Consider the following 288,358-nt stretch of genomic DNA (forward strand, 5'->3'; position numbering starts at 1 on the left):
GTTAATCAAGCAAATAGCTTGTATATCATGAATAACGCAATTATTTGCCTATGTTACGTAATAGACATAACATATATGTTAAAAATTCGGCGTAACATACATATGTACACTAGAATATATTAACATATAACATATATGTACACTAGAATATATTAACATATAACATATATGTACACTAGAATATATTAACATATAACATATATGTACACTAGAATATTTCGAATTTCCAATTCGAATATTGGAATATTCGATATTCGAATATATTCGGCCTATTTTGAACTATTCTTTATTCGAATATTTGAGCAATTATTCGAATAATATTCGTGAATTTTTTTAATGTAATTTTAATAAAATATTTTACAAATTTAGAATTTTTTTTTAACATAATACAATTTTATTTTTAACTCAAAATGTGTAACGCAGCAGTGTATTGTGTGAAAGACGTATTAGTCGTCGACTCGGAGTCATTTTATCGCCTCAGTGCAATGGATTCTTAGAACTTGACATTGGAATTCCTCGCTTTACAAATTGAACTTGTGTATTTTACGAAAAAAACTTATTGCAGTTTATTTGAAACGAAAACGAAAATACAGTCCGAAGCGGGAACGCAATTTTAATGGATAAGCAGAATTATTTCTTTTCATTTATGTTGTTTTGAACTTCAGTTGTGTTTCGGAGTTTTTTTTCTCAAATTTGAACTTCAGAATCGATCCGGGTATTTTTTCTCAAATTAAATAAATTGATTGAAAGCGCGTGCACGTTATAAAAGACGTTTTTCAAATTCCAAGATAATTCCAAAAGGTTAAAGAAAGATTTCAAGTAATTGGATAACTTTAAAAAACGAACCGAAGCTTTAGATATCCTTTAAAAACTTTATTAACAATTAAGCCAGCGTCAACTGTTACTGAAAGAATATTCTCCACAGCAGGAATAATAAAAACAAAAGTAACGGCGAGATTAAATTTTGAAACATTTAACGCATTATTATTTTAAAAATATGTATTTATAAAATTAAAATAAAGTTTATGTATGACGATAAATTTACTTTTTCTTTTTAATTTATGAGAACCCGACTCATTTTAATTATTTTGAATTAATATTTCTCTCTGTTTTCTATTGTTTAAAACTATTCGAATATATTCGAATATTTTGAATTTTAGTATTCGATATTTGAATAGTTGATGAAGTCGAATAATTGGAAACTCTAATATACACAGATAAAAAGAAATCACTCACATGAAATATTAAACATAATTCAAGGGTATTAACAATGTGCAACGGTCGTTTAAGGTCCGACAACTGACTCAAAGAGGAAAACAGAATCCATCCCTGGGGCGGACCCAACGCCCTGAAGAGACATAAACGCGAAAATAAAATTAAATATTAAAGGTATCGTAGTAGCCAGGTGTCCCCTTCGACGAGAGACCTCTACAACCGAATTTTCGTTTCGCACACGCACTATCACGCTATTCCCTACCTCTGTCTAACCAACACCGTCTACCCGTGGGAACATAGCCGCATCCCTCTCCTGCATGGGGGGTGAAATGGAGTGGTATGGGCGGGGGTGAGATATCCAGTTATTACGAGTATTATTCGGTCTGTACGCTATACATTATTGTATTACTGTGTGTATAAATTTCGCCATCCTGTGATATGATGCCGCCCGTTTAGCTCACATATGATACAGTGCGACCCAAAAGCCCACCGTCGTTTGTATCATCACGCTAGATTCGACGTGTCAAAGAAATTAACCATCGAATTTCTCGTAGCATTGAAATATGAATAAACTTTAAAGTTTTTTTTTATAAGTAAGCAGTATAGCTCAGCAGTTAGCGTATGAAAGGTCCTGGGTTCGAGCCCTGGTTAGACCTCAATTAAAAACAATCATACTTTTTAATATTTCTGAGTAAGCTGCTCGTCAGATTTGGATACAAGTCAATCGTTTTCTATATGAGTTTACTAATTTATCTGATTTTATTGTTGAAAAGGTTCCTCACAAAGTGGGTGCCCACTCTCTATTTGTCACCACTGTCTGATTAAATATAATTTCAAATTTGCAAATTTAAGTCTAGCCATAAGTGTCGATTTCGAGCCACCTGATATGGCAGTGAGGTAAAAATAGAATTAAAAATAAGTGGAAGTAAGTAAATAGCAAATATCCAAGACCATAGCTCGGTGGTTGGGTCAATGATAACCAACGAGAGGTTGCCGGGTTCGATCCCGTGGATTTAAAAGAATTTATTCCGATTATACATGTAGTGCTGCTGGTTAGACTTGGATATGTGACTCCAAGACTCCATCAGAATTTGTCAATTTATCTGATTTTATTGTTGAAACAGTTCCTCCATCAAATTGGCAAAAAATATCCTACCCACTATGTCGCCACTATTTGAATATGATATCAAAATTAATAATCTATAAATTTATACACGTACAAGTTTAATACCATATATGTCGCCCAGGGACAACCCGTAATGACATCGTGGGGAAATATAAATTATTAAAAAAAAAGTGTGTATTATTAAAAAAAACCATATTCTTATATTTTCTATAGAAATTGGTATCATACATTTTTTTTTTTTTTAATATCTTGATTTATAATAATAATTACAGATTGAGTGCCTATGCATAAACTCAGATGACAGTCATATAGCGTATAAAACAATAACGTCATACATATGTATGTACATATTCAGCGCGATAACTTTTTTTTTAACTGTCGATACAAAGAGTGTTATCATTAGAGGTAGAATAGTCACAGTGCTATCCATTGTTCGGCAAACCTTTAACAATGCATTTACAACCTTTGAACACTACACGGCCCCGTCATGGCTCTGGTGACTAGTTATCATTTATTCAACCGTAATAATTTTTAAATTATGCAGTTTGAATTTACTTTTGATTATTTAAGTCTTATACGGTAATGTGATTAATGTAAATAAAACAAGAACAAATTTCAAAATTCCTTTTGATAACTTTATATGAATCTATTTATTATTTATGATAAAAAGTGGTTAAAAACTAATGAAAACCTTGTAAAAACACCTCTGTGCGTATATATAACTTCTGTATTATTTAAATATATAGCATTTTTTCGAAAAGTTTTTGTTTAATTTAAAAGTTTCATTTTATGGTCATTGAAATGAGTTTTCACGTCTTGAAATATTTTTTGAATGTGGTTTGTAGCTACATCTACGTATGACACTATTATATACTAGCGTTGGCTGATATTCAAGAAAAGTGTTTTTAAAAGTTTTCAATAGATGTCACTTTTCATATAATGTTTATTTTAAAAGCTCAACAAAATATTTATTCTCAGTGAATTATTGCATTATTAACGTTTAAAATTAATAGTAAATAGCAACCACGTTGTAAATAAAAAAAAACAATTAAAAGACATGAAAATATGGTTAATAAGAAAAAACAAAAAGGATTTGTGTTTGTCAGAAGTGGGATTCGAACCCACGCCCACAGAAGTGGACTGCGACCTGAACGCAGCGCCTTAGACCGCTCGGCCATCCTGACAGTGACGGTGCCAGTGCAAACTTTCGCATATAAGTTGTAAGCGTTTCTAAAATGGTATTTGAAATTAGAAATTTATTTATATAACATTTCATAACAATTAGAAACGAAAAAAAATACAATTCGGACTTTAGTTCCTACTCTAGTATGACTAGAAACAACTCAAAATACAATCATTTCACAACTCTAACATGCTTAAAAAAAGCCGAAATCGTGGACTCCACAGCCCTATTTTCAAAAAAAACGTATATTTTAGGGTTGCCAACTGGGAAGTAAAAAAAGACAAAAATTCCCAAAAATATTTAATTTTATTAAAAAATTACAGTTAAGCCTCGACCTTAAGAATTTGTTCAAAATTTAGCATAAGACCGTTTAGAACAGCGGTCGCCAACCTTTCAAACCTCATGGACCATTAATTTCATAATATATATTTTAATTTTTAATAAGGTATAATACATTTGTAAAATAATTATCAGAAAACTTCCATTTTATTTATTTCAAGTTTGGACATTTATAGTATTACAGGAATTCCTAATGCGCCAAAATGGTCAAAAATATAACAGAAAAGAAAAGAAACAAAATAATAACTAAAGAAACGACTTTTAAGAAATAATAACAAGATTATTTTTCGCTCGTAAGCAGAGAAATCATAATATTTCTCTGGTTGTAAATGCGTATCGTCGTAATTCAAAACATTGTTGTAATTCAAAACATCAACGGTGATCTAAATTTAACTCAATCTCGCTCTTTAGCTTAATTTTGATATTTTAATTTCAATTTTTAAATTTAATTTTTATTTCGATATTTTGTACGCTACTGGTTTAAAAATATGACCTGGGGACCGTTCGTTGGTTAGGTGCGTACGCAGCATTAGGTGATCAGATTTTTACAAGGTTTTACTACGTTTCACTTCGTTATAATATCAAAAGAGTCCTCTAATCAAAATGGACATATAACAATCGCTTAACATTCTTTATAATCATATAATCGATTTATGATCATTTATATATATCATTTAAAGTTGAAAAACCTTTTAAAAATACTTTGATGGTGATACATGGGGAAGTGTATAAATACGAATTAATAAAACTAGATACTGCTTTTATACGATTCTAGGACAACTTGCTGAAAGATTTCATGCTTTAATTATATTACACGGCAATAAAAACTTTTGACCTAAATATAATGTATTGTTTTGTTGATAAAATAAAACTAGAAAGTTTTCAATTAACTTTATTAAAAAAGAGCAACTACATATGAACGTCCAACGATTCAAAAGTCGTTTCTCCAAATATTTAAATAACGGTTACAATATACTTATAATTCAAAAAGTCAACATAAAAACTAATATCAATATTGTGAATAAAAAATACTTGTATGAAATGTGTCAGTGAGTTGTCCCCGCGATAAAAAGCCACCGCGAGGAAATGTCCAAATGAAATTTACAAATTTCATTATAAATAATCTGTGTGATTGTAATTTTTACATACCTCCTTTACGTTTCACTTACGATTACAATTTAGGATAAAGTTTACCTCTTATCCGATCGTTTTCATACTTTGCCATATTGCTCATTTTGGTCATCAATATAAGTAAATGGATCCTCCGCCATTACGATGATGCAAAAATATCGTGTAAGACGCGTTTGATCTGCCCGGCGAGATGGTCGTTGACATTTATCCATGGTTTGTTTATAAGTTTTAAACATAGATGGCGGTAGTAAAATAAAATTATTGTTTTTATTCAAAATAATAATTTTATATACAAATTATAAAAGAGGTATTTTTTTAAAAAACTTTTTTTTATGTATAATTGTGTGACTACAATAAATAATATCAGTGGTCACCAAGCTATAAATAATCTAAAAGTGGGTAGAATCTAATTTAATCTATCTTGTTTTATTTATTATCAGTTTATCTACATATATATGCGCGTATACGTCAAATTTAGATTGTACTTATTAGAAAATAAAGTTTTTAAAAAATACTAATCTTTTTATGTTTTATCCTTTATTTTTAATTGTAAAAATATCAAAATATACACATTTTTTTCGTTGAAGCTGCATATCAGGTACATTAAAAAGACACTTGGATTTTTTTTTCAAGTAACACATTACAGTTTATTCTATTTCATTTTAAGACCTTCTCTTATAGCTGCGTGTAATGAATATTTTACATCACACAATGGGAAGAAGTCGTCGGTATCAATTGACCACAACATCATACCAGCTAATCCTTCTTTGAATGCATATTCAGCCTAATTATAAATAATGCAAAACATTTTTTTCAGTAAGAGATACGTAATAATATTTAAAACATTTTGTTGAATATAATATGAACTTGAATACCTTTTGTTTAACTGTACTTGGATCTTCAAAAGTGATCCACTGATTTCCATTGTAAGCATATTTGTTGGCGTAAGTAGCATTTGCAACTTGAGTCCATTTATTACTCTCCAATAGCATATCACAAATCTCATAGTACGCAAGGAAACCTAAATTAAATCGTATTTTACAAATTTTCAAAATATTTATGTTTTTTGGATACCCAATGATGTTCAAAATACATACCTGGAATCAAGGTGAAACGTCCTGCTTTTCCAACTCCTACAACGCTTGCTCCTAATTCATTTGAGGTCAATGACGATAGTTCATAAGATCTACCCGATGAGAGAACGCCAAGGACCAACTTGTTCGCAGGACAGCCTTTGCTCAACCACATTTTAACACTGTCGTCCTAAAAAAAATGAATTAACCCCATAAAAAAGGAAACATATTTTCTTGAGATTCATACATAGATACATATACTAACGACTGAACCAGCATTTGAGTCGCCTTGTAATTTATACAGAGGTGCTACATGAGAAGTCACATCTGGGCGATGATAGTCATACGCCATTAACAACACATAGTCGACAGAATCGGCAATTTCTTTCACGTCATATCCAGATTCGATAACCTGAGCTCCTGCTCCTACTGCTGTTGCAATCTGTTTTCCTCTGGGAAGAAACCTGGCTTTCATTTCTTTTAAAAGTTGTGGGAAATTTTGCTTATCACTCGGGATGCCACCTCTCTGTATTAAAAATGTATGTATATATTTTTCACTATCTTATTCATTTATAATATATATATGTATATGTATAGTAGTTGTAAATGCATAATATTTATTATATTACCTCTGCTGGATATTCCCAATCGATATCAACGCCATCGAATCCGTAATATACCAAATATCTCAGCAAATGTTCGATGAATCTTGATCTAGATTCAACTGTTTCAGCCATCTATAATACATTTAAAAATTAAATCAAAATTTTATATTTACGATGCGTAAATTGAATATTGGTTGTTTTTAGATAACATTTATGTCACAGACCAGATATTACTGTCACCGAGAGGGTAGCATTTTCATATACAGGAAACTATACACATTTGTTACTTAAAATGGTGAGCTATGATTTTCAGTTGTCCAATTATGTACATATATATTATTTGATGAAAATACTAGTTGTTTGAGATAAACACTGTGTTTATTTTTTTTAAATTGAGTTGAGTACAGTAATTTTGCTAAATTGAAAAATAAACTAACGAGACAACTGCGTCACCTTCGCAAAATTTCAACTGAAATAATTCAAACATTAATCTTACAACTGAGAATTTTTCGGATCCTTCGGTCCAACCTCCAATAGACAGCATAATTTTCAGACATGGATTTTCTTCTCGCAACTGTCTGAATAAATAGTACTGTCCAGCTCCACCTGCTTCAGGCAAATCGTTAAATGCATCCAAGGAAAAGGTGTAGCCTTCCAAATTCAGCCCAGCAAATGCATACACCATGTGAGTACAGAGAGAGGAATTTATCATACCAATGTCATATTTTCCTAATTCGGGTCGATATATAGCCCAACTCGAATAATAACAAAATAAAACATGATCTAAAAATCAGAAAAAAATATACATATAATGCAAATCAACTACATATGTAAATTTGAAGCAAAACGTACATACGTTAATTAGTTCGATTGATTTATTTTTGTTTTGAACAACAATATAAATAAAAAGTTACCTTTTTTACACTCATCAGCACTACTGGGACATATCAACGATAACAAAACTATCGACGCACATATTCCGAAGGAAAAACGAGCAATCCCCGACATGATTGCGAATTTGATTGCTCAAAAATAATATACGATTATATCGTCATTCAAACTATGCGCAATGATAAAAAATTCAAAACATCTCTTATAAATACCCATTTTGATATCTAATCTGATCAATAAAATCAATTGTTGAATACCGGGAAATAATCGTCTGCTTTTTTATGTCCGTCATTAGCAAAGATATCAATAACAGGATGCAATATACTCATAAATAAATAAGCCTGGCCAATTATGTATTTGAATGATTTTAATCTACCATATAACATACATATAACGTTACATTATTTTGAGCTTAAAAATTAATACTCTAAGTCATCTCATATTCAGGGGAACATATTAGACACATGTACATTTGCATAGCATTGTTTATTTATAATCGTAAAGAAGACTGTCAAGTTAAACAATCAGTGGAAAATAGTATACGTGCATATACATATACATGAGAGTAAAACGTGATTTTCTTCATTAAGCGTAGTATGGCTTTTGAATATCTATTTTTCAATTTAAACACATTTACGTGCTCGATGCACAAATGCACACATTTGCACTAATGTGCACGTTGTTTCGTATATGTATTTATTTGAAACGTTTCGCCCAACGCACATGCAAAAATTCTTCATTTGAGATTTTTTTTTAGTTTGAAATTTATGTAACATTCCATTCTGCGATTAAATATTTGTAACGGCTAATTCGTCAAATGTGTATGAAAAACTTAGTGGAGATTTGATACGAGAATTTTTCTTTTATAGTGAACATTTATAAATATATGTATGTATGTATGTACATACATACATGCATACGTAAATAAACCAAAACACTTTTCTCTATATATGTATGTATGTACATTATTCTACATAAATGTACTACGTAATTTTCTTGCGAAACGCTGTTATGAATTAACTGAAAAATTTAGTAACAAGTTTTTGCATGAGTACAAAGGTAGCCACTTTGATATTTTGGCGACATTTATTGAACTAAGCATTCATTCAGTTGAGGTCACAAACTCTCATCATATGCACGAAGATACCTGTGCAGTTTTCATTTTATAATACCTACATACATATATGTAATTTTGTTTTAAGGTGAGTCATTTATGAACATATTCTAAATGGGTCACTTAAAGCCTTTCCCAACTTTTTCAGTGTATTTCGTCGCCGAGTTTGTACGATACACAAATACGAAAATCTTTTTTTCGGAGTGAAATACTTATTTTACGAGGTAACCATTAACCATTAAAAATATAGTAAAAAACGATTTTTAATCTATTTTTTTTAAAGGTGTGTTTGTAGCTTAAAAATGTATGAATTATCACAATATATTTCGTATATTAAATATATTTCATCTGTGTACTTATAATATAAAGGTATGTTTATACTATCCAGCACTGCACGAAAAAACTACTTCTATTCATACTACATATACAGCACAGCTCGTTTTTGTCACGTCTATCCATGTTTTGGAAATATGCATGACAGAGCTTTCGTTAGTGCGGGTGCACCCGTTCCCGTTCTATATATATGTATATATATATATATATATATATATATATATATATATATATATATATATATATATATATATATATACATATATATAGAACGGGAACGGGAATTGCATGCGTTAATATGGCATTGCAACTTATAAAATTTTAAACAAATTTTATATACATACATATGTATATATATACATATATGTATATATATATATATATATATATATATATATATATATATATATATATATATATATATATATATATATATATATATATATATATATATATATATATATATATATATATATATATATATATATATATATATATATATATATATATATATATATATATATATATATATATATATATATATATGTATATATATATATATATATATACAGACTCCGAAGAGCGTGTCACACCGGGTGATTTCTTAGTCGCTCACATTTTCATACATTTGGTCTGGTCGGTGTGGCCTGGAGCTATTTCCTGGGACATGCGTTAAATATTTATAATATGATACTGATTCTTCACAAGGTATAAAATTCAGACTGTTAAAATATTGAACAAAATGTTTAAAAATGACATTAATTTATATATGAGATGATCGAAACATATGTACGTATTGCGGGGTTTGCGGGCGCGGTAGCTACGCCACTGGCTATGACATATTTTAAAATGAAGTACTCTTGTTTTCCAGATGATTTTGAACAAGTTTTGTCGGAGACTTATCAAATTTATATCTCTTATAATACGGATTATTCTATACCCGATAGTTTGCATCATGAATCAAGAGGAACGTAAATATTTACCAGCGATCAAAGAACCTCTTTTGTTATACAGTGCTACTAAATTGGCTGACAAAATAAGAAGAGGGGAGGTTTGAATTGACTTGAGAACATTTTTTTAATGAAAACAAATATATTATAAACGCAAATCCATTTCAGATAAGATCAGAAGATGTTGTACGCGCTTATATACTGAGATGCCAACAGATAAACCCAATAATCAATGCAATCGTAGACACAAGATACGATATAGCATTGGCAGATGCTAAAAATGTCGACTGATATCAAACAAGTTATATACTCTAGATGAATTCGAAAAGCTTCATCCTTTGCTGGGAGTTCCAATTACCATCAAAGAAAGTCTTGCACTCAAAGGTAGTTTTTTGTATAATTAATATCTACATTCTGTGTACTTATAATATAAAGGTATGTTTATATTATCCAGCACTGCACGAAAAAACTACTTCTATTCATACTACATATACAGCACAGCTCGTTTTTGTCACGTCTATCCATGTTTTGGAAATATGCATGACAGAGCTTTCGTTAGTGCGGGTGCACTCGCCACTATGACATCAGGTCATGTTTGAACATTTTCACAGTGGTCAAAGAAAACCGTATCTGCTTGATACGTTTCAGTGGCATGTACATATACATATGTACATACATATAATATGAATAGATCGTGTTGGCTACTGCTGTTACGGATACGCCAAGTACTAAAGTGCAGTGCTAGTATAAATGAACCTTAATATCATCATCATCATCATTTACAGCCATTCGCCATCCACTGCTGGATGAAGGCCTCTCCAACACGCTTCCACTCGTCTCTGTTTTGCGCAACACTCATCCATCTCATTCCGCACATTTTCCTAATTTCGTTCACCCATCTTCCTTGCGGTCTTCCTTTTACTCTTTTGCCTTCTCTCGGGTACCATTCAAGCACTTCTTTTGTCCACCTTTCGTCCATCCTCCTAGCTACGTGACCCGCCCATTGCCATTTCAATCTCTTCACTCTATCCACTATGTCCACTACCCTTGTCATATTTCTCACCCACGTGTTCCGCTTTCTGTCTTTCCTCGTTATGCCAAGCATACAGCGTTCCATACTTCTTTGAGTGCATTGGATTTTATTTAGCATCTTGGCGTTCAGTGTCCAAGTTTCACATCCATACGTCATCACTGGCAAAACGCATTGATCAAAGATCCTTTTCTTCAGGCAGAGTGGCATTTTTGATTTAAAAACAGCATTCCTCCGTCCAAATGCACTCCATCCTAATTTCATACGTCTCTTTATCTCTTCAGTTTTACTACCAGACATGTCAATTATTTGACCTAAATATAAATAATTATTTACTACTTCTACTGGTTTATCATCTAAGGGGATGCTATCAGGCATGCAATAACTATTGAACATTAGTTTAGTCTTATCTACGTTAATTTTTAATCCTACTTTTCTACTTTCCCTGTCCAGCTGTGTTAGTCTGATAAGTAGGTCAGCTGAATCACGAGCTACTAAAACTATATCGTCTGCGAATCGAAGGTGACTCAAAAAGCGACCATTGATGCTTACTCCGGCTGTATCCCAATCCAAGTTCCTGAAAACTCCCTCAAGCACCGCATTGAATAACTTGGGCGAGATTGTATCTCCTTGTCTTACTCCTTTTCCTATGCTAAATCTATCTGTACCTGAAAAAATTTTAACCGAAGCTGTGGCATTCTTATATATTGCAGCTAACAGTCCCACATAGGGTTCCGGCACTCCCTGTGTTTGTAGAGCGTTAAGTACTGCATTATGACTAACTGTATCGAAGGCTTTCTCATAATCGACGAAACCTAGGCACAATGGCCGTTGATATTCGTTGGCGCGCTCGATTAGTTCGCCAACTACTTGGAGGTGGTCCATTGTGCTGAAATTTGCCCTAAACCCTGCCTGCTCTATAGGTTGGTTCTCGTCGAGGATATTCTTCAGCCTTTCTGTAATAACCTTCGTGAAGAGCTTGTAGACCGCTGAAAGTAAACTAATGGGTCGGTAGTTCTTGATATCGCTTTTGTCGCCTTTTTTGTGTATTAAAATGATAGTTGCGTTATTCCATCCTTCTGGTATAGCTTGGTTCTGGATGCATTTGCTGAAAAGCCTAGCTAAGATATTAATTAGGGGGGGGCCGCCACATTTTAGTAAGTCAATGGGAATATTATCTTCCCCTGGGGTTTTACCGTTTTTTGCAGTTTTTAGCGCGGCCTCTACTTCGCTAGGCAATACTGCAGGAACCCTTTGGCCGTGTGTCGATTCCGGAGCGGGAAATTGACCGTTGTTGTTCTCGTAAAGTTTTGCATAGAACGTATAAACTCTGTCTATGATCTATTCTCTATTCCTAATTATTACTCCGCTCTCTGATCTGATTGCGATCATTTGGTTTTTGCCTAAGAAAAGATCTTGTTTGCACTGAACCTTAATATATAAATATATAAATTCTGACTACTAACTGCATGTTATAAATATGCTAGGAATGAGTCACAATTCCGGTGTATATAAAGTAAGCAAGGATATTGCGTCTTTCGATGCTAAAGTTGTGATGCAAATCAAGTCAGCTGGAGCCATACCCATACTCGTCAGCAATACTCCAGAAATGTGTCTTTGTTGGGAAACCTTCAACTATGTAACTGGGACAACGAAGAATCCTTACGATACAACAAAGACTTCTGGCGGCTCATCGGGTGGAGAGGTGAGACATTAGAAAAATATTCAAAATCATATTTTCGCATTTTTAAAACTAATATCTCGATTCCTTTTAGGCTGCATTATTATCTTCGGCTGCTTCCGTGATAGGCATTGGATCTGACACCTGTGGGTCTTTAAGACTGCCCGCAATGTACAATAGCATATTTGCTCACAAGCCGACATCAAATTACGTGTCAATGGAAGGACATAAACCGAATTTGAGGACGAAAATTTTGAACAATCTCAGCTGTGTTGGACCTATGACTAGATACGCAGAAGATTTGCCTTTGTTGCTGAGAATTATGAAGGATCCACTAGCTGACAATTTAAATCTTGAAGCAAAGGTATACATTTTTTTTTAAGATTAAGATTGTTTGATATTTGTCCAACCGTCATATTTCCAAAAAGATTTCAATTAACTAGAATTAAACTTTTATTGTGATGGTGATATTAAACTTCAAAATTATACATACATATGTATGTATGTATGTATGTACATATATATGATTGTTTGATAAACGTTATCTCAATTGTAATCAGTTTAATTGGCAACAATAAATTAGATTTTTTTTTGTTATATACATAGGTGTCTATAGATATGATAAAATTATACTACATGGAGGGAGACGGTTCAGGTATGGTTAGTGAAATTAATTCTGATGTCAAAACTGCTATTGAAAAAGTGATAAGATATTTTGAAGACGTACGTGGTATTAAAGTTAAAAAGGTACTTATTCTATTAATAACGGTCTATTCGTACTAGCACAGCACATACAGGCAACTGCACGTAACCAGCAGTACAAAAAGTATTCTTTGGTACATTTTATATGGATACATTCATGTCTAACGTGGTGTAGACGAAACAGCAAGTAACAGCAGCAAACTATACAGCAGTACATGACACCATAACGTATCAACCAAAACCGGTTTTCTTTGGCCACTGTGGAAATATTCACGCACGACGTGACATCATAGTAGAGAGTGCACGCGTATATATAAAGTGCGCATGCGCATATGAATGTTTTCTGAAACGTCATATTGTGACAATATTGACGAGAGCAGGATACAATGGGCCTCGGTATAATGTATCCAAGTCCTCTTGTATCCTGCTCGCGCACACATAAGTAAAGCTGTGTGACAAGATTAAGTGGATTTCCACGCCTCGACACCGGTTACATATGTACACTATATTATTTGTATAATTTGTACGTTTATACGTTACTTTCATTTAAGGTCAGTTTGAAGCATATGAAGCATGCATGCGATATGTCAATGGTCCATGCAATGGAAGTCAGAGATGCGGAATCTGTTTTTGAACAACCTTTTAAATTGTCATCACTGACGCTAGAACTGGCGAAGAATTTATTGGGATGTTCAAAATCAATATTTACTTCTATTGCTTTCGCATATATGAGAAAAGCAAGGGATTGTGTAAATGACAACACGTTTAAAGAATACGCAGAAGTTATTGCTGAGCTTAAACAAGAGTTCTTGGTAATTATTACCTAAAATGTTCATACAAATACATATATAATATATTACTAGTGGTTTTACCCGGCTTCGCTTAGTATTTTTAATATAAACAGCGTAAACACGGTGAATATAATAGTAAATATTCATTTGTTTTTTTATTAAATTTATTTGAATCGTAAAAAAATCGAATTGTCGTTATAGAAATTTTGACGGGTTTACGAAGTTCTCAACCAAAGATACTTACATACAGTGGCGGACTGGCCATACAAGCAAACATGCCCGATGGCATGTGGGCCCCCCTATCTGTTAGAAAATATGGGCCCTAAGTAAAATTAAATAACGTTTTTTTAACTATTTCACGTGTGTAAAAATTTATAGGATATTGCACTTTGGGACCTAAAGTTTGGGTATTTCAACAAAACAAATTTCTTACGATATACACAAACAACTACTACCTGCTTTAACAGCCCAAGGATCGGTTAACTTTTTTTATTAGGCTCGAAATATAAGTTTCAACATTTGCGTGGGCCATTTTGCCGGGCCCATTTCCATCCTCAAGATTATGTATATACCAATACCTATGTAACAACTACCTACTGAAATAAAAATGGGAATAAACAAATTTCCGTGAATAATATAAACTGAATTGCTTAAAACAATTTTGATAGGACGATTCATCAACTAGCGATTTAAATTTACTTCATACTTTCAAAATAACATTTCATTATACTTCGACGATATAGTAAGATTTAAATACACAATTTTAAACAGTTTCCGAATATAAAATCTATTCCTAATCTAGACACATCCATGTATATAGGATATATGATAGAAATATATAATATATACAATTTTTTTAACCCTTTGACTCCTGGCATCCACTGATTTCAGTCCCAGTCCGCCACTGCTTTCATATGTATATACATATCTCTTTCGAAATTACATATTAGATTACGAGTGGTTTTACCCCGTTTCGCTCGGTATTTTTAATATAAACAGCTTAAACATGGCTAATCTAATCATTTGTTTTTTTATTTAATTTTTTGAATCGAAAAAAAATTATATTCAACAATATCGATATCATCGTCATAGAAACTTTAATTTTTTGTCGATGCTCCCACCCAAACCTTACATACAAAGTCTCTTTCGAAATTATATATTAGATGTATAATGGACGTACATACATATGTACATGTATGTATATGAATGTACTATGTACATATGTATAATGTAAGTGAATTCGGATTGACAGTACAAAGTACATACATTTGATTACTTGTATGATTGTGCAATCTTTATCATTCAACTTAAACATGCAGATTGTTTTAAAAATTATATAAATTGACGGTTTTTTTGGTATACATATATCACTTATGATCAGGGTTGTGTATTGTTTAAAATAGCGTCACTAGGCCTCTTCTAGACGCTTCGAGTTCTTCCTATGCGCAACTTTCGAGCGTCACCAGCTATTATACATATGTACATATATGTATAGTCTTAAGCTTAACTTCCGCCTTTAGCAAAACATATTTGTTTTTGTTTCGAATATATGTACCTCCGATTCCATTAAAAACACAGCCCTGCGTATGGCGGTAATTATTTTATAACATTAATTTGTTCTACTATCTTGTTTTATATATGTACATATAAACCGGTCTCCGTGACGAGACAGAATGTTAAATGACAGAAAACGCAAATATCGGAAGGCAAAGATCGAAAATCGAAAGATCTTAAGTCGAAAGATCAAAAAAAAAATAGAGCATGGTAAACGGTACATACTATTGTACATACTCACTTAATTTGCGCGAGCAGGATACAACAGGAACAAGAAGAACAGGATTTTCCTCCCGTATTAATGTGCTCGCGCAGAATACGGGAGGAAAAGCATGTTCCTCTTGTTCCTGTTGTATCCTGCTCGCGCAAATTAAGTGAGTATGTACGTGATTTGTACCGTTTACCATGCACCATTTTTTTTATCTTTCGACTTAAGATCTTTCGATTTCGAAAGGTCCCGGGTTGGAACCCTAGTTTGACCTCGATCGAAAAGAATTGATTTAGAGTATTTCTGCAGTCCTGCTGAAATACTCCAATACTTCTTATCATACTTTGCCAATTTATCTTATTTCACTGTTGAAATAGTTCCCCACCAAATTAGCAACCAACCCACCTACTATTTTTCACCAATATTTGAATATAATTTCAAATTTACAATTTATATGTACATATACAAGTTAAAAACCATATTTATATGAGTACAAGTTGCCCCAGCTGCCGTTTTAGGTCAATATATAATGGAACTATGGTAAAAATATACATAAATTCAAAATATAATAAATATATATGTACATAACTACATAGTTTGATATTTGTTGGTTTGGAGTATAATCCGCGGCTTTTCATGCCATTATGTGCGTATACAAAAAAAAACCTAGCATGTATCACAAAGTTGTCTATCAAAATACAGAATATGTGTATTTCAAATTATACGAATGCAGAATATTCGAATTTATTGAGGGACCAAAAACAATTACTCCCCACTGAATGATCTATTTCTTACTACATTTTTATTCTACATTTTGATATTCTTCATTTTGACCACCTACCATCTTAAAAAATTAGGTTTCCATAATAAGTGCAAAAACATAAATATCAAAAAAAAGCATGTTGTATGCATGTAAATTCGGTAAAAACATCTATGAGGACACTTTACTGCGAACGGAACAATTATTGAATACATATGAATACCGGAAATAAAAAAGGATCTTAGTGTAATTATTAAGATTTTGAGATACATCGGTTTTTGTTAAAAAAGCTATTTTGGGTTTTTTGGCACTTAGACCCTTTTTTTATTTCCGGTATTCATATGTAAATGTCACTTTGACTGGAGAAAAAGATCTTCGATCAATGTTTTTGGCTAGTGATGACGTATGGATGTGACACTGGACACTGAGCGCCAAAATGTTTCACAGATTCCAATGCACTCAAAGGAGTATGGAATGCAGTATGCTCGGCATAACGAGGAGAAATAGAGAACGGAATACGTGGGTAAGAAATATGACAAGGATAGTGGTAATAAGGGAGATAGTGAAGATATTTAAATTGCAATGGGCAGGTCACGTAGCTAGAAGAGTAGACAAAAGGTGAACAAAATAATGGTTAAAGGTGCTGGAATGGGTGAAAGGAAGGCTGCAAGGAAGATTGGTGTACGAAATTCTAAAAATGTATGGAGTGAGATGAATGAGAGTTGATGAATTGATGGATGATGCAACACTGGAAGTGTGCGAAAGTGATTTTTAAATAAATAAACATATGATAGAAAAATAAATAAAAGTATTTGTACTATATAACAAAAAAAAAACATTATAATTACAGGATTTGCTTCAAGACAATGGAGTGTGTTTCTATCCTACATTTCCAAGAACTGCATCAATGCACTACGACTATATGCGACAAATACTCGATTTTTCGTATGTGATGATATTCAACAGTTTAAGTTTACCGGTAACCAACTGTCCAGTTGGTTTAGCAAGTAATGGTATGCCAGTTGGAGTTCAAGTGATATCGAGTCCAGGCTGTGATCACCTGTCTCTGTTTATAGCACAAGAAATGGAAATGGCATTTGGGGGATGGACACCTCCCCCATCATTTTAAATAAATAAAACATTGTTTGTATATTTACGTGAATAAACTGAAAACCTCATTCTGTAAAAATCTCATATTAGCTGAAAATATAAATTACACTAAATTTATAATAAAATAATTTAATATTTAAATTTGCGATTATCATTTAACATAATGCATTTAGATATTACCATACACTTTATGCTGCTGTAGGGAAGATTATTTTTTCCGTCCAAGGGATAAAACTTTTAACATAAAGCAGTGCTTTTAAAATTTGATTTTCTTAAGCTATTTTCGCTGTATTGTTTCTATATGGAATTGTTTTTATTAACTTATATAATTTAATAATTCACTAAACTTTTGAAGCTTAATTTACTGAATTTTTAAAAGCTTGAATTTTTACAAGATTTAGCTTGACTCTGTTAAAGAAAAGTGCCGCAGTCGAAAAATTTTCGAGAATACAATTTTTTTTAATTTCATTCTGTATAAAATAATAAAAAAATACTTCTGGTTCAGGAAAAAATATTAAAAAAATATTAGGTTATAAAATTTATAATTTATATAACATGTAAAAAAAAAATCAGTCTGATTCAGTTAGCGGTTTGGGAGATAATTGAGTTCAAAAACTTAAAAAGAGGACACCTATAAGGGGAGGTCCCATTTCCGGTCAACTTAAAAATTTGAAAAAAAATTTCGTCGTATCGATAAGAATTTCAGTAACCGATACGAAGTTTCAGTTCGATAGGACTAACGGTGTTCAAAAAATCCCCAAAATACACAGCCACACACATTTTATCTAGATCACGAAAACGTGATCAGTGATCAATTCTTAGTTCGAATCAGTCAGAATCGATCACTGATCAAAAATTTGGTTCTTCGGCAATATTGTTTTGGAACATTAATATGATGATAAATATATTGGTTAACGTTGAAAATCTCGAAAGTTCAAAAAAAGTATACAATTTTGATTGAACATTCTATTCATACGAATTATTTTTGTATGAAAAATTTCAATTTTTTTTTCTTTTATTTTTTTATTTTTATTCAATCACATAATCTATCATCAGTGAGTTCAATCCGCTATACTGCTGATTATATTTCAAAAATAATTCCTGTATTGAAATTGTCGGTCATATCTACATGATAATTTCATAAAATTTGAATAAATTTATTTAATAGTCTTTGTACCTTTGTGCCGGTTTAGAAACCCTGCTTAAAACTAAATTTGGAGATTGAGTTGAGAAACCCTGCTTGCGTAATATTTCAAGGCACAATGAGTATCAAATAAATTTATTCGCATTTATGAAATTATCATGTAGATATGACCGAAAATTTCAATACAGTAATTATTTTTGAAAACGCATTTGAAACTTATTGAAAAAATTGATTTTGCGCTGAATAGTCCATGCACTGAATTGTCATCCGCTGAGTTGTCGTTCCGCTGAGTCGTCTGCGCCGAAAAGTCGGCGCTAAGTTGGTTTGCGCTGATTTGTCGTGCCACCGCAGGTATTGTATTATATTTTGAGATATGTAGTCCAAAATATTCGACCCAAAAATACTTACCTCTAATTTACGAATATCAAAATTGTATATTTAAAATCAAGCCAATTAATTACATTTATTTTTTAAATGCAATATTTAAAATCGGTCTGTTCTGCCTGTTCCTCTTGTTCCTGTTGTATCCTGCTCGCGCAAATTAAGTGAGTATGTACGTGAGTATGTACCGTTCACCATGCACCATTCTTTTTTGATCTTTCGACTTAAGATCTTTCGATTTTCGATCTTTGCCTTCCGATATTTGCGTTTTCTGCCATTTAACATTCTGTCAAGTCACGTAGACCCATTTAAAATATATCTTTTTATAATTTTAAAACTAAATTTTGTCATAAACACAAAAAAAATACATTTATAAATACTTCTTAATAAAAATGAGAAATATGTAAGTATACATACTAACATATGTATGTATGTATGTATGTACATAATATTCACAGATTAATAGTTTTTTTAATACATTACATAATTAGTTGATACATTGATTTTTTATTAATAAATTTTTTTCTGAACCTGCCATTATAATTTGTAATAAATTTTGTTCTGGATAGAATAAAAGAGGGTTCATTTTAAGAGATACTTTAGTTTAGAGCTAGTGGTTTGACAGAAACCTGGTGAATTTTCGATGTGGCAGAAAAAATTAGATTGTCTGCGGACCACTATTTGGTATTCCCATTAACCAAATAAAGTGATGAAACCAGTGTATATGTACTTCCCATTCACACAACCAGTTCGCTCGTCCACGGATCGATTATCCGTGACTTGATTCCACCTCCATGATGCCAAGTTCGAGGTAAACCTATTAACCCAGAGACGAAGACGATTACACCTCACAACTCCAGTGTAGGACGCATCACGTCGTTGTGAGGTTTGCATTTTTGATGCACGACTCAAAACATGAGGTTTTCGACGTTTCTGTGTTAAAATCGTAGATACAAATATTTTAACGTGGAAGTGTATTGATCGGTTGTCGAAAAAGTCACGTTGCACTGTGGAATGTCAAATTGTAAACGTTTTCACTGGATACATATTCATTGACAGGTGACTAACTGTGCTTAAATCCCGCTACGCGGTCTGTTTTTTTTATTATTAAGTTTTGAATATGTGTTTGTTATTTATCAGTAAGATGAATTTGTATTGTTGTAAGTGTAATTTTATTAATTTTTTAAAACTATTTTTACAATGGAGTTTTATCTCGAAAATTACAGGAAACATATCATTGAGATAAATAAAATTTCACATTAAAATGTATATTATTAATAATATATAAATATATATATATATATATATATATATATATATATATATATATATATTTTTTTTTATTTTTTATTCATATACATATATTTACAGGATATAATGTTTATTTCAAAGTTGGACATGTATTCCTTATCAGATAAGAGTAGCTCTTGTGCCTGATAAGGGAGCTGCGATTCTATTATAAATTCTTAAAATCTATTATAATATTTTTTATATAAAAATTACATTAAAATTTTTCAGTGCAAGTTTTTTTTGAAGAAGTGTTTAATTTTTTTACTTGTTCTGTTTGATTAACAATACAGCGCAATTCAGAAGGGAGATTATTATAGTTATTTATGGCTTGGAAAATATAATGGTTTTGCATTTGTGTTGTTTTAAAATTTGGTGTGATAAATTGGTTTCCATTTCTCATTACTTTATAAAATTCTTGATATTCTTTGTTATTTTTTTCTTTACACATTTTTATAATGGAAGCTTGCTTAAATATGTCATCGATATTTGGTACTGGAAATAGTTTAAAAAGCGATTTTGTCGAGAAAGTAGAGTTTTTTTTAAGTATTACTTTTATAATAATTTTTTGCGAAACTTTTACTGAATTTAGATTTGGGAACCTTCTCTGATCGATTTTAAAATAGCTGCGATTCTTTATTTTTCATTTCATTTGAATATTTTTGAGATAATATTATTATATTAGAATAATATATATACATACATACATAATTTTCTTCAAAATATAAATCGTAAATTTTTGGGCGATCGATTATTTGTGATAAAAAGTAGAAAGTCTATAAGCATATAAATCGTTAATTGTATATGTAATTACATAGAGAAAATTTCAAAAAAGAAATACGTACGTACATGAAAGTGAATCACATTTTCATTATTCCAATTTCATGAGGTGAAAGTTTGTTTTCGTGATATGATGATCGCATTGTCGACATGTAATAAAAAAATGAACCATCAAAAATTATTTATACTGATTTATAATGTACAAATGATAACAATTTTTTTCATTCTTGAGTGCAAAATTTGTTTGAATGACAATGCAATTTAGTCCATCTGTGGTAAAATAATCTTTGTACATTTACCTCACATAAAACAAGCAAGAGTATAAATGTCTTCGAACCATATGCAGTACATATCTTAATATTTTGGTGTGACATGTTAATAACATTGTACATATATGTATATATATGATAAACCAATGACCTTGTTTCAATATTTTGGAAAACAATCCATGTACATATACCCGATTTTACTTAGTAAACAATTTTTTTCATTGAGAGAACTTTTTATCAGAAATGGATTTAAAATATAAATAAAACAATAAATTTGTGTTTAAAATATGTCATTGTGTCAATTAAAATATTAGAAATGTCGTTATAGCTCATTGAAGTGCAGAGGTCATTACTATATAATTAATACTGTTAGATATTTAAATGACTGTGTTGTTCTTCGACATTAATCAGTTATTGTTTGTTCGCAGTTGCGATAGCATTGCAATTACAATTGAATAGACTTTAATCATTACCAAAGTTGAATAAATTTTTTATTGCTATCAATACCAGTTCAATTGTTAAAATTAAAACATTAGATGGTACATATTTATGTATGTATTATAAAAAAATCATTACATCAAAATGTTGGTATGTTTAAATTTTTATTTTACTGTAAATATAATATGAGATTCATACCTATTTTTATACAGTTTTTGCAAGCCTATTTCACCCTTTTGCAAATGAAATTCATCCTTTACAAAAATTGTATTAAAAAATAAAGAAACCGAATTAAACAATATGTGCTTTTTATGTATTTTAATTTAAACTTATATTTATATTTGTACATACATACATACATATTTATTTAGAAGGTGCAAATATTATTTTTATTTTTTTATTTTCAATTTTTATTCAGTTAATCAAGCTAATACATACATATGTACATAATTCAGGAAATATGGTTATTAAAAGTATGTTGGACGTTCCAAGCTCGATGGCTTTATATTATAATTATAATTTTAACTTTTAATAACCATATTTCCTGAATTATGTACATATGTATTAACTTGATTAGCTGAATAAAAATTGAAAAATTGAAAATAAAAAAATAAAAAAAATATTTGCACCTTCTAAATAAATATGTATGTATATACAAATATGAATATAAGTTTAAACTAAAATACATAAAAAGCACAAATTGTTTAATTCGGTTTCTTTATTTTTTAAAACGATTTTTGAAAAGGATGAATTTCATTTGCAAAAGGGTTAATTTCATTTGCAAAAGAATTAATTTCATTTGCAAAAGGAAGAATTTCATTTGCAAAAGGGTGAATTTCATTTGCAAAAGGGTGAAATAGGCTTGCAAAAACTGTAAGAAAATTTAATATAAAATATGTATAATACATTCTTAATAGGATAACTCTTTGTGGCAGAAAAGTTTTTGTAACAAAAATATAAAGTAAAAATTTATAGTTAAGAATCATAAGCTAGATTTATTTAAATAAACATTATTTCACGTTTTCCAATACAGGTGCTGATAATGCATATAATTGGTAGAAAATTTCTACGATCTTTATTATGGATCCTAGGTTTATTTGTAAATCCAATTATATATTTATTAAATTGTAGAGGAAAAAAAACAGTTCCTCCAATAACAAATCCCCTACTTACAATAAGCGCTGCAGAATTAGCAAAAAGAATTAGAGAACGAAAGGTTGTGTTTTTTATTTATTTATCAAGTATATAAATATTTACTTTAAAATAATTAACTGATAATTCAATTTCAGTTAAAAAGTGAAGATGTTATTAAAGCATACATTGAACGTTGTAAAGAGGTCAATCCAATCATTAATGCTGTGGTTGAACCAAGATATGACATAGCACTAACAGAAGCTAAAAACATTGATCAGATGATAGCTTCCGGAACGCATTCAATAGAACAGTTAGAGAAAATCTATCCACTTTTAGGAATTCCCATAACAGTGAAAGAAAGCATAGCAGTTGCTGGTAATTATAATTGAAAGTTTTATGTATTTGCTTATTTTTATATTAAATATTTATAAATCATGATAATTTTTCATTTCAGGGATGAGTAATGAAGCCGGCAGATTTAGATCTAAACGAATACCAGCCGTAAAGGATGCTGATTGCATAGCACAAGTACGTGCAGCTGGAGCAATACCGTTGTTGGTCAGCAATACTCCTGAACTGTGTATGTGTTGGGAAACTTTCAACTATGTGACAGGAACAACAAAGAACCCTTATGATACTAGAAAAACTGTTGGTGGTTCTTCAGGCGGTGAGGTATTGATATAGAAAAATAACTTTTGAAATTGTTTTTCATTGAAATTAGCACAAAATATTCATAAAATTTTAGGCAGCTTTGATATCTTCGGGAGCTTCTTTAATAGGCATTGGTTCCGATATAGCTGGTTCTTTGAGGCTTCCAGCCATGTATACTGGTATTTTTGGACATAAACCAACACCATATGCTGTATCAACTGATGGACATAAGCCTTATTGTACATACGAAGAGTGGAACGAAGTTTTTATCCTGGGACCTATGACCAGATATGCCGAAGATTTACCACTGATTTTGAATGTTTTAAAAAATCCTAAAGGTCCTAATTTACAACTTGAAAAAAAGGTATTTAAAAATATGAAAATTTGAACGTTTGAAGTAAAATTGTTTCTTTTAGTTAGTATAAAATAAATAAACTATAAATTTTATGTAAGTAAAATTCATAACTTTAATAAGATACATAAATTAATTTCTTATAGAGTAATTGTTTTTAAGGTGCCAATCGAAGAAATAAAATTCTTTTTTATGGAAGGTGATGGCTCAGGTGCTACAAATGAAATAAATTCAGATATGTATGATGCTATTCATCGGGTCATAAGGTATCTCGAAAATAAGCAGATTAAAGTGCAAAAGGTAATAAAATTACTTCATATGTAATAAAAGGTTCGGTGATTATTGGTCACGAAGTGCTCGCCCAAAAGTCACTAAAATCTCTAACAGAACATCTGGCAGCCGAAAAGTCCTTCATACTAACGAGAACTTGAGTGCCAAATATTCCGTATTCGCGATTTTCATGGCAAAAATTTCCTTTTGGCGATTGTGAAGTGACTAATAATCCAATTACCGTAATAAAAATACTGACTTCAAAAAACTTAAATGGCTCAATTGCAATTTACATAAGTACAAAGGTTTATTATTAATCACATATTGGTCAATGAACATTATTTCTCATTAAAAATATTCATTCAGTAATTTATAAACAAATAGTTTAATTAAATGTCATAAACAGCAAATTATAAATTTTACACTATTTCTAAATAATCGCACAATTTTTATATTTATTTTAGGCCAATTTGAAAAAGTTGAAATATTGTTTTGAAGTGTCTGTTTTAAATCTTTTGCGTTTGGAAGGAGTTGAAACAATATTTTCAAAACCTGGAAATCCATCAGAATGGAGATCAGTATCGAAAGAATTTTTTAAAAAAATATTTGGACTTTCAAAATCAACATTTACCTGTATAGCCTATGGATTTCTCAAAAAGCTGTCAAGGCTTATTCCTAAAAGTGATTATGAAAAAGCTATAAAAATAAACCAAGAATTGAAAACAGAATTTATGGTAAAAATTCATAAAATAATTAAAAAGCCTTTGAATGAATTTATTTTCGTTTTGATTTTACATTTTATACTATAAATTTTTTTCAGGATCTTCTTCAAGATAATGGAGTCTGTCTTTATCCCACATTTATTAAAAATGCTCCATTCCATTATGATTATATTTCACATTTAATGGACTTTACATATTTATTCATGTTCAATAGTTTAGGTTTACCAGCAACGAATTGTCCTGTTGGTATAGCTATGAATGGCTTACCAATTGGGATTCAAGTAGTCGCAAGTCCAGGATGTGATCATTTGCTATTTTCTGTTGCAAAAGAGTTAGAGAACGCATTCGGTGGATGGATACCACCATCTTAAAGCGTAGTTAGATGATGATCGATAAATATTTTGTCAATTATTACATTTTATTTTTAAATTTATACTGCATTTAAAAATACATACTGGTTTACTGATTTACGCCACATGGCGTATTTTAAAAATTCTATTGAACAGGTTGTATATGTATCTATAGGAAATAAACTCGTGCACATTGAAACCATATTAATGATCAAAAATTTTATATATTCACATTTATGGAAACCTTATCAAAGGTGAGAAAAAACTCTTTTTTCTGGGGGCATACAGTGATATAAAATACTTTTATAGACCCAAAATGACTGAAATGTAGTATTTTAGACTGATTCAGGAAAGATTTTCTGTTGTATAATTTTTTAACTAATAAAATTCTTAATCATTCAATTAATAAAAGTTTTCTTTATTGAAATATCTATTAATTATTTTTAATACCGAATATCTAGGCATGTATGTAATTAATCGTCATCATCATTTACAGGCATTAATCATCAATTGCTGGATGAAGCCCTTCCAACTCGCATGTATTCGTATCTGTTTTACGCAACTTTCATTAACCTCACCCCACACATTTTCACTTTATCTATGTACGTAGTAACAATAGATGAAGTTTTGTGATCATGCGAAAATTCAGAAATCGATTACTGATCACGTTTTCATGATCTAGAAAAAATGTGTGTGTGTCTGTGTATTTTGGGGATTTTTTGAACACTGTTAGTCCTATCGAACTGAAACTTAGTATTGATTACTGAAATTATTATCGACATGACGTAATTTTTTTTCAAATTAAGTTGACCGGAAATGGTACCTCCCCTTATAGGTGTCCTCTTTTTTTAAATGTTTGAATTCAAGCGTGTGACCAGTTTTAGTGTGACGGGTGATCACATGTGACCGATCTAGAGCGACCGGTTGTCCTGTGATCGGTTCACATTTGACTAGTAATCATCGAACCGGGCTGCGGGACTGCAGCTTCCCAGTATAGTAAATATCGGTCTCCGTGACGGGCTGGAAAACGCAAATATCGGAAGGCAAAGATCGAAAATCGAAAGATCTTAAGTCGAAAGATCAAAAAATAGGGTGGATGGTAAACGGTACATACTCACTTAATTTGCGCGAGCAGGATACAACATGAACAAGAGGAACAGGCTTTTCCTCCCGTATTCTGCGCGAGCACATTAATACGGGAGGAAAAGCCTATTCCTCTTGTTCCTGTTGTATCCTGCTCGCGCAAATTAAGTGAGTATGTACCGTTTACCATGCACCCTTTTTTTTGATCTTTCGATTTTCGATCTTTGCCTTCCGATATTTGCGTTTTCCGGAATTTCACATTCCGGCCCGTGAGGTAGACCCAGTAAATATGCATGCTGTTTTTGTTTGCATTTAGTCACCGGTATGGTCAACGAGAGCTACTATAGGCTGATTCATCTCTGCAGCCCCCCTACTTTAAATTCTCACGAGCCGCCACTGGTACATAAAACTTGGAAATTAACATAAGAAAAAACAGTGAAATTAAATAATTAAATGTGAGTATTAAATTTCAGAGTTAGTAAGATTATTCAAAAAATGACTATATAAAAATAAAATTAAAAAACTATATAAAATATAAAAAATAAGAAAACAAATAAACAAACTATATAAAATAAATTAACTATATCAAATATAAAAAATAAAATATAAAACGTTCATTGAAGTTAGAATTATAGCTAAAACAATAAGTTGTGAAAAAAAAATTGATATTAAGGTCGGTTTATACTTTAACAGCACTGCACGACTCCGTTTCAAATATGTCATTTTATTACATTTCTATTCATATCTACCTACACGTCGCGGTCACGTCACGTTTACAGCAATTTGGCCGAGTGCAAGGCAAAATTGGCTTACTTATACATTACAGGCCATGACGATACGGCGCAATATTGCTTACGTCGTATTGTCGAGTACTTACAATACGAATGCACGTGCATTCGTCGCTACGCGTCAGAATACAAGTCAGCAAAAATTTTTCGGCGTTTATCGAACGAAAAATTATGTATAATCGCGTTGTTGTTGGAAGAAGAATCTCAAGAAGGCAATAAAAAAGCACGGAGGCGTTTTGATGTGCATCCCATGTTAAAAAATAGAAAAACCGAAGGAGAGTTTTGGACACTATAAAGAGCTTGTGGATGATGGACTAAATTTTTTTAAATATTTCCGTAAAAAAATTTAAATTTTTTTTAAATATTTGCGCCAAAATCATGTCGAAAGATTGAACAGCTGTCAACTGTTACTATCGATAATTGGTCCAAAACAGCAAAGCGGCAGACTCATGGCACGTAATTCGCGTGTATATTTCCACGATGGCCAAAAAACGGATACGGTACGTTGACGGATGTTGCTGTAAGGTATGAACAGAAAATGTCGGGTACTGCTGTAAGCCTGCCGTGGCGTAAACGTGACGGTTGGTATGAATATACCCATACAAAATGTACCAAAGAATACTTTTCGTACGGCCGGATACCTGCTGAAGTCGGTGCGTGCTGACTAGGTATGAACAGACCTTTAATTGCATAAGAGATAAATTATATAATCTTGTTTAAATCACCGCTATTTCATCAAGGCTCTGTAAATCCCATTATCTAAAAACCAATATCAAATTTTATCAACACAGATATGAGGTTTTTAGTTGAATCAATCTAAAAATAAGGGTTCTTTAGATTTATGATATTACCAAAGTTGATTGCACTGTTTGATGAGCACCGTTTAATTAAGTTGGCACTCATGCTAAATCTGACAGTTGGTGGTCGATGGCTGTTGGTGTTGTCGTATTTCGTGGTGTTCGTGCATTTCGTTAATATAATTGTATATTATTAAATTAAATAAACATGTAAATAAAAACAACTTCATTTTGTTTTTCAACATATTTTTTTAGATGATGGAAATACACCTATCTACAGTTATACGAGTGCAAATGCACAAATCTATAGTGTATTGTTCTTCAATAATTTGAACATCTAATCTTATTAAGGTAACTAATCGAAAATAAATGTAATGATAGATATACTTTTTTTTGTTTGGTATATCTGCAAGTTTGTATTCAATGAATAAAATGAAATGTTAAGTTTTGAATTAGAAAATATGACTTGCAAGTAGTAGCCCATTCTACTTTTCAATGAACTTGAATATTGAAATGTTTTTCAAGCAATATATTATATATTTCAACTAAATATATTTTTGAAATTAAATCGAAATATGTAGTTACATTCAATTTCAAAAATATATTCTTATATTTAATGTAAAATTAATTCTTGTTCTTTCTGAAATTATATACATATATATAGTTTTGCCTAATGGAATAAATTCATATGACATCATATACTTTATTACCTTTTTAAACAATTTTGAAGCAATCATGTTAAAGTACATTATATCGTATATTTGTATATGCAGACCTGTGGCCTGGGTCTCCCAAAAATATTCTTAATTGACCAGCACTGCTGTTTTGAATCTTAAATATGCATACATTTCAGATTATACCAATCACTCGCGGCAATTTTAAAAACAATTATCAAATAGGTTGAACTCCTGACAAAAAACCGTGGCCCTGCATAGATATACATATGTATACAAAACCTTGTCTAGCATGGAATACATTAATGTTCATTGTTTCTAAATCAAGTTTTCAAATGACAATTTTACGGTGTGTAACTCGGCATTGGTTTATTATTCACATTCATAAAAGCAATTTAGTGTGTGGGTATGGCAACGGACGTCAGTGTATTTTATTTGAATGGTTGTGTTCTATTCTGTAATCAAAATGATTTCATCCTATTGTGATGTACTTGTTGAGATCATTTCTTTTATTGTTATCCACTTGCTCAATGCTTGCGACTATTTTGTATGGTTGTTATATTTATGGCAATATTTGCTCGAGTATCATTACTGCGAATTTTCATAGTGATGTACAAATAATGGTATACTTTTGATTCAATTTAATAGTGTTGGGATATTTGATCGATTTGTGTCACTTATCAAGTTTCGAAAATTTCTGTTTGTGCAATACCATTTTTGCAATGTGTGAAAAGTGTTAACAATTTCAGCTCTTGTCATATATTTTACTGACAACTTTCCGTTCGTTTCTAATTTTAGTCTTTAGAAACTGCTTAAAATATTTATTTTGATTTTGGTGAACACTAAGATGTTTATAATTCTTTTATTAAAGGTTCTGATTTTTTTATTGTTAGATACTTTTTATTGTTCATAATACATCTTAGGTCCATATGTAAAAATGTGTGTAACGCACACAGGCGGTAGAAATATCTAGGCGGCCGAAATAAATGAGACATTCCCTTATTTGTATTTTTTCTTATTTTAAATTTTTTTATGATTGTGTTAAATGCTGTATTATTTTTTTAATTTTTTGTATATTAATTTTTTGCTTTTGCTTTTTGTTGTATCTATTCATTTTTTATTTTATTTTTTGTTTTATACCTCTCTTCTCTTATTTTATTATTTTATTGTATAGGCCATTGTGGCGCATTAGGTTCTTCCTGTAATGCCATAATGGTCAAAAACGTTAAATAAATAAAAATGAGAGGGATATAACGGGATAGCAGGTATAGCTTTGGTATGCATAGAGCTAGATGCATACCAAATTTCTTTATAAAAATCATGAGTTTAATAAAATTATAAATAAAATTGTTGAATTGCACTTATGTATTTTGATGTTTTGTGGCTAAAACCGATTGTTCCTCCGTCTCATACTAGTAGAGCTAGGTGGTTTATGTTATATTATTTTTGCGACTGCCTTTATATTGATTGTTATATTGATGTTGTTTATTCTTGTTCGTATTTATAGTATTATATCGTCTTAAATCTTCATGTTATTTATTGTATACGACATAATAGGAATAAATGCTTAAAAACCTACAAAGCTGCTGATTGATTAAAAACATCTTTACAGCGATGCAAACATTCTAAAAATGCCGACACTCTTTAATATAATACGAAGAAGTCAAAAAAGTCAACTCTACTTAAAACAAATATACTTATATACATATCTACATACATATTACTAACATTTTAGGAAATTCAAAATTATCGACAGTATTTCTAATTGAATTTCAAACCATTTAACAAACACGATTGTGGTGGAAACTAATTAAGTATGGCGATAACCATACCGTAATCTTACAACACTATGACCCCTAAGGCCGCCTCCGACTCTGATATTACCTTATGCTTCGACTTTGAATCTTACTTGAACGATTTTATTAAGATTGACTCTTCTTGCCAACGTATAAAATTGTTAGTAATAAAAATAATGGCGATTTTCCAAATTTAAAAAAAAATTAAAGGAACTTAAAAAAATTACTAAAAATTTAAATTTAACCTAATTAATTGAATTATTTGTAATTAAATAGGTATAAATAAATGGTAAGTACATTCATAGTGTATGTGTATGAATTTCATACACAAAAAAAATCTATTTAATTAAAAAATGAGATTAAAATTGAAAATAAAATAAAAAAAAGTATGAGACGGAGGAACAATCGGTTTTAGCCACAAAACATCAAAATACTTAAGTGCAATTCAACAATTTTATTTATAATTTTATTAAACTCATGATTTTTGATAAAGAAATTCAGAAATTTTAAATAGTATTGGATATACATACATACATATGTATTTTCTTTAGTTGTCACATTTATTAATACTATTAATTAAATTAAATAATAAAAAGGAGTCGGCTATTTTTTTTACGACTTGAAATACTACGACTCCGACCCTGACTCCACAGCCCTGGTTATTATACAGGGTGTCTCAAAAGAAAGTTTATAATTGAATTCAGAGCGTTATGTGGAGATGTTAGACGACTTCTTGGTGCCTGAACTGCAAAACTTTCCTGCCTATAACCAAAGAACATGGTTCCAGCAGGACGGAGCAACGTCACACACGTCCAATACGTCTCTGCTACGAGTTCGTGAAATTTTCTCAGGCAAATTGATCTCCAGGAGAGGTGACATAAATTGGCCTCCACGCAGTCCTGATTTAACCCCTATGGACTTTTTCCTATGGGGTTATCTTAAATCTAAAGTTTACGTCAATAAACCGACTTCCCTGGCGCATTTGAAAGAAAATATCCGTCATGAAATGGCAGCCATCACTGAGTCCACCTGCCGAGCCGTCATAAGTAATTTTACTGTTCGATTAAATGAGTGCCGCGAACGCGAGGTCTACATTTGGACGGTATTATTTTTAAGAAATAAATTCCCAAATTGTGTACTTTAATAATTAATAAACATTTTTTCGATACACGGCTTACTTTTTTTTTAATCGATCCACTAAATATAAACTTTCTTTTGAGACACCTTGTATATAGGGTGGATCTTCATTAGGGCAATGAAAAATTGCAATACACGCTCCAATCGTGCCGAATGCAAGAGAGCCAAAAAAAGCTTTTTTACGAAGTTAACAGCGATAATCCTTCAAAGCGTATTGCCCTTATAATATTTTGCTGTCTTTTTATTACAAACTTTAAATGCCAAATAAATTTCAGCCGAATAATATTCATGCTTAGCAGCCAAAAATATATGTGTAGATATGTATGTATATTTAAAAAGTTATATTTCAGTAAAGATTTGCGAGTTTAATCTGTTCAGAGGACTTCAGACTGTGAGCGCCATATGCTTGATCAATTTGGCGTGCAAAATTCTCTCACTGCGACACTGCGTACACATATCAATGATGTCAGTTAAACGTCAGCTTAAGCACTAAGTGCTACAGCTACTTTTCGAGTCGAGCACTCACTTGTATTTGCTTTGTTATTAGGCTCGCCGAGAGGTCTTGAATGCAGTATTGCTTATTTTCCTGATTATGGCATTTTTGTATTAACGTCTCGTACGACCGAGCGTGTAATAAATATACGTAAGAAAGTATTTCGCTTTCGACTGGGACTCGCCTATTGCGAAATTAAACCTTAGCAAATCTGTCGCAAATGGCTTTTCCCAGAGCAAATAAAAATGTGTTAATCGTTTCATACGAAATACGCCAGGCGATCTGGTAAGCAGGCGTTTAGAGCGAGTCGCATATCGCACGACCAGACCGACTTGAGTTTTGTTGACGTTGAGTTTGATCGACAATTTTTTTCTTCACTTATTTTCGGTTTTCGGATTATCCGTGCTTAAAAAGCTTAAATCTTGGTGAAGTAACAAAAAAATCTGACTCAATTGATAAATTGCCTGTCCAAATTGATAAATTAACTGACCGAATTGATAAATTAGCTAGAAAAATTCGAATATACATATTTATTGACCATTTAATTTCAAAGTTACTGCTCCACTGTGATTAACTCGTCTTCTAAAAACTTTTGCTGATGACTTGGTGTTAAGGTGATGACTTGATGTTTTTAAATCTTGATACATGCATGAGATATTTTTGAGGAAAGTCACATATGGCTGGTGTGTTTTCGCCGAAAGAAGATGAATTCATACTATTTGGTACAAAAGTAAACTTACATTTCCGGTCCAAACATTTCTATCGAAATCTAGAACTTAATTATGAATTTACAGTTCCTCCTTCCTTTTTCCCATCTGGCCTTTCTTTCTATTCCCACGATATGTCGTAACCAGCTTGGTTGCTTTTACCCAAAAAAATTGGTTCACTATTGTCAACCTTTTTTTTTGCTCTCGCTTTGAAGACAATACCAATTGACAATAGTAAACCATTTTTTGTGGGTAAAAGCATCCTGGCTGCCAAAGTCTGTTCATAAAAAACTGAAGATATGCATTTTGAGCTTTAGTGAACTTTCATAAAAATAATTAATAATTAAATAAGAATTATTAGTAAGAATTTCTATTTCCACTTTTTCCGCCTAGCGGAAAATATTTCCTCGTTTTCTGTATACATATTTATATTTTGATTTTTAAATGCTTTTGATTATTACTAAATTATGTTCACAATACATCTTTATCTATTTTAATAGCTATCATAATCGACTCAATTAAACTGGAATACGCATCTATTAATTCGGTTATTTTTTTAATAATAAACGATTCAGAGACGAGACATGACTTTTCTTATAGATGTATGCCCAGTGAACACGAATCTGGTAATAAAAAATGTTGATTGGCTCGAGATTCGGAGATACGTGTTTTTTAAATCGCGCGATTTTTCTATATCTTGGTGTTGTTCGGTCGATGTCTCAAAATCTGTCAATTTCCTGTTCAAAATGAATATTGAAATCTACAGTCGGGTATTTTATCTTTCATTTGTAGTACTTTTCAGCATTCAAATCTCTCTAAATAGTCGTCCAGTTCAAATCAAAAGTCAAAAGTACGTATTTTCACTTGGAATTTTTTTCCACTGTTAATACTATTTTATATCGAGTATTTTCTATTGAAACATGTTTTTTGGGATAGTGTTCTAACCAAACTATTTTTTTCCGTTTGTAAGGGTTATATGAAAAAAAAAACTTTTTCAAATTTTTTTCGAAAACTTTCGACGGGACCTCGCTTAAAATTTATGAATATTTTTATTTAACGTTCCCTTAACACAATGCAAGCTTTCTACTAGGTCCATCGTTGGAAATCCAATCTTTGCATTTTTGCTTTCTGTCACAAATCTTCTGTATTCATTGTATGTACAATTTGTAAAAATTATGTACAAATCTAAAATCCATAGATGTCTCATTGGATTCATTCTATAATTAATTGTTATTTCGTGTTCTTTAGCTTTTGGGAATACAGTGATTTATGTAATAATTGAATGCTGCATTGTTTGTAATTAATTTTCCAGGATGGCGCATTGGGGTCTTCCTGTCAAGCCTTCCTGGTATACATATATATATATATATATATATATATATATATATATATATATATATATATATATATATATATATATATATATATATATATATATATATATTAGTAATTTTTGTCCAGACAAATCGATTGATTAGAGACTCGGGACATTGTTTACAACCGATGAAGTTTCCCATTGGTTCCATCGATGGAAATCCAAAGTTAGCGTTTTTCGCTCCGGCCTAATGTATTATACATACATGCATATGTATGTACATACATATGTACATCGACACGTTCTTCAATGGGGTCGGAATTTGAACCGCAAACCTTCGCTGAGGACTTCTTTGCTTTGAGCAAGCTCAACAGTATATATGTATGTAGATCATTAATTTGACTCTATTGTCAGAATTTGTACGAGTAGACGGACACTTAAACCATTAGAGACGAGTCAGTACACAGGTTACCATTAGTTCGGGCACGTGGAGGGGACGTCCGCGTTTCGGAAACGTTCATACAGCATCAGTTCGCGTCAAGGCAAGGTCCGGTCGGGTCGTCTTTGAATTCATTATTATATTTCTGATTAATTACGACGGTACATTTATACTCGTATTGTGGCACGTTCGTCGAAAAATGCACGTAGCCTGATGCGCCGGTTTTCGATTGACCCGCGTACGTGATAGAATCGAGGAAAAGCGTAACCCGCTTTTCACACGGACTTTTCAGTTTTCTTTTTTTTTTTAAACAGTACTCTCTGGTACTGTTTGGACGTCGGTGTACATACGGAGTGATTGACGCGATTTATCAAGAGGGTCAAATTAATTTAACGATAATCAGGTAGGTTTAGCTGTTATCGTGTAAAAGTTTCATTAAATTTATTGTTCGACATACTTTATGGTATTATTCGAAGTTTTCCTAATATAATTTTTAAAATAATATGTATGTCTTAAAAATTGCAATTTTCTTGTACCTACATACGTCATCATTCAATGTATTTAAATAGAAAATAATTCGAGTTTTCCACTAAATTGAAATCAGTTGAAATGTTATTTGAAAAGTGATGAAATTATGAAGAAGTTCTATTGAATTATACTGAATATCTTATATTTCACAACTCATTATCGATGATAATTAGTTGTTTATAGTGTTGAAATACATATGCATCTACATATAATATTTGCTAAAGCTAGTTTTTTTTTGCGAAATTACAATTTCAACTCCTATACAATTCAATACAGGCCAATATTTATTTAAAATAAAGTTGAACTATGTAATTACTTCATCACACAGTGGATTCGATAATCCTGAATAATTTTCATAACATCCTGAATATTTTTCAGCAAAGATTTATTCATCAGATTATCTTCTGTTTCGTTAATAATCACATGTATGTATGTATGTACGTATGTATTAGTTAAGTAGCTAGTAATTAAAAACTATATTTTTGGTATGAATAACTGACCATTTCATTTAAATTATGAATATTATTACATATTGCTTAACTGTAATTAATATAATTACAGTAACTTTTAAATTAAATGTTCAGTGACTATATTCGAATTTTTCATGTTAATTTACCAATTTGTTCAGTTAATTATCAATTTGGTCAGTTAATTCATCAATTTATCAATTGAGTCAGAATTTTTTTACTTTTAAGCTTTATGCTTTTTCATTGGAAAAAATTTTCAATATAATTTTCTAAATGCAAATTAGATGCAGAATTTATCAGCGGCTTCAACACAACCACTGAGACATTCTCATTTTATTGTAAGTTCCCGAATACCATATCATTGCTTAAATCTGGTCAACCACGTAATCGTAAATAAAAAATTCCTATTCTATAAAATTTAAAAAAACGACATCGCCTGCGTACAGATTCAAAAATGGACTTCGTATGTCAAATAACGAACTTAATATACATATGTATATTTATATATTTTTTTTAATTTATTTTTACCGTGGTGTCATTACGGAATTGCCCCAAAGTGATACCTATGGCCAACTTATATATACTATTTATAAATTTATACTATTATCAATGATAATAGTTAAATTTATATATTTTTTATACAAAGATACATATGCACGGTAATTTTTCATACTTATGTATATTTGAAATTAAATTCTAATAATGGTGACAAATGAGGGTAGGTGGCCAATTTAGTAGAAACCGTTTCTACGATGAAATCAGATAAATTGGCAAACTCTGATAGGAAACGATTGACCTGGAGTCACATTGCGTGTACATACATACATACATTTATTTATTTTTATACAATTTCGCCATAGTGACTTTGCAGTTTAGCTCCAAGTCGTCACTATGGCTATACATACATATGTATGTATATTCAAGGTCTGGCCAAGAACGCTGGAACCGTCACTTTTCAGTTGTTAGCATTATACCATAACCACTGAGCTATGTTATTGTTAATGTTAATTTCAAAATAAATTGAGCATTTAATTAAAATACTGATCAATCGATATACATACATACATATGTATGAAACTCACAATTTCTGACCGTGTAAATGACCATTTATTAAAGTTACTGACCATTTACTATAATTACTGATAATTTATTAAGATGACCAAAAGCATTTAACCCTTTGAATGCTGACAAACGCCGATCGGCGTTTTGCCAACAAGTCCATGGGTATGAAAAACGCTGATAGGCGTTGTATTTTGAGCATTTACAAAGTAAACAAGAATACTACCCGCTAAGTCTTTCCAGGTAGCATAAAAAAAACGCATTGAACATGGGTCGTGTAATCCATGTCATCCATTTGTCAACATTTATAAAGACTGGCTTAGACCGGAATTTTTGAATTTCCCGATGGAAATCCCTAACTGCTTAGTAGTTTAGATTGTGGCTTGGCATTTAGATTGTGAGCATTACATTTTAATAACAATGAAGAAGATGGAACTAGTTTTGGAAAAATACATTCACTAACTTCTTTTGTTTATTTTGTCTAAACACACCTTTACAAAACTCGAAATTTTCTGCGGTAGTGATCTAGGGTTTGTTTGGATTAGCTACAATTTTTACAACTGCTTTCTATTGGATTTCTAAATAATTCTAGTTGGAAATGGAAAATTTTCAGCGTGGCGGGCTTTCAACAAAAAAGACGTCAGCACTTAAAGGGTTAAGTTACCGAATAATCAAGTCATGTTTTATACGAAGGAAAAACATTCGAACAGAATTTATATACGTATTTTGTTTTTATTATAATTATTATTGTCTTAACATTTTAATAATCACTCCTACTTACATATGCATGTATGTATGTACATATGTATATCCTTAGTAATATTTAATTTAACATTAGCAAACTGTTTTTCAATTCAGTTAAGTGCTTTATTATTCACAAAAAGAAATGGGTCAAACTTGATGTTTTATTTCTGACATAAATACATACATACATATGTTATTATGTAGTGTCTAACATGAAATGGAATTATTACGTGCGCCATATAAATATTATATTGAGACTACGAAGAGGCTTACCGAAAAGTCTCAAAATGAAAAACGAGAACCCAATAACTGGTTAACGTGTACCCAGAGGAGAACGTTGAAAATCCTAGGTATATACATACATAGATACATACGTATGTACATACATACATACGTATGTACATACATACGTGCATATGCATACATATATGCCATAAATGTACGTTTGGGCATGTACTGAAATTTGAATTAGGATTGCGTTTCGACAAATTCGTAATACAGCAATCAATATTCAATATTTGTAATGTACGTACTCTCTTTTTTATCCAGATAGTTATACATTTATCTGTGGATTTATGTAGCGAGATATTTTTTGAGTGATTGCTCGTCGAATCGAATCAGTCAATACATAGACTTGGCTGAGAGAAAATTACAACAAAATAAAAATTCACACTAATCGACTTTTCTATTTGTGTTAGTAGCCTTTGTCTTTCAATGTAATGAATAAATTGAAAATGTTTTGCATACAACAATTTTTATAAAGTCCTGAATACATTTCTGTCAATAGCGACGTGCTTTTATCTATATTTATCTAAATTAAAATGGTCTTAAATTTTTATTTAACAAAAAAAACGGCACCTTTTTGCCTTTGATTTATTTTTATCGAAAAGTTTTGTACTCAATCTTCAGTATTAAGAACAGGGCCGTAGCGTGGGGGGTGGGGGGCAGATAAATCCAGGTCCGAGATTGAGGAAGGCGCCAAAACGCGGTTGGTAATATTCCATACTATCATATCGTATATATCGCTATTCCGTCTGTCTATGTGTCTGAGGTAACGCTTGCCGTACTATAATAGTCGTTTCGATGTCATATACACATGTACGTCACAGCTAAACCACTGCCAAAACGTATATACGAATACAATTACAAAAAAAAAAACTTCTATATATACTGATCGCTATTAATGTTTCCGCTTGGCAAAGAATTTATTGCCATCTATTGAAAATTTATTTAATTAATTAATTTTTCTATTGGTGTTTTATACTGTTTATATCTAGGTAGGTAGGTAGTTTTAACCACTTTTTTAATATTAAATAATTAAATATAAATATATTTAAAAGGTATTCGAAAAAATACGACAGCGTGCGGATCGAACACAGGACCGACACATTTATTTTTTAAAATTAATAGCGGAATATTTCATAAATAAATACTAGTCTAAAATAATTAGATTATTTTTTTTAATTTCAAATTTTCATTTAAAATGCAGACGAGCGCTACAAGTATTATACATATACATACATATATGTATGCATATTGCAACATATGTACATTTCGCTCTCCCTATCTATGAAAATGACAATATACTCTCTTTATAATTGATTTTATTATTTTGAATTTGGATTTATTTGTTGTTCGTATTAAATGAGAAAACGGTTAAACTTAAAAAATTAAAATTTATAAAAGTATACATCGTGACTTATTCTGTTTAAAATTTTCGCGGATGATTTGTCTGTTGTGTGATGGATCTTTCTAAAAATGTTATATAAATTTATTGTAATCTTTCTTCAGTTTTTTTTTTAATACTGTATTCCAATTGCAAGACCGTTCTAGCTTTTTTTATTTAGTCTTAAGAGTACATTTTTTATATTATATTTCATACGTTACTCTTTCTTAATATAAGTAATGCGTATTTCTCAACGTAAAAGCAGATTGAGAATATTTGTATACAAAAAAAATGATGTAACATTCTCTAACGCGTCATGATTTATTACGTTATTCGATGTAATGTCCGACAATGAAAGTTCACTTTGAATACCTGTTTATTTCGATCATTTTGTAGATACATACTTTCTAGTCTGATATCTGGGTAGACAACTGTTGCTCAATATTTCATTCTTTATATGGGGCAATTTTTACATGCAAAAACAATTTTTATTTATGCTTTTCGTCCATAGTTTTACTTAAAAAGTATACTGGTCACGAGGAAAACAGCCTCGAAATTTTGACTGAATGTTATCAATCCCTGATCATGTTTTATTTAGATCTAAAAAATATATGTGTATCTTTGTATTTTGGGAATAATTCCTATATCAATTTCAATATCTTAAAATTTAATTTTTTGCTCTCTTGCTTTGACCACTAATAAAGCGGTCTTTTTTGCTCTCTTACTTTGGGCACTGATGAAACGATCCAATTTTATTTACAATTACCTTGTCGAGTATTCAAAATCTAGTTACAACTATAGGGCAGAATGTTTCAACTGTGCAGAGCGCAGGAGAGCAAATAAAAGGTCACCTACGAAGTTAACAACAGCCGCAACGCTTCAAAAGGATAGTTTCTTAACCAGAGGTCGGCGGACAAGTCTCTTTTGCCCACAAAAAATGATCACCATAGTCCTACAAAGCAAGAGAGCAAACAAAATGTTGACCATTTATTGAACCTTTGAACCAAGTGAACCATTTTTTGTGGGAAAAAGAAACTTTTCCGTCGATTTCTGGTCTTAACACCATCGGCCCTACAGTTATCACTTATCACTAAAGAACGGTGCGACGGTGCTATTTTCCAGAAAAGAGGGCAAAATTCAAAGTTAGAGAGCAAAAAAAAAGGTTGACCATAGAAATTCACAATGGTGAGCCTATTTTTGCACTCTGGCGCCGATCTGTAGTTATCACCAGTGATCGGCGGACAAGTTGCTTATACATACTATTGTCCTAAAAAGCAAGAGAGCAAAAAAAATATTACGTTAGTAATTGACAATATAAACCATTTTTTGTGGGCCACCTAAGTCTGGTTATCACTAAAGCCCGGACCCAGAGCGCGCCATTTATTATTCAAATGTAAATGCATTGTTAAAAGTTTGCCGAACCTTTTTTACAAAACATTTACAACAATTGATCAATGAGCGGCGCTCCTTTGGGTCCGTACTCTAGTTATTACTTATCATCTTATAGGTTTTCTCTTCTTAATTTTTATTTTGAATTTTTCTTTCCTGAGGTATCGAATAGAAACATTTAATAAAGAGTTTTACAATTTTTTAATGTAGTTTTTTAATTAATTTAATTTAATCGGAAGTAAAAAGTATTTTTTCTTTACATTCAATTAATTTGTATTCGTAATTAATTTAACTTAATTATTATAAAAAAATTCTTATCGACGACCGAGCGCGCAACGATCGGGTGCGATTTAAATCAAACGCGCAATAACCATGGAACCAAATTATACATACATACACACACATCTTTTGTATACATACATATGTATTTCACATATAATTTGTTTTCATATTATATTTCAATTATTATGGAAAATGATTTTGTTTAGTATAAATATTTCGCTCGTTTTATTTAATTTGGAACTATTATATGTACATATATTGTGTAAAGAGTATTCTATGCCCTTAAGAGAACGCAGAGTGTACTCATGAAAATATCTCAAGATTTCTCTTATTTGTTTGGCCATTTAAATAATATATGAAAAAGGTGAACACCCAAGAGCCAAATACGTGTTTTTGGGATACGTGTTTTGCAATTGAAGTGTATACATACGGTGCAAGCAGGTGTTTTGAACTTCAAACTGATTGTATATACATATGTACAATATAACTTTAGATAAATTTCCACATTTTTGTTAATCACCATACTTTGACATTGAGCATTGTCTATTATTCAAAGGAATTGAACATTGTGAGCAAAGCCTGTGAAGTACGAACAAGTTAGCGTTCAGTGTTTGCATGACGAAGGTGAAGGTCGATCTTGGATTTTTTCTGTGTCGTGTGACAACACGTTTTCCATTGAAAGATTGACATTCATATGTCATCTTACTATTTATTATATAAAAGAAGTAGGAAAAATCCGCTTGCACACAAAAATAAAGTTTTCCGCTTGACGGTATTGTTTGTCACTTTATATTCGTATTGAATGTTTGTCCACAGATGTATAAGTAGATATGTACATACATACATATATATTTTATGTTCACACGTTTGTGAAAATATATATACATATGTATGTACATAAATACGCAAGTATACGAACTACATATACATATTGCAAACGTATTAATTATTCAACTTGTATAAATGTGTGTATTATCAATATGAACCATTCTATAAAACAGATTTTGGGGTATTTACATATATTCTTAACTAATATAATATTTTCTTCATTTTTAAATTAATAATATTAGAGTATCCGTTTTATGTAAAAGTAAAATAAATTAGTTTTACAAACTGTGTATGCTAAAGAATTGAAATTTTCGAGTTATTGTTCATTTAAAATGTTGTCAAAAGTTTCTAACGTAATTTTATTCTAATTATCATAGCTACATAATGTAGAATTGCGTGTTCATAATAGTTTTTCTGATTTCCCGGGCTTTTTCAATGCCCAGGACACTGGGCGGAGCTCGAGATCGTTCCCGGGAATCCCAGAATTCCTAGATGGATGATGTAAAAATATATATTTTTTTTAATTTAATTATTTTTTTATTAATAAGAAATTTATTTATTAAATAAAAAATTAAACAATATATTTTTTAACTGGAATACATGTAATTATACAAATAAATTTATTTTAAATAGCTTCTTAAGGATACTAAAATATTTTAATGAGAATCTTTAATTCTTTTTGTCTTTGATAAATGTTTTTTCATTCATCTTCAAACACACAATTGTTCCAACTTTATCAGAATCCAAAAAAATTCTTCAATTGTGGAATCGCCTATACAAAAAGGATACTCGCTTCATAATAGTTTCATCGTAGAATATTCATACATTCGTCTTTATTAAACCATTAAAAAATCGTTTCGATTGAAATATATTAGATGTATTTTTTACGGGATTCCAGATAAGAATTCCCGGGACACGGGATATTAAAAAAATTCCGTGAGTTCCCGGAAATTTCCCAGAAATATATTTTTCCCGGGATATTATGAATTCCGTGAGTTCCTGGGTCGACCCCAGCAGAATCCCTAGTTCATACTCAATTTTACAAATAAAGTACATATATGTATGTACATAAAATGTACATACATCAGAATAAATACATAAACTCAGAAACCGGAATAACTATTCCACTTTTACATAAGTGTTCATTTAAACTTAAATATTAAAATTGTTCTATTCAACTATTATATTTTTTACCGAATATATGTATGTAGGTATATGTATATACATAAGTTTATTTTATTTTATACAGTAATGTTTTCAAGATCCGTAATAGTAATATTTTCAAGGTGTTTTATTTTTTTTTTAAATGTATTTTTAAATTTGAAAAATCTATTTTTTTACTTTTTTTCACATTAAAGAGTCAACATATAGGTATGTATGTACATATGTATTTACATAGTAATATAATAATTATTTGCTTGTAAAAGTCAATGTTTACATAATAGCATACGTCAGTACCATATTACATATACATACATATATTATACTGGAAAAATAACACAATTATTTTATAACTCAAAAATGATTTTTCACACATTTTTTTTTTACTTTGCGTCAATAGATTTTTTTATTTTCATCATATTGATTCAAGAATTATACAGGAATAGTCGAAATATGATATTTCTAAGTGGAATTTTATTTAATTCTCATATAAAGACAATTTAATATAGTATCCCTATTAATTCAATTCAGATTCGTGTAAATACGAGTAAATAAAGTACAAGCTTTTAGCTCGGAATTTTACCGATTTAAAATTCAGAACACTTCCAATCAACCCTTTTAAACGAAAACAAAAAATAGTGTGGCCAGAATACTATTTTAGAACACTTTTGAAGATTTGTTATAACGAATAATTTTTAACGATGTACTTGCCCAGAGAAGTTTTTATTGGATATACGTCGACCACCAAGCATCAAATATGACTGATGCTAAAATTATTTAGGATTGTCTGTGGACAATCATTACTTGACAACAATATAACGCCTGAAGCCACTTCTATTATTATAGCATTTCTCTGTATGTATGTATGCTTCGTTCGTTGGTTCGTAGACGGGGACGCAGGCGTCGAATTCTGATAAACATACATTTTATTTCGAAAGAGAATAAACATAAATTGACAAACTATAGTAATATAAATATAATAAATTATAGTAAGCTCATGTACATATGTACATACATCATTAAACTTTTTTTCTCATTTAATATTTAATATTTTTTATTTATGAATACATACAAACATGAATCTAATAAAATTGACGCATTTGCCACATAACAGATTTATCAAATTTCAATTTAATTAAACATGAGAAAAAAGGCAAAGATAGAAACTCTGTCTCTCAGATACGCATATGTACATTGAGTATTGGTGAGTCAATCCTAATCATTTATTTATTTTGACATACATATGAATGAAAAAAATTACTTTCATTTTCACAATTGATGAATTCTTCCCATATAATTTAAAATTGATAAAACTTGTTGTTTTGTTTTTCAAATAAATTGCAAGCAAAATTCCAAACTGACCTCTACCAATATAGAAACAAAAAAATCACACCTTTTTTAAGATTCATTGTATTATATTTATTGTATTTAAAAAAAAAATACTTTAATGGCAATTAATCTATTATCATTAAAGAGGTCATGAACAACATTAATCTTTATTGACTTTGAATAATTTAATGTCATTTTATCGTTTTTATGTAAAATTATTTTATTAATGCTTAGACATACATATATTATTAAGTTTTTAACTTTTCTTCTCGGATAAATCTATACATACCTCCTGTTGCATTATACATACATAGTACTATGTTAAATTTAAATTCTTTGAGTTTGATTATGTTTTTTAATGCTTATTATTACTAAATTATGTTCACAATGCATCTTCTATCTATTTTAATAGCTACTGATCTACTGATCATTTTCTATTTTACAATTTTATTTTATTTTTTTAACAATTATACTATTATATAATTATAATTTTAATGTTCAGCATATTATGAAAAAGAGCTCAAAAACCTATTTACAATTCATTCTTTGAGTTTGGTTTTTGCACATTGTGCTAAATTTAAATCAGAGGTATGGCCATTTAACACAATTTGCACATAGAATCTACTAACTCTGAACACTTTTGTTGCGAAGAAGATTGGTTAATGTAGTCGTAGAGTTGCATTGTAACGTGCACAAATCGTCTATTGCATTAGCTATCACAGCTTAACCTTAAATGCCTTACATTTACATATCTATTGCATACATGCATACAATATGTACATCGAAACAATGGTAATTTTATTCCAAGCACTCACTGACCTTGTTTGTTTGGTGACAAACAATTTTATTTTATTTGAAAAAAGTGTTGTCTAATGTAGCTCAAATGTTTAATTATATCGATCTACATATATGTGTACGTATCTATATATATAAAAATCAATGTTTGTTTGTCACGTATGCGTTCCTATACCATTCAATCGATTGCGATGAAACTTACAGGAGTTATTGTGTGTATGTCCAGGATGGTTTCTGTAAAAAAAAATCGCCTAAAAACGGGAATGAGTGACATTGCAACGCGATAATTTTAAATGTTTTCGCGTCTCCACCTGCGTTGGTAAAATAAACAAATAATTTATTATTTGGTAAAATAAACAAATAATTTAATAATTTCAAATGTGTCCGCCTGCGTTTTTCCGACAAATTACACTGTTCGGCAAATGACGACTTTTTTTGGTTCAGAGACGAGATATTACTTTTCTTATAGATCTATGCCCAGTGAACACGAATCTGGTAAAAAAAAATCCGTGCTCTACTAATACGAATTTTTTGCTCGTAAATTTATAGATTTAAAATTCAGCACACATCCAATTAACTCTTTTAAACGAAAACAAAAAATAATGTGGCCAGAACACTATCCTAATAAACACGTTTCAATAGAAAATACTCAATATAATATAGTATTAACAGTGGGAAAAAATCCCAAGTGAAAATACGTACTTTTGATTTGAACTGGACGACTACTTAGAGAGATTTGAAAGCTGAAAAGTACTACAAATGAAAGATAAAATACCCGACTATAGATTCCAATATTCATTTTGAACAGGAAATTAACGGATTTTGAGAAATTGACCGAACAACACCAAGATATAGAAAAATCGCGCGATTTAAAAAACACATATATCTCCGAATCTCGAGCCAATCAACACTTTTTATTACCAGATTCGTGTTCACTGGGCATAGATCTATAAGAAAAGTTATATCTCGTCTCTGAACCATTTTTCGTGTCGAACAGTGTTATCATTACTGTAATTTAATTTGATTAAAAAGTATTTATTTGAAATTGAAACATTCACTTATCGAAACACATCGAGAAACGGGAACGGGAACGAGAATTGCATGAGTTATGGTGGCATTGCAACGCATGCCGCGTTCAGATAGTTATATATAAAATGTTTACATGTTTGTAATATATATGTATGTACATGTGCATATATATGAATATTATATACATTCCTATAAATATATGTACGTACAAGCCTATTTTTTCCGATTCCAGCTATTTTTTTTTAATATAAAAATAATATTTTTTTAACAAACAACTATTTCAATATACAAAATGATGTTTCATATTTAATATGTACTACATATTTATTTTGATAAAATTTTGAATGCAAAATTTAAATATATTTTTATATAAAATTAAGTTCGTAAAAATCATCACTTCGAAATTTTTATTAAGTTTAGTACCTTTTAATTTTTTTAAGAAATGGAAATCGGCGTAAGAATCGTGGGATTCCTTTTGTTAATAATAGATTTTATAACGACTCCATTTTATTGGATCGCATCAAGAAGGCATAGTAAAAAAAAACTACCACCGATACGGGATCCTCTTCTATTGCTCAGTGGAACAAAATTGGCTGATCTTATTAGAAGAAAGCAGGTATGTGAGTAAAACTTCTGAAAAATTTATGATTGAAATACCAAAGACACTAAATAAAACCAATTTCAGGTTTCAAGCCAACACATCATTGAGATATTTATCAAACGTGTGAAAGAAGTTAATCCTTTTTTGAACGCTGTAGTTGAAGACAGGTTTAGGGAAGCCATTGAAGAATCTAAAAATGTAGACAGATATTTAGATGGAATATCTAATGATGATGACTTGAAGAAGTTGGAGGTCGAAAAACCATTCTTCGGTGTTCCTATATCTGTTAAAGAAAGTTGCTCAGTTTCCGGTTAGTATATTATTCGTTTTATTAAATAATGTGTAGATTTATATCCTTTCCTATCTTCTGGAATAAAACATTTTATTTTTATATTAATTAAACCAATTAAATATTTTATTTTCGTTTCAGGAATGTCACAGAGCGTTGGATCACTTCCTCGCGCTGGTACCAAAGCAATCAATGATTGTCAAGCTGTAGCTAATATGAAAGCTTTGGGAGCTATTCCATTGTTGATCAGTAACACTCCAGAATTATGTCTTTCCTGGGAATCGACAAATCTTATTACGGGAAGAACCAATAATCCATACTCGATGAACCGCACTTGTGGTGGATCATCTGGAGGCGAAGTTATTACAATTCTTGGTTACAATTTAATACAACTTAAATCATAGGTGATCAGGAGTGAATTAAGCTTTTTCATGAATTTTAAGGCAGCATTGATAGCAAGCGGTGCTTCAGTCTGTGGTGTTGCATCTGATATTGCTGGCTCAATTAGAATACCAGCTATGTTCAATGGAATATTTGGCCATAAGCCGTCATCTGGTTAGTAAAATAAAAATGACAAAAATTTGAACATTCGAACGTTTATTGCTAATACTCAAAATTCTTACAATAATTTGTATTGCTGTCTGACTACACCATTTCTTTGACGATTCAAAATATAAATTACGTTAATGTAAATATTTACAAACATATGAGTGCTCTAGCTAGTTATGGGATTACACATAGTAAAGGAAATGTATTATATAATTACAGTAATAGTAATACCTTTTTTGTCATTATATCGACTATGGATTTTCGTTATTTTATTAAAATTACCGATAATTTGATTGTTTTCAAGGCATATCTCCCATTGATGGGCACTATCCAACATCAACCGATGAAAATTTTTCCAAATTCTTGACTATTGGACCATTAACAAGATATTCAGAAGATCTCAAACCAATGCTAAAGGCTTTAGCAGGAAATAATGCTGAAATTTTAAAACTTGATGAACCCGTTGACTTGAAAGATTTGAAGGTTTTTATTTTTTTATATGTATATATATATATACATACATATTATATGATAATTATTTAGAAATAAATTCATCACAGCATCTTTTATTTAGGTTTTGTATATGATGGAAGCTGGAAAATCTTTTGTTATGATACCAGTGAATAGAGATATTCAAGGAGTCATGCTAAAAGCCTTGAATTATCTTGAAAATCAACACAATGTTAAAGTTGAAAAAGTAAGCAATTTAAAAAAAAATATCTATTTATATTGAATAAAACAATTCCTATTAATTTGTATATTTTTTTAGGCAAAGTTTAAAGAAATGGAAGATTCTGTTGAAATATCAGTATCAGTATTTTTTGGCATGCAAGATATACCTAATATGTTAAGAGATGAAAATAACCCAAAGGTTTTATTATATATAAATATAAATTGAGTTAAAATCTGTTGCTTTTAATTTATTCAATCCATGATTTTTTTAGCATCAAAAAAATGTTTACATCGAATTTATAAAGAGTATTTTGGGATTAGGTTCATTTTCACCACACAGCTTAGGTTTTTATTTACTTCATGCAACTAATCTTTTTATTCCAAAAACTTCGTATAAGAGTTATTGTAATCAAGCCAAACAACTAGAAGAAAAAATTCAGGTCAGAAATTTTAGATTTTGAAGATAGTTGGAATTATCAAAAGAAAAGACAAAAAATTATTATTTTTATTATTTTTAGCGTGCACTCGGTACTAATGGAGTATTTTTATATCCAACATTTCCAATACCAGCGTTTTATCACAATCAAGTTTTCACTAAACCAGCTGGTGTATTATACACAATGATTTTCAATATATTGGGGCTACCTTCCACACATGTACCTCTAGGACTAGATTCAAATGGACTTCCTATAGGAATTCAAGTATGTGCAAAACGATATTTATCCAAATATACATATGTATGTATGTAGATTTATTAGTCAATATTTTATTTATTTACTCTTTTTCAACAGGTGGTTGCTGCGAGAAATCAAGATAGGCTATGTTTGGCAGTAGCAAAAGAACTCGAAAAAGGCTTTGGTGGCTGGGTAAAACCACCCATGTCAGCATAAATATACCAAGTTGTGAAAATTGGGTAAAATAACCAGTATCAACGTTAACATCATAAAAATAAATTGTGGACATTATATTTTGTTATATGTGCCCATAATTATGAAAGTGGTCCAAGTCAAGAAAAAAAACATTTTTTTTAATCAATTATATATTACAATACAACCGATATTAAACGATAAAATCGACTTTAAAAGAAATAAAATTTTTCTTGACTTAGACCACTTTCATAATTATGGGCACATATATGTATAACACGCACATTTGTTATATTTTTACTTTGAAATAAATTTCTTTTTAGTATAATTTACAATAGTTGAGTGTTTTTTTTTATTTGAATAAGTATCATCCACTTTTCATACTACGAAAACCTCGGTAAATGATTATGGAGTAAAGAAAATTTACGTTGTTGGTTTAGTTCCTGGTCATATTTCCAAGTATTCGAATGGTACGCTAGAGCAGTGCTTCCCAATTACTTTCATGTCACGACCCCCTAAATCTGAAAGAATTAATTCCCGGCCCATAAAACAATTTTTTTCTAGTTAAAAGGTTTATATGGCAGTAATTATTACAATTATAATACATATTTATATTCAGCACAAAATTATAGGAACTTGCTTAAAAACATTTTTTTTAAATAAAAACTATACACACATGAAACAATTTAATGCGATAGATGAGGTCGCATGTTTTTACATAACAAATCGATATCGGGTTCAATGTCAGAATCTTCCAAAGTCTCCGTGGAAAGGCATGACCTTTGCTTTTTTTTAATATAAGTAATGACGAAAATGCTGTTTCGCATAGGTACGTAGTCGCAAAAGGAATAAAAGTTACCAGGGCTTCTTTTCCAATAGCAGGATATTCTTGCTGTCGCCTTAAACAGAATTTTGAAATACTTTTTTTATTTAAATCCACTTCAAGCAAATTATTTGATCTGATATCGATCAACTCTTCTTGGGCTGTCTACGCAATATGATCATATTTTAAGGACTTGGCAAATGATGTCATTATCCAATTTTTCCTTTCATCCTCATTCAAGTTTGGGAAATATTGCCTTAAATATATACATTCCCTAAATATGTAATGTGGAAAAATATTCATAAATGAATATTTGTACTTTCTATTGAATATTTTCGCGGCCCCCGCGAGGAATCCTACGGCCCCCTAGGGGGTCGCGACTCCCAATTTGGGAAGCACTGCGCTAGAGAATGTAAAATGCAAGAAATGAAGATGGGTGAATGAAGTTAGAAAAATGTATGGGATGAGATGGTTGGATTAATAAAACAGGACATACGTACATACATATATCGAGAGTTTCGAAATATTTTCATAAATTAATTTCTTGGCACGGACTTCATTTCAAATTTTTCCTGGGAAAGGGAGGGGGGAGGCAAAAGTTGCAAATTATGTGGTTGTTTTTTATAAAACCATTTTTTAGAAGCTTCTGAACGACATGTGTGACGACCACCTTTTCGCCCTTAAAACGGCTCCACGTTGAGAGCGCGGAGGGCGAAACAGGTGTACTTCCAGGGAACGCGTTGTTAGGTAAACCGTGGATTGATGTGACTGGGATGTGTCGTGGGATCGTAGAGTTCTCCTGGTCGTATGCTCATCGTCTAAATGCAGCGCAGCTGTAATAGCCGGTGATTAGGTCACCAGGTCCTTCTTATAGCGTAGATGCTTCTACATAGCTTTTAGGAGCTGTGGCTGAAGGGTGCGTAGAAGATACGGGGGCAGGATATGTGATCTCCACTGCCTCATGTGACGATCTCGATGGAACCTCGTGAAAGCTTGAAAGCTCGACAAAGAAGCCCGCGTCTGGGGTGGGTTAGCGCACAGGAAGTTTTGGGATTGCCATGCTAAACATTGGCATTGCTGCCAACTGTCAAGACGATTAAGAGAACGTAGTGTTACACAAGTTTAAATTTAATATAGTTTCTGCTGGTCTGCAATAAGTTTAAATTTGTTGGCTCAACTTTTAACAGCGAATAATCGATTTGATTAAGATTCATACTCCATAATATTGTTACGTACACCGCGTAAGTGCAATCGGATTAAGCCGAATAGAATCCCAGAGACTGTGTGACCGTTCGAGGATTATCTCCCCCGCATGCACTTAGCGGCGATAGCATTCCCGTACAGTTCTCAGAAGTGACCCATACCGTGGGACCGAGTGTCGTGGGAATACATATCCGAATACGTGACTATACAATAGGTTGGATTGTATAGTCACGTACTATACAACAGTGGACTATACAACAGATTGGACGTTGAAGATGTCCTGGGAGATCTATCTCCTATAAAGCGATATCAGGTCATTCTGGACTGAGCACTGCCAGTGCGTGTACCTCCTTAATCATAAATAAATGATGTGAAACGACTATGGCCTTTTACTTGGATCCTCCACCCATCCTTACGCAACAATATCTTAAATTATGTCATTTTTCCAAAGGAAATATTATTACTTTGTACGTAGTAACAATAGATGAAGTTTTGTTATCATGAGAAAATTCGAACTCTAGATTTTGACTTATTCGAACTCATAATCGATTTAGAAAAATTTTGTGGTGTGTCTGTGTATTTTGGGAATTTTTAGAACACAGTCCTATCAAACTGAAACTTAGTATCGGTTACTGAAATTTTTATCGACATGACGTAAATTTTTTTACGTTGTCCAAATACTTTTTTTTTTACGAGATATTTATTATAATCGACTGGACATATAAACTTCGCACGTTGATACAGACATATGAGTTCTTTCCGTCATTGTAGAATCGAAAATTATAAGTCTAGTGGATAATAATAAAAATCTCGTAAAAAATATATATATTTGCGACCAATTTTCGTGCGACGGGAGATCCGCGCGAGCAATTTTCATGCGAGCGGTTATCCTGTTAGCGATTCACATTTGACACTTTACCCGTAACAAAAACTTTTACCAGTAACAACAGGCCAACATGGCCGAGTTGGTCCCAACTCGCAGGATGGTGACCGAAACTGGACTAATTGGATTATTAATCACATATATTAGTCACATACGATCGCCCAAAAGACAATTTTTGCCATGAAAATCACGAATATGGAATATTTAGCACTCGAGTTCTCGTTAGTATGATGGACTTTTCGGCTGCCAGATTTTCCGTTATAGAGATTTTAGTGACTTTTATGCGAGCGCTTTGTGACCAATAATCACCGAACTGTCGTAGAGCCGCCACAAACTACGAATATTAAGATCTTCAATCAGCGATAGAAATTAATTTGTAATACTTTTGTGGCGGCTCGCTATACGACATGGTCGAGTTTGGTCACCTTCCTGTGAGTGGGGACCAACTCGATTGTATTCGGAGTTAGCTACCTCACTCTGCCTTCAGCTGTCATAAATAAAACACGTGCATTAACATGCCAGTCGTCTCATTCGTTCATCCCCCATATTTTATTTAACTTTTTGGTGCGTGAAATTGACAACCAACAGGTAGCGGACCTTACAGTCTTGAACAAATCAGTCGAGTTAAATAAATGGAATTGAAGTGGCTCGTTAAGAGGGCTGGACACCAGCGCCTTGTCTATACAAACGTATTACACTTTTCCCTGCCTCAATTATTTTTTAATATGCTATGGATATCCACCATAGGCATGTTTATATCTTTTTACTTTTTTGATTAGTTAATTTTTATAGGAGCTAGGAGCCACCAAACATACAAGAGGCCAGCGTGCTATTTAACGGTTGATTTTTAAAAAAATATGAGGACGCAAACATAGAAAATATCTTTGTCATACCGATGATGAATTTTTTTTTTAAATTGGCCCAGTTTCGGAGGAGAAAACTGGAGAATACGAAACCTCGATTTTGTCGATTTAAAATAGTGTTGCGTGGACGCGAAGAGGGGGCTTCCAGAATCGGAGAGAAAGACGCAGGAGGATTGTAGAAGGTGTTTATTCGTATGCTCTCGTCGGCGCTCCAGGTCGGAATGGAATCCAGGCTGAGAGCGCCCCATATTTATACCCGTTGGGCACAACACACATACATACATACACATGTAAACTATTGGTCGATGAGTGGGGAGATCCCATTGGCCGTTACATACGGCTTATTAATTCGGCGAGGACATTTTGGCGTGAACGAGAGATCAGGTGATTAGCAGTCGTAAACCATCGGTCCACGAGCGCCACCCACCTACTTTCTACGTTACAATGGTTCGGTGAATACGAGTCAAATGTGAACCAGTCACAGGGGTTCGGTGATTACTAGTCAAATGTGAACCTGTCACAGGACAACTGGTCGCTCTAGATCGGTCACTCGTGATCATCCGTCACGCTAAAACTGGTCACGAGAAAACTAGTCACACGCTAAAACTGGTCACGAGAAAATTGGTCACACGCTAAAACTGGTCACGAGAAAACTGGTCACACGAGAAAACTGGTGACACGCTAAAACTGGTCACGAGAAAACTGGTCACACGCAAAAACTGGTCACGAGAAAATTGGTCACACGCTAAAACTGGTCACGAGAAAATTGGTCACACGCTAAAACTGGTCACACGCTGAAACTGGTCACGAGAAAACTGGTCACACCCAAAAATTTAAAATTGGTCACACAAACAAAAATATTCTCAAATACTTTTTATTTACGAAATTTTTATTATTATCGACTAGACATATGTTCGAGCCAAAGGCCCTCGTGGCCGTGGCCGTGGCCGTTGTTTGTGGTCTTCGCGAAGAGTTCGCGGGCATCCCATCAGAGTCAGCTCATCTGACGCTCTCTAGCCTCTAGCCTCTAGCCACGCTGACAAGGTTGGCAATCGCTTTTGCGTTCATTTCACTTTGACAGTTCGTATGTCAAATCACAAATCTTAATTCACCGCGTTAAATGTACCGCAGGGAGGTCTATGAAAACACTGATTGTGTACTAACACTAAGAGGATCCTTTATTTATGTTCACTTGTTACAATAGTAATTATATGTAAAAAAGAAGATCGTTTTCGTTTCTCAGCTTCGGAGCCAATGGGACGTTGCCATCGTCTTCATCTTTAATATGGACGGTATCTAAAAGTGAATTCGTCATTTTATAATGAACTTGTTACATCTCATCTACATAAATAAATCGTCGGTAACATTATTTGTTTATCTTTGTTACATTGTATAACATTTTCTATATGTCATCTATATATTATAATATATATTCAATTGTAAACAGGTTTTTGAGCTCTATTTTCTATTATGCTGTGCATTAACATTAGAATAATATAATACAAATGATTACTAACCAAATAAAATAAAATTGTAAAATAGAAAATGATCATTAGATCAGTAGCTATTAAAATAGATATAATATGTATTGTGAACATAATTTCGTAATAATAAAAAGCATTTAAAAATCAAACCAAATAATATATATTCAAGAATATGTTTATGTATATATATATATATATATATATATATATATATATATATATATATATATATATATATATATATATATATATATATATATATATATTTATATATATATATATATATATATATATATATATATATATATATATATATAAAATATAAAAATATATATATATATATATATATATATATATATATATATATATATATATATTTTATATATATATATATATATATATATATATATATATATATATATATATATATATATATATATATATATATATATAAAATATAAAAATATAAATGTAGGTCAGCTGAATCACGAGCTACTAAAACTATATCGTCTGCGAACCGAAGGTGACTCAAAAAGCGACCATTGATGCTTACTCCGGCTGTATCCCAATCCAATTTCCTGAAAACTCCCTCAAGCACCGCATTGAATAGCTTGGGCGAGATTGTATCTCCTTGTCTTACTCCTTTTCCTATGCTAAATCTATCTGTACCTGAAAAAATTTTAACCGAAGCTGTGGCATTCTTATATATTGCAGCTAACAGTCCCACATAGGGTTCCGGCACTCCCTGTGTTTGTAGAGCGTTAAGTACTGCATTATGACTAACTGTATCGAAGGCTTTCTCATAATCGACGAAACCTAGGCACAATGGCCGTTGATAGTCGTTGGCGCGCTCGATTAGTTCGCCAACTACTTGGAGGTGGTCCATTGTGCTGAAATTTGCCCTAAACCCTGCCTGCTCTATAGGTTGGTTCTCGTCGAGGATATTCTTCAGCCTTTCTGTAATAACCTTACAGAAAACTTTAATTTCCCATATCGATTTCCAAGTTCGAGTTCGAATTCCTTTTTCCTAGACCTTAGTTGAGCGAAATCTGGAGAGTTACTGCATCCTTTTATTAATTTCCTACGTTCGCAATTTATATTAATGGCCATCTTGGCACGGACTAATCTGTGATCGCTAGCTATATCTACTTTACTTAAAACACTAACGTCTTTAACGGAGTGCAGGGCATTTGTTAGGATGAAATCGATCTCGTTTCTGTCTCCTTTAGGACTCTCCCAAGTCCACTTATTGTTGGTGTTTTTCCTGAAAAATGAATTAGTGATAAAGAGCCTGTTGTGTTCTGCGAATTCTATGAGGCGATCGCCTCTGTCGTTTCTTTGGCCGGTACCAAAATTGCCTACTGCTCTTTCTGTATTTGCCTTTTGTCCTATTTTTGCGTTAAAGTCGCCCATGATTATTTTAAAGTGGTGACGGCTATTATCGTATGCGCCCTGTATTTTTTCGTAGAAGTCTTCTATTTCCTCGTCTGGGTGGCTAGATGTGGGGGCGTACACTTGGAAGATTTGACAAGTGTACCTGCTCGATATTCTTAATACTACATAGCATATACGTTCCGATATGTCGCTTATTTCTATAATATTTCTTTCTATTCTCTTATTGATAAGAAACCCTACTCCTCCTATTGTACCATTTGGTAGCCCTCTCCAGTAGAGACAGTTACCACTTTTTAGGATTATTTGGTTTTGCTGTTTTCGTCTTACTTCACTAAGTCCTACTATATCCCATTTGATATTTTCTAATTCATTCTCTAATGTAATAAGTAGTTAGTTATGCTAATAATAGATTAGCAATTGTTATACTACTTTTACAAATCTTTATCGTGAGACGCCTCTTTGGAGACAACGGATTTATATATGTGAGTGCGGTTTGCAATTTAATATTTTAATAATAACTTTAGTAAAGAATATAAAATTACACGAATTACTTTAATATAATTTAATTATGAAAAAGAACTGATAGACAGTTGGGAAACACCGTTTCTGTTTGCTATTATTCTATTAAGTAAAGTTCGTTAATTATGTGGAAGATTTATTGCTTCTGTGGGTTTGAACATTGACTGACGAAGGACCCTTTTTTTTTGTATTCAGGTAAGGAGATGTATCTCGTTCGTATATGCTTTTGCTCAGATTCGACACAAAAATTAACACAAAATTTTTCGAAATAACTGATATAAAACCGCTTTTTACGACCGATTTGCTGTTTATTTTTACACTTAAATTATACTAGGATGCAATTAGTAAAATAAATGAGTAGATGGTTAAGTTTTTAGATTAAATTTCGTGCAATAGCCGGGTTTAAGCGAGTAATAGCGGGGAGAACGCAGAAGCACGTCTTCCCCGCATGACACGAAAGACCGAACTCCATATATATATATATATATATATATATATATATATATATATATATATATATATATTTATATATATCGAAGAAAAGAACAGCAACAAAATTAAGGTTTCGGATATCCAACCTTCTTAAAACGATTAATTTCGAATTAACGGGGTAGAATATGTTTGCGAGTCGTTTATGAGATGTTTATGCTAAGGTTGTAATCGTGGCGATCGGGCGCGCGTCAGCTCGCACCGTTGAGGTTGGGTCGCGTCGTCTCGCCGGCGTTCGGTGATCGCCGATCGCTGTCTGCCGCCCGCCGTTTGCCGGTCTGCCGGTTTGCCGCCTGTCGTCTGCGGTTTGTGGTTGTTCGAGCGGGACCTCGTTGTTCGACCGGGAAGCGCCGGTGACTTCACCACATGGCTGACATGGAGGCCGTGGACGCCATGACGGCCGCCGAGCTGCGGACCAAGCTGGCTGAGTTCGGGCTGCCGCTCATGCCCATCACCGCCAGCACCAGAGCCACCATGGCCAAGAAGCTGAAGATGCTCATGGCCGCCGGCCAGCCCCACTCTCACTCCCACTCCCACTCCCACTCCAACTCCAACTCGCGCCGCTCCCTCGCCAAGTACTCGAGCGGCGAGGAGTCGGACCTGGAGCCGGCCAACCCCGCCAACCCCGCCAACCCCGCCAACCCCGCCAACCTCGCCAACCTCGGCAAGCGCAACCGCAAGTCCATGCCGCCCCCCGCCTCCGCCCCCGCTTCCGCCCCGCCGTCCACCCGCTCCCGCCGCACCCCCGTCAAAGACGCGCTCCCCGACGAAGACGAGGACGAGGAGCCGAGGAGAACTGTCACCACCCGACGAGTGGTCCATTCGTACGTTTCGACCCAAGACGATCTCCGCGACCGCGACGGATACGAGACGGGCTCCGACAGCGACGTGGACGCTCCGGCTACGACTCCGGCCCCGGCCCCTGCCCCTCCCCCTCCCCCTCGCAACTACAGCCCACTGCCCCCGCCCCGTCCGATTTCCTCCACATACTCCTCGGCGATTTCTCCCACAAACCCATACACCGCGTCGGATCTCAATTCGATTCGAACCCGTCTCGGTCTTTCCCAAACGTTCACGGATAAACCGACACCATCGTACAAATACCTATCGACGTACTCAACGAATCATACATCGCCTGCCGAACGGGATGAAGTCGAATCTCCGTACTTGAGCAACTTCACGCGCAAACTGTCTGCCCTCAAAGCGGAAAATCAAGAACGACTCAGAAGCCCCGATGCAAATAATGGCGGCAGTTCCTCGTACGCTTCCCGGCCGTTGGACTACCACCGAAGGGGCGATGTCAGTCCGGATTTCAAAACGGCCGGCGAAAAGAACATATTGAAAAATAACATCGTCTCTTTGGGCATCGTCGGTGCCGTCATTGTATTCTTCCTCGGCGTTTCGTTCATGTATATGGGAATGAAGAGCGACGTGACGTTCATCATCGAAGATAAAAACAACGTCATTCCCATTTGTTCTTCAAACGTCCCAGAACACAGAGAGACCATAAATTGCATACTGAAAGAGAAACTATCCAATTCTCTAGATCTGTTGAGAATATTGTATCCAGAGCTGACTTCTCGCGCAATTGGCTCAAAGTGTGACGGAGGAGACTCAATGTCACACATGACCGAAAACGACATAGTCAATTTTGTCAAGAAAAACTTTGGAAATAAAGAAACCAAGGACATTTTATACGACATGTATAATTTGCACGTGCTCGTATTGAACAATCCCAAGTGGGGTGTGTCCATTATAAAGGCTCCGAAGAATCTTAAGAATGATATCAATGCGGCACTTACGAGCATGGAATACGTCAGAACGATTCGGAACGTCGGACAGACGGCTCTAGCGATATTGAATCCGTCGATTCCACTCCGATGCTACTTGTTTCAAAAGCTGCATTCGATTTTTCTGCTTGCATTGATTATTGGAATCCTTCTCGCATCGCTGTTCGGAATCCAAAAGTCCATAAAGATGTATTTGGATCATAAGAAGAAGACTAACGACGACGTATATTCAATGGTCACTCAGATCATAGACGTCGTTTCGCAGGATATGGTCGAAGATAATGCAGAATCGAACGGACAACTAACGATGCCTATAAGTCACGTCCGCGATATGTTGATTCCGCCCAAAAACCGAGATAAGATGTCTGCTATTTGGAACGCTGCCATAAAGTTCATCGAGAAGAATGAGAGTCGCGTGAGATTCGAAGTGGAGGTGGTAGAAGGAGAGGAGTATCGGTCGATGCGTTGGGTCTCGGCCCAAGGTAGTCCTCGTGTGACTCGGGGCAGCGCTCGAGCATGGCAAGGGCAAGCTTTTGAGACCCAACAAGGATCTGTCAACAATTTGACGTTTTCGCCGACTTCGTGTTTGAAGATTCGACACATGGTCGATAAGAACGATAAGAATCCCAATCAAAAAACCGTCATCCAAGACGCCATTCTGGAGAAGTGCGGGCTACAATGCAAGATATTGCATATTGAGATCGACAAAGTCTCGTGCTGCGTCTTCGTCAAGTGTGCCACGCCCGCTGATGCCGGCATAATCTATCAGAACTTGCATGGCTGGTGGTACGAAGGCAACCTGATCACCGTTAAATACCTGCGCTTGGAGCGATACATGGACCACTTTCCGAATTCTCCATCCAGTGGACCATTCTTGAAACCATCTAATCAGTAAAACGTTTATATTCAGCCACTGTTTTTAAGAAACAATTATTATGTATTTTATATAGTATGTACTTTGTTTTTCATTGAGGTTTCAGTACCGAGGATATTCACTGATACAATATATTCGCACAACAAAATAACAATATTTAATGTTTTATATGATGACTACCGAAATATAATTAATATAAATAATATATATATATATATATAGAACTAATGACTATCTTCAAGATAATGTTGGTCATATATAGTTAACTAATACCTTCGATTTAAATTATAAACACATACCGAATGCCAATAAAGGGTACTTTTTTAAAGATGTATTGCAATTGGTCGTTGTTTTGTCTGATAGAATTACCCATGTGAAAGACTTATAACTTTTTTGTCTTATAAAATCAATATTATATCCCATCGTGGTTCTCGTGTGCACTCTTGACACCCTGCAACTTGCAGTGACTAGACTAAAGTTTTCTCAGTGGCTGCCCTGCCCTGACCTGGTTGCTCCATCTTATTTTGGATCTTCCCCTGCTTCACTCAATGCTTCCCAGAACGACTAATTTTTCCAAGCTGTCCGAGCTCGCCTAGCGATGTGCTCAAAACACTGGAGGGTGTGCCTAAGACAGATGGATGATAACCTCATCTTCTATAGATCGGTTCTTCTCACTGTCCAAGGGATTCCAAGCATCCGTCTCCAGCACCACATCTCAAAAGCGTCTATTCTCTACCTTTCTGAAGCCTGCACCGTCCGAGCCCCCACTCGGTATAGTACCAAAGCTCGCACAGATTTTGGTAGAATCGGTGGTGCCCCAAGTTTTGACATTGAGCTTTTGACCATGCCTTTTTTTCAGTTTCACACTTTCCATTGTGCGTTAGTGCTGATCCGAGGTAAATAAACTTGTATACAACTTCAAGATCAGATAGAGCATCCGTCCTCGTAAATTGTCCACCGAGTCTTAGTATTATGCTTCCACGTTGCAGACCTTATTATACAGGTTGTTTGAGGTGGAGATATAGTCGGGTTGACGTACGAAAAGAGGACGTTACACGATCAATCATTCTGTCAGTACTGCACGCAATCAGTATTAATGATCTTCACTTACCAATACTCCGATATCATAAATACCCAGATATTTAAATCAATATCGAAGGTTTATACGATTACTAATACTGTAAATTAACAGAGATAGAAGTAAGTGCAATAAATATTGATCATGTAAAGTGCTTACATCTGGCTTGCTGCTTCGGTAAGTTTTCACATAAAGTCATATATTCAAATTACGAAAAGTAGAATTACATGGGATTATATACCGGAGTGATTCGTAACTACATTTAGATTTATACATGAAATAATTACTCATACTTGGTTCTGTAAGACAAAACTTCGTTCAATTAAAATTCGTTGGTATGCTTTATATATGTTTATTCAAATGCTAAACAGTATGGCTATTTGTTCATATTCGTATATATTATATTTTTGAATCTTAGGTTGATCTCGTAAAAATTGTTGTACGTACATATGTGCATATATTCAATTTATAATGGTTTGCAGTCTGTGTCATGACTTATTTTGAAATTTTGTCTCTAGAATAGTCAATTATATTTGGATGTTACTTAACAGGAGCTGAGCTTCTATTTGATAAAATTTTTGTATTGATGAAATGTTTCAGGTCTTCACATAATTGGTATATAGTTGAAATTTGGCTGACAAAAAACTTGTTGAATATGTGTATTCTAGAAGGGGTGTTTTAAATCTGATGAAATAATCGAGAGTTTTTACTGTTGAAATTTTGGAATATCTATGCTATTGAACAAAAGCACCAATTAATAATTGTTAATACACAATACTCCTAAATATTTATACATACGAAAACGGAAAATCTACGTTTGCGTTTGCAAATGTTTCAATATCGGTTTTCAATGCCGGCTCGTCTGATCCATATCACGCTGACCCAGAGTGCAAAGTGCTCTGAAGTCCTATGTACCTTATCTACTTAAACTTTGTCATTGTGTTTAATCTTGGTATGTGACAGTTTTGTGCATCGCACGCACGTTTAATATATTTTTTATACGTAATGATTGTTTACTGTTTGCATAATTTAATGTTTTGCTTATTTGTATGTATATCTCCAGTCAATATCTGATTAGATTGTATGTTTATTTTTTATTTAGTTTAAATATAAATAAATATATATATATATATATATATATATATATATATATATATATATATATATATATTTTGTTAGCGTATGATTAAAAATTATGTTAATTTTATTTAATGCGTGTATTGTGTATGCTCATTTTAAAATTTGACTTTCGTATTACATGTGTCGATGAATTTTATAATTTTGTAAGTATTCCCGTCGTGGAATTTTAGCATATTATGTCTATGCATAAGTTTTTATATGTTAAAATGTCATTCTAAATCTTTTTTTTTTGTTTATGTGTACGTGGATACATTGAAATATTTTCAGCTATATACTTTTTATTGAATGAGGAAGATTTTTTTAAGATGTATCAAATTTTATGAATAGTATATACGTATGTTACAGTCCAAGTATTCACTCCGATTCGTTCCTGAACGTGCTTGTTAGTTTTATCATACACTCAATAGGTTTCGGTATAAGTGCAAGCAGTCAAAAGCCTCACCAGGTGTCGCATGAAACTTTCAGCTATCAAAACGCCATGTATTTAAAAGGGAAATCCCATGGAAACCGCGTTATGACGTTACTTTAATTTCTCGCTTCCGCTTAGGGAAAGTATGTACATATATAGAGGATGGGACAACCGATTGAGGATACTTATAATTGGTGCATGAACAAACTAGTTCTTATGTATACACTACATATAACTGGACGGATTGGTTTGGGTATGAACGAACTAGTATGTTTGTGAACTAACAAAATGTACACTTGGACTGTAACATTTGTATATGTGGTGAAAACTCCTTGTTCCGTATTGGACAAATGTGTTGTAAAAAAATATTTCTGACGAGTTTGTCATGGTGCTATCACAGTGACTTTGTCTATATTGAAAGGCGACTGGCGTGGATACGGGATTTTGAATATTGCTCTTTTTGTGAGAGCTGTTAATGTGCCTATTGATTGTCATTGTTTAAGTGTGCATATTTTTGTTACATTACATTACTAATGGCAGACACGGTAGAAACACCATATTATTTTTGGTATGTGATGGACGAGAATTTGTATGTTGTGAATATATTTTGAATGAGAATGCATATCATTTTATTGTTAATTGTAAGTGTTAGGTATGCCTTGAAATCCCGTTGTAACGTTTTTTTTTATTATGTATGGACGGTATAATGGGGTTTCTCTATGCTAAGTATATTTTTTGCATTTTATTTTGGAACACTTCGTTATGCGATATGTATTTGATCTTTGTAAAAACTCATCATTCGACGGATGTGTTGGCGCCTTATTTTCTTCAAGGTGCTGGACCATGTTGAAGAAAATTAATGTTGTTTCTAATTGAAAAGTGGTCTTTACAAATTCTTAAATTAAAATTAGATTGAACAATTTCGACCACGTTGTATTGTACAGATTGTAATATTTGAATTATTTATTGACAATATTTAGTGTTCTTAGTCTATTTTTTTATGCTAATAGGTAGTTTTTCAACTAACGCGTTAATTTGGATTGATATCAATTTAACCTTTACGAAATTGCTTTTTGATTCGTGGATTTTTTTTTTAAATGACATGAATGTCTCGGATGAGTGTTAAATTAAAAAAAAAGTAAAGTGCGACTCATTAGTTTTTAAGAATTTAAAAAATAAAATGTTTAGAAAATTAAGTAAAAATAACGTTTATAAACTTCAGATGTCACCATTGTATGATTTTGCTTTTTACAAGGTTTTTTTTTTTTAATTAAAATTTCGTCTTGGAGATTTGATAGACTTTTCAAATCGACAACTGTTTTGAAGTTTAAAAATGTTCGTATTTTATTTATTTATAATGAAACATTTGATTACTAAAAATAGTGTTGTAATTTGGTTTGGTTAATATGTTTTATATAACAATAGTTCTGTTTTTAATAAAAATTACTGCTCTTTATATTATTTTTATTTTATACGTATCAGTTTCAGGATTGACACAAAAGAAGATGTAAAAATATTATATATATAGTACATCGAAAATGAACATAAAATTTCAAACTCAATAATTATATTTGAACTATTGTACGAACACTCAAAAGTACGGAACGGCACGCCTGGGTAGGCTCCAGCTGAGATAGGTGTGTCTTCATATCTTTGTTAATTCATACGATCTTATTATTTCGGCAAGTTTCTCCTACATTCCTTCAAATATAGCAATCACCGGTATCGATTACTGTCAATACAAGGATAAGATATCGCCAAAAATACTCCAGGAGTGGGTTTGGGAAGGATTGCGACGGTATATACTAAGCACGATTTTTTTTGACTACCTATTATCGATATTTTAGGAAAATTTGATTCCATTGTGTAATAGTTTAAACGTATTCAAATGTATTTACATACATACATAGGTCACCACACAAGTGAGTTGATGCATACATTTTAATAATTTTCATCTATTTTAATTTTCTAGTACTCCATATTTTCCACGAGCTGTGGAATTATTTTGTAATAAAATGGATAAAGACTTAAATTTCAATTAAAAAGCAATATGCGGCTATCATCACTGGTCATTAATCTTTTCGTTATGATCAAAGCTAAATATGTAAATGAAAATTTTCAGATGAAAACACGACAGTAAATTCAATCCCTTTCCAAATATAATATTAGGATTGTTTTTTTTTTAATATTATTATAAAATTTTAAATGAAAAACTTTTTTTAAAATAACAAGAGCGTTATGATACCCATTATTCATTGTCAACATTATGTGGCTACTGTCGGCTGGCGTATTGCGTTGATAACAGTAATATCAGTTGGTTTTGCGATTCGCTGGCGTGCGTAGTGTGATCGACTGATTCCAGGCCAATGTCGATGTATTTGTGTAAAACCATTAAAATCTTAGGGAGACAATCTCTGAAAAATGCGGTCAGAAGTTCGTCACATTTCACGTACGCGCCGGAAAAGAACGATCCCAGTCTAGGTGAGAAAATACAAACTGGTGAAAATTGTGTCGCATTAAATTACGATTAAAATACGACGAACACTGTTCGATTACAAAATGCGAAACTGTCGTAGCTAAACGTGGAACTGGTTTTATAATGATTATTTTTTTTTAAATACTGTGCGACATGCTTACAATCCACATGCTGTACAAACAATTACGATAAGAATAACCGTACATGTGTTTGCGAAACTTATCATCTAAAAACGATTACAAATTTAGTTAAAGAAATGGAATAATTAAGATTTTTAGTATTTCTATTTAGACTATAAAAATATTGATGCTTAAAACGATTCTTAATAAAAGAGGCGTATTTTCTTTACTAAAAAGTCTTCATGAATGTACCCAATACATCACAAAATAAATGCTGTTTCAATATACACGTATTTGTTTTTATACGTTCCCGTTCCCATTTGTAGGAAAAACGCAGGCAGCGAACAATTTTTAAATTATAGCGTTGCAATGACACTCATTCCCATTTATCCCGTTTCCGTTCTCGTTTTTGGACTTTTTTTTTCACATTAATCTTCCCGGACATGCATACAACAGATCCTGAAAGTTCCATCGTAATTGGTTCAGTGGTTTAGTAGCCTATTCGAGATAGACAGACAGACAGACATTCATTTTTATATATATATAGAAAATTAGCCTTATATAATTTGTATAACACACCTTCGTGAAATAAAAAAATAGATTTTTTTTATATTAAAAGTAAGTTTTAAACCTTATTTATGTACTTAAAGTTTTACAAATTAACGAATCGATTTAAAATATCCTCAAATATACATACATATGCGTTAATACTTAATATTATGTAACCAACGAGAGGTTTTGGGCTAGAGCCCTGTTTTGACCTCGATTGAAAATAATTTATTCGGAGTATTTCTTCATTGCTGCTTGTTAGACTTGTATATCCTTGAGTCCTAAATTTGCATATTCCGATAGGTTCCTATCGGAATATGCCAATTTATCTGATTTCATTGTTGAAACGATTCCTCACCAAATTAGCAAGCAATATAACTACTGTCTCCATTATTAAATAGTGGCAGAAGTGGCACAAAGCCCGTGCCGGGGTGTGGTCCGCACCGGGTGACACCATTTGTGGGGGTGACACCAAATTGTTCAAATTGAAAAACGCTAATTCGACATTCGGTCCTCGAGCGGCTACACGCCTCATTGCAATTTCTGTTTATATACAGCTTTCTGTATATATACAGCTTTCTGTATACATACAGCTTTCTGTATTTATACAGCTACCGCGAAATCCGTCTGATGCAGCTATGTATAGCATCAAATATGAGCCATAATTGGAATTTGTTCGAATTTCTGAGAAATCAGTGTATGTATCTAAAGGTAAGAAGGTTAACTGATTCAGTCAGATGGAGACGCAATCCAGAAGTAACGTGTGAACTTCTTTTTTGGCGCTTCTCTCTCGTAAGTCATAACAATTAACAAATATTAATAATTAATATATATTTATTTTAATATTAAGTATCGTTACTTTTCATTATATATATGTACATACATATGTAGGTATATCAATACTTTTTAGCTCATTTACGTGTTACTTTTTTTTAAACTATTTTACTTAAAGTACGTTTTAAAGATTTCCGTGGGTGTTTTATAAAGTTTATATTGCCAGTGGTTCTCAACATATAAATTTTTGAAGAGAATATTAAAATTTTTGATGTTTTCAAATATTTGCTTTTTTTCAAATTTTGTTTTACCGCACCGGGTGAAACCACCCCTAGCGACGTCACTGCTATTTGAATTTAATTTCAAATAGCAGTACGGTACAAGCTTAAAACCATAGGTGTCGCTTCGGGACAACCTGTAATGGCACGCACCATGGTAAAAATGGGTCTACCTCACAGGACAGAAAGTGAAAAGGTCGAAAAATATATGTAAAAGTTCATGTTACATAATTTTCATTATATGTATGTTTCAAAGTGTTAAACGAAAAATTTACTGTATATGTGTTTCAATTACACTTTAGGTTAATTGAAACACATATAATGAGCAATTTTAATGAACATTTTTGCATATGATGCACAATTTCATACTCTCACATTATACATAGTTATGTAGAATACGTATTAAGTTGTTCTCAGGCGGGCTATGTTCCTGAGTAAATAATATGTATGTATGTATAAATTTAGTTGATGTATGTAAATTAATTTTGATAGGTGATGCTACTAAAATGAATATGATGCAATCAATCAACAATGCTCTGGATATTGCACTGTCTTCAGATAAAACAGCGGTAGTCTTCGGCGAAGACGTAGCGTTTGGAGGAGTGTTCAGATGCACCTTAGGACTGCAGGTAAACGATTCGATGCTAATGTTTCACATCCTTATACTTCGAGACATAACTTTAAACAGTGAATTTTCAGGAGAAATTCGGTAAAGGTAGAGTTTTCAATACACCACTTTGCGAACAAGGAATTGCTGGATTTGGTATTGGACTTGCTGCCGTAGGTGCTACGGCCGTTGCTGAAATTCAATTCGCTGACTATATATTTCCAGCTTTTGATCAGGTGATTTTTTTAAATATATTTTAATTTAAGACCTAAAATAAACGATATTTTTACTAACTATTATATGTACATACAACTATTCCAGTTGGTAAATGAAGCGGCAAAATACAGATATAGAAGTGGAGGAAGCTGGGACTGTGGAGGTTTGACGGTGAGAGCTCCATGTGGTGCTGTTGGTCATGGAGCTGTATATCATTCTCAAAGTCCCGAAGCTTATTTTTCACACACTCCAGGACTTAAAGTATGATAAATGTATCATTTGGAGGAGCCAAAACTTAAAATCTTCACTAAATTTATTATTTTATTAAATCCAACTATGTATTTTGTATTTGCTAATGGATATATAAGATTTGATACTTTCATTTAATATGTACATATTATATATGCATGTATAATTTGGTTGTTTTATTTTTTATACAGGTAGTCGTACCGAGGGGTCCTATCAAAGCAAAAGGACTTTTGTTGTCCTGCATTAGAGAGAGCGATCCATGTATTTTCCTTGAACCCAAAACGCTTTATAGAGGAGCGGCTGAAGACGTTCCAACAAAAGATTATACCCTTCCATTAGGGAAAGCAGATATTCTAAGACAAGGTAGAAGTCTTAAAGTATGTAGAAATATTGCTTGTTTGGTGATATATGTATTATACTTATATTTCAATCATAATTATTTGCTGTTTCATATAACTTTTAATTTTAGTATTAATTGTGACTGTCTTATGGATCCATAACATTTGTGTTTTAGGTGATGCTATAACGTTGATTGGATGGGGCACTCAAGTTCACGTTTTGACAGAGGTAGCCAATATTGCTAAAGATCAGTTGGATGTCAATTGCGAAGTGATCGATCTGGTCACAATTTTACCTTGGGACATAGAGGCAGTTTGCAACGTAAGAAAACATAAACATTGGGTATTCTGATTGCAAAAATGTACATGCACACTCGTACAGGGCTAAGATATCCGTCACAGGTTACACCAGTTGGTGTAATGGTTATCAGAACCAGTGGCGGACTGGCCATACAAGCGAACATGCCCGATGGCATGTGGGCCCCACTATCTGTTGGAAAATATGGGCCCTCAGTAAAATTAAATAACTTTTTATATTTCACGTATGTAATAATTTATAGGACTTTGGGACCTAAAGTTTGGGTATTTCAACAAAATAAATTTCTTACGATATACACAAACAACTAATACCTGCTTTAACAGCCCAAGGATCGGTTAACTTTTTTTATTAGGCTAGAAATGTAAATTGCGAGGGCCCTTTTGTCGGTCCCATTTCCAACCTCAATATTATGTATGTATATACCAATACCTATGTAACAACTACCTACTGAAATAAAAATGGGAATAAACGAATTTCCGTGAATAATATAAACTGAATTGCTTAAAACAATTTCGATAGGAAGATTCATCATCAACCAGCGATTTAAATTTATTTCATACTTTCAAAATAACATTTGATTATGCTTCGACGATATAGTATGATTTAAATACACAATTTTAAACAGTTTCCGAATATAAAATCTATTCCTAATCTAGATACATCCATGTATATAGAAATATATGTAGGATAGGGAGCCCCTCCCCAAAATCCCGATTTTCGATTAACATTAATTGAAAATATTATGCATTGTTTTCAGGGACGTAATTTGGGGGTGGGGGCATAGGGGGGCACTCGCCCCCCTAAATTAAGGAATAGTGTGAATTTAGAAAATATTATGAATTTAATGATTAATAAGATACTATGGATCTATGAATGCTACGTTTATTTCTTATGTATGTTACTTTTGGGTAACTAATAAAATAATCGCTGCTATGTGCTTTGAAAAAAAAAATTATTATTTCGAAGCAAGTATATTTTGGTTTTTCAGTGGTATGCCTTGGGTAAAATTCTTAGAAATTGTTCATCCTATGGAGCGAATCGTTAGAAAAGTCCCCTTTACTTTATTTTGTCTCAAAAACAGATGTGTAACGTTTATTTTTCCGAAAGTTCGTATATTTTTTGTTTTCAAGAAAGGTTTTAAATTAATATTTTACTTAATTGGTTCAATCACAAATGATTTTATTTCTCGAATTTTTATTTTATTTGCAGACGTCCATTCTCTCACAAAACAACGAATGAGATGAATTTAAACTTCATGTGTAACGAATTCGGTCCAAAAAAAGTTTTAGTTATTTAATAAAATTGCTTTCTGACCAAAACTTTATCAAATTTAGTACATAAAGAATACAAATAACATACAAATACAAGAATACAAGAATACAAATACAGTAGACGTGATCAGTGATCGATTCTGAGTTCAAATTTTCGCATGATCACAAAATTTTATCTATTGTTATTACGTACATATGTACATAGATAAAGTGAAAAGACAGTCGGTAGAAATTAAGTTAATTGATAGTTTTTTGGTGACTCAGTTAGATGGTCAATTTTTGTTGACCATGTGAAGACTTTTGGAAAAAAATTTTCGCCTGCGGCGCTTTTTTCTCTTTTTATATATATTATTTTTTCAGAAATAAGCTGATTTTTTTCATATTTTATAACTCAATAAGGTGTATGTAAAGAAAAAAGTATATCCATTTTTATTCTGATATAAGCAAGATTTTTTTAAAATTTTTCAATTTGACCAATATTTGCCTGCCCCCCCCCCCAAGAAAAAGCTGAAATGACGTCCTCAATTGTTTTCTACCGAAAGTAAAAGCCGCTTTTATGCCGCATTCTATAATATTTACCTAGGACAAGGGTTAAAACGAAATATACAATGTAATTTATGGATCTATTTTCCTTTTGCCATTTTTCTTGTAACTAAATTTGTTTATGCCCATTTTTGAAAATTCTATTTATTTTTTACCCTTGATTTTTAGCATGATGGATAGAAGAAAATTTTCTTATATGGGGGGGGGGGGGACAAATTTTTTTAACCCTCTGTGGGCCCCCTTTGACTCCTGGCATGCACTAATTTCAGTCCCAGTCCGCCACTGATCAGAACTCTTATGGAATCTGTTTAGAAAGGAATTATGAATATTGCGGAAGATGTTTTATGTGAAAGCAAACTTGTTATGGTATTCAGTGACCTGAGGTTACAGTCATGATGGCAAACATTGAATTTAAATATTTGACATTTGTTGCTGCTAACCAAAGATATGTATGTTAATTAGGAAATTTATTGAATACCAATTTTGCATGTAAATAGTGTATTTATTTTAGAAAAAAATGGAATAAACGGATTTTGGATTATAAATAGTCTCACCAATTCATAGCAAATCTTGTATTGAATATGTATTCATTAAAAAAATATTAAACTTGTATGAGCTAGGCAGACTTTACAATGTCAAACATTTGTACTACATATTTGCCATGCAGTGAAGTTGTTCCGAAAAAGAGACAACTCCTTATCTCCAATGGATTTCTGTTGCTTTCTGGAGCAGAGAGAATGTAAAGTGGGAATGAATTATGATTTTGGTGGATAGGTAGTGCTAATTTTGCATGGAACCGCCTTGACAATTCTAGTTATGTAGATATCCAGTTCTCACCAGCAATGAAAAATATACTCGTAATCATTTGTCGATTTCGTATTTGAACCCACAATCTCTCAAGTGGTAAACAATCGTTTAACTAGTGAGCTTATGAATTGGATTATTGACAAGTCTTAAAAAAAATTAATAACGAGTGCATAGAATAAGTTCATACAAACTCATTGGGGCTTTGATATTGCCTTCCTCGAAAATTTCTGATTATATTAAATTTTCAGTCTGTAAAGAAGACTGGTCGCGTTATGATTGCTCATGAAGCTCCTCTCACCAGTGGTTTTGGATCTGAAATTGCAGCTACTATTCAGGTTTCCACTCAATCAAATATACTAAACATATTTTCTAAGCAATTTACCAATACAAATTAACATTTGCAGAAGGAGTGCTTTTTACATTTGGAAGCACCAGTGAGTAGAGTTGCAGGTTGGGACACTCCATTCCCTCATGTTTTTGAACCATTCTATCTGCCAGACAAGTGGAGATGCTTGGAGGCCATCAAGAATCTGATTAATTATTAATAAACCTATAAGTGGAGGCAGAAAACATAGAGGCAGTACAAAAATTTATTTACTTATTTATCCAATGTAATTTCATATGTTGAACATATTGTACATTAAATACATATATGTAAATATTATAAATGAAATTTAAGTGTGCAATAAAATTAGTTATAATAAAACATACCTTAGTAAAAGTTGTTTTCTTGGATTTTGTTTATTTTAGCACTGTACCTCTCACATGTATGTAGACAAGTTTATATGTCATAACTGTGTTAATATGTACGTAGACAAGTTTATATATTTTAAATATAATATAAACGTTTCAGACGATTACAAGCTTGTTACATCTGAATAATTTAATATGTATATTAGTATTAATAAATAATAAAAAAATGTTCATTGCATAACGTATACATATACATATATTGTTTGTGTCACACAATTTGTGTGTAAAAAACATAACATTGTTTTAATTTAATTAATTTTTTTTTCATATTTTGTTTTATTTTATTTTACTTTTTCTTTCTCCTTTGTACATTTTTATGTATTGGCCATATAATGGCCATTGGCTATTATAAATTTTTTTTCTGATGTATTATTTTCCTTTTTATTTTACTATGTTTTCTGCTTTTTACTAATTTTACTTGTTCTTTATCAAATGTAGGCCATTGTGGCGCATTAGGTTCTTCCTGTAATGCCACAATGGTCCAAAACTATTAATAAATAAATAAATAATAAATAACATAACATAACAAAGACTTGACACGGGAAGTTCAAATTTATGATAAACAAAAAGTAATTCATAATAAACGAGTTAGGACAGATTACTTTTACATCCTTTTTAACTTTAGCGGATGACAGCAATTAATTTCGACAACATGTAAATTGTAGTTTGATTAGCAGGAAGTCTATGAAATAAAATCGATATATACGCTTTTTTGAATTTTGAATTTTGGCGATTCCTGCGCACTCTTGATAGCTTAATGAAATCTCGTATGGACTGTTATTGTTTAAGTTGGTTTATTTTTATAAATGGCATATATTCGGCATTACCACGACAGCGCTATTGCCAACCGAAAAGAAAATTCTGACCATGTGTCAACAACATTTTGACTATTTAATATAAATTCTGACCGTTTAGCAAAAATTCTGACCTGTGTAATTCTGACCAAAATCTTGTTAAAATTCTGACCTGAAAAATACAAGCTTATACTAAAAAAGCTTAATCTTTGGGCCTCAAAATCCAGGGGCCTCCGAACGACATGTATCATCGTTTTTATATTATAAAGTGGGTCTACCTCACGGGCCCGAATGTGAAACGCCCGAAAACGCAAATATCAGAAGGCAAAGATCGGAAATCGAAAGATCTTAAGTCGAAAGATAAAAAAGAGGGGCATGGTAAACGATACATACTCACTTAATTTGCGCGAGCAGGATACAACAGGAACAAGAGGAACAGGCTTTTCCTCCCGTATTCCGCGCGCGCACATTAATACGGGAGGAAAAGCCTGTTCCTCTTGTTCCTGTTGTATCCTGCTCGCGCAAATTAAGTGAGTATGTACCGTTTACCATGCACCATTTTTTGTGATCTTTCGACTTAAGACCTTTCGATGTTCGATCTTTGCCTTCCGATACTTGCGTTTTCGGACGTTTCACATTCGGGCCCATGACGGAGACCGAATTGCGATTTACGTGGGAATTGTTTAAAAATATATGTTCATTAAAAATAATAATTTTGGGCAATAATTATTGTACCTTCATACATATGTATAATATTAAAACATTTGAAATTTAAAATCAACATTTAAATGTATGTTTTACGTTGCTTTGTAGACCGTTCGAAAAAACCGATAAATTTTTTCGTTCGGTTCCAGTTTAAATGGTGTTTTCGGTTTAACGGTTCGAAAAAACCGGCAAAAAATAACGGTTTTTCTGGTTTTTAGTTCAGTTCCAGTTCGAAGCTCTGATATTAATTACATTCAAAATATTAAAATATTTTACAAGCTTCTTACAATGTTATTAAATTATAATAAATTAACGAAAATCTTAGTAATTGAGTTCAAACGTATTGTGCAACAATCAAAAATGATTTCTTATTTTAAGACATATTTTGAGAGCATGATTATATAATGGACGTGTACTTAGAATAAAGCAATTACACACTTGGTTATCGAAATGATCCTATCCTATCCTTTCTTATCAAAACAGTTCATTCAATTTAATGTGATCGCTGACCATCTGAGAACTCCACTACAATAATACCCCAGTAATTGGAGTTTGATTTTACTAGCATATAATCATAGCTTTAATTTATTTAGCTATAACATTTAATTCACTTAAATAATGAAAGATGACTGATTATTCTGCTTTTTCATTCGTACTTTCCAGTCAAAAGATTCATGCATATGACTAGATATTTGTCTTAGCCTACATATGTTTCTATATTACAATTAAATCAATCACCTCTTATTAATATATCGTATAATTAACTTAAATTGAAATGTGCTGATGAATAAGTCAAGACAAACAGCTGTTTAGATATCCTCACTTAAGATAGTGCTGAGTGTTCCACTACGATGAGGTCACAGACAAGGCTGTTGAAGCACGTCTGCAATAGTGATTGTTGGGGACAGAGAACTTTCATTGAAAATGTCCATTGTTCTTGTTCATCGGTGACATATTAGTTGTGTGCTGGCACTAACGTACACAACAAAGTTGTTGTAAATCAACTCGAAGACAATGGCAGGATTATCGATTACTGTTTATAATGGATGTGTGTACATATGTATCTAAATGTCAACGATAAGATGATACCAATTAGAGTTTATATTCGTATTATTGAAAACAAACTTCTACAGCTCTTATTAGATAAGTCATAGAAGCATTTGTTTCATTTTTGACCTCTGTTTTAGTCATGGCATATGTATGTATCTATATTATTTTAATTGTATTACATTGATGTAGCTATAGTGATTATTGTAGATTGCTTCAACTTACAAACATACATATTATATATGTACATTTAGTCACAGTGGTGTCCCCCCCCAATTTTAGAACCACGGGCTTACAATTTTTTTCAATTTATATACATTTTTTTTCGTGCAAGATAGAACTATTATGTAAAAATTTAAATAAATATAAATTTCAATTTTTATGTAATAATGACTTGGATAAAGTTTTTTCTTATATCTTACTTATAACATTTCAAATGATTATTTGTATAAATCCACTAGCTGTTAAATTTGAATTCAATGGTGTACACAATTTGATTTTTTTACGTTGATGATTTTAAATTTTGACACTCTCCAAGTAAGTCAAAGAGTCTTCCAAAGAGCTTGAAATTATGAATTTTAAAAACATAAAATTATACCATGTATAAAAGAACTTTTAGAAGTATAAAAACATGCAAATATACATATGTACTTCTATAAAATCCTCGAAAATATTAATATTTTTAATTAATTATTTAATTAATAAATTTCAAATATTTAGATAATATATAATTTATGAATTATATTATTTACAATTTGGTGTAAATCTGCATCTATTTTTTATCAAGCTTCTCTTTGAGTTTTACTAGAGAGAATGATTCGAAGTGCAGACAGCAGAGACATTGAACGGCGAACAGTTAATTTTGCTTGTGCATAACGGAAAAATGTATTTTCTCTTTACCTGCTATGTAATCGACTACGATATTTTCGAAGTTGTAACTGTCGAAAACAATTTTCAAGATTTGCATAATTTTTGACAAAAATTGAATTGAGAAATGAATATTTGATTTTTTACAACGGGTCTCCGGAAACCCGTTGAAACCATATGGGTAGCACCACTACATTTGCATATGTCAGTATGAAGTATCACTAATTGATTCTTCTGTTCTTCTAGGCTGCTTCATTGGCCTGTTCCCTTGTGTTTTTGTAATAAGAACATGCCACAGCCAACATAGATGAAACCTCTCAGATTTTATGACAGAATCACTAATAACCATATTATCTACTTGTGAAGAGTCTTGGTGATTACAAAAAGATGTCTATAGTCTATACCAGTGGTTCTCAGGCGAAATTTTACCGTGGCCGCACAGGTGATAATAATGGTCCCATGGAAATGTCTGGTGGCCGCACCAAATTTAATCAAATAAATTAAAGTTACAAAAAAAGTGGATCAATTAATTCATAAAATAAAAGAAATTAATGCAAGTAGAATTGCTGCTTCCAATGCAAGCCGCATTGCTGCTTCTAAGTTTGCGTCTGTCAGCTGGTTTCTAAATTTGTTTTTAATAAAGTGCATTACACTGAATGATCTTTCGCAATATACGGTAGTGGGAAAAATAGACAATATAATTAAAGCAATTCTTGCCAAATCTGTATATTGGTTTCTTTCATTGTCAACGTATATTTCCGACCAAAATTTTTGAACCGAAATATTATTAAAATGGTTATTAAGTACTTGATCATGACTAATTTCTAATAATGCATATTTTACGTTAGCCCAGTTAATTAATCTCAATACTGAAAATGATTTTAATCTATTTTGTAGTACTATGAAATTTTCATTTGTCATCATAATATAAGGGGAAGATACAAAAGAAACAGTTTTAAAAATATTCAATTCTTCGAACCTTTTATCAAGTTCCAGATTCAGAGATTTAAGACACTCTATTATTTTAAGTTTTAATTTTAATTTTGAAGTTATTTCTGTCATCTTATCTATGAAATCACTAACAGAAGATAAAATTGAAAAATTGTCATTTTCAACTTCTGTCACAAGGCCTTTCGCTATAATTTTAGTTTGTCAATGATGAGCATGGTTTCTATAATATTATTGTTAAGTTATTTTTTTTGTAGTTTTTAAAATATATTTATTTTCTTCTAGATATTATTATTATTAATATTAAGTTGCTGGTGGCCGCAGTAAAATCCACTAGTGGCCGCATGCGGCCACCGTGGCTGCACTTGAGAACCACTGGTCTATACCCTTTAAGTATAAACACAGATTACCTTAGCACAATCTGCTTTAAATCGCCGTCTTTTGTTTAAATATTATGTACTTATAAAATTTATTATGAACATTAATATGAATTTTAATATAACATACCTAAGATGTATTATGAATATAATTTATAAACACAAAATCTAAATTAAGCCTCTCAACAAAGAAACCTAACTATTATACTAAGAGGTTAGGATCTTTTCACATTTTTAGCTCATGTTGTTATACTTTTTGAATTGATAAATATTTATATCTACATATCTCCAGTATCAAATTAATATTTAATGTTCATCTGTAAATTAATATCAGTCTGTAAACTGTCAGGTGGTTAGCCAAGTGCCTTAACTAAGGTCAGTTTTTTTTCCTTGCAAATATAGGAATAAAGTCAATTCATTAAAAATAAACTATTTGCCCAAAAAACTTGCAATGAAAATTGAGGCATATTTAAATTTTTTCGTTGAAAAAGGCATTACGATTAATCTATTCTATTTAATAATCGTTTGAGAACTTTCGAGCGTGGTAACCGTGTGACACGTTGCACATACGATCGGATAAATTAGCTTTCACCAGCGATTAACGACCGGTTTAGGTCTTCACCTAGTCTTCCAAATAGCTCGAAGTGCCAAAGGAAGACCGAAAAGTTACGTTGACCCAGTGGCAAAAGAAGCAGAGGCATCTGAGCTGGTGGACGCTGTGTTAGACTCCGGCGAATTAATTGTTATTTAGCAATGAGATTGTGTCCACGCACACTCACTACACCTTTCACTCGATTGACTTTATAACCTATGAAATTTTCCTTGTTAAAATGAACTATATAAGTCTATATCTAAGTCTAATCGTTTATACTAACTAGTAATTGAAATTAACAAAACATATAAGAAAGATGATTCAAAAGATTTGTGATTATAGTTTCCCGATTACCCCAGGAATCAAAAACACGACGAGTTGTCATAAACATGTCGTGATCCTTCTCCGTGTTCTCCACGAATAAGTTCACCACTAGCCACAACAATTACCGTGTTGTCTTTGCTACGGGAAGATGCATCATCATGATCATCATTTACAACCATTCACCATCCAACGCTAGGTGAAGGCCTCTCCAACCACTTCCATTATTACATACGCCCTTTTTTTATCACATACCTCCTTTTAGCTTCACTTACGATTACAATTCAGGAAAAAAATTGCCTCTTATCCGATCGTTTTCATACTTTGCCATATTGATCATTTTGGTCATCAATATAAGTAAATTGTGTCCAGTTTTTAGTTTTAAACATAGATGGCGGTAGTAAAATAAAATTATTGGTATTTTTATTGAAAATAATTACGCAACTCTCATGCATCTCGCCCCACACATTTCTTTAATATTGTCCACCGATCTGCCTTACTGCCTTTCTTTCACCCTTTTATGTACATTCTTTCGTGTACCATTCAAGCACTTCTTTTGTCCACTTTTCGTCCATTCTTCTAGCTACGTGACCCGCCCATTGCTATTTCAATCACTAGTGTATTACAAAAATGTAAATTTTATAATACACTAGTGTTTTTACCCGGCTTCGCTCAGTATTTGTAATATAAACCGCTTAAACATGGCCAATCTAATAGTAAAAATTTTATTAAATTTATTTGAATTTATATGAATATTCATTTGTTATTTTTTATTAAATTGAACGTCACGGATTTTACGAACGAAACAAACAAATAAACATACTTACATACAAAGTCTCTTTCGAAATTATATATTAGATATTATGGGGGAGAAGCGAATGAAACGACGGTGTGGTTTATATAAGCTGTTTATTGTGTCGGGTGGGTAGGAAGTAAAGTGGGATGCACCAACATGGTCAAATTGGTCCCAACTCACAGAATGGCAGCCTAGACTCGACCATGTCATAGGGCCCACACAATATATTAAAATCCATCAGCAATGTTTTTTTTTATCTGTATCATCATATGAATTAACGGAGAGCGTAACTTATAACAATATTCCAAGTTTAAACTGTAGATTTTAAAGAGGTACATAATAAAACTAGAAACTCAGTCATTAAAGGTCAACCACTGAACTTCTTTTCTGTAAATTTGCTATATCTTAAAGTAAAATGTTTTTTTTACAATCCATTCATCTCGACAAAATTTTCGAAAGATCTATTTTTCGAGAAGAGTTTCGATATTTTTTACTATTAAAAAAATAAACATCTAATATTCACATATTGAAGTTTATTTATAAGTTGTAAAATCGTAATTACGAATATTATTATTAAGAGGTTTTTTCACAGTAAACTTCCCGGACATGCATATAACAAATCCTGAAAGTTCCATCGTAATCGTGTACTAAAAACAATAGCTCAAAATTACGTCTATGCAATGTTTAAATTACCTACGTAAATATAAACATAATATTATGGGGATTTTATATGAGTACACCTTTCTTGAAATTAAGGGGATGTTACAAACAATATACTACATGTGTAAATAAACAATATTATTATTATGTATAGTTTTATTATATTATATGATACTCATAAAAAACAAATTTATATTATTATTACAATCAAACTACAATCCAATCACCGGTTACGTCACAGACTTTTTGTATTGAATTTCAAAACGACGAAACACTGAACTGCATCACCTGCAAAAACTGCAATTTGTTCGGAGACTTTTCCAAGTGAAATAGTCAATCGCGTAATACAAAAGTCAAAATTTTTACTAAAATTAATTAAAAGAATAATATACCATAGTCATTAAAGTAGTCTTTCATGTAAATCCATAGTAATAATTACATACATATTGTTCGTAAGTATGTATATATTTCAAAATAAGAGACAAAGATACCACCTGCTGTCCTTATGCCAATATGCTTAAGCCAAAACAGTTTTTCACATAAAAACTAATGAAATTTTGGGAATGATCCTTATTATTATTATTTTTTAATAAAGCTCTAAGATGAATCTGCTCGGGCTACTTTCATGTCGTAATACAGAGCCGTAACGGGGCCGCAACTCTGAACAGAAAGCGGATTAATCAATCAGCAAATTATTCCGACGCGTTTTGGCAACTGGTCGTTAAGTAATACTCACTTTTTTGTTCCTTCCTCTATAGGAGACATATGGAAAGCTAAAATAAAGCTACATACATGTTATAAAAATTTCAAGTCTTATTTTCTTCATACAGCTATGTATGTATAATGGTAGTAATTGATACACGGGTTTCTGCTACATATTATTATTATTTTATCTATATTTTCAATGTATTCGTGACGATATATTCTATAAAAGTATTTAGAAATATAGCATTGAATGTAATAAGGTAGAAATCATATTCAGGTAATGAAGTTTGCAATATATTGTAGCATATATGTAAGTTAACTATTTCAAATCCGAGTAGGTATATCAATGAACCTTTGTAATATTTGGTCCCCATTCGTCAAACGGATGTTGAAAATGAAACTAAAAAGAGGTTTGTAAAAATGTAGTTTTTGTCCTCGAACTTATTGACACCTCTGGACTAAAAGCATTTCGATCTATACACACTTTGTTTCGCCATAGCAACAATAGTTAATTTTTAGGATACCCTATTCTATGGTATAAATGATACATGATTTTCCTCTTAGCTTATAAGTATCACGTGTAATACGTTTGATTTTTTTCTGGCTATTTTCTGAATATTGAAATAATGCCTTGCTATAACAGTAAGATTTTAAAAAAGTAACACGATTCTTATTTACAATTCGAAAATTAGCTATATTCAATTTATTTTTCATATTACAAAAAAAAAAAAACATACAAAGGTATATTAAATTTCAATTGTTTTCATTATTACGAGAGTTTGAAATAATAAAAAAATGCATCTTCGTTTGTTTGCAATTTATAACAGGCAATTGTTATAAATATACCGAGTAGTCAACATTTAATTGTACGGATACAGTATGCTTATTGAATCCTCAAAGATCTCTGCAACATCTTACATCAGAGGAATATGTATGTATGTATTAAATATACACATGTACATACATATGATCGCAAAACGGCCTCGGAAAAGATGTAATATACATTGTGGACGCGATGAAGGTTTAATTTATATATTCTAATATATAATTTCGAAAGAGACTTTGTATGTACGTATGTAAGTATCTTTGGTTTTGAACTTCGTAAACAAAACAAAGTTTCTATGACGACAATTCAATTGATTGAATATTATATTTTTTTCGATTCAAATAAATTCAATAAAAAAACAAATGAATACTTACTATTAGATTCGCCATGTTTACGCTGTTTATATTACAAATACTGAGCGAAGCCGGGTAAAACAATTAGTATATATATATATATATATATATATATATATATATATATATATACAAATTTAATATTACGTATGTACCTATATATGTTAGTAATATGTATGTTTACGAGCGAGAGTGCAGCTCTAGCTCTTCGTGCAATAAATCCGAGCTATTTGGGTTATTGTGGAAATTGCAAATCGGCAATTGTCGGCGTGCACTGTTTGCGCAATATCGGCTTTCTTGTAATATGCATAAAATACTGTACACGACTAATTCGTAATATTTTTACTTATTTGCATCCGGAAAAATGTCATCCAATTTAAAAGAATAAGGTGATTTTTTTTATTCGCAGATTCGTTGAAGAATTCTGTCACTATATATGTAAATTTGTACGTATGTAGAATATATGTATGTATGTACGTACGAAGTGGATCTGAATGTTACAAGATAAGATCGCGAGAACGGAGCAGTGAGCATACACAACAACGAACCGTGACAAGTCTTGTGTCAGAAGCCTTTTTCACGAATAAAAGGAGGGAAAAAGAATGTTTTGGACCTACTGGTTGTTTTGTACGGCGAGAACAGGTTGGCATTGAGTGTTTATAAAATGTTTCCAAACAAATTCGTGTCAAAATTAGCATTGCATAATGTCTCAGCATGTGTATTCCGAGGCAAGTCTCGGTGCTCTGATAGAAATTTCTCTATAAATATTTATAACAATATAATCAACTAACTTTGCGATAATGTATGGCGAGATGCGATCCGACAGCCGGTAGTTTAAAATTTGAAATTACGCAATCTATATGCAAATTGATGCAAAGCTCAAATTTGCATCGATTATAACCAAAAGTGATGTACTGACATTGCCTACGTCAAATTTGAGATTCTCTTGCTAAAATTTTCTGTTTTTTCAAAAAGTCTTTTTCAATGTATCATTTTAATGGTGACTGGTAAAAACAACAAAACATTTTATTTCATTTTGATTTTACTTAAAAATATATCAATTTACTATCTTCAATTTTACAGTCATCCATATTTGTACGGCAATGGAAAGTATAATAATTATAAAACGAACAAGGAATTACATGATAAAAGTGAATGTCAATTTGTAATAAATCGTCTTAAGCTTTACGCAATCGTTTCCTATAAAAATAATGCTGAAAGAACAGGGAAACAAGACGAAAGATGATATTATGACTTTGTTTTTTAATATATAATTAGATTTACAAATCGTATAATATATTATAATACATGCGGTATAGCAATAGTGTTGTGTTTTTAAAGGCTCGTTTAAACCAGTACAGCTCAAGAGAGCAATACGAAAAATACTCTTTAATACATTATTTATGGACACATTCATATGCTCCGTAATGTGTACGTGACGTATCCGAAACAGTAGTAACCGACCGATCTATTAATTTTATACAGCAGTACATATCACCGAAACATATCAAGCAGAACCGGTTTTATTTGGCCACTGTAGAAGTATTCACGAATGAAGTGACGTCATAGTGGCGAGTGCACCTGTACTAAAAAAAGTGCTACCATGCGCATATGAATATCGGAAATATCATATTGTTACAATATTGACTCGACGATACGACGCAAGCAATATTGCGCCGTATCGTCGCGTTCTGTCATCTATAAGTAGCAGATTCTGTCAGTAGCAGTTCTGTCATCTATAAGGTAAAAATTTCAATATGTTAAAATAGAAGACAACTAGTGCAAATGACTTTTATCCATCTTTTCTTCCACGTTATTATGAAATTCCTTTGAATATCCTTACGGTTTGAAAGTAAAATTGGTTAAAAACCGACCTCGACGTTAAGAATACGTCTATAGGGAAACCTCAATATAACTGGTTTCGCATTTTGATTTAACGTGAAAATTGTAAGCCCCCATAATCGATTTTTAGACTTCGTTTTTTAATATTCAGATGTATGATTAGTAGACCGAGTCTAACTCTAAATTTACTTTTACATATTATACAACGTTTGTGTGTGTAATCAAAATGGAACTATATAAAATAAAAAGTTTATAGTAGCGACGGGATTTACAGTACATGAAGAGTGAATGGAAGATTGAAAGTGTACAAATGATAGAGGAAGGCAAGACAGACCGAATCATTGTTTCCCTACCTTTTTTGTGCCACGCCTGACTTCAATGGGTCAAAAATCTCCATGCCCCCCCCCTATCATATTTATATATACCTTACCAAATTCTAAAAATAAATGAAGACCATAAATTATTAATACAGTCATCATAAGTAAAGGGCGGATAGGGAGTGCTTTTTCCAGGGATCAGGGTAGTTTGGGTCTATTTACAAAGCTAAAGTGCAAAAAAAAGGTTCGGCGAACCTTTAAAAAAGCACCACTTACAATTAACAATGAACAGCACGCTTCCAATCCGCTCACTAATCATAAGCCATTGATACAGCCATCATAAGATATCAATACAGCCTCACTGTCTCTTATTGAAGATTCATCCATCTGTATTGAGAATTTTCTTGTTCTCAACTTTTCAATAAGTGGTGATTTTACATCTTTAGTCATTCTATCACTAAAAATATTATTGCTCAGTGGCATTTATTTGACATATTTGCTATCTATTTCCAGAACAGAGAAAACTGATATAACTGGTATTAGTAAATCCTCCTCTAGAATATGTTTTCCCAGATTTAGCTATGGGAAGAGAAATATCATAGCTTTTAGCTTCAAAATGACGACTTTTTTAGCATTTCCTGCAGAAAACAATAAATTTACTATTGATCTTCTTTCAAATTTCTCAATTTAAGTCACAAAAATGAATTAAGGCAAATTTTAACTTATTAATATGTAACAAATATTAATAGTTTGGTCATTGCCCCCCCTCCCCCAAAACATTCAAATGTAGATTAAAAAACACTGGACTAAATGAACAAACTTTAGAAAACGCTCTTTAAAAATATTAATATACTACATGTAAATTAATATAATTAAAATAATACAAATTCGTGCTCTCATTATCCGCCCTAGGCTTGGTTTTTCGTAATGTGTCTACATATAAAATATGTATACTAGTATTTAATTACTTAACCCTTTGGGGCACGAGATTTGAAAGAAAAAAAAGCACGTGTTGCACAGAAAAAAAAATTTTTAGTTACATATGTAGTTATTGGGAAATAATATAAACCTTTGTGCTTCAAATAGTTCTAATTTTTCGAAGTGGTATAAATTACACCCCACCATGCAGCAGAATATAAAAAAAAAGTAAAAAGATTCAAAGGGTTAAAATACTTTTATTTACACAATGTATGTAATCAAAATTTATATTTTGGAAAATCATAATTGGGTTTTATGTATAATGAAGTATTTCCATGAAAATATACTCAAATATTATTTGTACATATTTACATATTACATATTTACTTAGATATGTATATATTTACATACGTGTATAGAATATATTAATTCGTTATTCTCGAGTTAATAAACTCACAGTTAATATGAATCCTCTCAATGAATATTTATTATTTCAAAGTTATACTGGTAAAAAAAAATAGAAAACAATAAAATTTGCAAACACCTTTTTAGATGTAAAGATATTTATTAAAATTAGTATAATAGATGTGTAGGTATTCATTGAAATCGATAAAACGTTCGTAAGTGCGATGAACGTTTAAATGCAAATTGACGTACATTATATGTATGCATATGTATGTAGCAGTCCAAGTGTATGTACATTTGGTTCGCTCATGAACATACTAGTTTGTTCTGGAATGATCACTTGGACTGGATGTTTGCATAAGTTCATGCCCGATTTTCATATACGGAATGAACAATTTTTATATTTTTTTAGCAATTTATGCAATCATACAAATTCATATTATACATACCTATATGTACATCAAATTGCATCACGTTTGTTTAAAACGATCGATTTTTTTAACGGAATAATTTTACGATTGCGCAACTTTCGGCGATTGGCAACTTTCTAGCGATTGTTATCCTTTTACTTTCTTGTATACAATATAATATACAGCCTTGATTAGAAGTATTGTGTTTTTTCAAATTCAAGGGAGAGGCGAGACCGATTCTATGATCTATTTGGTGAATTGCCAGAGAGAAAAGTGAATGTGAATGAATTGGTCGCGCTAAATATGCTAAATATCATATGTACTGTATATACATACATATATCATCATCATCACCATCAACAGCCATTCACCATCAACTGCTGGATGAAGGCCTCTCTAACACGCTTCCACTCGACTCTGTTTTGCGCAAATCTCATTCATCTCACCCCACACATTTTCCTAATTTCGTCTACCCATCTTCCGTGCGGTCTTCCTTTTACCTTCTTTTATCCAACTTTTGTCCATTCTTCTAGCTACGTGGCCCACCCATTGCCATTTCAATCTCTTCACTACTCTTGTCAATCTCTTCACTACTCTTGTCAATCTCTCCACTACTCTTGTCATACTTCTCACCCACGTATTCCGTTTCATGTCTTTCCTCATCATGCCAAGCATACAGCGTTTCATACTTCTTTGAGTGCATTGGACTTTGTGTAGCATTTTGGCATTCAATGTTCAAGTTTCACATTCATACGTCATCACTAGCAAAACGCATTGATCAAAGATCTTTTTCTTCAGGCAGAGTGACATTTTTGATTTAAAATAACTTATATTGATGACCAAAATGAGCAATATGGCAAAATATGAAAACGATCGGATAAGAGATAAGAGATATAAAGAAATGACGTCTTAAACGAAGACCGTGTGAAACGTAAAGGAGGTTAGTAATTAGTAAAAAACAACATTCATTCGTCCAAATGCACTCCATCCTAATTTAATACGTCTTTTTCTTCTTCTTAACTACCGAACATGTCAATTATTTGACCTAAATATAAATAATTATTTATTACATATGTACTTCTACTATGAATACATGTGTATATAGTGTGGATAATATAATAAGTGTCTGGAAATTGTCTGAAAAATCCAATTATTACTTGGTTAAATTGATAAGATAAAGCTGTTGAAGAAATATAAAGAGCTTGAATCAACATTTTTCTTTGATTAAGCGACTGTCTTTGCGCTTAATATTATTACATAAAAGAAGATAATTTTCTTCGAGTCTCAAGGGACATTGCAGATCAAACTTTAAGTATTGCGCGACGCCAAAAATGAGAATATTTAATTAATATAATTCAAGTATGTATATTTTTAAACAATAACAATTTGAAATGAGTCTTATGTAAATGTGTTACAATGGTTTTTTTTTAAATTTAATTACGTAAATAAAATAATTAACTAACTTTGAGATCGATTTCATTCGCTTCCTAGTGGGCACAATTTGATCAGCATTGTGCAGTAACAACCGTCAGTTTCGGTGGTTTGGAAATTAGAGCGAAATATTTATCGGCGATCGTGTTTTAATTGGATCGTGATGTATGTTCATATGTACATACCAATATGATTGCGTCTTTTGGTACAAAGTGTAGCTCAAAAATTATCGGCTCACGTACTCATAAAGCGTGGGCGTCGGCGTGCAACAGTTTGCATTCGCCCACATGCGATCGTGTGCAGGGTGTATTTGGATTGAAATATTTTACAAATAGACCTGTATAATCATCAATAATTTTATTGGAATGTGTCATACATAGGTGAGAGTGCGTGAGCTACCACCAATCGTGGTGTATTTTTCCATCTAACCCAGAAGTCTCTTAACCTTTCAGGACGAGGGCCAAATCCCTACTGATTTCACATTTTTTTTGTACGCCATAGACAAGCATTTCATTAGATGATAAAATAGTAGAAGTAGTAAATAATTATTTATATTTAGGTCAAATAATAGACATAAGACACAATATAGTAAAGAAGAAGATATAAAGAGACGTATGAAATTAGAATGGAGTGCATTTGGACGAATGAATGTTGTTTTTAAATCAAAAATGCCACTCTGCCTGAAGAAAAAGATCTTAGATAAATGCGTTTTGCCAGTGATGAAGTAAGGATATAAAACTTGGACATTGAACCCCAAGATGTTACTCAAAGTCTAATGCACTCAAAGAAGTATGGAACGCGGTATGCTCGGCATAACTGTTATATTTATTATTTTTATTAACGATCTCATTTCTCTTTTACAGTGGCAGTGTTTACTTTATGCTGATGATCTTAAGTTTTTCAATCCTATCAATAGTGTATCGGATTGCTTAAAATTACAATACAATATCCGAATGGTGTAGTGTAAACCTTATGCATCTCAATATTTCAAAATGTTTCTCATTGACACTTTCCAGAAATCAAAATCTAATTAACTTCATTTACAATATTAATAACGAACACCTTATAACGAAAAACTGTGCCAGAGACTTGGGTATTCTAATGGATTGCAAACTGTCATTTATAGTGGATAGAGTAAAGATATTAAAATGTCAATGGGCGGGCTACGTGGCTAAAATAATGGCTGAAAGGTGGGCAAAATAAGTGCTAGAATGATACCAGAGAGAATGCAAAATGGCAAAAGGAAGATCGCATGGAAGACGTGTACACGAAATTAGGAAAATGTGTGGGGTGAAGACGGATGAGAGTTGCGCAAAACAGAGTCGAGTGGAAGCGTGTTGGAGAGGCCTTCATCCAGCAGAGGATGGTGAGCGGCTGTAGATACTTACCATTATGCAGTTTTTGTAGAGATTCTTAAGACTCGAGTTTCTTTCGCCAACAAGGAAGAAATCGTCTTGTCCCATCTATGTAAGTTTCTTGTACAAATTTATTCATTCTCTTTCTGGAATTGCAGACTATGAAATATTTTGATGCGTCTCTTTTAGTTTCCCCAAGATTGTATGAAATTAGCTAAATAGCTAAAATTATATAAATAAATAAATAAATAAATGAAAAAATAAAAATAAATAAAGATCGTGGGGATGAGTTTTTCTCCAATCACTCATACGTCAAACATATGTATGTACATATGTATTCGGAACAGTTAAATTGGCACCTCGGTAGAATTGGGATTGTTAGACGAAATATATTCCAACTATTCACAATATATTACAACTGAAAATACAGTATAACTATAACGGTATTTGGTATCAGGTTAGATGGAATATATTCTAACTAGTCAAATTATATTACAACTAGAAGATATACTTTAACTGTAACATATACATACATATATTACAAAAATAAAATGCGTGACGTGAAAATTTCTGTTTTTATCAAAATGTATAATGTAAGTTTTATATATCTAGTTTTTTGTACATTCTCAACTATTCTATTTGTTTTCTTCGATTACAATGAGGCATGTATGTACATACATTCGTAGCGAATCCAGGTCTTCCCTAGAGTTTTCCGCGTCAATACGATACGGAATCAACTGTGTACTCAGCTTTACTCACAGAATCATATAATTTTACGGACAAAATCTTTTTTTTGACAAAGTCTTATAATATCTGTAATTTTTTCGATAAGCATATATATATGTATGTATGTACATATATATACTTATACATATAATCGGACTGCATTTGCAACAATTGTTTGATATAATGCAAAATCAATTATCGTGTGCCGTTATGCGAAGTATCTTCGATTATGGCAATCCGAGATTATGGCTGTTCATTGTGCGTGGTCCAATTGAAATTCTTATGTGAAAATTTTGTGCAATAAAGACACTCCAGTGTATGCTAAATTTTAAAATTCGTATTAATAAAATATACAGTTTGTGTCCGACTGACGAATACTTATTGGCGTGGTATCAGGATGTTGAAAAAGTAGGCAATGCTAATTAAATATAATAAATGAATAGTGAGCCGATGATTTACCCTGAATTTTTTTCGAAAGGAGAAAGTGGCTTGTATGTGAATAATTTTTATTGTAAAAAATATACTTTTATTGTTTTGACAGGATATTTTACATGATTCAGGCTGAAACTGGAAGCAACAATCGGGTTGTGATTTAACTTGTGTGAATTTGATTAGTTTCGCAACGAGTACCATAATGAGAAGCAATTCTTGCGATTCAACTTAAATACCAATTTTAGGATTGAAACTCCTTATAATACTTTTTTTGCTGTTTAAAACAGGTCATTTCGGTTCGGTGATTATTCCGCAAAAAGCGATCTCGCGTACGTCACTAAAATCACGATCACGGAACATATGCAACCTAAAAACTCCATCAATCGAAAGTCAAGCACGCGAAATATTGTACTAACGAAAACTCGAGTGCCAGATATTCCGTATTCGCGATTTTTGTGGCAACGATTGTCGTGCGCGTGATCACAATTTGCGCAATAGTCCGTTTACCGTTATTTCATATGAAAGTATAATACCATAGCATATACATTTGTAAATGTAAAGTGATTTGTCGCCAGAAGTTGCAAGATACTAAATGTATATATAATATATTTTAATAAATCAGTCTTAGTCTAAGGGTTGTGTGTAAAATTGTAAAGTAAAATAATCTGATTTTTTTTCAAACTTAAGCCTTTGACTACGAAAATGGTGTGAAATTGAATTTGAAATTTATAGCCAGTTTTATTATATTGTAATTTAATTTATATAGATTATATATATTGTAATTTAATTTGTAATTTATTTGCCCTAAATATAATTAACTACTGACTACTTCTATTGTTTAATATTTTTTATAGCCTTATCCATATTACTTAATTTATTGTTATACCACAATAATAAATAATCACCCAAAGAAATATGTATAATTATACATACATATTTACCTTACGGGGATTTAGATTACGATTGAAATTTGTACCTTACGCATATTGTTATCTTTCATAAATATTTATTCTTGAATTATTTATTACCACGTCGGTTTGAATCAAAGTAAATTGTTGTGTTATGGTCATATTTATCACCGGTGTGCGAAACTCATTGTGTGTAATGACACAATGGCATCATCTACGGTTGACATTGACATTGACCGCGATGGTAAATATCTAGTGTTAACCGAGCGTCAGCAATCCCAACGTATGGGATATTTGCTACAAAAGGATAATATAATACATATTACAGTTTTTGACTTTATGTACATATGTATATTAAATATGATGTGTTCTATAATAATATATTCGATATTAAAATGACAGCAAGGATATTTTGATAATGATAACATTTAAAAGACTTGCATAATTTGTATTGAAGTTATAATTTTTTAAACGCTAATTATGATATTATATGTACATATGTATGTATACATTTGTACCTATTGTATGCCAGCAAATTTCTTCCCACTTTTTAAAATTCGCATGTTTTTATTTTATTTAATAAACTGCAATCGCTTGAATGATACACTAGTTATTTATGCGTTGGGTACATATGATATGGTCAACACTTAAATCTGACTGGGTACACGTTATGTGTATAATTACATCCGTCATTTTGACGGGTTATTCCATTATAATCATATTTATATTGCATTATAGGAGTCATTCAAAATTAGTTCAGGAATTTCAATATATTCTAAATAGGACTTTAAAAGGACGATTCTTTATATTAATTAGCCCTGTCAAAATCATTTTCAATTTATTTTTTTTAATTCTATCCCATAGAGAGAGGGAGATACGCTCGAATAGATTTTTTTTATTGTTTGACGCATCTGCTCTTGAAGTCGAATATGCAATTATTAGTATTATAAATTTGAACTTTTTTTCCAATTTTAAAATTGGATTTAATTATTTTTTTCTACTTAGTTATAAATACCGACTATTTATGATCGACTCTAGGAGGCAGCACAAAGACCCAGGTTTAAGGGCGCCATGGCCAAGGAGTGCTGGGAGGCGTCCTCATTTTTTTTCATTATAAAATTTTAAAAAAAGCTTATAAATATAAAAAATTATGTTCATTTTAAATTTTCTACTTGAAGTAACAATATTGACTGTAAAATATCATAATTTACTAGGATCGCAGGAAGTTGACTGTCAAATATCAACAATTACAAAAAACATGACAACCAATAAAATGTCGTCTGCATAAATGGGTACTTGGGATTGTATTTTAATTAGATATTACTGAAACTTGACTAAGTCGAATTATTTAGTATGAATTCATTGAAGTTATTATAAGGATCAACCCAGACTTTGATACATGTACAGACATGTTCGTGTTATTCTTCCTCATACGAGTTAATTTAAATTAAGGATTGGTGACATTTACAGTCTTAGCTTGTCATTTAACTTCAGAAGAAGTAGTTCTCATTTCCTCTTGACTCCTGCTATATACATATGTACATATGTATGTACATATATATTAGGATACATCAAAAACAGCGAATTTGATTTTTTTCGTGAATTAGCAATTTATTTATTTCTTTTATTTTATTTTATTTTAAACAGACCATTGTGGCATAACAGGAATTCCTAATGCGCCACAATGGTCAAAAAATATAACACAAAGAAAAACAAAATAACAATTAAACATAAATTAATACATAAACATAAATACATCCATACATAAACATAAAAAATAGCATTTAATAATAACAGATGAAGTAAAAATATCAAATAAAAAATATAGCATAAGGAATGCCTTGCACCTACAGCCAGTTCCAATAAATATGTAAGAAACAACTACAAATACAAAACATGCCTGTAAGGCCCAAATGGAAGAGAGTTAATCAAAATTTCACTCATAAATCACAATCAATCATGAAAACAATGATGAGCGCAGACTACCAGATAAATGGGTTAGAGTAATTTCCGACAATTTACGCTCACTAAGGTGGAAAATATCACATTCAGTCTCGACAGCAACGATTTCATTAAGAAGTCGAATAGCTCTTGGAATAAGAGCCATTCGAAAAAGAACTGTGCGGGCAGGAGGTACAGCCAGCAAATGTGAAGACACATCCCATATGAAGTTATTTTAATGTAAAATTATCTCATTTATATGATGAGGTGAATTGAAAAAATTTAACGACTAAAACTAAGCTGAAATAAAAAAAAAACCTTTAAAAATCGTAATTTAATTTCACGAAACCGTAAAAATATTTTCCGCGAATTTTTTTTTTCAATTTGGAGATGAATGAACAGAATACTATCTAGTTAACATGGATTTCAGTGGACGTGAAATATATCAGTGATTCTAAAAAATCACAACCGTTCAATTTATATGCGTTTTTTCCCTAATTATCTATTTAGACGGGGTTCTTTTTACAAACATATCAACCGGTTTACATATATATGAGAAGGTCATATGTATGTGTAAGTAAGTCGATTAAAATCGAGTGCGAAACGTTCAATTAAACTCAAATCGAACATGTGTAAACGAATGTTATTGAGAGGCATCTCCAAAGCCAATGAAAAGCCACAGCTTAGAGGAAAAACTGAGAAGTACATACTTGCGGTTTGCGTGGAGCGCTGCGTGGGCGGTTCACCAGGTTTTCCGCAGTTTCCACAAAAGAGGCGGGAGGGAGGGGAAGGGGGGCCGAAAAGGAACAGGAGGGGAGGGGAAAGCACCCGTCGGGAGGGGGTGGGGGTCCGTAGAAAAGAGGGGGCTCTCTTAGGTCCGTTGCGATCGGATACTGGCAGTGGCGGGGCCGCACCGCCGAAGACGGACGTGTTTTATGCGAACTTTCGATCCGATCTCGTACCGCGATCATCTCCAAAAAAGCCTACAAATAAACATCATCCGATTCCGGGGATCATCACGATCCTGAAACGTCCAAAAAGCGCTTAAAGAACGAAGCAGTCGACCTTCCACGCGAACTAGGAGGAAAGCCGCTCCCCCTCCCCCCTGCATATCGGTAATTTCAAAACAATCCAATTTTCAAACTTCAAAAGCGGCGTGGCCTCAGGGCGGATGTTCCGTAGATTGTGGACCAATTGAGTGTGTTTTGGCGTTTCGTCCTTGTCGGGACGCGCGCGCCATATGTTTCATCCATATGGCGAATGAAAATTCGGCGAATTTTCCACGCTTAGGCGCGTGAGTTTTTCACAAGCTGGTTATCGTAAGTGCGCCGATCAAGGTGCACTCACTCGCTTGTTGCACACTTGAGTCAGGAAAAAGTGCATATAAGGAAGACATATGGTGACGTCACCAGTTTGTTAGGGTAATCCAGCATTAGAGTTTTTTCGCTGTATGTTTATACAGCGGAAAAAAGACGTAGATTTGTTTTTTTTTTTAATTATATTGAACGCTAGATGTGCGTGTAAAATGTTGCACAATGAATGAAATGTTAAAAAAAAAAAATGCGTGTCCAAGTGTATCGGGGAATATTATTATCACAATTAAAGCAAATATTGCTCATTGTGATAAGATAAATATGTATGCATGTTGGTGTTTCTTTTATATTACAGTGTATTATTATGCAAATACATAGTTGTGAATCGTTCGTTTATAAAATAATTAAAGCTTTACTTTACTGTTGAGTAATATGTATAGTATATCGATTTAAATCGTAAGTACTTGTGTATTAGTATTGTATATTGTGTAAGTATTGATCAATATGTGTCAATTGAAAGTTTAAACCTAAGTTGATTTTGTTGTTCGGTTAAAATCATTAATGCTAACGTTTTCGGTTTGGTTTCGTTTGCATGTAATTTTATTACAATATTGTTTGTTTGTCGGGATTCGTTCGTATAAAAGCAGTGTATGGTATAATTTTGTGATTGTGATTATTAACCAATTTTTATGTTAATAATAATCAAATTTCGATTGAAGTTTTGCAACGTTTGATTTGTTAGTGGGTCGAGAACCGTTTGTGTGCGTATTTTTTTGTCCGCGAAATTTTTCAACGTATAAAAAGCGTTCCAAAAAGATTTCTCATTAAGAAAAACGTTTTCTATTCAAAGTCGGCAATTACGCCTCGAGTGAAAACCTATATAAATTTGACCACGGTGCAAAAACTTTTTGAATAAGAAAAATTAAGCACACAACGAACGAGATGTGTGAAAAAATCAACAATGTTACGGAATCGAACGAAAGCGAATATTTTTTTTTGATTTTCATTTTTTAAATATACATAATTACCATCGGTGTTTCTTTCGGCGACCGACGATGACGTTGTGAAAGTATGACGCTCGAAATTATTCGAGTGCATATTGAAAGAGTTTGCACTAGAAATTTGCATACAATAGACGAAATGAAATCGTTAAAATAGTATTTCTTTATAAAATCGCATTCGTCCACTTTATTATGACTCGCGTTTTTTTTTTCAATTCAACTCTTGATCAGTCTTTTTTTATAAAACAGTCATTGTACACCGATCGGCATCAAATCTGTCAGCACATAAATAATGAACGGTCAATATTTTTATTGAGTGATAAGTTTGATTTCCTGCATAAATTAAACGGCCATTATTATTTATGATATAGAGCCAATTTCATTCGCTGGCATAATTTTCAAATGTCAACAAGATGATATTTTCGCTTCGTCAATATGTATGTATTTCAATATATGTCGATAATGCTGACCATTTATTTCATATTCATACTTGAAATGCAAATAAATCAATTATGTCGACCTTATGCTTGATTATTGTTCTTTAAAACAGGCAAATTTAATATATAATTTGAGAGGAACCGTTTCAAGCTATTAAATCAGATAAATTGGCAAACTCTGATTGACCTAGAGGTGAAATAGGCCAAACAATTTTTGCAATATTCTAATACAAAAGTGAGCAGAAGTGGCATTCCGCGCCGTTTTGTTTATCTTATCAATAGCAATATTGGCTCATAGCGACCTTGTGCAATCGTTGAGATGGAGTTGCCAGAAGTTTTTGTGCAGCGCATGTGCACTTTCACTGTCGTGTGGTGCGTTGCAAAAACTCTAAAATGCTAACTGGGCGTACTTACTTATGTACATACTTTTATGTACTTGTCTACCACTTGATACAGTTTGTGCAATAGTAGAAGGTAGGCGGACAACACCTGCCACTTGTCAAGGGACCAAATTCGCCTTTCATTTCGAAGGCTTTTCATTATGTGCATTTTATGCAGGCAACGATTGTGACACGATTGCATGTCGACCACACTCGAATGCAGCCCATAATACATACCGCAACGACGAATGGGAAAAAATATTAAATCTGTTAAGTGTAATTGCGAAAGTGTTTTTATCACAATGCAGTATGATGGCTTATTATTTCATATCAATCAATCTGGATGATGCAAAAATGTACTTTTTGTGAAGAATGTTGTAAGTAAATCAAATTTTTGAATGATCCCGTTATTAGTTCAATGTTTTTTCCATACCTCAAATTCGTAGAATAAACCACAAGTAATATGTAGAATAAACCACGTCTAATCTATTATATTATAATTCACTTGAAATGACTGCAGTTTTAATTTATATCTGGAGTTTGATAATGTTTCAGTAATTATATACATATACAAATATGTATATGTATATATATATATATATATATATATATATATATATATATATATATACATATATATATATATATATATATATATATATATATATTTTTTTTTTTTTTTTTTTTTTTTTGACATTCCTAACTTTATATATTTTTTGTATAGGTATGTATATTGTCCTTCTCTCAGTAGACAGAATTTCGTTTATATCATTACCCTGCACTGTCAACATAGCCAACAACAACCGCTAGGAATACACGAGGGCCGAGACAAATTGTCCCTCGTGTGTTAACAGGCGAATAATCTACGCACACTTGTCGCGTCATGGGCCATGTTTCTATGCCATTGGGTGAAGATCGATTTCATTTTTATTACATTGCGAGTTTAAACAAAACTTAAGAGTAAAAAAAACTATAGACTACTAACAGTAGAATGTTCGGCCCAAAGATGAGGCAATTTATCACGCGAATTCATTCATCAGCAGGTTGCGCGATTGCTGAGTAATCGTCGTTTTTTTATGACTGATATGGCTTTTATTTACAATACAACACAATTGGTCAGACGATCCGAGCGAAAACTAGTACGTGGTTCGACACTTTAGTGGCAATTTTGAGTACAATCATTTTACAGATTTGACCGTATGTTGCCGTATTTATCTCCACCACCCTCGCGCTTTGTCAGATTTTAATTGTTATGGGCATTTAGCCCATAACTTTTACATTTTCGCACTATATCTTACAAAATTTGCATTACAGGCTCTCATTATTTGTCATATATATTTTTTTACTTCACTCGTACGTTATATAATGTACGTTAATATTGAGTGTTATATTCGATATAGTCGATATATTCGCGGGTTTCGACCAAAAGTTAACGGTTATATCTGACGATTGTTTAACATTTATTTGTTTGCCGATATTGTTAGATTGAAAATATGTACTCTGAAACGAAGTCGGGCAATCATTAGCTCAGTAGGGTCGTTCGTAAGCGAGCGACTGATCGCTCGATAAATTGCCTCGTTTGTATGTATTCTCCTTTAGTTTGCACTCTTAATCCGCCTTTGCGTTTGTCGTAAGAGTGTAACATTGCGTCATGGGAAAGTTCACACAAATAAGTGCAACGTTCGACCGACTTACAAATTGCTTTTCATGTTTACAGGTGGTGAACAAAAGTTGGACGAGGAGTCGAAAAGTGGATCGGCGCGCTGTCGTCCTGCGCTCCAAATATGTAGCCGACAACGACTTAACGGCTTCCGTTAACGAAACAAAATAAGATTACTAACGAGGCAGAAGAAGTAGACCGTCGAAAGTAACGTGTGAAACAAAAGTAAGAGTGCACGTTGTAGGCCAGCGCGGCTAACGACCGCGTCCAAACCGAGATCAACACACGACACCTTCAGGTGCTCATCGACCGATCCACAGCCGAAAACCGGGTCAAGAAGATGGACGAGTTCACATACGAGTTCACCATCACCGACGTGGCGGATACGTGCTGCTACGACCAGGACAGCGGGATCGACGAGGCTCCCCCTTCGATAATGGGAGACGTCGTCAGCTCGGCCGACGAGGATTCCGTCGACGACGATCTGACCATGGTCAGTCTGGACGACGATCTGACCGTGGTCAGTGTCGAAAATGACTCCGACGACACCGTTTCCGGTCCCGTCCAGCCGGAAGCTGCCACCGTAGACGCGAAGAAGCCATCGTATCCGGACGATTGTCCGGTCGTGTCTGCCAACAATGCTGTGGCGTATTACGACGTGTTGACTGTCGCGCAGAGGGGACGCTCGCCCCGCAAGCCGCGCAATCTCATCGCTCACAATGCCGACACCAAGGTGGTGATTGCACCTCACGATGAAACTGAACAGGTAAATATATATATATATATATATGTATGCATCTTCATTTTCGTCAGGCTTCATTCGAAAAGTGTGCCAAATTCACCCGCGTCGCGACGCGTCAGCTGTCGCTTCTACACGTCTAGTTTGGCGTGGTCGGATCGGAAATCGAATGTTAACTATCGCTTTTTAGTGTCGGCTAGCGATTACCAACCGTTTGTATATGGAAAATTAGTTAATCGATTTTTTTTTCATTTTCATGAGTCTGAAAAACGCCGATAGGCGTTGTATTTTGAACATGTACAAAGTTAACAAGAATACTACCCGCTAAGTTTTTCCAGGTAGCATTGAAAAAAATGCATTGAACATGGGTCGTGTAATCCGTGTCATTCATTCGTCAACATTTATAAAGACTGGTTTACACTGGAATTTCTGAATTTATAACCATATTATATAAACAGAATTTCCCGATGGAAATCCCTAACTGCTGAGTATTTTAAATTGTGGCTTAACATTTAGATTGTAAGCATTATGCATTTTAACAACAATGAAGAAGATGGAACTAGTTTTGGAAAAATACATTCATTAATAGACTTCTTTTGTTTATTTTATTCTAGTGGTTTATTTTATTCTAGTGCTCGGTATTTGTAATATAAACCGCTTAAACATGACTAATCTTATAGTAAACATTTTATTAAATTTATTTGAATAGCTTTATTTTATATAAATTTATTTGAATATTCATTTATTTTTTTTATTAAATTGACTGTCACGAACGAATTAACATATATACCGAGTCTCTTTCGAAATTATATGTACACCAGAATCTGACGCCTGCGCTCCCCGTGCCCCCCGGGGCTGGAGGTGAATTTATTTGTTGTCATGGAAACTTTGACTTGTTTTCGTTTCCCACCTGATTATAGTTACAAAGTCTCTTTCGAAAATATATATTAGATTGTTGCAAGATATAATGGAAAAATACACAAAATAGACTTCTTTTGTTGATTTTATATTATTGCAAGAGTCTAAACACACATTTACAAAACTCGAAATCCTCGGCGGTAGTTATCTAGAGTAGTGATCTAGGGTTTGTTTGGATTAGCTACCATTTTCATACCTGTTTTCTATTGGATTATTAAATAATTCTAGTTTGAAATGTTGGCGAAATTTTCAGCTTGGCGGGCTTTCAATAGAAAGGACGTCAGCACTCAAAGGGCTAATCTGTACATACATCAGTGGTTGCCATGCGGGCTATTTTCGAGCGTAGTTTATATTTTGGGCGTGAACTTTTTTTTTTAACGAATAAAGGACAAATTCCAATCAAGGAACTGATGCCGTTCTCTCATCTTTTGAAAAGAAATAACTGTAATAAATACTTATGGTATACAAGTACTTGCTATGTCTACAAATACAAATACACTCTAACTTCACACGTCTCTTTATTACCGACAGGTCTACTATTTAGTACTTCTACTATTTCATAATTTAATGAAATTTTATCAAGTATGCAATAACTATTGAATTTGTTTATAAATTATTTGCGAAGAAATGTTATAGAAGCTAAATCAGATTAATTTGCAAACTTTGATAGGGAAATGTGTGGGGTAAGATTGATCAGAGTAGAGACCGCGATAAACAACTTACAGCAACAATTTATTAGTAAAAAATTAAACTAAGAATAACCTTGTAAAAAATAAAGTTATTATAATTCGGAAATCAAGGGCACAAACAGGCTGTTTTAAAAATTTAGTGAAGTATGCTTACCATTTATAGCACAGAGATTTTACGATTTAAAACTCTAGATTTCCAATTTGTCACTGTAGTTCGGGCTTCCCTGTGCTAAAGCCTCAAAACATTAATTAATGTTATGTAAAATGTAGTCGAAAACGCCTGGCTTTGCGAGGCATTAAAAGATTATACATATAATATATCATCAAACAAATCTGAATACAAATTTAATGAATTGTATGTAAAGTCATTAAATTTATTTCAATTAGTAAAACAGTTATCGACTTTTGATATCCTACTCCGACATTTGGCTCACCTATACTTTGATTTTAATTAATTATGTACGTGAAGCTTAAGCAATGACGTCAATATTCAAATGGTGTGATGTAAAATTTACCAACGCAATAATATTATATGTATGTATATTTACAGTGATTTTCCAACATTGCCTATTATTAAGTTGAAACTGTACATAACACGTAAAATACATGATTACATTTTTCGAACTATTTCCGGCCCATTTACTGTTAACCGTTAGATGGCTTTAAAAGGATCATACATATATATGTACATACACATGTACTGAGATTCTAGGTATACCATATGCAGGTATAATTTTTGTAAGTTTATATAGTCTTTTGAAAATTGCTGTGGGAAAGCGCATAGACGGACAAGTGTCGACATCGGATGCCGGTGGAAATAATAAACCTTTATTTAAAAAACAATACTGAACACTAAAATAGACAGAATAATAAAAAGGTTTTGCTGTAACATAAATTTATACAAACACGTATATTTATTTTTATATTAAATTACTAATTAAACTACATCTAACACATCAAAATTTAATGCCTAGGATGTTGTTGTTTATTGGCACAAAGTTTATCAAATCTTGGGGGCAATATGGAGAGTGCCACTCGTAACTCATTTTCGACTAGCTATTAACCTGGCTCGATATTTGGTTTTCATTGCAGCTAGTGCCGAAAAGCCCGTTTCAATAAAACAATAAAATTATCGTTCTTCCACAAATGTGCCTCTTCATGTTGGTTTTCTTCGAGAAAGGTTGCTAATTAAATCTAATATATAATTTGGAAAGAGACTTTGTATATATGTATGTATGTATTCTTGGTTCGTCGTCCGTAGATTGGTGACGTCATCGAACACGTGATCGAACACGTGATTCGATTTTTTTTTTTCGATTCATAGGCGTCGATTTGATTTTTTTCGATTCAATGGATTCACCCCCGCGGGGGCGCAAGGGGTGTAGTCCCATGGGGCCCCGAAGGAGGGCGCAGCCTTATGGGGCCCCGAAGGGGGCCCAGGGGGGCCCAGGGGGGCGCAGCCATCATCGAACAAATGATTCGATTTATTTTTTTTCAATTCATAGGCGCCGATTTGATTTTTTTCGATTCAATGGATTCACCCCCGCGGGGGCGCAGTCTTAATGGGCTCAGCCGCATGGGGCCCCGAAGGGGGCGCAGCCTTATGGGGCGCAGCCTTATGGAGCTCAGCCGCATGGTTTATGCCTTCTAGCGTTTTCACCAAATCATGAATCAAATCAAATTCTTTCTCTTCAAATGAAACGAGTGAATCCACATCAATCAATGACTTTAAAATACAGTTTTTAGCTTCAAAAAATCGCTGCAACATGAAAAACATACTGTTTCATCGAGTTTTGACGTCAAATTTTAATTGAATTTCTTTTCCGTATTGTTAAATACATACATATATTCTATTATATTATATATACATATATTAAATACATACATATATTCTATTATATTATACATACATATATTAAATACATACATATATTCTATTGTACATATATTCTGCAATATGCACAAAATTATTCATAATATTTTTAAAAACATTTTTTATGAAAATGAAAAATGAAAAAAATATTTTCAATAGGAAAAAAATGTTGAAGTTGTCGACAAAGAGTACATGCCTCCAGAACACATGTTGAGACCGATGGTTGAAACACAACTGATTCTCAAAAATCCGTACAAAAAACAACATTTTCGAACGGATGACCTAATATAACGTTGTTTTATGTTGTATAAATATTATTTTTAAATAAATTTATGCCAGCATCGTAATCCCGGTATCGAGACTAGTTTCCACACCGGGATTCACGGTACCAGAAAACGTCGGGATCCCGGGATTGGATGCCCTACTGTGATTATATTCGGCTTCGACACGTTGTAAACTCTGTATGGTAGTGAGTGTGTATTTCGAATTTACATCTTTGAAAAATTATTGCTATGAGGGATTTTCACGTTATTTACGTCACGTAGTACATTTTTAATGGAACGAGAGTTGCATATCCAACATGGTATACATTTTCGCGGAATTATTGTTCACGATAGAAGCTTTTGATACATTGTTTGGATACTCTAATCATGAGGAAATTTAAATGAATCAGATTTTAATATGCAAAATCTGTTCGTATGTTTAATGTTTGTAGATTTATTTAGAGTTTTTTTTTCTTATACATATTTGACGAATAAGTTCTTCGTCTTTTGGAAAATCTTAGTACATATGTTCATATGTATATGAATAATTTCTTTGTATTGTTTAAATCATAATATATGTACATAAATGTATCTTTATTCTAAATAAAACGTTTTTGGAGAAATCCAATTGAAATATTTTGTTTGGCGATGAGAGGTTGGACTAAATAAATTTCTATACTTAATGCTTTGTTGACGTATAATATACATGTATGTAGGTATGTATGTGTGTATGTATATAGGCAATGTAATATATTTTCGAGTATTGAAGTATTGAATGACGTAAGGGATTTTATTCCTAGGGTTCTGGAATCCATTGTGGAAGTGGTCTCACCAAATCTGCCCAAAAGGAATTCAATCGCCGACAAAATTACATTTTTTTTTCCACTTTCCTACTTACACTTTTCTTACAAGTTTACAATGAGATAAACCTATTCATATATATGTACATACATACAAACACGATTATGTATACAATAAAATGAAATAATATTTATTTTAACGTTGAGTCTCTAATTTTAACATTTACGTCGTTTCTGAATATTTTTTAAAGATAAGTAATATGTTCGTCTATTTATTTTTAATATGAGTCGTATTTTATATTACAATTAGTGTTTTTAGCCGGTTTCGCTCGGCATATTTAATATAAACCGCTTAAACATGGCCAATCTATGTAATAGTAAACATTTTATTAAATTTATTTGATTAAACTAAACGTCACGGATTTTACGAACCAAACAAATAAACAAACATACATACAAAATGTGTTATACATATATTAGATTCATACTACATAGTAAAAGAAGTGTATTTTCTACCTTTAAAATACGTCACTATCAATGTGCCTAATATATCATTATCATCATAATCATCTACAGCCATCTACTGCTGGATGAAGGCCTCTCCAACACGCTTCCACTCGTCTCTGTTTTGCCGAACTCTCATCCATCTCACTCCACATATTTTCCTAATTTCGCCCACCCATCTTCCCTGCGCTCTTCCTTTTACCCTTATGCATTATCTTGGGTAACATTCTAGCACTTCTTAAGTTCACCTTTGGCTACGTGGCTCGCCCATTGCCATTTCAATCTCTTTACTCTATCCACTGTATCCACAACCCTTGTCATACTTCTCAGGTACATACATATATGTATATAAGATTAATTTTCTCGGGTACAATTCGAGCACTTATTTTGTTCATCTATTGTCCTGCGTCCTAACCGTAGCTAGAAGAACGGACGATAGATGAACGGAATAAGTGCTCGAATGGTACTTGAGAAAACGTAAACGGGTGCAAGAAAGGCCACATGAAATATGGGTAGATGAAATTAGAAAAAAATGTTGGGTGAAATGGGTGAGAGTGGTCCAAAATAGAGACGAATGCTAGCGTTTTTGAGTGGCCTTCATCCAGCAATGGATGGCGAATAGTTATAAATGATGATTTTTACAATGGTTAATACGGTTTCAATATACAAGGACATGCATATACATATGTGCATGCATACATATATGTATTATGTGAATTTATTAGTTTATCTAACGGTCGACCTGTGTGTTTGTTTTCAATTTGTTCACACGTACAGTAGTTTTCGCACAATCGAACTATGTGTGTGTGTATGTATACACATGTATACATACATATGTAACACTAACTATGCGTGTCAATGAACCATACGGTACATACGAGTCTTTTTAAATCGTTTATAATTTAACCTGCATTGTATGTCGGTGTTTTATACGTATGTATGTACATATGTATACTCGGTTGCATACATATTATGTGGATCAGATCGAAAAATCAAAATTTTGACCTTTCCACGGTGGACCCAGTGGAAATGCCCACATTTTCATTTTACGCTCCGGTCTTACATATATATGTACATATGTATATATTTGAATTTGTACGCAGTTTTCACTGGTCTCGATTTTTTTCCTTTTTTTTTAATGAGTATCGATCGTGTGTAACGGCGAGTCAGTATAGTGAAATCGGCAACATAGCTCCTCAAATGTTGTCGAGCAACCGGCTGTCTGCCCTAGAGACCTACATATCCGCGACTGAAATATTTCTAGAGGTAGGTAATGATTATGATAATTTGATGCGAGCCGGATTGATCGCGCCTGAGTGCATATGCGAGTGAAGTCGTGATTTTCCGCGAAAATTACAGCGAAAGTTTCGCAGATTAATTAACATATCCTATCTATCTCCCACCAGGTATCACATGATACTTTTAGCTGTTAAAATCTTTGAGATGTGAAAACGCCAAGTATTTAAGTGGGAAAGCCTATGGAAACCACATCACAACGTTGCTATAATTACCGTTTCCGCTAGTATTAAAAATTGGTGTTGTGCCTATTGATTCCAATGGATGGCTGTGGAAAGGAATTGATACACGAATTAAAATAAAGTTGTATGCTATGTATAGATAAATATACGGTCTCCGTGACGAGACAGAATGTTAAACTACAGAAAACGCAAATATCGGAAGGCAAAGATCGAAAATTGAAAGATCTTAAGTCGAAAGATCAAAAAAAAAAAAAATAGTGCATGGTAAACGGTACATACTACATAAGCGGGTGTATTAATAGTAAAAAGATGAGTGCATGCATTACACGCTCGCCAATCCAACCCGTTCACCCGTTCGAAACGATGAATGAATATGTGTGTGTGTGCGTGTGTCTGCGTAGATGTAAATACATATGTGTGTTCCCTCGCAGTGCATCTAACGCCAATGTCACCCGTCGCTCGGCGCATTGAAAATTAACGTCGATATCGATAACGTCCCAGATTTTATGACCCAAAACTTACAATGTCTCTTTCAAAATTATATATTAGATTAGAATCGAGGCTCAAAGGTTTACCATAATTTATTATTCAAGTGGTTCTAAAAGATGAAAGAACAATATTTAGTCGCTTTATAAGCCAGGATATGTAGATTTTAAATAAATTTCTTAAAAGGATTTCCGATTCCAAGAAATTATTTTGAGAATACATTTATGGAATTTTATGCTATTTTAATATTTTATTTATACAAACTGTAAAGCTTATTTTGAAATGAAAATATTGCGTATTTAAAGCGCAAATACATATGTATATTCCTTTAAAATCAATTCAATTACTTTTTTGGAAATAATTTTTGGATAGAAGGTAGAATATGTACATGCATATATCATATATACATACATATGTATATGTATGAACATATGTATATGTATGAACATATGTACATATGTAGATAAGACACGTTTGAATATGTTCGTATGTACATATAGTAAATACATACATATGTATGTACGTACACTAGCATTAACTAAGCAAAAATTTTAGTTTTGTAATAATGCGTTATTCATTTAATACGTCATTTTTTTCGAAAATCGCTGCAGTGACGGAAAAAGATTGTTACAAACATATATACATTTCGATTATATTAATATAAAATTACGTATTATACTCAACATGAGTGTTTGCTCTACATATGATTAAAATATTCATTTAAATAAAGTCGATATTGTAAAATCTGTCTAATGACAAGATAGATTAATTTATCACAGTTGCTCAATTGTACAGCGGATTTCATTACTATGTTACTTTATTAATGTTAATTGTTCATTCGCACGCGATTAGTCCACGATTTATCGAACAGCAGCGACTTTTAGATAATCTATTAAAAATACACGATTGTTCTCGGGAAAATGTCATATGTGTAATAAAATGACGCAAACACTGACCTACCGTATTGAAAATCCCAACATGTGTAATGTTTTATTGAATTTATATGCAAGCGCTATGCAATGCAATATTTTATATGTATGTACATATGTAGTGCAATAACATCTATTGTCACTTGCATAGAAATAATAGTGACAATGTAGTGATGGTCTTATTTGTTTGACGGTAATAATGCACATGTATGATATCGACATTTGTTTCCGACGTTGATCGGGTGATTTAGTAATAAATTAATTTGAAATCAATAGAGAGCACGTGAAGTGCAATTATACACGGGTACAAGTGCATTCTCTATCCACTGATGTCAAATGTTGCATACGGAGCAATTTCAATGCTCCATGAGCTCCTTTTCACCCCAGAAACATATGTATACGTATGTTTGTTCAAACTCTATGTTTGTTACTTTATCTATGCATGTATGTACTCGTACGTAGTAACAATAGATAAAGATTTATGATCATCCGAAAATTCGAACTCGAGATTTTGACTGATTCGAACTCGAGAATCGATCACTGATCACGTTTTCTTGATCTAGAAAAAATGTGTGTGTATCTGTGTGTTTTGGGGATTTTTTGAATACTGTTAGTCCTATCGAATTGAAACTTAGTATCGGTTTCTGAAGTTCTTATCGACACGACGTAAATTAATTTGACCGGAAATGGCACCTCCCCTTATAAAGGGAGGTGCCATTTAAAGATAAAGGACACCTATAGGTGTCCTTTTTTTTAAAAGTTTTTGAATACAATTATCTGAATCTGACTGAATTTTTTTTATATGTAATAGAAATTATAAATTTTATAACCAAATGTTTTATAAATATTTTTACCTGAACCGGAAGTAGTACTTTTACTCTAGAGAATTATGGTTTTTTATGTTTTCCTCAGAAACCTTTTGGTTTATTGAACTGAAATTTCATATCTATAAGTTTAAGCTTAATACCAAGTTATTTATAAAATTTACTAATTGTTGATTGATTTATCTATAACATACTCGGAAATATTCGCTAGTAAAATTCTCAATTTGATCAATTAAGAAGTTTTAAGTTAAAAAAGTTCGAATATTTGATGAGAATTTGCTAACTACATAGCATGTTAAAAATGAATCGCCGGGTGAATTTTGTACATTTCACTTCGTTATCGGAATAAATCAATATAATTCATAAAGGGTGACATTTATTATGTGATTATTATTTCAGTGATATTAATTTTACCGCTAATTGTTGTTTAAAATACAAAATTAAAAAGCAACTAGAATTTAAAATCGAATAACAAATATAAAAAAAGTATAAAGTATGTTAATATTATAGTATCCTACCATAAAAATACTCGGCTAACTATAAACCACACAAACTAGTGACGAGAAAACAAACAAAAATTCACGTGTTCATACATATGTACATATGTATATGCCTTAGGGAAAAGGTTCGGCGAGTGCTATTTATTGTATTTAAGTTGAGCTTTCTACCTGTGCATACGGCCATTGGTGGGGATGGTCGATTGGGACGATTTCTAAGGGTGCTATTGTATTTAAGTCGAACTTGCTACCTGTGCATACGGCCGTTGGTGGGGATGGGCGATTGGTAAAAGTTCGAAGAGTGCAGCTGTCCACGAGTGCAACCCCGTTTCAGAGTTTTCCGTAGTGCGTTGACAACAGGCCAATTATCGAGAGTGGATACCTCGCTCAGGCAACCTTCATAATGTTATATAAATCGAGAAATGACTTTCATTTAATTTAAATATATTTTAAGACTGTATTCGTAATAGTATAACGATCTAATTAAATACATTTACTTACTTGCACGACTGTATTTATTTGAAAACGATATTATTATTTGAATACGTTTATAAATATTATTTTAGTTTCAAATCGAATCTTAAATACAAATGCTTCGCACTTATCGCAGAAGGTTATCGAATTGCATGTATTGAATAATAAATTCGACGGATTTTCTTTTAACGTAAATATATATGTATGTATATGACTGTTTTCTTCTCCTGAACACGGCCTTTAACCTTTGGCACACGCATGCGTCCCTTATATTTTACGCTCGATTGGAATAATATTTTTCGTTAAAAAATCGACAAAAGAATGCGAAAAAGTAACGTTCGTTTATATTACAAACGAGGAGCGGTGATAAAAAATGACGCTTCGTAAATCACACGAAAATTTTGATAACCCGTAAATTCACATTTGATTCAATGAATTTTAGTCGGTCGATGTTTTGTTTTTGCGCTGCCCTGGCGAAAGTTGAACTGTTGAAGGATTTTTGCCGATGAAATGATTTTCACGTTATAACGGCGCGCTAATGTTACGTAACGCCGAGACCGCAACGCTTCGAGTTCAAGTTCAACGGCGATATATGCCAAAAGCGAAAATAACGCCAACGGTAATTAACGTTACGTGTCGATGGAAGTGAGCGCGTGTCGCATGCTACAGACATCATCATCACCATCGTATATTTGTACTTATGTACATATAATTATGCGTGTGCACCTGCTATATTTTTTAATCACAAAGTGTTTATTTTATATCGATTTTATACTCGTTCATTCATATATTTTACAAATGTAGAAGGTACGGTTAGATTCGATGGCTTTTTGTTGGAGTTAGTGGGCCTCATTGTTGGGAAAACTCATTTAGTGGCTAAGATTACTAGATTACAATATAAACGAAGGCTTTTTATAATATGTTTTCGTATTGGTAATAAATAATTAACACAACTCTATCAAAAAAGTGATTTATAAAGATATAATACATACATGTATAAAAGCGCCCCGGCATTACCGCGCGGCGACAAAGCCGCGAGAGACATAACCGCGCATCGACAAAACCGCACAGCAAAAAGCGCGCTCGATGACAAAACCGCGACAGAATATATGAAAAAAAATTGAAATATATCAATTTCGATTTGTATATATTTTTTGTTTGTGACTTAACAAATAAGCTGCAAGTCGTCACTATGCTTAAAGAAAATTATAAAACATAAAACGAATATAAAATATAAAACAAATATAAAACTATAAAATATAAAAATATAAAAAATATAAAATATAAAATGCTACGATCCCAAACTAAGCAATCCCTCAACCAGATCAGTATATTTTAGATTGAACAAATCCAACCCAATAGGAATCCGGTTGAGGAGACAGAGGACGGAACCATTAAATTGATACTGCCTCGGGTGAGGAGAATAAATCACGGTATCTAGAGTTTCTGAGTTCGTTGGTAACATCGAATTGCAATTCAGTAAGAATTTGAGGATTGTACACCAATGTAAAAAAAAATGCTTCCCCAGATATACTGTACTCAAGGGAATTAAGGGAATTATAGCCCAGTGCTCCGTGTAGATAGGCATTTGGATAGATAGAGCCAGGGATAGCGACCATAAAGAACCAAGTAAGCATATCTGAGACACCTTTTCTGCACTCTCTCAATTCTCAAACAATGGACCCTATCACTAGGGCTCCATATAATAGATTAGAACTCGAGAATGCTTCGTACAAGCGAAGTGTAAAGTATACGGAGTACCCCTAAGGCACTCTGGAAAGTTATATGTATCTTGGACATATAAAGAAATATTAAATTTCTAGAAATATTTTAATGCCCGGATAAAATTTTCTAGGGATGTATTTTTTTTTCCATTTTAGTACATTATTTTCCCCGTTTTGTTGCATTAGTATTTTAAATCGTTTTTCCCACTTAAGTGCATTAATTTTTCAATTGTTTTTTTTTAATAATTTTATATAGCTTTTAATTTAGGTTTTTTTGTAAATGAACAGATTGGTTTGTTTCGATAAACTAGTGTGTTCATGATGAGTGAAATGTGCACTTAGATTGATGCATACATTTAACACTTATCTGATCAGATAAATGTACATATGTACATACTATGTATGTAGTAGACAGAATGTAAAGTTTGAAAAAAAATGAAATTATTATAAAATTTTGTATGCTCCCGGCTTCTTTATAGAGCGTTTCTTTCAGATATCAAATAAAATAAAACTTATTGAATTTTCTTTAAAGGAAAATATTTTCACTTTCGCACCTGTAACGAATGTAATTTTTCAGTTCACGCTTGTGTTTGATTTAATTCATAAAATGCAGTTATAGTCATCGTCATTTGACTCATTATGAATGTTTAAAATTCGATTTCAAATTAAATTCGAGGAGAACGTGATTTTTTATTTTATCATTTAAACCTGTTAATTTATTATAATGTTATATGGGTTGTCGAAGCCAGAGCCGTCTAACCTTTGATCGCATTAAAAATTGTTTTATCCACGGGCCCCATCTAAAATAATAAAAATAGTGCATATGTTAAATTAAAAAAGTTTAGTCGTAGTTGGGTGTCCTCGGCACTTTAGAAAGAATGAAAAGTCATTACAAAGTTAAATTAAAGCTACAGACGAGATTTTATTTTAATTTTTAAAATGCGCAGTTGAAAATTTACACTTTTTTACATTTTTCGTTGAAATCATTTAAACTCAATCGTTTCCAAATACTTTCATAGATTTATTTTGTAGAAAATATTTATTTTAAATTTTGTATTTTTTTAGAATGCACCGCAGGGGGAATTCGATTAATAATAGAATAAAAATTCACGCAAAAGAAATTTTTTCGAGTGCTTTGTGAGCTATTCTTGACTTCAACATAAAATTAAGAGTGATTTTGTCAATTAGCGACATAATTAAAAATTTAAATACACGTTTGATTTAAATAACCGTTGTATTATTTCACAACTGATATCACAAAAGTGAGCCCTTATGTAAGCCATGAAATATTTATGTGACAAATAAACGAATACAATACGTGTAACACGCGGTATACGCCAAGTCGCGTCGCGTGGTGTTGCATATTGTATTATACATATCTACATGTATATACATACATTAAAATTCAATATCGGTAATATTCTCGTCTGTATCTTGATTTAAGACAAGATTTAAGTGGAAAATACAACCCAGCGATTGTGTAAAATTGTGGATTTTATTTTGTGATATTAGTATGATACAAACATATTTCGAATAAATCGTATGTATGTACATACATACAAACTATCTATAGACAAAATCTCAATACAATGGTATAAATGTTATACTCAATGAAAATCAAGCTGTTGTTTTTTTCATGAAATGAGCAAATTAAAGAGTGGCTCGTCCTTTAATTTTTTAATGCATGAATACATGAATATATAATCGTTCTCAATCTGAGAATTTTCCAGTAAACCTGTCAGAGACATTTATGTCAGGTTTGTCGATATTACAATATAATACAACTTTCAGTAAATATTTGCCAGTACTTCAATCACTGAGTCGAGAGTATTCCATTAGATAGACGTCTCTCTCGTTCTTATTGGTCGATTGAATACTCACAATTACATATACATAAATATATGTATTTGTGGACGCTGTGGCTTACTAACTGTCTGTTTGTTTTGAAATTAGTACGCGTTAACGTTGAGAAAGAATCGGAAATAAAACATAATGACGAGGGAATACCAAAAGTAACCGGAATTTTGATTTTAAAAATATGTATGCTAAAATTTACATACTCAAAACTTTCATAATTTAATAATCGTCAAAATATTATCTTTATTAGGCGAAAAGCTCCCGTCCCAACATTATTTACAGTTCCAAGGAGCTATCAGTATGCTTGAAATTACATTCCTTATCGGTGATAACTGTTTGTAACGCTGCGAGCTGCTTATAGGAAAGAACCACAATCAACCAGGTTGAACTATCTCAGTTTTCTAATTATCTAAAAAAGCACGAACAGCTAAGATCCCTCTGGTTTGTTTTATTGAATTTTAAACGAGCTGTATCTAAATGTTAAGAGGAGCTGTATCTTAATATTTATCTTAGGAACTTAATCTTAATGTTTTTAAGTGATTGCATAACTGGATGGCGAAAAATAGTATTGAATTAAGCAAACAGGTACAAATACACCCGCATAGAACATGTAACATGCTACGTTGTTTGACAAAAAACCGGCATGAATATTGTTTTTCATCTTATCTAGGTACTACCGGTAGTACCGAAATTTGATATTATACTGAATTATAAGGTGAGTTGAATCGTTTTGAATTTAGAGAGATTTGAAAGCTGAAAAGTACTACAAATGAAAGATAAAATACCCGACTGTAGATTGCAATATTCATTTTGAACAGAAAATTGACCGACTTTGAGACATCGACCGAACAACACCAAGATATAGAAAAATTTCACGATTTAAAAAACACATATCTCCGAATTTCGAGCCAATCAATATTTTTTATTACCAGATTCGTGTTCACTGGGCATATATCTATAAGAAAAGTCATATCTCGTCTCTGAACCATTTTTCGTGTCGAACAGTGTAATCAGTATTCCTAGCGGTGTAGAAAGGTACAACACATAATTAATAAAATAATTGATGATTAGCCGACAATTAATATTTAATTGCGTAAATATGTAAATAAATACCAGTAGATACCGGTAATACCGACATTGGGGTTCTTCGTTAGTAGCGGTAATGAAAAATTTCGATATTTTTGTAATCCCTGTGTAGGGCAAGGTTATATTTTTATAATCCCTGTGTACATCTAATTGAAAGTACTTCTAAGGTAAATAAACAATGAAAATGTTTTAAAAACCCATGATTCTTTAATTCGTTCAGCCAAACTTCCGATTATTTTTATACTTATATGTACGCTTTTTTTAAAAACCTTTCTACTTATTGTGCATGTAATGAAAAAAAAAGACCTTTGTGAAAGTCAATTGGTGAATTGTCTCGAAATATAGTTGAAGTAATATTGTATATATGTTACACCGAATCCGTGAAATTGTCTATTACACGCATTAGGCAAGAGAATTGCCAAATGCGTGAAAAATGCAAGCATGTTGCCCAGTTCACAGATTTGGCAAATTTTTTGGCGAATGCGTGTATTCGGCAAGAATTTGTCTGCTCAAAGCATGGAGTCGGCAAATAGACAGCAGCGCCCCGGTGTTGTTTTTTAGAACTGGACAGCGTGGACAAGTGTCAAAGTGACAGCTGAATGAGGATGTTTAATTTATATATTATTATGTATAATATGACTACATACATATGTATGTTTCGATCACCTCATATGACTTATACATAAATTAATGCCATTTTTATACATTTTGATCAATATTTTAACAGTGAAACGTATGTATGTAGTCATATTATACATAATAATATGTAAATTAAACTAAATTAAACATCTTTATTCAGCTGTCACTTTGACACTTGGTTATAATATAACACGCTGTCCAGTTCACGCATTCGGCAAAGAATTTACGGAATCCGTGAACTGGGCAACGTGCTTGCATTTTTCACGCATTCGGCAATTCTCTTGCCGAATGCTTGTAATAGACAATTTCATGGATTCGGTGTAACATATACATACATATGTATGTATGTGTGTACATATTCTTTTGTATTAACATTTTCTTTAAATTCAGTGATCATAAAATATTTACAATATATGTAATACGCTTAATGAAGATATTCTTTGTATCTGTGTATCATGTACACAGGCTGTTGGAAGGGAAACAAGTAAAATTGTTGACAATTTTTCTTGTTTTAATGAAAAACATTTTTTTTTGAGTACACGGTAGCGGTTTTTGACGTTGGACGCATTTAAAAACAACGATGATTGAAAGACAACAAAAAAAAATCAGCGAGAACAAAATGAACGAAGAAGTCTGTCTGTCTACTCATTTGAAAGTAAAAGTGACTTCTTTGGAGCCGGTTTTGAAGTCCTCGTGAGCCTCTTTTAGTCAGAACAACCTCGAGCCGTTATTTCGATACTCTACTTAATTTTTTTTAATGTATACATACATATGTATGTACGTATCTATATTTACAGTAAAAGCGTCAAGTCTCGCAGATGTACACATACATTGTCTAGTAAGTGTATACTCCAGCTTTGATTTATAAATAAAGCTTACAACGCTAGATTTCACAAATACTCTTACTAGCCAAGGTATACACTGGCTAGCAAATTCATGCACTTGCCGCTGTGCACCAGTAAGTTTGATAAGCTGATTTCAACGTTACTCTTTCAATGCATTTTATGCTCAAGAATGAAATTGATTGTATTCAAATAAACGATTTATTTTCGATTGATGTGAAATAGACAATAATTAACAGGATTTAATAGACTGTACAAGTTTTACAACTACATGTGTATTACCAACCTTTTTTGTTAAAATTTAATTTGTACGGATAGCAAGGGTATGAATTTACTAGTAAACGTGATCATTCATTCTCCCGTGTACACTGTTACTAGATGATTTTGACGATGCATACACATACTAGACAATGATCAGCAATATGTGTGTGTGTGTGTTGCCCATTACTACATCATATATATAATATTGCTATTATGTGTGTATGTATGTGTGTCTCTCTGGGATAACGCTCGCTGTACTATAATAGTCGTTTCGATTCGACATACATATGTACGTCACAGCTAAAACACATCCAACAAAACGTATAAACGAATACAATAACAAAATAAAAACTTCTATATATACTGATCGCAACTAATGTTTCCGCTTGGCAGAGAATTTACTTTCATCTAATGAAAATTTATTTAATTAGTTGATTTTTCTATCGTTGTTTTATATTGTTTATATGTAGGTAGGTAGGTAGTTTTTTACTTTTTTTTCATATTAAATATTAAATTAAATATATTCAAAAGGTATTTGAAAAAAATTCGACTGCGTGGGGATCGAACACATGACCAACGGCACATTTTTTAAATTTTTTTATTTATTTAATAACTTAGTATGTCAACACCCATGCGGTGATATGTCAACAGGTACAACACTAGTACATATAGCTATGTAGAAATGACGACAATACAAGTTGTTTTGAGGACAATAAATAAACAAGTGAATTTTCAGTTTTATTTTCTTGAATTTATTTTAACATTGCTAGCAAGCAAAAGTTTCTTCATGAAAGCGTTTAACATCAGGTATATGAAAATGTTAAATTTTGAACAAAGGGTTCCCGGAAAACCTTTGAGAGACCACTGGATGACAGCACTGTGATTTGAATGTCGGGTTCAAACAATATTGTTTTGTAAAAATCAGATTGAGGATATTTCCTAATATTTCTTCTCGTGTCGAATTTGTATTAGGATATAACGACTATCATAGGCAGACATTATTTATGGCCCGTGCGAATTCTGCCCTACCATGGGCAATAATATAACAAAATTGATATAATATGTGGTATATAAATCTTTTTTTACTGACGTAAAATCAAATTTGCTGACGTACAAATGTGTAGGTCCTACACATGAACTCTTATCAATCTTAGAAATTTCGCAATAACATATACATACGTATTTTATGTATGCATAAAAAGCTTCGCAGATTTAATTAGTGAGAGTGGTTGATTGAATAAAATAAAAATAAGTACGGCATCGTCAAAATCGTATAAAAAGACAGCGACGAGATGGATCCCTCTTTGCAATGTTATTATACTCATTTAAATGGAATCGTTTACTCTCAATGGTAAGTCGACGACGAAGGTCGAATTAATTTCCGTTTACCCTTTAATCGCGAACACCGAAATCGTAGCCGGTTTTCCGGAAAATGTTAGGACTATCCGAAATTTCAAAGTAAACCGAGCCGCGTCGGCTCATACATATTCAGACGTTGCTTAATTAACTTTCCCTTCCGTACGATTCGCGGATTAAATTCGCAAGATATATTTTTAAATGTTTTATTACCATCTTAATATTCTGCCTCAGATCGATCGTTTGCATTTGAAATAACTGATTATGTACCTATATATCCTTTCCAGCCGACAATATCCTTTCCAGCTGATAGCAATCTGCATGAATTGCGGTGCAACAGTTTAAGCAACAGGACCTTAGAGGCGAGCTTTTGCGCTGCAAATTCTATTTTCTAGGAAATTCATAGCCAAACATCGTTTTGTGTTTCATTTCCGCTCATAAATATTCCAGTACAGCTGTTTTCGAATTCGGATTGATATGCATTTTCTCACTAACGACTACAAAAGTGAATACATGAATATAAAATAGTGCATTGTAGGTGTTATTGTTTTTTCTGTTTGTCCAAGCACGTGTAGCATTCGTATTTGTCTTTTTAAATTATAATAGTAGCAAGTTGTAAATATCTTTTGAGAGAAGTTTTGTACCATCTACATATGTACATATGTACATATGTATACATATGTCAGTGGCGTGCTGTCATTGGACTATAGGTAGTAGGCTAGTTCCCTTAAATCTTTTACCTTATATTTAATAACAAAACCGAGCAAAATGGCAAAGTTTCAAAATTATCGGAAGAATCTAGGATATAAAATCCAAATGTTGTCAGACGACCGAACGAAGGCAAACTGAGAAGAGGCTTGCAAAAATATCAACGATTCAATTACAATAAATTTAAATCGTTGGCCATATTGATATTGTTCACTCGGATTAGCAAAGTTAAGAAATAGACCCCCCTTAGGTAGTGGTAGTTGCAGTTTATTATTATTAAAGAGCGGACCAAGTTTGCGCCGTTCATTGTTCATTGTTCGCCGTGCATTGTTAATTTTTATGATGAACCTTTTTTTTGCACTCTAGCTTTGTAGTTTGCCCTGTTTCCTGGAATTTTTTTATTTGTACAAAATCATTAAATTCAATAAACCGGAAGTGGGACTTAAAAAAGTCAAAAATGTGAGAAACGATGTTTTCCACACCCCTAAACGTATGAAGCTGATAATTTATATTTATATTCTTTATGTACTAAATTCGAGTTCATTAGGTTTTGGTCAGAGTTCGTAATCTACCTATATTTACGAATATATTTCATTATTTTATTTTGACCTTTTAAATTATCTTCTTGATATTGTATTTTTATAATATTTATAGTTATGTTGAGAAACAAAAAAATTAATCAAAATCCGACAACCGGAAGTGGAACTTTTGTCTTGTGTAAGCTTCCCTATATTTTTTCGCTCAATTTGTTTCGAAAATGGTCTCCTGGCCGGTATGTTTGAACGTGTTCATATGTTCGTATGTTTCATTATCAAATTTAGTTTTTTATACTACTTATATTCCTCAAATACATAGATTAAGTCGTGGGTTGGTCACATCCGAATTTTTTAAATTAATATATGCAAGTAATGTACAAAGATGTTTTAAAAAGTACAGAGTTCATTGTATGTATGAAAGATGTTAAATTTATATTAAAACGATAATAGTTTTGATTGTATTAGGTATGTCTAAGCAACGATCGTCATCTGAGCAACGGTGTGCTTATTAAATTAGATAATTTCACCCACTTAATGTACATATATATGTATGTATGTATATATATAAATACAATTATATAATATAAGCTCATTCAATAGTATGGGATGTGGGTATTTTCACTGTACCTATATAACAACGAATCTGAAGTATTTATTAATATACATATATGTTGAAAATAATGTAATCGATTCGTGCGAATGTTTTTGCGTCACATCCGCATATTCAAGTTCCACTCTAGTGAGTACCTGGATGAGTAATTATACGATAGTGTGTAGGCGAAAACTTATATTTGGGCATAATATACTAAATGGAACGTTATCATATTTATCAAAATATCGCAAGCCTTTGTTATCAGCTGTATCACACGGAGTGTGGGTGTTGTCTGCTGAAATTTGAGCTGAAAACAACAAGGATAATTTTATGTGACGTGCTTGTTATTTTGATGTCAAGTCACCTTTGTCTTGAATGTATGATTTTGGTTAATGTGTTTTTTTTTTTAGATTCATATCGGATAATTAACTGAGATCTTGGGTGTTGGTATCAAATTACGATGTATCATATTATGTTGAGTGGTAAGTGTTTTGTCTTTGCGCGCTCCTCACATGTATTGTGAATTACGACCGTTATGTCAACTTGACATTGCGTGCCTAACTGTCGACAGTTGACATCAAACATAATCGTGTCATTGTCAAGCAACACTGAAAAACGTCATAATAACGAAAATTTAGTTTATAGCTTACGACAAACCGAGCGAGAAAATGTTATCGGAAAACTTAAGCGATTTTTTTGATTTGTACTGTATTTCCTCGGCATTTGTGACACTGACTGAGCACGCGTGTCACAAAGAAACACCCACGCCAGAGTTTCTACAATTGTGCAGAATTGTTTGGAGGATGCTTGAACGAATAACTTTTTGAATAATATACCAATTTTTGAACTAAATCAATATTTTACGTATAGAGATTTGTTTATTTATGTAGGTATGAATGTTGACATCTTATCAATTTGCTCCATACACCGCTTCGTAAAGTCTGACTTTTTCGATTCCATTTTTCATTTGAACTGCTCAATGAAAGCATTCATTGCGCATTCAGATAACCTTACGAGAACATATCGCAAGTTGAAAGGTTGAGCAAATGTACCTGCCGAATCAATTTGGAACAATTGTCACAGAAGGTTCATTGGGACATTGGTTGCATGGGCTGTAGTTTTATCAAACACATTTGGAAACACACAATTGGAAATGATTTTCCATGATAGCATGTAAATTTTCCAAATTATTTCCATATTTCACACTAGTAACTGTAACTGTTAAAATAATTAAAAATCTGCGAGGTTAACTATTGAATTAGCTATAAAATCTATCTATCATGTATCAAAACGTGATTAATATAAAAAAGTGTAAAAAATGAAAGAAATAATGGCTGAAGCAGAGCCGTCATTCCAAGGCGGATATCATTCTCGTACTGACCGTTAAGCGTGGTGCGAACTGAATTTCCTCTCTCTCGCATCTGAGAGGCACGTGTACAAGTGGCTCCTCGCGAAAATAATTATTTTTGTTGATCAATGTTTTTATACCGTAATGCATTAATTCGAATCATAGAGGTCTTGACGAGGAATACATAAAATATGAAGACCCTGCATTTAGTAAATTTGGAGAAATAAAATTAAATGAAATAGAAAGTCCTGGTCACTCGCTATCCATCACAGTGTGGCAAATGTTAATCAAAACAATGGACATGCCACTTAAATATAAATAATATAAAAGACTATCAAGGGTAGTCTTTTATATTATTCTTTTATATATTTAAGTGGTGGCCCGTAATAGCATGATGAGAAAATATAAATTTTAAAACAAAATCGGAAAACAGATATGGCATTGATAACTGAATTAGCCTGTAGATTTACATCTTTTTCTAAAGAAAGCTAATTCATTTTTGTTTAAAAGTAATCAAACACCTTTAATTATATACATACATACATACATACTATTATATTTTGAGATACATATATACATATGTACATATAGGAATATCTCATATTATCTACGTCTTATTGTATTATTATAGCAGTATGTCAATATAAAGCTTCAATTATGCACATTTTGAACTAAATTATATTTAAAATATTCGAAGGGAATATGTATATATTATATTATAATGTAATATATGTACGTATATAATATTAAGAATGGCTAAACCTTAAGTATTTAAGCGATTAAACCGTTATTCTGTTAGGAAACGAGTTCTACTCTTTTATATTCTTGAAGAATATAATAAGCTAAATTTGATTATTTTGTACCCTTTATGTAAAAATTTATCTTATTTCAATATTAAATATTCTATTAAATTTTTTTGTTGCAGGTACTTAATACTATCCAATACTCGAGTTACTGCTTGACGCGTGAGTTTTTAACTAACAATATTTCACGATTTAAGGATTGGAACATTCCTATTTAGTTTTGTTACAATTTTTTTATTTTTTATTTGAACATGTTTGTGGAATGGGAATATGAATTTTCATCTTGTTTTGATTGTTTATAAAACGATTGCCTTGATGGAAATGCATTATTTATACGATTGAATTACAAAATCACGAGTCATTAGGACCGGGTCATATTTTATTCAAACTAACTTCATAACTAACATAGTATGCGATAGAAACATCGGTGACATTTAAGATCGATTAAATTGTGTTAAATTAATAGTTCAGGGCTAGAATTGCATAAATATAGACCAGGAAATCACGGGATCGAATTCATGTATTTTTTTGAGTTTTTGCATTCATGTAATTTAGATTGTGTGTTATTAATTGTTATTCTTTATTTTTGCTTATTCTGGCCGAAAATTTTGGTTAGATTTTAAAAGTATTGAATCATTGTTTTCGCGTTTTATATCAATTTGATATAACTATACGAAGTTATAAAATCGCACGTTAAACATTGTACGTATAAACTTTTATATGTTTTAACAAAAGTGAATGGTTGGAATGTTAGTCTATTTTTTATAATCTGACCAAAAGCCTTGAACAAAATATTACGTACGCGTATAAATACCAAATGTAGGATTATTAAATATATGTCAATATGTTTTTTTACATACCTCTTCGTACTTCACCTTATTTCATTTAGTTTTTGTTGATTTATTTATGTTTTGTGATATAAAATAAATTTTTGATGCACATAAAAATTGAATTGAATATGCGCTAATACTGAGATGCGCACTTCATTTTTAAAATACAGAGTTTTAATTATTTTTTTAAACGTAAAGTCAATATTTCAATAATAATGTTAATATATTAATACACAATAGAGTAATATTATGCCATAAGTACGATGAGAGCCATTAAAAAAATTCAACTACCAAAGTGAAGCTTAAACTAACAAACTAAAAAAAAAAAACCAACGATAATTGATAAGCTTGAGGATTTTCGCAAATTTTGTTAAGCAAATGTTAAGAATTAAAAATTATTTTTATGAGTTCTTAATGATATTGAACGTCTTTTCCATTACAGTTGTTTTCATTAAGCTAAATATGCTGTTTTCTATGTACCTGATTTGTACAGTGAACTTTCATATACATACATATTTTTTTATTTTATTTTATTTTATTTTTTTATTTTATTTTATTTTATTTTTTTATTTTATTTCATACCAGGAAGGCATTACAGGTAAACCCCAATGCGCCTTCCTGGCCAAATTACAAACAATACAGCATTTTTTATTATATAAGTCGCTAAATTACGAGACACTGACTTAAACTCGACAATTAACGAGACATCTATGAATTGTACATACATTTTTATTGTAATATTTACATTAATCATACTCAAATAGTGGTGACATAGTGGGTAGGAAGGATTTTTAGCCAATTTTTAATCGGGAATCGTTTCAACAATGAAATCAGAGAAAATTGGCAAACTCTGATAGGAAACGATCAACCAGGAGTCACAAATCCTGGTCTGACCAGCAGCATTACAGATATACTCAGAAAAATTCTTTTCAATCGAGGTCAGCTCAAGGGATCGAACTCGGCGCCTCTCAGTGTTAAGCAGAAGCTTAACGACCGAGCCACGCTGCTGGCTATTTTTATGTATGTATGTGTGTATTTGTTCGAAATAATGAAAAATGAAATTGAAAAATTTTAACCAACTCTTTGACAGCCACCTTAAACATTAAGGTTCGTTTATACCATTACAGCTCAATCCAGTGACTGCACGTAAACAGCAGCACCAAAAATATTATTTAGTACATTTTATGTACATATTTTGAAAACACATTCATATCGCGTGTACATGGCCTATTCGACACAGCAGTACCTTAAATGATCTATTAATATTATACAGCAGTACAAGTCACCGAAACGTACTATACGCACGACATGACGTCATAGTGGCGAGTGCACCCGTAGCAATGAAATAGTTGCCACATACATATAAATATTGTCGCAAACGTCACATTGTGACAATATATACGACACAAGCAATATTGCGCCATTTCGTCACGCTCTGTAATGTATGAGTAGCAAATTTTGCCAAAAAAAAAAATGTATGAATGTGCCGATAGCTGACGGTGCTGCTTAGTCTTTTCCGTGAAGTGTTGTGCCGAACTGTTAACGAGCAGTGCTGGATAATATAAAGTTAGCTTAGTAATTTTTAAATAACGCGCGTTTGATGTTACATATACATAATATTACAGTACCGTTCGACGAATTGTAAGCCTTTAAAGCGAGATTTTCCGCAACGCAACATCAATTTTCTGCACGGTTCGAGTGCCCGATAACGCTACAAGACCTCTCATATGCGATTTTCCCCTCTGATGAAAATTTGCGATAGCGTTAATCACAATTATTATTATCGAGAACGACGTCACATGACGTTCCGTTAACGTCATGTGAATGAAACTATGTCAGTCGCAGTCCTGATAAATTTTCACTGATTCCGAAGCTAAGCCGCGTCACTAATTAGATTACAATTCATAAATAACTCCACGCTAACACAAGAAACTAGGAAATACGCGATTATTCATAATTCTAAATATTCGATGACGTATAATGACCATCAAGCGCCAAGGGTACTAGCAAGTGTGTATGTACCTAGCGACAGTGGCGGACTGGGACTGAAATCAGTGCATGCCAGGAGTCAAAGGGGGCCCCACCCAGGGTTAAAAAAATTTGTCCCCCCCCCCCATATAGCAAAATTTTCTTCTTTCCATCACGCTAAAAATCAAGGGCAAAAAATAAATAAAATTTTCAAAAATGGGAATAAACAAATTTAGGTACAAGAAAAATGGCAAAAGCAAAATAGATCCATAAATTACATTGTATATTTCGTTTTAATCCTTGTCCTAGGTAAATAGAATGCATCATAAAAGAATGCGGCATAAAAGCGGCTTTTACTTTCGGTAGAAAACAATCAGGGACGTCATTTCAGCTTTTTCTTGGGGGGGGGGGGGGGGGCAGGCAAAGATTGGTCAAATTGAATTTTTTTTCAAAAAATCTTTTTTATATCGGAATAAAAATGGAAAATATACAATATAAAAAAAATAAGCTTATTTTTGAAAAAATATATATAAAAATATCTTATGTAAAAAGCCAAAAAAGCGCCGCAGACGAAAATTTTTTTCCAAAAATCTTCACATGGTCGCAAAATGGTTAACAAAAGTCGACCATCAAAATGTATCACTATATCAAAAAATATACAAACTTTCGGAAAAATAAACGATACACATCTGTTTTTGAGACAAAATAAAGTAAAGGCGACCTTTCTAACGATTCGCTCAATGGGACGAACAATTTCTAAGAATGTTACCCAAGGCATACCACTTAAAAACCAAAATATATTTGCTTCAAAATAATAAAATCTTTTTTTTTCAAAGCACATAGCAGCGATTATTTTATTAGTTACACAAAAGTAACATAATATAAGAAATAAACGCAGCATTCATAGATCCATAGTATCTCATTAATCATTAAATTCATAATATTTTCTAAATTCACCTATTCCTTAATTTAGGGGGGCGAGTGCCCCCCCCAAATTACGTCCCTGAAAACAAAAAATGCATAATATTTTCAATTAATGTTAATCGAAAATCGAGATTTTGGGGAGGGGCCCCTATCCTATGTTTCTATATACATGGGTGTGTCTAGATTAGGAATAGATTTTATATTCGGAAACTGTTTAAAATTGTGTATTTAAATCTTACTATATCGTCGAAGTATAATCAAATATTATTTTGAAAGTATGTATGAAGTAAATTTAAATCGCTGGTTGATGATGAATCGTCCTATCAAAATTGTTTTAAGCAATTCAGTTTATATTATTCACGGAAATTTGTTTATTCCCATTTTTATTTCATTAGGTAGTTGTAACATAGGTTGGAAATATAACATATCCTTGAGGTTGGAAATGGGCCCAGTAAAAGGGCCCACGCAAATGTTGAAACTTACATTTCCAGCCTAATAAAAAAAGTTAACCGATCCTTGGGCTGTTAAAGCAGGTATTAGTTGTTTGTGTATATCGTCAGAAATTTGTTTTGTTGAAATACCCAAACTCTAGGTCCCAAAGTGCAATATCCTATAAATTTTTACACACGTGAAATAGTTAAAAAGTTATTTAATTTTACTGAGGGCCCATATTTTCTAACGGATAGTGGGGCCCACATGCCATCGGGCATGTACGCTTGTATGGCCAGTCCGCCACTGCCTAGCGATGCAACCATAGAAAAAGTCTTGTTGAAATCGAAAGTCAACTTTATTAAAAATAGCCAAATTGACCAGCGTTACTCGGTAAACGTAGATGTTTTTTTAAATAATAAGTTTTTCAGATGATCTAAGTCAGGTGAGCCAATTTGGTAGCTTTACGCTTATTGAAAATAAAGTGATAAATTCAAAAGTTTTTAATTTTTCAATGAAAGTAAATAAATCTACATCAAATACAACTAGAAATATTATAAAAGTATATTGTGTCGTGAAACTTTCATTTTTTTTTCGACAGCAATATATTATAACAGTTGCTAATAAAAGCGTGAAAAGTGGAACTCTCTGGCCAAGTGCAGTAATTTTAATTAAATTAAAAAAAATATCTAAAACAACTATTAACAACCTTTTATATTCGGAGCTATGTACATACATATGTGTGTATGAGTGAGGCGTGAACTACAGATGTATGTATAATAGGTGACATTTTTGAATAAATAAAATATTTATGTCCCTTGTAATTATTGGGGTCGAAGTTTATATATGTACATACATATATATTTATGTACATATTCGGGCTTCCGATTTACAACTTTTGAAAATCCCGGGACACGGAACGCAGCTCGGGTCATTCTCGGGATCGGTACATATTATGTAAAAAATATATATGTTTTGCAATTTAATTAATTTTTAATTATTATAAAATTTATTCACAAATTATAAAAATAAAAACAACAAAATATCTTCTAAATGGAAAAATTTAATTATAAAATTTAATTTATTTGAAATGGCTTCTTAAGAATACTAAAATATTTAAACGAGAATCCGAGAGTTTTTTCTGGAGTTGGTACAAATATTTTCAGCAATGGAAAATACTTTTTAAATTATCTCCTATTTTTTATTTCATCTTTCAGCGAGTATAAATATTAAGTCGAGGCTATTTTTGAAAGATTTGTCTTCAATAATTCCTCATTTAATTCTTCATTCATTGTCAAACACACAATTGTCTGATTTTCACCAGAATCTAAAAGAGTTTATTCCATTGTGGAATCGTCAATACAAGAAGAATATACTCGCATCATAAAAGTTGCATCGTAAGAAATTGTACATTTGTACAATTGCACATACATACTTTTTTTATAACATTTAAAGAAATATTTTTTCCGGATATCAAAACTGCTATGTAAATTACGCATGAAACTTTATTGATAGTATTGTATTTAATTTTTTTTCGTTATTTATTACGCTCTTACCAAGTAATACTTTAATCAACATAATATGCATACTTTAAATATTATATTTTTTGAATGAGACCCAACCTACATACTTTTGTTTATAAACTTGTACGTATGTACGTATTTATAAATTTAATCATCAATCTACATATTTGTTTTTAGGATTTAGCACGGAAGATGAACTTAAATAAATTAATTTTAAAATAGCATATGTACATACATATGTACATATATATGCAGTGGTATTATCCCAATTTCGAAACAACGGGTTTCCGATATTTATAAACATTTAAATTTTATAAAAAAATAATAAATAAGTCTAAATCTATAATTTTTAATATATTTAAGTGAAAATAAAGTCTAACAATTCAATCAGGTAAAATTGAAATGAAAATACGTCCGTTTTGAATAAAAAAATATGCCAAACTGAGAGATGCAGGAAGATTGAAAATTTACAAGATTGAAAAAAATATTGAATTTTCGGCTTCCTTTGGGTGTTTCCAGTTCTAGGCAATAAAGTTTATGACTTTTTACTCAGAAGGATATCGAATGCAGCTTTACAGTTCACATCGAATAGCTAACAGTTAATTTTATAACGGAAAAGAAGGTCCTTCCTTATACCTGCTATGTATTCGACTACAAAAATAACAATCTTTTCGAAGTTGTTTGAACATTTGTATAATTTTGAACAAAAATGACATAAATTTTTGATTTCAAAAAATGGGTTTAGATAGTTTAATATAATGACACCACTGATATATGTACATACATACATACATAAGTATGTACATAGATAGAATGTTCTTGCCGTGCATTTCGCACTGAACAAATTTCGGCGAGTCATGCACGCATTGAGTAATCTATAATATAATCTAATATATAATTTCGAAAGAGACTTTGTATGTAAGTATTTTTGGTTGGGAACATCGAAAAAAAGTCAAGGTTTCTATGACGATGATTCGATTGGTTGAATATATATTTTTTTCGATTCAAATAAATTTAATAAAAAAACAAATAAATATTTACTATTAGATTCGCCATGTTTACACTGTTTATATTAAAAATACTGAGCGAAGCCGGGTAAAACAACAAGTGCATAATAAACGTGCTTTATTTTGTTTCCACCTTTCGTACGGACAAAAATGTAGTTTTTTTCATAAATTCATTCACTTTATCCTAAAGATGAAGCCCTAATTTTCTACTGCTAAAACTCGCATGCCGCTTGATGTATTTGTATTCGCGACGCGTCTTCCTTTCACCTTTGAACACTTAGAACACTACCGGTACTAAATTATTGATTAACTGATTAAATACGTACGTATACATAGCTGACCAGTCTCGTAATACGGCTACAGACACACTGACATACAGGTGCTTTCCCCGTCAGCAAACTGTGATTAGAAATTAATTTAAAATAGCTAACGTGCATGGGAGACTTGAGTGCGACTAGTTTGTTAAGTACACCCAGAAACCGCAAAAGTTTGTCTGGTTTCCATCCCCTATTCATCAATGGGTAATAATTTTACATAAATAAGTGTCTTACATTGCGTTGCCTCATTTTTTTATTTGGGACGTTAAATGTAAATAAATAAAGATTCGTTAATACCAGTACAACTCAATCACTGTATGTGTGCCTATTTAAATAAAATAATAAAAAAAAATAATCAGCAAAAATATTTTTTAGTACATTTCATATGGACACATACATATCATCCGTAATTTATCCGAAACAGCAGAAACCGACACGATCTATTAATATTATACAGCAGCACATGTCACCGAAACGTATCAAGCAGAACCGGTAATATACGCATGGCGTGACGTCACAGTGGCGAGTGCACCCGTACTAACGAAAGAGTTACCACATGCATATAAATATTTTCGGAAACGTCATATTGTGGCAATATTGACTCGACAATACGACACGAGCAAAATTGTTTCGCTTTTCGTTTCGCTCTATTATGTATGAGTAAAAGATTTTGCCTTTCACTCGCCTAAAACAAGTATGTATGAACGTGCTGAAAACGAGTGGTGCTGTATAGTATGAATATAAATAGTCTTTTTCATGGAGTGTTGTGCCGAGCTGTTGAAGAGCAGTGCTGGATAATATAAATGGACCTTTAAGTGTTAAGTTTTAGAATTTGTTCTCAAATGGTTTGTATTGCTTGTTGTGACTATTGTATTAAAAAGTCTAAGGTATGAAAAGTTTACTGAATAACATTATGTATGTACATATGTATGTAGAATCATCTAACTTCAGCTGTTGTAGAATCATCTAAACTTCAATGTAAGAGTCTATAGAAAAGCATTAATATGTCGCATACAATAAGTTAAACTATAAAATTTCAGTAGTTCGTAAGTAGCTAAAATGTTGATAAACTATGTACCGTAGTTTCATCCAAAATTACATAATTCGTTTGTTGATTGCTTCAGATATGTATGTACATATGTAGTACATATGTACATATGTATGAATGAGTATGTTAAACATATTCATATGCATAGAAAAATAAAAAATAAAAAAAAAATAACTGTATTTCGGAAATGTAAATACTATTTATTTAATTCTCAAGGATATCTATATATGCACGGTTTTTGCATTTAAAATAATTATAGTTAGACAAATGTAATTGACGGTATTTGTAAATGCTTACCTTATCAGTATAACCAATTAAATAAATACATCGCGTAATTTTTATGCTACTATTTATGTACCGTTTTTTTTTGTTTATTTATTAACGAATTTAAAAAATTAATATATTACAATATTTTAGGTTCGTTTATACCAGTACAGCTCAGGTCGGTTACTGCATGTAAACAGCAGTACAAAAAATATTCTTTAGTACATTCTATATGATTACATTAGTATTTTTTTGCTATAAGAGGATATTCGTGTTCGAGGGTTCACCGGTTCGACACCGCGGGCAAGTCTTGATGAAATGAATTTATACAATGTTTAGGCTTTTTATCCATTCATTATGTTCAGCTAGCGTTAGGAAACACACACATACACACACAGATTAGCGTTTTTATATATATATATATATATATATATATATATATATATATATATATATACATATATATATATATATATATATATATATATATATATATATATATATATAAATATATATATATATATATATATATATATATATATATATATATATATATATATATATATATATATATATATATATAATAATAATAGGTAGATATTAATATTGTATTTAAGCGCCATGGAACAGTTACTATGTGTAATGGTATTAATGGCTACCATATTGAATGTTTGCCGCCCGGGGCAAGGTTGTCCGCTGGTCTCGGTTGTGAAACGCCACTTAAAATATTGAAGGGAAGTAGATCGATCAAGATTGATTATGGTTAGACATCTGTTGTCCGTCTATATATTTGTGCCCAACGTTAAAGTTTTGAAAATACCTTAATGTACATACGTATATATTGATGTACATATGTATAATGTATGTATGTATTTAGGAACTTGGATTTTCCGCTAGTCACTCACTAGATTACAATAAAAATAAAAATTGTTTTAACAATCGCTTCTGGTCTGATCTCTTTAAAAAAAATCATATTTTTAATTGTTTTAATTGCATAAGAAGGTGATATAGGATAAATACTAGAAACACATCGATTAAAATCCCAAGGTCGAAATTTCTCACGATCACTTAATTTAATTCATAGCATCAAACATATGTATGTACATCTGTTTTCATTTCAAATACCTAAATACATACATATGTATGTACATATATGCAACTCGCCGCATAAAAATGAATACACTGTACATGTATATATATTGTTTGTTTGAGATGTCTTTATTATTTTTATTTTAGAATATAAAAAGAAAAGTGTGGATGCTGAAGTGCCCAAAGCTGACGAGTAATTAATTATATTGAAATCTGTGCTTTTCATCAACTGTCTCAAATGTGAGCAAGGAAATGGGTGTTGTAAAAACAAAGTACAAATTTCTTTTGTGTGAAACGTAATTTTTGAGGGAAGGTTTTTTTTTTTTTATTTACAGGAAAATATGTAAACCAGACATAATTTCTTTTATATAAACTTACTAGCTGTATTACCTGGCTTCGCTCGGTATTTGTAATATAAACCGCTTAAACATGGCCAATCTAATAGTAAACATTTTATTAAATTTATTTGATTAAATTGAACGTCACGGATTTTACGAACCAAACAAATAAACAAACATACATACCAAGTCTCTTATATATTAGACTAGCTGAACCCGGCATGCGTTGCAATGCCACAATAACGCATGCAATTCCAGTTCCCGTTCCCGTTGCGTTCCCGTTCCCGTTCGCGTTCCCGTTCCCATTTGTCGGGAAAACGCAGGCAGCGAACACATTTAAAATTATTCGATAATTTGTTTATTTTACCCTAATAACGAATGTCGCGACGCGATGCAATGGCACTCATTCCCGTTTTCCCGTTTCCGTTCCTGTTTTTGGCCGATTTTTTTTCACAGTAGGCTTCCCGGACATGTATACAATAAATCCTGAAAGTTCCATCGTTCCATCGTACAATAACGCATGCAATTCCCGTTCCCGTTCCCGTTTCTCGATGCGTTTCGATAAGTGAATGTTTCAGTTTCAAATTAATCCTTAATAATCAAATTAAATTATAGGATCGCATACGTGACAGACAGACAAACATTGATTTATATAGAAATGTAGGATTGTTATGAGTGATACGTAATGTCAGGTTGGTATGAGTGGTACGTAATGTATATGTACGTTGGCATGCGTGCGCGCAAGTCGGTTACCAACGTAAGCATTTCCTTAACTACACACTGGCGCCTCATACTTTCACGTTGATAAAATCGTAATTACAAATATTATTATTAAGAGGTTTTACCGCGTTTTTTTTCACAATAATCTTTCCAGACATGCATACAACAAATCCTGAAAGTTCCATCGTAATCGGTTCAGTAGTTTAGGAGCCTATTCGAGACAGACAGATAGACAGACAGACAGACATACAGACAGAAAGACAGACAGACAGATAGACAGTCAGACAGGGATCGGGATTAATTATTACTATACGTATTGTAACTTTATTTTATATCATGTATCAATTTGTTTCCGAAATCACCCGTTGAAATTACAACGGGCACAACACTAGTTCGATGTAATTATAGTGTACTAAACTATTTATACCTACGTATGTAGCAACGTTAAAATTTATATTATTCAATGACATGAACCAGGATGCAATAGAAATTTTAGCAAAGTTTTATCTTCCGAAAATATATTTATGTTTCAAAGTATGTATTAAAATTTCCATTACGATTTTTTTCAACATGAATGCATCTCTTAAATGTCAAATAATGTCAATAAGTGATTGGTATTGACATTTATGTAGATAAAATTCTCATTTTCAATGTCACAATTTTCAAACGATGACTCTTTTTACGATACGCAGGTTTTCCGCATATCTTCAAGGATATTTCCTGGTCATCGCAAGAGGAGCAAATCTATTGTAATTTTTTTTATTAAGAGTCGGACTAACTTTGAAACGTCGACTTTGTCATTGTCGCAACTTTTGTCCGAATTTAAATTTAAATTAGCATGTAAAGGCAATCACCTGGCTCATTAACTCACAAATTGTTTATAAAATACTAGTTGTTTTACCCGGCTTCGCTCAGTATTTGTAATATAAACAGCTTAAACATGGCGAATCTTATATTTTTTCGACGATATCTACAGGTTTGTTTTGACCGATATGCATTGGATAAATTTGCAAGATTAGCAATAACTAACCCAAACTTGAGGGTAGACTGGAAATGGCCTTAAGTCAAATTAAAACACCAAATCAACATGACTTTTTATAAATACTTCAGTACATTTCGTATGATTTAAGTTTTATTTCAAAATTCATCGATACAATCTAAATTAAAATATGTAACTATAAAAAAATGCAGGCTTAATTTAAATACTACTTTGATATATAATGTAATCATCATAATTCACAGCCGCTCAGCATCCACTGCTGGATAAGAGCATCTTCAACACGCTTCCATTAATCTCTGTTTTGAGGAACTCTCATTCATCAGATCCCACACATTTTTCTGATTTCATCCACTCATCTCTCCTGTGGCCTTCCTTGCAACCTTATATGTACATTCTCTCGGGTACCATTCCAGCACTTATTTTGTCCATTTTTCTGACCCACTTCGTGACCCACCATTGCCTTTTTCTATATCTTCACTATCTCTACTATATCTACTACCCTTATCATACATCTCACCCACGTATTCCGTTTCCTATCACTCCTCGTTACGCCTAGATATCAGATTTCCATACTTTTTGAGTTTATTGGACTTTATTTATAATAAAGTATCAACCTACAATATTCAACTGGATAAATTTCGAAATTTATCGATATATAATTATTTTATGTATTTTCTGTTATAAACATAACTATTGTGTTTTTAAACCATTGCAATATAAATATTTTTATCAAATGACATATTGCCTATTGTATTGACCGTTTTATATGTAAACATAATTAAACTTGAGTCTATTGAATCTAGGAATCTTGATTCTATTTGACTGTCTGAATTATTTTTTAATTGAAAATGTGCACTTTTATAAACAAGATAAGGAACTCCAATATAAATGATTTCATTTTTTAGTCTCGCAATAAATTTGGAACGTCTAGTCTTCCAGATGAAATTTACACCAGTTAGTAATAATTATAAAACTTTATATGCATCCATTGGTTATTAAAACTCTCCCTATATAATATACTATTGTTGTGCCCGTTGATTTAATCGTTTAGTTTCGGAAATGAATAGATACACGAATTAAAGCAAAGTTATATATTATATATAAATATAATGTTAGGTAATTTATAGGCGCGCACGCACACGTGCTAATAAAAAAAGTTGAGTGCGTGCATTACACCCTCGTCGATCAGACCCATTCACCCGTTCGAAATAATAAATGAACGTGTGTGTGTGTGTGTGTGTGTGTGTGTGTGTACGCTCCCGCGAAGCGCAACTTATGCTGACGTCACCCGTCGCTCGGCACTCAATATCAGAAGCACATGTCAGATGCTTCCCCACGTCTCCTCGTCACGCCACGTTCCTATAGCAGATGCTTAAAATGCACCCATTGGTCAGAAAGTATCGTAGTTGCTCTAATTGGTCAAAGGTTTTAGTCCACGTGGACCACTTAATTCTGATTGGCTGTGCGCATTGTTCGCGTGTATTAATTTTACTAAATATCTCTAGGCACAACATATACTCCTGGTATTCAAATTTTTTTTTAAATCCCTATATTTGTCCACGCGTCCGCCACAAACATACGCATATATATCGTGTCCGTTTTTATATATATTATAGGTCAACGACCACGCATCGTTTGTAGTGATCTTTAGTATTCACATATATAGAATATGTAATCGTCTACAGATCGTTTATTCAATTTTGTTGTTTAGCCGTCACACCATTTCCCATCATTATTTAATTTACATCCTATAATTTATTTTATGACTATTCCCGAAAAGTTGAAACGATGAAAACGTGCAAATTTAAAATATGCAGTGCATTCTATTTAAATGGGTTTAGTAGTGGCTGGGTTTGAACGTTCTCTACAGCGAATTTCCATACAAAGTAATCAACGATGGAAAACCTCCAACTCCAGTGAAAACAAACATACGTTTCAGTTTGCGCGAGTTTTCCACGCTCGTACATCGATCTGTTTTCCTTATTTTATATTATTTTCTAAAATCTTTACTTTCGCAGTTCCGTCATATCATTTAAAAAATCAAATTCTTACATAAAAAATAAATATTCAGTATTAAATCGAAATAATTCAATGTGATTTAAATAACATTTTCACGATTTAGTTAACAAACGTGAGGATATTTTTCGATTTGTAATTGACGTAATACTTGTGATTGACGTAAGTCCACTTTTCATTTCATTTCGAGAAATGTCTCGCAAAACATTAAATATATAGGTAATGTTTTACCTTATAAAATATTTAAAAAGGAGGTTTGTAAAAATACTAGTGGCCTGTAATACGTTTATTTTGCTTTTCTGATATTCTGGAAATATCTTATTAAAATAAGTGATACATATTTCAAAACATTTGAAATATTTATTTTTCATTTTTTTGTATTATATTAATGCACGCGTTGTTGTATTTGATGGAAGAAAGTGTAATTAACCGGATGCGAGAGACACGGCCTTGCTATTTCAATTCCATTCGTTCAATTCCATTCGACCTTGTTCAATAACTGCGCATTTACAACTTGGTAAGTCCAATTATTTTTTTTATTTACAAATATATATATATATATATATATATATATATATATATATATATATATATATATATATATATATATATATATATATATATATATATATATATATATATATATATATATATATATATATATATATATATATATATATATATATATATATATATATATATATATGTATATATATATATATATCCTCTACTTATAGCGTTTTATACGTACCTATATATAATATATATGTACATACATATATGCAAATTGTTCAATTTGATTGCGGTTAGTGTGATTTTGTAATCAGCCATTTGATTAGACGGTGGCGTATGATACGACACAATTATGTAGGGCGTTACGGTTAAGCAAACGCTGTTCGTGATCACGAAAGTGAACATTATCTCTATTATGCAGATGAGGCGCTATTAAAAGTATTACAATTTAATAATCGCTAGAAGTAGTACGTTACAAATAAAACAACTTCATATTTTCAAAACAACAAAAAAAAACCAAAGAAATGAATCGGAGGAGTTAAGCCAGTTAATTTTCCAACTGACATCGTTTGCACGGCACGTTATTTTATTATGTAATAAACAATTTCCCAACGAGTTGATTTACTCGTTTCGTGGATTTTAATTGAATTATTTTTAATTTCCTGTGATATATCATATATGTACGTAAAGGCTTTTACCGACGGCATCAATTAAGATAAAACATGGAGCAGGAAAGTTTTTTTAAACTTTTACTATACATACATAGAATGGGTTTTGGATAAAATATTTGTATGTACATATATTGCATGCACATACACATGTGTACTAAAACATTTACATACTTTATCTTAAAGTTATTGCCTAAAGCTCTTTAAAGTTTCTAGTTGTTCATATTGTTCATGCATACATACATACATAAAATGATAATATAAAAGTTGAAATAAAAAACCACTTCAAAGGGCTTCGACCCCTTCCAATACCCGTATACAGTCTAATTTATCTTTGGTCGCTGTTTTTAGGTTTTGCGACATTAAAAGCACTTGATTTTAATAATACATATGTAGTTTTTTTGTTTGATCTAAGGTGCTAATAAATGAAGACAAGTTAAATTTATTTATCGCATGATTTACTTTTTGTATTTTAAATTTTGTGGCATACGTACATATTTCTTTTGATGACATTTGTAGCTCGCGTCATACATATGTATGTTGCACCCACGATCCACAAATTACGTAAGTAAAGTATACCTACACCCGAAAATACTTTGCCATTTGCCAGACAAGCAAATTTTAACGATTCTAAATCGTTTTGCCATCTCCTTAGACCGATGCCGCTTCGCAAGGTCGTTAATAAAACCATATATACACTTTAAATGCCCCAATTGATGAGTTCCGTATCGTTTCATGATTATGGTAATTGCACTTGACAATTTCTCATCGACAATTAGTTCAGATAGCTTGCGTATCCGCGTCTAAGTCGCCACGAATACGAATAATGCAGAATGGAAATTTGTAATAAAGCAGCACTCTCTGTTTGAATGATCTTTTCAATTATCACACACGAGGGAATGATAGTTGTAAGCGAAGAGAGGGAAGAGACAAATGCATAGATATGTATGTAGAAGCCTAATATTTTAATGATTATTTTTGCGTTGTCCGTTTTACTCTAAGCATCAAATTAATTATATCACATTAGACTGTTACGATTATTGTAACTAGCGACAGTCCCTTCATTCCTTTCGTTTTTTTTAAACACCTTTCATTGTTTATAAATTAAGTTCATAATACATCTTAGCTCTACTGTAATAGTTTATGATCTAGTGATCATTTCTTATTTTAATTTATTTTTGTTAGTATTTATAGTATTATCTTTTTATAGCGAGAAAAGATAGACAATGGAATACTTGGGTTAGAAGAATGACAAAGGTGGTTGACGTAATGGTAAGGGTAAAGAAATTGAACTAGTAATAGTAATGGAAGATAAATAGACGAAATAAGTGATCCAATGTTACCCGAGATAATGTAAAAGGTTGCAAGGATGGCCGCAAGGGAGATGGGTGGATGAAATCAGAAAATATGTGTAGGATTAAATGGATATGAGTTGCCCAAAACAGAGACGAATGGAAGCATGTTGGAGAAGCCTTCAACCAGCAGTGGATGTCGAATGACTGTGAATGATGATGATGATTTAATCTCAATACTAAAGTCGACTATCTAAAGCAGATTTAAAGTAACCTATGTTTATACCTAAAGGGTATAGGTAGAAATTTTGTTATAATCATCGAGACTCGACTAATTGGTTCATATAATAATATGTATATATATATATATATATATATATATATATATATATATATATATATATATATATTTATAAATTTGAAATTTGAAATTTGAAATAAAACAAGCAGAATACACCCGAGGCATTAATTAAAGTAAATTTTAGATAGGTGATTGGGTCGTGTTTCTGAAACAAAGACTTGATTTGATTGATAATGAATCGTATCTTTCATCAGAGAGAAAGTAAACAGAGGAGTAGATGAGCGTAAACGGTTTTTGCTTTCTGCGGTAGTTGCCTAACGTGAAATAACACCTAGATCGTAAACCGAGGCAATCGATACTTTCAAAATTTCAAAAGATCATACCGTCCGAGTTGCGTAATATTATAAACGCCAAAAGCGACAAAATCGCACTCTCACAATAAAACGCCACATTAAGCTCTCTGCGTGCATAATTAAAGGTGGCTGGACGGCAGACAATGGGTTACTTTCACTATGTCGCACTATTAAAAATTATGTATGTATATGTTTTTGTCGCTGTTTTGTTTTGTAAAAACAGGCGCCGTATCTCCTGACTTTTGATCTGGCAGACGATTTTGCTGAAAGCAAACCAGTATGACTCGTTATATTAGTCTTGGGTAATCCGACACCGTTGTTCATTGAGAGTCACCATAGTAATCCCCTGAGATATATGTAGTATACTAGTTGTTTTACCCGGCATCGTTCAGTATTGGTAACATAAACAGCTTAAACATGGCGAATCTAATAGTAAATATTCATTTGTTTCTTTATTAAATTTATTTGAATCGAAAAAAAAATATCGAATCGTCATCATATCAACTTTGTTTTGTTTTCAAAGTTCCCAACCAAAAATACTTACATACAAACATACAAAGTCTCTTTCGAAATTATATATTAGATGTAAACCAGACTGTTTCAATCTAACGCCTCCTTTTATTCTATGTATTTATGTTTTTATACAATTGAAGTGGCCGATACGGTGTTCGTTCTTTGGCCAAAGCGTTCTCGCTACTTGTTTGATGTCTCTGTATTCGATCTCATCTATGTATAGGTACATATCTTTGTTTTCAAATCTCTGATTTTGAATTTTTGATCTCTTCCGAACTGCGGTATTTTACGAACCTTTTATCATACTAGATTTTATAAGCCATTTTAAGGTCGTCCCACTTCGTTTTTGTCATCCCACGTGTCGAAGATTAGAACTGTCAAAACTTCGTTGTTAAAATAGTGGAATAGAAAATAGAAAATGCATCCACACATTTTGTAATAAAACTTTCGAAGTACATATGTACAAAAAAAATATTATCCAAACCAGGTGATTTCGATAACCTCTAATTTGGAAATCGATATATTTCTACAGTTTCGATTGCTTTGAGCAGTTTCAATTTTCTCCAGTATACTGCGTTGACCCAGAAATTAGTTTAATTATTATTTTATACTGATGAGACATTTTAGTTATCATCATCCAATTAATGGATTTTCAATCTATCCACTGAGGCTTTTTTTTATAGTTTCCAAAATGCATTTGACAATGAAAATAGCACCTACGAGAACAGTAGAAAATACATAATGACTTAAGGCTTTAAAAGCATTTTTCGGAATAATATTGCAAGTCGTTGACGACTGAATACTTGATTCTGCCAACCAGAGAATCTGTTTTTGTCAATAACTTCTAATGTCACAATTTACATACATAAATATTTACTTCATAAATCGTGCTTTTGTATGAATAAATTTTGCAATTATTGAAATGAATTTCTTGTTAACTAACGTCGGAAGTCTTTGAATGTTGCGTCTTGCCAGTAACCATGTATGGATATGAAATGTGATTTTTTTTATATCAAAATACTACATAATACTACGCGGCATAAAGTTGCAATGATGAGATTAAAAAAATAAACATATTTGATCGAGTTCAAAATAAATTAAATAGATTAAATATACATATACTAGCTGAACCCGGCATGCGTTGCAATGCCACAATAATTCCCGTTTACATTCCCGTTCCCGTTATCGTTCCCGTTCCCATTTGTCGGGAAAACGCAAGCAGCGAACACATTTGAAATTATTCAATTATTTGTTTATTTTACCCTAACAACGAATGTCGCGACGCGATTATTGCGTTGCGTTGAAATTATTGCGTTGCAATGCCACTCATTTCCGTTTTCCCGTTTCCGTTCCTGTTTTTGGTCGATTTTTTTCACAGTAAGCTTCCCGGACATGCATGCAATAAATCCTGAAAGTTCCATCGTTCCATCGTACATAACGCATTCTCGTTCCCATTTCCGTTTCTCGATGTGTTTCGATAAGTGAATGTTTCAGTTTCAAATTAATACTTATTAATCAAATTAAATTATAGTAAAGTATATGAACGCATACGTGACAGACAGACAAACATTGATTTATATACACACATATGTAAGATTTTTATGAGTGGTACGTAATGTAAGGGTTGGCATGCGTGCGCGCAAATTAGTTACCAACGTACACATTTCCTTAACTACACACTGGCGCTTCATACTTTCGCGTCGATGAAATCCTAATTACGAATATTATTATTCAGTCCGATTTAGTTAGCGCTTTGGGAGATAATTGAATTCAAAAACTTAAAAAAGAGGAAAACGATAAGGGAAGGTACCATTTCCAGTAAACTTAAAAATTTGAAAAAAATTACGTCGTGTCGATAAGAATTTCAGTAACCGATACTAAGTTTCAGTTCGATAAGACTAACGGTATTCAAAAAATCCCTAAAATACTCAGACATGCGATGACGTAATAAAATACCAAAATACAAGACAGCGATGACGGAAATAGGAGAAGCGACACGGTAATTACATTTGAACTTTGCCAACTACATAGTTCATCGACGAAATGTGATTTACTACCAGTAATCGACTGAAATGTACCGGGTAACCGTAGTCAAAGGGTTAGTCAATCTAACAGCAATAGTCAATCTAACAGCGTTAGCATCTTCTGCTGCATAGTCACACACGTGCATTATACAATATATACATACATATGTACACAGATGCATATGTACATATGAGCCGTTATAATTGAAAATGGCAAAAATCCATTTTTCTTCATTTTGAGAAATATCTCGCAAAACATTAAATATAGTGTTTTGCGTTTAACAATATTTAAAAAAAAATACTGGTGGCCTGTAATAAGTTTATTCTGCTTTTCCGACATTCCGGACATATCGAATTAAAAGAAGTAATAAGAATTTGTGAATTACGTCAAACAGAAATAGTGTTTTTGGAACTGAAAATTGGATTTCCACGGGTCATATGTATGTATGTAGATACATATTACGGTGATAGTGTGTATGAGACAGTAACTCCCTCGGTGATTGTAAACCGTTGGCGCATGCCGCTTGTTACAGCAACTTTACCCTTTCGCTGCCGCCTCGTATCTGGCTAATAACATAGTATGGTTCGGTCTATCATTAGTCGCCATTAAATTAGTCACGACACAGTCGATCTGACTGACCGACGAGACGATTAGCTTATCTGTCCGTCCGTCTACACCACGCCACTCAATCCCAATGCTTCATACGCTTAGGTGTATGATTTCTGTCGTTTTAAATCACATGCTACTTAGTCATTGCACAAATCATTCTTTGACATTTTCATACATTCGGAATTTATCCAACGTCATTGTTTGGAAATATTTATATATACGTATTGGGATTCCAGCAACACTTTTCTTCAGAAAATCGTATTGTGATCTATGAGTAGTGTAGTCGAGTATCATCGGCAAATTTGATAATAAAATACCGCATGGAAAGATGTACATACTTTGATTCATGATGTTTAATCAAATATCCATACACATACTTATGTACATATGTATATATGTATGTATGTATATTGTCATGAGTAGAGCGATCAATTATTGGGTTAAACGACCGTAAAGTCAACTAATACTATCTTTAAAATATTTATTACTATGTGTATTACCCGACTTCGCTCGGTACTTGTAATATAAACCACTTAAACATGACTAATCTAATAGTAAACATTTTATTAAATTTATTTGAATAGTTTCATTCTATATACTATGTAAATTTAATTAAATACTCATTTGTTTTTTTTTATTAAATTGACTGTCACGAACAAACAAACAAACATATATGGTAAGTCTCTTATAAAAAATTATTTGTATATGAATTTTTGTTATAAAAGTCTCTTTTAAAAAATTATATGTATACGAATTTTTGTTATTAATCTACAAGAATAGTCGAAATATGATTTTTTTTAAGTGAAATTTTATTTAATTCTCATATTAAGACAATTTAATAAATTATCCCTCTTCATTCAATTCAGATTCGTGTAAATACGAGTAAATAATAGTAGGAGTTTTTGGTTCGCAATTTTACCGATTTAAAATTCAGCACACCTCCAATTAACCATTTTAAACGAAAACAAAAAATAGTGTCGCCAGAACACTATCCTAATAAACATGTGTCATTAGAAAGTTCTTAATATACAATAGTATTAACAGTGGGAAAAAATCCCAAGTGAAAATACGTACTTTTGATTTGACCTGGACGACTACTTAGAGAGATTTGAAAGCTGAAAAGTACTACAAATGAAAGATAAAATACCCGACTATAGATTTCAATATTCATTTTGAGCAGGAAATTGACAGATATTGAGACATCGACCGAAGAACACCAAGATATAGAAAAATCGCGCAATTTAAAAAACACATATGTACATACATATATGTATCTCCGAATCTCGAGCCAATTAACATGTTTTATTACCAGATTCGTGTTCACTAGGCATAGATCTATGAGAAAAGTCATATCTCGTCTCTGAACCGAAAAAAGTCGTCATTGTCGAACAGTATAATTTATCCATTTGATGGATAGGTATATGTATAATGGAATCGTCCGTTTGAATAATACTCATTTTGATGAACGGTCCTTGATGTACAGTCCGCGTATGAATCGTCATTAGATGAAAAGTCCGCATACAACGTTTGGATATTTTTGATGATAGGGCTTTTTAATAATTTTAGATATTATAACTGAACTTTTTGCAGGGAAAGCTCATAATGATATTTAATACCATGCAAGTGCATATTGAATAATATGTATAACAGATGTACTTTTATGTATTATCAACATGCGTACATTGACAAGTTAAGTCGCAAGGTCGCAACGTCGCAACGAGGTCGATCTGTGTAATAAATACTATTAAGTGAATCGCTACAACTTCTACAGTTATTCGAGACTACGATTAATGATGTTCTATGTACATAGCTGCCAACGGCCCGATACCCGTTTAATATACGAGAGTGCGTACACGTAATACGCTATCAAATTATGTATGTACGTTACGACTCACGTAGAGGACTCGTCCATACACCTTGCGTAAGGCTGTGAACGATCTTGACCCGAAACTAACATCCCCAACCACCTGTATAATAAATGAAGACCTCTCTAATTCGTCCTAGGTGCGCACGTACACATTCGGTTTTCAATGTTACCGTGTCGAAATACGGCCACTCAATTGAATATATTCTCTCAATCGAATCACGTTCACTTCAGGGTCGAGCATTTCGCTCTTCGGTGGCTCATCGCGGGTACGTTTGTTGCGAAAAGAGAAGAGTTTCAAGCGTGGAAAAAAATGCAATGTGATTTTGCGTTAAACTTTCGCATGTAACAATGACCCATTTTTGGAATTCTCTAATGACTCGGCGATGGCGTGCAGAAATTATCGCGCGCACGAACGAAATCGAATTCTTCGACGCAATCGAAAGCGGCTCGTTACTGTGTGATTGAAATGATTGGAAAACTCGGCGCATCTTTCAGAGCATTTTTTGAATTTTAACATGATATTCCGAATGTTATTCTCAATATTTGCACCGTTTTCTAATTCAAAATTTTCAAAAATAAATACATTTTTAAAATGTACATAAGATGAGCTTTTGGTGATTTTCAACTTTTTTTTTAAATATTTTGTAAAATCTCTCAATAATCCTTATTTTATTCAAATCGATTCATCAATAAGTCAATACCTACATATGATATAGTCAAAGTGTATTACCAGTTTTAATATATTTTGACTGGTTAGAAATATGTTTCGTCTATCCCACGTAGCTATTACATACAGAACAATGGATTTATGTACAATCTGACTGGTCAGAATCAGGTATTCCGTTTCTTTTTGATTCACATTTTGAAGATGATTCACAGAACCTAGGCTTTCAATGCGGCCTGATTTTGATGTATTTTATTCACAGTACTGCTTTTCGTGAAAACGTCGCTTGACTAGCAATTTGAGTCAGAATGTCACATTTTATTTTGTTTGGAACACATTCTTAGGGCTATCGTAATGTGAAACTCTTTCCATGATTCGTAATAGTAAGTAATATGGACGAATTGTTGAATCGTATAAAACTAAAAACTCAATTGTCAATATTGTCTAATATAATATATACATCATTACTGGTGAACACCGGCTAAACTTTATTTTTGCCTGCAAAAACATACATTCATACATAAATATATGAATGATCTAAAACGCCAGATCTTTATATATTACAACTGTTAATACACTTTGATGATAATATATATATATATATATATATAATAATATAAGAGATATGTGATGTTTTAAATGAATAATTCAGCAGTATCAATAATGTGTAAATAAATTAAAAATTAATATTAGTAAAACGAAAATGATATGGATAAACAATAAAAGAGGTGTGGGTGAAGTGAGGATGGATGAAATAGTGGTGGAAATTGTCGATAACATTAAATACATTCGGGTATTATATTAGATGTAATAATAATTATAAATTTTATTATACCCATCTAATATAATAGATGGGTATAATAAAAAGTAGCTAAGAAGGTAGGAGTATTATGTAGATTAAGAAAAATGCTATCAAGTAATACAAAATTTTTAATACATAATGTAATTGTCAGAACTCATTTTATATATTGCGGAGCAATATTAAATAAATATAGTAAATTTATCATTTAAGATAAAATTCAATAATTGCAGAATAGATCTATGAGATGTGACATAAAAATACATATGTATATTTCCTTAATGCTAAATATTTATTATTTATCGGTCCACGCATTTTTTGTGTCCATGTGTTATATCATATTTTATTATTCTATTATTTCAAAAAATACCATTCCACATAAAAGTAATACAAAGTTTTTAATACAACATAATGTAATTGTCAGAACTCATTTTATGTATTGCGGAGCAATATTAAATAAATATAGTAAATTTATCATTTAAAGATAAATTTCAAAAGTTGCAGAATAGAGCTATGAGATGTGTTTAAGATGTACATATGTACATAAGTAAATATACTAAATAGTATAGGTTATTTGTTGAAATAATTGAAATGAAGAAAAAATAAATTAAAAATTTGATAAGAAAATTTGATAAGAGGAATAGATACACATACTTCAAGTGTTATAACAATACTATGTAGAAGAAATAATAAATTATTAGCACAAAATATTGAAATTGCATAATAATAGAATATATTGCTAATTATAATACGCTACCAGATTAAATAAGAAATTTAAATAATATCGATAGATTCATAGTAGCCTTAAAACAAAACCTCTATATAATTTAATTAAAAAACTTAATATTTAAGTTATGTGTATGTAAATCTTATTGTTGAAAGCTACATACATATCTTAATGAAATAAAAAAACAAAAAATGTGTAATTCTCAAAACTTCCTTTGGTATATTAATTTTTACATTTAATGCATATACCAATTATTCACGACATGTAAATATTTCAGAAATATGTTATTTTATTGTTCCCTTTGTGGTGACCTTACAGGCTTACATTACAGCCTTGTCGTTTCACCGGAATTACAAACATATTTGAAGTGAAAATGCAGTGTGGAATTTTCCATAACGATACATTTATACGACAGGATGGTAATTCAGGGTTTTCTACATACATATGTGTGTAATATTGGCGTACGAGATTTTGCATAACGCCAGCAGTGCAGTTTTAGAATGCAGTTGTGGTTCGCTTCAAGGAAAATGGAAACCAGTACACCACTCGCCAACTATTGGATAGTTAGCTATTGAACTACATATGTACATAGTATCACTTGAACTGCTCTCTAACTGCAACCAGAAGTGTACTATTGCCATTATAGTCACATGTTTAGTAGGCTAACAGGTGAACGAACTTTTCTATATAATATTGTATGTATGTACAATACATACATATATTTGCAATGAAACAAGTAATAAAGTACATATGCATTATACGAATTATACGAATAGTTTGATTGGAAAGTAGTACCGATGGTTTTGTCGTTTCAAGCTAATATAAGGTTTACGTTGCTAAATCACTTAAAACATTGAGCTTAAATGGTAGCATGACAAAGACAATGACGATGTTTAAAAATACATATACAATGTACATGAAAGTTCGAAGAAAATAATGCCGATTTTCTGAAAAGATCACTTCCATTTTACATGTGATTTTTTGGTAAAACAGCTCTAATTAGTTAATCAAAACTAGGGATTCCAAAAATACTGACATTTTTCACTACCGGTACTACCCAAAAAGTACCGGTGCCGGTGTTAATTTATTTAAACAATTTTTTACAGTGAAATTTAATTAATAACCAATAATACATAAATTAATAAATTATTGGCCAATCATTTTAATTATTATTATTTTAATCAATTACTTCAAGTAAATTTTGGCGAATTACTTTCTTGATTACAATATAATGCGGTGTTGAAAGACCTTCAACACCGCGAAAATCAAAGTGTCAAAAAAAGTAAATGAACTTTTGCGTGCCCCCCCCCCCTGCTTTGAAGAATCTGTGTGTAAAAGTGGTGGTTTTATCTTTTAAATATTATATACATATGTATTCAAATAACTGTCAAGTGAAAAAAAAGACGACGAGGCTTCCCATTGTTGACAGTGATTTATAACCATATCTATTGGTTATAAATCAATATATACATACATACATATTTATTTACATAACAGCTCCTTTGAACAGCAGGTCAAAAAAGATTTTGCGTGTTGACACATTCTTTGACTAATCTAGACAACTAGTTAAACAACGTTTTCTTCTAAATTCAAAACAATTCAACTAACATAAAATTGAAATTATATTTATATTTCGATACTACCGGTACTATATTTTGTACTACCGGCAATACCGAAAAACGAATTATGAGCTAAACCAATAAAACCGGTTTCGGTAGATGCGGTTATGGAATTCTTAGTCAAAACAAATTGTAATTGACTCAATGAAATTGCAATAGATTATTATTATAGATTACTATTTAGCACTTATTTTTCACATAATAAATCTTACCGTATTGAATAGTCGAGACTATTCTAAAAATAGAGATATTGGAAAAAAGACACCTTTTAGTGATATTTGTCGAGGAAAGTTGATAGATATGTAGATAGGCATAGGAAATTGTTTGAAATGGATAATTTTTTTTATTTAACGTTCCCTTGATACGATAAAGATTTTCACTAGGTCCATCATGGGAAATCTAAAATTTGCATTTTTTGCTCCGGCTTAATGTACAGCGCAAACTTTGGTGAAAACTATGTTAGTGGAATATGAAGAAGAACGTGTTAGAACAGATAGAATTCAGTACAGTTTTTAAAAGTGCGGACGATTCCAGAAAAATCTCTCGTTTGACCGTCAAATATGGACGTTTATGACCGCTGACTCTGATGTAATAAAATAAGAAAAGTTTTACGAGCTAAAATTTCGCATCTTCAGTATTGTCTCTTTTAGCATTTAAACTCGAAACGATCGGTTATTTGATTGGTTTCATAGTCGAATGTTTATATCGAATATCGACTTACCGACTGGCAGGTATCCGACTCGTATGCAAATGGTATTGTTATCTCTGTAATGAGTGCATATTTTATCAGCGGGCACTTGAATGTTACACACGTTCGATGCGTTAGTAAACAACAGATAAATTAGTGCATTTTAATATAAATTCAACGCTAGGTTGCTAGGTGAAGTTTTTAATGAATTCTCTAAGTATTTTTCAAACTCGAGCGAAAGGATGCATTTACTTTAATTTTAGACTTTTTTCTGGAGCAATCTCACTGGCGTTTTCAATTGGCACAGTTGCTATAAGACGACGCGAGGGGTCAATATCGAGTGTACTTATTGATTTTCATCTATTGTATTATCCCCCTGTGGTTTTTCCTATTAACCGCACTAATCCGTAGTGAAGAGTTTTGGCCTAGTTGCTACCGAACAATATGCTTTTTCTTTTAGCAAAGCACTCTTGAACTCAATTGAACTCGCTATAGCTGTTTTTTTACTTTCAATAATATGTACATATCTGCGAGACGTGGTTATTTTAATACAGAACTTTTCATCAAATAATTTCTGGCTTGAATAACGTACTGAGAAATATAAAAAGAATATATGCATGTATTGTATGTACATACATAGTATGCACGTTTACTTCTGTAGTATCGAATACGTGTTTTTAATTTATGTATGTTTTTAAATAGTGTTGATATGTTTCGAAAGATTGTTCTTTCTATTCAAAATGAAAGGTTGAGGATTCAAACCCCGATCATTATCAGATATTACCATCAACTAATGAGTGGAGATATTTTTAACATGTTATCGGATTTCTTTAGGTACCCTGGGTCCAGGGACGCCGAAAAGGAGGGGGGGGGGGAAACTGGGGTTAAAGTTCCAGGGCCCGGACTACTTGAGGGGCCTTGTGTTGGGACGTTCGACTGATATTTTATATCATTCTACATATAAATACATATATTTATTGCTTATTTATCGATCCGCGCATCTTTCCTGTCCATGTGAAATCGTACCTTATTCCATTATTTCAAAATATACCATTCCACATATAAGTATTTTTCTAATAGTTCTGATGGATATTTCGCATATGAAAAATATACCTTTTAAAAATTGTTTTTTTTTGGTTTGTCATAGGGTATGGAATTAATTTTATTATTTTATTTTATTATTTCAAAGGGCCCGGGATTCCTTCCCACGACCCTGCTTAGGTTACAAATATCCATCTAACTAAATTTTTCTTCGTATTGTGGCCTTTTTCTACATTTATTTTATTTGTTCATTTTAAGAAATAAATACAACATAAAGAAAACGGTGTACAAAAACAATTTTTGGTTTATCCATACACCGTCGGGTTATCAACATCGATGTTATATCACACACAAATGGACCTTGTTGTACAAATACATATCTATATAATACATTGTATATGTACAACAAGGTAAACGTGTACATTTTACATTTTTAGTACAAAATTCATATACAATAATTGGATCAAGTTAAATACATTATTTACACTTGCCGCACATAATATGATGGATAGAATATTTCTCCAAATATAATAGGACCTTCATATTTATGTATTCTTCATCAAAACCTCTACTATTCGAATTATGTAATTAAAAAATAATAAAAAATAGTATTGATCAGCAGAAATAATTTTTTTCACGAGAAGCCCCTTGTACATGTGCCTCACAGATGCGATATATTAATATAAAAATTCATTGTCAATTCATAAAAATCCTTTATAAAAACTTAATTTGGTTAGTGATAAAGCAGCTGATATCGTTGTGAATGTTCGATTTTCTCATAGAGTCAAGGGCCCAACCTTGATCAAAACCTTTAACATTGCGGTGGCTGTTTATACGAAAATGTATAGTATCTATTACACACCTTATAAAAGTGGTGTCATTATTTAAATTATTAACGCTCTGTGAAATATTGTGCCCGGAAAATTGGCTTATGACAGTAATAACAAAACCCTTTTGACCTTTTGTCGGCGCTTAATTTCGGGATCTGAACTACCTGTCTTAAAATCTGCCTGAAATAAATTCGAGTCTCATGTTTTCACAGTAACGCAGTACCTGAAATTTCGCCAACATTCAAAATAAATAATGACGTCTGCGATGTGTACCAAAATCATTTAACACTGGATGCTTTTTTTAAATTCCTACAAACATATATACATACATATGTATGTAGGAAAAAATTGCACTTTTGATAAAATCACATATTGAGAGACATAAAATTTTCAAAAATTGTAATTGATTTATATGGCACGCGCCATTTTACATAGAATAGAACGAAGACTAATGGTTTTTTTACAAACGGATTTGAAACTCGATCCTTGTGTCCGCATGACTGTTCATAAATCAATTCATTGATGATGACACCATCATGTCACAACAGTGAAGCGTGTAGTAGTTGCTGCTTTTTCCGACTGGTCCCGCAAATGAATAAAAATTTGTGGTCCCCGCAATTGAACCGGCTACTGTGATTTGTAACATTTGCCTCACGCCCACTAATTTATACTCTTGTCTAAATATCGACTGTAATTTATGCAATTTAAGACTATGTACATTTACAGTATGTGATGAATCCTAATGAACAGTTTGTCATAAACTGTACATACATATGTACATACATTTATGGAACTGTATTCGATAACGCTTTGGTGATTTTTGATATACAAATTATATACATACATATATGTACATATATAATATATAAATTATATACACATATACATTATATACAAATATATAAATTATATACACATGTACATATATAGTATATGAATTATATACACATATACATATATACATATGCACTATTGAGAAGACCAAGCTTTGCTCGGTAAAGATGCGATTAGGTAGAGAATAAGTCTTGAACGTATTACATACATATGTATGTACATAGAATACAAACGTATGTATGTATATTCTATATATATTTTATTCAAGGAGGTAAAAAAGGGCACTTTGAACTACGACCTCTACATAAAGAAAATTTATCAGGCTAATGATCTAACGGTGCATATTTCATAAGAGGTCAATCGATATGACTTAATATTAATATAACACGTATTTGCATACATAAATACCCAATTAATGCAATTTTGTTAACTTAGCAACCACCGATAACCATCAATTATGTGTATGAAATTTGAAATACCATTTTATACATATATGTACATTTTATTTGGATCTTCCACCCACCCCTACGCCACAATATAAGTATATAAAGATTCACGAACTTCTTGAATTTGAACTGTTTATCGATATAAATTCATTTTTTTATGAAAAGATTTTTGACTTTTTTTATCATGACGTTCCATAAATGTATGTACATATAACAATTTCAAATAGCAACCGTAAATGCATGTACATACATACATGATATACATACATATACATATGTATGCAAATACCAAATTTCGATTCGGATGCAGTGCATGTTTGTTTTTTAGCTCAAAGATTATTTAAAAAAAGTACAAACGAGGTCACGATAAAGCACTATCTCTACAACTATTTGGTTTTTATTTGTATACCGTATTTAATTTGAGCATAACCGGCCAAATGAGACGATTTGAAAGTACGTTTGTATACTTTAATCACTGACCCAAAACGATTGCATGTCATCAGAAACGAACTTATACATTATCCATGTTGTTCCACTAGAATGACTTGATATACATATTATATGTACATACATATGCAGATGCATACTTCTTGTCCTATTTACTAACTTTGCAATCTCTTCAGGTAAGTGTGAACTTTAGTAGCCTTGCATGTGCTAAAATTGTATTAAATAAATTAGTATTAGCAACTTTGTGTATTTCTGTCTGTTAATCATTGGATCAATTTTAATTATTACTTTATCTAAAGATCATCAATCAAGTTGTCGTCGACGTTCCAAGCATAGCATTTTCCGCACTGATAACTCATAATTATCTTCAATCAATTATTGGGTCACAGTTATTAATGATCAAAGTTCAAAAATATCGTATGATATTATAAGTGTGTTTAATTATTCACATAAATTATTATTTATTATTTGTTTCAGGTGAGCTTGGACATGTTTTTAATGTGTACACCGATTGAAATGTGACAATTTACGTAAGTACAATTTATGTGCATATTAAGTTGTGGATATGCTTAATCTAAGATGTAATATATATTTTCAAAATAAAGTTTGTATGTGCTTTATATAAACGAATACATAAAATGTGTCAGTATTTAGTATGTAATATTCAACATACATATTCCATTTACATAAGTCGATATTATCTTATTTGGAAATCTTTCCCAAGTAGAATGAGAGCAATGCTTTAAAAACATCTTAGCATTGCTGCATTTTTCTATTGTGAAAAATGCATTTATTTATTTATAGAAAATTTATTTTTTCGGTTTAAAAATACACAAAAAAGATATTTTTACTTCTTTGGTCAAATTGAGTATAATTGTAACAATGGTAGATAAAGTTAAAAAAAAATATTGCAGTAGTGAAATATAAACTATAGTACGATTTTATTTTATTATATTTCTGTGAATAGCTTTGCAATGAAAACATTTAGCAAGAGAATCAGAACTTCTTACCGATTCTAAAAAGGATCTATGATTTAAAAACTACTAAAATTGAAGGATGAATTATAAACATTGCTATTCTTAAAAAAAGTATACATATAATATAATTTAACATATAATGCAATGTTTCCTTATCTTTCTTTGTTGAATTTCACTGAGCAACAAAAAAAAAACATGAGCGGAGACTTATCAATCCTTGAATTCAAATATACTATTATATGATAATGATCTTTGTCGGTTTTGCAAGATTTTTACCAATATTTGGCATTTACGGTCTCTTCCTAAAGCGTAGTATTGATTTGCTTAATTTTTTTTCAGATTTGTTTTCATTTACTAGCGTTTAGATAAAAAAAAAATAAGATAGAAAACTAATCTTTTATTTTATTTTTTATTTTATTTTATTAATTGAAAAATCAACAGACAGGATGTACAGAGATAGGTATAAAAAACACAAAAAGTAAATAAATAATATATGTAACACCCGAGTCCAATAATAGATTTTTACAAAAATGAAAAAGATAAATATAAGGAAAACAAATTAAAAAGTAAAGAATAAAGGCATGACAAAATATGTAGTACATTGCATAATTAAACTATAGTATTAAAATAATTGGAAAAGGTTATAAGATAGAATATAAGAAGAAATTGAAATTTACAAATATAAAAAACAAATGAAAAAGGTAAATACAAAATAAACAAATGAAATGGAAAGGAATGAAAGCTATAATATGATTAAATAGCACATTACATAACTAAACTAAAGTATAAAAATAATGGAAATATTGGAAAAATAGAATAGAAGAAAAAATGAATCAATCGGTCAAGATTCTCTTGATGTTAGACCTGAATTGATGTAGGGAAATACCAAACAGATCAACCTCATTCAGCTCTCCGTTAAACATACGATAAACGCGCTGCAGATAAAAATATTTTTGGGAATTAGTATTGAAAGGATCAAGTGAAAAGAGTGCAACGCGTCTAGGGTATCGAACTGGGATTCTGAAATTAACCTTATTCAGTAAATCAGAACAATCAAGGAAACCATTTATGAGCTTAAAGAAGAATATAGCATCAGAATGTCGTCGCCTGACAGAAAGATTGTTAAAAGAAAGGATTTTTAAAATGTCGGAAACAGTAGAATGGGTATAGGTAGGAAAAAGGTAGCGTAAGGATTTAATAAATTTAAGTTGAACTTTCTCAATACAATTAATATGGGATAAATAAAAAGGTGACCAGATAATTGAGGCAAATTCAAGGTGAGACCTTACAAAGGAAAAATAAAGTAATTTTAGTACGTAAGGATCATTAAAGGGTTTTGTTGAGCGGAGTAGGAATCCAAGAGATTTAAATGCTTTGTTGGTAATAAAAGAAATATGTTCAGAGAAATCTAGTTTATCATTGAGTATTACACCAAGATCCTTAATAGAAGATGACGTGTTAAGGATTGAATGATTTAATTGATATTGATTAGTAATAATTGACTTATTTCTAGTGAAATTTAAAATAGAGCATTTTTCTAGATTAATAAAAAGATCATTATTTAAACAATATATAGAGAATCTATCTAGATCTTCTTGTATCTTATGACAATCGTCTATGGTGTATATAGGTTTGTAAATTTTTAAATCATCAGCGTAAAGAAGTATAAAGGAATGTTTGAAGATGTATGAGATATCATTAATATAGAGTAAAAAGAATAAGGGACCTAAATGCGACCCTTGTGGGACACCGGAAGGAATATGTCTAAGTGATGATCTAAAACCATTGAGAATTATGATTTGGTGACGATTTAGTATATACGAAGAGATCCAACGAAATAAATTTCCTCGGATTCCGAGGGACCAAAGTTTATTGAGTAAAAGGTTGTGATTGATTTTATCAAAAGCTTTAGAGAAATCCGTATAAACGACGTCTATTTGGATTCGTTTGTCCATATAAGATGTGAGAGTACTAGTGAAATTAAGCAGGTTAGTCTCTACCGATCTCCCCTTAAAAAAACCATGTTGTTCAGGTATAATGTAGTTTTTGAAATTGGAGAAAAGGAAATTATAGATAATTTTTTCAAAGATTTTACTAATGACAGATAGTTTAGATATAGGACGGTAATTCTCAATAAGATTCTTATCACCTTTTTTAAAAATAGGGGTGATGTAAGATAATTTCCAATAGTCAGGAAATTTACCGTTCGACATAGAAAGATTGAAAAGGATTGTTATGGGAAGAGATAATGGGACAGCACATTTAACAAGGAAAAAAGAAGGCAAACCATCACAACCCGCACCAAGATTAACATTGAGAGAGTTGATGTGACTGAGTACAGTAGATAAGTCAAAATGAAAAGTAGATAAGTTACAAGAAGAAGTATCTGTATTAGAGATAGAAAGGTTAATGGTAGAATCACTATTGAAAGTGGAGTCAAAATAGTCAGCAAAAATGGTACAGATTTCAGAACCATGTGAAGCCGACTTATTTCCATAATACATTACGGAAGGATATGAAGAGGAGGTATTTTTTTTTGAATTTATATATGACCAAAATGATTTGGGATTAGTTTTAATATTATTTTGAATAAGAGAAATATAATTTCTAAAGCAGATTAAAGAATATTTTTTAATTCGAGCTCTTAATAGTGAAAAACTTTGATAATCTAAGGGATTTGAATAAATTTTAAATTTTTTATGGAATTTGTTTTTTTCTTTTATTATTTTAATAAGAGACGATGTAAACCAAGGGGGATATTTGGTACGTTTAGATTTAAGAGTAAAAGGGACGTGGCATTCAATAATATTTTGTAAGGTATCGTAAAATTTTTTACAAGCTAAATCAATATTTAAATTGGACAAAAGTGAATTCCAATTGATATCGCTTAAAATTGGAATAATTGTAGCATAGTCAGCTTTTCTAAAGAGGAAAGTTTTATTATAATTATAATTCAAGGGTGAAGATTTGTTGTAAATAAATAAATGTAATGAAATTTGGCGAAATTAATTTGCTTGAAATCATGGAAAATATATTTCTGACTTTGAAAATTCGCTAGATAATTATTTTAAAGCAATGAAAAATCACAATAAATATAAAAAAAAAAAACAAGTATATAACTATTAATTCTAATAATAGTTTGACCATAGATTATGTGTTAAAGCCTGAATAAAATACCCTAATAATAAAAATCACATTAATTATAAACTACGAAGTTCCGTTTAACGGATTTGAAATGATAAGATTATTCATTCATATAGAAAATTCAATAAGAATTGACCGTTTCAGTAACTTTAGATTGCTTTTGTATAATATGGCTTAATTCAAACAGTTTTTGATGATTAAATATACAGCACGGCAAAATTTACCCTCGTCATAGCTTCCATATTGGTTTAATAACTTAATCTTCTGACGTTTCGACGAGCAATTATAATCCTAGTTTCCTCCTCTCCAAATTTGTTGTACATACAACGTCCTCGATTCTCTGCGGTAGTGTACATACAAATCTTTGTACTACATACATATGTACATAACGATAAAATGTTTTCTGTGAAATATTCCCAGTATTTTTATCATTCAATTGACACGCGTGAAAATGCATTAAAGAAAATTACTTTCCCTTCGCGACTCCCTCTTCAGTAAAACGGTTTTTCATTTTCACTTAGAAAATTCGTTTCGCTCATCGGTTCGAAACAAACTTCTAACACGAAATCAACACGTTATTAATTATACGCGAAAGTGGTTCAAATTAAGCGATTTTTAATTTCATTACTATTTTTGTATGATACGTTTTACACTTTTTAAGTGAAATATATCTAAAATAAAAAATTGTCTTTCAGACGCCTGCCATTTAATAACATCCATTGGAAACGTATCCATTGGAAAATTATCATTGTAAAGCTGTCGGTCTACACGTCACACTTTTAAACCGTTTTTTGTGATAGATATATAATTTCAAGTTTCATTTAAATTTCAACTTTATATTATTTTTAGTAGTAGATTAAGTTATTATTAAGGTTGACTGACTATTGGCTGATGTATACTACGCCAACGGGTGATTGACCGAACGGATATTTGACCGAACGAACATTTAGCCGAACGGATATTAAGCCGACGGACATTTGTTCGAAAGAAATTTTTAATTGTGTAAATTTATTGAAAATATGAAATTTTTAAAATGTTGAGGTGATTTCTGAATAATGAATATTTTTTAAGTGAGTTTTGCGTAATTTCGATACATAATCGGCCAAAAGTCCGTCGGACAAGTGTGCATTCGGCCAAAAGTCCGCATAAGATTTGACGAGGAGCTGTTTTAACAATTAAATCAGAAGTATAACCAGCGGCACTACAAAAATACTTCTGAATAAATTATTTTTAATCGAATTCAACCCAGGACTCTCTCAGTGATTGGCATCAGCGCAACCACTGAGCTATAATGCAGGGTTAATTGTATATTATATACATACAACGATGTAATATAAATTTTCTAGCAGTATAATTCCATTATATCCCAACAAAGTATGTCTACGAAAGCTGAAAATCAGTTATAGCACGTAATTTGGTTTCGTTATACCTTTGGGAATTTACAGATTTATTTCCACAAAAGCTTTTATTTTCAAATGGAGATTTTATCGCTTACAAATAAGAATAAAACTGTTTACAAGCATGTTTACATCCCGATCAATATCTCGAAAAGTAAAACAATTTTTCATTGGAATCAAATGCTCTCTCCACAAACAGGGATTTTGTACATACATACATAGGTATAATACATTGTACATACGTATATCTAGTTTATTTCGACTTTTAAACGAATTTTCTCAACGATTTATCTCTATTAAAACAATAAACTGCGAGGCTTGGTACATAAATGATTTGATTAATTCTTTATCGATGCAATGGTCAGGTCACACGCACACACATACATACATACGTATATGTATATATAAAAGTGCATATTGTTATGCAACACTAGTAATAGAGCAACGTCTTTATGTATCTACATATATGTATAAACATATGTACATACACGGTTATCAAGATAGTAGATAAGCTTATTCACAATATTTGGATATGGTGTAAGTCCGTTTTTCTTCTTTTCAAGAAATATCTTGCATTAAATATAATATGATGTTTTGCGTTTTACAATACTTAAAAGTACTGGTCGCCTGTAATACGTTTATTCTGCCTTTCCGAAATTTTGGACATATCGAATTAAAAAAAGTGATATAAATTTGTGAATAAGGTCAAACAGAAATAATGTTTTTGGAACTGAAAATTGGACTTCCGCCACTTCAAATATAACTGCTAATACATTGATATCTAAAATATGTATAATATTATAATATATAATGTGCGTGTGATAAGTATATATTTTCGTTAATAAATAATATCCAAAAGAAAAACAAGATACTAAAATTCCCCTGCTACTCTCAAAAATATTCAGGTTTCATTTTTAAGGATTATCGAGATAAAAGAAAAAAATATGTCAAAAAGTGATTATACATGTATTTTCAATTCGGTCTTCATTGTAAATATTTGATCTTACCCACGAAAATGTTTCATATATATTAACTTCGTGTTTAATAAAATAAATATTATGATTTTGATAGAACCTGTTTGCGTACAATTTTTTTATTCATAATACAAAGTTTACATTACACATAATGTAAAAAATGTAAAGATATATGTAAATTTAATGTTACCAAATGAATACATTTCATAACTGATTTAAAATTTGGCATGTCTTATTCAGATAATAATTTTAAATAGATTTATTAGTTTTAAGGTAGATTTATGTAGCCAACAGTAAATATGAGAATGAATGTGTACATAAAAGAAAACTTTGAAATATTAAAAAAATTAATAATATTAAACGAAATAAATATCATTGAAAATTATTCGTGTGGGTTAGTTCCATTCGAAAAAACTTCTATATAATATTAATTATCGTAATTCAACTTTTATACTCGGTCGGTCTTCACAGAGCTCGTATGAAAATAATGAACACGGTGATAATTGAAACGTACGTATAGATAATAAATTGTTACTTAAGCGCCAATCTGCTTTACATACATATTGTAATTATTTAAATTACAACACAACTGAGCTATCGTTCGAACGGAAATTATATATAAAAAAACTAGTTTTTACGAAATAATTCCACCGATTGATAAGCTGAAAACTATTATTCAAGACTTATCGGGTGAAATTGTACGTTAAACGTAAAACAATTATTTTTTATTTTACATAGTACTTGTTTTTTTTCCAACAATTAAAATCACTTTATCAATTTTATTGACGTTGATATTTAATTTTTTATTTATAGCTTCATTGCGGACCGATGAATGACAAATCGATTTATATTCAATGTCACTCTCACGTTCAAAAACAAAGATTACTTTCAAAGGCAGACACACGTCGTAAATAATGGATTTTTATATGAAAACAAAATAATATAAAAGTATATACATCTCGTTCATTATATTACGTCTATTTAGAAGATTTATATATACATCAATTAAAAATTATGTATTTTAAATCTGGCTGAAAAATGATTAAATTTTAGAATAAACAATACATATGTTGTTATAGATCTGCATTTAATTTAATATATGTATATTTGAATTACCAAAAACAAGGTTATAAATAGTAATAAACGGTCAGTTTTGTGTATGTAAAAGTGAACCTATATATTGATTGGTCAGTATTTTAATTAAATGGTCAGTTTATTTTTATAAGTACATATTTGCCTCAAGAAAAAGATCTTCGATCAATGTGTTTTGCCAGTAATGATATGTAGATGTGAAACTTGGATACTGAACTCCAAGATACTGCACAAGTCTAATGTTTTCAAACAAGTATGGAATGCTGTATGCTCGGCATAAGGAGGAGGGATAGGAAACAGAATACGTTGGTGAGAAGTGTGTCCAGGGTAGTGGATATAGCGGAGACAGTAAAGAGATTGAAATAGTAATGGGCGGGTCACGTAACTAGAAGAATGGATGAAAATTGGACAAAAGAAATGCTGGAACGGTACCTGAGAGAATGCAAAAGGGTGTAAAGAAGACTACAAGAAAGATGGGTATTCGAAATTAGCAAAATGTGTAGGATGAGATATGTAGATGAAAGTTGCGCAAAACAAAGTGCGAATTGTAGCATGTTGGAGAAATCTTCATCCAGCAGTGGATGGTGAGAAAATGTAGATGGTGATGATGATAATGAAGCACATATTTACTGACAAATCAAATATACTTAGTAATTGATTAATTAGGATTTAATCCAATAACTTTCAATAATTAAATTTAACTTCCCCTTATAAAATATACACGATTAATTTTACTACGTTTCGCTTATGTATGCAAACAAATGACCATATAAAGAAAGATGTATGTAGTTTAATTGCGTCATAAATATGGAAGTAGACCAGATTAAATTTTTTATCGTGGCCTCAAATCTGACATGCCTATAGCACAGTGCTACTCAAACTATGGTCCGCGGCCCATTACTGGTCCGTGCACCGGCGGTAATGGGCCGCCAATTATAAACGACTATTATCCAGAATATGGTCAAGGAGGGGGCCATTTTGAAATTGAACATAAAAAAATTTAAAATTATGTAATTTTAGATTTGTTTAGATAACATTACAATATATGTTACAATGTAAGTATCATATTACAATAGTAGATATGATACTTACATTGTAGTTTTTTTTTTAAAGTAAACTGCTATGATGTAAAACCCCATTCAGGAAAAATGTGTTAATAAATTAAAAGAATGTGAAAGATGTGTTTTTCAATTAATTTTTATAAAAATATAAATCCGTTATAAAAAATATAATATATATTTAAATATGAAAATTTTACAGTATATATGAAATTAAATTCGTCCAAAGGGGGGGGGGGGGGGCATGGCACCCATGGCATTTTACTACTTATATTAATACTATTTTTATTTGTTATATGAACAAATTTTCACTCATATACATACATAAGCTTTTTATTTAAAAATATGATGCTGGTCCGTGAGAATTAATGAAATATATATACTGGTCCACCAGCTGAAAAAGTTTGAGTAGCACCGCTATAGCAGCGGCTCTCAACGCTTTTTGTTGTTTTTTGACTCGCGTACCTCTTGGCAGCCTGTTTCCATAAATTGTATCACTTAATTAAAAATAGGTATATTATACACAAAATAAAATAAAATCCATCGTATTTACATAGACCTGTGGAATATCATATGGTGGTATTAGGAGTAACGTTCGATAAAAGAATGAGATGGGCACCTCACATTGAGGCAGCGAAATGCAAGGCGATGCGGGGTATATCCTCAATATATCCAATATTTAATCGCCATAGCTCTTTATCAACGCTAAATAAAATAAAATTATATCGCGCGCTCATATTACCATTATTAACCTATGCTTCACCTGTATGGAATGACGCCTCGAATACTAACCTTTCCAAGCTCCAAGTAATACAAAATAAATCCCTAAAAATAATTTATAATACACCCATATATACTAACCTGAAAAAACTGCATGCCATATATAATATTCCGTTTGTTACAGACATTACTAACAAACTAACCAGTAGATTCTATGACAGAATCACCAATAACCATACTAACACACTTGTGAAGAGTCTCGGTGATTACAACAAAATGTCTAAACACAATCTGCTTTAGATCATCGACTTTAGAGAGTCTTTAATTTTATTATGTATTAGATGTATTATGAACATTTATAAGGATTGTAAATAGGTTTTTGAGCTCTTTTTCCTATTATGCTTTAGATTAACATTAGAATAATATAATACTGTGATTACTAACCAAATTAAATTAAATTGTAAAATAGAAAATGATCAGTAGATCAGTAGCTATTAAAATAGATATAAGATGTATTGTGAACATAATTTCGTAATAATAAAAAGCATTTAAAAATCAAAAAAAATATGGTGGTATATGTGTATTAAAAATAAATAGATAAATAAAATATCTAGCTGCAGCACCTATTCAGCTATTGTTTTTATTACATAAATTAATATTCTACACATATAAGTAAATGGGTCGTATTCCGAAAATACTTTATTTTCACAATTGTAAGAAAGCTAAAAATACAATAGTTGTTTTGTGCACTCACGTTGATTAATTTTAGCTCTAGATTGAATCGATTCTGAAAGCATTTTACACCGAGAAGTACATATAAGTGAGTGTGTATGTAAGTTGATGGCGGAAACCGTGTTGAAAATTGTTGCTTCAATACACCTGGTCTAGTGCATGCACACCAGACACCGGTGCATGCTATGTACATTTATACATATGTATGTATGTATATTGTGGTCTTTTGCCTGTCTGGCGTCCGTCTGTGGGCGAACGAACGGACCAGATGCTGATCTAGTATACATATGTATGTATCTATGAATATTGCACAATAATCGGCAACTGGATTGTTAGACCAACGTCCTTTGAAGGCCGTGCAATTGCTTTCCGACATCGAGAAAACAGTTTTCGAATAACGTAATAAACTTTCAATATTTCGTGTAACATAGAGTAATTTTAATATATGTATTTTTTGAAATTATACTGTCTCTATTTTTAATGTATTGTATGTATATTTTATTTTTATCTCAGTGTCTTGACAGTAGCTCCAAATCGACACTATGGCCAAATATGTACTAAATTAGGCCGGGGCGAAAAACGTGAATTTTAGATTTCCATCAACGAACCTAGTGGAAAACTTGCGCTGTATCATAAAAATTTTAAACAATGTCTTGTGCCTTGAACCAATCGATTTATCTCGACGAAAATTTCTATAAAGTTATAAGGTTTATTTTCTAGAAAAGCTCAGATTTTTTAATTAATTTTTCTAAAAAATAAACGCTCAATATTCACCTAATTCAGTTTAATTCTATCTATAATGATAGGTTTTGACTGATTAATAAGTATTCAAAGTGGTCATTTTACCAAAAATTCTCATATACATTTACATATACAGATTGCTTAACGTCCACAACGCCTATTTTTGTGGCGGATGCGTTCTTTTCAGAAAATCGTCTTTTTTACTAACCTCTTATTTTCATGTTCCCGTCTATATTTTGAAAACAGAGAGCTTCATATTTGAGAGCTTCCTTGGGAAAAACTTTAATTGGAATTTACGAATTTTTAGAAATATAAGCAGGCAATAATGTTATATCTTGTAAAATGTCATGTTTTACTGGCAATTAAAAATATTATATTGACTATAATCAAATCGTGATAAACTTAAAAATTTATATGGTCACAGTTAAATGTTTTTTTAAACCGAAACCGAAATGAAAAATTTCTATATAACGAGTAAATACATATGTATGTATGTATGTTTCCGTCTCATGAAACATTTATACGAAAATAAATAATGGTCAATTAGCGGAATGATTCAAATGTAGTTAGGTTCTAAATGTTTTTTTTTAGACTTTTTGAATTTCAGGTTCCCCTAAACCACCAGTTGGGAGCTGTTGGCATATGATTATCGATAATTTCGAATATCGAAAAAACGATCTGCCAAGATTAAAAATTGAGCGCTGGTACACATTGGCTTACATTTAGACCGTGTAAAAATCAAATTATGCTCCATCGATCAAAATTCGTGTAAAAAATTGAAAATAAATGTCGAGTTTCTCGCTGCAAATGCGATAGTTGCATGAGCATTTATTTCTATGTGGCGATTTCCGCATAGCGTGCATTGGCCACCTGTTGCAATCCCTCTTTGTCTCGGTCGGTTCTTCTCCACTGCTCGATGGGTTTTTTCCCCTCAGGTCTAAAATCTCTATAATAAATCTCGTGGAGAGTGTAGGTAAAAAGTCAGCAATATCTAGTACGAAATAGTCGGAATTTGTATCGTTTGTAGAGTTGGCCTTTTTCCGCAATTTGCAACTACCATAACGCTAACACTGGAGAATGCATTTCGTTAGAACGGCTTGCACAACCAATTTTGCATCTGAAAGTGAACGCAACACTAACATAAAACAACTTGTGATAAATATATGTGTGCATATTGTAAGAAACTAACATAAGCGAGTGCCGAAAATTCCTGCTATCGTTTATTTGTTTGATTCGCTATAATTTTCGTCTATTATATGTAAAATTTTGAATTCTTCTTTGCCTCTTTTCAACACTTTCACTTTCTCCTCTTAATGTTTTAAATCGTACACACTTTATTTTATTTTACATACATAAAATATACCAGGAAGGCCTAACAGGCAAACCCCATGCGCCTTCCTTGTCAATTACAAACATTTCAGCATTTTTTAATGACATAAATCGCTGAATTTCAAGATGCTGAAAAACTTAAAATTAACGAGACATCTATGGATTTTAATTTGTACATAAATCATATTCAAATGCCAAAGTGGGCAGGATGGTTTTTGCAAATTTGATGGAGGAACAATGAAATGAGATAAATTGGCAAACTCTGATAGAAACGATCGATTTGGAGTCACAAATATCCAAGTCTGACCAGCAGAATTATTTTTTGGATAGTTTAGATAGTCGTGCCGTACGATTCAGTGTGCCAGCGCCTTTATTCATCTCACCACACACATTTTTATAATTTCAACTAGCCATCTTCTTTGACGCCTTTCTTTCACCCTTTTACATTCTCTCGGGTATAATTTTAGCACTTCTTTTGCCCACCTTTCATCTATTCTTCTAGTCACGTGACCCCCTAATTGCCATTTAAATCTCTTCACTCTATATCTCACGTATTCCGTTTCCTATCTTTCCTCGTTTTCCTCGTTCCATAATTTGAGTGTATTGGATTTTGTGTAACACTTTGTCACTCAATGTCCAAGTTTCAAACATCATCCGTCACCACTGACAAGCCAAGTTGATCCAAGATTTTTCTTGAGATACTCATATGTAAATTTAGTAGATATAAAGCGAATAGAAATCTTTACAGCGTATAAAAGCTTATTCGCCCATTATTCTATTTTAAATTTGAATTGACTTTCCTCTAAAAATTTATTCACATTGAATTGTTATCGAAATATACTAATAGAAATCACATTTGTATGTATGTATGTATGTTGGAAAATGGTCTGCTTACTTGGTTACCATATCAATTAATCAACATCCAGTATTTGAATAGCAAGTGAAAATGACGCGTTTTTCAACTGTCGAATAAAAAAAACTAAATTATTTAAAAGTAAGTTATTTTGATTTTTGAAAGAGTTCATAGAAAAATGCAGACATCATATGCAATCAAAGCAACTACTCTTCCACCTTTTTAAACACGGAAAAATGTATGACTTTGGAATAATATCCAACCGTCTTTCGTATTGTGTGTCGTAACTGAGAAATTTTCAGTAGCCGGGAATACGTTTTGACCTTTTCAAGATCCAGATTATCCTGTCGTATCCACGTCTTGAACTTGAATCGTTCCGTAATTTACGATAGACTATGCATGGGTGGTTCGGTGGGTGGTGTGAAAGGGGGCGGTTGTATGCAACAGATCGCAGGTGGGATATAGAGTAGGTGAGTGGGTGTATAATTTGGGGATGGGGGGGGGGGGGTTGGGGATTGTGTGGGTGTTTTTCATTGAGTGAGCCGCAACAGGCGTGGGTCGATACGATGCTCTGACGTCACAGACTCACCCACTGAGCGACGCCACCTCTTTGCCCACCAAACCACCCCCAGGCGCCACAGGCGTCTTTCGACGTCTCAGCCTCTGTGCCACCGAATACATACATACACCCCTTATGAGAGTACTTTGTCTCCAACAATAGAGTCTATAAAAAGACGAAAAGCCTCGTCGTGGGCGTAAAATAAGACGCGACGACAGCCGTTGATCTTTAATGTCAATCCGTCTTATTATTGTTGAATTAACACAAAGAAGACAGACGTCTATAGCGGGTGTGAACTAATGGGATAGTGTAGTTATAAATAAGCTGCCGTGTAATTTTAGTACTTCGTCTTAGTACGAAAAAATCAAAAGCTATGTAAAAAATAGTCAAAACATAATTCAACGGCAACGTTTTAGAAAACCTAAATTGTTTACAAAAGTGCATACATATTTATTATTCATTAGCGGCATTTCATCAAAGATTATATCTTAAAAATCGTTGCATATATTTGCACTGCATATATTTTGTTAAAATCATTTTATTGCGCATTGTATAAACCTCGCTTCAATCATGTACCTTCTTTTGATGAGACTTTAAAATATTTCATAATATCAACTTACATTTAAAATGAGAAAATATTTATGGGTTGAAATATTTATATTTGTTGAAATTCATATTTAATATGTATATTATATTACATATTGCTTCAATAATAACGCTTTATGGTTTCCCTATATACTTCACAATTGGGAAAATTGATCTATAAATGGTTCAAATAATAAATATTACATTTACGACTTAATATCGTAGACGGGAAGCAATATACATTCGCTCAATTCTATCTTACGTTGTACATAAGTAAATTTAGGCTTGAAAACTATTCAAACCTACCTATACAATACATGGATGTTCTTTTTTTATTTATTTTAAGGCGTTGCGGAAAATACGACGCTTTTCCACCTATGAATTTTCATTGTTCGCATACGTTTTACATAAAATGTCTCGTATTTTTCAATATTCTCTAGTATATTCTTTTAATGACAGAAAACCGCATACGTTGCACTTTTTGAATAGTTGAAAAGATTTACATTTATATAAATAACGTAACATAATTCATCGCTAATTGCACAAACTGAAACATTTATAAACATTTATAATAAAATGAAACCAGTATCGTAAGAAATCATTCGTATTTATTAAAATTTAAATGAATTGCTATTATTAAAAAATTACAAAATCAAAATATCAGACCATTAAAACATGTTTTTATGGATCACCATCGTCATTATACTTTTTTTGTCAACGTTGATTTTTTTTGCACATATGTCACAGTGTAGGGTAAAATCTGTAGGGATATCTTCTGAACTACTCGTAGATTTTCCATTGTCATCAGACCGCGGTCCATGGCAGCATCTCATCTGAGCAGTGAGCCTTTCCAAGCGACAAATTAAGCAGCCGTTATGGGTAGATAGACTTTCACACAAATTATAATGTTCCGAGACGTTCTCACGGGCCGGTGATTTTTTGAGCGTAGATGAAGAGCAGGTTTTCAATGTTGATGTATTAGAAGAGTCACTGGATGCTGAAACTTGTCTAGAGTGATGTCTTTTGGACGCCTTGGATTTCAGTTTTTCAATGTCTCGATTCGAGATCGAACAGGTGTCGCTGTGACAATCGCTGGATGTTTTGGAGGAGAGGGTTTCTAAACGATCTTTGCTTGGTTTTTTGGAAGATGAAGACTTTCGGGAGCTGCAGTGACTAACATCCGTCGATTTGGATGGAGATGCCATTTGTAATCAATTAAAATTTTGAATATGCTCACAGTACAATACAAATCGAAAAATATAATGGCAAACACAGAAAAAATAACAATTGAATGTCGTTATTTATCTTTTATTTTTATTTAATTTAAAAAATATATATAATTTCAAATTTCCCTTCACTGAAATGTTTTTTTCATTTTTATACACTGGCGGAAATCTTCAGCGATAAAATCAACTTGATAATTTCCGCGTTCGCTTGCGAATCGGAAATATAAAATCTCCCTCTATTGAATTTTATAAATCGTTTATACCTACATACATATATATATATATATATATATACATTTGTATGTGCGTTCTTAGATAAACGTTGTTGATGTATTCGGACGTTGGTCACATTAGATCTCAATCGTTTGTCGAAAACATCGATTCAATTGAATGATTGGCGTTTATTGTTTCGGATGTCATATGAAAGAAGGGTAAACGATAAGAGATCTGACCTCTGAGAGAGACATTCGTGACCTCTTGCTTATCGAAGGATGCCGTTCGAATCCTGGTGCAGACAATGACAACGCATTTTAAGGTCAATCGGTTGTATCTGATCGTAAATTTCAACGATTGGAATTCAGAGCGCGCATGGTAATTAAATTGTTGTATTCAAGGATACGCAATAAACGTTTCCAATATATGTACATGCATGTGGTTTCACAGATTTATTTCAACACAGAGGCTTATAATCTTTTTGAATTCTCAGATCAACAAAATATACCCAGCATCGCTCAGACGGGTAAAAACTTAAAAGAAATATATCGTATTGGGATTCATTCATTTGGACCTATTCCAAAAACCGTCCAAGGTCTATGTTAGAGTACCGTTAAAACTATACACCAAATTAGATGGTTCAAAATTAAATGCAAAGCGGAAAAACAAACATTCTATTTTTACATATGTAGTAGTTTCATAGTCTATTACGTATTCAGATTCAAATCTTCTTCGTTGACAGATTCGAGTTTCTAATGAAGTCCAGTGCTTTAAAAGACACATGAAGAAGTCGGCGAGTTTTATTAACCTACATTATGTAGGTGCTTTGATCTCAAGAGAAGGAGAATGCCAATCAGAAATCCGCAGAAGAATAAGAATGGCGAAAACGGCGATCATTTGTCTGACAAAGATATGGAAAAACGGTTCTTTAATAAGAAGAACGATCCGTCTAGTAGGATCTCTGGTGATTAGTGATCCCCATTGCATTGTATGGAGTCGAGATATATGTACATATATATTGTAAAGGTACATAGACTTTTAAAAAGAGAGAAAAGGACATGTTAGATGCCTTCGAAATGTGGTGCTGAAAGTGTGACCATGAACCGTAAGACGCACGAACATCTTCATCCTCAAAGAGGTGGCAGTTTCAAAGAAACTCCACAGCATGTAGAAAAAGTAAGAAGAGGTTAGTAAAAAAAGGATTCTTTCCTACTTTGGACATATTGTCAAGAAGATTGTGGAGCTAAGAGAAGCTGGTAGTCTCCGATAAGGTGGTCAGATTGAATTAAATAACTAACGGGATCGTCCGTAAACGTTTCTTCGAACTGTCACAGAATCGTTCACCGCATTCCAGATGACACATATGACCACGAAGTAAAAGAAAAAAAACGTATTCAGATGGTGAATAAATTATATTGATGGTCTTGATTTTGGGATCAACATATTTTTGTAATACTAATTAATTTAATAATTTAAAAATATAAACATTCATATAATTAAAGCTGAACTTCCTTGAATCGAAATCACTTGCATGAATTTATATTTATTTTTATTTTACCTGAATATGTTAAGTTAACTCATCTGCTGTTTGAAAGAAAATTACAAGAAGTTAAGTTTGATAACTATGGTACGAGTAGATTATGCAATCCTACTATAATTTTCACAATTAAGGAATGAATTATGTTTAAAAATGCAATCGTTAGTTTTTATTTCAAATTCATACAAAATTAAAAATGTATTAAAGTCAAACAGTAAATGTAATTGATTTTGAAATGTAATGCGATCTTAGAAGCGTATGTACCTACATACATATGTAAATATATAGATAGCTATGTATGTAACTTAGAGTCTCAATAGTACTGTAACTTTGTGTTACAGCAGATGGAAAGGATGAAAAGCACTTACAAACTATCTCACATCTCAAAATCCGAAAAGACAAATTGTGAAATGTGTGAAAATGATATGAATTGAAGCATTTCATAAATTTCTCGGAATACACCGGCTGTGCATTGTGTGTAAATGTGATTCGCACGAACCCATCGACCGCAAGAGTCTCTCATTACCGATTCAAAACCGACGACTGCATTTTCGCAACGCGTTCTCTTATATTTATAGAAGTGCACTTCTTTTTTTAAACACGCCGTTCGGACGTGTCGCAAAAAACATTTGATCCGACCGCGGAATGAATCAGCCGAGTCTTTCAATTGCGGATTTGCCAACGGTTAACGAATCGTTATGTAAAACGGTTAAGCAAACCGCGACCCGACAATTCTGAATTCTTATAACTTATTTGATTGCTTGTTATTTTATATAGTACTAGTTGTTTTACTCGGCTTCGCTCAGTATTTGTAACACGGCGAATCTAATAGTAAATATTCATTTGTTTTTTTATTAAATTTATTTGAATCGAAAAAAAAAATGACTCGTCATAGAAATTTTTACTTGTTTATATTTACCAATCAAAGTTACTTATAAACATATATATATATATATATATATATATATATATATATATATATATATATATATATATATATATATATATATATATATGTATATATATATATATATATATATATATATATATATATATATATATATATAAATATATATATATATATATATATATATATATATATATATATATATATATATCATCATTTACAGCCATTCGCCATCCACTGCTGGATGAAGGCCTCTCCAACACGCTTCCACTCGTCTCTGTTTTGCGCAACACTCATCCATCTCATTCCGCACATTTTCCTAATTTCGTTCACCCATCTTCCTTGCGGTCTTCCTTTTACTCTTTTGCCTTCTCTCGGGTACCATTCAAGCACTTCTTTTGTCCACCTTTCGTCCATCCTCCTAGCTACGTGACCCGCCCATTGCCATTTCAATCTCTTCACTCTATCTACTATGTCCACTACCCTTGTCATATTTCTCACCCACGTGTTCCGCTTCCTGTCTTTCCTCGTTATGCCAAGCATACAGCGTTCCATACTTCTTTGAGTGCATTGGATTTTATTTTGCATCTTGGCGTTCAGTGTCCAAGTTTCACATCCATACGTCATCACTGGCAAAACGCATTGATCAAAGATCCTTTTCTTCAGGCAGAGTGGCATTTTTGATTTAAAAACAGCATTCATCCGTCCAAATGCACTCCACCCTAATTTCATACGTCTCTTTATCTCTTCATTTTTACTACCAGACATGTCAATTATTTGACCTAAATATAAATAATTATTTACTACTTCTACTGGTTTATCATCTAAGGGGATGCTATCAGGCATGCAATAACTATTGAACATTAGTTTAGTCTTATCTACGTTAATTTTTAATCCTACTTTTCTACTTTCCCTGTCCAGCTGTGTTAGTCTGATAAGTAGGTCAGCTGAATCACGAGCAACTAGAACTATATCGTCTGCGAACCGAAGGTGACTCAAAAAGCGACCATTGATGCTTACTCCGGCTGTATCCCAATCCAATTTCCTGAAAACTCCCTCAAGCACCGCATTGAATAACTTGGGCGAGATTGTATCTCCTTGTCTTACTCCTTTTCCTATGCTAAATCTATCTGTACCTGAAAAAATTTTAACCGAAGCTGTGGCATTCTTATATATTGCAGCTAACAGTCCCACATAGGGTTCCGGCACTCCCTGTGTTTTTAGAGCGTTAAGTACTGCATTATGACTAACTGTATCGAAGGCTTTCTCATAATCGACGAAACCTAGGCACAATGGCCGTTGATATTCGTTGGCGCGCTCGATTAGTTCGCCAACTACTTGGAGGTGGTCCATTGTGCTGAAATTTGCCCTAAACCCTGCCTGCTCTATAGGTTGGTTCTCGTCGAGGATATTCTTCAGCCTTTCTGTAATAATCTTCGTGAAGAGCTTGTAGACCGCTGAAAGTAGACTAATGGGTCGGTAGTTCTTGATATCGCTTTTGTCGCCTTTTTTGTGTATTAAAATGATAGTTGCGTTATTCCATCCTTCTGGTATAGCTTGGTTCTGGATGCATTTGCTGAAAAGCCTAGCTAAGATATTAATTAGGGGGGGGCCGCCACATTTTAGTAAGTCAATGGGAATATTATCTTCCCCTGGGGTTTTACCGTTCTTTGCAGTTTTTAGCGCGGCCTCTACTTCGCTAGGCAATACTGCAGGAACCCTTTGGCCGTGTGTCGATTCCAGAGCGGGGAATTGGCCGTTGTCGTTCTCGTATAGTTTTGCATAGAACGTGTAAACTCTGTCTATGATTTCTTCTCTATTCCTAATTATTACTCCGCTCTCTGGTCTGATTGCGATCATTTGGTTTTTGCCTAAGAAAAGATCCTGTTTGCACTTTTTCAGGCTACGGTTATTCTTAATGGTATTTTCTATTAGCTTGCTGTTAAAATCCCTGACATCCCTGACTATTCTCTTTTTAATTTCCTTATTTACTAGATTGTATTCTTGCTTATTATTATCCCTATCTAAATTCCTTTTATGCTTAATTAGGTTTTTTGTTTCCGCTGAAATTTTGCTTAATTTAATCTGTTTCCTGAATCCACCTAATTTCTTACCTGTTGAGGTTAGAACCGAACTAATTACAGTGTTCAATTCCTCGATGTCTGCTTCTGGGTTTAATTTCCCGTATCGATTTCTAAGTTCGAGTTCGAATTCCTTTTTCCTAGACCTTAGTTGAGCAAAATCTGGAGAGTTACTGCATCCTTTTATTAATTTCCTACGTTCGCAAGTTATATTAATGGCCATCTTGGCACGGACTAATCTGTGATCGCTACCTATATCTACTTTACTTAAAACACTAACGTCTTTAACGGAGTGCAGGGCATTTGTTAGGATGAAATCGATCTCGTTTCTGTCTCCTTTAGGACTCTCCCAAGTCCACTTATTGTTGGTGTTTTTCCTGAAAAATGAATTAGTGATAAAGAGCCTGTTGTGTTCTGCGAATTCTATGAGGCGATCGCCTCTGTCGTTTCTTTGGCCGGTACCAAAATTGCCTACTGCTCTTTCAGTATTTGCCTTTTGTCCTATTTTTGCGTTAAAGTCGCCCATGATTATTTTAAAGTGGTGACGGCTATTATCGTATGCGCCCTGTATTTTTTCGTAGAAGTCTTCTATTTCCTCGTCTGGGTGGCTAGATGTGGGGGCGTACACTTGGAAGATTTGACAAGTGTACCTGCTCGAGATTCTTAATACTAAATAGCATATACGTTCCGATATGTCGCTTATTTCTATAATATTTCTTTCTATTCTCTTATTGATAAGAAACCCTACTCCTCCTATTCTACCATTTGGTAGCCCTCTCCAGTAGAGACAGTTACCACTTTTTAGGATTATTTGGTTTTCCTGTTTTCGTCTTACTTCGCTAAGTCCTACTAAATCCCATTTGATACTTTCTAATTCATTCTCTAATGCAAGCACACTTCCTTCACTCGATAACGTTCTTACATTGTACGTGGCTAAATACAGGTTTCTATTAGCTAAGCTATCATCCATCGTCACTCTTACCTGGTAATAATAGATTAGCAATTGTTATACTACTTTTTTATAGATCTTTATCGTGAGACGCCTCTTTGGAGACAACGGATTTATATATGTGAGTGCGGTTTGCAATTTAATATTTTAATAATAACTTTAGTAAAGAATATAAAATTACACGAATTACTTTAATATAATTTAAATATGAAAAGAACTGATAGACAGTTGGGAAACACCGTTTCTGTTTGCTATTATTCTATTAAGTAAAGTTCGTTAAAGATTTTTTGGCTGGAAGCAATTATGTGGAAGATTTATTGCTTCTGTGGGACCGAACCTTGGCTGACGAAGGACCCTTTTTTTTGTATTCAGGTAAGGAGATGTATCTCGTTCGTATATGCTTTTGTTCAGATTCGACACAAAAATTAGCACAAAATTTTTCGAAATAACTGATATAAAACCGCTTTTTACGACCGATTTGCTGTTTATTTTTACACTTAAATTATACTAGGATGCAATTAGTAAAATAAGTGAGTAGATGGTTAAGTTTTTAGATTAAATTTCGTGCAATAGCCGGGTTTAAGCGAGTAATAGCGGGGAGAACGCGGAAGCACGTCTTATATATATATATATATATATATATATATATATATATATATATATATATATATATATATATATATATATATATATATATATATATATATATATATATATATATATATATATATATATATATATATATAGCAGCATAGCTCGGACGTTAAGCTTCTGCTTACCGTCAAGAAGGTGCCGGGTTCTATCCCTGAATGAAAATGAATTTTTCAGAGTATGCTGTTGGTCAGACCTGGATTTGTGACTCCAGGTTGATCGTTTCCTATCAGAGTTTGCCAATTTTCTCTGATTTCATTGTTGAAACGGTTCCCGGAAAAAAAAAATCTTTCCTACCTACTATGTCACCATTATTTGAAATTTGATGGATGTACAATAAAAATTTATGTACAATTCATAGATGTCTCGTTAATTTGCGAGTTTTTTCAGTGTCTCGCAATTCAACGACTTATAATAAAAAAATGCTGCATTTGTATTTGTAATTGGCCAGGAAGGCGCATTGGGATTTACCTGTAAGGCCTTCCTGGTATATATGTAAAAAAAAAATAAAAAATAATATATATATATATATATATATATATATATATATATATATATATATATATATATATATATATATATATGTATATATATATACATATATGTCTCTTTCGAAATTATATATTAGATATGCATACTTGTGTAGTCACAAACCGAACGATCTGTGATGTTTTCGGAATTGGGTGTCTCATTATGAACATCTCAATCTTGTTCCTCTTAATTTTCCTCAGTGTCATTAACATTTTTCTTTGTGAAACTTGACCTTTCAAAGCAATTTTTCTGGGAATTCACTCAACTGTCGTTCAAGTGCTTTAAGCGTTAACATAAAATGATTAAAAGACAACATTTCTTAAGGCAAAATCATTTTCAAAAATTTTCATTTTGCCGTTATAACTGTTTAGATATACATATATAATACATATATACAAATGTATGTATTTACAACTGAAGATTGAAGTCTCAAGTATTTTCAATTTTTTTGAATTCGATTGGTTTTCTATATTTTAATACATTTAAATCTTAATTAAGTGGTTCCAGGAAGATTTTAAAATTTCCAAGCGCTCAAAAATAAAGAAATACAACAAAAAAATAGTTCGATTACTTAAATTTAACTTCGATATTAAAATATTATTAAATTACGAACAAAATTTACTAGAAACATCTAATTAGTTTTAATTGCTAAAATAAAAAGTCCGAAATATTATACAACTTTTGTCCATTGCATTTTATGTACATATGTATTTATATACATAGCTATGTAATTCCATCTTTTCATTTTAAAATTACATTATAAATCAATCGGCTTGAAAACTATCGAGCACTTTTTTAGTATACTTCAGTCTTTTCTCTCATTCCGTTATCTTATATTTGTCATCAAAATTAAATTTTTCATATTTTACGTAAAAATTGGCCATTTTAGCCCGATTATATTTCTAAAAATTCGTAATTTTTTTGTATCCCGATTAAGCTTTTTTTATTTTTTATATTTCTCGAGGAAGCTTTCAGCGATTTTTTTTTAAATAATGACGAGAACAAGAAAAAATGATGGTTTTCTGAAAAGAACGCTTCCGCCATACACATACATATGTATATATGTACATGAACATACATAATAGGTATCGTGAGAGTGTCGCGCTTTGTAGTTTCTGGTAAAACCCGCGACTTTGAATTGTTGAGAATCAGCCTAAACATTATAAATGACTCATTTAATCTGAAATAGACCACGGTTCATTGTTTATTTTTATTAAAAAATTCTTTAAAAATCTAAACTGTTCTCAAAAAGAAGTAATATATTGAAAAACCACCTTTTTTGAAATTCTCGTCGATTTGAATCGATTGGTTGGAGGCACAGGACATTTTCTAAAGTCGATGAAATTTTTTCTGTAACGTTTCATTAATAAAACGCAAGCTTTCCATTAGGTCCATCGATGAAATGCAAAATTCGAGTTTTTTGCTCCGGCCTAATGACTTATCACAAATATACTCTCAGGACACATTTGTTCATTGAATTTATGTATGTATTATATATGTACCTACCTCCTGTGATATGTATTAAATAAAACATAAAATGTGAAAATTTACATATAATACGCAGTCATTAAATAGTCAGTTTAAACAAGGTAACCGTAATTGTGCAGCGTCGAATAGTGTGCGGCACCAACACCAATTTGAATTCTTCGAAGCCGGTTAAATACTGATCTTATCTCATTATTTAATTGCAGCACCGATCGTTCAACACATCATGCATTATTCACACGTTAAACAAACAGTGACAATCGCATTGTAAACATGTGATCTCGTCGCGGCTACTCACATGGAGGACTTACCCTTGTCTTGAGGGCATTCTACGTACATAGTTTGCTCTGCGGTCATACTCGGGGGTACGTTAGCGGGTTTCGAACACTTAATTTGATTTTCATGGTACTAGCATACAGACGCCGATTTAACGACGTGATTGTATAGTGGCCATCAACGGCAATAGATCTCCGCGAACGAGAAGTTATGCCTTTGAGCCCTCAATTTATCGCGGTCGGTTTCGCAGTAGTGTAACTGGTTGTTACGTGAATCCGTGTGATATAAACGAAAGTCATGTGCATATATGTATAATGCGCCTTTATGTATGCACTATTGCATATAAATGCAATGGGCGATGTAATTATTCACATTCCGCATCGCAAGGACGAGTGCTTCACGGTAGGTGTTACTGCCAATGATGATGGATGATTTTTTGGTAACGTTGTTATTTAAAATGTTCCACTATTGTTGTGACAGTTTTGATCGGTTAGCGATTATCGTTGAATCGAATGATACATCTGGTGATTATAACATCCAGACCGGTCAGAATTTGGTGACTTAAGTGACCTATGAAGAAGACCGAAAGTGCTACCTCCCCTTATAGGTCACATTTATATATGTCCATACTAGCTGAACCTGGCATGCGTTGCAATGTCACAGTAACGCATGCAATTCCCGTTCCCATTTGTCGGAAAAACGCCGGCAGCGAACACATTTGAAATGATTAAATTATTTGTTTATTTTACCCTAACAATCCATGTCGCGACGCGAAAACATTTGAAATTATTGTGTTGCAATGCCACTCATTCCCCAAACATGCATACGATAAATCCTGAAAGTTCCATCGTTCCATCGTATGTACAATAACACATGCAATTCCCGTTTCTCAATGCGTTTCGATAAGTGAATGTTTCAATTTCAAATTAACACTTAATAATCAAATTAAATTATACTAAAGTATAGGAACGCATACGTGATAGACAGACAAACATTGATTTTTAAATATGCATATATGTAGGAATGTTATGAGTGGTACGTAGTGTGAGGTTGGTAAGAGTGGTACGTAATGTAAGGGTCGGCATGCGTGCGCGCAAGTTAGTTACCAACGTATACATTTCCTTAACTACACACTGGCGCTTCATACTGTCGCGTCGATAAAATCGTAATTACGAATATTATTATTAAGAGGTTTTTTCGCGGTTTTTTTCACAATAATCTTCCCGGACATACAACAAATCCTGAAAGTTCCATCGTAATCGGTTCAGTGGTTTAGGAGCCTATTCGAGACAGACAGACAGACAAACATTGATTTATATATATATATATATATATATATATATATATATATATATATATATATATATATATATATATATATATATACATATATATATATATATATATATATATATATGTATATATATATATATATATATATATATATATATATATATATATATATATATATATATACATATATGTAGGATATTAATATAAATGATTATAATTATGTATAATAATGTGGCTCATGCCGAACAGTTGATACACATATGTGTTAGTGTTAAGAGTTGGTACCCCAGAGTCCGATCGTTTGCCGGCGACAGTGAGTAGCGATGTATCGCTGACCGGATGCGATTACATCGAAAAGTGTTGAATAAGACGCGCTCGTGCTTTCCAGCTGTGATGGGCGTATCTTTATGCTATTGTCAATTCGTACTATATTATTATTTCAACAAATTTTTCCTATATTTCTTCAAATTTGGAAATCACCCTTATCGATCACTATCAAACATATGTAAATAAATACAAGAATAAAATATCAATATCTACCATATCTCGATACCTAATATGTTAATATATGGATGATTCACATTTGCGGGTGTTAATACACAATGTTAATTACATACATACGTAAATAAACAATTGACTATTATTGTCACTAATTTTGTTAAAATATTGTACGTAAATCATACTGACCGTAGTGAATTGGTGTTAATGTCACCTAGCTGTCAATCGGCATCGGCCTGTCCTTTCCGTTCCCTTCCGGCACAGTGATGTGCCGTCTTTTGGCATATTTATTTGATTTTCACCACTGACCACTAGCAATACACGTGTTTGCGAGATTTCAAAGACCTGTCACACGTGATCGATCAGCCTGCTTAAAGGCACGTATATCACTTTGATCATATCGAATTATATACATATGTACATACATACTTGTTGAATGCAAATTGAAACATTTTGAAGCTGCGTGTGACAGCGACTTACATAATTAAAGCTACGGTAAGTTGTACATATGCGTACATAACTATACAGGCAGGGAAGAAGATGAGTATTTTTTTGCATTTTATAGGGATTCGCTTTGTAAGCCTGTTCTTATGTAAGCGATACAAACGAGAATCTATTCTGAGAGTGCAATCAGTGCTTTCTTTCGATAATGATCGGGAATAACCGTAATTGCTCGTTATGGATATCATCATTGCAAATCTAAACGTATATTGAAACTTGTATAATGCTCTCGACTGGTAATGGCTGAAGGTATTGTGCAAACTATGTCTGGTTTGTTGTGCAACAATCACACATAACAATTTACGTACGTTTAAATTTTACGCCACGTACGCGGATGTAGTCAAATTAAATTTTTACTGTTTCCGAATAAGTTTTTACTTTCTGATATTAAAATATATAATATTGAAAATGAAATATAAAAATATTGAATATATGTAGAGCTGACACATACATATTTTATATATATAGGTATATACATATTTATATGTACATATGTACATTAGGCCCACAGTCGGGCTTTTCCCTTTGGAGCTAATCTTATTTGAGGTAATGTTACTATAATATTTTTATTTTATTTATTTAAGAATACTTAAAGGCAGCAAAACCGATGGACCCAAGGGTTTTCATAATAATACAGTAATACAGAAATACAAATATTAAATAAGAATGAATGATTGACAAATGAAAATAAAAATCAACAAAAAAAAACGAAAATGAAATATCAAGTACTAAAAATAGACTAAAATAAAAAACAAGAGAAAATACAAAAGATAAACTTAACTTTAAAAAATGTTACGTTGTATCGGTAAGCATTTCAGTAACCGATACCAAGTTTCAGTTCGATAGGACTAACGATGTTCAAATATCCCCAAAATACAAATGCACACATACTGTAGTCAGTCCGCTGTAGGAAGAAACTTAGGAAAAACATAAATGCTGCCTCTTACACCGGCTCTCAACCAATAGCATTTCGCACAGATAGTTTAAAATCGTATATGCCAAATGCAGTGCGTTTAACAGATGTTGAAGTTCTTTACAAATCTTTTGCGCAGGCGCAAAAGTGAGCTGTCACTCTTGCGTATGCGCATGGGTGAGACGACTCTACAATCGTCTCGCTCGCACGACACTTGCTCTGGAAGCAACATCTCCTTTTGCATATGTATGGACTTGATTCGATTTTTTTTATGTATGGACTAGAATTGCTTTTTATGTATGGACTTTCGCTTGATTCGTTGATTGATAATTCGTAGGTTACGTCCTAAGTTATTTACTTTTATTATTTTATTGTAATTGATTACGTCCTAAATTATTATTTATTATGGCCCTAAATATAGATAGCCAAAGTAATGCAAGTGGATTTATCGCCATTGCTAATAATAATTGCAATTGTTTAATTAAAAATGTACTAAAAGGACATTTGCTTCTCTACCATATAATGAAAAAGAGATTATTGTTAAGAGCCCAAAACCCGCACCAATATTTAATATTTATTTAAAAACGAAAACATCAGAGACATTTTAATAAATATAAATATGAAAATGTTTGGAAGAATAAAATAAAATTTAAAAAAATAAACTGATCGTGTTTTGGACAAGATCCTCTGGTTGAAAAGTCACCGCACGCCACTGGTACTTGTACTTGGGTACTTGTGACAGAAACTAAAAAAAAAAATTCGGGTGTGACCAACCCATGACTATGATAGCGATACAAATTGAGCGCAAATATATGCAAATACTTGCACAAGACAAAATTTCTACTTCCAGTTGTCGGATTTTTTTTATTATTTAAAATCAGTATAATTATTATACACATTTAATATCAAGAGGATAAAAATAATTTAAAAGGTCAAAATAAAATAATGAAATATTGTTTTAAAAAAATACTACTTCCGGTTTACGAATTCTGACCAAAATGTTACCAAATCTAAGTTAGTACATAAAGAATATAAAAATAAATTTTCAGCTTAATACGTTCAGGGGTGAGGACAGGATCCAGGTGACAACATTTTTGACCTTCCTTCCGGAAGCTTCCGGAAGGGAAAAAATCCCACTTCCGGTTTATTAAATTTAGTGATTTTTATTTTATTTTACTCACATTGATACAAGAATTATACTTGCATTTTTTCTTGAAGACCACACATGTTTAAGGGGTCGAAAAAAATAGTGGAAGAAAAATCGAACAGGAGTAAACTGCCGCTTTCGGTCACCGGACGCTTACCAAATTATATACATAACTTGGTATTGAGCTTAAACTGATCGATATGAAATTTCAGTTCGATAAATCAAAAGGCTTTTGAGAAAAACAAAAAACCTCGATTCTCTAGAGTAAAAGTACTACTTCCGGTTCAGATAAAAATATTTAAAAATATAAAATTATAAAAATTATTGTTTCTAGTACATGTAAAAAAAATTCAGTCCGATTCAGTTAGTAGTTTGGGAGAAAAACGAATTCAAAAACTTAAAAAAAGAGGACACCTATAAGCGGAGGTACCATTTCCGGTCAACTTAAAAATTTACGTAGTGTCGATAAGAATTTCACTAACCGATACTAAGTTTCGGTTTGATAGGACTAACGGTGTTGAAAAAATCCCCAAAAAACACAGACACACATACAGACACACACACACACACACATTTTTTCTAGATCATGAAAACGTGATCAGTAATCGATTCTGAGTTCGAATCAGTCAAAATCTCGAGTTCGAATTTTCGCATGATCACAAAACTTCATCTATTGTTACTACGTACATAGATAAAGTAAAAAAACCTCCTTGATCATTAAAAACTTGGTGAATGAGATATTTTTTGATTCGTTAGTAGTAGCCAATCTAATATTATAAAACTCAATCTTAGTACTCCACTTTTTATTTGTTTTACATTGTTTACCTACATATTAATAAAGTAAAAAAAAAACACGCCCCCAGTTCTCATTGTGTAAACTTACCTCTATGCTAGGTAGTTAATCTCCGTATTAATCATTTTGATTTGATTTATTCTGTGTTAGTGATGTGCAGAAAAACATGTAGACAAGCAATCTGTCGATCTCATTGCCCATTCAAATGTGCGCCATCTCACAATTTAGCGTTATCTGTACATGGTCGAGGCGATAATTCACCATTGACATTCAAATCAAGTTAGCACGGTTTTTTTTCCTTTCTGTTTTCGAAACTCGCCGAATGGAAAATGAAGAGCATTGACGTGTACAATCAGTTAAATATTAAAGTCGTTAGCGGCGACGTAGATTTGTGTCAAATAGTAATCAACCAGAGCCGCATTCGCGAAAAGACACGTGATCGAATCATGCCGTGCTGAGCTTCAATATGAACGTGGACAACTTTAGTAAAAATTGATCTGTTTTCCTATTATAAGTATTTCCTTATTTGAATTTGATAGTACTAATGCAGTTGCGGTAGTTAACTAACCATTATTTGATCGGTCACCGGAGTGACCGGTTGTTTTTGGAGAGGAAAATCTCACCGGGGGCATTTTCACACTAACTATTGTGATCAATAGACAGACCACTAGCAGCGCTTGAAAATTCTCAAGCTATTATTTATCAATTTAGAAAATGTGTCTATGGGCTATTATGCAACTTGTTTTCTTTTCGCATTCCATAGTGTTAATAAGGTTATATTCTATTACAAATATTAATCTAACATCATCAGTTTTTTTGATCATACTTACTTTGAATATAAATTATTATGTGCCCATATAAAAAATACATATGTTTTTCAAAACATGCTTCTTCGCATGTTTGCGTTCTATCGTTCAACATACATATGTGCAAATCATCATCATTTACAGCCATTCACTATCCACTGCTAGAGATGGCCTCTTCAACACGCTTCCATTGGTCTCTGTTTTGTGCAAATCTCAACCAACTCACCAAGCACATTATTCTACATAATTTCGTCCACCCATCTTCCTCGCGGCTTTCTTTTCACCCTTTTATATTCTCTCAGGTACCATTCCATCACTTTTTTTGTTCATTCTTCTAGTACGTGACCCACCCATTACCATTTCAATCTCTTCACTCTCTCCACTATTATCACATCTTAGTGATAAAGAAGTATTCCACGAAGACGGTTAATACATCCCAAATAAACATATTCACGATGAAATACAAATTTCTTGCAAAATAAAAGAAAAAATGATTATCCCATTAGGCTTAAGGCAATATATAGGTACCACTGTTTATTTTATAAAATACGCTATTGGGTAAATATACTATTCATCAATTTTTGTCCTTTATGTATATTCATTGAAATATCTCAATTATAGAATTATATTGCCGTATACGTAATTTAATCATATTTTTCTGTTACAATTAAAAAGTGCTAATTATTTTAATTTCAATTAAAAACCACGGAAATCCAAGCTGACACTTTGCAATTGAAAATTTCTCCATTTTAAATTCATCAGATCTAAGCTATTATTTCGTTTTCGAATCACAATAATTTCATATACTTACATACATACATAGCTCACTAAATAAACAAATTCGTTTATAGATAAAGTTGGGTGTATTTATTTTATGAATCCTTAAATATGTTGTATAAAATCAAATACCTCATATTTGAGATAGTGAGTCAATATCTTCACTCTCTCCACGATATCAACTACCCTTGTCATATTTCTCACCCGCATATTTCGTTTCCCATCTCTCCTCAGTATGCCGAGCATACAGCATTCCATACTTGTTTGAGTGCATTGGAACTTCATATTCTATTAACTTGGCGTTAAGTCAATGTATGTCATCACTGGTAAAATACATTGATTTAAGATATTTTTCTTTAGGCAAAGTGAATTTTTTGATTTAAAAACGACGTTCATTCGCCTAAATGCACTCTTTATATGTTTTATGTTAATGTATCGCCAATTTCGTAATATTATTTTCATAACCATTTATCACTCACTCGCCGCTTACGAAGTTAACACTTCGAAAATCTATCAAATAATGTATTAAAGTATTGAATGTATCCGTTAAATCCGTGCATTGATGTGCAGTCCGTTGAATTACTTTGATACGTACATACATATGTATGTATGCATGTATGTATGTACTAACATATGTATGTATGCTCATACATTCACCGTATTTTGTGATCACACTTCGTATGCGTATTAATAATTTCCGTAATATGGAAAAACGCTAAAAGGGTACGTGCCACAAATGTCGACCGGCTTTTTATTTTAGTACGAAAACATATAAAACCCATTACATGCCGCCTTCGGGTCACGCCGATCTGAAAGCTTTCAGCCCTTGTTTATTTTATTTTTCGATGCGCTTTGCACTTCACCTGACAGCCACCCTCGAAGCACGCTAAGGGTTGTTAGCTTTGACGACCTCCAATAAAACTTTATGGAATACTTTCTCTTTTTGACACACTGACCGAAATACTTCTTCTCTTCCTTTTTCACATACCAAAGTGAATACATATTAAACTATTACCGAGCCGATCGTGTGTTTAATCAGGTATATTGGAAAATATGGTCATTTATAGTCAGGCGCTAACAGCTCGAGTGTATACCGGTTAATTGCATTGATCCAGCATTTCAATTAAGTGACTTCGTAACTGTAATCTCTGTTAATTCAGTTGCACGGTTATCTAAAGCCTCTCACTTTTTGTTAAGAATCTGCGGTATGCAGATTACGTAAAATACGCACTCTCTTCTTAAGACGTTCTCCGCATTAATATTCCGATGGTATTCACTTCGAGATGATTATTTACGACGGCGAAGTTTTTCTCTTACACCCAACCCGAGTCATTGACGGTCAGTAATTAACCATTGAATAGCGGTATTTAAAAGGTTAAAGTTTAATCCATGCGTATTGTTCAGCGCACTGTTTAAATTTCCGTTATGCTTATGTATGTATGTACATATACATACATATGTATGTGCATATTTAAATTCATATACATATGTATATATGTCGTTTTATTAAAATTGTCTTTTAATTCAAACCTTTATGAATGTTTAATTTGCAAATATTATACAAACACATAATTTATTTAATAAAAAATGTATGTATATATGTATGTATGTAAATACATAAGTATTCTGGTTTTTCTTGATGATAAATTTTGCAATACATTGAACGATTTCAGTTATTATTCATTTTTACGTGTAAACAACGAAAATACTCTTTATTCTATCTGTGTATTTTATGACAGTTTTGTCGCTAAAAATAGCTTAGATAGACTATAAATGTTCACTGTTCCGTATTTTACGTTTATTGTCATATCTTTTAATAGAAATCTTAAGGTGGATATAACCACAAGTTCTCATGGAGGCTGTATTATAGGTCAAAATGGATTTGAAGCATATATGTATTATGACTAACAGATTGTTAGAGAGTACATTTTTATAAGGATTAAAAATTGATAGTTATTAGCATATACATACATACATACATACATATGTAGGTACATACAATGAAAGGTCATTCGTTATGATAGTATAAAATATAAAAGATACCTACTCAAATGTAAACGTTGTTCGATTTGAGATGAAACGTGTTCTAACCTTTAATAAAACTACCGGTTATAATATACTTCAGTTGTAAAACCTTCACATTCCTGTTTGTGAACGAACTCTGAACTTACGCTTAGACGAGCAGTAATGTCATCTAAACGACAAATGGATTTCTTTGCTTCAGATTGATTTATGTTATTCATTAATTATATGTATATATACATATATATTTGTTACAGCCCAAGTTTTCACTTCGGTTCATTCATGAACATTCATGTTAACTAATTTGATCATGCATTAACTAGTTTGCTCGTACATGAACAATGGGTTTTTGTTCTAACAGTCTAAACTATCACCAGGTGTCGCATGGGACTTTTAGCTGTCAAAATCTTTGAGATATCAAAATGTCAAGTATTTGAAATAGGAAATCCTATAGAAACCGCATTACAACATTGATATAACTCCCATTTCCGTTGATTTTTAAGATATTGCAACTCAAAGTAAGCATAAATATGTGCACAAAGGATGGTGCAAGCGATTGTGAATACAAACTTATGCTTAATAGTTTGTGCATGAATAAACATGTTTGTTTGTTAATTTGTTATTTTGTGTACAATATGTAGAAATGGCCAAATTGGTTCAAGTTTGAACAAACTACTACGTTAATGAAAGAATGAAATGTACACTCGGACTGTAACATACATATATGTACATACGTGAAAAATGATTTAATACAATACTTTACACTTATTTGTAACACATTATTTTCCATAATTTTAAAACTGGCTGATTCAATAAAATGTAGCTTTTATTTTTAAACAATAGACAGATCTTTCTATTTGAAAAAATACGCTGACGATATTCCATTATCCGACTAATGCGAATGGGGTGGTTCTATTTCCAGACAAGCATTTTCGACTGAAGCTGCGCTACGGCTTCAAATTTGAATTCTCCCAACAATGATCGAATATTGGATTTTCTGATTTGTATCCAAACAGAAAAATAATCAAAGTGTCAACGCCTACAGAGAGAATGATAATAATGCTTTAATAACTTCGCAAATAATACGTAATACATATAATATAATGTAACGAAGACTAAAGTACGTGTGTAGTCTATGACATTGAATTATATACATATTTATACGTAGAATCCGTTTAAAAGTCTCGCTAAAGTGTATTAGTTATTTATTCATAAAATAATGAAAGCCTTTCACGGAAGCTTTCCAGCATGTCTGTTCATATTAAGTAAACAGAAGGAACACGAACAAAAATATGTTAACGAGCTTGTGTATCTTATGTAACTAAAACGTAAACAATAATAATTTCATGCAAAAGCCGACTGTATATTTTACATTACATGCTTCAAGAGCATGTAAGAGATTTTTATATCGAAATCTATATAAATATGTATATGTATACATACCATGTAAGATATGTATGTATGTAGATTTTGTTAAGTACCAGGTAAAGTCACAGGAGCAACGTTTCGTAACATCCTCAGCGAATTCCCTCAAAACTACCAGAAAAATATTCAATGTAACAACAAAATCGGTTTTCATATACGAGCCACAGCCAATACCATACGATGTTTGCATTTACGTATGTACTTAATTTTAATTTTGAAGTACATATAATATAGCATAAATATTTATGATATATAATTATTATAAGTAGCATATATCGTTGCCGTTTGCAAATGACGGATTTGGGTGAAGATTTTCGTTGTTGAAAGATTACTTGAATGTGAGTAAATGCTTCTCAAATAAAATACCCAAAAATATTAAACCTTTAATATTTTCATGGAAATGGGTTTATTGAAATGATTTTGCATTTTAAGGTAAAGAGAAAATGCGTAAAAATATTTCCTGCAGTAATCCGTAGATCCTTTAGAGATTCATTGGAGAACGAACTACAAAAGGAAAGGAAATGCCAAAAGATTTTTATATGATCTTTCCTCTTTTGGAGTAAACCCCGGTTCATATTATATTGTAAATCCCTTTGAAACAAATCATTGAAATTCATTTCGTTTCAATATGGGACCACAAATTTCTAGCAATTTACATACAACGATTTTAGGTTACATTTAATTTTTGGGTACATTGAACTCGCGATTAAAATAAAAACACAAAACAAGAAAGAGCGGAAGCAAAGTTCCGTTGTTTTTTTGTCTTTAAAAAGACAATGCACGGATAATTTTCAGGTAATTAGTAATCACTTGTTGCTGACAGCATTTAATTTTCTTCGGTTATGATTAAAATGTTTACACTAATTATTTATTTATTTATTTTATTTATTTAATATACTTGGGGGAGGCGGCAAAGCCGATAGGCCCAAACCAAATTTATCAATCGATTTTCATTATAGTATATCAGAATGCATATAAAAGTTGCTTCATAGTGATGATAGTTTCGATTTAATAACTAACGATGTTCAAATTATTTCGAAATACGGTCACACATGAAAATTGTATGCTAAGAATCGTCAAAATCAGGATACTTAAAGACACACTGAGATACATCAAGACTCACATGAGACACATGGAGATACGCATGAGCCCTTTACTCTTGTATCTTGGTGCGAGCGGATTTATCCGTGTGTCTTAATTTCGACGCAATTTTTGACGAACTAACTCATAAAAAAAATGGTGCTTTTTGGAATTCTACATAGGTACATATGTTCAACTAATTTTTAAATTAAAATTAAGAACAATAGATGAAGATCATATATTTCGCGAATGGCAGCTACAGAACTGGTTAAAAGTTATATTTAACAATCGGTTCGGAAAACAATTACTCATATTCATTATGCCTAATATAGTAAACGATCTACCAATCAAAATAAGAGACGAAACAAATATCGAAAACATAAAAAAAGTTCATTTCTTGAAAGGTCTAAGCTTTCAAAGGCGTACACTTGCCTTTCTGTGCTAAAAAAATCCACTAGCCACTATGATGGACGTCAAGCATCCAGTTAAAGATGTGTTTGAAGTTAAAATTCAAAATCTACGAGCTTAATCATTTTAATTAGCTATAAAAATCATTTTATCATGTATTAATCGTTAAATAATATAAAAAAAGTGCATGAAATGAAAAATTAACGACTGAAGCAGAGCCGTCATTTCAAGGCGGATGTCATTTTCACACTGACCGTTGTACGCAGCGTACTGAATTTCTCCTCCCTTGCATCTGTGAGGCACGTGAAAATAATTATTCCCGCGAAAATAATTATTTCTGTTGATATTGAACGGTGTTTTTATTTCGTAATGACTGAATTTCTAATCGTAGGTGTTTTGATGACGAATACATACATTACAAAGACCCTGCATACAGTATATTTGGAGAGATCAAATAAAATATAAATCCTGGTCATTCGCTATCGACTACAGTGCGGCAAGTGTTCAAAGTTACATTGTAAATTGTAAAACGATCGCTGTTATTAAGTATTCGAATAGCTCAAAGCGAGGACACTATTTCTGTCAGTATTGTTTGTATACACGAAGCGCGCGCACGTCGCCATTCAGGCTCAGTTTTCGGTGGGAGGGTGAAGGGTGGAATGCTTGCCCTCAGCCCAAAAACGGAGAAGGGTAGGCAGTTCAATCCGCTGCGCAGAAAGCGTGGGCGTAAATGCCACGGGGGCAAACTACCCTCAGCCCTCAGCCCCCAAAGAAGCACCGCAGGGCGCTCCACCAGAAGCCCGCTGAAGAAAAAAACCCATCCCCATAAAATTTCATCCCGTCCTCTTCACACCCTTTACTGAGCCATCGAATTCGACGATGGAACGTGTCTTCGAGCACGTTCCATATGCAATACCGCAATAAGACATAATTTGATATGGTGAAGAGTGTTCCAATGGAGGTGTAAAACACTACACGATTTTGAAACTGTTACATACTCGTATGTACATACATACATACATACATATGTATGTCGTCACGTCTGACGGGTGAGCGAAATGGATGCGGGTTCGAATCCCACAACATTACTTATATTCTAGCACGTTCTGCGATAAATATACTTTTTCGTATGTTTATACATAAATGAGCTTCAAGCGTTATTTGTACTCATATTATGTTAAGCCGTATCCAGAGTATTCGCACACGGAAAAATTCGCACGTCGACGGACATGTCGATCATAAATGGGGGTTCCAATTAACCTTAACTATGTATTCTCCGCTTTCCGGTATTTTTTCTTGTGGACTAGTCGGTTAACCGGTTAGCCGATATTTAGAGAAATGTGGGTATTTTAGCATTTTAATCAATTTAAAAATATTAATAAAATTTTTCGTCTTCGAGTTGTTTAATTGTCCATGCTTGGTACGTTCTTAAAGACTATACTGTATCTTTATGCCATAATGTGTCATAATTTATACGCAACTTTATACATGTGACATTCCCAAATACATAAATATTACTGACCGAATTTGTCCGTTGTATTTAAAGTAGCGTTGGATTAATTAACGAAATGATAGTTTGTCAACATCATTTTGTATGTTGTAAATGACTGTAAATCACCAGATTAAAAAATTATTACTGTTCCAAAGCGCCTCTATTCGATTATTTGAATAAGTAATCTAACGGTTTTAATAGCGATATTTTTTTTGTGTCACGAATATGTCTATCTTTCCTATACATACATATTTGTCGTGGTATATATATATATATGTATGTACATAATTATGTACATATGTAGTTATGCAATTCGTATATTATTCGGATCGTTCTTTAATTAGAAGTGTCTATATATTTATGTACTCATGCAGTACATACATATGTATGTATGTACAAGTAACGGGACCGTCTATCGCAGCGGTTCCCAACCCTTTTTGACTCGCGTACCACTTGGTAGTACATTACGCTCAATTGTACCACCATATAAAATTTATTGTATTTCATGAAATTTGTTATTGCAAGTGTAATAACATATAATATAGGTAGTATTTGAATTATAAGAAATTTGAAGATGGGTAGAACCGTAGACGCAATGAATCTGTTTTGTTGAGAAATTTTGTGAAAAAAAGTTACAATTATTAATTGCGGACTTAATGATATATCTCGCATCATTTTAATCGAATCTTAAAAAACTATGTTCCTCGAAACAAGCACAAGGATCTCATTCAATTTATTTTGTAAAGAGATTTAATTAAAAAAATAAAATATATTATATATATACTTTGTAATTTTGAGTTTTTATTAAAACCATTTATCAGTAATAGAAGTATGATGAAATAATAGATAAATATATTAAATTTTGAGCATTTTATAATTGTGACTATGCAAATAACTTTTTTTCCATAAAATTTCTTAACAATTCCTTACCATGCAAATACTGCATACAAACATACATATATGCCGGATTTTCGATCATCGACTGTAAATATTGACGTCGACTATGATTAATGATTAGTTAAGATAATGTTTATTAATTATTTAAAAAATATTTCTATTTTTATGATTGTAAATCGTTCATTCCTGAATGTCCGCCATTATTGATTTTTTTTTCACGTACCACCAACCATCAACCGCGTCCCACCAAGTGGTACGCGTACCATAGGTTGGGAAACGCTGGTCTATCGCATTCTTATAAAAATATGTTTACCTATGTTTACTTACTTTTATATATAATATGTTAAAAATATTCCAAAAATGTATTTTCAAAATGATGAAGCTTTTTTCAATTCAATATCTACCCACGCTTTTTTTCTGTACCGTCTTTAGAATGCCAATTTCGTTGTTTATTGCTTTTGCGTTCTAGTTTTTTTTCCGATTGATCCTCTTAAGTTCTCGTAAATTTCCTTTGTTTACAAACAAGAATTTTCCATGTATTATTTAATTATTGGCAAAAATAATAGCACAATCAATTTTTTTCTTCAGAAACATGTAAAATGAATATTGTTACAAAATATTTAAATGTTACTTTAAAAAAATTTATTGCATGTAAATTTATATTTATATACATTGATGTGGGAAAACAAGGAAACATATACAAATAAAAAAATTCGTCTGTGCACCAGCTAATAAAACAATTTTACGAAAACGATGGTATGGTCACGCTATCTATGTATATTTAAATATTGTATTTATACACAAATACATACATACGTAATTCAATATTTTTGTTTTTATTATACATATGTATAACATATTTTTTTAATTAAAACTTATTTATTCATTGTTCTCGGCCTCACTCAAATATATGTACATTTGTATAATATATCGTGCTATATGACTTATTTGGTTTAAATAAAAAAAAATTCGAGATAAATTCGCAGTGAGAGATTTGCGTTTTCGCTGACATCGCGACGAATGTATTTTTTGAGGAGAAATAATATTTTTCAAGATAACTTAACGTTTACCTTAACCCTTTGGCTGCTACGAGGTTTTTCAATGTCCAAGCGAAAAATGCTAACATTTGTAATTATTTTGAAAAAAAAAAAATATAATATTTTTTTTTACATACTTACTTCGCCGAACACTCGTAATTTTTATAATACTTTATATACATTTTTAAGAAGCAGTCGTGGACTCGTGCTCTCTCTTTCTGTCTTGCTTTTACATGCGTGCGTGCGAAAGAGATACCTACATATATACACTAAATAAGTTTTGACAATTGTTTTCCGACGCTTTGTTCTTTTCAATAATCTATTTTTAGATATCGATGTATCCTTACAACATGCAATATATTCGAAACAGGTAGCGGTCTTTCTCTCTTTCTTTCTTGGTTTTAATTGTGTACGTGTGAGCGAGACACACAAGGATGCGAAGTTTCTAATAATCAAATAATTTTTCAACATGTATCATAAACATTTTGTATGCATTTCAGTTGCATTTGATTGATTGCATGAATTCGTGACGTCTCGTGACCTATATAATTGAAAGCGGATTTCTATTGTTTTTTGCCATTTATTTTAACTCTGCAAAATGATATCGGACAGTGAAAGTGATGAAAGCGAAATAATAGCTCCTCGCCGAGGAACTCGACAAATCAGCAGCTCTACTGATTCTGAAAATGGATTTATCGACAATAATCAATTCCCAAGTAATAACTCCTTATATGACATTGACAATGAACCCGAAATTTACTTTGATGATGAACCCGAAATTGAAGAGCTTTTATTTAAAAAATTGATAAATATTTATAAAGCTTGATTGAAAAATAAATATAAATACGTATATAAAAAAAATGTTTCGTGCCACTGATGCGCTGGTGGCTCAAAGAAAGTATTGAAATACGACAATTAATGACGTCAACAACGATCGTCGTAGCAATCTTCGCCGATTTCAAAACAACGATTTATCGTTGTTGTAGCAGTCAAAGGGTTAAAGAGTATTTGTAATATACAAACATATGTTTACGTAGTACCTACATTGACTTTCTTATGTATCTCGTCATAATAAGATGTTTACGCCGCTTACGACTTGTTATCTAACATCTTATATATGTACATATGTAGAATTTTGTCGACGTACACTTACATACATATATGTATCTACAGGAGGCACGGTTTAAGTTGAGAAAATCTTCTGAATTTGTTTTCAATAGGAATAAAAAGGAAAACTTATGGTGAAAGAATTTAACCAGCGGCGTGGACTAGTGGTTAGCATATTATGCTTTAGAGCAGTGTGGTCACGGGTTCGAGTCCCACTTCTGGCCAGACCTTAGTTTGTGACTCCAGGTTGATCGTTTCATATCAGAGTCTGCCAATTTTTCTGATTTTCATTGAAACGGTTCCTGTAAAATTGGCATCTCCCTTCCTATTTCTCTCACTGATCTCAAGTTATTCAGCGTCTTAAAGTCCACCAATTTGATTATAAAGTGCTGAAAGAATTTGTATGAATTCGCATTGTATAAAATGCTTATATGGATTGTATTGTATCTGTATATGTAAGTGCACTCGTTACTTTGGAGCGATCTGTAAAGGCGAGTGCTAATTTTCTATGAAATAAAATAAAAATTTTCTATCCTTAGAAAAAATCGTCGTAAAATATTTATCACGCGTCTCTTTTAATTTATCTTCGATTTACATTCAGTTTCACTTCAAATACTACATACATACATATATGTAATAAGAATGTAGAAATAAGAATGGCAATACTTTATACGAACTATAAACATTTCAAACCGACATCGATCAAACTATGCCGATGCATATCAATTTGCAATTCAATGCACCTGTGCTAGTTTATTTTATTATTTTCGCCGTAGAAGTTTACAATATATAAAACGAACGAATCGGAAAATAACACATTTAAGATAAAAATTAATTTGCGTTAAAGCACATATTGCAAATAAATTGTTTCTTAAGTTTAACTTTCGAATGTGATGTATGAATTTTACAGTACATTTTACAATTTTACAGTGAATTTTACTCTCTCTCTCTCTCTCTTTGTTACTATTCAGTTTGATCGCATTTATCTTACAATTTTGGCACACCAAATATTTTTTTATTTTTTATTTATTTATACAATTTGAACCGGTCTCTTCCCGTAACTATTACGCAACATAATTACTGGTTCAAACAAGAACCGTGTTTATAGAGGACAATGGCGACCGGTTATACAACTTTTCAACCGACGAAACAATTTCCAATTACAGCAAAACTTGGCAATATGGAATTGAGGACACGATGATATTTTTAAGACTTCTTTTATTTACGGAAAAATTATTCTCTTTGTAATTCCAATATGACCGATTATACCGATTTGGCATCCCGTTGCGTAAGTGACGTCTTTCCGCACCCTTTGACCTTTACACCCCTTCCACGAGCGTAAACGTTAAAAGGAAGGGCATTACCCGTAAAAGATCGCTATTTACGACGAGTAGTGAGAATGTATTCGTTAGCGCTCAATAAAAGACACTATCGAAGAGGATACGAAACCATATCATGAAGAAGTAACGTAAGTATATGTATATATATATATATATATATATATATATATATATATATATATATATATATATATACATATATATATACATATATATATATATATATATATATATATATATATTTATATATATATATATATATATATATATATATATATATATATATATATATATATATATATATATATATATATATATATATATACCTATAGAGCAGGCAGGGTTTAGGGCAAATTTCAGCACAATGGACCACCTCCAAGTAGTTGGCGAACTAATCGAGCGCGCCAACGAATATCAACGGCCATTGTGCCTAGGTTTCGTCGATTATGAGAAAGCCTTCGATACAGTTAGTCATAATGCAGTACTTAACGCTCTACAAACACAGGGAGTGCCGGAACCCTATGTGGGACTGTTAGCTGCAATATATAAGAATGCCACAGCTTCGGTTAAAATTTTTTCTGGTACAGATAGATTTAGCATAGGAAAAGGAGTAAGACAAGGAGATACAATCTCGCCCAAGTTATTCAATGCGGTGCTTGAGGGAGTTTTCAGGAACTTGGATTGGGATACAGCCGGAGTAAGCATCAATGGTCGCTTTTTGAGTCATCTTCGGTTCGCAGACGATATAGTTTTAGTAGCTCGTGATTCAGCTGACCTACTTATCAGACTAACACAGCTGGACAGGGAAAGTAGAAAAGTAGGATTAAAAATTAACGTAGATAAGATTAAACTAATGTTCAATAGTTATTGCATGCCTGATAGCATCCCCTTAGATGATAAACCAGTAGAAGTAGTAAATAATTATTTATATTTAGGTCAAATAATTGACATGTCTGGTAGTAAAAATGAAGAGATAAAGAGACGTATGAAATTAGGATGGAGTGCATTTGGACGGATGAATGCTGTTTTTAAATCAAAAATGCCACTCTGCCTGAAGAAAAGGATCTTTGATCAATGCGTTTTGCCAGTGATGACGTATGGATGTGAAACTTGGACACTGAACGCCAAGATGCTAAATAAAATCCAATGCACTCAAAGAAGTATGGAACGCTGTATGCTTGGCATAACGAGGAAAGACAGAAAGCGGAACACGTGGGTGAGAAATATGACAAGGGTAGTGGACATAGTGGATAGAGTGAAGAGATTGAAATGGCAATGGGCGGGTCACGTAGCTAGGAGGATGGACGAAAGGTGGACAAAAGAAGTGCTTGAATGGTACCCGAGAGAAGGCAAAAGAGTAAAAGGAAGACCGCAAGGAAGATGGGTGAACGAAATTAGGAAAATGTGCGGAATGAGATGGATGAGTGTTGCGCAAAACAGAGACGAGTGGAAGCGTGTTGGAGAGGCCTTCATCCAGCAGTGGATGGCGAATGGCTGTAAATGATGATGATGATGATATATATATATATATATATATATATATATATATATATATATATATATATATATATATATATATATATATATATATATATATATATATATATATATATATATATATATATATATATATATATATATATATATATATATATATATATATATATATATATATATATATATATATATATATATATATATATATCATCATCATCATTATTTACAGCCACTCGCCATCCACTGCTGGATGAAGGCCTCTCCAACACGCTTCCACCCGTCTCTGTTTTGCGCAACACTCATCCATCTCACCCCGCACATTTTCCTAATTTCGTTCACCCATCTTCCTTGCGGTCTTCCTTTTACCCTTTTGCATTCTCTCGGGTACCATTCAAGCAATTCTTTTGTCCACCTTTCGTCCATCCTCCTAGCTACGTGACCCGCCCATTGCCATTTCAATCTCTTCACTCTATCCACTATGTCCACTACTCTTGTCATACTTCTCACCCACGTGTTCCGCTTTCTGTATTTTCTCGTTATGCCAAGCATACAGCGCTCCATACTTCTTTGAGTGCATTGGATTTTATGTAGCATCTTGGTGTTCAGTGTCCAAGTTTCACATCCATACGTCATCAATGGCAAAACGCATTGATCAAAGATCTTTTTTTTCAGGCAGAGTGGCATTTTTGATTTAAAAACAGCATTCATCCTTCCAAATGCACTCCATCCTAATTTCATACGTCTCTTTATCTCTTCATCTTTATTACCAGACATGTCAATTATTTGACCTAAATATAAATAATTATTTACTACTTCTACTGGTTTATCATCTAATGGGATGCTATCAGGCATGCAATACCTATTGAACATTAGTTTGGTCTTATCTACGTTAATTTTTAATCCTACTTTTCTACTTTCCCTGTCCAGCTGTGTTAGTCTGTTAAGTAGGTCAGCTGAATCACGAGCTATTAAAACTATATCGTCTGCGAACCGAAGGTGACTCAAGAAGCGACCGTTGATGCTTACTCCGGCTTTGTCCCATTCCAAGTTCCTGAAAACTCCCTCAAGCACCGCATTGAATAACTTGGGCGAGATTGTATCTCCTTGTCTTACTCCTTTTCCTATGCTAAATCTATCTGTACCAGAAAAAATTTTAACCGAAGCTGTGGCATTCTTATATATTGCAGCTAACAGTCCCACATAGGGTTCCGGCACTCCCTGTGTTTGTAGAGCGTTAAGTACTGCATTATGACTAACTGTATCGAAGGCTTTCTCATAATCGACGAAACCTAGGCACAATGGCCGTTGATATTCGTTGGCGCGCTCGATTAGTTCGCCAACTACTTGGAGGTGGTCCATTGTGCTGAAATTTGCCCTAAACCCTGCCTGCTCTATAGGTTGGTTCTCGTCGAGGATATTCTTCAGCCTTTCTGTAATAACCTTCGTGAAGAGCTTGTAGACCGCTGAAAGTAAACTAATGGGTCGGTAGTTCTTGATATCGCTTTTGTCGCCTTTTTTGTGTATTAAAATGATAGTTGCGTTATTCCATCCTTCTGGTATAGCTTGGTTCTGAATGCATTTGCTGAAAAGCCTAGCTAAGATATTAATTAGGGGGGGGGCCGCCACATTTTAGTAAGTCAATGGGAATATTATCTTCCCCTGGGGTTTTACCGTTTTTTGCAGTTTTTAGCGCGGCCTCTACTTCGCTAGGCAATACTGCAGGAACCCTTTGGCCGTGTGTCGATTCCGGAGCGGGAAATTGACCGTTGTTGTTCTCGTAAAGTTTTGCATAGAACGTATAAACTCTGTCTATGATCTCTTCTCTATTCCTAATTATTACTCCGCTCTCTGATCTGATTGCGATCATTTGGTTTTTGCCTAAGAAAAGATCTTGTTTGCACTTTTTCAGGCTACGGTTATTCTTAATGGTATATTCTATTAGCTTGCTGTTAAAATCCCTGACGTCCCTGACTATTCTCTTCTTAATTTCCTTATTTACTAGATTGTATTCTTGCTTATTATTATCCCTATCTAACTTCCTTTTATGCTTAATTAGATTTTTGGTTTCCTCTGAAATTTTACTTAGCTTAATCTGTTTCCTGAGTCCAACTAATTTCTTACCTGTTGAGGCTAGAACCGAACTAATTACAGTGTTCAATTCCTCGATGTCTGCTTCTGGGTTTAATTTCCCGTATCGATTTCCAAGTTCGAGTTCGAATTCCTTTTTCCTAGACCTTAGTTGAGCGAAATCTGGAGAGTTACTGCATCCTTTTATTAATTTCCTACGTTCGCAATTTATATTAATGGCCATCCTGGCCCGGACTAATCTGTGATCGCTACCTATATCTACTTTACTTAAAACACTAACGTCTTTAACGGAGTGCAGGGCATTTGTTAGGATGAAATCGATTTCGTTTCTGTCTCCTTTAGGACTCTCCCAAGTACACTTATTGTTGGTGTTTTTCCTGAAAAATGAATTAGTGATAAAGAGCCTGTTGTGTTCTGCGAATTCTATGAGGCGATCGCCTCTGTCGTTTCTTTGGCCGGTACCAAAATTGCCTACTGCTCTTTCTGTGTTTGCCTTTTGTCCTATTTTTGCGTTAAAGTCGCCCATGATTATTTTAAAGTGGTGGCGGCTATTATCGTATGCGCCCTGTAGTTTTTCGTAGAAGTCTTCTATTTCCTCGTCTGGGTGGCTAGATGTGGGGGCGTACACTTGGAAGATTTGACAAGTGTACCTGCTCGAGATTCTTAATACTACATAGCATATACGTTCCGATATGTCGTTTATTTCTATAATATTTCTTTCTATTCTCTTATTGATAAGAAACCCTACTCCTCCTATTCTACCATTTGGTAGCCCTCTCCAGTAGAGACAGTTACCACTTTTTAGGATTATTTGGTTTTCCTGTTTTCATCTTACTTCGCTAAGTCCTACTAAATCCCATTTGATACTTTCTAATTCATTCTCTAATGCAAACACACTTCCTTCACTCGATAACGTTCTTACATTGTACGTGGCTAAATACAGGTTTCTATTAGCTAAGCTATCATCCATCGTCACTCTTACCTTGTTGGAGGTTTGGATATTATTTTTCTTGCATTTATCCAAGATGTGTTGAGAAAAAGGCGGTACCTGAGAGAGATTTCCATTCAAGGAGTGAGTTCTTACCGCCATAGACTCTTCTCTGTGGTCAGCTTTGACAGATAGTCATCCTAGGTATCACTTGGATCACTTATGAATTATTACATGCCATTTAACAGGGTTACTTTGTAAGTGAAAGTAGTTAGTTATGATAATAATAGATTAGCAATTGTTATACTACTTTTTTACAGATCTTTATCGTGAGACGCCTCTTTGGAGACAACGGATTTATATATGTGTGAGTGCGGTTTGCAATTTAATATTTTAATAATAAATTTAGTAAAGAATATAAAATTACACGAATTACTTTGATATAATTTAAATATGAAAAAGAACTGATAGACAGTTGGGAAACACTGTTTCTGCTTGTTATTAAATAAAGTTCGTTAAAAATTTTGCTGGAAGCAATTATGTGGAAGATTTATTGCTTCTGTGGGACAAACTATTGACTGACGGGAAAGGACCTTATTTTTTGTATTCAGGTAGGGAGATATTACGAATATACCCCGGCCGTATTGGCTTTGCACAGATTTTAGACACAAACAAAAAAAAAATGACACTAATATGACAAAATTTTACGAATTCACTGATATAAATACGCTTTACGACCGATCTGCTGATTATTTTTACACTTAAATTGTACTAGGATGCAATTAGTAAGATAAGTGAGTGGATGGTTAAGTTTTTAGATTTAATTTCGTGCAATAGCCGGGTTTAAGCGAGTAGTAGCGGGGGGAACGCAGAGCACGTCTTCCCCGCATGACACGATAGACCGAACTCCATATATGTATATATATATATATATATATATATATATATATATATATATATATATATATATATATATATATATGTATATATATATATATATAAATATATATATATATATACATATATATATATATATATATATATATATATATATATATATATATATATATATATATATATATATATATATATATATATATATATATATATATGTGTATATATGTATGACCTATATATGTATGTATATGTACAATGTATAACGCCAATATTTCGTAATGGCATTAATGCGCCTTGGAATTTGTTATATTCACGTCGTACATTTTACGATTAGCATTTTATTATGGATTTCGTACGAGATAATGATCGATGAACATTAGAAAATCGAAAGAAAACGGTCGGTTGCAAGGCCACGTGTTTAATTCGAAATATTCGTGTAAAATTAACACGTCGAGAAATTTTATAAAAATACTCACACATACATGTACATCCATACATATATGTTAAAATATTATAAATAGATCAAAGTATTCGAGGACATTGGACTTCGAAAAATATAAGCGATTGCGGCTTGAATATTTCCTCGAAAAATATATCGGAACAAATCCACGAGACGCCACCTCGCAAATTTCAACCTTGGTTCTTCCATCTGTTTACTTTATGAAGCTTTGGCAATTATCCAAAATGAACTCCACTATAATCTTAAATAATGGTTTTGTATTAATGCGTGTTTGACGTCCATCACACGCAATACTTACTTAACCGCATTTCGTTACACACTGATCTATAGATTTGTCCGTTTCGTTTCATACGATCGACAGTGTGCAAAGTTTAAAATGCAGAATATGTATATACATACATACATACATACATACATATGTACATATAAAGCACAAAATTATGTCTTATTTACGGATCTGCTCTTTTCCACCGACTTGAAATCTCGAGACTCGTTTCGTCGACTTTTTCGGGGTATCTCGCCATCGAGTTTTTATATATATATATATATACATATATATATATATATATATATATATATATATATATATATATATATATATATATATATATATATATATATATATTACGTAGTGAAATACTTATTTTACGAGATAAAAATTAACTATTAAAAAAATATAGTAAGAATTGAATTTTAAACGTGTTTTTATATTTCAAAGGTGTAGTAATATCTTAATTCTATGAATGATAACAATATGTCTCGTATATTAAAGATATTACATACATGTTAACGGAAAAACATTTTTGTTTACAATATACAAACTCCTGTTCAAGTCGATGAAAAGTCGAGAAAACGAGTCTCGAGAAATTTTAAGTCGGAAGAACGGAGCGCATCACACCTTTTATGTACAAATGTTAGTGGTTGTTACTGTTCTTTAAGTAAATTTTAAATTATGTAATTTTTCACTCCTCCAAAAACATTTTTTTCACTAGCGGTAGTACCGGTATTAATTTATTCAATCAATTGGTGCAATACATATAATTCAATTAATAAAATATTTACTTTAATTGTTTTATTACTTTCTTAATTACAAAATAATGTGTTGAGTCCTTCTACAACGCACGAATTACTTTTGAATTATCAGCGAGTGTCAAAACTAATTATGTACATTTTTGCGTACTCCTTGTTTTATCTTGAAGGCTGACGTGCGAAAATTTAAAAAATTTGCTTATAAGATAGCAAATTGTAATATTCATGTTCGCAATGGTCGTCTTCGAACATTTTTTAGCACCGCGTCTTATTTCTATTTATTCTGTTGATCAATACATATGTACATATATTGCAAGATTTATAACACTTTCCAAGTGAAATTTTTATAGGCCTGCTGAGACTATAAATTAAGGGTTGTTAAAGTTAATTAATGAAAAAAAATAAATGAAAAGGTCACAGCGGATATTAAATTAACAACACTGTTTTCATAGGAAGCACTTTCATCGAGTGATTAATGAAATCTTGAAAGATACTTTTTTATTTTAAAGAAAAATCAATTTATTTTGATTAGCAGTATTTTGTGTGTCTACAATACATACATATGTATGTATTGTTTATTTAGGTTTGTGATTTTCCGTTTTCTATTTTATATGTATTAGCTGTACTAATTTTCTATACCTAAAGACATACCTATGAACATTATGATAAAATTAAAGTACTATGGCAAAAATTACCAAACGGCAACGTTCAGGGGAATGCTATCGGAAATAAAAATAGTGCAAACTATAAACCTATTTGCGATTTTTACAAAGTCATATATATACGAATAACCATATTCGTATATATATGACTTATATATGACAATAATCATTTTCTTACCGATAACATTAAAATGAATATGATCAAAACATTGTTTTAAAGTTTTAACCAAAAAGCAAAATTTTCGATTTGGGATTTTTCATACTTTTTGTATTTTTTGGATTCAGATTTTTATTTTAATACAGATATACATACATAGATAATCTGTCTTTACAGGTTACCCCATATGACATTGTGGCCAGAATTTTTTTTTTCATTTTATTTTTATATACACATTAATGGCGTGCGGTGGAAGTTTATCTCTTTCTTTATTTACATTGACGCGAATAGGATACAAGAGAATGCTGTGACGTCATACCGCATCCTTTTGTGTCCTGCTCGCACACACCTAAGTAAGGCTGTGTGACAAAAACAGGGAGAATTTCGCCGCACGCCACTGATACAGATAGATATCAGGAAGCCTAACAGGTAAACCCCAAAGCGCCTTCTTGGCCAATAATAAAACAACGAAATACAACTTCTAGATCAATTTTAACAGAGCAACAAGATAAATTTTGAATAAATTTGATTCGTGAAAAAAATGAGAGTAATGTATTGTTTATTCAAAAAAATTTACGAACATGTAAAATGTGAAAATATAAGTATTGGACTAAAATATAATACTAATATACCTTTGTGTTATTAAAAATTTCACATACATATGTATGTTTGTATGTACATGTATTCCATTGATTGTTTTATCGAAAAACAGCTATAAGATAAATCCGCAATCTCCCCAAGAATGGGTCAGTTTCTTCTTCCGGTTAATCCACCGAATTAATTCCTACCTGAGACGATTGTATATATGTATAACAAAATAAAGAAATTTTTAACATTTGACATGTTTTCCGTGTAGTGCTTGAACCAAATATAATATTAATTAAAAATTTACTCCCTTCTTTAGCGCGATTATAAATTTTAATGTTTACATTGCTCAAGATATTATTTTAAGCTATTATATCCAATTTATTTTTAAGAGGTTTTATATCTCACCCCAGAAAAGTACATAAATAAAATACATAAGTAGATAGAGTAAAAAAAAACTGAGAGATACGCAGTTAAATGTAAATCTGTGTGACGTCACTGTCCTCATCCCTTTCACTACGTTTCGAAGCCACGGGTAGCATCCCCATTCACCCCACCATACACCCCCATTCTATTTTTAGGCACATTTGTGGATTGGGGAGGGTGGCACGCCCACGTCTAGATTTATCAGGACGCGTTTCGGAGGCCCACATCTCCGCAGTACGAACCATGTGAAAATTTCTAGAAGGTTCGGTGTGAAAATCTACCCCTCCCCCCCCCCTTTGCTGCGTCCGCTCCCGCGAAAATTTAACTCAAATTAAACGTTCAATTTCTTCGAAAAATTGTCTTTCTTCTCGAATTACCTTTGACACAGTATTCAACGTTGCTTTCCATCGTGTATTTATTTCTTTAACGCCTTTGTCAAAATCATAAGGTCACGTTTAGATCTTAAATATGGTTCATTTTCGTGAAAATTTTGTAATTCTATATGGAAAATTTACAATATAGAATTGCTATATTCGACATTGGTGGTTTTCAATGCAAATTTAATAGATAAAATACACACTTGGTGCTGTACAATTATTTATTGTTGTCGTATCTATGTATGTACATATGTACATGCACACTATTTTTATTTTTTATTGTTTGTATGATAATAAACTCGACCGCATCCGTACAGTGTATTACTTAACATAACAAATATTATCAAAGTGAATAATATAATTAAATTCTAGTAAAGTCTAGAATTACATATTTTAATACATAAATTTATCACACATTTGTATCATTCGAATTAAATTACGTGTACTGCATCAATTTAATTTACACAACGTATAGATAACTTGATAGCAACCGCTAAAATCAATGATGTTTTGTAATTACACTAATAACTTACATATAAGTAGACATAGGATTTTGACCAGGACTGTATTTTGTGGGCGGAGTAACTTGCCGATAGGCCGTATTGACAACACATTATATAAATTAAATAATATCTCAAGGTTAGCGGATATATAATCAACAACGTTCTCTTCTTCCACTATCAACATAATCAAGTGTTTGGCATATGCACTATTTTTTAAAAATAAGTCAGAGGGAGAATTTCGGTCATCACGGTTCATAAATAAAGTTCCACGATATTATTACATTGGACATTACATGTCCATTGATTAATTATTAATAACTAGTTGTTTTACCCGGCTTCGCTCAGTATTTGTAATATAAACAGCTTAAACATGGCGAATGTAATAGTAAATTTTCATTTGTTTTTTTATTAAATATATTTGAATCAACAAAAAAAATTCAACCAATCGAATCGTCATAGAATCTGACAAACTTACGAAGTCTCTTTCGAAATTATATATTAGATGTATTATTTTATATTATACCAGAATCTGGCGGCTCTCCGGCGCCCCCCGGGCCTTCGCCCTCGGCGCCCCCCGTCCCCATGTCGTCATGGAAATTTTGACTTGTTTTCGAAGTTCCCAACCATTTTCCAACCAACAATATTTACTTACATAAAAAGTCTCTTTCAAAATTATATATTAGATTACAATCAATTTTTCATTTCCTTTTTGTTTAAAAAATAATTTTAATATTATAAATAATAATAATTTCTATTTTTTCCACGAAATTTTCAATTTTTTCGTTCGGCAACACAGTTGTCATTTTTGCGACCAACACTAACCTATCTTCACAAATAACTGTGACCAGGGCTTGGAACCGTTATGTTTTTCGTTCCGGTTTCGTCCTGGTTCAAGTCAAAAAATAAATATCGGGTCGGTTCCAGTTTTCGTTCCGGAAAAATTAACAGTTGTTTCTGTTTTCGTTTCAGTTCCAAGTAATTGATTTTATTTTTTAAAATGTATTATAATTTTTTTTACCATAAATTAAAACGTTTTATGTTACTTGTTTGATAGTCCGGTGCCACGCCCCGAAGTGAATGGTTATGATGCACCGCATGGTATAACTATAAATTTATAAAATTATATATTAAATTTATGGGAATTGGTAAACGGATTATTTCGCATATTGCGATCGCGTACACGGCAAATTCGGAATGTCTGGCACTTGATTTCTCGTTTATAGGTATAAAAAATTTGATACAAAACCCGAATTTTTTTAATTAAATGATGCAATTTTGAGAGAAATAAGATGTGCGAGACGTATTGCGCTTACAACTAAAGTGGGGATTCATATTAGAGTGTTATAACATGTACCGAACCAAAATAAATTATATATTTTTTGGGTTCGGTTCCGGTTTTTTTTTCAGGCAAAAAAATAATGGTTATTTCGATTTTCGTTTTTCTATTCAGTTCCAGTTCGAACCCCCTTAGTGTGACGCTTCAAATTACAAACATTTACATTTTCTTCTTTATGACCTTCTCAATTTGATATTATTGTTATTTGAATAGTTACATGGCAACTGATGCATTTATACATTTAGAGGGCATTGAACTAATTGACATGTATTATTATACATATGTGCTTTAGAATGAATTAATTGCAAATATGTGCAATGCCGTGGAAAGTTTTACATCGAATAGCCAACGGCAAATTTGGCATTAATCTAATATATAATTTCGAAATATACTTTGTATGTAAGTATATATATATAAATATCTTTGGTTGGGAACTTCGTAAACAAAATAAAGTTACTATGACGACAATTCAATTGGTTGAATATTATATTTTTTTCGATTCAAATAAATTTAATAAAAAAACAAATGAATATTTACTATTAGAATCGCCATATTTAAGCTGTTTGTATTACAAATATTGAACGAAACCGGGTAAAACAACTAGTAATATATAATACATATATTTTACGCACCGTAATACATGCGTGCAAGCGAGATGGCAAGAATTCCAACCACTGTATTCTGTGAGGTGGATTACTTGCCATCTCGCTTGCACCAATCCTTATAAACGTAAAAAAACTGGCCAAATAAACGCATAATAGCATGAAAAATATATATTTTTGACTTTTAAAATTCGCTAGATAATTAATTGTAAGTATTTTATAGCAATACAATATCACAATCAATAGCAAAATCATCTGACTATTGATTCCAATACTCATTTTGAACACAGCAATACTAGATTTTGAGTTAAAGATCGCAAAAGCCAAAAAACTGCAAAAATTGTGCATTTTTTTGAAAGCTTATATCTCGTAAACGAGAGCGAACCAACAAAAATCATTATCATATTCGAATTTAGTGAGTCAAATTTAGTAAATATTGCTTAGTTTCCACTCTGGTAACTCAAAAACGTGATTTTTTGTTTTCAAAACGTGACAAAAAACATATGAAATAAAACTGTGTATTTTCATTATCCACGGAAAATACTACCTCTGCCACGGAAACAACTACACGGAAAATACTACTTCTATTCATACCATAAATCACTGCCCGTTTTCGGCACATTCATACTTTTTTTGACGAGTGCAAGGCAGAATCGGCTTACATTTACATTACAGAGCGCGATAATACAGCACAATATTGCACAATATGTTGATTCTGAAAAAATTAATAACAGCATTTTTTTTTTGTTCGGGTGCACACAAAACTATTACGTTACGTCATGCGTGAATATTTCCACAGTGTCCATAGAATACGGATTCTGCTTGATACCTTTCGGTGACATGTATTGCTGTATAGTATGAATAGATCATGTCAGTTACTGCTGTTACGGTTAGGGTCAGTCACTAATACCCCAGTAAAGAATGTACTGAAGAATATTTTTCGTACAGCTGTTTCGTACTACTAGCATCAATGAACCTTTAGTTTCGATAATTTTCAATTTAGGAGAGATCATTTTTTGAAATTTAAATTTAGCAAAAGTAGACGTCTCAAATGGTAGTTAATGAAATATGAAAAAAAAAGTATTATATCAGTCGTTGAAATAATACATTTCCAAAATGCAAGTTTCGCTTTTAGCGCACATGGCCTTATACACATTGGGCTATTTTTACAAGCCTCTTCTACATATACTTCACTTCGCTAACGATTCAGTATTTTTTCCTACAAACTTTCGATCGTTTTGAAACTTTGCCATTTTTACGTACCTCTTCTTACTTTCACTTACGATTACTATTAAGGAAAATTTTCCCTCTTATTTTATTCTTGAGTATATTTGTCGGGTGTTGACCATTTAAAAGTTAGCCTTCGTATGTACATGATTCGTATCGTATGTGAAAGTAACCACGTATTTTCATAGTATGGGGTGGATGGCGTGGGCGCGAACGTCATTCGCCGTGAATGGGCACCCCATCCCCATCAAATCTTCTTGCGCCTTCTCCAATTTAGTATGGGGGTGGTGAAACCTCCCCCATGGAAAGGTTCTCATCCCCCTGGTCTGTATTGCGTAGCCAAAAATTAAATTATATATATATATATATATATATATATATATATATATATATATATATATATATATATATATATATATAATGGTCAGTATTTATGTTAAATTGTAAGTTTTATTTTGACGAATGGCCAATTTGTAGACAATTCCATCCAACAGGCATTGCTATTTGTTCTGGCTATGTTAGATTTTTATATTTTCCATTTGTTATTTATACTGACATTTAATAATATAATACTGACCATTTTGTAATAAATGTATGTACATACAAAAGTAAAGCATAGGTAAACTTGAGTTTTTCCAAAGTCTAAATTTCCCTCGTGTTTTCCATCGGAAATACGAGGAAAATCTATCTCTATCGGAAAATTGGAAAATCCGGTTTTGCTTTTTTGCTTGAAACACGAGATGTTCACGTGATGTTCAATTATTGTCTTTCGAATTATTGGACGCTGAGGTCAAATCGGAATCTCGATTGAAAACATCTTTCGATTAAAATAAGCTAAGATCAACTCTCTTATCTTTTACAATTCGCAACGGATTATATTTTCCATAGTTGACTTTTTTCGTAATCAAATAACTTTTATTACATACATATAATGACGGTTTGACGCCAAGTTTTCCTTGATTCAATCTCGACCCGGCCTTGAATTAAATCTTATACGTGAATATTCCATTTCAATTGTGATAATACATATGTATATTAAATATGTACAGCGCATCTCCAAAGTTCTTTGCATACTTTACTCAAAACTAAAGTGTTTGACAGGTAAAAACCTGATATAACAGATATCACGTTATCGAGCGCGTGCACATTGTTTATATTTACCTAATAAGTAAATAGCGTTATCTACGCAAAGTATTAATTACACCTTCATCGGATTACAATCATATCGAAATCTTTATACAGATTGGATAAAATTGTTTTCGTGACAATATTAATAATACACCATTGTTTTATTTCCGATTCTACATAGAATGTTTTCACTTTATCGGAAAATAGATTAATTAAACTCATATGATACAAGTTATACTGCACAGGTTAAATACAAATATCATTACATTATATTTATTTTGACACATTATGACATTCTTGTTAAGCCCCTTGCGCCCATCGTCACTGAATTTCAAACATGTGAGTAAGACTTTAGGAGTCTAATCGTCGTAAATTACATCAATCATAATTATTCCGTACGTGTGTATTTATGTATGTAACTGCGACAATACAAAACGGTAGTAAGCAATTATTGAAATAACGTGTTTGCAGATTAATATCGTGGTTGGTGGGGACATAAAATCATACGTCATGTATTTATTTCAATAACTCTATATAACTCAAACTATAAATAATGCGATAAAATTGAACGAATACAGAGGCATTAAGTCCATTGTTTTAATCTTTTATTATATTTATGGTTTCAAGACACCTACGTCATATATAAAGTATTATACGGTTTGGTGACGATTTCGCAAACGACTAACTCGATGGCACGCGTCACGAAAATCTTACGTCACAACAATCAAGAATTCTACCCATCGAGAGTCACACACGCGTACTATCGCGCTAACGAGAATTTTAATGCCAAATATTCAGTATTCGTGATTTTCGAACATTTTTTTGAGAGTGGGTTTATAAATGAAACCGTTTGCTAATTCTCCTAATGAAAATTTAATGTACATAAAGTTTCAACGCTTCGATATAAAGCTATTTTTTTATTTTGTAGCTATCTCTCGATATGAAATGCCCTTTTTAATCCGTAATTGCTATTTTTTATGCTACGCATGTTGTTTACATAATGTAATTTAAAAAACAAAACGACAAATGAAATTGACATTAAGTAATGAACTACGGCTGTAGGCTAAGCGAAAATTCCCTACGAATTTCATAATAAAATGAAAAATATCTTAATTAAGTTCTCTTTGTCAGAATAATTAAGTGAAAACCTTATTCACATCCTCCAATATTTCTTTGCTTGATTAAAGTACATAAGGATGATGTATTTTGGAAAATTATATGTACAAAGATTATAAATAACGGAAAAATATATCATCGAAGTAACAGTTAAAATGCACTGAATTACATACACTGGCAATAATTAAAGCTGTATTTATTTACATGAAACACATAACCTTCGTTTGAAGTTCACTTACATTCTGAAAATGCTTTACATCACTGTCTAGTTTGTTTTATTTTTGACCTTCGCTTCAATCTATCCATTCATCAGTTTATTATATATCTAAAAATATATATGTACATACATATGTATTGCTTTATATATAATATTAATTTACATTTTATATTGCAGTACATTTTCTGAAATTAAATACATATTCACATTTGGATATTTATAGGTATATAATATATTATTTTTATAAAAAACAAATATAACCACCAACCAGGTTAGCGTATAATGCTAAAAACTGACGGGTGTCGGGTTCAAGCCCTAATCCAATGCTGCCGGCCAAACCTTGGATATACATACATTGTATGTGACTCCACATCGATCGCTTCTTATCAAAGTTTGCCGAATTATCTGATTTAATTGTTGAAACTTTTTCTCTCATTTTTCACCATTACTTGAAGTTGATTCCAAATTTACAATAATATTATATATAGAACCTACATATGTATGTACATAGCTGGCCATAGGTGACGCCTTGGGGCGATCCCACAATGACACAATTTCAAAAATAAATAAATAAAATTACAATTGTAAAAAAATTATTCGGATTATAAAGTTGTAAACTCTCTGTCTAAATTGAGCTATATATGTATTCATGCAGCTTTGTTATTTTATTCGTTTTATAAAGAGCACATTAAAAACATTTCAAAATGACATCTCAATTTTGTTTCCAATACAAGAAACAAATGTTAAAAGCTTTTTATTTTATTTTTAAAATAATTTTCAAAACCAGCCCTTGAAATGTCAGAGCATAACACTTATTCTAAAAATGATATACAGGAACTGACAATTGAAAAGTTAAATAAAAAAATTTGTGTGAAAATTATCATTTTTGTATTCATCACTTTGATGGTTGGGTTCTTACAATACGATATGTAAGTACAATTTATATATGTATATGTCTTTAAATTGTATACACATCCATTCGAAATCAGATTAATCCAAATTTATAGCAATATTTTAAATTTATTGCAGTATGATAGATGTATTGTTTGATTTAACATGTTTTAAAATGAAAAGTATTTGTAAATATACAATCTGACATCAGCTGTTCAAAACAGTTGATTAAACAGTGAATATTAAATTTCGCGACATATCTCTTGCCACTCTGAGTCAAGATGGTACTAAGCTATTTACACTTTAATTTGCGAGATAAACTTCTCCTAATAAAAAAAAATGTAATTTTAGCAACCCTGCAATTATATTTCTTAGTGCAGCGGGATCCAAGTTGATATTCACCAGTTGGAACAAATTTCTTTAAATATAATATTTTTTTATTTATTATTTAAAAAAGATACTTTAAAAGAGCGAGGTCAAATAGAAAAATTTTAACTATTGAAATTCATATAAATATAGGTATAATATTTTATGGCATTTTAAATATATTTGTATATAATTAAAATTTTTTCACAAACAAAATAAAGTAGCAAGACCGACCGATGAATGGACTTTGGAGATTTTCAGGATTAAGATAATAATAAATTAGTGTTTGGATGTTTGTGTTCATTTAGCTGAATTATTGGGAAGCAAACTGGCTCTTGAATTTCGACCGATGACAATGACGTCTATGTAGTCGCCTAGTGTCGCAGACATTGACTACATAACTCTAACTAGTGAACCAGTAGTTCCGTGACCATTAACTATAATTAAAACAACTGTTTATTTTTAAAGGGACGTAATAATTTTAGTAGGTATGATTTTTTTGACTAAAATCAAATTTTACAATACTAGTGTACATTTCATTTATTCATGAACAGACTAGTTTATTCATACACCAACCAATCTGGCCAGTCATAGTGTACACAAAAGAATTAATTGACAAACGGTCTTTTTTTTTCATGCATAAACTATAAGACATAAGTTAAAGTATTCTCAATTGTCCCTTCCTCTATGTACATATGTATGCTCACCCTGGGTTTCATTTGTAACTAGTGAAAATGAGAATAATATCAACGTTGTCATATGATTTCCATAAGATTTCCCTTTTTAAATACTAGACGTTTTGACATCTCAAAGGCTTTGATAACTCAAAAGTTTTGAATGCTAAAAGTTTCATGCGTCACATGGTGAATATATTGGAAGATAGCTTTTGACGTTAGAATTTAAACTTATACTATCAGTTCGTGCATGAATAAACTATTATGCGTATGAATGAAACGGAGTGAACACGGACTGTAACATATACATATATGTATGTATGTATGTACATACATACATATATGCGTTTTTTTTTTCTCTATTTGATCAAAATAAAATTGCTTATAATATTATATTATACTGAGATTTAATGTCAATTTGAAATAACGATGTCACCCCTTGTAAAATTTAATAGAGGAAACGACTTCGCGCAGAGTGCTTTTTAATGACATTTTTAGTTGAATTTTTTCTCCATCGCGTACAAGATTATAAAAAAACGGTAAATCTCATTTTTCTACAAACGAAAATCGGACTGATGTATAATATAAAGATTTTGAAAATCGATATCGTATCAACGTTGTCATATGATTTCCATAAGATTTCCCTTTTTAAATACTTGACGTTTTGACATCTCCAAGGCTTTGACAACTCAAAAGTTCGAGCACAACGGGGCTTTAAAGTTATTTATTTTAGATTACTGCATTTGAATTTGGCTTTCATTTTACATCGAAATAGAAATTGATCTTATATGTAAATACATACGTAAGATCCCATTATCTGTTCAATTACTGTGAAATCATTTCAGTCCTAAGAAGTACTATTGTGAAATTAAAAGGCATCGACACGATAGAAAAAGATTCATTAGAAATAGACCAGCCAGTTTCAATCAAAATATAAATGACATATTCAGTACGTTCGTGTGATGTCACTGAAATTGAAACAAGTCCATAACCACCCACTCTCTTCTACGTGCTTCGATTCTCATCTATTTTAGCGGTACAATTTCCTCATAATCTCCACGCTGAAAAGTCCCATAATATGTAATTTTATGGCCATCATGAACTCCTATTATCTGTAGTTAAAAAACTTTATTATCTTCGATATTGATCCCAGTGAATCGCAGCTATGAATATGTATGAATATGCATACTATAGGGTCGGATTTAGATGAAGGCCCTAGGCTATTTTACATGTGAGAACCCCAAAACATACTTTTTACTTTATCTATGTACGTAGTAACAATAGATGAAGTTTTATGATCATGCGAAAATTCGAACTCGAGATTTTGACTGATTCGAACTCGATCGAATCGATCACTGATCACGTTTTCATGATCTAGAAAAAATGTGTGTGTGTGTGTGTATGTTTGTGTGAGTGTGTGTATTTTGGGGATTTGAACACCGTTAGTCCTATCAAACTGAAACTTAGTATCGTTTACTGAAATTGTTATCGACATAATGTATTTTTTTTCAAATTTTTAAGTTGACCGGAAGATATACCTCCCCTTATAGGTGTCCTATTTTTTTTAAAGTTTTTGAATTCAATTATCTCCCAAGCCGCTTAAATCGGACTGAAATTTTTTAACTTACTTGTAATAAAAATTGTAAATTTAATAACCTAATATTTTTCGAATATTTTTGTCTGAACTCAAAGAAGCTGGTTTTTTGTGTTTTTCTCAGAAACCTTATAGTTTATTGAACTGAAAATTCATATAAACAAGTTTAAGCTTAATATCAAGTGATGCATAAAATTTGGTAAGCATCCGTCAACCGAAGTGGCAGTTTACTCTTGTTCGATTTTTCTTCCAATATTTGTTGCGACCCCTTAAACATGTGTGGTCGTCACGAAAAAATTCAAGTATAATTCTTGTATTAATATGATGATAATAAAAAAAAATCATTATATTAAACCGGAAGTGGGATTTTTTCCTCTATTTATCTTATATATTTTTACTTCACTCGTTAGGCTATATTATAATGATTGTTAAATAGCGTGGTATTTCGGCCAAAAGTCGAATGACATTTATATGTCATTTCTAGGCGCGTGCCGATAGATCCGCCGAAATCAGGTTACTTCATGCAGGTTTACATATAATTAGTTATACTAAATTACATATCATCAAATACGATGGTCTTTTTGGACAGTACGGTTTTTTTTTGGTTATAATCATAGAAATCGTTTCTTCAGAGTTGACGTATGTACATAACCTCAAATCTTGCCAAAGTTTGTCTTAGAGTTGACAGAGAAAAACCAATTGACACCGTGAAAAAAGAAAATAGTATACAATAAAATAAAACATAATAAAAACAAAACTAGCATAAATATAAAAACAAATACAATAATAGAACATTACTTAATTGCAAACTGCATATAAAACAATATATGTACATACACGTGTGCATTTTTTGACTTTATCTATTATTTACACGCAGTATCAATAGATTAAGTTTTGTAATTTTAATTTATTGTGCGAGTACAAAAAACACAAATTTCATACCGTTGTCTCTTCAGGGCTATTTCGAAATTCTTCCTTGAAGATATACAATAGTAACAATGCGTGTATGACCGCGAAATTTCGCGCCAATTGTGACAAAACAAAAGTGCGCTTTGGTATTATATATGTATGTATTTTTTTCTGCTAACTTCCAATGCAATGCTCATTATTGCCGGTATTTATTTTGAAACTCGCAGTGCAAGAAACGGTCGATCTAACTGTCTAAATTAGCGGTTTCTCCGATGTACATATGTATGTATGTTATGTAGGCGGAAGCGGATTGTCTTTTTTAGGTTGACAGCACAGTTCTGACGTGACGCTCCTTACATGTTGTTCATTTATCTTCGTACACTAGCATGATGTAATTCATTCATCTTGTTTATACATATGCACCGCTGTATTTGTGCGATGATTTTTTTTTGTTTTGAAATTCCCCTCCTTTGTTGCTTAGCATTTTAAAGGTTAAGTGGATTTTCCGAGAAAAGCACTAAAGGCACAGATTTGTTTCCTTTTTTTTAACGCATAGTAATACTGTGAGTGAACAATACATTTAATCACATGTTTGAAATAAGTGCATGTAATTTATCATGCCTATTAGGGTGCATATATACTAGTACAGTATAGACAGGCATCTGTACGTAAACAGCAGCATGAAAAATATTCAAGCAGTATGAAAGTACACTCTATATGGACACATTCATACGTTCCGTAATATGTACGTGGCGTACCTGTAACAGCAGTAACCGACAAAAATTAAAATTAAAAACATGTTTTCGATATATTAAAAAACAAATAAAATAATGAGAAACCCCAATATGAACCACTGCTGTGAATCTTGTTAAAAATATTTTTCCACACGTGTTTTAGTCAAATCATCCATGTAATTATCTAAAATCTGATATCTGCCAATTTTTTTTAAACAAAAAACAAATGAATGTGTTGAAAAAATATTTTTGAGGCCCTTGGCAAAGTTGCCAATTTTTTTCGTCATTTTTTACGGTCCGTAAAGTAAGCAAATGCAAATCTCATCAACTTAAGCGATATGATATTAACGTTATAGATTTTTGTTGAACGAGCAAGAATAATTTCTTTTAAGCAATATTGTATTAAAAAATGACCATAAACCATCTTCTGTTGATAATTTTTATGTTACAGTAAGTACAAAACAATAAATATAAACAAACGTGAATTGCCTGAAAATCAACACTCAAAAATATTTCATATACAGAATTTCCTAAAAATGAATTATGTATAGAATATAATATTTTTCAAGGAATATCCGATCTTTGCGAAATTTATATCGTGGTATGGTAGCAATAATCCTGCATGAATTATTATCAAATCCTTTTACTCGGAGAGTTTGAACGTCATTTCAAAGCCTTTTGAGGCTTTAGCCGAGACCCACGTGGTATTAATATAGTCATTATAAAATTAATTTCTTGAGCATTTGCTAAATATATAAAAGTGTCAAAAACATTATAAAATAATTTAAGTCCATTCAAGCATTCATGTTGAAATTTGCTCACATGGTCGCCATACATGAGCATATATGTATATACATATATATAAATGTATGTATACATACATATTATCTGTCAAATCATAATCATCGGTATTATAATAGTTGAGCAAATATTTTACAATGGGACCTAAAACGCATGTCGAAAAATAAATATACAAATAATGTACACCAAAAACACTAAATTTACTTCAAACATTTGTATTTTTTTTTTCAAATATGTACATATATTCTTATCGATTTTGAACACATAAACTGTTTTGAAAAAAAATATTTTTAGTTTAATAAAATTTTTGAAAACATACATATTTACTGAAATTTAAATTATACCCTTAGGACTGAAAGCCAAAAACGAAACATTGTTCAATGATCGCGAAAATTTTAAATGCAATATATGCATATTTGCTAATAGCAAAATACATTTTAATGGAAGCCCTTCGATCCGATGCTCCGTGCCTTTTCAAAACCGATGATATAATAATAGCATACCAAATTTTATGATTTTAAATCGAAAAAATACATATATAACTAGTGGTGTTGCCCGGCTTCGCTCGGTATTTGTTATATAAACCGCTTTACCATGGCTAATCTAATAGTAAACATTAATTTGTTTTTTTATTAAATTTATTTAAATAATAAAAAAAATAATATTCAATGATATCAATATCGTCTTAATAGAACTTTGATTTGTTTTCCATGCTTCCACCCAAAACTTACATACATACAAAGTCTCTTTCAAAATATATATTATGTAGATGCGTACAAAGAGCCTACAATCATACATATACAGGGAAGCTAAATATGCTCATCATAATATATATGTATATGGTTCATAAATATTAGAGTTACACAAATTCAACATAACCATTTAACAATTGCGTACAGACGAAGAATTTAAATACTCAACATCGGTTCCGGTGGGGTACGATTCCGGAACATCAGGTAGGTCAACGCCGTGCTGTGATATCAATGACGTGACGTCACACGCTTTTTCCACACAAGGACGCCAATACCCAACACATTCACCTGCGGAAAAGCGACAACGAACTACGTATATGGGAAAAAGAGAGAAAGATTCGTGCATCTTGTATATGGAAGAGAAGGATAACACAATGCGATTCTAGTGTATTCCACCGTTCGCCCCTTCCCCCCCTTATTTGACATTGAATTTGGAAAAGCGCGTCCAACTATTTCCAGTCAGCTGACGGGAAAACTGTTGAACTCGACCGGAAGAGGTCGTGTTTCATAAATGTGAACCATTTTGGTATTTTGAATTTTTATTTTCTCGTTATCGAACACCACACATAAAAAACGTGTTTTCCATATCAATTCAGTGTTTATTGTTTTTTTTATCTGAGCCGTTTGGAAAAACCGAAATTTAAATGAATAGAAATCGAGTGATTAAATTCTCACTTTTGCTCATTGAATTTTTTTTATCAGTCCGCTTAATAAAATAAGTACTTAAAAGATTATTAATAAAAAATTTTGACAAAATCTGTATTTCAGATATTTTAATAGTTGCATTAATGCAATTTTGTGTAACTGATTGAATGTAATGAAATTATTTATTAAAAATTATAAGCATTATGTGTAAATTATTATTCTTCTAAATTAATAAAAAAATATATTTTTCTAATTTTATATTTTATCTTATTTAATCTGATTTTATATAAAATCTCTTATTTGAAGCGATCGTACGGCATGAATTTTTTCGGGCTGCTAAAGATTGAAAACTAATAGTTTTGTTGTGCTTTTTTTTACTAGTTTTTTTTATTATTTTTTAATATAATACAATCAAGCACGTAGCTTGATTGTATTATATTACCAGCTGAACCCGGCATTCGTTGCAATGCCACAATAACGCATGCAATTCCCGTTCCCGTTCCCGTTCCCGTTCTCGTTCCCATTCCAGTTCCCGTTCCCGTTCCCGTTCTCGTTCCCGTTCCCGTTCAATAAATCCTGAAAGTTCCATCGTTCCATCGTCCAATAACGCATGCAATTCTCGTCCCCGTTTCCGTTTCTCGATGGGTTTCGATAAGTGAATTTTTCAGTTTCAAATTAATCTTTAAAATAAGGCTTCGCTCGGTATTTGTAATATAAACCGCTTAAAGATGACTAATCTAATAGTAAAAAAATAAAAAATAAATTTTAAAAACTATTTTTTCTTAATAAAATGTTTACTATTAGATTAGTCATGTTTATGCGGTATTACAGCTAGTTCTTAATAATCAAATTAAATTATAGTAAAGTATAGGAACGCATACGTGACAGACAGACAAACATTGATTTATATAGATATGTAGGATTGTTATGAGTGGTACATAATGTCAGGTTGGTATGAGTGGTACGTAATGTATTTGTACGTTGGCAATGCGTGGCGCGCAAGTTGGTTGCTAACGTAAACATTTCCTTAACTACCCACTGGCGCTTCATACTTTCGCGTCGATAAAATCGTAATTACGAATATTATTATTATTAAGAGGTTTTTTCCCTTTTTATTTTCACAGTAATCTTTCCGGACATGCATACAACAAATCCTGAAAGTTTCATCGTAATCGGTTATTTGGTTTAGGAGCCTATTCGAGACAGACAGACAGACAGACAGACAAACAGACAGACATTGATTTATATATATATATATATATATATATATATATATATATATATATATATATATATATATATAGATATGATTATACATATGTATGTACATACATAGCTATGATTCCCATGTTTATGATTATGTTTTTTACTTTAATTTTCAACAGCGTAAATATTATTTTCTAATTTAGACGTGAGGAACTTAAATATTTAGCTCTATTAGTAATATATTATTTTTGAGATAGCAATTTTAAGTACGTTTCTTTTTGTAGATAATATTTTGAAGATTCGACAAATTCAATTAAAAAGACTGAACTTTTGGAAAAAGCCTGAAAATAAAATTTTCCAAAAGCAATTCATTTATTTATTTTCGAAACATTAAAATCTTCATTTAAAAAATATTATAGTACGTATTATATGGAGGATTAATAAATATTTGGGTATTAAGTGAAAAAAATCCGTTTTTTCGCTCCATATTACATTTATTTTTATATTAATTAAAATAATACTTGATACAATCATCAAAAAAAAATAAAGAATAGTTAAAGGGGTTTAATCTCAAAACGGAAAATTATTTTTTTACTAACCTCTTCTGATTGCCCTCTAGAGGACAAAATAAAAAGAGAACCATTTAGCGCACTGAAGCGCCGAACTCTGTAATATTATCTTATTTTAATGCTAGTGCTCAAGGCAGGGGTCGGGAACCTTTTTCGTGTGCATCTCAGAACTACATCCATTAGATATCGGCGAATCGCTCTCGATGCTAATATGAGCCCTACGCGTTCGTTAATAATTCAGAGCTCACATACTATTGAAATTATAAAAAAAAAAATTAAATGTGAAATTGGAATCGGAGTCGTTCGATTTTTAATGACTACGAATCCGACTCCGCATAATTGATATTTCATAATATAATAAATTGAAGTGCTTACACTCAAAATCAGAATCCCAACTTCTTCCTCACTTAAAACATAAATTGGCAATATTGCAACAGCAGACCATTTTTACTTAATCTTTGTCATGATCATCATCTAAAACCATCCACCATTTACTGCTAGATTAAGACCTCTCCAACAAGCTTCCACTCTTCTCTGTTTTATGCAACTCTTATAGGCACCCCACACATTTTCCTAATTTCGTCTAACCATCTTCACTGCGGTCTTCCTTTTATCCTTTTACATTATCTCAGCTACCATTCTAGCACTTCTTCTATCCACCTTTTAAAAGTCCATTCTTCTAGCCACGTGGCCCGCCCATTTCCATTTCAATCTCTTTACTCTAACCACTATTTCCACTTGCCTTGTCATACCTCTCACTCACGTATTCCGTTTCCTGTCTTTCTTCGTTATGGCAAGCAAAACTATGAGTAGCAATTTGACGTCATCAAAGATCTTTTTCTTCGGGCAAAGTGGTATTTTTGAATTAAAAACCGCATTCATTCGTCCAAATGCACTCCATCCTAATTTCATACGTGTCTTTATTTTGCACATGTCTATTATTTATCCTTAATATATGTAAATAACTTTTGACTAATCTACATTTATTAATTTTTTATTCTAATTTCCTACTTCCTCTGTCCAATCGTGCTAGCCTGTTATGTAAGTCAGCTGGATCGCGATCTATTACAACTTCTATTCGTCTGCGAACCGAAGATGACTCAATAAGCGACCGTTGGTGCTTACTCCTGCTGTGACTCATTCCAGGTTCCTGAAAACTCCTTCAATACCACATTGAATAACTTGGGCGTGACGGTATCTCCTTGCCTCACTCCTTTTCCTATGCGAAATCTTTTATCTACCTACTATATGTAGTAACAATAGACTAAGTTTTGTGATCATACGACAATTCGAACCTGAGATTTTGTGTGATTGGAACTCAGAACTGATCACTAGAGGTAGGATAGTCACAGTGCTATCCATTGTTCGGCAAACCTTTAACAATGCATTTACAACCTTTGAACAATACACGGCCCCCTCAGGCTCCGGTGACTACTGATCACGTTTTCATGATCTAGAAAAAATGTGTGTGTATGTGGATTTTGGGGATATTTTGAACACCGTTAGTCCTATCGAACTGAAACTTAGTATTAGGTACTAAAATTCTTATCGACATGACGTAAATTTTTTTCAATTTTTTTAGTTGCCCGGAATTATATGTACATATGTAGGTGACCTCTTTTTTTAATTTTTTAATTGTTTCAATTCACTTATCTCCCAAATCGCTAACTGAATCGGACTAAATTTTTTTACAATGTAATAGAAATTAAAAATTTTATAAATAAATATTTTTACCTGACCCGCAAGTAGTATTTAGGTTTTTTATGTTTTTCTCAGAAACCCTTTGGTTTATTGAACTGAAATTTCATATCTAAAAGTTTAAGCTTAATATCAAGTTATTTGTAAAATTTGGTAAGCATTTGTCAGCCGAAAGTGGCAGTTTACTCTTGTTCGATTTTTCTTCCACCATTTTTTTAGACCCCTTAAACATGTCTGCTCTTCACGAAAAAATTCAAGTATAATTCTTGTATCAATCTGATGAAAATAAAAAAAAATGATTTAATTTAATAAACCAGAAGTGGGATTTTTTCCTCTTAAAAAGGTCAAAAATGTTGTAGCTACTGTTGTTTCCACACCCCTGAGCGTCTCAAGCTTAAAATTGATATCCTGTCCGATGCGACGCACCGGGTGTCACAAGTCTTGGACGACACGCGTCATCAAGACGCACCGGTAGTAGCCGAAGTGCGTCATGGGGAGTGCGCGCGCCACAGTTTGTTGTTCGCCGACGAGGCTATTGTCACGTCGCTCAATTTGGGTGTCGCGGTACCCCTCCTCAGGCCCTCCCAAATCCCCACCCACCTCCCACTACGCGTGACGTCACGGCCTTTCACTTGACTCGAAGTCGCCCGGCAACACCACCCCCCACCGGCTATCGGCAGTCGGTCGCGGGTCGTCACTCCGGTTGCTTGTGTGCCGTACTCACATACATTCATAGTCACTGTCTCTCCAGATGGCAACCGCGGTGATGTCGCGCGCCATCCTCGCGCCTCAGCCTCAGCCGGAGCCTCCTGTCTCGCCGCGTCCTCGCCCCCGCACCCCTGACACAGAACAGGTTGGCTACCACTTCACCCTCACCCAAAAAAAAAAAAAAACCATTATGTTTACCAAAAAAAAAAAAAACAAAAAAAAAAAACACAAATGTGAAAATATCAAAAAAAAAGAGTGCGTGAAAAGTGGTCGGAGAAAATGAAATTGAAAACTGTTCGAAAATGCGTTGAAGCGCCGTAAATAGTCACATGCGAAACGCGCGTCATCTCGCCTACGGATTTTGCCGAAAAGAATTTCAGCTTGTTGAAATCGAATTTCCAATCCTTTCCATTTGCATTGCATAACAGATGGATTAATTTCAAATGTGAGATTGAATCGGCGATATATTTACATATCCAATTTTAGAGCTGTTCCAAATCATCTACACTTTTATATAAAAATAAGGTCAAAAAAGTGATAAAATATATACATTTGTTTCATTCTATGTAATTTTGGATATGCATACGTGTCGCACAATATGTGATCAGTTAATGGTTTTTGTTCTATATTCAAAACAAGACGGAAATTATACTCGAAAAGAAAAACTCTCATTACGTATTGTTGTAAAAATAACGTGCCCTTGGTTTGGATTATTGAATACATTATAATATATATTTAAAAAAATGTACACGTGTAAATATTGAATCTTGTCGTCGTATTATTGTTGCTATTACAATATATTACATTATTACGTGGAACGTTATGCACACGAAGTGCCAAAAAGAAAACCAATATACTAAAGTTTCATTACGTTTACGCACATCTGTTTTCTATTCTACGCGCATGCTGTTTGTGTTTGTATATATTTATATTAATTTTCGCTAAGTTTATTCGACGTTTCGCGTATGAAAAATTTGTAACATATGTTTGTTGACTCTAGTACATTCTACGTCATAGATAGTACTACTGAGCAAAATACGTTTTACATGATTGTACGATAGTGTGCGATTTTTTTCAAATGTATTAATAATTTATAAAAAAATCTCAACTGTAGATCGGTCGAGACGTTTCGCAGGTCACGCAACCATCCATTACACTTTGCCAAAATGAGCAAAATCCAATATGTCAATGTGCTTCAAAAGAATAGTGTGTGTGTGTGTGTTGTACGTTTAATATAAAGATCACGTCAATTAGTATTATATAGTTTTTTTTTTTATAAATTTCTTTTCACACAATTTTGCAACATTACCGACATGGATTAGTGGCAAAAAGTGAATGATCAGTTCTATTATATTAATTCATACACACATACATACATACGTATTCTGTCATGTAGATGTAACTAGTGAATGGTTTATTTTTGATTTATTAAATAAAAATAAGTTTAAATAGTATTTGTATTGTTGACAAATCAAATAACTATTTTAAGTGTTAAAAAAATAATTGAAATGTTTGTAAGAAATGATTTTTAATGAAATTTTTTAGAATGTATTATATAGTACATACTTAAAATATATGCTCATCCATTAAATTTAAAATATATTTTAACAAGTAGTTTTTTAATACGTCTATATACGTACGTAAGCTTATTTATTTACTTACATACATCAATGCACATACGTAAACTTACATACGTAAGTACATATGTGAATGCCATAACTTAAAATTAAATGGTATATATTTTAAATTTACCTTAACAGATGCTTACTAAAATACATATGGCATGAGAAAATACGTAAAAACTGTAAATTTTCCTAGAAAAAAATATTTATTAAGCTATTTACTACAAATAATGTAAAATTTAGAAACACTTTTTGTTTATAAAGCTTTATGGAATGTAATAAATTACCTATTAATAAATTTCTTTATATTACAAAACTGTGCGGTACGCATTTGGCTACTGTTAAAATCATACAAAAAAAAGTATTTCAAGGTGACTGGGTTATTTTTTGTGTTAGAATGTGCGACTTAAGTAGTTTTTTCGCGCAGGATAGTGAAAGTGGTTTATTGTACATATGTACATACATATATAAAGTTACAAGTCTGTAGGTATACACTTCTTTGACCATTGTGTAACTCGGCCTCACGTTAATGTGTTAATATGCACCAATTAGACCATACAGTCACTTCATTTTCAATGTGCATTCACACATCGTAAATATTCAAACGGCACCGTTCAAACAATTAAATAAATAGGCAATGTCTCGCCTTTTGTATAATGATAAAATCTGGCTCGCCATTTTCACTGAACTGTTGATAAATATTTCTATAATATTCAAATATAATAATCAGCGGAATGATGCGAAATATGATTGCTATGCGTTGCTATCTCGCGAATTTTTAACACTTATGATAATTAAGCGGTAATTAATAACTAGTTGATCGAAGCGATCTTGTCGAAGCATGACGAAAGATTTTTTATCACTAAGAAGTAATTTTAAAATTTTTGTTCAGATGCTTGGTTGCAATGTTAAAATCGATCGCTTGCTACTGTTGCATACATATATTATGGGGAACGGTAAAATAATAGTATGTATGTTTATTCATCAACATTTTTTTAACAGTAATACAAAGGTCAAGGTCGACATTAAATTTATTTATTATATAAACATAAATAAGTTCAGGAAAATGAGAGTCGTGTGTTTGAGCTTTTTTAACTGTAAATATTTAAGAAAAAATATATGAATATATATATATATATATATATATATATATATATATATATATATATATATATATATATATATATATATATATGCACATATGTACATGCTTACTTGACGTGACCCATTTTCAATTGAATTACGATGAATTTATCTCAATTAAAATACTACATATGTATATGTATGTATATGAGGGACTATCCTCCTTTTTCATAGTTGTATTATTTTATCATCCAATAATATTGCAATACTTGAATAATATGAATTTTACAACCCGCGTATAATTTTTACTATTTTCTTTTCCTTCGAGCGTTCAACTCGGGAGGGGGGGGGGGGGGGGTGAGAGGTCACTATATTTTCACAGCTTGAATGAGCGAAGAACTTTTTATCAAAACTATCTACCAACCTTCCTCCCTACAATAAAAGATAATTTTAGGGAGGAAGGTAGACTTAAACACCACCCCCTCTCCTCCTTTTGTCTACGCGTATATCTATGTGAGTACTTATCTGAACTATGTATGTACATGTATGTATATGCAAATCTACCATTACAAACAAAAAGCAAATTATAGAACTGATCAAACGCACCGAGAGCCATGCCTTTTTTATGACATACGTATTATATGTATGTACAGACATATATGTAATGTATACAGCAATTTTCTAAATATTTTGGTAAATTTGTAACAACTTTCAACATAACAACGGTTGACAACCGAAGCCCCTTAAATTTTTCTTTTGCTTACTTTTTCTTAACGAAGTTATTTACTGGATTGCTTTTTACGAACTTTATAATAAATATTCTGTTGTTACTAATACTGAAGTTTAAGCAATTTGTTTGTTTGTACGTATTCTTCTTCGTCGCTTTCCTCATGCCTGAGGGTCGTGACTTTCCGATCTTCTCACCACAGCTCGACTACAATTTTCCCTTTTATTTTTTTGGAGTCGTTCTGGTCTGGTCTAATGGTGCCCAAATAACTGGAGTATATGCCTGAGACAAATGGAAGACAATCTATCGCTAATCTATAACTTTTGCACATTGGTTCTTTTCGCTGTCCAAGGGATTCTAAGCATCCGTTTCCAGCACCACACTTAAAAAACGTCTATATTATGCTTTTCTCGAACTCGTACTGTTCATGTCTCCACTTCTTATACGGGGACGATCTTAAAAGCGAAAACACTAAGTAATATGGAACGTCGCGTGTCCTTGGCTTCCCGCTATGACCTTAAACATTTGTTGTTCCTCAAACCGAATTCGGGTGTACTTGCACGTGCAGAATGCATATTTTTGGGAGGTCACACGTGTGTGCATATCCATATGCAACCACGTTATCGACCATAATCTATCACTGTCAAGCAAGGATAAAATGTCCCCGAAAAAACTCCAGGGGGTGATTTTTGGGACTGTATACCATATAAATGGGCTAGGGGGTGCTGCGTTTTTTTCACATGTTTTAAAGTATCTAAAAAAAAACACATACCACGTACCACTCGATGTGTTTTCGCCCTAACTCAGACTAGACGCATTTACAGATAATTCTTTTAAATTTTACTTTGTTTCGACATTCCGCTTTTCACCATGGTGATTGGTCTTTTTTCGTGTATGTCACATCCTTATATGTACGAGCTATTTTATGCATGTCGTATTTGTTCACCAAACCAAAACTATTGCCCTGTGTTAAGAAACGCTGTTATGTGATAACTTTTACTTGGTCATTTAGAAATAATATATGCTTTTTTTATTATTATTTATTTACTAGTGTTGTACCCGATGACATATCATCGCATGGGTGTTGGCATATTAAGTTATTAAATAAAAATCAAATAAAAGAAACACATTTATTTATTTATTTATTTATTTTAAACAGACCATTGTGGCATAACAGGAATTCCTAAAGCGCCACAATGGTCAAAAAATATAACACAAAAAACAAAAAAAACAAAATAACAATTAAACATAAACATAAATACATCTACATACATAAAAAATAGTATTTATAATAACAGATAAAGTAAAAATATCAAATAAAATATAGCATAAGGAATGCCTTGCACCTACAGCCAGTTTCAATAAATATGTAAGAAACAACTGCAAATACAAAACATCCCTGTAAGGCCATGTCATCAGTCATGAGTTCGATCCCCACGCGGTCGAATTTTTTTCAAATACCTTTCAAATATATTTAAATTAATATTTATATTTAATTGTTTAATACGAAAAAATGGTAAAAACTACCTACCTACCTACAATTTTCATGTAAACAATATAAAACACCAATAGAAAAATTCATTAATTAAATATTTTTTTAATAGATAGTAATAAATTCTCAGCCAAGCGGAAAGATTGGCATCGATTAGTATATATAGAAGTTTTTTTATTGTATCTTCGTATACGTTTTAGCAGTGACGTACATATGTACATATGTCGAATAGAAACGAGTATTACAGACAGACAGACGGAATAGCGATATATGATGTAAATATGAAACGTTTGGTCATTTGATTAAAATGGTTTCGTTTGTGTTTTTGCAGGTGAACAACGTGACTGAGGTGTCTCTACCTTTCCGGATGGAGAGTTTGTCAGTGGTGGAAGGCGTGGAAGTAATCGACGATGTGGTTACATCTCAAAGGTTGGCCGTGCTCAGTTACGAGCAGGTGCGGCGACTGAGCGACGTGATGGACGAAGTGGTGAGCATCCACGGACGTGGTAACTTTCCCACTCTGGACGTGAGGCTGCGCGATCTGGTGACGAGGGTGCGAGCCAAGCTGGAGGCACCGTCCTCGGATGGGGGCGCAGGCATGCGAGTGAAAGACATCCGGCTGAACGGGGGCGCAGCCTCTCACGTGCTGGCCAGCGAGAGTCAGCCCTACAACGACCTCGACCTCATATTCGCGGTCGAGTTCCCAAGCGGGCGACACTACGACCGAGTCAAGAGCGCAGTCTTGGGTTCACTCTGCGAGCTTCTACCCGAAGGAGTGGCACGCAAGCGCGTGTCCACGTGTGGCATCAAGGAGGCCTACGTGAGCAAGATGGTTAAGGTGAACAACGACGGCGACCGCTGGTCCCTGATCTCCCTAGGCAACTCTCGCGGACACAAGAACGTCGAGCTCAAGTTCGTCGACACGATGCGTCGCCAATTCGAATTCTCAGTCGACTCATTCCAAATAGTCCTCGACTCGTTGTTCATGTTCTGCGGGTGCGGATCCGAGCTCCTCATCACCGAGAACTTCTACCCCACCGTGGTCGGCGAGTCCGTCTACGGCGACTTCCAAGAAGCCCTCTACCACTTGCACAAGAAGTTGATATGCACGCGGCATCCTGAAGAGATCCGCGGTGGGGGTCTGCTCAAATACTGCAACCTTCTGGTGAAAGGGTACCGCGCGGCCAAGCCTGACTATATCAAAACCCTCGAACGGTACATGTGCTCGCGGTTCTTCATAGACTTCCCCGATATCGAGACCCAGCGCACCAAGCTCGAGGGCTACCTGTGGAACCATTTCGCAGGGCCCGACGAGGAAGCTCTCAAGTACCAATTCCTGATGCTGCTGCAGAGTGTTGTGAGCGATTCCACGGTGTGTTTGATGGGCCACGAACGACGGCAGACGTTATCCCTCATCGAGTCGTTGGCTTGCCGAGAATTATACCGGGAACAGCAGCGGCTATTGAACGCAGCTCCTCAGCCTGCTCTTCTTTACGCCAATGGGTATTACTATGCTCCCATAATTCCTGCGTGCTATCCCTGCTCCTGCCCGGCACCTTGGATGACCTGTTCGACGTGATCGGGCTCGCCGGCACGCAACCTCGCGCACCCCTACTAGCCGGCGACCACTACATATAAAGCCATTCCGTAATCTCCGCTCGTGTAACAATTAAATTTCTGGAATTATACATGTATGTATGTATGTATACACTTAGTATAACACTCCTTCGGTCTTAGATTTTGTGTGTATATTTATTTTTGGATAAGAGGCTGTGAAACAAAAAAATATATGTATTTGAGGCGAGCGCGGGGCCGGCGGCCAGGCTTTTAACACTTGCTACGCCGCCTTCAGCTGAAAACAATGCTGCGTGTTGCTGTGTGATTTGATATTGTGTATTTTGTTACTCTATGCTTTATAAGAAGGTTGTAAAAATGAGCTGAAGCATTTCAGTGATTAAAAAAAAATATTTACAAAACAAAAAAAAATATTAAAAAAACGTACCTACTAAAAAAAATCTTTACCAAAAAAAAAAAAGATCTACGAAAAATATGTATTATTTAGATTTAGTTACTAAAAAAAAACATGTCATTATAGATGATAAGTTATGTTTCTTTCCGGTAATGTGTTACCTTTAATGTGTATTTTTTTATACGAGACTATGAGGATTTATGTAAGATTTCCCAGTTTTTACGGCGCTTAACAGTTTGAAAGCTCGTTTACACTGGTGGGACTTGTATATGGTGTTGCGTCTGCTCCCGTTAGTGCCATATATAGTATATCCAGGGTGGATGTTAGTGGGTGGATGTTGGGACACCCGGTACCCCTACAACATAATGGCTCACTCTGTGACATATCTTCGGTTTTAATTTTTTCGATTTTTCAATCTCTCTACATATTGTATAGTCGTATGGTAGTCGTAATTTAAAGAAAACAACATGATGAATGTACTCGTTAAATAATAACAAGTTAAGTATCTTTCATTAGAAAATTTAACCGTTAAGATGTTGAATTTAAAAACATGGGCAGATATAATTTGCACGGTGACTGATTGTTGATTATATAAATCGCAAAACATAATATCGATTATTGAAAAATTTATATTATACATATATCTTTGTGAAATTTTAAAAAGATTTTATATTTGTAATAAAATGATCATTGTTTTTACTATACATTATTACTTGGTTGAATTTATCATGAATGAATAAAGGGGCCTAAAAGTTCATCTGCATTCCAAAGTATTAAGAGTCGCTCAATTTTCGTTTAGTTTTTCTTTATAATATTTGGCGCGTATTGATTTTAGTCAAAAATTTATACAAAGTAAAAAAATAAATAACTTTTCGGCCTGTCCTTAATTACGTAGATCCGATAGTCCCCATAGATTAAAATAGTTGAATAATATAATTAATTATTATACAAAATATAATGAAAATCTGACGGGTCAACCCACTGTACATCGCGTTTTCGATATGTTTTTACACTGTTGAATTGTTAGCATTTGTGTGGTATAATATTTTTATTTTTGGAAAACTTTGTGCGAGTATTATCTTTCTCAGGTTAGCAGCTTAACGTTAACTATGAGCAAATTTATGCACCTATGTATGTCTACACAGTTTAATATATGAATATTCATTGTTAATACTTCTCAAATCAACTTTTCAATCAAATATTTCAGTTATTTTTTTGTACGCTCATACGCAAACTGTCAAATATTTATTTACGCGGCATGCACGTCAATTTCAATTCAAAATAAATATTTATTTATTTTTACATCACTTTGTACGTCCAGTAAATTATTATTGCAACGCGATATCGGTGGGTAGCGGTTAGTCACTATGTCCCTTCGAAAATGTGATTTTATATATTCATAGTATTTAGGAAAATGCTGTTTTACTATTGTCGCTGTCGTCTCGTGTGTGAAATAAAACGAAGGAGTCTAGCTTAGGGTGGTTCATAACTTTTATCCTAGGTAAAATTTGCATGCAAATTATTATCTCGTGATGTACTTACATTGTAATAAAAATACAAAGTACTTATTAAAAAGAAAATACACAGAGGCTAGGGACAATACATATGTATATTGTAGAAAAGTGTACAGTCAATTTTTATATACATGTATATTATTTTATTTGAAATTACGTACACTCAGGCTGGTTTTCTTTTTTTTAAGTTAGTGTGCCTTGCAGTCTTCATATAATGTTGAATATTTTTTTTATGAAAGTATTTTTCTACAAATGTTTGTATATAAACTAATATGTTCATCGAGTGATGTGCAACATCAACACGTTTTTGTTACGCATTTCTTTTTATTCGTATATCTATCAATGTTAATTGACGGAACAATTTATGAACTTAAGAGTGTATTGCATCCTTGCGTAGTTTCTACGATATAATTTGCTCTGTTTGCCAAATTTTTCATATACAAATAAATGATAAATATTTATAAATGTGGGGCCTACATTATTTATTACATTGTTTACATATTTTCTTCCAACATATAGTTACCACAAATAAAGTACGTGTTTACCTATTTGACGCATATATTCTGTAAAGATGTTTATATTTTTTATAATATATTAAACATTTTTCTCGTTATGTTTGCAGTGTATTTTAGCAAAGTTTTGTATACGTACGTATTCGTAAATTTAATGTTATCCTGGCAAGTTTTCCAGAGGCGAATAAATGTGTTGTATGTACATAATTTGGACTCAAAAAAAGTAATGTCTGAATTCTTTTGAATATTGTCTCATGAGTAACGAATACGTGTTTTTCAACGCTTTTCAGATCTGATACCAGTTACCATGTATAATATTATGTAGAAGCCTCTAGAAAACTGAGTCCTACTTATAAAAAATTTTTCTAACATAATTGATAATTGAATCATTCCCCGGCCTCTGACTAATTGTTATAAAAAAAATATATAAAATAAGTGATTAATCGAAAAAAAAACTAAAGTTTAAATAAAACATAAAAAATATATGTATATTTTAAGGTGATTATTATGATAAAATCAGATTTGTGGATAAAATTTAAGTCCTTTTTGAGGGAAATTATGTATAAAAAAATTGCATTATTACTACGTGTAAATGGGCCATCCAATGAAACAGAAATCAATATCTTTATAGTTATTATTATTATTAAAAAGTATCATTATTATTATTATTATTATTATTATTATTATTGTCATTATCATTATAATTATTCTTATTATTACTGTATATGATACTATATTATAGTTTTTAAACTTGCCCATCATCAGTTAGCGTTCGTTATAACGTTGAAAATTGTAAAATGCCGCATGCACATGCATTGGCATAGAAAAAAAGGTGATAATAAAATTTAAAAAATCGTGATGAATTATTACAGTTTTTTATTACAATTTGACCCATATCCCCTATATACAAATTACACAAATTAAATTTACATTCGCACTCAGATTCATAACAATTTTAAGAAGAATAATAAAACAAAAATATATATGTACATACGTACTTTAAAGAACATCAGACGATAACCATGTACATACACAATATTGACAATATTGCACCTTGATAGAGGTGCACTGGAGATGGTAATGTAATAGCGATATCATGGTAATGATACCATGTCGATTTAATTTAATAAAATTAGTTTTTTTATACTATTTTATGAAACTGATTACAATCTAAAATTATTTGATAGCATTCTATTAAATTTTATTATTTTTAATCTAAATTTATATTTTTAAATGGGTCATATAAAAAGTTCAAACCGAATAAATGCCCCAAATAACATTCAAATAGAAAGACTATCGTAAAAACTGTATCTAAGTAAGTTTATATATTTTTTGATACTATAATACAATAAAATAAATTGATTTTCTTATTGGAATACATGTTTCAAATACTCCACAACTCATATTTGTAAAGTTGTAACTCAATGCTATGGTATGCGCATACGTACGTATATACATATGTATATGTAAATATGCACAGAGGTGTGATGAAATGGATGGCTACTGAACACAAAAACCAACGAAAACGTGTGAAATTTGAAACCTTACATACGTATTTATGTATAATATGCGCAACTTGATAGTCAGGTAGTGACCTAAGATGAAAGAAAAAAAATCGGGGTGAGGGATGAAAGAAAATAAAGTCAATTAATAATGTCAACACTATCGAAAAAAAAAAATTTTAGCATAAATATTAATTTGACTTTTTTTAATTGTTTTTCCATTATAAAAATGTTTTTTTATTTGTTTTACTTCTTTTTATAGTCAAAACTTGCGATTTCTAAAAGTGTAGATGCCATTCATTTTATCATGCCTCTATATACGGAAACTTAATACATTCAATAAATTTGATATTCCCTAAATCAAAAGAGTAATTAAAAAATGAAAATTTCGCCTGTCAAATTTGAGTAAGATTACTCGTGATATATGAATGTACATATGTATTCATAGATAAAAAAAAACAAGTTCATGTCATAACATAAATAGTGCAGATTACTAAACTAAATAATGTAGATTATTAAACCTACATTTTCGTACGATAACGTTATTTTTTGGCATGCTCCAGTAGCTATAATTTACATCATTATTTTTTCTTCTTGAGTTGAAACTATTGGTTAATTTAATCTAATCTTAATTAATTTATCTTTCTACATTTACATATATGAGCTAAATACATACATATTCAACAGCGTCCATATGTGTTCAAAGCTGTAAAGTGAGAGGGTAACCACATTTGATTTGTAAGAAACGTTGCGTTGTCGCAATCAAAGTTGTTGGTTCGGAACGTGTGATTATTGCGGTTTCCATATGTATTTTTATTCAGCGGAAGAACGAGTTTGTCGCGTATGGCCTAGCCATTTATCACGTGGCTAAACTTCTGTTTTAGAGTTCAAGTCCGCAAACTGGCACATCTTCAAATTGCATCGGCCAGAAATAGTAGCGAGTGGAGCAGCCAAACGGCAACGGTAGCCAAAACGCCACAATTGTAATCTTAGAACGGTTGCCCCAGGTGACTAAGCTAAACTTGTGCACTGTCTGCTCATTCCATGCTAAAAATGCGAATCATCTTCGTCTTCAGCTCGTGCATCATCATGTATATACTTGGTTGAAAAATATAATCGTTACACACCTGAACATGCCGCTTAGAAAAACAGTGAAATCACCGCTATGTGCATTTCTCACTTTTTATTCAAATCATTTTTATCAAAAACTTCGTGTTTCAATTTTTCAATTCTAGTTTGATTACCCAATCGAACCGTTCATGTCATAACCGTTCCACATTTACAATTATATTTTAGGGTTATTTGTTAGTATGACGGATTTATTTAGTTTTGTTTTGCACAATAAATTGCTCTAAAGTTGAAACTTTTGTAATGACTTCATATTCTGCCAACTTTTGTCTTTTTTATCATTATTTCAATACTCAGTTCATAAATAACTTATTTATATTTTATAATATTGGGAATTTATATTCTTCCTAGAATAGAAGCTATGTATAATATTTAGATGCTACCGTCTAAGTGTATTACCAGTTGTAATACATATGTATATATTTATATTATCTGTCGTTTTAGATAATTCATATTCGAATACAAATTAACAAGTACACACATATGTATATATATGTATATTTCTACAGACGAAAATACAGTTGTAATAGATTCGACAATTAATTATTTTTACAGAATGCTTTAGAATTCAACAAGGCGTTAATATTATGTACTATTTATTACGAATTATGGAAAAGAGTTTCAATTAAGAATAACCGTAAAAATGTTTTCAAAACAAAAAAAATGTGACTTATCGACTTAAATAACTAGACAAGTGACTTTTTAAGAAAAACAGTATTGTAAATAAAATATATCAAAATCAGGTCGCATTGAATGCCTTAGTTTTGTGAATCATAATCAAAAAGTGGGTGAAAGAAACGGAATACAACTAAGGACAGAATACATATTGGCTGATTCTGACCAACCAGATTGTAAATACACTGACTGTATCATATGAAATACGTAGAATAGACGCAACATATTTTAACTGGTAAAATATATTAAAACTCGTATTACACTTTGACTGTAACATACCTATAGATACAAGAAATTGATTTTGAACACAAATGACTCATACGCCCACAGATTTTTTAAAGCCAATGAATGATTCTTTACATATGCAGCTTTAACAGTGTTAAATTTGGCGAAAGGCAATGTGAGGTTTTTAATGTATCTTTAGGTAACTTGTGAAGCAGCAATGAAATATATTTTATTTTATTTATTTATTTTTTATTTTTTTATTTAATTTACACCAAGAAGGCCTAACAGGTAAAGCCAATGCGCCTTCCTGGCCAAAGACAATTATATAAACATATATGTACACCATCTATATATGCATTTTGTGTACCCGTACACATACTAAGAACTGTTATATATTATATATGCATGTACATGTGTATATAATATGCTACAATGGCCATATATTTGCATCAAATGTAGACGATCACTGTAGAATTTTCCGGTGGTTTCCGCCGTATCTGGTTTCCCGTGTGAGCGTCGCCACACACAATGGCTTTTTCCCAAGTGTTGTGAAGTCGTTGGCCAAGAGATGGGCGGGCGCCGGTGCCTCTGCGATCTCATTCTTGGACCTCAATACGACCCACATATTTATATTTTAGTGTTGCGGTGTCTTCGGAGAGAAAGTGCTGAGCGTCTATGTCCAATTTCCATTTTCCCTGTCGTTTGAATTTTAATTTGGGACACACTTACTGCCCGATAAGCATATTGGAGCTATTCGCTTCGTACACACGCTCGACTTATTTCAACTCCACCTGCATTGCATGCATTCAATATTGGGAAGACCGAGCTTTGCTCAGCAATGAGGTGATTGGGAAGATGGTGATTTATTTGAAACATCTAATATATAAGTATATGAAAACGGACGGATGTTTGTGGGAATTTTTTTTGGGTATGTTTGTGGATATGTGCGGTGCATCGACAAATATGGAGATTTCAAAAAAGTTAATTTTAGAATACCGGGAGTATATGTTGTGCCTAGAAATATTTAATAAAATAAATACACGTGAACGAGGCGCACAACCAATCAGCGTGAAGTGGTCCACGTGGACTAAAACGTTTGATTAATTAGAGCAACAACGATAGATTCTGACCAATGGGTGCATTTTAAGCTTCCGCTATAGGGATGTGGCGTGACGAGCAATCGTGTCGAAGAGACGCGGGGAAGTGGGGACCTGAGCGTGTGACATTTACTCTCGATATTGAGCGCCGAGCAACTCCAGGCCAGTGACGGGTGACGTCAGCGTCACATGCGCTGTGCAGGAGTGTACACACATGCATAAATCCACAAAGCACACACACACACACACACAGTAAAAATACATAAACTTGAATAGAAAGCATTGCAATTCTAAAGAACATTTAAAATTAATAAAAAAAAACATATTTTTTAAACTGAATAATAACATCGGTTAGTTGTAAATACGCTCGTCTGTGAATTTTGTTCGTTGGTAGTTTTATTTACAAATGTATGTATAGCGCACTTCGGCGAGATCCTACAGTTGATTGTTTAAAGCAATGATACATTATCTCGCAAAAGTACACATGGAGTATAGCAATGTATCTTCTTCTTCTTGTTAATGCCTTGTCCGCATCCGGACGTTGGCGACCACCTCGTCGATTATTTGAATATATCCGCATCGGTCTTCAGCGGCTCGGAACAGCTCTTCGGCGCTCATATCGGTTTACATGCGCATGTTTCGAAGCCAAGATAACTTTTTCCTGCCAATCCATTTTTTTCCTTCTATTTTCCCCATGGTTATCAAACGGAGAAATTCGTATTTTGGACCCCGTATCATGTGTCCGAGGTACTCCATCTTTCTCCGCTTGATGACAGAAACAAGTTCCCTTCCTCTCCCCATCATGCCGAGGACAGCTTCGTTTGATATCTTTTTGGTCCACGGAATCTTCAGCATACGCCTATAGACCCACATCTCAAAAGCTTCAATGCGGCTGATCATCTTGGTTTTCAGAGTCCACGTCTCACATCCGTGTAGTAATACTGTCCAGACGTAGCTCTTCGCGAATCTCAACCGCGTATGAAGATTGAGATGCTTGTTTGTAAGGGCCGCCTTCATTTTTACAAATGCTGTTCTAGCCATCTCGATGCGGATTTTTAGATCTTCATCTGGGTCCATCTCTTCATTCAGCCAGGTACCCAGGTATTTGAATCTTTTTACTCTTTCTATCACCTCTCCATCCAAGGTTAGATTCCCGGTGTCTGTTTGCATTCTATCTACTATCATAAATTTTGTTTTCTTTAGATTTATGCGCAGACCTCTTCGATTGCTTTCTTGATGTACACGGTCTAGAGATCTTTGCAGGTCTGCTAAATTTTCAGCGACTAGTGCCGTGTCATCAGCATATCTTATATTGGTGATCGTCTCGCCGCCCACCTTGATGCCCTCCGCCTCTTGGAGAGCATCGTGGAAGATGGATTCGGTGTAGGTGTTAAAAAGAGTAGGTGATAGGATGCATCCTTGCCTGACGCCCCGTTCTATAGGAATCTCATCAGTGAATTGATCATCGACACGTACTACTGCAGTCTGATTCCAATAAATATTTCGTAGCAATCTGACATCTCTGTCATCCAGGCCAATATTTTTTAATGTTTCCATCAGGCGAGCGTGTTGGACACGGTCAAAGGCCTTTTCAAAGTCTATAAAGCAGATGTACACAGGTTTACGGACTTCTCTGCATCTTTGGAGTAGTGTTTTCATACAGAAAAGGGCCTCTCGGGTACCCAAGCCTTGTCTGAACCCAAACTGCTCTCTGCTAATCGCCTCTTCACACCGTGAGTAAATTCTGCCCTGTATTATCTTTAGTAGGATCTTCAATGTGTGACTCATTAGGCTAATTATTCTGAAGTCGCTACACGTCCTCGCGTTACTCTTTTTGGGCAACGGGATAAATATGGATTGTAACCAATCGCTAGGTACTTCGCCTGATAAATATATTTTATTATAGAGTTTTGTTAGATTTTCTATGTTATCGTCGTCCAATAACTTGAGAAATTCGGCAGGAATCAGATCCGGTCCAGTAGCTTTCCGACTCTTTGCTAGTTTTATAGCATGTTCCACTTCGGATTTCAATATATATGGTCCCGTTTCTGGATCTTCAATATGCCCTCCGGTTTCTCTATTGTCTTTAAAGAGCAATTTTGTGTACTCGGTCCATTCTGATTTCTTCTCATCCATATTTAAAATGATTTTTCCATCTTTATTCCTAAGGAGTATGAAATCTTTTTTTCTGAATGATCCTGTTGCTTCTTTTAGTTTTTTATGTACGTTAAATTCGTCGTGTTTTTCTTGTAATTTTTCAATTTCGTTACATTTATTTTCCATCCATTTTTCTTTGATTTCTTTAATTTTCCTTTGAATTTGGCGGTGAATATTTTTATATTGTGTTGGATTATTATGTTTGTGTTTTCTACGTTCTTCCATTAAATGTATAATTTCATCCGTCATCCAAGGTTGTTTTTTATTAATTATTTGATTTGTTTCAAGAAACTTTTTCCCAGATTGGGTCATTGCTGATTTCATACCTTCCCACTTTAAGTTTACATTACTATTTTCTTCAATACATTTTTGTTTAAAATTTTTATTGAGATCTTTTGTAAATTGTTCGTGGATCGTAAGATTTTTAAGCAATGTATACTAGGACAAAACCATGTAGTCAGTGTGTACAATAACGAGTCAGTGTATACATTACCAAGATTTGACGCTTTAACTGTAATATATATTTATATACCCTTCTGGTATATACTATTTCCGTTAGATCGTCGACTAAAGATTCTTAAGTTTAAAATAATATATGTACATATGTATGTACAAACATACATATATTATTAATTATGAACATTTTTATTAGTTTTAAATACTTTTTTTGAGTTTTTTTCTTTTTTACATTGAGAACATTAAAATAAGAAATAATATTTTATACGCTAACGATAAATATTAAATAACTAGTTTTATGCCCGTTGAAATTTCAACGGGTGATTTCGGAAAGGAATTGATACACGAATTAGAAATTACGAATTACGAAGTGGTACGCCCCCCACTTCCCATGCTGAAATCAAACATTAAATCAAATCGAAATTAAATACGAGATGAAAATCGAAATTGCATTCGAAATCCAACGCCTGCCGACGACTGCCGACGACTGCCGAAGACTGCCGACGACTGCCGACGACTGCCGAAGATAGACAGCGACTACGCACCTATATACATACGATTGAATATTAACGTTATTTAGAGCATTTTTTTCATTTGCTCTGGACGCGAGGGGGTAGGATCGACACCGCGTTCTGGAGTTAATTTTATTTTTCAAATATTGTTAAAATATTAATTAATTTCAATAATTTCATTTAAAAAAATATATTTTTAGTGTTTGATATCATATGAAAACAAAAAAAAATTCTTCAAAATCTCACTAAATAAAATTATTATAATTACGTATTTTATACAAAAAGGTTTTTTAATTAATGTTTAAAAAAACACACACACACACACATACACACACACACACGCGAACACACAGATTACCGTCTTTATATATATATATATATATATATATATATATATATATATATATATATATATATATATATATATATATATATATATATATCATCATCATCATCATTTACAGCCACTCGCCATCCACTGCTGGATGAAGGCCTCTCCAACACGCTTCCACCCGTCTCTGTTTTGCGCAACACTCATCCATCTCACCCCGCACATTTTCCTAATTTCGTTCACCCATCTTCCTTGCGGTCTTCCTTTTACCCTTTTGCATTCTCTCGGGTACCATTCAAGCAATTCTTTTGTCCACCTTTCGTCCATCCTCCTAGCTACGTGACCCGCCCATTGCCATTTCAATCTCTTCACTCTATCCACTATGTCCACTACTCTTGTCATACTTCTCACCCACGTGTTCCGCTTTCTGTCTTTTCTCGTTATGCCAAGCATACAGCGCTCCATACTTCTTTGAGTGCATTGGATTTTATGTAGCATCTTGGTGTTCAGTGTCCAAGTTTCACATCCATACGTCATCAATGGCAAAACGCATTGATCAAAGATCTTTTTTTTCAGGCAGAGTGGCATTTTTGATTTAAAAACAGCATTCATCCTTCCAAATGCACTCCATCCTAATTTCATACGTCTCTTTATCTCTTCATCTTTATTACCAGACATGTCAATTATTTGACCTAAATATAAATAATTATTTACTACTTCTACTGGTTTATCATCTAATGGGATGCTATCAGGCATGCAATACCTATTGAACATTAGTTTGGTCTTATCTACGTTAATTTTTAATCCTACTTTTCTACTTTCCCTGTCCAGCTGTGTTAGTCTGTTAAGTAGGTCAGCTGAATCACGAGCTATTAAAACTATATCGTCTGCGAACCGAAGGTGACTCAAGAAGCGACCGTTGATGCTTACTCCGGCTTTGTCCCATTCCAAGTTCCTGAAAACTCCCTCAAGCACCGCATTGAATAACTTGGGCGAGATTGTATCTCCTTGTCTTACTCCTTTTCTTATGCTAAATCTATCTGTACCTGAAAAAATTTTAACCGAAGCTGTGTGGTTCCGGTACTCCCTGTTTTTGTAGAGCGTTAAGTACTGCATTGTGGCTCACTGTATCGAAGGCTTTCTCATCATCGACGAAACCTAGGCACAATGGCCGTTGATATTCGTTGGCGCGTTCGATTAGTTCGCCTACTACTTGGAGGTGGTCCATTGTGCTGAAATTTGCCCTAAATCCTGCCTGTTCTATAGGTTGGTTCTCGTCGAGGATATTCTTCAGCCTTTCTGTAATAACCTTCGTGAAGAGCTTGTAGACCGCTGAAAGTAAACTAATGGGTCGGTAGTTCTTGATATCGCTTTTATCACCTTTTTTGTGTATTAAGATGATAGTTGCGTTATTCCATCCTTCTGGTATAGCTTGGTTCTGGATGCATTTGCTGAAAAGCCTAGCTAAGATATTATTTAGGGGGGAGCCGCCACATTTTAGTAAGTCAATGGGAATATTATCTTCCCCTGGGGTTTTACCGTTCTTTGCAGTTTTTAGCGCGGCCTCTACTTCGCTAGGCAATACTGCAGGAACCCTTTGGCCGTTTGTCGATTCCAGAGCGGGGGATTGGCCGTTGTCGTTCTCGTATAGTTTTGCATAGAACGTGTAAACTCTGTCTATGGTTTCTTCTCTATTCCTAATTATTACTCCGCTCTCTGATCTGATTGCGATCAATTGGTTTTTGCCTAAGAAAAGATCCTGTTTGCACTTTTTCAGGCTACGGTTATTCTTAATGGTACTTTCTATTAACTTGCTGTTAAAATCCCTGACATCCCTGACTATTCTCTTTTTAATTTCCTTATTTACTAGATTGTATTCTTGCTTATTATTATCCCTATCTAAATTCCTAAACTCCTTTTATGCTTAAATATATATATATATATATATATATATATATATATATATATATATATATATATATATATATATATATATATATATATATATATATATATAATGTGTAAAAAGATAATGATCTCTGGATCAGTAACTTTTTACACATTTTATAATTTTATTTAAAACAAATTTTCGGGAGATCATGGAGATTATTTTTAATCTATTCGGCTGTTAACAATCCAGCTGCACATCACTCTATGTATTTACATATACGTATATGTATGTAGATTATATGCAGGTGAGTTTAATACGTAGTGCAAACATAAATATTGTTGGTAATCCAAGCTTCACGAGACTTCGATTGAGATCGCCGATTAATTGGAAGAGTAAATTCGTTGCGAAAACTGGCTAGTTGATGCTAAACGATCACATTATCAAAACCGGATTAATAAATTGAAATGTGATTTTGCGAATAAATACGTGGTTTGTTTGTTGATTCCATCACTTTGCGTGCATTTATTCTATTTATCGCTTCGTATACTTAAATGAATGAAAATAATTAAACCCAATAAAAGTCTATTTTTTTTTATTTTCCAGTTCGGTACAGTAATGGACGGAAAAGACTTCTACTTAGACTTCAATCTACACAGCACCAAATTTTTTCGTTTTTGGTAAATTCACACTTGTTTTGGGCAAGTGCAAGGCAAATCCAAATTCTCTAAAATACATACATATATGTATGTACAGAGGGCGACGATACGGTACATTTTTCTTGCGTTGTATAGTCGAGTCAATATTTTCACATATGACGTTTTGGAAAATATTCATAAGCGCATAACAACACTTTCGTTAAACGTGTGCACTTGCTACTATGACAATATTTCCACGAGGACAAAGAAAAATGATTCTGCTTGATACGTTTCAGTGACATGTACTGCTGTAGATACATATGTACATATGTATATCGAATCGGTAACTGCTGATACGGATACACTCCGTACTAGTGCTTCCAATCCTGGAAGATTACTTCAGCACCAGGATTTCAAATGTACAAGAAAAAAAAGTTCAATTGCATGTTTTCATATTTCAAAAACGTTCAATTGCATTTTGCAAACTCTCCCGATCTTTCTCGCAAAAAATACTCCCATATTGGCGTACTAATTTTCAAAGTTTGGATACATTCTTTAAATTTACGGTTCGCATCCATAAATTTCTAAGGTTAAGATCACTTTGATTATTTGATTCGTTTTTTACTAATAGTTTGTACCGTCTAGTAATTATTCATCGAAACAATCCACCTAATACAAAAAAAAACTCCAATTAAATTTACATACTTTATGTAAAAAATTCGGATGTGACCAAAATGTCTTTATCTATGTATTTGAGGTATATAAGAAGAATAAGAAACAAAATTCGATAATCGAACATATGTAAATACATACATATGTACTTACACGTTCACATATACCGGCTATGAGCATTTTCAATACAAATTGAACACAAATGTAGGAAAACTTACACAAGACTAAAGTTCTACTTTCGGCTTACGAATTCCGACCAAAACCTTATCAACTTTACATATGTTAGTACAAAAAGAATACAAATATAAACTTTCAGCTATATATGTTCAGGGCGTGGAAAGAATCGTTGTCACAAAATTTTTGACTTTTCTAAAAGGAAAAAATCCCGCTTCCGGTTTATTATATTTAGTGATTTTTTTTTTGTTTTCATCGCATTGATACAACAATTATACTTGAATATTTACGTGAAGAGCACACACGTTAAAGGGGTCGAAAAAAATAGTGGAAGAAAAAATTGAACAAGAGTACACTGTGGGCCACTTCTAGTTGACGGATGCTGACCAACTTTTATACATAACTTGGTAAAATTTCAGATCAATAAATTAAAGGATTTCTTAGAAACACATAAAAATCCTTGATTCTCTAAATTAAAAGTACTACTTTAGGTTTAGGAAAAAATATTGGGGTATAATATTAATAATTTTCATTACAAGTAAGAAATTTCAGTCCGATTTGATGAGTGGTTTGGAAGATAATTTAAATCAAAAACTTAAAAAGAAAAAGGACACCTATAAGGGAAGGTACCATTTTCGGTCAACTTAAAAAAATTGAAAAAAAATTACGGTGTATCGAAAAAAATTTCAGTAACAAATACTTAGTTTCAGTTCGATAGGACGAACAGTGTTCAAAAAATACCTAAAATACACACAATAAACACAGACACTCACACAGAAACACAGACACAGACATTTTTTTTTAGATCACGAAAAAAAATGTGTGTGATCAGTGGTCGATTCTGAGTTCGAATCAGTTAAAATATGCTTCAAATATCATTGCGGTTGAGCACAATATCTGCGACTAGTGCTTCCAATCCCGGAAGGTTTCTTCAGAACCGGGATTATGGTGCTGGAAATCTCCAATCCCGGGATTCCGGGACACCGGGATTAAATGTATAATAAAAAAAGTTAAATTGCATGTTTTCATATTTCAAAAACGTTCAATTGCATTTTGCAAGCTCTCCCGATGGTTCACGCAAAAAATACTACCATATTGGGGTTCTTATTTTGAGAGTTTGGCTACATTCTTTAAATTTTCGGTTCGCATATATCATTTCTATTTACTAAAATACCTTTCAACATCTACACTATTGACGGGACACCAAATAGATTTTAGAGCGGCACAACCAAACTCTTCATATTTAATTTTTGTTGCCATCAATAATAGCAATATATCCGGCGTGGATTCACTTATTATATTCTCTATTAATTGTCCTTATATTGATATCCTTCCAAACATTGAGCTTCTGTTAATACATTAAACAATGGCAGATTTCTAAAAACAAAACTGTTTCTTTAACATTAATTTTTTTTTTACTAATTTACTCAATGTTCGGAGGAATAAATTTGTCTCATTTAGTCTTGAGTGTGAGTCTAGTTTTTAGACACTTTTTTGAGCAGCCTTTTGGATACAGAGCTCCAACTGTCTTCTTTTGTTTACAGTAGTAGACAAAAACAGTTGCTTGGTTTCGATAGGAAAAACACCGTCCATGGTAAACTGGAAGCTCTGTTTTATCCCCTCAATTTCTTTACATAAATGGGCAAAGGGATAGGAAGACCCTTCTAAATTGTCTATTAATTTTAAAAATTTTATGAAAATTTCACTTTTGTTTGTTATTTCAGCATCTATTCGCATATTTTACGAATTTAGCATCTATTAGCATCTATTCCGAGTTTTAGCATAAATTAAGCATTAATAGCAAAGTGCCCAAAATACGTGTCTCTAGTAATAATGGTTATAATATTAATTCATACATATGTAATAATAAAATAAAATCAACGATGTAAGAGATAAAGTTATGTAAATTAACGTTTATATAATTATAACGTTATAATAATTCATAAAATAAAATTGAAATGTTTTACTATTTTTCTAGTTTTTTTTTTATATTTTAATTATGTACATATACACTAAGATAATACATACAAAAATTACATACTAATAATTCCAAAACTTATATTCTTGAATCCAATTATGTCGAATAATCGGTACTTCACTGTGTTTTATATGTATGTACATACATTTTTTTCATTTATCAAAATTTCTCGAGAAATTTAAGAAGTTAAATTGAGAATTCTTATTTCTCGAGAAATGGAAATCATCGAGAAATCAGAATCACCAGCTGTGCTAGTATAAATGAACCTTAATACTGAAATGGTGAAGTCATTATTTCACTTAAATACATATGTATAGGTATAGGTAAAAAATGTACATACATATGCTTACATATTTACACTGTGTTTTCCAAAAAATCGAGTATCTGCTCTATTTGACGACCATAAATTATAATTATAGTGATAGTATTATAATATGTAGTACTGGCAATGGGCAATGGGCAATGCGTCTTCATTGCGGGGGCGTATTTCTCGTTCACATGAAAAAGATAAATGTCTCAACTATCCTAACAAAGAAGCTTATTTTATTAAATCTCAACTTATCGTCATCTCCCAATCAACAAACTAGCAATTACATACATGCACTTTCAAGACTCTTCTTCTCTCAGACATCTGGCTACCCACCTATCAAATTGGTTTACGCATGTGTATACATATCTACATATTTATGTCAGTTCGTCTTTAATGCTGTGTGATTTGACATAACAAATGCAAATTGTGTCCATTTGGCGTTAATATTATTTTTTCGTTTTAATCAAATTTTCGGTTCGTTGAAGAAGTCGGTTATTTCTAGAGCGATACGTTGAATGTGTTTTTTTTTTGTTCAGCTCAGTATTTAAAGAAAAAGATAGAATGTGTTGCACCGAATTGAATGTTGTTTATTCGACAAACAGACACACACATGAAACAAAAAAAAACCGGTCGACATTGACAAGGTAACCGGCGAATATATAAGAGGTTTTTATCACGTTGGCACAGAGAAAGGAAAAGTAATTTGCTTGTCGTTGTAGAGCGTAGGTCAAATACGGTAATACAATATAACGAGACTAGTATATGTACATACATACATGTAATATACATACATATGTACATATGTAGTCGGACTAACAAGTAACAAGGATTTCATCTTACATACCGAGAGCATTATGTACGATTTAAACGATACTTCTTCGGGATAAATGTTAAAAATGATATCCATTTTAAATATGTAAAAATAAATAGGACATACATATGTACATGAATATATGTCGATTTTTAAAGCAAATGAAATATTCCTATTAGGTAATGAGGACAATCATATACAATAGTTTATCGAAATATATATGTATATAAGAAGTACATAACACTCTATGCTCGGCATAACGAGAAGAGATTGAAAACAGAATACATGAATGAGTAAGTATGACAAGGGTAGTTGATATAATGGAGAGAGTAAAGAGATTCAAATGTCAATGGGCGGGTCACGTAGCAAAAAGAACGGACGGTAATTGAACGAAAGAAGTACTCAGATGGTTCCCGAGAGAATGAAATAGGGTACAAGGAAGGCGACATGGGAGATGGGTAGACGAAATTAAAAAAGTGTGTGAGATGAGATGGAGGAGAGCTGCTCAAAATGGAGACGAGTCGAAGCATTCATTGGGAGGTTTACTACAGAAGTTGGCAGGAAGGACAGTTTAACGAAGAATAGCGGATTCATGTTTTCCGTAGTGGTAGAACAGGTACTCGAGATAATGTAAAAGGGTGCAAGGAAGATCACAGGGGAGATGGGTAGATTAATTTGGAAAAATGTGTGGAATGAGATGAATGACAGTTGCCCAAAACAGAGACGATTGGAAGTGTATTGTAAAGGTCTTCATGGTGAATGGCAGTAACTAAATGATGATGATATGTATGTACATATGCCTATAGTTGTCTACTATATAATATGAATGAACGTAATCTTCTATTATGAATCTTTGTAATAGTGACCCACTAATATGGACACATACATACATGTGAATAATAAGCATGTGTTATTCAAGAATTCATTGTTCTGTAAGTATTTTTAAAAATAATTGCTTGATCAACAAGCAGTTTGCTACTGTATATAACGAGGAACGCTTGCCTGTCCAATGATCATGACAGCGATAGATAAGTATGTATATCTTTAATTGCATCTCGTGTTTTTGCTTCCGCTCTTCACACATAATAGATGTTCTGCTTAATAGTATGTAAGTAATATAATTTATATGTAAAAAACTATATATGACTTTGAAATTTTGATTGATTACCACAATAAGTGATTCCTGATCTCAAATGCCATAATTTTACTAATCAAGGTTGTATTTCAAAATTCTAATCAAACATATTAATGAAATGAAATCAAATGAATTTTAATTGAAATAGGGAGTCGTAAGAATGTATCTTTTTACTACATACATATATTCTATATTATTAATAATTTGAAAACTATTGCAAAATATTTTTTGATCATATTTAATACAACAATATACATACACATATACATACGGTATGTATATATATATATATATATATAAATATATATATATATACATATATATGTATATATATATATTATATAATTGTATATGTATATATATCTATATAGTTAAATGTATCCACTGCAATTATGTCACATTCAATTATAAAATGTTAAAAGGATTATATACATAAATAACGTTTAACAAAGACATGTTCATAGCGAGGTTAGGTCATCTTCGAATACTTTAGAAAACTGGTTTTATCCGATAAATATACATATATTTTTTATGAGAAATTATAGGTCAAGGACTTAGTATCTCATCATTTTATTGATCATTTTTGTTCCATTTCATAAAAAAATATTTTTATTATTATCAATGTACATATTATACATAATTAATATATAAGTGAGTGTTATCGCTTCGATAACACTCAATTACATATATAAATGCAAATATGTATGTGTGTATACAATTTCGATATGCATACGTTGGTGTTATACTAATTAATATTAAAAAATATATATAATTACTATTATAATCACAATACATATTTATTTATTTATTATCGATTAATCATGCACACTCGCCTAACAGATCGCTTCAAAGCGACGTGTGCACTAAACAGATTAAGAACAGAAAAAAATATATGATAATTATAAAAATATATTATACATATGTACATATGGTATGCACTTCCAACTAATAGGCAAATGCATACGTATTACGTAGATATGTATGTATGTACATACATATGTACATACAATTTTACCGTACCATTTAATTTGGGAAGAAAAACAAAACACACAACACAGGTTTTATATATCTATCAGTGGCATGCCGTGAAAATCTCCCTGTTTTTGACGCACAGTCTTACGTGTACGCAAGTAGGATACAAGGGTATGCCGTAATCTAGTCCCCTTGCTCGGGCACACGTAAGTAAGACTGTGCGACAAAAACAGGCACATTTTCACGGCGCGCCACTGATTTTTTTGTATGTAAATATGAAAGTGCATTCTCAAATTTTCACACAAATCACACGTGTATGTATAATATACATACATATTTTTTAAAAATACGGTAGGAAAACTTTGGATTTCTATTCTTATTGGTCGATGACCTCTGTTTTGAACCTCTAGCTTACGAAAACCTGTATCTATAATATAATATATACATACATACATATGTACAAACATGATTCTCATTTTCCATAATTGCAAGTTTACTGAAATAAGAAATTTATCATTTCATCAGCCATCTGTTCTTTATCGATTTGATAAAAAAGTGAGCAATAATTGTTTGTCTCCCTGATAAGATTTTATTGAAAAATACATATTCAGTATAGAAGTGTCTTATCTGAAAGACTGCAATTGTTATACGGTACCATAGTGAATACATCCTGTTGGTGTGGTGTCTGCCCTACATCCTGGTCGTCCTTGGTTCGAGTCACGACTCCTACTCGCGACAGTAAACTCGCTCCGCAATGGACCGAAGCGTTGCCCAAGCGTATCAAATCGCACAAATGTGCTCAAATTTAAGACAGAATACGAATTCACTCAGTCAAATATAAACTTTACAGTGAATTTTAAATTATATCTATTTTAAGGGCAGCGAAGAATACTAACAATGATTGGCCAAGAGTAGTGAAGCAATGTTGTGTGGTACCGTCGACAAAACGGTAACAACATCTTCGTCAAGTAAAATTGAGATTGGTGTTCGTGCCTCAATAAATTTTAACGAATACCTGTTTTGTGTTGTGCAATCAGTGCTAATATTCTAGTTGTTTTGCGTTTAAAGAAGACGAACAGACTTACACAACCGACAAAGATGCACGCTGCTCGGTTCGCGACCCATCTTTTTGGATTACATCTGGACTTTACCGTTTCTTCACTATGATTTTTATTGGTCATTGTTGAAATAATATACCTTGGAATAATAATAATAGAGACGTCTTCTTACAATTCGCGAAGAAAATTTTATATTTCATTCCCTTTTCACTTCTCCAGCTAGTACAGATTTTTGGGATTTTTAATTATATGGTTGATAAAATTAGATCTGGAAACAATGTTCTCTTCGTGATTCTTCCCGTTTTTGATCGATTTTTTATAGAACCAATCTCATTAAAACCTTTTAATCTCGTTTAGACCGCACATCGCGATCATTTAATTAAGTTGTTAGAATTTTTTTCTATACCCACCCTTGAAAATTTCATTGATTTATTAAATAGTATTATTATATTTATATTTATTATTATTAGCATTATTATTGTATCGTATATTATATTTATTTATTGTATCATTCAATTCAATTATCTATGTATATGTATATTATTTATATTTGGACCGTGGGGATTGCACTTTTTCCCTATCGTTTGGAATAAAAAGTTTTTATTACTATTGTTATTATTATTAATAGAAGAATTCCTGTCATATAACCGAATATTTTCGGTTAAAATCATTTTTACAAGTGTCCTAATATATTTGTTCTACTATGAAAATAATGAAAAACCATCTGGTGCGATCTCTGGTGTTCCCCATTGCATTGTATGGAGTCGAGACGTAGACCCTGAAAAACAGAGAAAGGGACATTCTAGATGCCTTCGAAATGTGGTGCTGAAGACGGATGCTGCGCATACCATGGACCGCAAGATGCACGAACATCTCCATCCTAAGAGAGCTGGCAGTCTCCGAGAGACTCTCCACAATATGTAGGAAAATAGTTCTTTCATACTTTGGCCATATGGCCAGGAAGAATGTGGAGAGACTGTTAGTCACGGGAACGCTGGAGGGAAGACGAGCGAAAGGACGATCTCCCAAGAGATGGTCTGACCAAATCAAGGAAATGGCGGGATCGTCCCTTAACGCTGCCTTTAACTTTGCACAGAACGGGGAGGAGTGAAGGCGGATTGTCAATCAAATCCAAGATGACACCAATGACCACGACGCTCAGCATTGACCAAGCGAGAAAGAAGCAGAATATATTTGTCCACGGCTGTACATATGTAAATTATCATCATCATCTGCAACCATTCACCATCCACTGTCGGATGAAGGCGTCTCCAACAAGCTTCCACTCGTCTCTGTTTTGCGCAACTTCCATCCAACTCACCCCACACATATTCCTAATTTCGTCTACCCATCTTCCCTGTGGTCTTCCTTTTACTCTTTTGCATTCTCTCGGGTACCGTTCTAGCACTTATTTTGTCCAACTTTCGTCCATTCTTCTAGCCACGTGGCCCACCCATTGCCATTTCAATCTCTTCAGTCTATCCACTATATCCACTACCCTTGTCATACTTCTCACCTACATATTCCGTTTCTTGGACTACAACTTGGAATTCGATGTCCAAATTTCACATCCATAGGTCATCACTGACAAAACACATTGATCGAAGATCTTTTTCTTCTGGTAAAGTAGCATTTTTGATTTAAAAACCGCATTCATTCGTCCAAATCCACTCCATCCTCATTTATTACGTCTCTTTATTTCTTTTGTACATACATATATACAGATAAAATACATACAGCTTTTAAATACAAATCTTTGAAATCGTATTAACTACATATTTTTATAGAAATCTGCCGAATTCTTAATGCGTGCGGGATAGCCAATTAAATACCGTTTTAAACTTTCATACAATTTCGTATAACGACTAGTCATCAGAAATATTTTCTGTACCTACATAGTGCTTTTTATAATATAATGAATAGCCCGATGAATCATCATCGCATGGGTATAAAATTATTATATACTCGTATAAACCTAAAAAAAAATCCGGAACCGGAACCGGATTCTTATAGATAGTTTTCAATTCTTTATTTGTAATAATTTTCAATTCTTAAAGTTAACGTTAACAAAATATTAATTAAAGTTAACAAAACGTAAAATTTTCCGATTATACACAAACGGTCATTGACCTCGTAACGTTGAATATTATTATTACACAAGACAAATTAAGTGCATATTCATATGATGTGTATTTACAACCCGTATCCTGGGCGAGGATATGGCATGCGGCGCGGCCTCGTGAGCACATCGCGTTTGGCACAAATCGGAGGGTCCGAGGTTCGATTCCCGGCGCCCGCGGTGAATAAAATCAATTCTTTTCTCGAATATCGTTAAAATATAAATATAAATAATTTAAATTTCAATTTAATTAAAAATAAATATATAAAAAAAATGGTTCAAAACCTCGCTAAATAAAATAATTTTATTACGTATTTTTATATGACGATAGCGAAAATTTTCAATTAATGTTTAAAAAAAAGGGAGAATTTTAAATTGGACCGTGGCATAATTGGTTAACTCCCAACCTTGAATACACCTATAAGAGGGTATATGAGTGAGGGGTGATCGGTTCGAGTCGCGACAAAGTCGTCTCGTCGAAAAATTAATTTATCGATTTTTATCGATTCGTTCATTATGTTCGGCGAGCGTTAGGACACATACACACACACACACACCCACACACACACACACACACACACACACACACACACACACACACACAGATTACCGTCTTTATATATATGAATATGATGTAAATGTTGGACCATGAATTATAGGCCTAATCTTTGTTTCTATTTACAGTATACTACAGAAAAATTATATAGGTATATATGGACATATGTACAGCAAAAATGTAAATGTATCTCAATCTCATACAGATGATTCATTTGTAATACATATGTAATTGTCAACTCTCAATGCCACTTCCAATAAAAGCGAATAAAAGATTTCTTAGTCATATTTCCCGTGTCCTCTCAAATGAGGAAGCTTTTAAAAACTCAATGTATGCGAATTAAATACGCCAAGATATGTAGGACTTGTCAAATCCTCACTTCATTTATTTAAAATTGGACACATTGTAAAATGTATTCATTGACAACAACATCGAACATTTTATAGACAGCAAGATGCAAACAATCGCAAATTGGATGGAGTCCGGATCTCTTGTTACACTTGATTGGCTTATATGTATATCTCGTTTGCCTTGGAATATTTTGCATCACTGACGTGCTCGTCTTCCTTTCTCCTTTCTTGGATCTATTATACGAAAATAAATACTCGCTGAATGTAAAAAAATATAAGCGAGCTTAAGGAATAAATATATGTACATAGGAAATAAATTGTAGCGGCTGATAATAATGTATTCGTAAAATTTTGAACGTTAAAATAAATCAAGGTAAAATATAATGTAACATAAAATATGCATTGATTTTTTATCCACCTGCAAGCGTGTGTATAAATATTAAATTTATTTTGAAATATTACATATAATCGCATATTTTAATAATTCCTTGCATAATTGACATAATCGATTAACTCGACTTGACAAGTCACACTAATCGCCTCACCTCGGATAGTACATAATTGCAGAATTGTTTTTTTTTATGTTACATACTACATATGTACATATGTATGTATGTACATTTTGGATTTGATTTGAGTCAGGGTTATGTGATATTGTGCACATTTCTCAGCAGTATCTTGGTATATACAAAACTATATGTACATTTCATATTGATACATTCCGTCAATATTATATCATGGCAGCTCGGCTAGTTTTTTTCTGTATATAGCCACGTATTCCCGTAATAATTTTTCCACGATCATTTCAAAGATTCAAATGTCAACGTTTGAGATCATTTTCAAGGCTACGTTCAACTTTCTTGCTCTTTATCCTCTTAAATCCACCTACGCATCGCCTAATTATTATATCTCAATGAAGCCAATGTAGAATGTGCAATTGGGTAATATTTCGCGTCCACATACACATGTACATATATTACACTTTTACAGATTCGACTAACGAACCGGTCCCAATTAACCCTTTGATTAGTGGGATGTGTTTTACGTAAAACAGGTCCCGCATATTTACATAATCATACATATAATCGTACAAACTTTATTAAATTCCACAGCATTTATTATTTACATTTTTAACAATTTATTTTAGACCTTTGAAATACAACAAAATGAGAGTATATTTGAAACTAATCTCACCACAAGTATGTGGCCGTACCAAGTCGCGATGGAGTGCTTTGTCTATCACCAACCACATACCCATTTCTAGATAAGTCCATATGTTAAATCAGCTGATTAATCACACATTTACTGGTTTTTGAGTTTGATGTGTGTGAAATGAGAGTGTCATCATAAACATTATATATGTATGTAAACTTAAGTTAAATGTATGTCATATCAAACATAAGTTTATTGTTAATTGAGAATCAGCTGATAATTTTAATCAGATTCATCATATGTTTTTAAACTACATAAAATAAATGTCTTCTTCTTCTCCTGGTACCTTATCCGTTACTGGACGTCGGCAGTCTTGTTTGTGAAGATAATTTTGTTACTTCGATTTAACTATTGCCTCAGGTTTTTCAGCCAAGACGTCCTTCTTCTTCCAGGGCCTCTCCTTCAACTTTGGATAATAAGATGTAACAGTTGATATGTCTCGGGGTGTTGCATTACGTGACCAAAGTATTAAAGTTGTCGTCTCTGATGGTCTTGACAATTTCTTTAGCTTTACTCGTTCGAGATTTATGACCTAATATTTCCAACTTATACGTAGCATTCTACTGTAGATCCACATTTCGAAGGCTTCTATTTTTTCATTGCTGTTTCTGTGAGGGTCCCCACTTCATATAAGAAAACTGAGAACACATAGATAGCATTTCACTATCCCCATACACAGTGGTGAAGTGCTAAATAAAAAAGAACCAGGTTGGTGTTTAATTTTTATGACCCCCCCCCCCCCGCTTTTTTCCTTACTAAACAAAAAGTTGTATCCTAATATTGGTAGTTGAAGTATTTATAAAAAAAAATCAAATAATAATTAACAAATATTGTTACTTATTGAAATTATAATGTATTTTTTTATATTTTATGAAAACTTCCATAATGCACCCTCTTCAATATCTTTAATTTTGCAAAAACCGCGTTTGTGTGTCAACAGCAATTGCGGTTAAACAATAAATTCAAATAATTTTTTTTTAATTTAAGAATAATGAAATGTAAAATTAATAGTTTATATAATAATAATTTTTTTAGATAAAATAAAAAGAAATAATTATTAAATTTAAATTTAAATTTATTTTATAAAAATTTAAATTAAACGAGGATAAGATACACTTCAAAGCAAGTTTTCTTTCCAAGTTTAGGGTGGTTTTAGATAAAAATCCAATAAAGTTCATTAAACGTCTTTTAAGTTTTGAACGTGCTCAGATTACTATTCGATTGTGGTCATCGAGTGTTAGAACGAGAGTCTGCTCACAATATTTGGAATACAAAATTTTGTATGAAATTTTAGTCAAAATATTTATTAATCATACTCGAAAAACAATGTTTATATCAATCAAAGTGCCAGGGCTGTGACCTGGCTCAAAAAGATGTACCAGGTCGGCGACCTGGCCCGACTACACCACTGCTCATACACATTTTTAGGGATATTTCAGGGCCACATATGACTTTTTTTAGTCGAATAAAAACTGACCTGGCTTTATATATTCGGAATTTGATCTCAGTCGTGTGATCCCACCTGTCATCTTAAGTATCGCACAACCCTAGAAGTAAACCTTCTTTTGATGTCAATTTCAATATCAACATCCTATTTTGATTCGATTTAAAAGAAATTTATAGGATTTATAGAAAAGTTATGTCCAATTTTGTGAAATATCTATTGACAGATACATACATATGTCAATACATGTACATGTGCTTATAATAGAGATACATACAAAATGTGTTGCGATAAATAATATTTACCTATGTGCGTACTGTTATACATATGTATGTATATATGTACATATGTATATCACTAACCATGCCAATCATAATATACTATTTGAATATTCATGAATACCTTTATTATATTTGAATTTAATTTATCAATAGTTCAATCCGGTGGGCGTAAACACTGTCATGGCGAAATTTTCATTGACCGAATTTCCATTGTTGTTATTTTGGTTATACTGAATTATTGGTTAATTATATTTAACCTCGTATACACTGTTGAATAATTTATTTTTTAACTAATTGTTATAAATATATATATTTAAGGTCGAAAGTTCGGGTGTCAAATAAGTCAAAACGTGATGTCAAATTCGTAATGCATTTAAATCGTGTAGTTATTGTTGATAAGCAAAATCACGTTCAATATATGATATGGATACATATATTATATTTTGTCACTGTGATATAAATAAATGCTTATTGTACAATCTGCGGAGGTTAAAGTTGAATTTAGTAAACACGGCATTTTTTCTTAATAATGTACAAACATATATAAATATGTACACATTGTAAAAATTTAATGAGATTCGACTGTACGTTCAGATTGAAATTTTCTTTCATACACTTGCAAAGTTTAATGTACTAAAGGTAAAGTAGCATAATTAAAATACAACTGGCACATTCCCTAGAAAAGCTATAGAAATAAGTTACATCTTTGTAACTAGTAAATTATTATTCATCATAAAACTGTTAATAATCATTTAAATCTTACAAATATTGATGCAATAATCGTCCCCACTCGCCTATAATGTTCACTATTGCCTATGACTTTCACTAGTCTTATTGACATTTCAATAACAAATCTTAATATTTCAACACACTGCGCGTACAGGTTGTGCAGATTTTAAAGATCGCATTATACATATGCACATACATATGTACATACATACATATGTATGTACAATGCAAATTTTGCGTTGGTAGATTGAAATCAAATTTATTTTTATAGTTTATACCCTACCATTGATTACGCACCTAGTATTATAGTACATATAAAGTTCCGGGAATGATTCATTTAATTTTACACTCAGAATTATGTCAGTAGTACATGTTAATATTATTTACATTTTTTTTAGTTTGGTCAGTTTTTACGTTATTTTCCCGCAGTGTTCTACAAATTTTACCAAAAGAGAAATTGTACGGTTTGTGTAACAACAACAAAACTTATTAATCTTTCCTAAGTTTGGCCCATTGAATTCAAATATGACAATGATTTTTGGTTTGGGGTCTTTAATTCAAAATCTTATATTGCTGTGGAAAATGTGAGTATTGGAATCAATAGTCAGATGCTTTTTCAATTGATTGTAATTATTTTTTGCATTAAAATACTTAAAATTAATTATAAACTTTTTTTGCACATTTTTATCCGTGCATTCATTTATTTGGCCAGTTTTACATTTCACCGCTTTTATAAGGATTGGTTTTCTATCTCAATTTTCAAAATCTAAATAAATATTTCGAATTCAGTCGGTCAAAATTAGTAAATATTGATAAGCTCCCTTCTGTAGACAAAAGCGTGATTTTGTGCTTCTCGGTGCAATCAGCGTTACCTACCCAACTACATACAATGTATGTAGTTATGTAGTTAGTTGCTTATAAGCCTAGAAACAAACAAATACGAATTACTCCTTATATATTATATACATGTGTATGTATGTATGTATAAAATATATATGTATGTATTAAATATATATTTTTCGAATATTTTGTTCATTATTGAAAGTAGTATTCTTTATGTGTATATTCGGTTCGATCATTCATTATATGGTTATCCACCGGTGCAATTACCTTGTATATTTTAATTATAATATAGTCCCATTGATCCGTGAGCTGCAAACAATATACAGACATAAACTTAACGTTGAGCAAAATTTAAAAACAAAGTGGTGAGCCCACTCGATGGTTAAAAGCAAACAATGGCAGAAGTGCCGGGTTTTTAGGGTCAACAATGAGGCCAACGAATGTCATTGTCATCCGATTGCTTGCGGTTCAATGGTCGGGTTGCCCTCCGGTTGATTGTGCAATAGCAACAGTTTTTTCGACGACGGCGACTCGTCTACCAAAATGTTGACAATCGCTTACTTTAACATTATGCGGGTACTGCTTATCTACATATGTACATATGTACCACTCCTCTCCCCCCCCATCTCGCTGCGGGTGATTATGGCACATTCGTATTCCACATTCAGGCTGGGCTATATGTAAATATGTATAGTGTACTGTAGAATTACATTGTATGTATGTATATATGTATATCGACATCTAATGTTCCCTGAAGCGGATATATTTTTTCACTAGTTTTTCTTTTTTCTCTTTTTTATAACCCTAATTAAATAGCTAAAAAACAGCTTTCCAATCAATCCTTTAATACCTATTTAAAAATAAATTCTCCTTTCCGTTATACTCCTTATCAAAATGTAAATTATCGATGATAAAGGCACACTTTATATTTTTCCAATGCTAAAAACATTATGATTTTCCAAATAAATACAAAATTTATAATACATCATGAACACAATAAATTACAATGTAATCATTTTGATACGGTTTTATTTAACTTAACGATTTTTTATGTACATAAGATGATTCTCGCAATCGATTTCAATTTTCTTGAAATTTTGGAAACATATTTTTATTTATTTAATTTTTACATATTGCCATAGCAAGTTTTCCAAAATCGACACATGTCCAAACTTATACATGCGTATACGTGAGTGTGTTATATGTTAAAAATAGGGAGATTTACACGACACGCCACTGGTACGTACGTACATATGTAAATACATACATATATGATTGTACGTACAAATACATATGTATGTATGTATATTCAGGTAGACAATGGAAATAAATGGTGAGTAGGTAGACAATTTATTAGGAACGTATCAACAATTAAATCTGATAGAAAAAAGCAAACTAAAAATTTTATCAGCAGCACTGCAGAAACACTCCAAATCTTACAATGTATGATTTCGTTTAAGTGAGTTCTAACTAGGGTTCGAACCCGCGACCTCTCGGTTGTTAGTGACATAATTATGTACGTTAACCACTTAGATATACTGCTGAGTTGAAATCTATTTACAAAGTCTTTGGATTGCTTGCGAGAGTTGAGTTATCTTGGATAAACGGTATCTGTTTACATAGTTATCCTATCAATTAATCAAATTTTAGTACTACACTACAGCGTGAGAATAAGTTTGTAGAGATGGGTAATAAAACATTTAAAGCCCTTAACTTAATATTTGTTTACCACGATATCATAACTCTTCTGGAATCTTTGGTATCAAAAGAATCTTTGGTAGTCCGTAATCGTGTTAATGAATTTAATGTTGGGTCGTAATATCATATTCCTTTAGAGGTGCTTGAAGATATGACCGTTTTCTATGAAATATGCAATAGTATCATTGGCATTACCCACTACGTATGCACGAGATAATTATTCAATAATCACTTAGTGACTATGCTACTACTACGGCCATTCGAGCATTTTGAATAGGATATAATTAGTGAAAATTATTTACACAGCATACAATAGAGGTAGCTCCAAAATTTGCACTAGTGAAATTTTAAGCAATCGGTCCGTCAGACAGTCCAGACCGACTTAATTACATCAGGTCATTATGAAACAGATCCGTAGCCATTTGCAACAGACTTGGGACACAATTGTGCGGCAAGACCGTGAAATGCGCACACAACAACGCAAAAACTCTGAAACCATTGCACCAGATCTCTCACGTTACCTGCCTCTAAAGCGCCGAATTTGGCTGACATTCGAGTATCAAGTATCCGGGTTTGTGACAGGGTGTGTACCTGTTATTATATTTTGTTGTTTTTGTTTGTTCAATTTTTTTCGATTTTGTTTAGTTCAGAGTTTGGGTTTCGCTATACACGGAGTTAGTTTCGCTGATCGCGGGCGCGGCGCGACCACTCTCACTAGTTCGGCCTTGCGCTGCCCTGAATTCCTCAACAGCCACTCAAAAATATCGGATGTGATAACTGTTGTGCAACAGCCAGCACCGTGCTCGCGTGTTGATACCTCTGTATAATACGTACATAATCTAAAAATTTACTTTACACTGACGAGCATAGAAGTTTCACCCGAAGAGTGTTGATTGGCATACTCCAGAAACAATGGAGTTGAAGTCATTATCGTATGAACGTCAACTAGATTATTTTTATTTTATATATAAAAATAATATATGTATATACACATATATATATATATATATATATATATATATATATATATATATATATATATATATATATATATATATATATATATATATATATATATATATATATATATATATATATATATATATGTAGGGATGATTTTTAAACGAGCCGAGATAGAGTGTGTGTGGTATGCATGGGAGAGACCGGATGCGTGTTGTTATGGTCACTTGTTGGAGAACAGGCCCGAAGATATCATATACAATAAATAGTTCTGACTTAATCCGTGCGTTTCGCTTGGAATCCTTCACATCCGGATCCTATATTTGGGGGCTTTGTCCGGGATGCCTGAAGACATTTCGAGTGACAGCCAGGAGCGGTCAGACGACGACGCGGAGTTTTAACAGTTGAGGTTAGGACGCGCGCGCGATGACGAGAACGCGTACGAGCATAAAGGCGAAGCCCGTGACGTCGGTGACGTCACGTCAGCGAACACGCCACACGACGATGATGATATCCAAGACGATAACGCCATTGTCAGCGTCAGTTGTACGTCGGCTAACTGTCGTGGAGATGCAGAGGTTCGCGGACTTAGACGAAGATGATGACGACGAGGATGAAGAGGAAGAAGAAGACGAAGTGCCATATTTTGACAGAGACAAATTCGAGACTTACGCGCCACGGTTTAAGGGGATCGGCGGTGTGCCAATCAGCTAGTGGATTGAGCACATGGAAGAATTTGCGAAGTTCTTCCACTGGACGCCCCTGCAGCAACTGGTCTACGGGAGAGTATATTGCGTAGGAACAGCGAGAATGTTCCTGGATTCAGAAGGGATAATTAGATCATGGACTATCCTTAAGCAGAAGCTGATAGAAGAGTTCCAGTGGGATGACGAAGAGCTCGTCTTTGAAGAACGAGAAATGCTTGCTCAAGCAGAGCCCATTGACTCCGATTCAAGTGGGGCCGGTGAAACACCAAAGATGTCAAACGGTACACAGCCTGCAGCATCGCCGTCTCAAACTACTTTAGACGCTTCTTCAGTGCGACTAGACACGGGTGAAACAGATATGACTAAATCACAAGAAGAAATAAGAGAACCAGTCAGTATTCCAATACAAGAAGAAATAAGAAAAGAAGTCAGTATCCCGGGTGCCGCCCTGTTGGGTAGCCCCATAACAGAATCCGTTGTGAAATTTGTTAATAAACCGTGTGTTTTGATGGAGGTTAACTTAGAACGGAGTCTGCCGAGGAGAAAAAAAGAGCAAGAGATGAGGGATCGTAAGGAAGTGTGGCAACAGGCATGTAAAAGACCTTTGCAGCAACGGGCTTCACGAGAGATGTCTGCTCAAGCAGAACTCATTGTTTCCAATAATGAAGAGGACGATGCGAACATGGCTGATGGAGGTGTGAACCTGGCTGATGGAAGTATGGACGGTGATGGATTGCAAAGAAGAAGACTTTGGGACTACGAAGACATACCGTCTTCAAATACAGATGAACCACCCGATGATCAATTTAGAAAAGGATCTAAGGATTATAGTCATTTGAAGAATTCTGAAGATGAGAATAAAGAAAAGGAGAAACATAAAGACAAAGAGAAAGATATGGCTAAATCACAAGAAGGATTAAGGGACCCAGTCAAAATTTCAACACCGAAGGACACTATATTCACTTTCAAGCTCGGTCGTAGTCGGATTGATGTTACTTCAATGGAAAAGAAAATAGGACCGTGGATTGATAAAAGACTTATTGGATGTATCAGTGAGCCAGAACCAATATGTGTTGACTTCATTTATGGTAAATTACTAGCAGAAAATCTGTGGGGTGACGGCCAGTTCGTCGGACGGTCCCGGAGAATCGCCGAGGGCATTGGATAGAATTTAAGTTGTACCGATGGAAGTGAAGTGTGCGTTTGTGAATTAGAGAATAAGTGAAATACCTTGAGGGTTTTTAGTTAAGCCTTACTTGTAATTTGATGATTGAAAAGTGTAATGTTTTATTGCTTATTCTAGTATTTTTTGGGAAGTGCTTTGTATATTGAATCATGTTTTAATTTGGTTACATGCTTAGAAGAATATAAGATAACTGTATTGAAATGTAATTCTAGTAATGTTTTAAAATGTGATTGTTTCCGATGTAAAGATTTAACTTGTCATTGTAAAGGTATTGATTCCAATGTTTTGTATTGCTTGTAATAATTTTAAATTGTAATTGTGATACCTTTCTGTTTTGTATTGCTTGAAATAATTTTAAATTGTAATTGTGATGATTTATGTGTAACTTTAATTGTGATTATTTATGTGTAACTTTATTGAAGATTGAATTGTGTTGAAATGTAAAAATTGATTTGTAGTGAAATGTGTAACGATTAATTTGTTATAATTGTAATTGTTATGTAAATTGTAAAATGATTGATGTATAAGTGTATTGAAATGTAGTTGTGATGATGATTGTAATTGTGATTTAAATTGTAATTGTGACAATTGAAAGCATGTTTAGAAGAATATAAGATGATTTTATGGAATGGAAGATGAAACATTGTTGGGGATGATAGAGGAAATGTTTTAAAAGAATGTGAGATGAAACATTGTTGAGGATGATAGAGGAAATGTTTTAAAAGAATGTAAGATGAAACATTGTTGAGGATGATAGAGGAAATGTTTTAAAAGAATGTAAGATGATACATTGTATAGAGTAGAAGATGAAATGTAAAAGAATGTGAGATGAAATGCTGTAAAAATATAAAAGACGAAGAATGTCATCCGAGGGCGAATGACAGTCAGGAATGACCGAATGTAGGGATGATTTTTAAACGAGCCGAGATAGAGTGTGTGTGGTATGCATGGGAGAGACCGGATGCGTGTTGTTATGGTCACTTGTTGGAGAACAAGCCCGAAGATATGTGTTAATAAATACATAGTTCTGACTTAATCTGCGTTTCACTTGGAATCCTTCATATATATATATATATATATATATATATATATATATATATATATATATATATATATATATATATATATATATATATATATATATATATATATATATATATATATATATATATATATATATATATATATATATATATATATATATATATATATATATATATATATATATATATATATATATATATATATACATATAAATATATCATATATATATATATATATATATATATATATATATATATATATATATATATATATATATATATATATATATATATCATATATATATATATATATATATATATATATATATATATATATATATATATATATATATATATATATATATATATATATATATATATATATATATATATATATATATATATATATATATATATGTATATATTGAAATTTATTGGATTAAATCCTAATTAATCAATAACTAAGTATATTTGATTCCTCAGTAAATATTTATTTATATATTATTATATATTTGGGAGGTTGATTACAAAAGTTAACAGGAAGGCCACTTAAACGAAGAATAGCAGGGTCTCAATTTCCGTAGTGACAGAACAGGCTACTTAAAAACAACATGTGTAAAAAACAACTGGTCCTAGTTATAAAAAAGTTACATATGTACTTGATTTCGAGTTTTACCGTTTCATTGTGACTGCTACATACATATTTACATATATATGTAGTACATACACAAGATAAGTATTTTCTTTTACGTGGGAATTTTGTATGGAAGTGTATCAATTATTTAGTCAGATAAATCGGCACCGGTATGTCAATTCCACTCAAAATTTTAATATTGTTATTTTAACTTACTAGCTCTTATATTGTCTGTTATGAAGTAATATGGTTTGAACCACAGACCTTTCGATCTCGAATAACGCAATCACAGTAAGACTGAATATGGTTAGCCCAAAATTGTAATGTCGGTCAGCTAGATTTTTTTAGATATTCAATTGCGTACATCTCTTTTTGGCGATGGACCGTAAGTAGGGATGGACTGGGTTAACTGAGTCATAGTATTCTATATATTGCTAATAAAATTGGTTAGAATATTTCAGCTTTTCAATGGCCATTCCTTTTATCAACTTGCCACCTACTTATTAGCAGCAATAGGAAAATAATTAACGATTATAAATCAATAGTGGTGCCACCCGGCTTCACTCGCTAAATAGCAATGAAATGAAAACTATGAAAAAAATCTTGAATTGTTTTTTGTATTAAATTTATTTGAATTGAAAAAAAAAACATTATTTAATAACTGACCAATCACAAAAGTCTTTGACCTATTCAGCCAATCAGAAACGACTTTAACGACAGCCAATCAGAAACTAATTACAGACGCCGTTTCGGATTTATATATATGTAAGATGTAGTAATGTAAGATATAAGATAAGATTTTAATGAGTTGAACAAAGAATAGCAATTCCAAATAATCTTTTAAAGCATTTATAATTATCTAATGTGCACTTATTAATATATGTAGTTACATACTTAAAATCTAAAGTTTTGATGTATCAAATGTGAGATGAGTCATTCTGATATATACAATACATACATACGTATACGTGTATTATGTTACAGAAAATTTTATTTAAAAAAAAACTTATTTTTATTTTAAAATATTTATTAAATATTAAACATTAACCCTATTTAGTATGTAATTGTTCTTATGAGTTTAAATATTCGTAATTTCAAAACATGACATCATTTTAAAATCGCCTCTTAATTAAAACATATTTAAATTAAATTAATTAAATTAATTAAGTACATATTTAACATATGTACATACATAGATATGACAAGTTTCTACATGTATAGGTACAATATAATATGTACATATGTATTATGCTGCGTACGCACCTAACCAACGAACGGCCCACAGGCCAACTTTTTAAACCAGTAGGATACCAAATATCGAAATAAAAATTAAATTAAAAAATGGAAATTAAAATATCAAAATTAAGCTAAAGAGCGAGATTGAGCTAAAATTAGATCATCGTTGATGTTTTGAATTACAACAATGTTTTGAATTACGACGATACGCATTTACAACCAGAGAAATATTATAATTTCTCTGCTTACGAGCGAAAAATAATCTTGTTATTATTTCTTAAAAGTCGTGCTATGTATTCTGCCGTCGATGATTGGTAAAAAACACATTTGACAAAAACAGACGTTGGTGTTTTGTCAAAGGTTTATTTTGTTTCGTCGAAATGAAATTAATAATCACACATTATCCGATAAATTTTACCTCTGAGCTGATTTATTTAATAATATTAATTCCCTTTGTTATGACAAACAAATCCGTTCGGTGATTTATGCGGAAGTAAAAATAATAATTCTTTGATTTTTTTTTCGATCTTAGTGCGTATCTTCGTAAGTCAAAACATCTTAAGTCGAGGACTACCTGTATGTGATTGTTGATGATCTAATTTTAGATCAATCTCGAAAATTTATTTAAATTGTGCATGTTCTGTTTTAACTTTCAATATTTTATTTTAACTTTAATATAATGATTATAATTTTATTTTGATATTTGAATTTAATTTTAATAAAATAATAATAGTTTTAATTTTGATATTTAATTTCAATTTTTAAATTTAATTTTTATTTCGATATTTTGTACGCTTCTGGATCAAAAAGTTGGCCTGGGGGCCGTTCGTTGGTAAGGTGCGTACGCAGCATTATACGAATGCGTAACACAAGAATAAAACGTAGAACAAACCATCCCCGACAATATTTAGGATTTTCTTAGTGCGACTTTTCACGGTCGTTCACAAATCGGATTTTGAAGTTTTAAATATTTACATTGAGATGTACATATGTATGCATGTATGTGGTGAAACGTGCTCAACTTCGTCACAGTTCACACACACCAGCCCTCTCATAACGAGATTAACACCCCCTCACATGTTGAGAATCACGTGCTAGTAAAATTTCACCTACAATTGGCGAAAAATATCCCTGCCGATAGCGTTTTATTTGCAAATTAGCTACCGTAAAACATATGTATGTATGTATAAAAATATGTGTTATGCAGATCTCGTCTTATCATTTGGCACACCTTGCGAAAAAGTGAAAATCATAATAATACCAGCAGATTTCTTTGAAACAATATGCAATAAGTTTATATGTAGTTCCAGTTCGACTTTAATACGATTTGCAACATGTGAATTTTACAACCGTTTTATTGATCCGACAATCAATACATGTAAATTAAAATTTAAATACGTTTATATATATATATATATATATATATATATATATATATATATATATATATATATATATACATACATATATTATATATATATATATATATATATATATATATATATATATATATATATATATATATATATATATATATATATATATATATATATATATATATATATATATATATATATATATACTCCATTTTTTCTGGAGTGTGCCAATCAACACGGGTGAAACTAGTATGCTCGTCAGTGTAAAGTCAATTTTTACTATTCAAATAAATTTAATAAAATGTTTACTATTAGATTAGTCATCTTTAAGCGGTTTATATTACAAATACCGAGCGAAGCCGGGTAAAACCACAAGTAATTTATAAATCTGTAAAACTTATTGGTCAATCTTGTAGTAAATCTCAGTACCTGTACTATTCATACATGAACTTAATTGAACCTCGGCCTACATAATAAACATGTAGAGACATACATACATACATATGTACATATAGCTATTATTTTCGATAATTTACCAAATCAATATACATATCTATATATTCTTCAAATAATTCAAACGTTAAATTAAAAATTACACACCTGTCGTAATTCAATTAAATTGAAAATTTTATCTTATCACGCGTATATTTTCATAGGTGGGCTTATTTATGTTGATATTGACTGTAAAATATGGCTGAATTGTAAATTATAAATTTAAACAATATAAAGTGCAAAGTATTTACCTGTCATAAAAAAGGAATGTATTTTGACGTAAATTTCTAGCGGTCAGCATATTTATGTATTTATTTATTTATGTATGGACGTTTTTCTACTTTCTTATGACACATTTCAATGATGTCTGTCAAAACTTTTGTCCTCTAGACAAACTATATATTACATATATACAATGCATCACATATCAAGTAGCGGTAAATAATTTTTGAATGTTTTCTTATTCTATAAAAACATCTAGAGCTTTGATTAGACAATTTTTTTATTTAACTAGTATTAGTAAAATCAGATTACTCCTATGAAGTGTACATTCGTATCGTGTGTGTATATATGGTGCCAATTTCTGTAACAGCGGGTTCCCAACAAAAAATTCATCCAATACATATATGTACATATGTACATACGTTTATATATGTACACACACATATGTAAACGGTTACAAAAAAGGCTACAAATTAATGTGATTTTCCGATGTTTCTGGAAATAATAATTTTCCAACAAATATTTGGAAACCCACTGATTGATCACTGATCACTGCCTATGTATTATATTATATTACGTGATCTTGTATTTAAATAAATAAATTATACATACTGCATGTGTATAATTTATAACACACTCAATTTCAGATTAATGTTCCATATTCCAGAATCTATGTAATGTATATTCTTATATTCTTGTACCTATTATCCTTTATTATCATCACAGCCAGGATTTTTTTTTAGGCGGGGGGGGGGGTTCTGAAATACGGCTCCGTAAGTGTTTTTTTTATATTATTTTTTAATCCAACTAGCCAAACTAGCCCAGCTACAATCTGCACATCACTATATACACAGTCCATTTAATCTAATTCTTTTAACAGCAAAATTTGCATTCACAATATGATATTTATAAAACGAAAAAAATTAAATTCACAGCAAACATTACATTCCTTACATTTTCGAATAGTAAAACAAATGAAACATTCATACGCTAAACGTTACCCCCCCCCCCTCTGGTACCCCCCTTGGCACCCCCCTGGCTACGGCCATGCCTATTATACATATTTAGGTAGGTCAAAAGAACATAAAATGCTAAAATATTGGAGCCAATCTAAACAATACAATCGTGTCGGCTTTTGTCGCCAAGCCGTTGAGGTTTTATGGTAATTAGTATATGTAATTGTAATAGTGCAATTTGCCTCGGTTATTGCAAAAAAACGATTGTTGTAAATAATTTTCTTAGTAACGAATCAAACGCTAAAACAATATAAAGCACTTGAAAAAACGTCATAAACAAACGCAATGAAAGATTTAGTTCCAATATGTTTTTCCTTTGATTTAATTTAATTTTAAGTTAGTATTTTATAATGCAAAGTATACATTTTATTATGATTTTAATAATATAATAACGGTCTAAAAATTGTGGTACCCAGTTTTAAAAATATGATTAAATATTTTTAATTTTAAATGTCATGGTACATACATCATACTTGATTACTTTTCCTCTAAAATATATATGCAAACTTGACTTACACTTTTCCATACTATCAATTAGAGTAGAAAAATGTTTTAAATATTTAATATTTCGATATATTGTATCGTTATTTCGATATCTTGTATCTATTTAATATTTCGATATCGGAGTAGATGATGCTTGAAATATTATAATACATTTAAAACTCTCTCTCCCATCATAAAATAAACTTAAACAGAATATTAAAAGTTGGCTTATCCTGGGATATAAAAATAAATAAAAAGCTTGTAAGAAGATCTCCGTTCGTTTTAGTGTACAATCTGCTCCCGTACCCGCCACTTTATCTGCATCACAATTTATCGTTTCCAGAACTTCCACATACAAACTCAAACCAATTGTGTACTTTTGTATACTATTATATAGGCAGGTATTGACGTCAGAATAATATAATATTTGTGAATGTATCGATAGGTTTCCATGCACGGGTCGCGTGTCTGGTCATGATATTTCATGACCAGAATGAGGCAGTCAACTCTCACCAATAATGTTCACATACACAAGAACTTGCCAACTGATATGCACTATGTACGCTGATGTAGTTATCTCGTTGTTGTCAACCCTCATTTGATCGTGGAATGAAATAATAGTTGATATCTGCGATATAATTGTACATTATATAATTTTTTACTTGTATTTTCGTTCTTGTCATATCTACTACCTATCGTTCGGCGTGCAATCCGGCAACCTTTATTAATATGGAAATCGAATTCTCTCGTTGAGCCACATTTCAGAAGATTTGAATTGCAAATTTGGACATTCGATGATTTCGGATTATCATCGCGGTAAAATATAATGTGTTTTTGCTATTTTCTTTTCGCACATTCATAAATTCGTTAATGGACGACGTGCGATTATCAAGATTGATTGTATGGACTTGCATTATGCAAAGTTACGATTTGCATTGTCTAGATGAGTGAGTTCCAATCTTTTTTTAATTGGTAGAAACGAGCTGCAGAAATTCTCCATTAAATGGTTTGACTCTTAAAATTCTTGAAAAAAACAGCTAAAAAGGTTCGGTTGGTAGAAATATTCCGGAACGAATTCTGGGCGAATTATGGCGAATTGTGGCGAATTCTTATATGTACAATTGTTTAAATAAACTACTTTATATTTTATATTCTTGAATGATATATGTATGTGATTATTGGATATTATCTTATATCACCCCTATTTATAAAAAATGTGATAAGAATCTTATTGAGAATTACCGTCCTATATCCAAACTATCTATCATTAGGAAAATCTTTGAAAAAAATATTTATAAGTTCCTTTTCTCCTATTTTAAAAATTACATTATACCTGAACAACATGGTTTTTTTAAGGGGAGATCGGTAGATACCAACCTGCTTAATTTCACCAGTACTCTCACATCTCACATGGACAAACAGATTCAAGTTGACGTCGTTTATAAGGATTATACTAAAGCATTTGATAAATTTAACCAACGCCTACTTCTAAATAAACTTTGAATCCGAGGAAATATATTTCATTGGATCTCCTCATACATTTTTAACCGTCATCAAATCATTACTCTTAATGGTTTCAAATCCTCATTTAGATATATTCCTTCTGGAGTCCCACGAGGGTCACATTTAGGTCCTTTATTTTTTTAACTGTATATTAATGATATTTCATACATTTTAAACACTCTTCTAAACTTCTGTATGCTGATGATACAAAAATGTATAAACCTATACACTATAAACGATTGTCATAAGCTGCAGGAAGGTTTGGATAGATTTGCTATATATTGTTTAAATAATGACCTTTTTTCTTAATCCAGAAAAATGTTCTATTGTAAATTTTACCAAAAATAAATCTATTATCACCTATCATTATCAATTAAACCATTAAATTATAAATATGTACATCATAGTCTATGAAGGATCTTGGTGTAATACTTAATAATAAACTTGATTTCTTTGAACATATTTCCTTCATTACTAATAAAGCATATAAATCTCTTGGATTCCTACTCCGCTCAATAAAACCCTTTAATGATCCTTATGTACTTAAATTGCTTTATTTTTCCATTTATTTGTATTTTATATTTACCATTAATTTGATTTAAACATACTAAGACATAAAAATAATACTTAATTCTAAGCAACACAATGAAATCATATAACATGTATATTCCACATACTTGAACTAATATAATAATACTAGTGGTTTTACCCGGCTTCGCTCGGTATTTGTAATATAAACCGCATCAATATGTCTAATCTGATAGTAAACATTTATTAAATTTATTTGAATAGTTTTATTTAATTTTAATTTATTTGAATATTCATTTGTTTTTTTTTTTTTTCGATTTTTTTTTTTGATTTTTTTTTTATTTTTTAATTTTATTTTATTTTTAATAAAATGTTTACTATTAGATTATTAGTCATATTTAAGCGGTTTATGGGGCGCAGCCGTCAACAAACCAATGATTCGATTTATTTTTTTTTCGATTCATAGGCGCCGATTCTTTATTTTTTAAAGGCCATAGGCTCAGGAGGGCGCCGAGGGCGAAGCCCTAGAAGGCAAAGGCTCAGAGGGCGTGGAGGGCGAAGCCCTAGAAGGCAAAGGCTCAAGGAGCGTCGTGGGCGAAGCCCTAGAAGGATAAAAAAATCAAATCAAATTTTTTTTTTTAATAAAATGTTAACTATTAGATTAGTCATGTGTAAGCGGTTTATATTATAAATACTGAGCGAAGCCGGGTAATACAGATAATTTTATATATTAGATATATACAAAGGGACGCGATGTTTGTTTGTGGATATGTGCGGTGCATTGACAAGTATGGAGATTTCAAAAAAACAAATTTTAGAATACCAGGAGTAGTCGGGATGTTATGCCTAGAGATATTTAATAAAATAAATATACGTGAATGAGGTGCACAACCAATCAGCGTGAAGTGGTCCACGTGGACATTTGACCAATTATCAGAATGACCATTGATTGATCAATTGTCCAATTGACCATTAGACCAATTATCATCAGACCATTGGTCAGAATGTATCGTCATTAGAGCAACGACGACACATTCTGACCAATGGGGGCATTTTAAACATCTGCTATAGGGATGTGGCGTGACGATCGATCGTGTGGAGGAGACGCGGAGAAGCGAAATATGAACGCTAAGAAAAATACTCCATCTTACGTATGTACTAAAGTTTTATTAAATCAAGACTATGTATTCTTTTTACAAGCTTTTCAAATTCAACAACTTTCCTCTATAAATTTTCATTGTAATATGAAAAAAGTAGTCTCAATCTAGTAATCTTCTGCACACATTAGACTATTGAAAATAACAATTCAACATTGGTATTTAAATTAAAAATCTACAGTTAGTGCTCAAATTCGATTAAAAAACTTTGCATAAAACTTACACGATAAAACTTTTCAGAAAAGTTCAGCATTCAGACGAATACAAGTGATCATCATTCATGTAGAAACAGAGTCAACGAACCGAAGCACGTGCTCAACAAAGTACGCTAAAATATTACTCATTGACCACTATCTACCCGGAATCTTGATTCTACCTAAATATGTATGTAGATGCACACAAAGCTTGTCTACGTGGTGTGCCATCATCAGCATCATCGTCCACGTAACAAAGAGCTCAAAAGCCCAACAAACAGTGCGAGGTCAAAAACGGATTCAGATCCTTGACATTTCGAACGTAGTCATCGACTGCCCCGGTCGCGATTCGGTCCATTTTTCAAAAAGGTTTTCTGCCGGAAATCGTGCAAACAGGTCAATGCGGGCCCATTGTTGTTGTTTCATAGCACACAAAAATATGACGTTCTAATACGCCATGCCAAATATTTACCGGAACATTTCTTTTGTTAACCAATCACAAACAGTTTTATAATTATAAAATATCGATCATACCTACATAACATACGTATACAATTTAATCACACGTTATCCAACATCCCTACATTTTAGGACTGCGAGAATCAAATAGGCCTATGTATAAAACCACGCAATAGAATGATTATAAAATGTGATCTATTATTGATAATGGATTGTCATGAATTGTTGCTGTTTTAATAACATTAAACTTCTCCATTAGTTAAAAAATCAAGAGAGCAAAAAAGCATGGGTGACAATAGTAATTGGCAATACTAAACCATTTTTTTACAAAAAGTATCATCCCAACGCCAATATCTAACCATGAGATCAAACACTGATAGATTTGGTGTGTTCATTTCATGAAAATGATATTAAGTTGTTTCGTTCATAAATTCAATATTCTTATAAAAAAAAACCATTTAATGTCATTTTGATATTTCGACACATTAATGTAAAATTAAGCTTTAGATTTAAAATCGCACGAATCGTATCTCACGGTAGATTATTCAAATTTAAATGAATTAGGTGTAACATATTTGTATGTATGTGCATTTCATTCACAAAATGGCAAATAAATTAAATATAATTTCACGTACATATGTACATATTTCATTAAGATAAAGGGCACCCCGACAATTGCACGCAAGACAACTACGCGGTGAAAATCACGCGCAAACAACCAAGCACAAGGCTAAAACGTGCAGTACAACCCCGTAGTCGTTCGTTAACCAAACCGGTGATCGAATGAAAAGAAAAATAGCTTGAATATGTACTATACTGGGAGGTTCGCAGCCCCACAGCCCATGTGGACGACAAAAATAGTACTGTACTGTACTGGGAGTACTGCAGCCCCGCAGCCCCGCGCCCATATGGACCCATATGCACGAGCCGCCACTGGTGCGTAGTTGTCTTGCGCACAATTGTCGAGACACCGGATAAAGAGCCTTTACCGAGTATAGTTTCTGGAAACAAGTGCTTACAAAGGCTTAAATTGATGAAATAATAAAATTGATAAATGAATGACGAGGATTTTATATGAATTGAACCTGATTTAACCCAAAGGTACACCTTTGGGTTAAATCAGGTTCCTGCCTACATGCAAAGCTCGTGTTCATCTAAAATCGGTTCCTGTTGGACTTCAAATATTTCACAGATTAAGCCCACAACCTCTTATGGATCAAATGTATAATCATAATTATATAATGCTAAAAATCTAATAATATTTGAGTTATGTCGCTACAAATAATAAGTAACGCCTTTCGAGCACCATAAGTAGTACATTTTTGTTGAATTATTTACGCTTGGTGAAAATTACAATAAAATAAAAGACGAATGAACACAGGAGACTAGTGACGATCGATCTCTCAAGCAATCACCATCCATCATCATCAATTTACGAACGTCTTCTATGTACATGTCTACATACATGGAGTTTATTCACGTGTTTGGTTTGCGTTTTAGCAACTGAGATATCTTCTCGTTCTCTCGAAAATATTTCGAGACCGAAATGTCTTTTGTGTCTCTCTTAGCTTTTCCTATCTCTGATCAATTTTTCGACGGATCCAATTGAATAACGTATTTGGATCACGTCTCGTCAGTTACCGAACAAATCTTTTCCTTTCCTTTTCGTGTTTAACGATCGATATCTCGTTGTTTTTGCTTATCTAGCGCGTTTAAACTACTAGAATTTTTGAATCATTGAATCGTTCATCATATCAACTCATGCAATATTATTTTTATATTTAACTACACTGTCGAATTCAATTCGACGATTCAACACCAAAATGGTTTCGTCTAAACTTTAAAGTAAGATCTCGTTTCTGCAATATTTTCGTACTCGAGCGGCTACACGCCTGATTTGTTATTGACACGCCTACTTAGCGTATACATACATGTGTTTATAGCAGTGACGTACGGTGAAATTGTTTCATATCAAGCATGGGCCGTGATGCTTTGCATCACTCTGAGCAAAGGTAGCTACGCCACTGGACTTCGCGTGAAGTTCTCCGCCAAAAACGGGATCTTCGCAAAGCAGTATGCGACGTGATTCCTTCGTCGCCGAGTCACTTCGTCGTCATGACGTGGTCCCTTCGTCGCGGGACAAAACACGGGGGACGCCGCGAGGCGCGAACTCGAACGCGCGAAACGCACATACTCACATTTCGACTCACACGCATGGTGTTCACTGCCACGCACGGCGTGAGTGTAGAGCCTGCTTAAGATATTCGAGTGCAAGGCGGCGTCACACTCGCGGTGTGATGCGTTGAACGCGGGAAGGTAGTTTTACTTTCGCGTCATGCGTTGCAATTAGGGTTTCTGACCTGGGTCGACCCGGGACAGACATTCCCGGGAATTCACGGAATTTTTGTTGTCCCGTGTCCCGGGAATTCTTATCTTTTATCCCGGGAATTGGATTTAGAAAAAATCTTGAAAACATACAACATTTTCACGACTGCACGAAGGGAAATAATAAATCAAATACACAAAGAATCGTAAAATATTCGATCCTCTTCATTACTGATATTACGTAACGAAGTCGCGTTAACTAACGGCACTGGATAAAAGTTAAATTGACATAGTGGTTACCATCACTGAAAGATCCGTTATCTCCCTGTACATAAATCTGCTGCTTCACGTCCGATCGCAGTTGTTGATGAAAGTGTTAAATGCTTCCAGAGTCCGATACAATAACGTGATCAGACTTGGTAGTCACCTTCTGATGCACTGGTCTTCCGCAGTAGACTTGTCTTGATGGATAGATGGCTTGTCGTGGGGTTATTAATGTTGAGCTCGTGCTCGAGGAAACCTGGAACGATGATGTTATCTGAAAGAGGAGTCGATCCATGTTGCATGCTCATTCACCGCTGCACGAATGATATATGTATGTTCATACATATACATATGTACATATGTAATATCGACTATGGTGAACTCGAAGCAACGCCGTTGCATCCATTAATACAAGAATCTTTCTGCTCATTTCACTCTTTGTTTATTTCGTCTATTTGAAGATTAAAGGCGACGTATATATGTATGTAGTTTACACGCAATTTTATTATAATGTAAAATTATGTTGAATTTGATGACAAGACGAGAATTCTTATTGAGAAATGAAAATGTAAACAACAATTTATCTCTGATACGATATCGAAAATTATATGATATATGTGATAACCTCGTAGCTACATACATACATATAATCAATGGATAGAGGTATTCGTACATACAATGGAGGATACTCGTACATAAGTACATACATATATGTATGTATGTTTGATTCTAAGGCAGCGGTTCCCAACCTGTGGTTGGTGGTACGCGAAAAAAAAATCAGTAATGGTGGACATGCAAGGATCATGAATGGCGGACATGTAAATCATTCAGATTTACAATCATAAATATAAATATTTTTTTATATAATTAATAAAAATTATCTTAACTAACCATAGTTGACGTCAGTATGTACAGTCGATGATCGAAAATCTGGCAATTGATACCGTTTTATAAAAGACAAATATAGAAATAGATTGAATACAGTGCAGACTAAAGGGAATAATCTCGCATCATTTAAACCGAATTTTAAAAATCGTTCCTCGAAACAAGCACAAGAATCTCATTAAATTTATTTTGTGAGGAGATTTACTTAAGAAAAGAAAATATATTATATGTACTTTGTAATTTTGTGTTTTTATTAAAACCATTTATCAATTAAGAAGTACGACGAAATTGTAGATATGTAAATATATAAATCTTTGAGCATATTATAATTGTGACTCCGCAAATAACTTTATTTTATTTTATTAGTTTACCCGGCTTCGCTCAGTAAGTATTAGTATTAGTAATATAAACCGCTTAAACATGACTTATCTTATAGGAAATATTTTATTAAATTTGTTTCAATAGCTTTATTTTATATAAATTTATTTGAATATTCATTTGTTTTTTTATTAAATTGAACGTCACAGAATCTACTAACCAAACAAACAAACATAGATACAAAGTCTCTTTCGAAATTATATGTATGTATACCAGAATCCGGCGCCCCCTGGGGCCGGAGGCGAATTTATTTGTCGTCATGGAAACTTTGACTTGTTTTCTTTTCCCACCCGACTATAGTTACAAAGTCTCTTTCGAAATTATATATTAGATTAACTTCTTTAACAAAACATATCCTTTGCGTCTTTACATTCCTTACCATGCAAATACTATACATATAATAACACTTGCAATAAGAAATTTCATGAAATACAATTATTTTTATATGGTGGTACAATTTAGCGTAATGTACTACCAAGTGGTACGCGAGTCAAAAAAGGTTGGGAACTGCTGTTCTAGGGGATTGTTTTTACACACTTGGCGAAATTGTGTTTCAATTTTCAATTCTTTTCGATTCAAACTTTTCTTTTTGAATTAGAAATTCCTTACCTTTTTAATGCACATCGTAATTTATTGAAAAATTGTAAGTTTTATGTAAAGCGGGCTCCACACTCGCGCCGTAAACGGCCGCGAACACCTTGCGTTTGAGTCGAAATGTGAGTGTGTGCGCTTCGCACGTTCGCGTTTGCGCTTCGCGGCGTTCCCCTTTTTTTGTCGGGAAAAAATATGTCACCACACTTAAGATTGGGGGGCAGCTGTCAGGTCGCGTCACCTATGTATGTACATATTTGAAAAGTGAATAAAAATTGCTATATCTCATAAATCTCAAATATTATTTTACAATGGAGATGGCAAGAACAAAATTGGATTATCAATGATTATAAAAATAACTTTTGAACAATAACTGTCAATGACATAATATCGAACTAGAGATACTGCACTCTTTCAACAAGAAATTTTAAATAATATACTGAATAGTAAATGTTTTTCTATTTTATTAACAATCTGTATACACAAAATGTAAATAAAATTAATTATTTTCAAATATACAATGACGGTTATTTAATTGATTGAATTTATTTCTCGTGTTGCCACCTTATACAAATGAAATTGTTATTGAATAATTTCGATCAATAGTTGGAAATTAGAATCTAACGGAGCTATGTATGTATGTATCTAATATTCATAATTTAAATCGTAATTAGAAGAGACATGTAAAAATCTAGAGCATTTTAGAAAGACGCTTCAATGTGGCGATGGTGGTGTAATGGTCAGCATAGTTGCCTTCCAAGCAGTTGATCCGGGTTCGATTCCCGGCCATCGCACTCTTTTTTTCTTTTTCTTTTTAATCATTATTTTTAAAATATCGAAAATAAAATAATATTGCTTTGACGTTATTTTTATGCATAATTTTCGACTAACGAACTCTCCAAGTAATATCCTCAAAGCCACCCACAGTTTCTTCTTAAAATAGACTTGAATAAAAACATTTTGTGTTTGAAAAAAATTCTCCTAAAATACCGAATATGATCTTGTTTCGCTTTAAGCACATTCATATTCGAAAATATAAATATATTATATTTCAATAACACGTGCGCTCGTGGAAAAAATAAACCTTATTTATTCGCCGCCTTTGCAAAGCTTAAATAATAAATGGTCTTTTTCACCTTTATATATCATCAGGGTTGTATCCGTCAATGATGTCCCGTGGGCGTAGGCAAATAAGGCAGTGCCTAAGGGCGGCACATTTAGACGGGCGGCCTCCCGAAGTTGAAAAGTTGTATCAAAATAATTGTAATTATGAATTAGAATTATTATTATCGGAGTCTCGGAGTCGTAGCACTTCAAGTGAAGTCGTAGTTGTAAAAAATAAACGGACTCCAACTCGTTTTTATTGTTTTCTATAATTAATAGTATTAGGGTATGTGTCAACTAGAGTCTCCAATTTTATTGAAGTAAATCTACTAATAAATTGAAATTTAATAATTTGAGCCGTTATATTTGAAAATGGCGAAAGTCCAATTTTCAGTTCAAAAAACACTATTTCTGTTTGATTTAAATCACAAATTGTTATCAATTATTTAAATTCTATATGTCCACAATCTCAGAAAAGCAGAATAAACGTATTACAGGCCACCATATTTTTAAATATTTTCAAACACAAAAAATTATATTTAATGTTTTGCGAGATATTTCTCTAAATATAGAATAGTGGACTTATGCCATTTACAATTTTAACGGCTCATTTCTTTATAAAAATCATGAATTAAAAATTACATTATAAATAAAATGTGTTATGGCCAAAACCGATTGTTTCCTCCGTCTCATACTTTTTTTATTCTCATATTTTGCATATGAAATTCATACACACACTATTAATGTATTTACTTTTAATTTATACCTATTTCATTACCAATAATTCAATAAATTGGGATACATGTTAGTTTTTACAAGGATCCCTATCTTTCACTTTGCAGAAAATTGATCTAAAATTCCTACAGTCGACAAATCGTTTTGAAACTTATTTTCAAAACGATTTTCAAACGACAAAGCTATTTTCATGGATGTTATTAATAATTTGTTTAATTCCTTCAATTTTTTATACTTTGAAATTCGCTATAATTTTTACTACGAACAATTTTATACGTTGGTAGGAAAATTTGATCTTACTAAAATCGTTCAAATTGGAGTCGGAATCAGTAACTTTTAAAGTCACAGCCCTGTTTATTTCTTTAAAAATACTTGGGAGAGACGGCATATCCGATGAGCCCAAGGGGATTGATAATTATAATATGCAATAACACAGGGATATTAAATATAATGAGATGAAAACATGAATCAAAATAAAATCAAAAAATAATTAAAACTAGAGGAAACAAAATTAAAATAAAATCATCAAAATTATTTTTAAATACTATGTATTTATGTAAAAGCTACTAACTAATAAATTTGGTAGGCTATTTAAAATTTTAACCACTCTGTTTGAAAAAAGGGTTTTTGAAATAAATATATTTTTGAAGTCTGGGAGTATGGGTACTAGTGCGTCTAATCCCAGGATCCCTATCCTGTTTACTCGAGCAATTAAATTACCGGGACCAGACTTCGCTGGTCGAGTGATTTTATGGTTTGAGCCACCAGTGAGTTATCCGATTTGGCGCGCTCCACACAATTGCATACATTTGATCTGGTTGCGCAACATTTTCATTATATATATTTAGCGATATAGATTTATTTATGTGAAAATGTATTCAGATATAAAATCATTGGCAATTTACATACTTTCTCTGTAGCATACATAAAATATCTCAAAACAAAGCTTTAAATAAAAGAAAATAAACAAAATCATTTTTTTATGAACCAGGATATAAAAAAATACCAAGATTGGGTACTTTTAGAATATTATTATTCAAAAAGTAAAAAAAAATATTATTAACGTGAAGACAAAAGCATGTTATTTAATGAAAAAATAATACTTTTGTTTGCAATGACCTAAAAGAGGTCAAAGATAAGGCGACGTAATAAATGTTGCTAATCGATTTAAACCAAAAATATCTGTAATTCTTAGTTGATATTACTTGATGAACTTTTGGATGTTACTTGATTGAATATTCAATAACGTTTTTTGCGAATTTACAGTTTAGAATTAACAATTTATGGTCTGCCGCTCTGCAAGCGAAAGGGAAAACTGCGAGAAAAACTCGCCAGTCGATCGAGGAAATCGAAAGTGATTAATTTACCGTGATGCAATAGTATCGTATAATGACTTCGCCAGACATATACAAAAAAAAGAATGCTGTTCTGGCCACCAAAAAAAAACGCGAACGTATTCTTCGTCTATTTTTCTTTAGAAATTATTTTAAATCAGTGACAAGTATTACCCACTAAAAATTACTCAATGTTCGACGAAGATCACTCCCACCACAGCACTGGCGAATGACAGCTAAAAAAAAAGTAAAAATTAGCAAACCTGTACGCTTAAATCATACATTTACTAACGGAGACATTCTCCATCCGAGTATGTACATACATACATATGTGCTCACCTATGTATGTACATATGTGGCAATAAATCTCATTATGAAAATGTGCGTTAACCTATCGACTCTCGGCAAGTGAACTTTGCTTAAAATGTGCATATCGACGACAGGTATTTTTTGTGCGTTAAAAAAAGCGACACTCTTGTAAAAGGTGAAGGTGATTAGAGACAGGTCGATAGCTCTTTGATGAGTTTCTTATACATAAATATGTCCATAAATTATTTAAACAAATCGGTCACTTTATAACAAGTCCTGTATTATCAATGTAAGTGTATATGTACGTGTCAAATACTGTCGGAGTACTATGACGAAGGCTAGAATTCTATTTGAATGCCATAAGAAGCTCTTCACATGTGAGGACACGTTCCCACCAACCAGCGTGGGCAGTCCGATAATTGCTCAAATTCCTGTTTCCATTATTTGTTATTATAACGGTCGCAACAAGTACATGGCAACAATATTAATAATTTCCCTTCAAAGTAATAATTATTCTATCTTTAGAAAATATGTGGAAATCAATAGGCTCTGACGAAAACTAAAGCAAATCCTATAGACAAGTGCGTAACTGGTACCCCGGAATAAATCGAACCTACTCAAAGGTTTGATTGATTTTAAGATCTGTTAGACGACAGTCTATTTATATACATATATTTTAACCCAAACGCTATTAAAATACGTAACCAGTGAGTAGCTCGAAAGGATAATCACGATTAGTGTACCTAACATAGTATATCGCATCGCGCACATTCCAAACTTTTCTTCTGCCTAAGGTCGCTTCTTCAACGGTTTATTTAATTTAGATTTTTTTCCATAGTCTCCAACTTTGAGAAGGTCGATATGCCGAAACAAATTAGTAGACTCGCGTGCTCAGACAAAAAATAACAGTGGAGGTCAACATTGCAGACGTTTCGAAAGAAAGAAAAGTACAGCCTCGGATCACTTCAACTGTCAGCGAAGATCGGGAAATGTAAACTTAAGGTAATTTAAAATACGCGTGAGGAATGGAAAAATTATATTATTATCCAATTATAAAAATAAATATTATTATTTTTATTTGCGTGCTGTTTCTGCTTTTCTTTGAAAACGCGAATTTCGGATTTTCATCAAAGTGGAAAACTTTTTTTCATACCTCTTCATCGAGAATAGATTCATTTTTTTATGTGTATGTATGAATGAAAACTATTTGAAAATTACCCGTAAAACATTACACCAAGGAATGAAATAGAATATTCTTCACAAGTTAAGCCGTATATAAAATCTTATATATAAAAATAATAAAAGCGTTTTATTCATCACTGAAGAACTGTAATAACTATGACATTGAATCGTTTATTCCATAGTGAAATACAGACTTTTCTTAAAGTAAAAATAAAATATTTTTGCATATTTAATTTAATTTAATGTCCGTGCGCTGTTTAGTCAATAACGTACCAGTGTCAAAACCTAAATGGAAATTCAAAATAACTGGGATTTGACGAATCGACGTAAACATTGTCGAACGTCATTATCAATCATTTTATTATTCTTTCAACTTATCGTCTTCTTACGATCGTTCGCGTAACTTATGGACGTCGATAGAAATCGTCATCATGCGAAAGTTCACAGTTGGAGTGTCAGTATAACGATTTTTCATTGAATCAAATTTGTTAAATAAAATCGATCATTTCACATTGATATATAGTGAATATTTTTCACTGTATTTTTTGTTAGTAAATGACGAATTTCTATAACTTATTTAATATTTACGTGTGTATGTATAATATGTGTGTATGGAAATTTCTTATACCACACATATTTTATATACCTACATATACATATGTATATGAACACTAGAACCGTCCAGAAATAATGCAGTAAAAAGTTTCCCCAAATTTTTGATGACCGGGAATATCACTGGTTGCCCAAGAAATAGAGTCGGCGTAACTACATATGTACATAGTGAACAAAACTATGAACACGTATTACTGTAAAGTCACATATTGAAAACTCAGGGTGAAAACACACTCACAGACCAGCGGAACATGTTTTTTCTAGATACTTTTGCACATGTAAAAAAACAGAAGCACGCATAAACCAGCAGCATGGACTAGTAGTTAGCATATCTTGCTATGGTCAGTGTGGTTACGAGTTTGAGTCACACTGGTTGCTGCTTTGACTCAAGCTGCTTTGACAGACCTTGCTTTGTGACCAGGTCGGTCGTTTCCTATCAGAGTTTGCCAATTTTTCTGATTTTCATTGAAACAATTTTTCAATGAAAACTGACTTTTCCTCCCCATTTCTCTCGCAAAATCTTGAGTTATTATGTTATATCTCAAGATTCGCCAGGTTTCTCTCCATAGATGTCTCTGTGGGTGATTGTTGCATAAAAATTCGTATTGCTGTATAAATGTTTGTTGATCGTATTGTATACGATGTTTGTAATGCACTTTGATATTTTAGACCATGGATGTATGTATAATTTAGAATTATGTAATAATTTGTATTCATATACTAGCTGAACCCGGCATGCGTTGCAATACCACAATAACCCGTTTTTCCCGTTCCCCGAGTTAAAGTCATGGTAATCTGACTTATACAGCGTTTGAAATTATTCATTTTTTTGTTTATTTTACCCTAACAACGCAGGTGGCGACGTGAAAACATTTGAAATTATTGCATTACAATACCACTCATTCTTTTTTTTCCCGTTTCCGTTCCCGATTTTGGTCGATTTTTTTTACAGAAACCATCGCGGACATACACACAATAACTCCTCTAAGTTTCATTGCAATCGGTTGAATGGTATAGGAACGCATCCGTGACAGACAGACAAAGAGACAAACATTCATTTTTATATACACATGTATATATACCTATATATACTAGATAATTTGGTGTGTTTGGAGCGATCTGTAATGACGAGTGTACATAGATTGATTGATTGATTGAATAAAATAACCATTCCTGAGAGACGCAGTCCCAAAAATTACTCCCTGGATTGTTTCGGTGATATTTTATCTTTGTATTGACATAGGCTTGACAGTGATCGATAACAGTGATTCCCATATTTGAAGAAATGTAGGAGAAAAGTGTCGAAATAATAAGGTCGTACGAACTAACAATGAACTGGCAACGCCCTTCCATGGCTGGAGTCTTCGCCTTTAATTGTAGGTATTAGTGAGCGGATTCGTGGTCGCTTTTGGTTGCCTAAGTTGAGAGACCAAGAGTGACCACGAACAACTACGCTACAACTAGGAAACAAAACCGCCGAAAAAAATACTCGGGGAGAGAAAAGTATGTCGCTAAAGGAGGATACAGTGTAGGGGCGGGGAATTTGAATATTTGAAAGTTGCCTGCTCCTACGCACCTATCGCGAAGAACAACATGCTGAATACGATCTCTATTTCTCTACCCTTACAATTTTAAAGTTTGCGCTTCAGTTATGCATCGCTTTTCACTCTCGATTTTTACTTTATTTGATTAAAACTGATGGTCTCGATCCATATCAAGTCATTGCGGTTCCGTTGAGCGACCTAATCGGCTACCGCTGTTAATCGTGCGGTTTTCGAATGTGTCTAAAACCGATGCACATATGTATGTATGGTATGCAATCCTATCAAGTTACATACAATCCGATCGACAGTTGGATCTTTCTCAAAGAACACAGTCTCAGAGTGGCCTACATTCGGTCGACACCTGTGCGATTTCGACGATGCGCCGATGTCGTGATCTATGCGGCCTTTGAATCTCTACGGCAGACTTTCCTCAGCGCAAAAAAAGTGCGCTAACGAGCGTAGTTGCAACAGAAAAAGGCACAATTTGCAAATAGAGCGCGCAGATAGGCCTGCCCTTTCGCATGCGAATCAATCGATGGCCAAAGACGTAACTAACGCCCCCTTATTCGATGCCGAGTTTAATAACATGTCAGAGCACAGACCGAGGACGCATCTGTAACACATTTCTAATTTTAATATAGCTTGAAACAGCTTTCTGAACATTTACTTAAAAAAAAAACACTCGGTTAATAAAATTCTGTAAATTGAAGTTCAAATATGCTTTACCCTTCATCGTGTAGAGTAAGGGCGCAAACACATTATTTATTTCTCCTGGGCTTAGTTTTTAAATCAAACATACATTTTTGCTTACGTCACACGATGTAAAAATACGGACTTTCAATATTATCCGATTCTGATTTCGACTTCGATGTTGACTTCGAGTTTTATAATTTTATTTTTTATTTATTTGCAAAGTAGTTACTAATCACTACTTATTGCAATGCAGTAAATTTAAAAATTAAGCCCAGGAGAAATAAATTATATATATATATATATATATATATATATATATATATATATATATATATATATATATATATATATATATATACATATATATATATATATATATATACGTAAAAAATTTTCATTATGGTCAATTACCATGCATTTTTCTCTCTTGCTTTGTATATTAATGAAGCGGTCTATATATATATATATATATATATATATATATATATATATATATATATATATATATATATATATATATATATATATATATATATATATATATATATATATATATATATATATATATATATATATATATATATATATGTATATATATATATATATATATATATATATATATATGTATATATATATATATATATATATATATATATATATATATATATATATATATATATATATATATATGACCAAAGACCGGCGTTGGGACGGTGCTTTCGGCGTAAAAAATTTTCATTATGGTCAATTACCATGCATTTTTCTCTCTTGCTTTGTATATTAATGAAGCGGTCTATTGTTATTTAAAAAGCACCAAACCAACCCCTAAGTCTACTTTTGACATAAAATGCCTTCGAATCCTTCGGTACCCGGACCTCATCTCTGAATGCAAAGATTCACTTACTATTCTCAATTATTATTCAGAACGACAACAAGAATGACCGCAATCAAAAGGTTAACATGCTCATCAAGGACTTTTTGGAGACAAAAACTAAGATAGAAAAGTAAAATGCCAAACAACTTCAACAATCTGAATGACCACTTTCAAACTCAAAAGCGGTTATTAATAAGTCTCAACGAGTTTTGATTTGAATTGGAAAATAAATTATTTTATGACGCGCTCTGTATAATACAGTCCGGGTCAGCGAAAAAATCTGTTAGACCTCATGAATTTTCAACAAATGCCCATCTATGTACAATCAGCCAGTCTGTCCGTTACGCTCTGCATGGATTGAACGGTTCATACAGATCGCAACTCAATGCATCTTACAAATAAAATCTCATTTAGTTAATCTAAAAACTTTTGCACAGAACGAACGTACATACGTTTGGTCTTTCAATTATTTAATACTAGTGCTGGGCCCGTTGATTTCAACGGGTGGTTTCGAAAAGGAATTGAAATTCGAATAAATATAAAGTTAAATATATTGAATGGACTGGTTTTGGAAAGAAATTGATGCACGAATTAGAAATTACGAATGACAAATTAAGAAGTGATTACGAATTACGTTTTGTGCATCGCTGACGCCCCGAAGCCTTTGCCCCCAGCGCCACCGATGCCTTCGATGCCCCGATGCACCCCGGGGCCTTCGCCCTCGGCGCCTCCGACGCCCCGGGGCCTTCGCCCCCAGCGCTGCCGACGCATCTGGCGCCCCCAGCCGATGATAAAGATTGATTAGTCTCCACTCTGGTAACTTAAAAACGAGATTTTTTGGTTGCTCAGTGTAATCAGCAACAACAGCAATTCCATACTTTATTTTACCTGTTGATTTAACCAATTGATTTCTTCCCGCTCCGTCGTTCCACATTTTTATACATATTTTCAGTAAATGACGTTGAATTTTTCAATAAGCTTCAAACTAGAATCGAAGTTTGCTCTTAATCAAGATACATTTTTTAAAAATCAGAGAGTTGAAAATAAACATAGACGAGACCGAGAGGAGAGACGGCAAAACGAGACACTGCAAACTCTTGGCCAAAGAACGAACACGGTCATTTCAATTTTTTAAAAACACTAGTGTTGTACCCGATGACATATCATCGAACAAACAAAAATTAAAAGAAATGTGTCGTTGGTCATCTGTTCGATCCTCACGCGGTTGATTTTTTTCAAATACTTTTTAAATATACTTAATTTAATATTTATATTTAACTAGCTGAACCCGGCATGCGTTGCAATGCCACAATAACGCTTGAAATTCCCGTTACCGTTTCCGTAGTAATGCGAGTTAGGCGTGGCGCGATTATTGTCACACTCGCGACGTGATGCGTTGAAGGCGGGAGGGTAGCTTTACTTTCGCGTCAGTAAAATCGTAATCACGAATATTATTATTAAGAAGTTTTTTTCTCGTTTTTTTTTTCACAATAATCTTCCCGGACACGCATACAACAAATCCTGAAAGTTCCATCGTAATAAGTCCAGTGGCTTAGGGCCTATTCGAGACACACATTCATTTTTCTTATTAATTTCTTCTCATTAATTCGTTTCGTTCTCCTGCTCTTACGTGGTAATACGTCATGCCCGTTGTTGCTGGAGCAGTTGGGGCTTTATGTCCCTATTCACTATGTGCGTGGTAGACATCATCATTTGCTGGCTGTACCTCCTGCCCGCACAGTCCTTTTTCGAATGGCTCCTATTCCAAGAGCTATCCGACTTCTTAATGAAATCGTTGCTGCCGAGACTGAATGTGATATTTTCCACCTTAGTGAGCGTAAATTGTCGGAAATTACTCTAACCCATTTATCTGGTAGTCTGCGCTCATCATTGTTTTCATGATTGATTGTGATTTATGAGTGAAATTTTGATTAACTCTCTTCCATTTGGGCCTTACAGGGATGTTTTGTATTTGTAGTTGTTTCTTACATATTTATTGAAACTGGCTGTAGGTGCAAGGCATTCCTTATGCTATATTTTATTTGATATTTTTACTTTATCTGTTATTATAAATGCTATTTTTTATGTATGTAGATGTATTTATGTTTATGTTTAATTGTTATTTTGTTTTTTTTCTTTTTTGTGTTATATTTTTTGACCATTGTGGCGCTTTAGGAATTCCTGTTATGCCACAATGGTCTGTTTAAAATAAATAAATAAATAAATAAATAAATAAATTTTTATATATATACATAGATTGTTTAATATGAAAAAAAAATGGTAAAAACAACCTACATGTAAACAATATAAAGCACAAATAGAAAAATTAATTAATTAAATAAATTTTCAGTAGATGGCGGTAAATTCTCTGCCAAGAGGAAACATTGGTAGCATTTAGGTAGGACCGGAAGCGTGCCGTTTATTGTTCCATTGTTGTAAATGATTTGTAAAAAAGGATCGGCAAACCTTTAACAATGCATTTACAACATTTGAACAATAAACCGGCTCCCTCAGGGTCCGGGCTTTATTTATTATATAATCTATTAGCCCGTCCGCACACCAAAGACGCATGCAGCATGCATGCTGCAAATGCTTTAAGACATATTTATTATTCCCATATACATATTTGAATGGTACCACGCACACCTAGCAAACATTTGCTGCGCGGCGCAGTTTGCTGCGATATGGCATGCGTGCTGCACTTTGCAAGAATTGAACGTGTTCATTCTTTGCTGCTCAAAAGTCGACAGCTAAATTAAAACTAAAGACGATTCAGATTTTTCTATTGAGTTTATTAAAGAAGTGATTGCAAATGCAGCGGCGGTGTGCATGTTTACGTCGCATTTTACGTAAGTGCTAAATGTGACGAAGCAAATACAGTGAAGCATTTGCAGGGTGTATGCTGCATGTATGTATCTTTGGTTTGCGGCCTGATTTAGTGAAGTAAAAATATATATGAGAGATAATGAGAGCCTACAATGCAAATTGTATAGATATAGTGTGAAAAAGTTATAGGCATTTAAACAATTAAAATCTGACAAGACGAGCGGGGGGCGGAAAGTCAAATACGCATCGGCAAACATCCGAACGTCCACGGTGGCTGTCATCGTCTCGATAGTTTTTGAAATTTTTAACATGTTTATAACCATTATATTTCACTATCGACAAAGTGAAACTAAGTAAAACCTTAAAAGTAATTACGCTTTTACTCTACGGAATTTCAAACATACTGTTGCAATGTACCCCTATCTCAAAATAGCTACATAAATTTAATAACATATAAAGGAAGAAACCAAACAAAACTAATTTAATTAAACTTTGTAGACTACGTAAAAAGTTTGAGTTTTGAACTTTTATTAATTAGCCACACTCCTTGCGTAAAATGAGAACATTCATTCATGAAAATTGATTAAAAAAAAAACATACAAGTGCTTGCGAAAATAAGTTCCAAGTCGATGTTGATTGTATTCTTTGGTACGAGTTACATATTTACATGAATTCTTTTATGGATTCCTCCGAAGGATTTTTTTGAAAAAATAATATATCTGTTACTGTAATAGTTCAATAAAAATAAGCTTAGGTTTTCCTGGTAAATAAACTACAATGAACATACATACATATACCCGATGATTTAAAATTATTGAAAAGTTTAAAGTCTAAAATGAAAGCATTTTCAGCATCTAACACTATGGTAAATGCTAAGATTATCCAATTTTTAGACATTTAGAGTACCTAATATGTACATATGTATGTATGTATATACACACTGATACCTTTTAAACCACAGATATGTGAAAAAACATTCAACACAGCATAATATGGAATGTTTGTATACTTAATTGAGTAATATATGAATACAACAAGGTTGATCGATTAGTCAAGACATTCAACTCCACAACTTACGTACATATGGCGGATTTCATTCATATTATATGTACATACATATGCATATGTAGATCAGGTTGATAGAGGAATGCCTAAATGAGCGATCAATATAATGTCAATTTTGTGAACAGAATGTTTACTAAATTTTCAATTGCTACCTATTATGGCTATTTCACTCTATAAATCATTTGATATTATTCACACAAAATTTTAATAACCAGTGATAGATACAACTGCCAATTGGATATATGTATTGATTAATAACTCTGTTGTGAGGAAAGATGTTTCGCTGAATTTGTAATCGAATGCTACTAATTATCTTAAGGTTTCCCTTCGGAAAACCGGCAGAAATAATTTATTTAAAAGGACGTCGATAAACGAATCAACGGATGGTTAATGTTGGTCATTAAAAGGTGTCAAATTGAATTTTCAAAACTATTTATCATATTTGCTTTTACATATATAATATGATTCAAATAGTCCGGTCAAATTAGACCAAAAATGAAAATAGAGTGAAGGTGCATAAATTCACAACAAGCTGAAAGTGAGTAAAATTGTTCAAAATATAATTATAAATGACACGTCAAAACTTCTCATCGTTTTGATATCTGGAAAAAAATTTACTTGAGGTCAAAGGTCAAAAATATGGGTTTTTCACGATTTTCAGCAAAACGGTAAGTTTTATCATAAAATTACTTCAGACAAAAATTGTAGATCATAAAATTATCTATAAAAAATGTAGAAATACATTTTTCTTAAGAGCCACCGTTTCTGAGGAACCTTACCTCAGAAAGCTCTTAGGAAAAAAAGTATTGATACATTTTTTATAGATAATTTTATGATCTACAATTTTTGTGTGAAGTAATTTTATGATAAAACTTACCATTTTGCTGAAAATCGTGAAAAACCCATACTTTTGACCTTTGACCTCAAGTAAATTTTTTTCCAGGCATCAGAATGAAGAGTTTTGACATGTCATTTATAATTATGTTTTGAACAATTTTACTGACTTTCAGCTTGTTGTGAATTTATGTATCTTTGAATGTCTAAATTGACCGGACTAAAAGTTAAATTGCAAATATGCTTGACGCTGCGCTGTTTATACATTGAAACTAGGCAATGAATAAGAATCTATATGTATATTGATGGGTACCCAAATTTCTATACATTGTCTGCCACATTTCTGATTTGTCCTCTTTCATATTAATACAATAAAGATTTTCCAGTGCGCAATCATTTTAATTACGTTGACCGATATTGATATGTGTATCAGCTTAATCAATTGAATTTGAAATTTTACACAAAAGTACCAAATAATGTCAATGATTCAACTTATTGTGCATCGTTCATAATACGCTTGCTTATGCAAATCGGTTCACAAAGCATGTAGAGTCACGTTTAACACGAATGATAAGACTTGTGGCCTTTTCAACCCGTTAGAGATGCCATCATCAGCCCGAATATATTATTGCGGTTAAGCAATTTCATAGCTCAAATGACATTTGGAATAGTCTTAAGATCTACAATGATACTCGTGTACATCAAATGTTTTTTTTATACTCATCATCACTTATATGTAGGTAAAAGTTGAAAGTACAAATAAACATAACCTTTGACTTCTAAGTATCGATGAAACTCTATTTATCGATGAAAGTGAATCTCTGGGCGTAAATGCAATACAATGACTCGATTTGCCCTTTGCTAAATAAACATTTCCTAATGTTTAAAAAGCTAATAAATCATATTCGCTGTTGTGACACTCTGTTGTAAATAAATTCATTGTACACATTCAGAACATCATTATGTTTGAATCATACGCTTGTGAGAGCGGTCTCGACGCATTCCTCGATCATACATACAATAATTGAGTCAACGTATGCACTCGAAAACGAATTTTCGGTCAATAAATCACGAAAAGTTCGGTGGTGGCTAGTCAATTTTAGCGGTTAATCACTTGGACAAACTCGATAACCTGTTCATTTATCAGAATATTCGCTGAAATAATCTTATGCAAACAAAATCGATATACGTAGGTGCATATATGTATGTATGTACCTATATATATGTACGCTTTGCACGGTTGCAGCAAATGTACCGAAAATTGGATTAAATGCATTAATTGCATATGCATGGGGAATTTTGCATCCATATGCATGGGGAATTTTGCATCCATATGTAAATGACATTTCGAATAATGCGAACGAAGCCTCCCTTTGACATTTTCATCACATCAGGGATTGTAGTTATGCCATTATGTTGTCATAAAGAACAATTCAAATCATGCAAATACATAAATGCCCACACACAATTTGCCTGATTTCAACTAAATAAAACGAACATACTTACGATACGATTCACTTTGAGTAATTTCAGTACTCGGTGAAAAGCTTTAGATTATTTTCGCTTATGAGAAAATATTAAAGAAATTAAAAAACTTCTCAAATGATTTTTCCTGCATTACATATAAAGTTTTCTTTGTGGCTGTATGTGTAATGTATTTTCTTTGTAATGTATTTTCTTATTTCGGAAAAAGTACCCTCAATATATGTTTATATGTATGTATGTATGTATAAGCTTCCCTCCTTTTATCTATTTCATTGTACATGTAGGTATTTATTTCACGTACATTTTTTTAAAACCTGCCCAATAAAGTTAGTAAAAGAGATAAAAACGGAATGTAACTCGCATGGGCAAATTTGTAACATCCGGAACTTCGTGAATGTTTTTCGCACAATAAAATATAATACGAATATTTAGTCGATAGAACTTTGTCGGCAATTTCACGTGTTTATCCGTATTATTATATTTTTAGCCACAGGAAACCGGCAATTGTAAAATTGCATAAAAAATAGCCATCCTGTTGAGGTTGTTCTTGCAATGAAATCAGGCCTCTGCCGATGCGAAATTCAAATGAGAATTCGATAAAAAATATACATACGTATTCGCATATATTTTGAACTCAAATGTTACACAATGACATTTATTATTTTTGCATAAAAATCGATTTAAACAAAACAACGAAAAACTGACGTCCACTTAAGTGTAAGTATTTATATTTATGACAAATCTGATAAGACACTGTCAAAACTTACATATGTATGTATGTATGTACTTACGAGTATACATATATATACATACATTTGACTGCAAATTAAATTATCAAAAAAACATAATAACTAATTACACTGTTCGACAAATGACGATTTTTTTTGGGTCAGAGATGAGATATAAATTTTCTTATAGATCTATGCCCAGTAAACACGAATCTGGTAGTAAAAAATGTTGATTGGCTCGAGATTCGGAGATATGTGTTTTTTAAATCGCGCGATTTTTCTATATCTTGGTGTTGTTCGGTCGATGTCTCAAAATCTGTCAATTTCCTGTCCAAAATGAATATTGGAATCTATAGTCTTGTATTTTATCTTTCATTTATAGTACTTTTCAGCTTTCAAGTCTCTCTAAGTAGTCGTCAAATCAAAAGTCAAAAGTACGTATTTTCACTTGGGACTTTTTCCCACTGTTAATACTATTTTATATTGAGGATTTTCTATTGAAACATCTTTTTTGGGATAGTGTTCTGGACACACTATTTTTTTTTTGTTTTAAAGGGTTAATTGGAAGTGTGTTGAATTTTAAATCGGTAAAATTTCGAGCTAAAAACTTGGAGCTGCGTTTGCTTGAGCGCGAGCGTAGTGAGCGTATGAATACAGCGTACGCAACACAAAACCGTGCTCCACTAGTACGAAACTAGTAATATAAAATAGTATTAACAGAAAATTTATATCTAATCTCTGAACCATTTTTCGTGTCGAACAGTGTTATTTATCTTTGTGGTTTTTAGACAATGGGTCATAAAAAAATATTTGAACACATACTATCTATCAGATGTTTCCAAATATAAATATTATCACTCGTGCACGTACCTATAGATTTGATAATTACTAAATGACCATCCACTTTATTTTATTTTTTTATATACGTAGATTGCATACACGCATCGGATCACATTCGAACGTCTTTAACACATATCCTGCAAATCTGTTTTCAGTTCAATTGACAGCGTTTAATTTTTTAATCGTTACAAAACCAGTTCGGTTTATTTATTTTCTAATCCAATTTAATCTTCACATCGTCACTTGAAACAAATGCAGATACATATATACTCGGATATTCGTTAAATAAAAAGAATACATACTTTTAAGTTTTGTCATTATCTTCCAATTAATAAAAAAACATCGTCGGTTATTGTGACGTGCGAAATTGAATAACATAGTTGTTTTTCTTATATTACTTTTCATGCAATATTATAATTTTGTCTTGATCTGTGTATTAATTTCAAAGCGCAATTTGATATTTGTAAACTATTCTTTTTCCTGCTTCATTTATTATGCCGATCGACCAGTCGTTGTTTAATATTTTTGTGGACCGATCAAAATTATGAGTTTTTTATACAAACTATTACATACATACATACATATACACAAATTTTATTCTCACGAGTTACGCTTTGATTAAAATTAAAGCAATATTTAATTTTTCAATCAAGTCTATCGACCTGTTGTCACTTCAAGCCAGTATTGTAAAATCAGATTTGCAAAAGCAGTCGGGAATCTGATTCTGAAAAATATTTATGTCGAAGTCGGAGTTGGAAGTAAAGTTAAAGCTTATTTGGGAACAATTTTTGTGGTCAGTTACTACATAATTACAAACACTAAATTTAAAAAAGCATTCATAAAATTGGTAAGTGAAATGCAATATTTAGACTACTTTTTTTCAACCCTTTAATTTGTGTGTGCTCTTCACGAAAAAATTCTAGTGTAATCTTCGTATTAAACGTTATGTAAATAAAAAAAAATCAAAAAATTTGATAAACCGGAAATCGGAATTATTCCTCTTAGAAAAAAGCCAATAATATAATGACCAAACGATTTTTCCACGCCACTGAATATATCAAGCTGAAAATTTATATTTGTATTATTTATGTACTAACTTAAAGTTGATTAGGCTTTGGTTAGAATTCGTAACCCGAAAGTAGTAATTTTTTTTAAATCAATATTTCATTATTTTATTTTTACCGTTTTAATTATTTCTATCTTCTCCATATTTAATTTTTAAAATATTGATAATGATTTAAAGTAATAAAAAAATTTTGAACATAATCCGAAAACCGGAAGTAGAACTTTTTCCATATGTAAGTTTCCCTAAATTTGTATCGAAAATGGTCGAAAGTGCATGTAATTTTCATTACCGAATTTTATTTTTTGTACTTCTTGTATTTCTCAAATACATAGATTCTTGGAGTCTTGGATTGATCACATCCGAATTATTTAATTTACTGATCATTTAATACAGGCCATTTATTTTTACCATCAACACACTGGTATTATTACAACATACATACATACACTTTTAGCCCGTACGTAACATACGTACGCAACATACGTACATACACTTTTAGCCCGAATTTATAATTAATTAAAAATGCATTTTAAATAAATGACGCCAAAGGTATATAAAGGTAATTTCATTGGTTTTTATACGTAACCAATATTGGTTTTATCACCTAACCAAATTGCAGATATTGCTCGGGTCGGAAATATTTAGTAAACAAGTTTGTAGTAAACGATCTATGTAAGTTAGAGTACTGTGAGATAACATAACACATTTGTTGGTCCTAAATCGAATACTGTAGATTTGCATAGCGAACAAATACATATGAGCTTTTACATATACAATAATTGATTAAACGATGAATGATCCCAAAAAATAATAGTGTCCCTCGTTAACCTATTAAGCACAACGCACTTTCCCGTTGACATAAGTCGTTTCCCGACCTCGATGCAACGGGTTATATTTTGCAACGGAACGATATGCGCCAAAAAAGGTAATTTCGATTGATAAAACACCATAAAAGTGTATGCAGTTAAAATTAATTCACTTGGGCAGCGCCCGCCAACGCGCGGTGTTCGCCATATTGAACGCATAAAAATGCATGCGAACGCATATTTTGCCCGAGTTGCACTATATTTTACCAGCAAAATTAATTGCATTAAAATGTCGCCCCGCATTCATTCCTAATTTACAATTAATTTCCCGGTCGCACAGAATGTAAATATATCGGCGTTCGAAACAGGATCTCCGGCCGGGTTTTTATTGTTCGCATCTTAATCTCGTTTTACAGATATTGTTCACCACCTGCGCTACAATGGTGAAATTAAGTTATGACCCCATTTATGACGATGATATTATACTTTTATGGCCACTATTAACCGTCATAGTGTTAGAATGAGCATATTATTCCTATTGTTTATGCAAGGCAAACTCAAAAAATACAATAATATTCAATGGCTTTTTAAGTTTCTATTAAAATTATGTAATAGCTTCTTCGTGTGTTTATATATACGTACATATGTATATGTGTTTATAAATATATATCATCATTACCTACAGCCACTCACCATCCAATGCTGGATGAAAGCCTCTTTAACACAATTTCATTCATCTCTGTTTTGCGCAATTCTCATTCATTTCACC

The 288,358-nt window shown here is 32.3% G+C and overlaps 7 protein-coding genes and 2 non-coding genes across 17 annotated transcripts; 7 read left to right on the plus strand and 2 right to left on the minus strand.

The window, feature by feature from the left end:
• Window positions 1-3,441: 3,441 nt before the first annotated feature.
• On the minus strand, window positions 3,442-3,525 carry TRNAL-CAG (transfer RNA leucine (anticodon CAG)). Its single transcript has one exon. It is a non-coding gene; the product is annotated as a tRNA-Leu (tRNA).
• A 1,786-nt stretch (window positions 3,526-5,311) lies between these two features.
• LOC143912740 (chitinase-3-like protein 1) lies at window positions 5,312-7,746 on the minus strand. Its single transcript, XM_077432091.1, has 7 exons — window positions 7,587-7,746; window positions 7,169-7,455; window positions 6,697-6,804; window positions 6,333-6,593; window positions 6,092-6,257; window positions 5,870-6,015; window positions 5,312-5,778 (listed from the first exon to the last, which is right to left on the minus strand). Exons 1-7 carry the CDS (start codon window positions 7,678-7,680, stop codon window positions 5,647-5,649), a joined length of 1,194 nt encoding a protein of 397 aa, XP_077288217.1. The 5' UTR covers window positions 7,681-7,746; the 3' UTR covers window positions 5,312-5,646.
• A 4,733-nt stretch (window positions 7,747-12,479) lies between these two features.
• On the plus strand, window positions 12,480-14,200 carry LOC143917207 (fatty-acid amide hydrolase 2-like). The gene is made up of 4 exons (XM_077438685.1): window positions 12,480-12,695; window positions 12,766-13,035; window positions 13,278-13,418; window positions 13,925-14,200. Exons 1-4 carry the CDS (start codon window positions 12,480-12,482, stop codon window positions 14,198-14,200), a joined length of 903 nt encoding a protein of 300 aa, XP_077294811.1.
• Window positions 14,201-19,981: 5,781 nt separating this feature from the next.
• On the plus strand, window positions 19,982-26,006 carry LOC143912716 (fatty-acid amide hydrolase 2-like). Of its 6 annotated transcripts, none has more exons than XM_077432039.1 (9): window positions 20,050-20,380; window positions 22,086-22,245; window positions 23,129-23,311; window positions 23,385-23,604; window positions 23,684-23,901; window positions 23,975-24,244; window positions 24,395-24,532; window positions 24,967-25,236; window positions 25,323-26,006. In XM_077432039.1, the coding sequence occupies exons 2-9, from the start codon at window positions 22,240-22,242 to the stop codon at window positions 25,593-25,595; spliced, it is 1,578 nt and encodes a 525-aa protein (XP_077288165.1). In that variant the 5' UTR covers window positions 20,050-20,380; window positions 22,086-22,239; the 3' UTR covers window positions 25,596-26,006. The 6 variants fall into 6 exon arrangements, with proteins under 6 accessions (XP_077288186.1, XP_077288177.1, XP_077288196.1 ...); XM_077432079.1 differs by having other exon boundaries at window positions 20,172-20,380; window positions 22,086-22,241; XM_077432060.1 differs by lacking the exon at window positions 22,086-22,245 and having other exon boundaries at window positions 19,982-20,132.
• Window positions 26,007-28,342: 2,336 nt separating this feature from the next.
• On the plus strand, window positions 28,343-49,390 carry LOC143912705 (fatty-acid amide hydrolase 2-like). 2 transcript variants are annotated; one of them, XM_077432019.1, is made up of 13 exons: window positions 28,343-28,402; window positions 28,498-28,593; window positions 46,521-46,696; window positions 46,766-46,991; window positions 47,112-47,329; window positions 47,414-47,525; window positions 47,824-48,002; window positions 48,094-48,216; window positions 48,289-48,390; window positions 48,464-48,631; window positions 48,710-48,892; window positions 48,983-49,152; window positions 49,323-49,390. In XM_077432019.1, the coding sequence occupies exons 3-12, from the start codon at window positions 46,523-46,525 to the stop codon at window positions 49,079-49,081; spliced, it is 1,584 nt and encodes a 527-aa protein (XP_077288145.1). In that variant the 5' UTR covers window positions 28,343-28,402; window positions 28,498-28,593; window positions 46,521-46,522; the 3' UTR covers window positions 49,082-49,152; window positions 49,323-49,390. The 2 variants fall into 2 exon arrangements, with proteins under 2 accessions (XP_077288145.1, XP_077288135.1); XM_077432009.1 differs by lacking the exons at window positions 28,343-28,402; window positions 28,498-28,593 and adding an exon at window positions 34,884-35,206.
• Window positions 49,391-56,878: 7,488 nt separating this feature from the next.
• Window positions 56,879-59,556, plus strand: LOC143922820 (inner nuclear membrane protein Man1-like). Its single transcript, XM_077446167.1, has one exon. The coding sequence runs from the start codon at window positions 57,083-57,085 to the stop codon at window positions 59,399-59,401; it is 2,319 nt and encodes a 772-aa protein (XP_077302293.1). The 5' UTR covers window positions 56,879-57,082; the 3' UTR covers window positions 59,402-59,556.
• Window positions 59,557-64,142: 4,586 nt separating this feature from the next.
• BckdhB (Branched chain keto acid dehydrogenase E1 subunit beta) lies at window positions 64,143-72,017 on the plus strand. 2 transcript variants are annotated; one of them, XM_077432103.1, is made up of 8 exons: window positions 64,143-64,488; window positions 66,696-66,832; window positions 66,903-67,046; window positions 67,132-67,287; window positions 67,467-67,638; window positions 67,790-67,935; window positions 70,802-70,888; window positions 70,958-72,017. In XM_077432103.1, the coding sequence occupies exons 1-8, from the start codon at window positions 64,374-64,376 to the stop codon at window positions 71,096-71,098; spliced, it is 1,098 nt and encodes a 365-aa protein (XP_077288229.1). In that variant the 5' UTR covers window positions 64,143-64,373; the 3' UTR covers window positions 71,099-72,017. The 2 variants fall into 2 exon arrangements, 1 of the variants encoding a protein (XP_077288229.1); XR_013260652.1 differs by having other exon boundaries at window positions 64,262-64,488; window positions 67,790-68,049; window positions 70,037-70,888; window positions 70,958-71,287.
• A 19,847-nt stretch (window positions 72,018-91,864) lies between these two features.
• LOC143912756 (terminal nucleotidyltransferase 5C) lies at window positions 91,865-224,500 on the plus strand. 2 transcript variants are annotated; one of them, XM_077432122.1, is made up of 3 exons: window positions 91,865-92,097; window positions 95,831-96,539; window positions 221,299-224,500. In XM_077432122.1, the coding sequence occupies exons 2-3, from the start codon at window positions 96,114-96,116 to the stop codon at window positions 222,544-222,546; spliced, it is 1,674 nt and encodes a 557-aa protein (XP_077288248.1). In that variant the 5' UTR covers window positions 91,865-92,097; window positions 95,831-96,113; the 3' UTR covers window positions 222,547-224,500. The 2 variants fall into 2 exon arrangements, with proteins under 2 accessions (XP_077288248.1, XP_077288256.1); XM_077432130.1 differs by lacking the exons at window positions 91,865-92,097; window positions 95,831-96,539 and adding an exon at window positions 215,975-216,188.
• A 45,774-nt stretch (window positions 224,501-270,274) lies between these two features.
• Window positions 270,275-270,346, plus strand: TRNAG-UCC (transfer RNA glycine (anticodon UCC)). Its single transcript has one exon. It is a non-coding gene; the product is annotated as a tRNA-Gly (tRNA).
• Window positions 270,347-288,358: the final 18,012 nt, after the last annotated feature.

This window comes from Arctopsyche grandis, chromosome 1 (genome assembly GCF_051622035.1).
Source record: "Arctopsyche grandis isolate Sample6627 chromosome 1, ASM5162203v2, whole genome shotgun sequence".
Taxonomy (NCBI): Eukaryota; Metazoa; Arthropoda; class Insecta; order Trichoptera; family Hydropsychidae; genus Arctopsyche; species Arctopsyche grandis.

Bases quoted from the DNA above. Each gene is read 5' to 3' on its own strand.
- LOC143912740 (XM_077432091.1), bottom strand. From the start codon at position 7,680: ATGTCGGGGATTGCTCGTTTTTCCTTCGGAATATGTGCGTCGATAGTT. The intron at 7,456-7,586 runs GTAACTTTTTAT...TCTGATTTTTAG, and splicing joins TGCTGATGAGTGTAAAAAAG to ATCATGTTTTATTTTGTTAT. The intron at 6,016-6,091 runs GTATGTATTTTG...GATTTAATTTAG, and splicing joins ACGTTTCACCTTGATTCCAG to GTTTCCTTGCGTACTATGAG.
- LOC143922820 (XM_077446167.1), top strand. From the start codon at position 57,083: ATGGCTGACATGGAGGCCGTGGACGCCATGACGGCCGCCGAGCTGCGG.
- LOC143912716 (XM_077432079.1), top strand. From the start codon at position 22,194: ATGGTACATATTTATGTATGTATTATAAAAAAATCATTACATCAAAAT. The intron at 22,242-23,128 runs GTTGGTATGTTT...TTTCCAATACAG, and splicing joins AAAAATCATTACATCAAAAT to GTGCTGATAATGCATATAAT. The intron at 23,605-23,683 runs GTAATTATAATT...TTTTCATTTCAG, and splicing joins AGAAAGCATAGCAGTTGCTG to GGATGAGTAATGAAGCCGGC.
- LOC143912756 (XM_077432122.1), top strand. From the start codon at position 96,114: ATGGACGAGTTCACATACGAGTTCACCATCACCGACGTGGCGGATACG. The intron at 96,540-221,298 runs GTAAATATATAT...GTGTTTTTGCAG, and splicing joins CTCACGATGAAACTGAACAG to GTGAACAACGTGACTGAGGT.
- LOC143912705 (XM_077432019.1), top strand. From the start codon at position 46,523: ATGGAAATCGGCGTAAGAATCGTGGGATTCCTTTTGTTAATAATAGAT. The intron at 46,697-46,765 runs GTATGTGAGTAA...AACCAATTTCAG, and splicing joins ATCTTATTAGAAGAAAGCAG to GTTTCAAGCCAACACATCAT. The intron at 47,526-47,823 runs GTTAGTAAAATA...ATTGTTTTCAAG, and splicing joins TGGCCATAAGCCGTCATCTG to GCATATCTCCCATTGATGGG.
- LOC143917207 (XM_077438685.1), top strand. From the start codon at position 12,480: ATGAGTCACAATTCCGGTGTATATAAAGTAAGCAAGGATATTGCGTCT. The intron at 12,696-12,765 runs GTGAGACATTAG...GATTCCTTTTAG, and splicing joins GCGGCTCATCGGGTGGAGAG to GCTGCATTATTATCTTCGGC. The intron at 13,036-13,277 runs GTATACATTTTT...TTATATACATAG, and splicing joins ATTTAAATCTTGAAGCAAAG to GTGTCTATAGATATGATAAA.
- BckdhB (XM_077432103.1), top strand. From the start codon at position 64,374: ATGTCGATGTATTTGTGTAAAACCATTAAAATCTTAGGGAGACAATCT. The intron at 66,833-66,902 runs GTAAACGATTCG...GTGAATTTTCAG, and splicing joins GATGCACCTTAGGACTGCAG to GAGAAATTCGGTAAAGGTAG. The intron at 67,639-67,789 runs GTAGAAGTCTTA...TTTGTGTTTTAG, and splicing joins AGCAGATATTCTAAGACAAG to GTGATGCTATAACGTTGATT.